Source organism: Setaria italica, chromosome VII (assembly GCF_000263155.2).
Source record: "Setaria italica strain Yugu1 chromosome VII, Setaria_italica_v2.0, whole genome shotgun sequence".
Classification (NCBI taxonomy): Eukaryota; Viridiplantae; Streptophyta; class Magnoliopsida; order Poales; family Poaceae; genus Setaria; species Setaria italica.
The window spans coordinates 29768766-30025813 of record NC_028456.1 but is presented as its reverse complement, the minus strand read 5'-3'; the positions used below and the strand labels follow the sequence as shown (position 1 = coordinate 30025813).

At 45.6% G+C, this 257048-nt stretch overlaps 22 protein-coding genes, 2 long non-coding RNA genes, 1 other non-coding gene and 3 pseudogenes across 46 annotated transcripts; 14 read left to right on the top strand and 14 right to left on the bottom strand.

Annotated features, from left to right (window-relative positions):
* Positions 1-5618: 5618 nt before the first annotated feature.
* On the top strand, positions 5619-14438 carry LOC101753591 (probable LRR receptor-like serine/threonine-protein kinase At1g56130). The gene is made up of 24 exons (XM_004976760.4): positions 5619-5898; positions 6583-6769; positions 7054-7125; positions 7327-7398; positions 7482-7553; positions 7765-7836; positions 7944-8015; positions 8095-8166; positions 8986-9057; positions 9151-9222; positions 9328-9402; positions 9534-9605; positions 9696-9761; positions 9842-9904; positions 10253-10297; positions 10407-10471; positions 10544-10923; positions 11022-11220; positions 11790-11951; positions 12044-12162; positions 12469-12679; positions 12806-13037; positions 13124-13274; positions 13776-14438. Exons 1-24 carry the CDS (start codon positions 5763-5765, stop codon positions 14124-14126), a joined length of 3090 nt encoding a protein of 1029 aa, XP_004976817.1. The 5' UTR covers positions 5619-5762; the 3' UTR covers positions 14127-14438.
* An 8310-nt stretch (positions 14439-22748) lies between these two features.
* Positions 22749-23652, bottom strand: LOC105914808. The gene is made up of 2 exons (XR_002678528.1): positions 23405-23652; positions 22749-23299 (listed from the first exon to the last, which is right to left on the bottom strand). It is a non-coding gene; the product is annotated as an uncharacterized LOC105914808 (long non-coding RNA).
* Positions 23653-23722: 70 nt separating this feature from the next.
* LOC101769154 lies at positions 23723-38672 on the top strand (annotated as a pseudogene).
* Positions 38673-40406: 1734 nt separating this feature from the next.
* Positions 40407-55152, top strand: LOC101786919 (probable LRR receptor-like serine/threonine-protein kinase At1g56140). Of its 10 annotated transcripts, none has more exons than XM_022828318.1 (26): positions 40407-40670; positions 40793-40882; positions 46448-46634; positions 46876-46947; positions 47221-47266; positions 47348-47419; positions 47739-47785; positions 47907-47978; positions 48052-48123; positions 48832-48903; positions 48998-49069; positions 49175-49249; positions 49381-49452; positions 49543-49608; positions 49689-49751; positions 50105-50149; positions 50250-50317; positions 50395-50804; positions 50892-51087; positions 51780-51926; positions 52010-52134; positions 52480-52690; positions 52771-53002; positions 53106-53256; positions 53556-53669; positions 54572-55152. In XM_022828318.1, the coding sequence occupies exons 1-26, from the start codon at positions 40538-40540 to the stop codon at positions 54872-54874; spliced, it is 3213 nt and encodes a 1070-aa protein (XP_022684053.1). In that variant the 5' UTR covers positions 40407-40537; the 3' UTR covers positions 54875-55152. The 10 variants fall into 10 exon arrangements, with proteins under 10 accessions (XP_022684053.1, XP_022684052.1, XP_022684054.1 ...); XM_022828317.1 differs by having other exon boundaries at positions 40408-40670; positions 47195-47266; positions 47739-47810; XM_022828319.1 differs by lacking the exon at positions 47221-47266 and having other exon boundaries at positions 40409-40670; positions 47739-47810.
* A 3665-nt stretch (positions 55153-58817) lies between these two features.
* Positions 58818-72722, top strand: LOC101752774 (annotated as a pseudogene).
* An 825-nt stretch (positions 72723-73547) lies between these two features.
* On the top strand, positions 73548-89909 carry LOC101753184 (probable LRR receptor-like serine/threonine-protein kinase At1g56140). 3 transcript variants are annotated; one of them, XM_022828327.1, is made up of 24 exons: positions 73548-73771; positions 75950-76136; positions 76388-76486; positions 76709-76780; positions 76862-76933; positions 77254-77325; positions 77423-77494; positions 77568-77639; positions 78339-78410; positions 78505-78576; positions 78682-78756; positions 78888-78959; positions 79050-79115; positions 79196-79258; positions 79646-79690; positions 79791-79858; positions 79936-80345; positions 80433-80628; positions 86534-86683; positions 86767-86891; positions 87236-87446; positions 87527-87758; positions 87866-88016; positions 89330-89909. In XM_022828327.1, exons 1-24 carry the CDS (start codon positions 73657-73659, stop codon positions 89630-89632), a joined length of 3072 nt encoding a protein of 1023 aa, XP_022684062.1. In that variant the 5' UTR covers positions 73548-73656; the 3' UTR covers positions 89633-89909. The 3 variants fall into 3 exon arrangements, with proteins under 3 accessions (XP_022684062.1, XP_004976816.1, XP_022684063.1); XM_004976759.3 differs by having other exon boundaries at positions 73549-73771; positions 76388-76459; XM_022828328.1 differs by lacking the exons at positions 73548-73771; positions 76862-76933 and having other exon boundaries at positions 76388-76780.
* Positions 89910-91754: 1845 nt separating this feature from the next.
* LOC101768348 lies at positions 91755-93206 on the bottom strand. Its single transcript, XM_004978175.1, has one exon. The coding sequence runs from the start codon at positions 93204-93206 to the stop codon at positions 91755-91757; it is 1452 nt and encodes a 483-aa protein (XP_004978232.1).
* Positions 93207-94671: 1465 nt separating this feature from the next.
* LOC101786125 (probable LRR receptor-like serine/threonine-protein kinase At1g56130) lies at positions 94672-102049 on the top strand. The gene is made up of 24 exons (XM_004976756.3): positions 94672-94917; positions 95024-95210; positions 95352-95423; positions 96195-96266; positions 96345-96416; positions 96778-96849; positions 96970-97041; positions 97137-97208; positions 97421-97492; positions 97589-97660; positions 97737-97811; positions 97922-97993; positions 98110-98175; positions 98249-98314; positions 98434-98478; positions 98574-98638; positions 98737-99116; positions 99213-99411; positions 99918-100079; positions 100155-100273; positions 100505-100715; positions 100797-101028; positions 101131-101281; positions 101461-102049. Exons 1-24 carry the CDS (start codon positions 94809-94811, stop codon positions 101860-101862), a joined length of 3117 nt encoding a protein of 1038 aa, XP_004976813.1. The 5' UTR covers positions 94672-94808; the 3' UTR covers positions 101863-102049.
* A 3242-nt stretch (positions 102050-105291) lies between these two features.
* Positions 105292-107897, top strand: LOC101785316 (protein unc-45 homolog A). Of its 4 annotated transcripts, none has more exons than XR_215568.2 (4): positions 105293-105666; positions 106496-106684; positions 106984-107488; positions 107565-107882. XR_215568.2 is itself a non-coding variant. In XM_004976755.3 (4 exons), exons 1-3 carry the CDS (start codon positions 105475-105477, stop codon positions 107380-107382), a joined length of 780 nt encoding a protein of 259 aa, XP_004976812.1. In that variant the 5' UTR covers positions 105293-105474; the 3' UTR covers positions 107383-107411; positions 107565-107897. The 4 variants fall into 4 exon arrangements, 2 of the variants coding, with proteins under 2 accessions (XP_004976811.1, XP_004976812.1); XR_002678423.1 differs by having other exon boundaries at positions 106984-107492; XM_004976755.3 differs by having other exon boundaries at positions 106984-107411; positions 107565-107897.
* A 2551-nt stretch (positions 107898-110448) lies between these two features.
* LOC101784923 (uncharacterized protein At4g15545) lies at positions 110449-113737 on the top strand. The gene is made up of 10 exons (XM_004976753.2): positions 110449-110832; positions 110922-110990; positions 111946-111999; positions 112121-112190; positions 112294-112368; positions 112458-112706; positions 112793-112835; positions 112914-112992; positions 113076-113212; positions 113296-113737. The coding sequence occupies exons 1-9, from the start codon at positions 110563-110565 to the stop codon at positions 113166-113168; spliced, it is 1002 nt and encodes a 333-aa protein (XP_004976810.1). The 5' UTR covers positions 110449-110562; the 3' UTR covers positions 113169-113212; positions 113296-113737.
* A 244-nt stretch (positions 113738-113981) lies between these two features.
* On the top strand, positions 113982-118328 carry LOC101784522 (protein FAR1-RELATED SEQUENCE 5-like). The gene is made up of 7 exons (XM_004976752.4): positions 113982-114381; positions 114498-114575; positions 114966-116994; positions 117090-117205; positions 117325-117402; positions 117481-117540; positions 117740-118328. The coding sequence occupies exons 1-7, from the start codon at positions 114004-114006 to the stop codon at positions 117848-117850; spliced, it is 2850 nt and encodes a 949-aa protein (XP_004976809.1). The 5' UTR covers positions 113982-114003; the 3' UTR covers positions 117851-118328.
* Positions 118329-118425: 97 nt separating this feature from the next.
* LOC101784117 (probable disease resistance protein At1g59620) lies at positions 118426-123250 on the top strand. The gene has a single exon (XM_004976751.4). It carries the CDS (start codon positions 118451-118453, stop codon positions 122687-122689), a length of 4239 nt encoding a protein of 1412 aa, XP_004976808.1. The 5' UTR covers positions 118426-118450; the 3' UTR covers positions 122690-123250.
* Positions 123251-123846: 596 nt separating this feature from the next.
* Positions 123847-129973, bottom strand: LOC101783712 (protein argonaute 2). Its single transcript, XM_004976750.2, has 3 exons — positions 129365-129973; positions 126842-127991; positions 123847-125461 (listed from the first exon to the last, which is right to left on the bottom strand). Exons 1-3 carry the CDS (start codon positions 129873-129875, stop codon positions 124048-124050), a joined length of 3075 nt encoding a protein of 1024 aa, XP_004976807.1. The 5' UTR covers positions 129876-129973; the 3' UTR covers positions 123847-124047.
* Positions 129974-135466: 5493 nt separating this feature from the next.
* On the bottom strand, positions 135467-136916 carry LOC101767943. Its single transcript, XM_004978174.2, has 3 exons — positions 136775-136916; positions 136599-136674; positions 135467-136478 (listed from the first exon to the last, which is right to left on the bottom strand). The coding sequence occupies exons 1-3, from the start codon at positions 136796-136798 to the stop codon at positions 135748-135750; spliced, it is 831 nt and encodes a 276-aa protein (XP_004978231.1). The 5' UTR covers positions 136799-136916; the 3' UTR covers positions 135467-135747.
* Positions 136917-137795: 879 nt separating this feature from the next.
* On the bottom strand, positions 137796-141309 carry LOC101783305 (APO protein 1, chloroplastic). Of its 2 annotated transcripts, XM_004976749.3 has the most exons (6): positions 141059-141309; positions 140788-140886; positions 140632-140687; positions 139530-139891; positions 138390-139438; positions 137796-138293 (listed from the first exon to the last, which is right to left on the bottom strand). In XM_004976749.3, the coding sequence occupies exons 2-5, from the start codon at positions 140801-140803 to the stop codon at positions 138604-138606; spliced, it is 1269 nt and encodes a 422-aa protein (XP_004976806.1). In that variant the 5' UTR covers positions 140804-140886; positions 141059-141309; the 3' UTR covers positions 137796-138293; positions 138390-138603. The 2 variants fall into 2 exon arrangements, with proteins under 2 accessions (XP_004976806.1, XP_022683704.1); XM_022827969.1 differs by lacking the exon at positions 141059-141309 and having other exon boundaries at positions 139530-139896; positions 140788-140869.
* Positions 141310-143824: 2515 nt separating this feature from the next.
* On the top strand, positions 143825-144762 carry LOC101783041. Its single transcript, XR_215567.4, has 3 exons — positions 143825-143988; positions 144119-144272; positions 144398-144762. It is a non-coding gene; the product is annotated as an uncharacterized LOC101783041 (long non-coding RNA).
* A 270-nt stretch (positions 144763-145032) lies between these two features.
* On the bottom strand, positions 145033-149678 carry LOC101782359 (lecithin-cholesterol acyltransferase-like 4). Of its 2 annotated transcripts, XM_022828335.1 has the most exons (12): positions 149369-149678; positions 148668-148975; positions 148209-148300; positions 147752-147870; positions 147443-147578; positions 147312-147363; positions 146932-147032; positions 146648-146830; positions 146407-146564; positions 146023-146077; positions 145868-145921; positions 145357-145773 (listed from the first exon to the last, which is right to left on the bottom strand). In XM_022828335.1, the coding sequence occupies exons 2-12, from the start codon at positions 148900-148902 to the stop codon at positions 145357-145359; spliced, it is 1602 nt and encodes a 533-aa protein (XP_022684070.1). In that variant the 5' UTR covers positions 148903-148975; positions 149369-149678. The 2 variants fall into 2 exon arrangements, with proteins under 2 accessions (XP_004976804.1, XP_022684070.1); XM_004976747.4 differs by having other exon boundaries at positions 145033-145773; positions 148668-149672.
* A 460-nt stretch (positions 149679-150138) lies between these two features.
* On the bottom strand, positions 150139-155185 carry LOC101781956. Of its 2 annotated transcripts, none has more exons than XM_022828334.1 (6): positions 154760-155185; positions 152972-153499; positions 152712-152855; positions 151912-152152; positions 151006-151506; positions 150139-150849 (listed from the first exon to the last, which is right to left on the bottom strand). In XM_022828334.1, the coding sequence occupies exons 2-6, from the start codon at positions 153449-153451 to the stop codon at positions 150437-150439; spliced, it is 1779 nt and encodes a 592-aa protein (XP_022684069.1). In that variant the 5' UTR covers positions 153452-153499; positions 154760-155185; the 3' UTR covers positions 150139-150436. The 2 variants fall into 2 exon arrangements, with proteins under 2 accessions (XP_022684069.1, XP_004976803.1); XM_004976746.4 differs by having other exon boundaries at positions 150139-150831; positions 154760-155180.
* A 9211-nt stretch (positions 155186-164396) lies between these two features.
* On the bottom strand, positions 164397-166383 carry LOC105914785. Its single transcript, XM_022828191.1, has one exon. It carries the CDS (start codon positions 165941-165943, stop codon positions 165437-165439), a length of 507 nt encoding a protein of 168 aa, XP_022683926.1. The 5' UTR covers positions 165944-166383; the 3' UTR covers positions 164397-165436.
* An 11068-nt stretch (positions 166384-177451) lies between these two features.
* Positions 177452-186535, bottom strand: LOC101781548 (myosin heavy chain, skeletal muscle). The gene is made up of 9 exons (XM_004976745.3): positions 186348-186535; positions 185235-185334; positions 180137-184615; positions 179783-180007; positions 179533-179691; positions 179018-179176; positions 178604-178762; positions 178220-178366; positions 177452-178149 (listed from the first exon to the last, which is right to left on the bottom strand). The coding sequence occupies exons 2-9, from the start codon at positions 185304-185306 to the stop codon at positions 177931-177933; spliced, it is 5619 nt and encodes a 1872-aa protein (XP_004976802.1). The 5' UTR covers positions 185307-185334; positions 186348-186535; the 3' UTR covers positions 177452-177930.
* Positions 186536-191624: 5089 nt separating this feature from the next.
* On the bottom strand, positions 191625-196766 carry LOC101781154 (gamma-aminobutyrate transaminase 1, mitochondrial). Its single transcript, XM_004976744.3, has 19 exons — positions 196567-196766; positions 195778-195908; positions 195566-195650; positions 195333-195405; positions 195131-195228; positions 194934-195026; positions 194427-194500; positions 194228-194266; positions 194025-194113; positions 193845-193921; positions 193678-193752; positions 193380-193427; positions 193226-193309; positions 193046-193133; positions 192855-192933; positions 192668-192758; positions 192370-192448; positions 192091-192206; positions 191625-192008 (listed from the first exon to the last, which is right to left on the bottom strand). Exons 1-19 carry the CDS (start codon positions 196609-196611, stop codon positions 191934-191936), a joined length of 1539 nt encoding a protein of 512 aa, XP_004976801.1. The 5' UTR covers positions 196612-196766; the 3' UTR covers positions 191625-191933.
* Positions 196767-201576: 4810 nt separating this feature from the next.
* On the bottom strand, positions 201577-204160 carry LOC101780468 (MADS-box transcription factor 31-like). The gene is made up of 7 exons (XM_004976743.2): positions 203942-204160; positions 202740-202809; positions 202494-202655; positions 202329-202370; positions 202171-202218; positions 201826-202052; positions 201577-201742 (listed from the first exon to the last, which is right to left on the bottom strand). Coding segments are annotated over exons 1-7 (738 nt in total). The 5' UTR covers positions 204130-204160; the 3' UTR covers positions 201577-201741.
* A 16750-nt stretch (positions 204161-220910) lies between these two features.
* Positions 220911-223157, bottom strand: LOC101779665 (peroxisomal 2,4-dienoyl-CoA reductase). The gene is made up of 5 exons (XM_004976740.4): positions 222850-223157; positions 222278-222437; positions 221885-222054; positions 221580-221802; positions 220911-221315 (listed from the first exon to the last, which is right to left on the bottom strand). The coding sequence occupies exons 1-5, from the start codon at positions 223033-223035 to the stop codon at positions 221161-221163; spliced, it is 894 nt and encodes a 297-aa protein (XP_004976797.1). The 5' UTR covers positions 223036-223157; the 3' UTR covers positions 220911-221160.
* A 369-nt stretch (positions 223158-223526) lies between these two features.
* On the bottom strand, positions 223527-225863 carry LOC101780066 (peroxisomal 2,4-dienoyl-CoA reductase). The gene is made up of 5 exons (XM_004976741.4): positions 225591-225863; positions 224955-225114; positions 224572-224741; positions 224268-224490; positions 223527-223913 (listed from the first exon to the last, which is right to left on the bottom strand). The coding sequence occupies exons 1-5, from the start codon at positions 225774-225776 to the stop codon at positions 223759-223761; spliced, it is 894 nt and encodes a 297-aa protein (XP_004976798.1). The 5' UTR covers positions 225777-225863; the 3' UTR covers positions 223527-223758.
* A 332-nt stretch (positions 225864-226195) lies between these two features.
* TRNAE-UUC lies at positions 226196-226267 on the bottom strand. The gene has a single exon. It is a non-coding gene; the product is annotated as a tRNA-Glu (tRNA).
* Positions 226268-233669: 7402 nt separating this feature from the next.
* Positions 233670-238661, top strand: LOC101779276 (probable potassium transporter 11). 2 transcript variants are annotated; one of them, XM_022828293.1, is made up of 9 exons: positions 233670-234596; positions 235045-235267; positions 235598-235843; positions 235922-235972; positions 236248-236511; positions 236619-236671; positions 236749-236863; positions 237063-237317; positions 237454-238661. In XM_022828293.1, the coding sequence occupies exons 1-9, from the start codon at positions 234477-234479 to the stop codon at positions 238536-238538; spliced, it is 2412 nt and encodes an 803-aa protein (XP_022684028.1). In that variant the 5' UTR covers positions 233670-234476; the 3' UTR covers positions 238539-238661. The 2 variants fall into 2 exon arrangements, with proteins under 2 accessions (XP_022684028.1, XP_004976796.1); XM_004976739.4 differs by having other exon boundaries at positions 233671-234596; positions 235042-235267.
* A 7112-nt stretch (positions 238662-245773) lies between these two features.
* Positions 245774-247569, top strand: LOC101767140 (annotated as a pseudogene).
* A 3038-nt stretch (positions 247570-250607) lies between these two features.
* On the top strand, positions 250608-254177 carry LOC101777788 (methyl-CpG-binding domain-containing protein 13). Of its 4 annotated transcripts, XM_004976738.4 has the most exons (6): positions 250608-250812; positions 251475-251585; positions 251884-251960; positions 252058-252162; positions 252337-252486; positions 252835-254177. In XM_004976738.4, the coding sequence occupies exons 3-6, from the start codon at positions 251958-251960 to the stop codon at positions 253744-253746; spliced, it is 1170 nt and encodes a 389-aa protein (XP_004976795.1). In that variant the 5' UTR covers positions 250608-250812; positions 251475-251585; positions 251884-251957; the 3' UTR covers positions 253747-254177. The 4 variants fall into 4 exon arrangements, with proteins under 4 accessions (XP_004976795.1, XP_004976793.1, XP_004976794.1 ...); XM_004976736.4 differs by lacking the exon at positions 251475-251585; XM_004976737.4 differs by lacking the exon at positions 251475-251585 and having other exon boundaries at positions 251861-251960.
* The last annotated feature ends 2871 nt before the right edge of the window (positions 254178-257048 follow it).

Below are 257048 nucleotides of genomic sequence, written 5' to 3'. Positions count from 1 at the left end.
GATGTGTAAAGTGCATCGGGAGTCCCCATAAGCAACCAGAATTGCTTATTGCTTATATAAGCAACTCCACAAGCAACCCCATAAGCAAGAGTGATTGGTTTCGTAAACAACTTAGGGGTGTTTGGAGGGGTGCTAAACTTTAGCACCCCACTTTTTAGCACCTTTTAGCACTTGAACTCCCAAACAGGAGTGCTAAAAGGGGTGTGCTAAAGTTTAGCACCCCCATTTTCTTTAGCACACCCAAGGGGTGCTAAAAGGTGCTAATGGGTGCTAAAAGTAGTCCCAAGCCCATTTTTTACCCTGCTGCCCCCCTCTCTCCTCTCTCTCTCTCCTCCCCGCCACCTGCCTCTTCCGCCTGCCCCGCTGCCTCTGCCGGCCGTGCCTCTGCCGCCCGCCCCGCTGCCTCCGCCGCCCGGCCCCGCTGCCTGCGCCGGCATGCCACGTCGCCTCCGCCGGCCCCACCTCCTCCGCCGGCCGTGCCTCCACCGCCCGGCCCCGCTGCCTGTGCCGGCGTGCCACGCCGCCTCCGCCGGCCCCGCCTCCTCCGCCCGGCCCGCCGCCTCCGCCGGCCCCGCCTCCTCCGCTGCGGATCCGACCGGCGCCGCCTCACCCTCTCCAGCACCGGCAGAGGACCTGGAGCGGGAAGCCACAGAGCCCCGGCGGAGGCGGATCTGGCGTCCCGCCATCCCCGTCCACTCCGCCTATCCTGTCGCCTGCGCCCAAGCCGCCGGACGAGGTCGAGGCCGTCGCGGATGACGTTGCTGAAGTCGAGCGCCTTGACGGCGCGATCGAAGAAGTCGGCGACGAGGCGGTCAAGCGGAGGCCGGGCGGCGGCGCCATCCTCGGGGCCGAAGAGGAGGGCGCAGAACTCCTCGAGGCCGAGGAGGAAGGCGTCGAGGAGGCGGGCCGTCCAGGTGAGGGAGAGGAGGTCGTCGCCGTCGAGGGCCAGGAGATCGTCGAGGAGGTCGGCGACGCGGCGCTGGAAGGCATCGGCGACGGAGGGAGCGGATGGAGCGGCCGATGGAGGCGAGCGGTGCGGCTGGGGAAGAGGAGGAATCGGTGGCTGAAGGAAGAAATTGAGGAGGGGTAAGGAGAGGAGAGAAAGGAGGGGTATAATTGTCTTTTGCCACTAAATGTGCTAAAGTTTAGCACACCATCCAAACAGTCCAAGATGCTAAACTTTAGCACTCTATTTCAGGGTGCTAAACTTTAGCACTGTGCTAAAGTTTAGCACTTGCTATCCAAACATGCCCTTATTTGCTTATTTTAAGTTGCTTATGCATAAGCATGTGAAACCAAACGGGCCCGCTGTCCCTGCACGCGATGTGATAGCGGTATTCCCATGCAGGCAAGCACAGGTTAAGGACGAAAGATTTCACCTCCCCCTGCATGGCGAACCAGATCCACTCCTGGGCAGCTTTGATGGACCTCGGCACTAGCTTCTCGGCCTTCTCGCCGACAGGATCCATCACGAACGATATCGCCAGGTGCTCGAGAGCGGCGGCATCCTTCGTCACCCGGGCTCGCTGCGCGAGGGTGTCGTCGACGAAGGCGAGGAACCGTTTGGCGCCTCTCTGGCTCCTTTGAAGTTGGGTCTGATGTCGGAGACGAAGCGGAGGGAGGGGGCGCGCGTCCAGAGGCCGCGCCAGCGCCGCGAGAGCGCACCCGTGCGCACGGCGTCGCTCGCGTCCGGCAGCAGCTCGAGGACGCGCACGAGCACGTCGTCGCCGAGGTCGCTGACCAGGTCGGCGCCGGCGGCGGAGGGAGAAGCTCGCCTACGCCGCCGTCTCGACCAGCCGCACACGCCCATCGTGGACGAGAGGCCGCCGGCCGGACGCTATCGGATCGATGCCCCACCCCAGGCCTGCTACGTGCGGCTATGCAACCGAAACCATACGAGAGAGCAATTGCAACTGGACAGGACTCCCTCGAGGAAAAGAAAAACTGGAACTGGACTCGTCATATACACATGGATAGTCTTTAAGCAAATACTCTAGGTCTCGGCTTATAACAAGCGAAGGCCTCTAGCTACACTGTTATACTCCTCTCCAACTCTCCAAGCAAGTGCACACTTCCACTCATAGAACAAAAAAGTGCTGTCACAAGGAATCCACGTCCCATCACCACCTGGAATGATTTCAAAAGCACTTCTTATCTTCTCTAGCTCGTACCACGGGTCGAAAGTTAAAGTCGCCTTCTGAAGTTGTTTGGCATGTGCATGTCTGAGCACTCGTTGCATGAACCAGCCTTCGCAGTCGGTTACTACTACTCCATTGAACTCTGCTTCCTGGATATGTCAGCTAGGTGCATCTCATGGGATTTCCAAATTCCAATGGTCCAAGTGATCACAACAAAAGCAGTCGCGCTTCTGCGGCAAAATCTGAGGATATATTCGTAACCTGGTCTTCTGCCTAATAAAATACATAAAGGATTAAAAAGACAAGTAAATAAGCATCTGTAGAGGCATTATTAATATTTTCTTAACCAAACCAGGTAAAAGAAAACAATAATGTTAGCAAAAAAAAAACTTGCACAGGTCACGACAGCAGCATACAACAACATTTTCGTTGTTCACACAAGCGCAAAACAATTTTCTCCTGAAATTTCACATAGCTACAAGTTTTGTTTTTTCAGGCAATATAATGTTTATGTGTGGTCTTATAGTAGTGTACGAGTTGCGGAGCATATCACAGGATCCTTGGGTTGCATACCTGTGCTACAATAAGAGACACCCGAAGGCATGCGACTGATGTACAACACTGGAGTAGGCATATGCTACCATTGTTGTCGTCGTCATCATCAGGTGTATGTGAAAACAAGTGAATCTTGAGGCTCCTCACACATGACAATTCACCGTCGACATCGATATGCATAGGTTGGTCTTCCGAAGGTGAGCTCCTCCAGCCTCGGGCTGAACATCCTAAGTGTCTGGATGCAGTTATAGTCCCCTATACGGAGAACCTGGAGGATAGGAGTTTTCAGTTCCAGAGCCACCCCGGAGCCATGGATGCCCTCGCAGGACAGCTCCAAGAGCGTGCTCATTCAATTCGAAACGCCAAAGCCTCCTCAGCTGCAGCATCTGTAGACGCGGGCAGCACGTCGATATATGACAGGAGGCGTGCAAGGAGGTGGCTACTGCCAGCTGGTAAGACAATGCTTTCAAGTGAAAGATCCAAGAGTGAGGTGAACACTGCAGTGGCGGGGAGCTGGAGGCTTTCGCTGTCTAGTTTCCAATGCATGGTCTCCAGCTTTGCGGAGCTAGGAAGCTCGCTGAGATCCATCATAGGTTGCTGCTTCCCCTTCTTCCTGATGTTTGTCTCCCTCTCGGCTGATTTGACGGCGGTAATCCCTTAAAGGCACGCTGAGTTCGAGGACGAAAGATTTCACCCCGCTCCGCATAGCGTACCAAATCCACTCCTGCGAAGCTTTGATGCACTGCGCCGCTAGCTGTTTGGCTTGCTGGCCGGCGACGGAAGGATCCATCGGGAACGAGATCGCCAGGTGTTCGAGGGCGGCGGCGGCATCCGTGTGGGCGCGCCGCGCGAGGGCGTTGTCGACAAAGGAGAGGAACCGTCTGGCTTCGGCGGCGCCAGCGGCTCCTTTGCACCTCCGCCCGGTGCCATTGTTGACGAAGGAGGGGAACCGTTCGGCGCCGCTGAGCTTCCGCCTGGTGGCGGGGGCGAAGTTGAAGCGGAGGGCGGGGACGCGCGTCCAGAGGCCGCGCCAGCGCCGCGAGAGCGCGGCCGTGCGCACGGCGTGCCTCGTGTCGGGGAGCAGCTCGAGGACGCGCACGAGCACGTCGTCGCCGAGGCCGCTGATCAGGTCGGCGCCACCGCCACTGGCGGCAGCCGCCCGTCGCCGCCGTTTCGACCTGCTGCGCACGCCCATCGCGTGGCTGCTCCTCCGCCGCCGCTGGATGCGCGATCTGATTTATGCGCACCGCACGCCCTCGAGTAGAGCAGGAACCAAACATAGAAGGGCCGTAAAACGGACCACGGACAAACCCAACACATTCAGAGCCCATAACATGGCCTCGAGATCGGGCCGGGCCGTCTTCTTTGCAGAGGCCTGTCTATTTCGTTGGCAGGCAATCGAATGATCCTTCCTGATGAAACTGAAACGTGCAGTCACTAGCCAGTGAAGTTTGGTGGATTGAAGCAGTCAACTAATTAAGATCCTGTTACCATCTGTAATCCAGCCATGTGCCCGTGTACTGCTCTAACGGCTACCGTAGGAAAAGTCAACGACCGACGATGTCCGTCGATCGTGCCGTTGGCGAGTGCAGTACAGCGACGGCCGGCGAGGGAGTACGCCGTACCCTCGGCGTCTGTACCGAGTCGTTCGTAGCACATGCCGTGGGTGCTGGGCAGTGGGCTGGCTGGCGTAAGCGCCAGGTCCGGCGCACGGCACTTGCGGTGGGGGCGTGGTGCAGCCCGGCGGTCAAGGCTGAAGACGACACGCACCTTTGTGCGCGCGCGTGTCGTTAGGGAGGAGCAAATCCAAGCTGCATTTTCTCCGGGCAGCCGCTTGATTGGACCGAGCGCGTGCAGCCGCTGTCGTCGTCGTGGCATCTATCCCTCCCAAAGCATGCGACTCGTCGACCACCGGGGCATGGCATGCGACTCGAACGATCGTCTTGATGGCTCGATGTCCCAACCCAACCAACTTATCACCATCGTGTTCCGTTGAAACGGCGCATATCACATACGAGCAGCTTCACCGTTTCAATATCTGCTACTGTTGAGGTGATAATGGACCATAACTCTCGTATCTCATTAGCAATCCAACTCAGTACTTAGTTATTATTAGTTTAAAAACATACATTATTTGAGTCCGATCTTTATTTATTAGCCTAATCTAAATTATCCTTACCACCCCCAACTATTGGACGTGCCGTGTGATTCAGATGATGTGCCGTCTCGTCGCACATTTCCACCCAAACAAATCACACTAATTGCACCCACTTTTTTTTTTCAATATACAAGATGCCCAAGGATGATTTGCCTTTTTCTCAAATCCTTATTAGAAGCAGTCGTTGTCCACCGCACCCAGCACATCTGCACGCGCGTGGGGGCCGCCGGTGCATCCCTTTCTTATAATCCTGCAGTTTAAGAGTCAAAGCCTTAATTAATAACCAAGGTTAACGCTAAGCAGAGCACGCGCGGCGTCCATCAGCCGGAAATAAAAAATTCTTCTTCTCCCGGCCCAGCTGGCTGCTGCGGCTTTCAGCAGCGGACGGCACGCGCATGTGGACAGTTCTTCAGAAGCGCATATGCGCAACGCAACTGGTGGCGGCCGCGTCTGACAGCGCCGGCGACCGTCCGTACATACGGTGCCAGGTTTATTATACGGATACCCTATACTTGCGAGTTCGTAGACGCACATGTTTTCTTTCCCCCTCAGCTACTAGGAATAGTAGTCGTCTCGGATCATGTTCATGTCGGCCTGGTCAGCCGTCGTCGTCGATCGCCTTCGGCTTCGGCTCTGCTTCCATGTGGGAGCCTGGAGGTAGTTGTTGGCCCGTCGCGTCCACTGTGCTTGGAGTCTTGGACAGAGCAGTGGCGCCACTTGACCATAGAAAATTCCCTAGTTGCGCCATCCTTGCATGGTGGCGCAGCGTCGAGGGAGGTGCATGTGTCCGCCGCGGCGGCGGGGCCCTGAGACAAGTCGCCATCCGAGTCTCCATCAGGTTACCATATATCCCGCTCGGCCTCGGAAGGGGCAGCCAATCCCGAGCTCGAGGCCAGAGAGAGGGAAAGGAGATGAGGAGGCCTGGACCCAGCTGTTCGTGCCGCCATGGCTCTGCTGCGCTCCCGACGTTGCTGCTGCTGCTGCTGCTTCTTCTAGCTGCATCTGCGCAAGCTCAGCAAGCGAGGACAAGGACCGATCCGGTTGAAGGTGAGCGTGCATGTCTCCAGTTCTTTCTTTCAGATTAGCGAGGGGGTTTCAAATCAGCTTGCATCAAATCCATCGATCGTCTCCCTGCCTTCATCTGCTTTCGGAATGATAAACTACCACTTCATTATTCATCTCTGTTTTTGCTCCTCTGTGATGGCTTCTCCTGCTCTGGAGCCACCATGCAATTAACCGGCTTTCCGATCGAGCTGTCCGATTGACCCATCCGTCACCTCCTTCATCTGCTCATCTCTTTTGCTCTGTGTGCCCTCTCATGCTCTGACTCTCAAGAAAGCTTCTGAATTTTTTCTTTCATGGAATGTCCATTTTTCTTTGAAGTTTGCAAACATGATCTGTTCTTCTGGCTACTCCTGCCTGATTCCAGAGATCACCTACCCCCTCTGACCTCTGTTCCAAATTTCCAATAAACAAGCTCGTTCCAAACGTCTCGGTTGGAAGGTCAACCGCGCCAAGCTTATCGATATCGTGTTTCGCCTTTTGCTTGCCCACCATAAAATTCAGACTTGGCTTCGTCGGCTCCGCCATGTCAGCGTGGGTCCTGATCCCTGGCCGTCCGATCGCCGCGGGACCGGGCCATCGGACGGTCGATGAGCGGGTAGTTGTTTTTGCCGTTGGTTTGGGTCTATGGGATGTGTGTGAAGTGTGAACCCGTTTTCGGTTTGGCAGCGGCGGCGGTGAATGCGGTGTTCGCCAAGCTCGGCCAGACGGCGTCGTCGGCATGGAACATCAGTGGCGATCCCTGCACCGGCGCCGCCACGGACGGCACCAACATGGACACAGACCCCACCTTCAACCCGGCCATCAAGTGCGAGTGCTCCGGCCAGAACAACACCGTCTGCCACGTCACAAAGCTGTAAGTCGCCAACTCAGAGCTCACGTCTTGCCGCTCCGCACGGCAGGTGTTCGACGGATGGCCTGCCGGAGGTTTCGCTGTTTGTACCGAGCCTTTGGGTATGCGATGCGTCCGCCTCGCTGTGCTAGTACGTCGTTACCTCTGTATCTGAAAAGTGCTAGCAAGAGGATTCAGCGGTGCTCCATACGCCTGCTGGTGTTTATATCTGACGAACAACGATGATGATGGTTAAATTGAGATAGTGTGAGCTGACGGTCCTTTTACTTGACTTTGCTCACTTGCAGGAAAATATATGCGCTGAATGCGGTTGGTGCGATACCAGCAGAACTACAGAACCTCACGCGTCTGACTAATCTGTATGAACTCTCAACTTTCTTGCATTGTACCTGAAGGGTCCAATAGGACTTTTACTTGTGGATTGTGGTTTTTGGGGAACTTTGTAAATAGCTGATGCCTATTGCCTATTTCTTTATGAAGATATTCCAACATTACACCCAAATTCAAACATGATGAGCCAACTTTAATCTTTGTTAATATCTTTTCTGATGTTGTTTCAGGAACTTAGCACAAAATTACTTAACAGGGCCTTTACCATCGTTCCTCGGGAAATTGACTGCTATGCAGTACATGTGAGATTTAAATCTTAAACCGTTATTACATTACATGTTTTTGCTTAACATCAAAACATCATCTCATTCTGTTCAATACACAGGAGTCTGGGCATCAATTCATTATCCGGATCTGTTCCGAAGGAGCTCGGGAACCTTACCAATCTCGTATCGCTGTAAGAAATAAATTTTTGTAATGTGGAACCTTACTAATCTTGTATCACTGTATTTCACTAGGAAAGGTTAGAGATTTCTACTTAACATCTTCATTCCTTGAACTGATTAACCACTGTCTAGAAATGTAGCTTTCTGCCAGTAATTATGCTTCTAGGAATAGATATTTCTCATTTTTTGTGATTAACCTATATTTTTTTTGGTGGGTTTCAGGTCCTTTAGCTCAAACAACTTAAATGGTTCCCTTCCGTTGGAACTAGGGAATTTGGTTAAACTTGAGCAACTGTGCGTGTTAACTTGTTTTGGGCAATATATATTTCTTTCGTAGAATTGTTTGCTTGAATTAGTTGGCTCCTTATTTCTGTGCTCATATTTGCATCTCTTAATTGCAGGTATATTGATAGCGCTGGCTTAAGTGGTTCCTTACCATCATCGCTTTCCAGTCTTACAAGAATGAAAATATTGTATGCATATAAGAGATGTTTTGCTGACTGTACTGTTCCATGCCACTCAATCTTATTTGTTATTGTTCTTTGTGTTCAGGTGGGCATCAGATAATGATTTTACTGGGCAAATACCAGATTATATTGGGAACTGGGCTAATTTAACAGATCTGTAAGTTTTTTCTTAATTAATCTTCATTATTTGCAATCATTTCCTAATTGAAAATAGCAACATATGTTGTTTCCTTTTCATAATTGTTTGGTCCTTTTTTTCACGCCAAATAGTACAGGTACAACAAGCTATAGCTCTCCACAAGTCAATCTTTATTTTTATCAGAACTTAAGTTGGCACTGAAGTAGGACATTCATTTTATACCTACTTCACTTGTTGCCATATGTAAATGAGTTCATCTGTTTAGTGTCTAGGTCTTTCACTCCAGTGCCTATTACAGGTTGCTGAGAGCCTGAGGAAGAAGCTCACCTATGGTGTCTTGTCAGTGCTAAGGACTTTGTGGCTTTAGTAGCAACTAGAGCATAGAGTCAAGAAGTCTGATAGTATCCACATATTCAAGGGCACGAATGTGATGATCGAAAATCTGCTATAAATTTTCAACACTTTCGTCTTCTTAATGCAATGACACATAGTTCTCCTGTGTGTTCAAGTAAAAAAAGGAAAGAAAAGTGTATGTGTCTTTTACTCTACCGATTTCCATTTAGTGGCCTCTTAACTAATTTATTTAGGTCAGGTGTGAGCTGTTATTATCATATTAGTAAACATTAAATCTTTTTGTTTCACTATTCATTATTATACGATGCTACGTTTTGGGTACTAGTATTAGTAATCTTTGAACCTTTTTCTAATACTTTTCATTATAAATTTCTTGTTTTACCTAAGAAGTCCCATCTTTCTTGTTTCTTTACTAGGTAGCAGGTAAACACATTGGTAAATAAATGATGCTTGAGAAATAGTAACAATAATTTCAATTTGTAGGCGGTTTCAAGGCAATTCGTTTCAAGGTCCCCTTCCGACCACTCTTTCTAATCTCGTCGAACTGACAAGCTTGTAAGTGACTACTTATGGAAAGAGTAGGTACTATCATCCTTAAATTTGAAGTTTGCAGATGGGAAGAATGAACTATCTATTTCTGTGGTGCAGACGAATAGGTGACATAGTAAATGGAAGTTCTTCACTGGCATTCATCAGTAACATGACATCTTTGAGCACCTTGTATGCATAACTTGCCATTCATTTGATGACTCAAACTGCATCTTAATATTTTCTGTAGTGTAACCAATTGTTAAATCCGAAAACTCTTGACATGTTTCATTGCAGAGTTTTGAGGAACTGCAGGATATCTGATAACCTGGCATCAGTAAACTTTTCACAGTTTGCAACATTAACCCTACTGTAAGACATTTTGTTTCTTCCTAAACTCCAGTCAACTGCATGTTTTGCTAGATGCTTTAATGAACTGCTATGGATTATGCATTGTCTGATGACCCCTTTCTCTCCTAGTCTCATTCGTTCTACTGGTACAGGGATTTGAGTTTTAACAATATCACTGGCCAAGTACCACAAGCTCTGCTGAATCTGAATTTACTCAGCTTCTTGTATGGTTTATCTTTTCTTCTGATACTTATTTATAGGTTCTGATGACAATGATCATCAATCTTGCTAATGCGCAAATTTGGTCTGCCCAGGTTTCTCGGGAATAATAGTCTTTCAGGAAGCCTTCCAAGTTCTATAGGAACTTCTCTTAAAAACTTGTATGTTTGTCCACTTTCATTTGTGAAGTAAAACCAGGAAGGCGATTATCTGTAACATTTACACGCTTTCTTTTGTGCAGGGACTTTTCCTACAACCAGCTATCAGGAAACTTTCCCTCCTGGGTTAGTCCGAATTTGAAATTGTAAGTGCTGAGTTTTGCAAGCTTGATTGACTGACCAAAAATTCAGCCCTATTACTATTTTTTTAAAGATAATCCAATATCATACACTTGTATTAAACTAGCATTTTTTAATATCGACTACATCTAAAAAGCTGCTTTTGCTGCACCTAGATCATATTTATTTTTTCTTTTTTTTCTTTTTTTTGCATTTGACGTCATCTATGATTTAAAATCTTTGAACAAGCAGATGTGTACTTTACCTTACTGCTTATCTTATAAAACTGAATCAATTTTGTCCCTGCTTTGGTTTCTCTTGATTCTCCGCAATAGTGCCTTCTAACTTTTTTTCACATGTTTCATTCTACATAGGAATTTGGTGGCGAACAATTTCGTAATCAACAACTCCAATAACAGGTCAGTTTGTATTCAAATAGATCATTAAAGTCTTCAAGTACAATTTTTATGTTCTCTCAGGCCTCAGCTCATATTTTGGATTCAAATTGACAATGTTTGACATCTTCAGTGCCTTACCTTCGGGGCTAGGATGCCTTCAGCGAGACACACCCTGCTTTCTTGGCTCTCCACAATGTGAGCTTCCACTTCTGCACTTTAAGGATACGCTAAATAACATCAGTATTAAATAATTTAACATGCTTGCAGCTTCCTCCTTTGCTGTGGACTGTGGGAGCAATAGATCTATATCAGGCTCAGATAATTCCATGTATCAGACTGACAACGCCGATCTGGGACCTGCTTCCTATTATGTTACAGGAGCACCAACATGGGGTGTTAGCAATGTTGGGAAGTTCATGGATGCACAAAATGGAAGTTACATAATCTACAGCTCACGCCAGTTTCAGAAAACTCTAGATTCAGAACTGTTCCAGACAGCAAGGATGTCTCCATCATCATTACGCTACTATGGCATTGGACTTGAGAATGGAAACTATACAGTCACACTTCAATTTGCAGAGTTTGACTTCGAAGACATGCAGACTTGGAAGAGTTTAGGTAAAAGGGTTTTTGATATCTATGTTCAGGTAGGTTCCAGTCATTCTGATAACTTACACTTACTTGAGTCTTTAGCTTATGGGCTGATTGAAATTTTCTAATTGTTTTTTTCTTGCTTTTGGTACAGGGTGAGCGTAAGGAGCAGAACTTTGACATAAGAAAGGAAGCAGGCGGGAAATCTTACACTGCTGTCAAGAAGCAGTATACTGTTCCTGTCACCAGAAACTTCCTTGAGATTCATCTTTTCTGGGCTGGCAAGGGCACTTGTTGCATCCCTAGTCAAGGCTACTATGGGCCTGCGATTTCAGCTTTGAGTGCAACTCCAAGTACTCCCCTTAGCTACAAATCATTGTTTTAATACTTTTTAAACAATTTTCTTGGGGTAAAAAGATGCATATATAATTTCTACTTTGAGAAATGCTTATGATTGAAGGAATGCATACACATATACTTATGTCTAGTGGTACATATCCATTCTGATTTCTGCTGAATGTTCTCATGCGCACTTTCTGATAAAGGAAATTCATTTGTTACCAGGGGTTCTGATTCTGATCCCCATTAGTGAAACTATGATAATCCAATTTTAAATTCATCTCTGATAACAAGATTCAAAAAACACAAGTTGTATTTTTCCCTGACATGTAGAATGAATTTGACATTGAATTTCTGCAGGTTTATTTAATTTAATGTGTGCTAAATACATGATTTTTTTTAGATTTTTGAAACATTACAACATGTTGTGTTTGTTTGTGGGAGCGCTAGAACCCTGGGATACATAATTCGCTCTCTTCAAACAAAAACTAGTAAATATTGAAAAACTCCTAAACAGGGTAAGTTAAAGTGTACTGGTTCAGCTGTTAGATCACATTTTTCTAACAAGTGCACTTTCTGACAGATTTCAAACCTACAGTGCGTAGCGCTGCACAGAAGAATAGTAGTAACAAAACCGGTATAGTTGTTGGAGTTGTGATTGGTGCAGCAGTTTTGGTACTAGTAGCACTTGCTGGACTTTGTATGTGGAGGCAGAAAAGGAGGAAACTAGCATTGGAGCAACAAGGTACATCCATAATCAAGTATCACAATGTATTCTTAAATCTTAACCAAGATAAGGGCCATATTTCTGAAGTCGTCTTTTGGCTATGTTTGTAGAGCTGTACAGTATTGTTGGAAGACCTAACGTACTCAGTTATGGTGAACTAAGGACCGCTACTGAAAATTTCAGTTCAAATAACCTTCTTGGCGAAGGGGGATACGGATCAGTTTATAAGGTTAGTCCATCAGAAGTACACAAGGATATGAATCTGCCATCAAATTTCCTTCTAAAAGTAGCTTTTCTAAGTTGCGCAAAGCTAAAGGATGTTCCCATCTGTGTGTTTTGTTATGGAAAATCAGCTAGCTTTGTTAGCTCAACAATATTTTGGGTGCTGTGAACTCCTTTAATTTATTTTCACTAATATAATATTAATACACACACACCAGTGGGGTCATTCCCCACTACATTCCCTTTTTTCTATTGTTTTCCAGTTTATTTTCTAGTTTCTGCACATGGTTGATAAAATGGCATCTTCTTGCAGGGTAAATTAACTGATGGAAGGGTGGTGGCTGTGAAACAGCTATCTGAAACATCTAATCAGGGAAAAAAGGAATTTGCAACTGAAATAGAAACTATTTCTCGAGTGCAACACAAGAATCTCGTTAAGTTGTATGGTTGCTGCCTTGAGGGCAATAAACCGCTGTTGGTTTATGAGTACCTGGAGAATGGAAGCCTTGATAAAGCACTGTTTGGTACGAGTTCATTCAATTAGTGCAACTATGAATGTGTGTATTTGCGCGCGCGTGTGTGTGTGTGTGGGGGGGGGGGGGGGTTCACATTTGTTACATGGACATTAAAAAATAAACACTTATTTGCAGGTAGTGGGAGACTGAACTTGGACTGGCAAACACGCTTTGAGATATGCTTGGGCATTGCAAGAGGTCTTGCCTACCTCCATGAAGAGTCTGCCATCCGTGTCGTGCATCGGGACATAAAGGCTAGTAATGTCTTACTTGACACCAATCTTAACCCTAAGATCTCTGATTTTGGGCTCGCCAAACTTTATGATGACAAGAAGACACATGTCAGCACAAAAGTTGCTGGTACATTGTAAGTACATTTCTATCTTTCCCCCTTTATGTTAGTATTTTTCACATGTGAGCTAATATAAAACTTCTTGTAAATATTCTGTGAAGTGGTTATCTTGCACCTGAGTATGCCATGAGAGGTCATATGACGGAGAAAGTTGATGTGTTTGCATTTGGCGTGGTTGTTTTGGAGACTTTAGCTGGAAGGCCAAACTTTGACAATACACTTGATGAAGATAAGGTTTATATTTTAGAATGGGTAAGTTCACTCTGAACTCTAAACTTGAGGCAAGGCATTGTTGCACTCTAGTTTCCGTACTATTGGTCAAATCGTCTGTAAAGTTTATGCTAGGAATTTATAATGGAGTTCACAAGCCTTCATTACATCACTGTTTGCCACATCATTGTGTTAGGAAAAAATTGCGTGAATTTGCTGACCTGTAAACAAAATTCTAGTACTATGCTTAGGTTTATACACTACTTGAATACAGTAGTGGGCTAAATTTCAGCAAAATTGCTAAACTATAAATAAAATGCTAATTGTGCTATACTTAGGTTTATATCCTACTTGAATATAGTAGTGTGCTAAATTTCAGCATGCCAGCATGACGGATGTTATTGCAGTACAAGAGGTTGATCACATTTTAATTTCCTTCTTTTGACTAACATGGCAGACATATTATATATCCGAATTAGTGAATTTGCCTGAAGAAGACAAGCTACTCCAACCTGGCAGCTTATCTTCTCTCTATGATTTCAGGTCTGGCAACTGTACGAGGAAAACCACCCACTGGACATGATAGACCCCAAGCTTGCTGATTTCAACAGTGACGAGGTGCTCCGTGCGATCCACGTGGCCCTGCTCTGCACCCAGGGCTCGCCCCACCAGCGGCCGGCCATGTCCCGGGCTGTGTCGATGCTGGCAGGAGACGTGGAGGTGGGTGAGGTGGTGAACAAGCCCAGCTACATCACTGAGTGGCAGATCAAGGGCGGCAACACAAGTAGCTTCATGAGCAGCAATGTCAGCGGGCAGTCGAGCTTGGCACGGAGGGCAGCCTCGTCAGACACATCGTCTCCATACCTGACCTCTGTCATCGAAGAAGGCCGGTGATGACTAGCAAGTTCGGTCAAGCGATCGACGGATTGTTCCTTGTAAATTCACGTTACAAACAGTCTCGGGATTGTCAGCTTTTGCACATATATTGTGTTAGGTGGTGTGCTGTGTCCGATTGTTGCTTCCGTGTAGATCTTTTTCGGCCCAATTTTCTTTTTAGGCAAATTTTTTGTTCCATTTTGAATCGTATGCAGTCCAATTTTTGTATGCATAATCAAATGGTGATGATGTTGGAGGCTCTTGTCTATTTGGATGTGCATATATGGTTTTCAAGATTTACGTCACGTTAGAATGTTTGATGTAGCAAAATTATTAGTACATTTTTTGTGTGTAAATGCTACATAATATCGTGTTAGGTTATGTGCTGTGCTTGATGGTCGCTTCGCGTGGATCTTTTCTGTTCAACTTTTCTTCTTCTTTTTGAGGAAATTTTAGGTGCGATTTCAATGCGTGCATGAAACTGTTCTCGCACTTCACACTAAAGCTAAGTAGGCAGGCAAAATTTAGAACTACTCGACTATTGTATGTCCATGTCGAAAGCAGGTGACCTTAATTACCATCTTGATCTGGTCTGAATTCCTACAGTTTGTCCATGGCAAACAACTCATTCTGGGAAATGCATCTCTCACAATCTTGAATGCTTTGAGCTAGATATCTGACTGTCGGCCCGTGCTTAGCTGCTCTAAATCTTTGAAAAATGTATAATGCCAACCATGAGCAAGTCGTCTTCAAGACAGTTGCATAGATCTATTGTGCATCTAAGGAAAAAAAAAGATATTCCATATTGAAGCGTCAGGAATAGGTCAAAAAACCTGTAAGGCCTCAACGATTGCAACCGCTCTGACTCTTCTAACAGGGTCACCATCCGTCATCTTCGTGACTTTAGTGTACTTTGTAGAACTGTTGCTTCTTGTAACGTTCCCAGCTGAGACCATGTCCATTCCTAAATGCTGGGTCATCGTGTAATATATCTCCCACCAAACCAAGCTGGAGCAGAGAGGAGAGAGATGAGGTTGAAACCGAGCACTTGTCTCCATGACTTCGTGCTCTTGGTGCTACTGCTTCGTCTCTTTGTATCTGCATGCCGGAGCTCAGCAAGCACAGAGGACAAGGACTGATCCTACTGAAGGCATGTCCAGTTTGTTCGCGATTAGCTCGAATACCATGTAGCGCTCTGCTTTGCCTTCTCGTCAGAACAGGAATTCTATGTGCTTCATCATGCTAATACCATACACACCGTTGCTTCGTCCAACATGCATGGAACCATGCCTACATTGTTACACGCCACGCCACGCCACTCGTCTCCCCATATATGATTTTCGATGATGTGAAGGGGAGAGAAGGAAGTGACTGTTCGTGAAACAACCAACTCATAATGTAAAAATTTAGGATTATAGAACCACGCTCTCATCATTATTTTTTTAGATTAAGGATAAAATCATCCGGCCTTAGTTATCCACGAATGAATGCCTACAGCCAAGAATACATAGACTTAACAGACCATGCAGACCAGCAGGGGGAATCTCCCCTCCTGAAACACGCTCTCATCATTATACGAGTTTGTTATTTCCATGCAACTCACACAATATTTCTTTTTCTATACTTATGACACAAGTAAAAGACACAAGTGAAGGACCGAAACGGCGACCAGAGGGGGGGTGAATGGGCGCAAGTTCAAAAAATAAAGTTTAACACTTCCCCTTCCTCTCAAAACCTAATTAAATCACGTTTTTCAAATCTGGACAGAATACTGTTTCCTTAATAAAAAAGATATGGACGAAAATCCGTAAGACCGATCAACCTAAAAATTTGACAGAAAAATCCATACAAAATTATGCAACTAACCCAACTGGAATCATGTCAATCGGACTTTCGGATCTTGAGATATTAAAGGAACAAGCAGACTGTATCAGACAATGACGAGAATAGATTAAGCTCTAATAAGATGCCCTAGCATGATTTTAGATGGATCAAATCAATCTTAACCTCAGCACAACATGACGCACAAGCACATAGATTAATTCACTAATATGAAAAATTGAGACAAGTAATGTGCTTACAAAAGTGCATCTAGCCTCCGCCCAAACATCCTTCCTCTCTTAATTGGAGAGATCAATAAAAATCCCTCACTTAGATTGAAACCCTAGGCTAGACTAGAGAGAGATGAACAGTACCTGCGACGATGAACAGTACCGCGCGTGAACAGTAACCGCGATGAACAATAATCGCGATGAACAGTAATCGCGAGTTACTGTAGCGCCGAGTACTGTAGCGCCGCCTGTAGCAAAAGGGCTCCAACTCTCTCAACCCTAGGTGCCACGTATTTATATCCTTAGGGTGGCACGGCCTATTTACACATAACCCCCTACGCTAAATAAATTTAACGTAGGTGCGTAAATTCCAGTTACGTCCTCCATGACAAATTCCGCGATGTCCGCGATTCCTCCATCTCCGTGATGTGATCCTCGCGATGTCGCCGCACGACCATCCGAAATCGTATCGCGATCGCCGGAATTTCCATCTTCGGCCAACGCTCGCCGCACGAGCGTCCCGGTACGATGCATGGCTTTATGGCTCAACCAGCGAACCCCGGATTTTATGGTGTAATCCGAAAACCTCCCTTGACGTCCTCTCGCCGTGTAGCCAGGTACAGTAGACATACACCGCACGATCGCCTGTCCCTCGAACGCGAGCCTTGATCCACCCTTCACCGTCCCACGGTTCATCGGCATGGCATCCTATCCCCGTTCTTCACTCGTCGCCGCATGTACCTCGTCTCCACCTGTCACCTGCAACCACACCTGCCAAGAGACACGTCACACGCACACCGTGTTGTCAATCGCTCATCACCAAGGTACTAGCCCACCGGCATCTCAACAAGCCATGCTTTACAGTTATCTATTAGGTCGTCTCAAAGATAGCGGAGTTTCCAATACAGTATCTTGGACTACCTCTGATGACAGGTCGCCTAAGGAAAGCACACCTCCAGCCACTGGTGGACAAGGTGACCAGCAGTATGCCGACTTGGAGAGCACCCCTGATGAATAAAGCTGGAAGACTAACAACAGTCAGGGTTGTCATGAGTGCCATTTGCATCCACACCATCATCTCACTGAAAATTCCAGACTGGGTCTTCCAGGAAATCGACAAGCGCCGTCGGGGTTTCCTATGGGCAGGGAAGGATAGAGCTCATGGTGGACAATGTCTTGTTGCCTGGACTGGTGTCTGCAGGCCGGTGAAATTTGGAGGGCTGGGGCTACAGGATCTAAGAATGGCTTCATATGCCCTAAGGTTGAGATGGTTGTGGCTACAATGTACTGATGCAAACAGGCCAAGGAAACACCTGCAGATTGAGTTTGGAGATGACTCCTTACTTCAGCAGATGTTCCACGTTTCTATCGATGTGCAACTGGGGGACGGCAATCTAGCGCTCTTCTGGAAGGACAGATGGAATGGAGCGTCATCACCCTGTGACATTGCGCCTGATCTTTTGCAAGCTTATCAGGCCAAGGACTACGAAAAGGAGGACAGTTGCTGAAGCATTTCAGGAGAAGCAATGGATACGCGATATTGCCGGACGATTAACAGTGACTGCTCTAACACAGTATGTGCAGCTTTGGCACACGATCCATGGGATTCAGCTCCGGCCGGGAATAGAGGACATCATCTCTTGGAGATGGGATCCCTCGGGCATATACACAGCCAAGTCCGCATACCGATTGCTCTTCGAGGGGGCAACGCACTTTGCTGCAGCAAGCGCTATCTGGAAGACATGGGCGCCACTGAAAGTGAAGTTCTTCATGTGGCTTGCCATCAGAGATAGATTGTGGACAGCAGACAGGAGACAAAGACATGGGTTGCAAGATCACACAGCATGTGCACTTTGTGATCAAGAATTGGAGACAGCTGACTACATTTTTGCTAGGTGTTGTTACACACAGGAGGTCTGGCAAGCAGCTAGCAGAATGCTGAACTTGCAAAGGCAAGCGCCAAGTCCTGACATGACGGCAATAGATCGGTGGCTACAAAAGAGGCGGGGAATGAACAAAATCAAGAAAAAAGGAATGGATTCCACATTCATGTTGATCTCCTGGAAAATCTGGAAAGAGAGAAATGACAGAGTTTTTAAGCAGAAACCTAGCCAAAACAGCAGCACAATTGTCAAGCGTGATCCTTGAAGAGGCTCAGCTCTGGATCAACGCCGGCGCTAAGCATCTGGCCTCCTTGGGATGGCCGGCTGCAGTAGGAGTCCTAGGTCTCTCTTAGCTTCCTAGTTTTTTTCATGTGTTCTTCTGGCTGTTTCTTTACTTGTATAATTGACAACGAAGAAATCAGACCGTGTGCGTGTGCCCGGTTGGTCCGCGTCGTAAAACTATTAGTTTTTTTCTTAATATAAAGATACGTAGCTTCCCTGCCTGTTCTCGAAAAAAAAGTCATCTCAAAGGTTACCGGGCAATGCACAAGACTACCTGTTAAACGGCACCAATATACTTGTTTTAAAGAAATACCTAAGTCAGCCATGTTAATGCTGCGTAGGATATTTTAAAATATAGAGGGAGAGAAGGGAAGGTGAGAGAAAGACATGGTTGTTACATTACCAAATGGCAGATCAAGGGAGGCAACACCAGCAGCTTCATGAGCAGCAATATGAGCGGGCAGTCGAGCTTGGCCCCAAGGGGCGCCTCGTCGCACACCTCTTCGCCGTTCATTAGCTAGCTCCGTCATCGAGAAGAAGGCCGGTGATTTGCAAGTTGACGGACGGTTTTCTGTAAATGCACGTCACAAACGTTCTCAGGATATATATTCAGCTTTTACACATATTTTGTGTTAGGTTATGTGCTGTGATCGATTGTTGCTTCGCCCGGCTTAGATCGATTTTCTTTTTCGGGTCAAGTTTTGGTTTGATTTTTGAGTCCATGACCAAATGATGATGTTGGAGGGTTTGGTCTATCTGGATCTGTATATATGATTTACAACAGAACAACAGGACGATGCCAACCCGATCTATGATCGAAAAGAAGCAGCAAGATTTTCTCTGAGCACAATCTCGTGCACTTAGCTTGATGCCCCCACCCGTATGTTTACCTCTTCCCGTCGCAAAGAAAATAGAGGAAGACACCCGTATGACCCCTTTGGTCATACCCCTTTGCACCGCTCTCTCATGGCTCTTGTCTCCTCTGTCACGCTACTTGTATCGCTGTTGTGCTGTACTGTAGCGAGGAGTCAAAACCCAGGTTGAAGCTAAAAAGGAACTAAGGAAGAGGAGGAGCCGGTGAAGCTGGAAAAATTTGCTCCCCCGCTTCCAGATCCGGTACATGCTACGATGAGCTACATTGCACTATAGTTATGGAGGAGGAGCCGGTGAAGCTAGAAAAAATTGTTCCCTCGTCTTCAGATCCGGCATGCGCTACGATGAGATATAATGCGCTACTGGTAGGAGCTGTGCCAAAGAGACCCATACAGAGCAGATGGGTGATGCGTGCCCAACAAGCGAAGTGCGACTCCAGCGATGCCTCCTCTCCAGCGGCGTACCAAGAGTTTATATTTTAGAACGTGTAAGTTCACTCCCACTCTACACTCGAGGTGGAGCAATATCACCCATTGATACCTTCCCAGCTGAGACAATGTCCATTCCTAAATGCTGGGTCATCGTGTAATATATCTCCCCACCAAACCAAGCTAGAGCAGAGAGGAGAGAGCTGAGGTTGAAACCGAGCTCTTGTCTCCATGGCTTCGTGCTCTTGGTGCTACTGCTTCATCTCTTTGTATCTGCATGCCGGAGCTCAGCAAGCACAGAGGACAAGGACAGATCCTACTGAAGGTATGTCCAGTTTGTTCGCGATTAGCTCGAATACCATATAGCGCTCTGCTTTGCCTTCTCGTCAGAACAGGAATTCTATGTGCTTCATCATGCTAATACCACACACACCGTTGCTTCGTCCAACATGCATGGAACCATGCCTACATTGTTACACGTCACGCCGCTCGTCTCGCCTATATGATTTTTGATGATGTAAATGAATATTAACTTGAATAATATGAACGGAAATATGTTTTCAATAACATTTAACCGACTTGAATCATAAAATATTAGCTTTTCTAAAGTTAAGTGAGTAATTGGTGTAATTTATACATGAACATTTATAAATAAAACTTGAATAGGTTTTTACCTCGATCTTTGTAAATAAAGTATAATTTGCATTAATTCGAACTGAGGGTATTTCCTTTCTGAAATGTAAAGGTTTTCTAATTAAAATAAACCTAGTCTATAGTTTTTTGTGCTCTCATAAATGAAAATCGTTTGATAGCCGTTCTTTATTAGCTTTAGATCAGTATCTCTTTTGAAGATCTAGTGTTCTGTAAAGCTTTAGATCTTTCCAGTTCTTCCAGTTCCAGTTCCACCTCAGACCTGTTTCTTTCATGAATCTAACCAAGCTTTTCCTTTTCAAGCATAGTTTTGTGTGCTTTAGTGATCCAAATAGTTTATCTCAAAGTTTCTAACCATCCTTCTGTCTTGCTTATTTACAAGAATACCATGCATGTATTAATTGGACATGGAGCGACCACCTAGAAAAATAGTGCAACCACAAGAACTATATGACTCTGGTCTTGACTAATTAATTAGAGACTCTATCTGGCTCGGTCTTGGCTAATTAATTAGAGACTCTAGTTGGGGTGATCTTACTGAAAGGGCAAGGGGGGACTCTAGTTGGGGTAATCTTACCGAAAGGGCAAGAGGGGGGACTGAGTCGTTGTATAGCCCGGTCCACTTGGGAAGTGAGCTTTGCTAAAACACTATGCCCATTAGAGAGGTTTATGTGCGCCAGACACCAAAACCTTAACGGGTTATCACGTATTAGGGAATATTTGTAAAGGCCTCGTAGCGTCTCTTTGCAGTCACACCTCGGTAGTGTGATAAGTGCCTACTTTTGCACAACATGGTTGGGTCTAAAGTTCTCTTGAACTTTTACGCGACTTATGGTGAAAGTGTACAACCTCTATAGAGTGTAAAATTAGTATATCGGTCGTGCTCACGGTCAAGAGCGGCCTGTACCCTCACATGGTTAATAAACTTGAAGATGAATTATTTATATACCTTTATGTGATACTGTTATTGTTATTCACTAATGATGTCGCTATATGTATGCAACTAGATCCTGTATAGGTAGCATTTGGTTTTATTTTAAAATCGGTTGTGATAGCCGCCTCATCTCACACTTCTTCGCCGTTCATTAGCTAGCTCCGTAATCGAGAAGAAGGCCGGTGATTTGCAAGTTGACGGACAGTTTTCTGTAAATGCACGTCACAAACGTTCTCAGTATATATATATATATATATATTTTATATATATATATATATATATATATATATATATATATATATATATATATATATATATATATATATATATATATATATATATATGCCTCCGCTATTCGGTACCTAGGGTACGGAATACCCTATTCCGTACCCGAGCCCCTCCCACGCTGGTTATTTGTTTTTTTCGAAATGTCAGTTTGATTGCCATTTGCATTCAATACTTGATTTCTTTGTTCTCAGTTATCTCTGGCACTTGTGTGTACTGTGTAGTCTGAAAAATTAGTAATATTTTTTTCAATTCTCAGTGCAGATCATGAGTACATCAGCATAGGTGTCTTTGCCAGTACATATGTTATTTGCAATGAGGAACCTAATTTAGTGACGTGAGCATCATGAAGTTCTTTTTTCACATGATTACTCTATTATTCATTACTAATTTCCCTGTGTGTGCAGATTGGAGAGAGGGTCAAAGCATCTTCGGCAGGCATGACTATGTGACTGCTCAACTAGAAGGTCCTTTCTTCCACAATATGCTTCTGTTATTTAACATTATATTCATAAAATTGGTGTCTTGATAACCGCTTGATCAAATTAGGCATGTCCACATGTCCTTGAGGTTTTAGTGCATTAGTTAATACAGTATATAAACATTCATTTGCTATGTGAGCAATATCCACGTTTCCTGCTTATGTGTTGTCTAGTTAAAAGAGGATTTCTTCAGCTAGGATTGTCACTATATTTAACTGAATCTCCAGAGTTCATTCTTTGTATCATTGTATGTGCCATATGGTGAAAGAATATGCAGAAATGAAGCACTCTGTTTGTGCTGATCATAGCTTATTACTTAATATGTTCAATCTGCTGTATAGTAAGTTTTTACATATATATAATAGAGCTATAAATGGTTTTCTAGCTGTTTCTTCCATTTATCAACTAGTGATAGCCTTTTCTTAAAATTACGATGCAATATTTTAAATATAGTGCACATGTGGTATTTTAAATATAGCCTTTTCTAGCTGCTACTTTGTACACCCTCGGAGCTCATTGCTCTTGGCCTCTTACCTCGACCCTAAGGCTTCAATCTGCAGGCATACAGAAGAGAAATGAGTTTGAGAATTTAATAAGTCATTCGCGAGATCAACGAATGGCAACAGCATCCATGAACCGAAGATTCACTTGCAAGATAAAAAACAACAAAACAAACAAACAAGGCAAGGCAAGAGTTGTCTGTTTCTTCTACACTAATATAGAACAATTATAATTCCTACATTACTGGGAGATTTCATTGGAGGATTGCAATTGGACTAGCGAGAGTGTATTCATGTCTAAGAAAAACATATAGGTTGTATTATAACACTAGCAGCATCGTAGAACATCTGGTTTTCATCAATTAGTTCAGACTTAGAAAAATAGAAACTCAAACCAAATATTCTATCAAGCTCAATTGACATTTACAGGTTACAGAAACAAGAATCCAATAATCTGGATCACAAATTCACAATACAAGCTCCGGCACCGACCCATGATGCAGAATCTCAGGGAGCAACTCAAATCGACGATGTAGATATGGTTCTGACTTTCTGACCAATCGAATTGTCCACTGAACCACACACGTGTATGCAGAACAATGAAAGATCGAGCTGTGACATCGAGGAAAGGGGAAGGGGACTGAGGAGTTCAACGACCTCACCACTGCCTCCAATGAAAAGCCACCCGATAAGAACGTCGTAGCAGGGAGCTGCCGGACCAGTCCTTGCCGGATCCGTGCGAGATCCAGCCATGGGCCTGCGTGAGCGAGCTCCGCAGTGGACCTGCGGGACCTCCAGCCTGACGACCTTGGGACGGAGGGCCTGTGGGCAGCAGCGACACCGGCGTCAAGCTTGGGGGCAGAGATGGGCTTGAGCGGGGGTGTAGCTCACACAGCGGCAGCCGCGCTCGGGGGAGGAGAGGACCACCTGTGGAGGACGACGAATCGGTGCGGACTGGCTCGAATCGGCGAAGGACAGGCTCAAATCGGTCGTCGGCACTTGGGCTCGGGAGATGAATGGGCGGCAGCGCTCGAGGCCTCGAGCTCCCTTCTCCAGCCACGCTGCGAATCGGCCGGGGGATAGGCATGCTCTACACGAGCAGAGGTTGGGGCGGCGCATATCGTCGATGGAGCGAGCGGCGAATGCGAGGTCGGCACCGAAGCCAATAGCCCGCGCATGACGGTGCTCCTCCGATGCAAGATGCAGAGCCGGCGCTGGATCCGCCGGTCGAGCTCGCGCAATCAAGCAGGCAGGCGGCAGAAGGGCGACGATGACCGACGGAGGAGCTTCGCGGCGCGTGAGTGCTACAAGGGCGCCAGCAAACAAATCGCGGGATTTTGCGGCGGTGCCGTCGATATGGAGCGGAGGATCCACGGGAGAACTGCCAATTTCATTCGAACCCACGATCTCAGCTGTATTACGAGGCAGTTTTTTGGAACATGCAGCCCAAAAGATAAATAACGGAGCGCAAAACTGCAACTGGCAAGCGGCGTGACGGGGGCAGGCTGGTTCGACGGATGGCTCGGGTACCGAATAGCTTATTCCGTATATATATATATATATTCAGCTTTTGCACATATTTTGTGTTAGGTTATGTGCTGCGATCGATTGTTGCAAAGAAAATAGAGGAAGACACCCGTATGACCCTTTGGCACTGCTCCCTCACGGCTCGTGTCTCCTCTATCACGCTACTTGTATAGCTGTTGTGCTGTGCTGCAGCGAGGAGTCAACCCATATTGAAGCTAAAAAGGAAATGAGGAAGAACAAGAGTCGGTGAAGCTAGAAAAATTTGCTCCCCCACCTCCACCTTCAGATCAGCACGCGCTATGATGAGATACATTGCACTACAGTTATGGAGGAGGAGCTGGTGAAGCTAGAAAAGTTTGCTCCCCCACCTCACGCGCTACATTAAATTGAATTGGTCCATTGCAAACATTTCATTATTCTCCGGGGTAAATCTAGAACATGACAGTGACAGTCATGAATGATCTGGGCTAATATATGTCGGCACGAGCTTTATTTAGTTGTGAAGGAGTGTGAGAAGGCTTTGAAAAGTATGTAGCCACTCATGTGCAATTGTTTTCATGGCAGATGCAAATTTATTGCGCGTGGAAAAACAAACAAACTTCTTATGAGGCTAGGAGACGTTAGTAGTGCGACGGCGCCCAAGCTAGCGGGAGCAGATGCAGGAGGGAGATGAGGTTGAAATCGAGTTCTTGTCTACAAGGTTTCGTGTTCTCCGTGCTGCAGATTCTTCTAGTTGCATCTGCCGGAGCTCGACGAGCGGCACCAAGAACAAGGACAGATCCAACTGAAGGTATGCCCACCTCGTTTCCTATTCCTGAAACATAAGAGCTTTCCATGAATGTTATTCACTTGTGAATGTTAAGGCCGGATATCATTCCTTTATCTTAAAAAAGAGCTTTCCATGAGCTGTTCGTTCCTGATCGATCAGCTTTCCTAGGGGATTGTAGGTTCCATCTCATGTACTCCTATGAAAGTATAAACTGCTTTCACGTGAGGATGTTTCATCCTCATTCGCTTGAAAATTATACGTTCCTCCTCCTGGAAGAAATTAAAAGACGGCCAAGCTAGGTGGTGTAGTAGACTTACCTTTTCGCCGTCACATGTGAATCTGATCACGGTTTCAATTCGATATCGTTGCAGCGGCGGCGGTGAACGCGGTGTTCGCCAAGCTCGGCCAGACGGCGGCGTCGGCATGGAACATCAGCGGTGACCCCTGCACAGGCGCCGCCACGGACGACACCAACATCGACACAGACCCGAACTTCAACCCGGCCATCAAGTGCGAGTGCTCCGGCCAGAACAACACCGTCTGCCACGTCACAAAGCTGTAAGTCGCCAACTCAGAGCTCACGTGTTGCCGCTCCGCACGGCAGGTGTTCGAGGGATGGCCTGCCGGAGGTTTCGCTGTTTGTACCGAGCCTTTGGGTATGCGATGCGTCCGCCTCGCTGTGCTAGTACGTTGTTACCTCTGTATCTGAAAAGTGCTAGCTAGAGGATTCAGCGGTGCTCCATACGCCTCCTGCTGGTGTTTATATCTGACGAACAGCGATGATGATGGTTAAATTGAGATAGTGTGAGCTGACGGTCCATTTACTTGACTTTTCTCGCTTGCAGGAAAATATATGCGCTGAATGCGGTTGGTGCGATACCAGCAGAACTACAGAACCTCACGCGTTTGACTAATCTGTATGAACTCTCAACTTTCTTGCATTGTACCTGAAGGGTCCAATAGGATTTTACTTGTGGATTGTGGTTTTTGGGGGACTTTGTAAATAGCTGATGCCTATGACCTATTTCTTTATGAAGATATTCTAGAGGTTCAGCATAATTGTAATATTCTGGAAATACCATATTCCAACATTACACTCAAATTCAAACATGATGAGCCAACTTTAATCTTTGTTAATATCTTTTCTGATGTTGTTTCAGGAACTTAGGACAAAATTACTTAACAGGGCCTTTACCGTCGTTCCTCGGGAAATTGACTGCTATGCAGTACATGTGAGATTTGAATCTTAAACCGTTATTACATTACATATTTTTGCTTAACATCAAAACATCATCTCATTCTGTTCAATACACAGGAATCTGAGCATCAATTCATTATCCGGATCTGTTCCAAAGGAGCTCGGGAACCTTACCAATCTCGTAATGCTGTAAGAAATAAATTTTTGTAATGTGGAACCTTACTAATCTTGTATCACTGTATTTCACTAGGAAAGGTTAGAGATCTCTACTTAACATCTTCATTCCTTCAACTGATTAACCACTGTCTAGAAATGTAGCTTTCTGCCAGTAATTATGCTTCTAGGAATAGATATTTCTCATTTTTTGTGATTAACCTATATTTTTTTGGGTGGGTTTCAGGTCCTTTAGCTCAAACAACTTAAATGATTCCCTTCCGTTGGAACTAGGGAATTTGGTTAAACTTGAGCAACTGTGCGTGTTAACTTGTTTTGGGCACTATATATATTTCTTTCCTACAATTGTTTGCTTGAATTAGTCGGCTCCTTATTTCTATGCTTATATTTGCATCTCTTAATTGCAGGTATATTGACAGCGCTGGCTTAAGTGGTCCCTTACCATCATCGCTATCCAGTCTTACAAGATGAAAACATTGTATGCATATAAGAGATGTTTTGTTGACTGTACTGTTCCATTCCACTCAATCCTATTTGTTACTGTTCTTTGTGTTCAGGTGGGCATCAGATAACGATTTTACTGGGCAAATACCAGATTATATTGGGAACTGGGCTAATTTAACAGAACTGTAAGTTTTTTCTTAATTAATCTTCATTATTTGCAATCATTTCCTAATTGAAAATAGCAACATATGTTGTTTCATTTTCATAATTGTTTGGTCCTTTTTTTCACCCCAAATAGTATAGATACAACAAGCTATAGCTCTCCACAAGTCAATCTTTATTTTTATCAGAACTTAAGTTGGTACTGAAGTAGGACATTCATTTTATACCTACTTCACTCGTTGCCATATGTAAATGAGTTCATTCTGATTAGTGTCTAGGTCTTTCACTCCAGCACCTATTACAGGTTGCTGAGAGCCTGAGAAAGAAGCTCACCTATGGTGTCTTGTCAGTGCTAAGGACTTAGTGGCTTTAGTAGCAACTAGAGCATAGAGTCAAGTAGTCGGGTAGTATCCACATATTCAAGGGTGCGAATGTGATGATCAAAAATCTGCTATAAATTTTCAGCACTTTTGTCTTCTTAATGCAATGACACATAGTTCTCCTGTGTGTTCAAGTAAAAAAAACGAAAGAAAAGTGTATGTGTCTTTTACTCTACTGATTTCCATTTAGTGGCCTCTTAACTAATTTATTTAGGTCAGGTGTGAGCTATTATTATCATATTAGTAAATATTAAATCTTTTTGTTTCACTATTCATTATAATACGATGCTACGTTTTGGGTACTCGTATTAGTAATCTTTGAACTTTTTTCTAATACTTTTCATTATAAATTTCTTGTTTTACCTAAGAAGTCCCATCTTTCTTGTTTCTTTACTAGGGTAGGTAAACACATTGGTAAATAAATGATGCTTGAAAAATTGTAACAATAATTTCAATTTGTAGGCGGTTTCAAGGCAATTCGTTTCAAGGTCCCCTTCCGACCACACTTTCTAATCTCGTCGAACTGACAAGCTTGTAAGTGACTACTTATGGAAAGAGTACGTACTATCATCCTTAAATTTCAAGACCTGCGGATGGGAAGAATGAACTATCTATTCCTGTGGTGCAGACGAATAGGTGACATAGTAAATGGAAGTTCTTCACTGGCATTCATCAGTAACATGACATCTTTGAACACCTTGTATGCATAACTTGCCATTCATTTGATGACTCAAACTACATCTTAATATTTTCTGTAGTGTAACCAATTGTTAAATCTGAAAACTCTTGACATGTTTCATTGCAGAGTTTTGAGGAACTGCAAGATATCTGATAACCTGGCATCAGTAAACTTTTCACAGTTTGCAACATTAACCCTACTGTAAGACATTTTGTTTCTTCCTAAACTCCAGTCAACTGTATGTTTTGCTAGATGCTTTAATGAACTGCTGTGGATTATGCATTGTTTGATGACCCCTTTCTCTCCTAGTCTCATTTGTTCTACTGTTACAGGGATTTGAGTTTTAACAATATCACTGGCCAGGTACCACAAGCTCTGCTGAATCTGAATTCACTCAGCTTCTTGTATGGTTTATCTTGCCTTCTGATACTTATTTCTAGGTTCTGATGACAATGATCATCAATCTTGTTAATGCGCAAATTTGGTCTGCCCAGGTTTCTCGGGAATAATAGTCTTTCAGGAAGCCTTCCAAGTTCTATAGGAACTTCTCTTAAAAACTTGTATGTTTGTCCACTTTCATTTGTGAAGTAAAACCAGGAAGGCGTTTATCTATAACATTTACACGCTTTCTTTTGTGTAGAGACTTTTCCTACAACCAGCTATCAGGAAACTTTCCCTCCTGGGTTAGTCTGATTTTGAAATTGTATGTGCTGTGTTTTGCAAGCTTGATTGACTGACCGAAAATTCAGCCCTATTACTATTTTTTTAAAGATAATCCAATGTCATACACATGTATTAAACTAGCATTTTTTAATATCGACTACATCTAAAAAGCTGCTTTTGCTGCACCTAGATCATATTTCTTTTTTTTTCTTTTTTTTTTTGCATTTCACGTCATCTATGATTCAGAATCTTTGAACAAGCAGATGTGTACTTTACCTTACTGCTTATCTTAAAAAACTGAATCAATTTTGTCCCTGCTTTGGTTTCTCTTGATTCTCCACAATAGCGCCTTCTAACGTTTTTTGCATGTTTCATTCTACATAGGAATTTGGTGGCGAACAATTTCATAATCGACGACTTCAATAATAATAAGTCAGTTTGTATTCAAATAGGTCATTAAAGTGTTCAAGCACAATTTTTATGTTCTCTCAGGCTGTCAGCTCATATTTTGGATTCAAATTGACAATGTTTGACATCTTCAGTGCCTTACCTTCGGGGCTATAGTGCCTTCAGCGAGACACACCCTGCTTTCCTTACCCTTCACAACGTGAGCTTCCACTTTTGCACTTTAAGGATGCGCTAAATAACATCAGTATTAAATAATTTAACATGCTTGCAGCTTCCTCCTTTGCTGTGGACTGTGGGAGCTCTAGATCTATATCAGGCTCAAATTATTTTATTGACAACACCGATCTGGGACCTGCTTCCTATTATGTTAGACCTGCTTCCTATTATGATACAGGAGCACTGACATGGGGTGTTAGCAATGTTGGGAGGTTCATGGATTCACAAAATGGAAGTTACATAATCTACAGCTCACGCCAGTTTCAGAAAACTCTAGATTCAGAACTGTTCCAGACAGCAAGGATGTCTCCATCATCATTACGCTACTATGGCATTGGACTTGAGAATGGAAACTATACAGTCACACTTCAATTTGCAGAGTTTGAGTTCGAAGACATGCAGACTTGGAAGAGTTTAGGTAAAAGGGTTTTCGATATCTATGTTCAGGTAGATTCCAGTCATGCTGATAACTTACACTTACTTGAGTTTTTAGCTTATGGGCTGATTGAGATTTTCTAATTGTTTTTTCTTGCTTTTGGTACAGGGTGAGCGTAAGGAGCAGAACTTTGACATAAGAAAGGCAGCAGGCGGGAAATCTTACACTGCTGTCAAGAAGCAGTATACTGTTCCTGTCACCAGAAACTTCCTTGAGATTCATCTTTTCTGGGCTGGCAAGGGCACTTGTTGCATCCCTAGTCCAGGCTATTATGGGCCTTCGATCTCTGCTTTGAGTGCAATTCCAAGTACTCCCGTTGGCTATAAACCAACGTTTCTATACTGTTTAGATAATTTTCGCGGGGTCAACTTAGTTCCCATTAGGAGAATGCTGATGACTGAACCAACACTCTTACATGTATAATAGTGATACAGAATTACAGATCCACTCTGAACCGGTGCTGAATTCTCAAGTACTTTTAAAAAGTGAAAATTCATAAACACTTAACATAGGATCCAAATCCAAGATTTCATTTGTTCTAACAAGTGGACTTTTGGACAGATTTCAATCCTGCAGTACGTAATGATGCCCAGACGAAGCGTACTAGCGATACAGGTGTAGCTGTTGGGGTTGGGGTTGGTGCAGCAGTTTTAGGACTAGTGGTGCTCTCTGGACTCTATGTGTTGAAGCAGAAAAGTAGAAAATTGTCATTGGACAAACGAGGTACATGATATGACAGGTTCACAGTGTATTCTTAAACCAGACAAAGAGGTTGTGCTCATAAACTTATCTCTTGTGATTCTTGCAGAGCTGTACAGTTGTGTTGGAAGACCAAATGTATTTAGTTACAGTTATGGTGAACTAAGGACCGCTAGTGAAAATTTTAATTCCACTAACCTTCTTGGTGAAGGAGGATACGGGGCAGTTTATAAGGTTAGTTCATCTGTACTACACATGGTGACATGGATGCAAATTTGCTATGGAATTTTAATTTACCTCTGAAATTAAGTTTCCACGTACATAAGTAGTGCACATCAGAGCTCTTTTTCTGTATGCAAATTGACTAATAAACCTCTACTTCTGGGCAATGCTTCACCTATTCTTTTAGTAATATCAATCTACACACACATTCCCCATTGGTTTTCCCTTTTGTTGCTCTCTACTAGTTCCTTTTATAGTTGCCCGACATGGTTAGCTTGGCAGTATCTTTATTTTGTCCATTATATGCGTGATAATGAGGTGTCTGAAACTTACATTCTTGAAAAATGCCACATTTTCGCAGGGTAAACTGACCGATGGAAGCATGGTAGCAGTAAAGCAGCTATCTGAAACATCTCGTCAAGGGAAGAAGCAATTCATAGCTGAAATAGAAACTATTTCCCAAGTGCAACATCGGAATCTCGTGAAGTTGTATGGTTGCTGCCTTGAGGGCGAAAATCCACTGCTGGTTTACGAGTACTTAGAGAATGGAAGTCTTGATAAAGCATTGTTTGGTACAGGTTCATTCAATTTGATGCAACTGTATATAACTCCGGCCCTCCAGGAGTTCATCGTATAACTTAAACATTCATTTGCAGGAAGTGGGAGAAAGAACCTAGACTGGCTTACACGCTTTGGGATATGCTTAGGCATTACAAGAGGTCTAGCTTATTTGCACGAAGAGTCTAGCATCCGTGTTGTGCATAGGGATATAAAGGCCAGTAATATCTTACTTGACACCAATTTCAACCCTAAGATCTCAGATTTTGGACTCGCTAAACTTTATGATGACAAGAAGACGCATGTCAGCACAAAAGTTGCCGGTACATTGTAAGCGCATTTGCATCTTGCCCCATTTATAGTAAGTAGGGAATGAGAGGTTATCTTGCACACTGGAGTGCACCTTTATACAATTGCAGAAAGTTTATACTTTAGTTTGATTAATCTGTGAGCTAATAACATTATTTTTCTGCTCTTCTTTCAAGTGGTTATCTAGCACCTGAGTACGCCATGAGAGGTCATGTAACGGAGAAAGTTGATGTATTTGCTTTTGGCGTGGTCATATTGGAAACAATAGCTGGAAGGCCAAACTATGATGATAGGCTTGACGAAGACAGCGCCTATCTTTTAGAATGGGTAAAGTCACTACAAAATTTAGACCCAGGTCAAATTGCAGTTTTTCATGTGGTAACTGGGAATATATATATATATGATAGGCACTTATATAACATAAAAATTAAAGCTCATGTGCGTTCATAAGATTTTTTATTCAAAAACTTAACCATAATTTTGACATCATTGAATTATATAAAAAGAGATGCAGTCAAATAAATAAGCTATGTACAGAATGCTAGTTGTTGATAGGCACTTGTTTAGAAGAGGGAAAGTTTTGTTACTCCCTCGGACACAGAATATAAGTTATTGATCTAAAGATCTATGCTCCAGTGTCCCTCTTCTAAAATGTGCAGCAGTTTTAGCTTTGCGCAGCACTACATGAAGAATTATTTAGATTAACAACATAAAAATTTAAAAGTTGTTCATATACTAAATTCAACATAAAAATGCTATTTATTTGAGACAAATACATTTTTCGTAGAAATTGCTAGTCATGCATATGGTGTCACTTATAAGACCTTGTTAGCATCTAAGCAGCTGACACAGCGTGTTAAATTTTAAAATGGCAGCATTATGTGGATCTTAGAATTTGGAATCATATGAAAAAAAATAGTTTGTTGCATTCCTACAACAGTGAAGTTCTCCTACATGCATGAGCCCTACGCTTTCAGGTCTGGCAATTGTACGAGGAAGGCCGTCCTCTCGACGTCGTGGACCCGAGTCTCATGGAATTCGTCAGCGACGAGGTTCTCCGTGCCATCCGCGTCGGCCTCCTCTGCATCCAGAGCTCACCTCGGCAGCGGCCATCCATGTCAAAGGTGGTGTCCATGCTCACAGAAGACATCGAAGTGCCAGAGGCAGTCACGAAGCCCAGCTACGTCACCGAGTGGCAGGCGAGCTCGAGCAAGAGGGAGGTGGTCGGCATGTCGGCATCGACATCGTCGTACCTGAGCTCCCTCATCGAGGAAGGCCGGTGATGATGGTCAATGATCATCAGATTCAAATAAGCTTCTGTCAAGCAACGGATTATATTATTTGGTGTGGATGCACTTTGAAGATTTGGATGTGTGTAAGATTCGTTAGGTGCACCATCCAAATGGCCCTCTTTCGCACCCAAGGCTCGCCCCCCTAGCAGCCATATCCACGGAATACGTTGTGTGTAGATACACACTTCACAGTTGGTGCCCTGATTGTTAGTTTTGCATAGTGGATTATAAGCCTTATATCACTGCATATGACGGTTATTATCCATTATTCCATTGCCGTGCCTACTTTGATCCAATGGCGGACCTGGCATCAAATTCTCTCCGTAGGCACTTGCCTGGGTTCATAGGATTAGGCCAAATTCTTCAGCAGAACAGAAGGGAAAAAATGCTAAATTTTCGATAAATGCAAGGAGATTGTGTCTATGTCGTTCCACTCTCGTTGAACAAGCCCTTGTCAATGCTAAGGTATTAGACTATTAGTTACTCCCTTTATTTCAAAATGTAGGTCGTTTTGGTTTTGTTGATGAAAATATTTTCAATAATTGGAAAAAATAAGAGCCGTCCATCCAGAAAAATCGTGCGGTGGAAAGGTAGAAAGTACCTAGAGGTATCTAGAGAAAAGTAACAAGAAGTACCAAATAGGTGGAGACCAAGTACAAAAACAGTGGGACCGGTACTAATTTAATTTATTTTTTAATTACATTACTTGGATCAACAGTGTAATTTTTTTTAAAAAAGTACGTGGTGGAAGTACCCATTGCTACTTAACAATCATTTTTACCTCAATTATTTAGGTGCATAGCAAAATTTATGTATCTAAAAAGTTTAAAAACCGAACATTTTGAAACGGAAGAAGTACCTAGTAGTTTTTTCATCTTCATGAAATTGATTTCCCGTGGTGTAAACTGGACTGATTATGCATGTGCGAACTAGTAGTTGACACTTCAGACCAAAAGCAGCCGCACGGCGAAAGTTAGAACTCTGAGATGTATATGTGTCAGTATCGGAAGTGGTTGGCCTTTATTATTACTTCGTTGAATTGTTCCAGCTTCTGTCCATAGCAAACATCCCATCCTGGGAAATCGCCTTAATTATCTAGACCATGACAGTCTTGAATGGTTCGAGTGGATGAATCCAAAGCTTGAAAATGTCAGTCAGTCATGCAGTCGTCTTCAGTACTAATGTTGCCAAACGACCGCGTATCCCCAGTCAGTCGTGTGCCTTTGACTGCTGCTTTATTTGCTTTGATTTCCTTCTATGATGATGAATCAGCAGATTTTTGGACACGGAACAAGATTGCTTTCCTCGGAAGGGCCACGGCCAAGCTAAGCGAGAGCAGTTACGAAGAGGGAAATGAGGTTAAAATGGACTAGTTCCCTCCGTGGCTCCGTGCTCTCCGTGCTGTTGCTTCTAGCTGCATCGGCCAAAGCTCAGCAAGCACCAACAACAAGGACAGATCCAACTGAAAGGTATGTCCAGTCCGTCCCGAATTATTTTTCTTTTACTGAGATAGAAAAAGCTTCTCGCGAGATGTTCGTCCCTGCACGTACGTTCTGATAGCAGCAGCCTTTGCTATCGCAATCTCATCTCTGCTTTTTCTCTGGATCGGAGAAACCTTGGGTGAACCAGATATATGCTTCTCCTGATTCCGGGGTGTACGAGAGAACACGTTGGTTCCACGTTGAGTCGGCGCTATTTGTTTTCTTATTTTTAATATAATCGGCAGCTCTCCATTGGAAGAAGTGCATGAGGTGCTGCTGCTTTGAGAGTACCTCTAGTCTAGGCACCCGTCACCATGATTACTTTGTTGAATTGGTTCGAATTCCTACAAGCTATCCATCACAAACATTTCATTCCGAGAAATCTGGAACATGAAAGTCTTGAATCAATGAATGATTAAAAGTAAAATTGCATAAACCCTTCATTAGTCACTTTGAATCTGACATTGCGCCACATAAGTTATTTTGTTGCAAATGTCAGTGGTTGCCTTTTTTGGGGACCCTGGACGAGACATATATCTCTGTTTGCAATATGATCGACTTCTCTTCTGTCCCTTGTTGGCTTCAAGTATCTTCTGTCCCTCAATCACCTTGGTTGACTTTCTTTCACTATTATATATGCTGATGAGTTTCTCCTATAGAACTTGAAGTTTCGTGCACCTTTCCTTAGACAGCAGAGGTTCCAGTTGAAGTAAACATGTCCATTTCTAAAAGACTGGATCGTTGTGAAATCTCCCTCAATATTAAAGAAGGCTAGCGTCCCAAGGTCCAAGGCTCCAAGCTAAGCGACAGCAGACCGAGGGAGGGAGATGAGGTTAGCACGGAGTTCTTCCCTCCGTGGCTACGTGCTCTCCGCGTTGCTTCTCCTAGCTGCGTCGGCCAAAGCTCAGCAAGCACCAGCTGCGAGGACAGATCCAACTGAAGGTAAGTCCTATTCAGCGCTCCTGCGATAAAAAAAGATAATTTTCGAGGTGTTCTATCTGATTAGCTCGATTGTATATTTGTAATTAAGTTTGTTCTTGCCTTTCGCTTTGTTTCTTTTCCTGGGAGGCGCCTCTCAGTTTGAGGTTGCTGTCAGCAATAATGTCCTCACGTTCTTAAGATAATATCCCTCCTGTACCACGCGCTTCTGTCTCCCTCCTGTGGTGTGTTCCGCAGGGGCGATTTGGTGTTGTTCCTGGACCAATGAACTCTAGCACTGTCTCCTTCTCTCTTCTCTCTTGGAACGTCCGTGGGCTTGGGGACAAGAACAAGTGCACGATTGTTCGCGACACGCTAACTTCTGCTCGTTCTAACAATGTGTGCCTTCAGGAGACGAAGCTCAGGGCCATCGACAGCCTGAGAGCTCGTTCCTTCCTTCCCGTCAACCTCGATGCTTTTCGCTGTGTCGACTCCAATGAAACCCGCGGCGGCATGGTGACTGCCTGGGACTCCACTGCGTTCACCCTCACCTCCTGTATCATCAGGCAGCACACCCTCACGACGTTCCTCTCGTCCACAGCCTCTGACTACACCTTCGCCGTCACCAACGTCTATGCTCCGGCTGATCACCCCGACTCTCTGCCCTTCCTGGAGAATCTGGAGGAGATCGCCGGTCACGTTCCAGGGAGTTGGGCGCTTGCTGGCGACTTCAACCTCACCCGTGGGGGCGAGGAAAATAGCAACGGCTCTGCCAATGCCTCTCTCAGTGTAGCGTTCAATTTCACCATTGATCATCTTGGTCTCATCGATCTCCCTCTTCTAGACCACCTCTTCACTTGGTCCAATCACCGTAGCACTCCCACTCTCACCCACCTCGACCGTGTCTTCTTCAACGTCCCTATGAGCCTATCCTTCCCCAACTCCTCCCTCTACTCTTTGCCCAAGCCAACCTCTGATCACACGCCAATTCAGCTCCCCATGTTCACCACCATCCCAAAAGCAAACCTGTTCCGCTTTGAGAACGCCTGGCTCAAACACAGCGACTTCCTACCCGCGGTGCTCCCGGCCTGGCTCAGAGGCTCGACGCACGGCGTGGCTGCGGCCATTGTTGGCTCGCTCAAAGCAGTTCGGTGCGCGTCCAAGGCTTGGGCGCGACGTAAGAGCGTTCCTCCCATCCTTCTCCCTAATTGCAAGTTTGTGATATATCTTCATGATGTGCTTGAGGAAGGCCGTTGTCTTTCTGCAGGTGAACATCTCTTACGCCGCGACTGCCAGGACCACCTTGTGCTGGTCCTGCGCGAACGCGCGGCCTACTGGAAGCAGCGCGGGAAACACCACGCCATCCAGGAAGGCGACGCGAACACCCGCTTCTTCCATGCGCAGGCCACTCAGCGCCTGCACTGCAACAACATCCGGGCCCTAGAGGTGGACGGCGTCGTGGTGTCCTCGCACCAGGACAAGACAGCCGCGCTGACCTCTCACCACCAAGGGCTCCTGCGCGTGAACACGGCAGCTTCGGACTCCATCGGCGTCGCGGCCCTCTACGCCGAATCAGAAAGGGTGGACGAGGCGACTCTGCTGGCGCCGTTCATGGAGCTAGAAGCGCGCATCGCGGTGTGCTCGATGAACCGGTCTAGCTCTCTTGGACCGGATGGCTTCGGGCCAGCTTTCTACGCTGCGGCATGGTCCACGGTGGTGCCGACGGTCATGGAGCTGGCCTGGGCGTTCCAGGCAGGTACTGCGGAGCTTGAGCATCTGAATCGCTCATACATTGTCATGATCTCCAAACATGCCGCCGCCACAACGCCGGGGGACTACCGCCCAATCTGCCTGCAAAATTGCTCCTTGAAGATCATCTCTAAGATGCTGACGACGTGGCTGCAACACTAGATCCCCCGCCTCATCGATCCAGACCAGACAGGATTCATCAAGGGGCACTCGATCTCTGAGAACTTCATCTACGCGATGGAGCTCGTCCAGTGCTGCCACTGCCGCAAGCTACCCACCCTGGTTCTGAAGCTTGATTTCGCCAAAGCCTTCGACTCCGTGGATTGGCTCAGTCTCAACGCCATCATGGATGCGCGAGGCTTCCCGCCCCTCTGGTGCAACTGGATCACGAGCATGTTGCAAACCTTGAAGCTTGTTGTCTTTGTCAATGGTGTTCCTGGCCCGTGGTTCGCCTGTGGAAGAGGCCTACGGCAGGGGGATCCACTATCCCCCTACCTATTCCTTCTGGTCGCTGACGTCCTTCAGCAGATGATCAAGCTCGACCAGAGGATTTCACACCCTGCCGCCTCGGGGAAGCCGTGCCCCATGCTCCAATATGCCGATGACACTCTCATCCTCCTCAAGGCAGATCAAGACGGGCTGGTGGCGCTGAAGCAGGTGCTTGATCTGTTCTGCGAGGCCACGGGGCTGCACATCAATTTCAACAAGAGTACCATGATGCCAATGAACACTTCCAGCTCGACTACCACGGCGCTTCAGAGTATTCTTGGGTGCCAACTTGGCAGCTTCCCCCAAACCTACCTGGGGCTGCCACTGTCCCACGAGAAGCTACGTCTGTCCGTGTTCAGCCCTCTGATCACTAGAGCGGACAGGCATCTCAGCGGCTGGCACGCCTCCCTACTGAATCCAATGGGCCATGCAGTGCTGATCAATAGCGTCATGGACAGCCAGCTTACCTACGCTATGTCAGTGCTCCTTCTGCCCCCAGGGAACATTGACGCTCTCAATTGCCGACGATGACGTTTCCTGTGGTCCGGGGAAGATACAGTTAGTGGAGCTCAATGTCTTGTTGGGTGGGAGCAAGCGTGCTAGCCAAAAGAGCAGGGGGCTTATACTTATTATTGCCATACAACTCACCAATAATGGAAGCGTGCTAGCGTGCTGGTCTATAATGAATCAGGTGGGGCACTCCCCCCGTTGACTAAAAAAGAATACTCATTCACCGATATACTTATTATTACCATACAACTCACCAATGATTTTAATCCCGTCTATAAATTATTACTACGAGATTATATTTGGTAAATGAAACGTCCCTAAACACATGTCACGCTAGCCTGGCATCTTAGCATTTCTAGATAATTTTCTGTGCTTTCAGGTTTGGCAACTGTATTGCTGACTTCAACAGCAACGAGGTGCTCCGTGCCATCCACGTGGCCCTGCTCTGCACCCAGGGCTCGCCCCACCAGCGGCCGTCCATGTCTCGGGCTGTGTCGATGCTGGCCGGGGACGACGTGGAGGTGGGCGAGGTGGTGAACAAGCCCAGCTACATCACCGAATGGCAGATCAAGGGAGGCAACACCAGCAGCTTCATGAGCAGTAATATGAGCGGGCAGTCGAGCTTGGCCCCAAGGGCCACCTCGTCGCACACCTCTTCGCCGTTCATTAGCTAGCTCCTGTTGAATATTCAGGTTAGGCCGATTTAATTCATTTAATCTCAGGATCCACGTGTAATGCTAGATGGATAAAGTGGTTAATTCTAGCTGGATAGTTAAGAGTATCTTAACTAACTAAAATAGATGGACTATGTGTGCACTAATTGAGAAGTTGAGGAAGAGAGAAAGGGTGCCGCGCGTGCGCTTGCTCGCCTCGTCGAGCCGCGCACGCGTCTCTCCCCTTTTTTTTGCTGTTGCCCGCTGCTATCTTGACATTCCCATCGCGAGCCTCTACGCGCAGGTCTCCGAAACTTCATCCTGCTGCGACACTTGCACGAGTAGGCAGGCAATCAAGTTTTGGGGAAGCGCATCTTCTGCGCGTCATGCTACATCCTGGAGGCCGTTCAAGGGACTGCTCTGCACCAACTCAACACTGCATCAACTTTGATCAACTACATCGAACAGCTCGAACCGACATTTTAGACACAATGTCTGATGCATCCAGTTCTAGGAACGGCGCACCCATTGCCTTCAGCAATGATCCCGCCCCTGGGTACATATTGAACCTTATCTGGTTCTTTCTTTTGGTTCTGTTTACGTTCAAACGTGTTTTAAACAAAACACTTGCACACGGTCTGTATCACTCACAATGACCATAATTTACTTAAAAATATTCGGAATTAAAATATGCCGTAAAATGCCTAAACCTCTAACAGCTCCGAGAAGAAGGCCGGTGATTTGCAAGTTGACGGACAGTTTTCTGTAAATGCACGTCACAAACGTTCTGAGGATATATATTCAGCTTTTGCACGTATTTTGTGTTAGGTTATGTGCTCTGATCGATTGTTGCTTCGCCCGTCTTAGATCGATTTTCTTTTTCGGGTCAAGTTTTGGTTTGATTTTTTGAGCCCAGGACCAAATGATGATGTTGGAGGGTTTGGTCTATCCGGATCTATATATATGATTTATGACAGAACGACAGGACGATGCCAACCCGATCTATGATTAAAAAAAGAAGCAGCAAGATTTTCTCTGAGCACAATCTCGTGCACTTAGCTTGATGCCCCACCCGTATGTTTACCTCTTCCCGTCGCAAAGAAAATAGAGGAAGACACCCGTATGACCCCTTTGGCACCGCTCCCTCACAGCTCTTGTCTCCTGTGTCACGCTACTTGTATCACTATTATGTTGTACTGCAGTGAAGAGTCAAAATCCATATCTGATATGCGCTACGATTAGCTACATTGCACTACAGTTATGGAGGAGGAGCCAAAATCCATATCTGATATGCGCTACGATTAGCTACATTGCACTACAGTTATGGAGGAGGAGCCGGTGAATCTAGAAAAAATTGCTCCCCCAACTCCAGATCCGGCACGCACTACAATAAACTATAGTGTGCTACAGTAATGGAGCTGGAGCCAGCAGGAGTTGCGCAAAAGAGACCCATACAGAGTAGAGGGGTGATGCGTGTCCAACAAGGCGAAGTGCGACTCCAGCGATGCCTCCTCTCCAGCAGCGTAACAAGAGTTTATATTGTTTATATTTTGGAACATGTAAGTTCACTCCCACTCTGCACTCGAGGTGGAGCAATATCACCCATTGATTCCTGTGCTTCTGGTTCTTTAGTGTAACGCATATGATGGAATTATATAATATTTGTAATATCAAGTTCACAAGCCTTCATAGAAAACACAATTTCACCACATTATTGAATATATGTAAAATATTTAATGAAAGTGCTAAACGGCGGCGTCGGCATGGAACATCAGCGGCGACCGTCTGCCACGTCACCAAGCTGCAAGTCTCCTCGCACAGAACAACACGGTCAGCCGTCGTCGTCGATCGCCTTCGGCTCTGCTTCCATGTGGGAGCCTGGAGGTAGTTGTTGGCCCGTCGCGTTCGACATAGCAGTGGCGCCACTTGACCATAGAAAATTCCCTAATTGCGCCGTCCTTGCATGGTGGCGCAGCGTCGAGGGAGCTGTACGTGTCTGCCGCGGCGGCGGGGCCCTGAGACAAGCTAATCGCCATAAGAGTCTCCATCAGGTCACCATATATCCCGCTCGGCCTCGGAAGGGGTAGCCAACCCCGACCTCGAGGCCAGAGAGAGGGGAAGGAGATGAGGAGGCCTGGACCCAGCAGTTCGTGCCGCCATGGCTCTGCTGCGCTCCCGACGTTGCTGCTGCTGCTGCTTCTTCTAGCTGCATCTGCGCAAGCTCAGCAAGCGAGGACAAGGACCGATCCGGTTGAAGGTAAGCGTGCATGTCTTATTTCTTTCAAATTAGCGAGGGGGTTTCAAATCAGCTTGCATCAATCCATCGATATCGTGTTTGGCCTTTTGCTTGCCCACCATAAAATTCACACTTGGCTATAGATGTCCAAACGAGCGGTCCAGTAGGGTCCGGCACGAGCCTGGCAAGGCACGGTAATTTTCTTCCAAGAATCATCTGCCCGGCAAGGCAAGGCAAGTCATCCCTGATCTGTTCTAGAGAATCATCTGCCCGATTCGTCCAAGAAACTATCTCGTTCCAAATGTTTGGGGTAGAAGGGCAACAGGGGTGCGTTTAATGGTATGATGTTATGATTTTTGGCCTTTTGACTTCGTTCATGTTTTGCCTACGAATAAGGTCCTCTTGGACAGGGCTTCTTGAGCAGCCCTAGCTGCCAAACGGGGAAGAACGAAACGGCTCCACCGATGGAGCCCCCAATTCGCGCTGAGAGGAGCTAAGGGTGGAGGAGAAGCCAAAAAAAATTGGCTCCCCGCAGCTTCGTCCCATCCGCAAGGCCGAAGTCTCCAGTTTGCCCCTAGGCGCGGTAGGGCCTGAGGATGGAGGCGCATCAGCATGCGCGGGCATTGGCGCTGGGATGGAGTGAAAGGATAAGGTAGGCAGAGAGAAACGGTTGGAACCGTGGAGGAAAAAGCAATAAAAGAGGAAGGAAAATGAAAAAAAAGAAAAGAAATAGAAAAGAAAAAAAAGGTAAGTGTAGTATGGACATTTCACATTTTTATCCATTTAAAACAATCAAGAGAAGCTGTTTTGCCAAACGTTTTTCCAATCAAGCAAACTAGAGCTAAAAAAACCGCTCCATCAGAGAAGCCACAACCAAAGCTGTTTCAACCGCACGAGAGGAAACTTAACAGAGCAAGCCCACGAGATGAAATTGGGATCCAAGTGAGAAAATATTAAGGGCATTCCCAACCTTCAAGTCACCCAATTTCTATATCATTCAATACAGTACCATCTTAGCAATCTAATGATGTGGAAGGTGATTCAGGGGGTGTTACCATCTCAGCAATCTAATGATGTGGGAGGTGATTCAGGGGGTGTTTGGTTCTCATAGACTAAAGTTTTGGTGCACTTTTAGTCCCTAAACACCCAAACAGTGGACTAAAGTTTGAACAAAAGGCTTTAGTCCTCTAATCCACAAAACTGGACTAAAGGGTGTTGGGACACCCCTACCCCTCATTTACTGCCCTCCTTCCCACCCGGCTCCCTCCCGCCCGCCGCCTCCCTCCCACCTGGCCTCCCTCCCACTCGTTGTCGTCGCCGCCCGCTGCCATCACCACCCGCCTCCCTCCTGCTCACCTCCCCACGCCGCCGCTCTCCCCACGTCCGGCCGCTGCTCCTCCGCTCGTGCCTACCCACCGCTGCTCCCCTCCCCTCGCCGCCGGCCCACTGCTGCCCTCACCTACGCGGTGGCGCTCGACCGTACCGTGGCCGCACTATCGAAGCTCGCTTGCCCTGCAGCTAGGCTGGCGGAGCTTCAATGTACGATGGTGCTAGCCCGCCATGGGGGAGAGGCGATGAGAAGGACTGCCGCCACCCCCTCGGGGTCCTCCGACGGTCAAATCGACACATTGCCACCCCATCGAGCCTCCCCAGCGTCCAAATCAACGCGACGCCCCCTTGAGCTCACCTTGTGGCCGAATCGATGAGCCTCCATCTTGTCGCTGATTCGAGGCTCCCCCATTCGGGCCAATCCTCTGCTCGCTCCACTGCTCGCCGGCACACAAAGGATCTTGCCTGCACCGCGCGGGAGTTCGCATGTGGCGGGGTAGGTTGGGCATGCTCGAGCGGTGCTCCACTGGCGCTGGAGATGGAGAAGCTTCAACCAGCGGTAGTTGGAGTTCCCGTGTGAGGAGGAGTAGACGCAGGGATACCAAGAGGGTAGGGAAGAAGAGTAAAAGGGTCTTTGTTTAACAGTATTTTTGAACTTTAGTCCATTTTAGGTGCTGTTTGGATACTAGGGGCTAAACTTTAGCCTTTGTCACATCAAATATTCGGATGCTAATTAGGAGGACTAAACATGAGTTAATTATAAAACTAATTAGAGAAGCCCTGGGCTAATTCGCGAGATGAATCTATTAAGCCTAATTAACTCATCATTAGCAAATGGTTACTGTAGCACCACATTATCAAATCATGGACTTAAGGTTAATAGATTTGTCTCGCGAATTAGCCTCCATCTGTGCAATTAGTTTTGTAATTAGCCTATGTTTAATACTCCTAATTAGTATCCAAACATCCGATGTGACAGGGGCTAAAGTTTGACCCCTGGGAGCCAAACACTCCCTTAGTCCATGGAACCAAACAGGGGTGGGACTAAAGTTTAGTCCAGTCTATGCACTAAAGGAACCAAACAGGGAAGAAGAAAGAGTAAGAAATCGCTTTTCTCAGGTGAGAAACTGAGTCGGCTCGCGCACCAAAGTGCATAGATACCGCCGGTATCGCGTTGGGCCAGTGTTATGGTTTCCTTCCTCGTTTTCTTGCCCATCTTCCCGATGCGCTGTGCGCCGCGACCCACCCCCAGGCTCCGTGCATGCCTACTACTACCGCATCGCGACCCTGCACCTCCCTGCACCAGATCAGCCTGTCATCACCTTCTCCGGCGTGCCGCGCTCCCATGGCTTCCTTCTCCGGCCACCCCCCTAGCCTCCTTCTCTGGCCACCACGCGTGCTGCCAGCTGCCTTTCTATTTTCCTCCTCTCTTTCTCCCTGGCCCGCGCTGCCTACAGCTGCCAGCCGCCACCGCCACCGCTTCCGCGTACCACTGCCGGCCACCTCTGCCACACCTCCTGGTGCTTGAACCTCCCGCTGCTAGTCGCCGCCCGTCGTTCCTCCACGAATGGGCGATAGGGGAGAGAGAGAAAAGAAGACAGTGGTAAAATGGGTGTAAATTCGGCAAACTCCAGGGGTATTATGGTACCGAATGGTGCAGGATGGATGAGGGAGCCGCGGGGAGCTCATTTTCCTAGCTCCGCCTGCTCGTTTTGCTCCTCTCAACAGATTTTTAGGCAGCTTCGCCGGAGAAGCTGTTTTGAAGAAAGTGTTTGACACGGCTCCTTGAGAAGCCGGTGGAGAAGCTCCTCAAGGAGCCGTGACAAAGGGGGCTAATGACGTGGCAGGTGGTTTAACGAAGAAAGAGCGAGATATCGTTGTTTTTCTCATGTTAGAAACCGAGTCAGCTCGCGAATCAAGTGCGTAGATACCGCCGAAATCGCGTTGGGCCAGCGTTACGGTTTTCTTCCTCGTTTTCTTGCGCATCTTCCCGATCCGCTGTGCGCCGCGACCCACCCCCAGGCTCCGTGCGCGCCTGCTACTGCCGCGTCGCGACCCTCCCTCACGCGCGCGCCGCGGGCCATCCCCTCCCTCGCTCGCGCGTGCCAATTTCCGGCGCTTGTGTCCGCCTGACGCCGCTGGCCACCCCCGTGCGCGGCCGCGCACCAAGCCTCCGCCAGCAATTCCCCACGCGCCGCTTCTAAGGATCGATTGGAGAAGAAAGGCGTACATCAAAAGAAATCGAGGAAGCCCTCTTCAAGTTCCAGACGAGTTGTTGGTGCTGCTGCTGTTGCTTTCTCCAGGCGCTAGTTCTCCGTCCGTTGCTTCTAGCGCCACTTTGGCACTTTGTCCAGGCACTGATCGAACCAGCGCTCATCTCGCTCCTGCATTTTGGCCTGCATCGTCTCTTGGCGGCTCTTTCCAGGTTGATCGATCTTATAGCAGCTGCGAATGAATTTATTTTAATTTCAATGGCTCGGACTGTGGCAGCATGAAGGCTACGCGGTTGCTTGCCACAGCTGACCGAGCTTTGTTTGTGCTGCTTGCGTGAAATCATACGTAGAAACTACCCATAGAAATTATAGGTTGGGGAGATTAGATCTACAAGTGGCATCTTGATGATATGTGAACATAAAAACTACCCATAGAAACTATGATTTGGAACTGCCCTAAAAATCAACCTTCCTTAGAGAGCTAGTTGTTGACTTGTTGTGCAGTTTCAACCACCTTATGGCTGCTTGTCGTGGTAGTTACTTGCTAGTTGTCGTTTTCATTGCCTGTCTCCGGTGGAGTCGTCTAAGACTAATTCTTTACTACTCCTTCCGGTCATCTAGCATGACGAGTCGTCTTTAAATGACCAAATATAGTAAGAATAATTTGATAGGTAACTTTCTCATATGTACGTCTTAAAAAAATAAATCAGCACCTAATTGATTACTTAGTCCATTCTAAAATATAGTTCATTAGTTTTTTCTAAATCAAACTTTCTCTTTTTTACTGCGAATCATAAGTGCGAATCATAAGTACAGACGTAGACGCTCATATACATGTACGCACACTCGCCCCTACGAATACACGCACGCAACCTTACCCCTATGAGCACCTCCGAAAAATGAACTGGTAAATCCTCGAGATTGATGAAGTCACCGCTGACGTCTCGCTATCAATGGGCGCATCACCTACCACTGAGCAGGTTCCACCACAAGGGACCTTACCAGCTGAGCTACGCTCAGTTCACTAAATCAAACTTCCTCTAATTTTGATTAAGTTTATAAAAAAATATAATAACATCTACAATACCAAATAAAATAGTGAAAGTGCATCTAGCCTAGTGGTTAGAGCACCTGAACAGTATCCAGCAGACCTGAGTTCGAGTTCGACTCCCCTTGGAAGCGAATTAAACAGATCTAGAATAAAAAATTAAAAAAATAGGTTGAGGCTTTCCTGCTGACTTCGTCAAAAAATACCAAATAAAATACACTATCATGAAATAGATATTTCATGGTGGATTCACTGAAACTAATTTGATGTTGTAGATGCTGATGCCTATCAAATTTATAGAAATTTGATTGAGGATAAATCTAAATTGAACTATATTTTGAAACAAAGGGAATCGATACTAAACATAGAAACATGTTCGTGCTGCTTGCCTGACACAGACCTGGCTGGGCTGAGATGGCGTAACAAAACAGGTTGGCGCATGTGCTGTGCTGGCAACATGTAGGCCGGCGTGCGTGTAGTCATGAAACCGATAGTAAAGGTAAAAGCATCTTGTTCGAGCATAAATTTTGGTTGTGAAAGAGTGGAATCGTCCATTGCAGGGCAGGACAGATTTCATCTCGAGCACAAATATTTTTGTGCATCTTCATGTCATCTTGTTCTCACCTCTTGCTGCATAGTATTAGTACCCCCATTGCCTTTTTTTTTGTTGTAAAATAAGAAAGCCCCGAGGTAGGACTGCTAGAGTCTTGGTACTTTTTTAGGAACAGGTGGGGGCTAAGATTCCTACTAGATATATATTTTTTTATTAAAAAAGAAATAAGTTACTATGTCACCAAGCTTTTAGGGTACTTATAATGCTTTTTATGTTTTACAAGCTTAAGACTAGCTATCACTGTACACTACTAGATTCACCACTTTTGCCTAGAGTACGCGTTGAGTGCCTGGCGGTGATCTGTTATTTTATATATTCTCTGTGGTCGGTAAAGGTTAGTCGGTGATTGCTTCTCTGGAAATCATGTTCACTCTCGGAGATCAGCTATGTAACACCAAAATACTCTCGACCATTAGAGCACATGAATACTAAACAAATCAATCCCCCTCGGCCACACAATGCAAGCTCTCGGCCTGCAAAAAGTTATAGTCAGGGTCTAAATATCTTAAACCATAGGAGCATATTGCAAAATTTTCTCGGACTGCCGAGGGGCAGGATGTTTGATCGCGTTTTCGTGTTTGTGTCTCATTCGCAGCGGATGCGCTGAAGGGGGTGTTTGACAAACTCGGGAGCAGACTGTGGCCATCTTGGTTCAGCGGCGTCGACCCTTGCGCCGGCGCGGCCACGGACGACACCGACGTCGACAATGACCCAAAAATGAACCCGGGAATCAAATGCGACTGCACGTACCAGAACAACACCGTCTGCCACATCACCAGGCTGTAAGTGTCTCACGCTTCCTATCCGTACGCCCACCATCAGCTCTAATTTGCCCACCTGAGGTGGCAGTTCGTGCACTCAGAGTGTGGCAGGCTAGTGCATCGTCCTTATCTCTGCAACTATTGCTTGTGCGGTTATTTGACGGCGCTCCATAACCTGGTGGTGTTTGTCTGACGACGAACATCCATGAAGGCTAAATTGAGATGGTGCGAGCTGATGGGTGCTTCACTGTTATTGCTGCAGGAAAATGTACGCATTGAATCTGGCAGGTCCTATACCAGAAGAGCTGAGGAACCTCACGCACTTGACCAGTTTGTATGAATTCTCAACTTTCTTGAAATCGTCAGTGAGCCAAAGTATCCCAAGTGTATATTAAGATTGTTTAGTCGCAATTTATTGGTGGACTTTGTCATTTCCCGCAGTTCCACGGCATATCATATTATCATAGCAGCGGATTGCTTTGTAGTAGCCTCCCACATCAAGCTCAAAATTTCTTTAAATATAATACCTACTGAGAGCCATCCTTTTTCGTTTACATCTGATCTGATCTGACGTTTTTTAGGAACTTAATGCAAAATTACTTAACAGGGCCTATACCATCGTTCCTTGGGGAACTGACTGCTTTGCAATACTTGTGAGATTTAGAACCTAACATTACTACATCGCATGTTTTGGGTAACATTGAAACTTAAACTATCTCCCTTGAACATACAAGGAGTCTTGCAATGAATGCATTATCTGGATCTGTTCCAAAGGAGCTTGGGAAGCTTGTGAATCTCATAGCGCTGTAAGAAATTTACCTTCTCTGTTTCATGGTCCTATTTCAGTAGAAATCTTTGCTAATGTCCAAACTACAAAGTTTTATAAATCTCGACTTGGCTTTGTACACGTACCTATGAATTTATTTAAATGTGTAAGAATCAACAAATAAAGAACAGTTTAAGTTGAGAATACATGCTATCGACATCATGCTTATAGAAAAAACACACCTTCATTCCTTCTACTAGTTGACCTCTGTCGGGAAAAGTATTCATCCTTCGAAAGATAAGAAAGTTTCCTGTCACAAATCTTTTGCTACTAACCTGACATTTTTTTTGGGATTTCAGGGGCATAAGCATAAACAACTTAAATGGATCCCTTCCTCCCGAACTGGGTAACATGGTTAAACTTGAGCAACTGTGCGTATTTTGATTAATTTTGGGCACCCTGTGGTCCTTACCTTTTCTTCTACCAAACCATGTTAACATTCTTATTCTTTTATTTCTGTTTTGCAGATATATTGACAGCTCTGGCTTAAGTGGTCCACTACCACCATCATTTTCTAAGCTTACAAGCCTGAAAACATTGTATGCCTATAAAAGACGTTTTGTCAACAGTATTATTCATTTAACCTTATGCGTTATTCTTATTTGTGATTAGGTGGGCATCAGATAATGATTTTACTGGGCAAATACCAGATTACATTGGGAGCCTCAGTAATTTATCAGATCTGTAAGATTTACAACTTATACTTTTCAGATGGTGTTGATAATTTCTTTAAAGACATTGTGTACAGTTTGCAACAGTTCTCAAGTATGAAATTCATTTTGAACCCTGGCTCATTGTGCTCATAAATGAGATGGTATTAGCTAAGTGTAGTTTGTAGTTTTTACTCTGCTAAATCTCCATTCAGTGACCTATTAAAATAATCCACTTAAGGTCAGATGTGAGGTGGTTTCATCATTTTAGTAAATATTACATTTTTCACTATTCATGATGATGCGGTGCTGTTCCACATATTCTGGACAACAAGGAACAATGCAATCTCCAGGCAACAACAAGTTTCAGTTGAGAGTTGCAGAAACATTTTCAAGTATGAATTTTCTATGGTTATCCATCGAGCAAAAAAAGAAGTCTTTCCCTAGAATCACAGAATGGCTTGACAATCTGTTGTAATTTTCCTTTTTCTCCTTTTTCCTCTGTAAAAGACTCCTTTTTCCTGAATATATAACCAGTAGGGGTCCTAACCCCTCCTGTTCCATTAAAAAAATACTAGTGTTAAAAATATTGAATTGATTTTTCTAATAATTATCTTTTTTATGGAACAGATCATATTTCTATCTGCATAAATCTATTTACTTTTTTTACCAAGAAAGTGACCCTTGTACCAGCAGGATCTTCCTTCTTTCTTCACTAGTAACAACAACTATAATTTTGCAGACGGTTTCAAGGCAATTCATTTCAAGGTCCACTTCCAACCACTCTTTCTAATCTTGTCCAACTGACAAGCTTGTAAGTGACTACTGATGGCGGGAGTAGATAAGTATCATTGTCAAATATTAAGGTTGCAGAACAGAAGAATTGATTATCTATTTCTGTGGTGCAGACGAATAGGTGACATAGTAAATGGAAGTTCTTCACTGGCATTCATCAGTAACATGACATCTTTAAACACCTTGTATGCATAACTTGCCATTCATTTGATGACTCAAACTACATCTTAATATTTTCTGTAGTGTAACCAATTGTTAAATCCGAAAACTCTTGACATGTTTCATTGCAGAGTTTTGAGGAACTGCAGGATATCTGATAACCTGGCATCAGTAAACTTTTCACAGTTTGCAAAATTAAGCCTACTGTAAGACATTTTGTTTCTTCCTAAACTCCAGTCAACTGCATGTTTTGCTAGATGCTTTAATGAACTGCTGTGGATTATGCATTGTTTGATGACCCCTTTCTCTCCTAGTCTCATTTGTTCTACTGTTACAGGGATTTGAGTTTTAACAATATCACTGGCCAAGTACCACAAGCTCTGCTGAATCTGAATATACTCAGCTTCTTGTATGGTTTATCTTGCCTTCTGATACTTATTTCTAGGTTCTGATGACAATGATCATCAATCTTGCTAATGCGCAAATTTGGTCTGCCCAGGTTTCTCGGGAATAATAGTCTTTCAGGAAGCCTTCCAAGTTCTATAGGAACTTCTCTTAAAAACTTGTATGTTTGTCCACTTTCATTTGTGAAGTAAAACCAGGAAGGCGTTTATCTATAACATTTACATGCTTTCTTTTGTGTAGAGACTTTTCCTACAACCAGCTATCAGGAAACTTTCCCTCCTGGGTTAGTCCGAATTTGACATTGTAAGTGCTGAGTTTTGCAAGCTTGATTGACTGACCGAAAATCCAATATCGTACACATGTATTAAACTAGCATTTTTTAATATCAACTACATCTAAAAAGCTGCTTTTGCTGCACCTAGATCATATTTCTTTTTTCTTTGTTTCTTTTTCTTTTTGCATTTGACGTCATCTATGATTCAGAATCTAAGCCACATATAATTCAGAATCTTTAATGAAGGAGAATTACTTTTCATTACAGTTTCGCTGAAAAAATGAATCAGTTATTTGTCCCTGCTTTTATTTGTCTTATAAAACAAACCCTCTATGCTCTGAAGTATGAACGGTGCCTTTTTTCCATGTTTCATTGTACATAGGAATTTGGTGGCAAACAATTTCGTGGTCAGCAACTCCAATAACAGGTCAGTTTACATTCGAATAGCTCCTCAAAGTCTTCATGTACAATTATTGTTCTCTAAGCTCGTATTTTGAATTCAAAATGTCAATGTTTGACATCTGCAGTGTCTTATTACCTTCGGGGCTGGAGTGCCTTCAGCGAGACACACCCTGCTTTCTTGGCTCTCCACAAAGTGAGCTTCTAGCTTCTGCAACGTGCGTCTACTTAGCTAAATTAACATCAGTATTAAATAATTCAACATGCTTGCAGCTACCTCCTTTGCTGTGGACTGCGGGAGCAGTAGTTCAATGTCAGGATCAGATGGTTCCGTGTATCTGCCTGATGATGCCAATCTTGGACCTGCATCCTATTATGTTACAGGAGCACCAACATGGGGTGTTAGCAATGTTGGGAGGTTCATGGAGGCATTTGAAAGAGATTACATAATACAAAGCTCAAATGCAAGTTACACAGTATACACCTCAACACGCCTGTTTCGGAATACCCCAGATTCAGAACTGTTCCAGAGAGCAAGGATGTCGCCTTCGTCTTTAAGATACTTTGGCATTGGACTTGAGAACGGAAACTATGTAGTAACGCTTCAATTTGCAGAGATTAGCTTTGAGGACTCACGGACTTGGCAAAGTTTAGGTAAAAGAGTTTTTGATATCTATATACAGGTAGGTTAGTTCCAGTCGTACTAATAACCTACCCTTGGTTTTTACATTTTAGCTTGAGCTGGTCACGAGTTTTTTATTTTGGTAAAGGGTGAGCGGAAGGAGCAGAACTTTGACATAAGAAAGGAAGCAAGAGGATCTTACGCTGCTGTCCAGAAGCAATATATTATTCCTGTCACTAGAAACTTCCTTGAAATTCATCTGTTCTGGGCTGGCAAGGGCACTTGTTGCATCCCTACTCAAGGCCACTACGGGCCTTTAATCTCAGCTTTGAGTGTAACTCCAGGTACTCTCTCTCCCATTTGCTTCAAATCACATGATTCTAACACCATCTTGTTAGGTCTAAACTCGCATGAGTTTTTTTTTTAGAATTCCAGGGGGATACCCGGTCCGTATGCATTGCAACGGGACCAACTAAACTCGCATGAGTGTGATCACCTAAATCTAATAGTGAATAGATAGACTTGAAATGAACTTGGAGAAGCTGTGTTAGGCTTTAGCGAAGATCCATATGCCTGCTTGGTGCAGGTGAGATGTAGTAGAAGGAAACGGATCGGGTGACGTCAGTAGTGACAGAAGTAAACGAAATGAACTTGCAGGAAACGGAGATCACCAACGTCAGTAGTGACAGCAGCAGCCTTCCCATTGACATCTTTTACGGTCCATCTTCAACGGATCGGGTGTTGAATTACGGGCTGTTGACCACAGCCTTCTTTGGTCGACTTGTGCATATAGTTTCGACCATGAGAAATGCTGACAATTAAACATGCTGACAATTAAACCTATGCATAAATATATACTAATCGTGCATATCTATTCTAAATTGTGCAAATATTCTCATCTGAATTCCAAAATAAAAATGAGTAAAGGAGAACATAACATAAACTTCAGAGTCAAAATATGCTGATTCTTTGTAAGATCACTGTCTTATTCCAACAAGTGAGCTTTTTTTGAATCTGACATACTTCACGATTACAGCACCTAATGCTGCTCGGAAGAGAAGTAAGAATAAAACAGGTGCAATTGTTGGAGCTGCGGTTGGTGCAGTAGTTGTAGGACTAATAGTGCTCACTGGACTGTATGTCCGGAGGCAGAAAAGTAGAAAACTGTCTTTGGAGCAACAAGGTACATGATACACTATGCTCACAATGTATTCTTTAAACAAACATTGGTTGTGTTCATGAATTTATTGCTTGTCATCCTTGCAGACCTGTACAATACTGTTGGAAGACCTAATTTATTCACTTACAGTTATGGTGAACTAAAGACCGCTAGTGAAAATTTTAATTCCAGTAACTTTCTCGGCGAAGGAGGGTATGGGTCAGTTTATAAGGTTAGTTCATATGTAGTACACATGGATGACAATTTTCTGTTAAATTTTACTTTCTGTGAATTTTTTGACACTGATCTGTTTCTTTATGCAAATTGGCTAGACCTCTTTTATTTTATCTCTACTTTTGGGCAATGTGAATTCTTTTTCTCACTGCACATGCTTCTCCCGTTCTTTTTACTAATACAAATCTATACATATTTATTTCAAAAAAATATATACATATGCTCCCTACTGATTTCTTTTTCTTTTTGTTGTGGTTGTCTTCTTCATTTTCTTCATTACAGTATACATATGGTAACGCTGATACTTAAAACATGCATTTTTAAAAATGATACCTTCTGGCAGGGTAAATTATCCGATGGAAGTGTAGTGGCAGTAAAACTACTATCTGAAACATCCCGTCAGGGGAAGAAGCAATTCATAACAGAAATAGAAACTATTTCTCAAGTGCAACACCGTAATCTCGTGAAGTTGTATGGTTGCTGCCTTGAAGGCAATAACCCATTGTTGGTTTACGAGTATCTAGACAACGGAAGCCTTGATAAAGCATTGTTCGGTAATGTTTCATTCAATTCGATGCAAGTGCAAAGAGTTCAGGTTTCTTACATAAATCTGAAAATTATTCTTCATTGGTAGGAAATGGGAGATTGAACCTGGACTGGCCAACACGCTTTGAGATATGTTTGGGCATTGCAAGAGGCCTGGCTTACCTCCATGAAGAGTCTAGCATCCGTGTTGTGCATAGGGATATAAAGGCTAGTAATGTCTTACTTGATGCCAATCTTAATTCTAAGATATCTGATTTTGGTCTCGCCAAACTTTATGATGACAAGAACACGCATATCAGCACAAAAGTTGCTGGTACATTGTAAGCACATCTCCAACCTTCTCCCCCTTACGCATCTTGACACACTATATTAGTTTCGTTAACTTTGTGAGCTAATGGTGATCTTTTTGCTGTTTTCGTCAAGTGGATATCTTGCACCTGAGTACGCCATGAGAGGTCATATGAGTGAGAAAGTTGATGTGTTTGCTTTTGGTGTGGTCATATTGGAGACTATAGCTGGAAGGCCAAACTATGATGGTAGGCTTGGTGAAGACAAAGCATATCTTTTAGAATGGGTAAGGTCACTGTACAATTGAGATCCAGGTCATGCAATGTTCCACTCTTTTTCCTTTGCTATTGGGGTCGGAAAATCCACACTAGATTCATGAGTGATTTAAAGTATCAAAGCACACATGCATTCATGAGATTTTTTAATCAAACACAACCACGATTTTTTACCTGCAGAAAAAAAAACACAACCACAATTTTAGTCTGCTAAAGTTTGAATAGTACCCGCACCTACAATACTACACAATTTATATCATTCTAAAATCATTTGTTGATGAGACATACCTATTTTTTATCAAAATATAAGGTATTATTGTTGTGGACGCTTTTGTGGGCTGAACCTACAGGCGGCGCAGCAAGCCGGCGCCAGCAACAGCTCCGGCATGTTAGGCGCCTGATTTGTTGGATAAGATGGCAGGAGGTTAGCAATAGCTGTTAATTAGGATTTGGTTTGTTAGCACCAAGCAATATATAAGCCGGCTGGTTCTTTATTGATAGGCAAGCAAGGATTGAGTTGTTAAGATTCAGAGCCTCTGCAGAGGGCGAATCTAGCTCAGTCGTTGCCATTGTGTTAGTTCCACAGATCAATAAAGCTAATCCTTTCCCTGCACTTAACAATTATTTAGACTATAGAAACATAAAATGGAAAAATTATACTACCCTAAGCAATCCACTTTTTCCGTTTAACCCTATGAACAAAATTCTGGATTAATTTACTATCCCAAACTATTTTAGTTGGTCCGACCTATCCCTCATAATATTTTTTTTTCATGTACAAGTTGAGTTTTAGATTTAAATTTTACGAGTGGGTAGAGAACATGATGCTTTATATTAGAAAAATACATTAACTATATTAGATGGTATGATTATACTTGTACTTTCTTTCTTTTTTTCCCATGGATGGAACTTTTTCATTATATGAATTTCTTTTGTTCCAGATAGTATTTTTCTCATAGAATTTTTAAGGAAAAAATAGATCAGAGGGAGATACGTCCCTTCACGGACCGGTGACAAAGGGTTTTATCGAACCTTGGACTTAAACAGTCTAACCAAAAACTTGCGAAAAGTTGCCTTTTTTTTTTGCAGAAACTGCTAGTCAACATGTCATTATGTGAACTTGTTATTAGAGGCTGGCATCTCTTGTTAAATTTTAGCATGGCCGTAGTATTATTGTGGATCCTATTGTTGCGTACTTGCACAGCAGAAGATCAATGTTTGGAACCATCTTGAAAATGATGATTGTGTGTTTTTTTGTTCTGCTATTGCGACAGGAAAAAAAAAACAGTTGGATCTGAATTGTCCCCCAACTTATCATGCTTTCAGGTCTGGCAACTTTACGAGGACGACCATCCTCTGGACGTCACAGACCCTAGGCTCACAGAATTCAACAGCGAAGAGGTGCTCCGTGCCATCCGCGTTGGCCTCCTCTGCATCCAAAGCTCACCTCGGCAGCGCCCGCCCATGTCGAGGGTGGTGTCGATGCTCGTCGGGGACATTGAGGTGCCCGAGGCGGTTACTAAGCCCAGTTACGTCATCGAGTGGCAGAGCAACGCCATGGGGACGTCGAGCTCGGAGCCGGGGGCGGAGGCCATGTCCCTGAGCTCCGTCATCGATGAAGGCCGGTGATTGATGACCATCGCCCATCGGCAAGTTAAGATCAACTTCTGCCAAGACCAAGATTGTTTCTTGGAAATTCACTTGGAAAAATTTCGATTCGGATGTGTACAAGAATTGCCAATTCGCTCGAAAAAAGGCTGTAAATTGCAATTGGCTGGACCACACAGCTTCATATCACCGAACGTGCTTTGTGTCATGAGTGACCAGGCCTTGGGCCTTGTAATAGGCCCAGCCCTTGTAATATCCGCCTGTACGGTTCACAAAAATATCTCTTTTTTTTTGCGCTCCCTTTCCTGCAAACGCATGGACGTGGTGCACATCCGTGACGAAAGCAGCTGTCGTTGCTACATTGAATCGGTTAGTGGAATCGTACGAAGCGGTCGCTGTCTCCTTGACAAAACGCCGGGGGACTACCGCCCAATCTGCCTGCAAAATTGCTCCTTGAAGATCATCTCTAAGATGCTGACGACGCGGCTGCAACACTAGATCCCCCGCCTCATTGATCTAGACCAGACAGGATTCATCAAGGGGCACTCGATCTCTGAGAACTTCATCTACGCGATGGAGCTCGTCCAGTGCTGCCACTGCCGCAAGCTACCCACCGTGGTTCTGAAGCTTGATTTCGCCAAAGCCTTCGACTCTGTGGATTGTCTCAGTCTCAACGCCATCATGGATGCGCGAGGCTTCCCGCCCCTCTGGTGCAACTGGATCACGAGCATGTTGCAAACCTTGAAGCTTGTTGTCCTTGTCAATGGTGTTCCTGGCCCGTGGTTCGCCTGTGGAAGAGGCCTACGGCAGGGGGATCCACTATCCCCCTACCTGTTGTTCCTTCTGGTCACTGACGTCCTTCAGCAGATGATCAAGCTCGACCAGAGGATTTCACACCCTGCCACCTCGGGGAAGCCGTGCCCCGTGCTCCAATATGCCGATGACACCCTCATCCTCCTCAAGGCAGATCAAGATGGGCTGGTGGCGCTGAAGCAGGTGCTTGATCTGTTCTGCGAGGCCACGGGGCTGCACATCAATTTCAACAAGAGTACCATGATGCCAATGAACACTTCCAGCTCGACTACCACGGCGCTTCAAAGTATTCTTGGGTGCCAACTTGGCAGCTTCCCCCAAACCTACCTGGGGCTGCCACTGTCCCACGAGAAGCTACGTCTGTCCGTGTTCAGCCCTCTGATCACTAGAGCGGACAGGCATCTCAGCGGCTGGCACGCCTCCCTACTGAATCCAATGGGCCATGCAGTGCTGATCAATAGCGTCATGGACAGCCAGCTTACCTACGCTATGTCAGTGCTCCTTCTACCCCCAGGGAACATTGACGCTCTCAATTGCCAACGATGACGTTTCCTGTGGTCCGGGGAAGATACAGTTAGTGGAGCACAATGTCTTGTTGGGTGGGAGCAAGCGTGCTAGCCAAAAGAGCAGGGGGCTTATACTTATTATTGCCATACAACTCACCAATAATGGAAGCGTGCTAGCGTGCTGGTCTATAATGAATCAGGTGGGGCACTCCCCCGTTGACTTAAAAAAAGAATACTCATTCACCGATATACTTATTATTGCCATGCAACTCACCAATGATTTTAATCCCGTCTATAAATTAAGGGATACGGTATTACTACGAGATTATATTTGGTAAATGAAACGTCCCTAAACACATGTCACGCTAGCCTGGCATCTTAGCATTTCTAGATAATTTTCTGTGCTTTCAGGTTTGGCAACTGTATTGCTGACTTCAACAGCAACGAGGTGCTCCGTGCCATCCACGTGGCCCTGCTCTGCACCCAGGGCTCGCCCCACCAGCGGCCGTCCATGTCTCGGGCTGTGTCGATGCTGGCCGGGGACGACGTGGAGGTGGGCGAGGTGGTGAACAAGCCCAGCTACATCACCGAATGGCAGATCAAGGGAGGCAACACCAGCAGCTTCATGAGCAGCAATATGAGCGGGCAGTCGAGCTTGGCCCCAAGGGCCGCCTCGTCGCACACCTCTTCGCCGTTCATTAGCTAGCTCCTGTTGGAATATTCAGGTTAGGCCGATTTAATTCATTTAATCTCAGGATCCACGTGTAATGCTAGATGGATAAAGTGGTTAATTCTACCTGGATAGTTAAGAGTATCTTAACCAACTTAAATAGGTGGACTATGTGTGCACTAATTGAGAAGTTGAGGAAGAGAGAAAGGGTGCCGTGCGCGCTTGCTCACCTCGTCGAGCCGCGCACGCGTCTCTCCCTTTTTTTTTGCTGTTGCCTGCTGCTATCTTGACATTCCCATCGCGAGCCTCTACGCGCATCTCTCCCTTTTTTTTTGCTGTTGCCCGCTGCTATCTTGACATTCCCATCGCGAGCCTCTACGCGCAGGCCTCCGAAACTTCATCCTGCTGCGACACTTGCACGAGTAGGCAGGCGATCAAGTTTTGGGGAAGCGCATCTTCTGCGCGTCATGCTACATCCTGGAGGCCGTTCAAGGGACTGCTCTGCACCAACTCGACACTGCATCAACTTTGATCAACTACATCGAACAGCCCGAACCGACATTTTAGACACAATGTCTGATGCATCCAGTTCTAGGAACGGCGCACCCATTGCCTTCGGCAATGATCCCGCCCCTAGGTACATACTGAACCTTATCTGGTTCTTTCTTTTGGTTCTGTTTACGTTCAAACGTGTTTTAAACAAAACACTTGCACACGCTCTGTATCACTCACAATAACCATAATTTACTTAGAAATATTCGGAATTAAAATATGCCGTAAAATGCCTAAACCTCTAACAGCTCCGAGAAGAAGGCCGGTGATTTGCAAGTTGACGGACAGTTTTCTGTAAATGCACGTCACAAACGTTCTGAGGATATATATTCAGCTTTTGCACGTATTTTGTGTTAGGTTATGTGCTCTGATCGATTGTTGCTTCGCCCGTCTTAGATCGATTTTCTTTTTCGGGTTTGATTTTTGAGGCCAGGACCAAATGATGATGTTGGAGGGTTTGGTCTATCCGGATCTATATATATGATTTATGACAGAACGACAGGACGATGCCAACCCGATCTATGATTAAAAAAAGAAGCAGCAAGATTTTCTCAGAGCACAATCTCGTGCACTTAGCTTGATGCCCCACCCATATGTTTACCTCTTCCCGTCGCAAAGAAAATAGAGGAAGACACCCGTATGACCCCTTTGGCACCGCTCCCTCACGGCTCTCGTTTCCTATGTCACGCTACTTGTATCACTGTTGTGCTGTACTGTAGTGAAGAGTCAAAATCCATATCTGACATGCGCTACGATTAGCTACATTGTACTACAGTTATGGAGGAGGAGCCGGTGAATTTAGAAAAAATTGCTCCCCCCAACTCCAGATCCGACACGCACTACGATAAACTATAGTGTGCTACAGTAATGGAGCTGGAGCCAGCAAGAGCTACGCAAAAGAGACCCATACAGAGCAGAGGGGTGATGCGTGTCCAACGAGGCGAAGTGCGACTCCAGCGATGCCTCCTCTCCAGCAGCGTAACAAGAGTTTATATTGTTTATATTTTAGAACATGTAAGTTCACTCCCACTCTGCACTCGAGGTGGAGCAATATCACCCATTGATTCCTGTGCTTCTGGTAAAATCTTTAGTGTAACGCATATGATGGAATTATATAATATTTGTAATATCAAGTTCACAAGCCTTCATAGAAAACACAATTTCACCACATTATCGAAAATATGTAAAATATTTAATGAAAGTGCTAAACGGCGGCGTCGGCATGGAACATCAGCGGCGACCGTCTGCCACGTCACCAAGCTGTAAGTCTCCTCGCACAGAACAACACGGTCACCGTCGTCGTCGATCGCCTTCGGCTCTGCTTCCATGTGGGAGCCTGGAGGTAGTTGTTGGCCCGTCGCGTCCACTGTGCTTGGAGTCTTGGACAGAGCAGTGGCGCCACTTGACCATAGAAAATTCCCTAGTTGCGCCATCCTTGCATGGTGGCGCAGCGTCGAGGGAGGTGCATGTGTCCACCGCGGCGGCGGGGCCTGAGACAAGTCGCCATCCGAGTCTCCATCAGGTTACCATATATCCCGCTCGGCCTCGGAAGGGGCAGCCAATCCCGAGCTCGAGGCCAGAGAGAGGGGAAGGAGATGAGGAGGCCTGGACCCAGCAGTTCGTGCCGCCATGGCTCTGCTGCGCTCCCGACGTTGCTGCTGCTGCTGCTTCTTCTAGCTGCATCTGCGCAAGCTCAGCAAGCGAGGACAAGGACCGATCCGGTTGAAGGTAAGCGTGCATGTCTTATTTCTTTCAGATTAGCGAGGGGGTTTCAAATCAGCTTGCATCAATCCATCGATATCGTGTTTCGCCTTTTGCTTGCCCACCATAAAATTCACACTTGGCTATGGATGTCCAAACGAGCGGCCCCAGTAGGGTCCGGCACGAGCCTGGCAAGGCACGGTAATTTTCTTCCAAGAATCATCTGCCCGGCAAGGCAAGGCAAGCCATCCCTGATATGTTCCAGAGAATCATCTGCCCGATTCGTCTAAGAAACTATCTCGTTCCAAATGTTTGGGGGTAGAAGGGCAACAGGGGTGCGTTTAATGGTACGATGTTATGATTTTTGGCCTTTTGACTTCGTTCATGTTTTGCCTACGAATAAGGTCCTCTTGGCAGGACTTCTTGAGCAGCCCTAGCTGCCAAACGGGGAAGAACGAAACGGCTCCGCCGATGGAGCCCCACAATTCGCGCTGAGAGGAGCTAAGAGTGGAGGAGAAGCCAAAAATTAAAATTGACTCCCCGCAGCTTCGTCCCATCCGCAAGGCCGAAGTCTCCAGTTTGCCCCTAGGCGCGGTAGGGCATGAGGATGGCACTGCAGCAGCATGCGCGGGCGTTGGCGTTGGGATGGAGCGAAAGGATAAGGTAGGCAGAAAGAAACGGTTGGAACCGTGGAGGAAAAAGCAATAAAAGAGGAAGGAAAATGAAAAAAAAGAAAAGAAATAGAAAAGAAAAAAAAGGTAAGGGTAGTATGGACATTTCACATTTTTATCCATTTAAAACAATCAGGAGAAGCTGTTTTGCCAAATGTTTTTCCAATCAAGCAAACTAGAGCTAAAAAAACCGCTCCATCAGAGAAGCCACAGCCGAAGCTGTTTCAACCACATGAGAGGAAACTTAACAGAGCAAGCCCACGAGATGAAATTGGGATCCAAGTGAGAAAATATTAAGGGCATTCCCAACCTTCAAGTCACCCAATTTCTATATCATTCAATACAGTACCATCTTAGCAATCTAATGATGTGGAAGGTGATTCAGGGGGTGTTACCATCTCAGCAATCTAATGATGTGGGAGGTGATTCAGGGGGTGTTTGGTTCTCATAGACTAAAGTTTTGGTGCACTTTTAGTCCCTAAACACCCAAACAGTGGACTAAAGTTTGAACAAAAGGCTTTAGTCCTCTAATCCACAAAACTGGACTAAAGGGTGTTGGGACACCCCTACCCCTCATTTACTGCCCTCCTTCCCACCCGGCTCCCTCCCGCCCGCCGCCTCCCTCCCACCTGGCCTCCCTCCCACTCGCTGCCGTCGCCGCCCGCTGCCATCACCACCCGCCTCCCTCCTGCTCTCCTCCCCACGCCGCCGCTCTCCCCACGTCCGGCCGCTGCTCCTCCGCTCGTGCCTACCCACCGCTGCTCCCCTCCCCTCGCCGCCGGCCCACTGCTGCCCTCACCTACGCGGTGGCGCTCGACCGTACCGTGGCCGCACTATCGAAGCTCGCTTGCCCTGCAGCTAGGCTGGCGGAGCTTCAATGTACGATGGTGCTAGCCCGCCATGGGGGAGAGGCGATGAGAAGGACTGCCGCCGCCCCCTCGGGGTCCTCCGACGGTCAAATCGACACATCGCCACCCCGTCGAGCCTCCCCAGCGTCCAAATCAACACGACGCCCCCTTGAGCTCACCTTGTGGCCGAATCAATGAGCCTCCATCTTGTCGCCGATTCGAGGCTCCCCCATTCGGGCCAATCCTCTGCTCGCTCCACTGCTCGCCGGCACACAAAGGATCTTGCCTGCACCGCGCGGGAGTTCGCATGTGGCGGGGTAGGTTGGGCATGCCCGGGCGGTGCTCCATTGGCGCTGGAGATGGAGAAGCTTCAACCAGCGGTAGTTAGAGTTCCCGTGTGAGGAGGAGTAGACGCAGGGATACCAAGAGGGTAGGGAAGAAGAGTAAAAAGGTCTTTGTTTAACAGTATTTATGAACTTTAGTCCATTTTAGGGGTTGTTTGGATACTAGGGGCTAAACTTTAGCCTTTGTCACATCAAATATTCGGATGCTAATTAGGAGGACTAAACATGAGTTAATTATAAAACTAATTAGAGAAGCCCTAGGCTAATTCGCGAGATGAATCTATTAAGCCTAATTAACTCATCATTAGCAAATGGTTACTGTAGCACCACATTGTCAAATCATGGACTTAGGGTTAATAGATTCGTCTCGCGAATTAGCCTCCATCTGTGCAATTAGTTTTGTAATTAGCCTATGTTTAATACTCCTAATTAGTATCCAAACATCCGATGTGACAGGGGCTAAAGTTTGACCCCTGGGAGCCAAACACCCCCTTAGTCCATGGAACCAAACAGGGGTGGGACTAAAGTTTAGTCCAGTCTATGCACTAAAGGAACCAAACAGGGAAGAAGAAAGAGTAAGAAATCGTTTTTCTCAGGTGAGAAACTGAGTCGGCTCGCGCACCAAAGTGCATAGATACCGCCGGTATCGCGTTGGGCTAGTGTTATGGTTTCCTTCCTCGTTTTCTTGCCCATCTTCCCGATGCGTTGTGCGCCGCGACCCACCCCCAGGCTCCGTGCATGCCTGCTACTACCGTGTCGCGACCCTACACCTCACTGCACCAGATCAGCCGCCTGTCGTCACCTTCTCCGGCGTGCCGCGCTCCCATGGCTGCCTTCTCCGGCCACCCCCCTAGCCTCCTTCTCTGGCCACCACGCGTGCTGCCAGCTGCCTTTCTATTTTCGTCCTCTCTTTCTCCCTGGCCTGCGCTGCCTACGGCTGCCAGCCGCCACCGCTTCCGCGTACCACTGCCGGCCACCTCTGCCACGCCTCCTGGTGCTTGAACCTCCCGCTGCTAGTCGCCGCCCGTCGTTCCTCCACTAATGGGCGATAGGGGAGAGAGAGAAAAGAAGGCAGTGGTAAAATGGGTGTAAATTCGGCAAACTCCAGGGGTATTATGGTACCGAATGGTGCAGGATGGATGAGGGAGCCGCGGGGAGCTCATTTTCCTAGCTCCGCCTGCTCGTTTTGGCTCCTCTCAACAGGTTTTTAGGCAGTTTCGCCGGAGAAGCTGTTTTGAAGAAAGTGTTTGACACGGCTCCTTGAGAAGCCGGTGGAGAAGCTCCTCAAGGAGCCGTGACAAAGGGGGCTAACGACGTGGCAGGTGATTTAACGAAGAAAGAGCGAGATATCGTTGTTTTTCTCATGTTAGAAACCGAGTCAGCTCGCGAATCAAGTGCGTAGATACCGCCGAAATCGCGTTGGGCCAGCGTTACGGTTTTCTTCCTCGTTTTCTTGCGCATCTTCCCGATCCGCTGTGCGCCGCGACCCACCCCCAGGCTCCGTGCGCGCCTGCTACTGCCGCGTCGCGACCCTCCCTCACGCGCGCGCCGCGGGCCATCCCCTCCCTCGCTCGCGCGTGCCAATTTCCGGCGCTTGTGTCCGCCTGACGCCGCTGGCCACCCCCGTGCGCGGCCGCGCACCAAGCCTCCGCCAGCAATTCCCCACGCGCCGCTTCTAAGGATCGATTGGAGAAGAAAGGCGTACATCAAAAGAAATCGAGGAAGCCCTCTTCAAGTTCCAGACGAGTTGTTGGTGCTGCTGCTGTTGCTTTCTCCAGGCGCTAGTTCTCCGTCCGTTGCTTCTAGCGCCACTTTGGCACTTTGTCCAGGCACTGATCGAACCAGCGCTCATCTCGCTCCTGCATTTTGGCCTGCATCGTCTCTTGGCGGCTCTTTCCAGGTTGATCGATCTTATAGCAGCTGCGAATGAATTTATTTTAATTTCAATGGCTCGGACTGTGGCAGCATGAAGGCTACGCGGTTGCTTGCCACAGCTGACCGAGCTTTGTTTGTGCTGCTTGCGTGAAATCATACGTAGAAACTACCCATAGAAATTATAGGTTGGGGAGATTAGATCTACAAGTGGCATCTTGATGATATGTGAACATAAAAACTACCCATAGAAACTATGATTTGGAACTGCCCTAAAAATCAACCTTCCTTAGAGAGCTAGTTGTTGACTTGTTGTGCAGTTTCAACCACCTTATGGCTGCTTGTCGTGGTAGTTACTTGCTAGTTGTCGTTTTCATTGCCTGTCTCCGGTGGAGTCGTCTAAGACTAATTCTTTACTACTCCTTCCGGTCATCTAGCATGACGAGTCGTCTTTAAATGACCAAATATAGTAAGAATAATTTGATAGGTAACTTTCTCATATGTACGTCTTAAAAAAATAAATCAGCACCTAATTGATTACTTCATCCATTCTAAAATATTTTTCATTAGTTTTTTCTAAGTCAAACTTTCTCTTTTTTACTGTGAATCACAGACGTAGACGCTCACATACATGTACGCACACTCGTCCCTACGAATACACGCACGCAACTTTACCCCTATGAGCACCTCCGAAAAATTGAACCGGTAAATCCTCGAGATTGATGAAGTCACCACTGACATCTCGCTATCAATGGGCACATCACCTACCACTGAGCAGGTTCCACCACAAGGGACCTTACCAGCTAGGCTACGCTCAGTTCACTAAATCAAACTTTCTCTAATTTTGATTAAGTTTATAAAAAAATATAATAACATCTACAATACCAAATAAAAAAGTGCATCTAGCCTAGTGGTTAGAGCACTTGAGCAGTATCCAGCAGACCTTAGTTCGACTCCTCTTGGAAGCGAATTAAACAGGTCTAGAATAAAAAATTAAAAAAAATAGGTTGTGGCTTTCCTACTGACTTCATCAAAAAATACCAAATAAAATACACTGTCAAGATATTTCATGGTGGATTCACTGAAACTAATTTGATGTTGTAGAGGTTGATGCCTATCAAATTTATAGAAATTTGATTTAGGATAAATCTAAATTCAACTCTATTTTGAAACAAAGGGAATCGATACTAAACATAGAAACATTTTCGTGCTGCTTGCCTGGCACAGACCTGGGCTGAGATGGCGTAACAAAACAGGTTGGCGCATGTGCTGTGCTGGCAACATGTAGGCCGGCGTGCGTGTAGTCATGAAACCGATAGTAAAGGTAAAAGCATCTTGTTCGAGCATAAATTTTGGTTGTGAAAGAGTGGGATAGTCCATTGCAGGGCAGGACAGATTTCATCTCGAGCACAAATATTTTTGTGCATCTTCATGTCATCTTGTTCTCACCTCTTGCTGCATAGTATTAGTACCCCCATTGCCTTTTTTTTTTGTTGTAAAAATAAGAAAGCCCCGAGGTAGGACTGCTAGAGTCTTGGTACTTTTTTAGGAACAGGTGGGGACTAAGATTCCTACTAGATATATATTTTTTATTAAAAAAGAAAAAAGTTACCATGTCACCAAGCTTTTAGGGTACTTATAATGCTTTTTATGTATTACAAGCTTAAGACTAGCTATCACTGTACACTACTAGATTCACCACTTTTGCCTAGAGTTCGCGTTGAGTGCCTGAGGGTGATCTGTTATTTTATATATTCTCTGTGGTCGGTAAAGGTTAGTCGGTGATTGCTTCTCTGGAAATCATGTTCACTCTCGGAGATCAGCTATGTAACACCAAAATACTCTCGACCATTAGAGCACATGAATACTAAACAAATCAATCCCCCTCGGCCACACAATGCAAGCTCTCGGCCTGCAAAAAGTTATAGTCAGGGTCTAAATATCTTAAACCATAGGAGCATATTGCAAAATTTTCTCGGACTGCCGAGGGGCAGGATGTTTGATCGCGTTTTCGTGTTTGTGTCTCATTCGCAGCGGATGCGCTGAAGGGGGTGTTTGACAAACTCGGGAGCAGACTGTGGCCATCTTGGTTCAGCGGCGTCGACCCTTGCGCCGGCGCGGCCACGGACGACACCGACGTCGACAATCGCCCAAAATTGAACCCGGGAATCAAATGCGACTGCACGTACCAGAACAACACCGTCTGCCACATCACCAGGCTGTAAGTGTCTCACGCTACCTATCCGTACGCCCACCATCAGTTGCTGGATGATCTAATTTGCCCACCTGAGGTGGCAGTTCGTGCACTCAGAGTGTGGCAGGCTAGTGCATCGTCCTTATCTCTGCAACTATTGCTTGTGCGGTTATTTGACGGCGCTCCATAACCTGGTGGTGTTTGTCTGACGACGAACATCCATGAAGGTTTATTTCAAAAAAAAAACATCCATGAAGGCTAAATTGAGATGGTGCGAGCTGATGGGTGCTTCACTGTTATTGCTGCAGGAAAATGTACGCATTGGATCTGGTAGGTCCTATACCAGAAGAGCTGAGGAACCTCACGCACTTGACCAATTTGTATGAATTCTCAACGTTCTTGAAATCGTCAGTGAGCCAAAGTATCCCAAGTGTATATTAAGATTGTTTAGTCGCAACTTATTGGTGGACTTTGTCATTTCCCGCAGTTCCACGGCATATCATATTATCATAGCAGCGGATTGCTTTGTAGTAGCCTCCCACATCAAGCTCAAAATTTCTTTAAATATAATACCTACTGAGAGCCATCCTTTTTCGTTTACATCTGATCTGATCTGACGTTTTTTTAGGAACTTAATGCGGAATTACTTAACAGGGCCTATACCATCGTTCCTTGGGGAACTGACTGCTTTGCAATACTTGTGAGATTTAGAACCTAACATTACTACATCGCATGTTTTGGGTAACATTGAAACTTAAACTATCTCCCTTGAACATACAAGGAATCTTGCAATTAATGCATTATCTGGATCTGTTCCAAAGGAGCTTGGGAAGCTTGTGAATCTCGTATCCCTGTAAGTAATTTACCTTCTCTGTTTCATGGCCCTATTTCAGTAGAAATCTTTGCTAATGTCCAAACTACAAAGTTTTATAAATCTCGACCTGGCTTTGTACACGTACCTATAAATTTATTTAAATGTGTAAGAATCAACAAATAAAGAACAGTTTAAGTTGAGAATACATGCTATCGACATCAAGCTTATAGAAAAAACACACCTTCATTCCTTCTACTAGTTGACCTCTGTCGGGAAAAGTATTCATCCTTCGAAAGGTAAGAAAGTTTCCTGTCACAAATCTTTTGCTACTAACCTGACATTTTTTTTGGGATTTCAGGGGCATAAGCATGAACAACTTAAATGGATCCCTTCCTCCCGAACTGGGTAACATGGTTAAACTTGAGCAACTGTGCGTATTTTGATTAATTTTGGGCACCCTGTAGTCCTTACCTTTTCTTCTACCAAACCATGTTAACATTCTTATTCGTTTATTTCTGTCTTGCAGATATATTGACAGCTCTGGCTTAAGTGGTCCACTACCACCATCATTTTCTAAGCTTACAAGCATGAAAATATTGTATGCCTATAAAAGATGTTTTGTCAACAGTATTATTCATTTAACCTTATGCGTTATTCTTATTTGTGATTAGGTGGGCATCAGATAATGATTTTACTGGGCAAATACCAGATTACATTGGGAGCCTCAGTAATTTATTAGATCTGTAAGATTTACAACTTATACTTTTCAGATGGTGTTGATAATTTCTTTAAAGACATTGTGTACAGTTTGCAACAGTTCTCAAGTATGAAATTCATTTTGAACCCTGGCTCATTGTGCTCATAAATGAGATGGTATTAGCTAAGTATAGTTTTTACTCTGCTAAATCTCCATTCAGTGGCCTATTAAAATAATCCACATAAGGTCAGATGTGAGGTGGTTTCATCATTTTAGTAAATATTACATTTTTTCACTATTCATGATAATGCGGTTCTGTTCCACATATTCTGGACAACAAGGAACAATGCAATCTCCAAACAACAGCAAGTTTCAGTTGAGAGTTGCAGAAACATTTTCAAGTATGAATTTGCTATGGTTATCCATCGAGAAAAAAGAAGTCTTTCCCTAGAATCACAGAATGGCTTGACAATCTGTTGTGATTTTCCTTTTTCTCCTTTTTGCTCTGTAAAAGACTCCTTTTTCCTGAATATATAACCAGTAGGGGTCCTAACCCCTCCTGTTCCATTAAAAAATACTAGTGTTAAAAATATTGAATTGATTTTTCTAATAATTATCTTTTTTATGGAACAGATCATATTTCTATCTGCATAAACCTATTTACTTTTTTTACCAAGAAAGTGACCCTTGTACTAGCAGGATCTTCCTTCTTTCTTCACTAGTAACAACAACTATAATTTTGCAGACGGTTTCAAGGCAATTCATTTCAAGGTCCACTTCCAACCACTCTTTCTAATCTTGTCCAACTGACAAGCTTGTAAGTGACTACTGATGGCGGGAGTAGATAAGTATCATTGTCAAGTATTAAGGTTGCAGAACAGAAGAATTAATTATCTACTTCTGTGGTTCAGACGAATAGGTGACATAGTAAATGGGAGTTCTTCACTGGCATTCATCAGTAACATGACATCTTTGAACATCTTGTATGCATAACTTGTCATTCACTTGATGACTCAAAACTACATCTTAATATTTGCTGTAGTGCAACCAAATTGTTAAATCCGAAAACTCTTGACATGTTTCATTGCAGAGTTTTGAGGAACTGCAGGATATCTGATAACCTGGCATCAGTAAACTTTTCACAGTTTGCAACATTAACCCTACTGTAAGACATTTTGTTTCTTCGTAAACTCCAGTCAACTGCATGTTTTGCTAGATGCTTTAATGAACTGCTGTGGATTATGCATTGTTTGATGACCCCTTTCTCTCCTAGTCTCATTTGTTCTACTGTTACAGGGATTTGAGTTTTAACAATATTACTGGCCTAGTACCGCAAGCTCTGCTGAATCTGAATTCACTCAGCTTCTTGTATGGTTTATCTTGCCTTCTGATACTTATTTCTAGGTTCTGATGACAATGATCATCAATCTTGCTAATGCGCAAATTTGGTCTGCCCAGGTTTCTCGGGAATAATAGTCTTTCATGAAGCCTTCCAAGTTCTATAGGAACTTCTCTTAAAAACTTGTATGTTTGTCCACTTTCATTTGTGAAGTAAAACCAGGAAGGCGTTTATCTATAACATTTACACGCTTTGTTTTGTGTAGAGACTTTTCCTACAACCAGCTATCAGGAAACTTTCCCTCCTGGGTTAGTCCGAATTTGACATTGTAAGTGCTGAGTTTTGCAAGCTTGATTGACTGACCGAAAATTCAGCCCTATTACTATTATTTTAAAGATAATCCAATATCATACACATGTATTAAACTAGCATTTTTTAATATCAACTACATCTAAAAGGCTGCTTTTGCTGCACCTAGACCATATTTATTTTTTCTTTTTTTCTTTTCTTTTTGCATTTGACGTCATCTATGATTCAGAATCTTTGAACAAGCAGATGTGTACTTTACCTTATCGCTTATCTTAAAAAACTGAATCAATTTTGTCCCTGCTTTGGTTTCTCTTGATTCTCTGCAATAGTGCCTTCTAACTCTTTTTTACATGTTTCATTCTACATAGGAATTTGGTGGCGAACAATTTCGTAATCGACGACTCCAATAACAGGTCAGTTTGTATTCAAATAGGTCATTAAAGTCTTCAAGCACAATTTTTATGTTCTCTCAGGCCTCAGCTCATATTTTGGATTCAAATTGACAATGTTTGACATCTTCAGTGCCTTACCTTCGGGGCTAGGGTGCCTTCAGCGAGACACACCCTGCTTTCTTGGCTCTCCACAATGTGAGCTTCCACTTTTGCACTTTAAGGATATGCTAAATAACATCAGTATTAAATAATTTAACATGCTTGCAGCTTCCTCCTTTGCTGTGGACTGTGGGAGCCAGAGATCTATGTCAGTCTCAGATAATTCCATGTATCAGCCTGACAACGCCGATCTGGGACCTGCTTCCTATTATGTTACAGGAGCACCAACGTGGGGTGTTAGCAATGTTGGGAGGTTCATGGAGGCACCAAATAATAGTTACATAATCAACAGCTCACGCCAGTTTCTGAAAACTCTAGATTCAGAACTGTTCCAGACAGCAAGGATGTCTCCATCATCATTACGCTACTATGGCATTGGACTTGAGAATGGAAATTATACAGTCACACTTCAATTTGCAGAGTTTGACTTCGAAGACATGCAGACTTGGAAGAGTTTAGGTAAAAGGGTTTTCGATATCTATATTCAGGTAGGTTCCAGTCATGCTGATAACTTACACTTACTTGAGATTTTAGCTTATGGGCTGATTGAGATTTTCTAATGTTTTTTTTCTTGCTTTTGGTACAGGGTGAGCGTAAAGAGCAGAACTTTGACATAAGAAAGGCAGCAGCCGGAAAATCTTACACTGCTGTCACGAGGAAGTATACTGTTCCTGTCACCAGAAACTTCCTTGAGATTCATCTTTTCTGGGCCGGCAAGGGCACTTGTTGCATCCCTAGTCAAGGCTACTATGGGCCTTCGCTCTCTGCTTTGAGTGCAACTCCAAGTACTCCCGTTGTCTATAAACCAACGTTTCTATACTGTTTAGATAATTTTCGCGGGGTCAACTTAGTTCCCATTAGGAGAATGCTGATGACTGAACCAACACTCTGACATGTATAATAGTGATACAGAATTACAGATCCACTCTGAACCGGTGCTGAATTCTCAAGTACTTTTAAAAAGTGAAAATTCATAAACACTTAACATAGGATCCAAATCCAAGATTGCATTTGTTCTAACAAGTGGACTTTTGGACAGATTTCGAACCTACAGTGCGTAATGCTGCCCATGCTGCCCAGACGAAACGTACTAGCAATACAGGTGTCGCTGTTGGGGTTGGGGTTGGTGCAGCAGTTTTAGGACTATTAGTGCTCTCTGGACTCTATGTGTTGAGGCAGAAAAGAAGAAAATTGTCATTGGACAAACGAGGTACATGATATGACAGGTTCACAGTGTATTCTTAAACCAGACAAAGAGGTTGTGCTCATAAACTTAACTCTTGTGATTCTTGCAGAGCTGTACAGTTGTGTTGGAAGACCAAATGTATTTAGTTACAGTTATGGTGAACTAAGGACCGCTAGTGAAAATTTTAATTCCACTAACCTTCTTGGTGAAGGAGGATACGGGGCAGTTTATAAGGTTAGTTCATCTGTACTACACATGGTGACATGGATGCAAATTTGCTATGGAATTTTAATTTGCCTCTGAAATTAAGTTTCCACGTACATAAGTAGTGCACACCAGAGCTCTTTTTCTGTATGCAAATTGACTAATAAACCTCTACTTCTGGGCAATGCTTCACCTATTCTTTTAGTAATATCAATCTACACACACATTCCCCATTGGTTTTCCCTTTTGTTGCTCTCTACTAGTTCCTTTTATAGTTGCCCCACATGGCTAGCTTGGCAGTCTCTTTATTTTGTCCATTATATGCGTGATAATGAGGTGTCTGAAACTTACATTCTTAAAAAATGCCACATTTTCGCAGGGTAAACTGACCGATGGAAGCATGGTAGCAGTAAAGCAGCTATCTGAAACATCTCGTCAAGGGAAGAAGCAATTCATAGCTGAAATAGAAACTATTTCCCAAGTGCAACATCGGAATCTCGTGAAGTTGTATGGTTGCTGCCTTGAGGGCGAAAATCCACTGCTGGTTTACGAGTACTTAGAGAATGGAAGTCTTGATAAAGCATTGTTTGGTACAGGTTCATTCAATTTGATGCAACTGTATATAACTCCGGCCCTCCAGGAGTTCATCGTATAACTTAAACATTCATTTGCAGGAAGTGGGAGAAAGAACCTAGACTGGCTTACACGCTTTGGGATATGCTTAGGCATTACAAGAGGTCTAGCTTATTTGCACGAAGAGTCTAGCATCCGTGTTGTGCATAGGGATATAAAGGCCAGTAATATCTTACTTGACACCAATTTCAACCCTAAGATCTCAGATTTTGGACTCGCTAAACTTTATGATGACAAGAAGACGCATGTCAGCACAAAAGTTGCCGGTACATTGTAAGCGCATTTGCATCTTGCCCCATTTATAGTAAGTAGGGAATGAGAGGTTATCTTGCACACTGGAGTGCACCTTTATACAATTGCAGAAAGTTTATACTTTAGTTTGATTAATCTGTGAGCTAATAACATTATTTTTCTGCTCTTCTTTCAAGTGGTTATCTAGCACCTGAGTACGCCATGAGAGGTCATGTAACGGAGAAAGTTGATGTATTTGCTTTTGGCGTGGTCATATTGGAAACAATAGCTGGAAGGCCAAACTATGATGATAGGCTTGACGAAGACAGCGCCTATCTTTTAGAATGGGTAAAGTCACTACAAAATTTAGACCCAGGTCAAATTGCAGTTTTTCATGTGGTAACTGGGAATATATATATATATGATAGGCACTTATATAACATAAAAATTAAAGCTCATGTGCGTTCATAAGATTTTTTATTCAAAAACTTAACCATAATTTTGACATCATTGAATTATATAAAAAGAGATGCAGTCAAATAAATAAGCTATGTACAGAATGCTAGTTGTTGATAGGCACTTGTTTAGAAGAGGGAAAGTTTTGTTACTCCCTCGGACACAGAATATAAGTTATTGATCTAAAGATCTATGCTCCAGTGTCCCTCTTCTAAAATGTGCAGCAGTTTTAGCTTTGCGCAGCACTACATGAAGAATTATTTAGATTAACAACATAAAAATTTAAAAGTTGTTCATATACTAAATTCAACATAAAAATGCTATTTATTTGAGACAAATACATTTTTCGTAGAAATTGCTAGTCATGCATATGGTGTCACTTATAAGACCTTGTTAGCATCTAAGCAGCTGACACAGCGTGTTAAATTTTAAAATGGCAGCATTATGTGGATCTTAGAATTTGGAATCATATGAAAAAAAATAGTTTGTTGCATTCCTACAACAGTGAAGTTCTCCTACATGCATGAGCCCTACGCTTTCAGGTCTGGCAATTGTACGAGGAAGGCCGTCCTCTCGACGTCGTGGACCCGAGTCTCATGGAATTCGTCAGCGACGAGGTTCTCCGTGCCATCCGCGTCGGCCTCCTCTGCATCCAGAGCTCACCTCGGCAGCGGCCATCCATGTCAAAGGTGGTGTCCATGCTCACAGAAGACATCGAAGTGCCAGAGGCAGTCACGAAGCCCAGCTACGTCACCGAGTGGCAGGCGAGCTCGAGCAAGAGGGAGGTGGTCGGCATGTCGGCATCGACATCGTCGTACCTGAGCTCCCTCATCGAGGAAGGCCGGTGATGATGGTCAATGATCATCAGATTCAAATAAGCTTCTGTCAAGCAACGGATTATATTATTTGGTGTGGATGCACTTTGAAGATTTGGATGTGTGTAAGATTCGTTAGGTGCACCATCCAAATGGCCCTCTTTCGCACCCAAGGCTCGCCCCCCTAGCAGCCATATCCACGGAATACGTTGTGTGTAGATACACACTTCACAGTTGGTGCCCTGATTGTTAGTTTTGCATAGTGGATTATAAGCCTTATATCACTGCATATGACGGTTATTATCCATTATTCCATTGCCGTGCCTACTTTGATCCAATGGCGGACCTGGCATCAAATTCTCTCCGTAGGCACTTGCCTGGGTTCATAGGATTAGGCCAAATTCTTCAGCAGAACAGAAGGGAAAAAATGCTAAATTTTCGATAAATGCAAGGAGATTGTGTCTATGTCGTTCCACTCTCGTTGAACAAGCCCTTGTCAATGCTAAGGTATTAGACTATTAGTTACTCCCTTTATTTCAAAATGTAGGTCGTTTTGGTTTTGTTGATGAAAATATTTTCAATAATTGGAAAAAATAAGAGCCGTCCATCCAGAAAAATCGTGCGGTGGAAAGGTAGAAAGTACCTAGAGGTATCTAGAGAAAAGTAACAAGAAGTACCAAATAGGTGGAGACCAAGTACAAAAACAGTGGGACCGGTACTAATTTAATTTATTTTTTAATTACATTACTTGGATCAACAGTGTAATTTTTTTTAAAAAAGTACGTGGTGGAAGTACCCATTGCTACTTAACAATCATTTTTACCTCAATTATTTAGGTGCATAGCAAAATTTATGTATCTAAAAAGTTTAAAAACCGAACATTTTGAAACGGAAGAAGTACCTAGTAGTTTTTTCATCTTCATGAAATTGATTTCCCGTGGTGTAAACTGGACTGATTATGCATGTGCGAACTAGTAGTTGACACTTCAGACCAAAAGCAGCCGCACGGCGAAAGTTAGAACTCTGAGATGTATATGTGTCAGTATCGGAAGTGGTTGGCCTTTATTATTACTTCGTTGAATTGTTCCAGCTTCTGTCCATAGCAAACATCCCATCCTGGGAAATCGCCTTAATTATCTAGACCATGACAGTCTTGAATGGTTCGAGTGGATGAATCCAAAGCTTGAGAACGTCAGTCAGTCATGCAGTCGTCTTCAGTACTAATGTTGCCAAACGACCGCGTATCCCCAATCAGTCGTGTGCCTTTGACTGCTGCTTTATTTGCTTTGCTTTCCTTCTATGATGATGAAATCAGCAGATTTTTTGGACACGGAACAAGATTGCTTTCCTCGGAAGGGCCACGGCCAAGCTAAGCGAGAGCAGTTAGGAAGAGGGAGATGAGGTTAACACGGAGTTCTTCCCTCCGTGGCTACGTGCTCTCCGCGCTGCTTCTCCTAGCTGCGTCGGCCAAAGCTCAGCAAGCACCACCAACAAGGACAGATCCAACTGAAGGTAAGTCCTATTCAGCGCTCCTGCGATAAAAAGATAATTTTCGAGGTGTTCTATCTGATGAGCTCGATTGTATATTTGTAATTAAGTTTGTTCTTGCCTTTTGCTTTGTTTCTTTTCCTGGGAGGCGCCTCTCAGTTTGAGGTTGCTAGCTGTCAGCAATGTCCTCACGTTCTTAAGATAATATCCCCTGCAAGTAAGTTCTTGAAAAATCAGCTCGATCGAGTCGAATTCTTACCGGCATCATGGCCACCTTTGCTGTTGGAATTTCATCTCCCTGATCTGTACAATCCCTGATCTGTTCCAGAGAATCATCTGCCCGATTCGTCCAAGAAACTATCTCGTTCCAAATGTTTCGGGTAGAAGGGCAACAGGGGCGCGTTTAATGGTATGATATTATGGTTTTTCGCCTTTTGACCTCATCCATGTTTTGCCCACGAATAAGTCAGAAACTCTTGTGGTTCAACGCTAGTCCCACGTGAGGAAACATCGAACAGAGCAAGCCCACGAGGTGAAATTGGGATCCAAGCGAGAAAATATTAAGGGCACTCCCAACCCTCCAATTTCTATATCATTCAATACAGTACCATATCAGCGATCTAACGATGTGGCAGGTGATTTAACGAAGAAAGGGCAAGAAATCGTTTTTCTCATGTGAGAAACCGAGTCGGCTCGCGCACCAAAGTGCGTAGATACCGCCGTAATCGCGTTGTGCCAGCGTTATCGTTTCCTTCCTCGTTTTCTTGCCCATCTTCCCGATCCGCTGTGCGCCGCGACCCAACCCCAGGCTCCGTGCGCGCCTGCTACTGCCGCGTCGCGACCCTCCCTCACGCGCGCGCCGCGGCCATCCCCTCCCTCGCTCGCGCGTGCCAATTTCCGGCGCCTGTGTCCGCCTCACGCCGCTGGCCACCCCCGTGCGCGGCCGCGCACCAAGCCTCCGCCAGCAATTCCACACGCGCCGCTTCTAAGGATCGATTGGAGAAGAAAGGCGTACATCAAAAGAAATCGAGGAAGCCCTCTTCAAGTTCCAGACGTGTTGTTGGTGCTACCGCAGTTGCTTCTGCAGGCGCCAGTTCTCCGTCCGTTGCTTCAAGCGCCACTTTGGCACTTTGTCCAGGCACTGATCGAACCAGCACTCATCTCGCTCCTGCATTTTGGCCTGCATCGTCTCTTGGCGGCGCTTTCCAGGTCGATCGATCTTATAGCAGCTGTGAAAGAATTATTTTGTTTCAATGGCTCGGACTGTGGCAGCATGAAGGCTACGCGGTTGCTTGCGACAGCTGACCGAGCTTTGCTTGTGGTGCTTGCGTGAAATCATGAAATTTTGCTCTACATAGAAACTACCCATAGAAACTATGGGTTGGGGAGATTAGATCTACAAGTGGCATCTTGGTGATAGGTCAACATAGAAACTACCCATAGAAACTATGGTTTGGGACTGCCCTAAAAATCAACCTTCTTTAGAGAGCTAGTTGTTGACTTGTTGTGCAGCTTCAACCACCTTATGGCTGCTTGTCGTGGTAGTTACTTGCTAGTTGTCGTATTCATTGTCACAAACTAAAGTTTAGTTCCTGTCATATTGAATGTTTAGATACTAATTAGGAGTAATTACAAAACCAATTGCACAAATGGAGGCTAATTCGCGAGACGAATCTATTAAGCCTAATTAGTCCATGATTTGACATAGGCTTAATACATTCGTCTCGCGAATTAGCCTTCATCTGTGCAATTAGTTTTATAATTAGCTTAACTCCTAATTAGTATCTAAACATTTGATGTGATAGGGACTAAACTTTAGTCCGTGGAACCAAACGTATTATTACCCGTTGCCTTTATTTTTTTAAAAAATAAGAAAGCCCCGAGGTAGGACAGCTAGAGTCTTGGTATTTTTTTTTAAGGAACAGGTGGGGCTAAGACTCCTACTAGATATATATTTTTTATTAAAAAAGAAAAAAAAAAGTTACTATGTCACCAAGCTTTTAGGGTACTTATAATGCTTTTAATGTATTATAAGACTAGCTATCACTGTACACTACTAGATTCACCACTTTTGCCTAGAGTTCGCGTTGAGTGCCTGAGGGTGATCTGTTATTTTATATATTCTCTGTGGTCGGTAAAGGTTAGTCGGTGATTGCTTCTTTGGGATGTGTGTGAAGTATGAACCCGTTTTCGGTTTTGCAGCGGCGGCGGTGAATGCGGTGTTCGACAAGCTCGGCCAGACGGCGTCTTCGGCATGGAACATCAGCGGCGACCCCTGCACCGGCGCCGCCACGGACGACACCAACATCGACTCAGACATGAACTTCAACCCGGCCATCCAGTGCAAGTGCTCCGGCCAGAACAACACCGTCTGCCACATCACCAAGCTGTAAGTGTCTCACGCTTCCTATCCGTACGCCCACCATTAGTTGCTGGATGATCTAATTTGCCCACCTGAGGTGGCAGTTCGTGCACTCAGAGTGTGGCAAGCTAGTGCATCGTCCTTATCTCTGCAACTATTGCTTGTGCGGTTATTTGACGGCGCTCCATAACCTAGTGGTGTTTGTCTGATGACGAACATCCATGAAGGCTAAATTGAGATGGTGTGAGCTGATGGGTGCTTCACTGTTATTACTGCAGGAAAATGTACGCATTGAATCTGGTAGGTCCTATACCAGAAGAGCTGAGGAACCTCACGCACTTGACCAATTTGTATGAATTCTCAACTTTCTTGAAATCGTCAGTGAGCCAAAGTATCCCAAGTGTATATGAAGATTGTTTAGTCGCAATTTATCGGTGGACTTTGTCATTTTCCGCAGTTCCACAGCATATCATATTATCATAGCAGCGGATTGCTTTGTAGTAGCCTCCCGCATCAAGCTCAAAATTTCTTTAAATATAATACCTACTGAGAGCCATCCTTTTTCGTTTACATCTGATCTGATCTGACGTTTTTTTCAGGAACTTAATGCAAAATTACTTAACAGGGCCTGTACCATCGTTCCTTGGGGAACTGACTGCTTTGCAATACATGTGAGATTTAGAACCTAACATTACTACATCACATGTTTTGGGTAACATTGAAACTTAAATTATCTCCCTTGAACATAAAAGGAGTCTTGCAATTAATGCATTATCTGGATCTGTTCCAAAGGAGCTTGGGAAGCTTGTGAATCTTATATCGCTGTAAGAAATTTACCTTCTCTGTTTCATGACCCTATTTCAGTAGAAATCTTTGCTAATGTCCAAACTACAAAGTTTTATAAATCTCGACTTGGCTTTGTACACGTACCTATAAATTTATTTAAATGTGTAAGAATCAACAAATAAAGAACAGTTTAAGTTGAGAATACATGCTATCGACATCAAGCTTATAGAAAAAACACACCTTCATTCCTTCTACTAGTTGACCTCTGTCGAGAAATGTATTCATCCTTCGAAAGATAAGAAAGTTTCCTGTCACAAATCTTTTGCTACTAACCTGATATTTTTTTCTGGGATTTCAGGGGCATAAGCATGAACAACTTAAATGGATCCCTTCCTCCCGAACTGGGTAACATGGTTAAACTTGAGCAACTGTGCGTATTTTGATTAATTTTGGGCACCCTGTAGTCCTTACCTTTTTCTTCTGCCAAACCATGTTAACATTCTTATTCTTTTATTTCTGTCTTGCAGATATATTGACAGCTCTGGCTTAAGTGGTCCATTACCACCATCATTTTCTAAGCTTACAAGCATGAAAATATTGTATGCCTATAAAAGATGTTTTGTCAACAGTATCATTCATTTAACCTTATGTGTTTTTCTTATTTGTGATTAGGTGGGCATCAGATAATGATTTTACTGGGCAAATACCAGATTACATTGGGAGCTTCAGTAATTTATTAGAACTGTAAGATTTACAACTTATACTTTTCAGATGGTGATGATAATTTCTTTAAAGACATTGTGTACAGTTTGCAACAGTTCTCAAGTATGAAATTCATTTTGAACCCTGGCTCATTGTGCTCATAAATGAGATGGTATTAGCTAAGTGTAGTTTTTACTCTGCTAAATCTCCATTCAGTGGCCTATTAAAATAATCCACTTAAGGTCAGATGTGAGGTGGTTTCATCATTTTAGTAAATATTACATTTTTTCACTATTCATGATAATGCGGTGCTGTTCCACATATTCTGGACAACAAGGAACAATGCAATCTCCAGGCAACAACAAGTTTCAGTTGAGAGTTGCAGAAACATTTTCAAGTATGAATTTGATATGGTTATCCATCGAGCAAAAAATAAGTCTTTCCCTAGAATCACAGAATGGCTTGACAATCTGTTGTAATTTTCCTTTTTCTCCTATTGCTCTGTAAAATACTCTTTTTCCTGAATATATAACCAGTAGGGGTCCTAACCCCTCCTGTTCCATTAAAAAAATACTAGTGTTAAAAATATTGAATTGATTTTTCTAATAATTATTTTTTGTATGGAACAGATCATATTTCTATCTGCATAAATCTATTTACTTTTTTTACCAAGAAAGTGACCCTTGTACCAGCAGGATCTTCCTTCTTTCTTCACTAGTAACAACAACTATAATTTTGCAGACGGTTTCAAGGCAATTCATTTCAAGGTCCACTTCCAACCACTCTTTCTAATCTTGTCCAACTGACAAGCTTGTAAGTGACTACTGATGGCGGGAGTAGATAAGTATCATTGTCAAATATTAAGGTTGCAGAACAGAAGAATGAACTATTTATTTCTGTGGTGCAGACGAATAGGTGACATAGTAAATGGAAGTTCTTCACTGGCATTCATTAGTAACATGACATCTTTGAACACCTTGTATGCATAACTTGCCATTCATTTGATGACTCAAACTACATCTTAATATTTTCTGTAGTGCAACCAATTGTTAAATCCGAAAACTCTTGACATGTTTCATTGCAGAGTTTTGAGGAACTGCAGGATATCTGATAACCTGGCATCAGTAAACTTTTCACAGTTTGCAACATTAACCCTACTGTAAGACATTTTGTTTCTTCGTAAACTCCAGTCAACTACATGTTTTGCTAGATGCTTTAATGAACTGCTGTGGATTATGCATTGTTTGATGACCCCTTTCTCTCCTAGTCTCATTTGTTCTGTTGTTATAGGGATTTGAGTTTTAACAATATCACTGGCCAAGTACCACAAGCTCTGCTGAATCTGAATTCACTCAGCTTCTTGTATGGTTTATCTTGCCTTCTGATACTTATTTCTAGGTTCTGATGACAATGATCATTAATCTTGCTAATGCGCAAATTTGGTCTGCCTAGGTTTCTCGGGAATAATAGTCTTTCAGGAAGCCTTCCAAGTTCTATAGGAACTTCTCTTAAAAACTTGTATGTTTGTCCACTTTCATTTGTGAAGTAAAATTAGGAAGGCGTTTATCTATAACATTTACATGCTTTCTTTTGTGTAGAGATTTTTCCTACAACCAGCTATCAGGAAACTTTCCCTCCTGGGTTAGTCCGAATTTGACATTGTAAGTGCTGAGTTTTGCAAGCTTGATTGACTGACCGAAAATTCAGCCCTATTACTATTATTTTAAAGATAATCCAATATCATACACATGTATTAAACTAGCATTTTTTAATATCAATTACATCTAAAAAGCTGCTTTTGCTGCACCTAGATCATATTTATTTTTTCTTTTTTTCTTTTTCTTTTTTGCATTTGACGTCATCTATGATTCAGAATCTAAGCCACATATGATTCCAAATCTTTAATGAAGGAGAATTACTTTTCATTACAGTTTAGCTGAAAAAATAAATCGGTTATTTGTCCCTGCTTTTATTTATCTTATAAAACAAACCCTCAATATGCTCTGAAGTATGAACGGTGCCTTTTTTCCATGTTTCATTGTACATAGGAATTTGGTGGCAAACAATTTCGTGGTCAGCAACTCCAATAACAGGTCAGTTTACATTCGAATAGCTCCTCAAAATCTTCATGTACAATTATTGTTCTCTAAGCTCGTATTTTGAATTCAAAATGTCAATGTTTGACATCTGCAGTGTCTTATTACCTTCGGGGCTGGAGTGCCTTCAGCGAGACACACCCTGCTTTCTTGGCTCTCCACAAAGTGAGCTTCTAGCTTCTGCAACGTGCGTCTACTTAGCTAAATTAACATAAGTATTAAATAATTTAACATGCTTGCAGCTACCTCCTTTGCTGTGGACTGCGGGAGCAGTAGTTCAATATCAGGATCAGATGGTTCCGTGTATCTGCCTGATGATGCCAATCTTGGACCTGCATCCTATTATGTTACAGGAGCACCAACATGGGGTGTTAGCAATGTAGGGACATTCATGGAGGCATCAAAAAGAGATTACATAATACAAAGCTTAAATGCAAGTTACACAGTATACAGCCCAACACGCCAGTTTCGGAATACCCCGGATTCAGAACTGTTCCAGAAAGCAAGGATGTCGCCTTCGTCTTTAAGATACTTTGGCGTTGGACTTGAGAACGGAAACTATGTAGTAACGCTTCAATTTGCAGAGATTGTCTTTGAGGACTCACAGACTTGGAACAGTTTAGGTAAAAGAGTTTTTGATATCTATATACAGGTAGGTTAGTTCCAGTCGTACTAATAACCTACCCTTGGTTTTTACTTTTTAGCTTGAGCTGGTCACGAGTTTTTTATTTTGGTAAAGGGTGAGCGGAAGGAGCAGAACTTTGACATAAGAAAGGAAGCAAGAGGATCTTACGCTGCTGTCCAGAAGCAATATATTATTCCTGTCACTAGAAACTTCCTTGAAATTCATCTGTTCTGGGCTGGCAAGGGCACTTGTTGCATCCCTTCTCAAGGCCACTACGGGCCTTCAATCTCAGCTTTGAGTGTAACTCCAGGTACTCTCTCTCCCATTTGCTTCAAATCCCAAGATTCTATTAGGAATAGCACTTGTATTCATAACAGGGGTACTAGGCCATATATATACAGGTACAGGGAGGGGGAAATATACACAAAACCTCCTAATAGAAAAGGTAAAATACCAACAGTACATATACATCTAAACACCCCCCTCAAACTCATGGTGGATCAAGAACACTGAGTTTGGAGAGATTAAATCTGTGCTGAGCACGGGTCTGTGCCTTTTGTAAAGAAATCAGCTAGCTGCAACTCTGAAGGCATATACTGAAGAGCAATGACCCTATCCTGAACCTGTGATCATGTATAAGAGACATCCACACCAATATGCTTAGTAAGCTCATGCTTCACCGGATCACGGGCAATACTGATAGCTCCCGTACTGTCAGACAAAAGAGGAGTCAGCACAGAAACTGAAACACTAAAATCCTCAAGCAACCACCGTAACCAAGTCACCTCTGCCGTCACAAGCGCCATAGCACGCAACTCAGCCTCAGCACTCGAACGAGAAACTGCTACCTGCTTCTTAGTCTTCTAAGCAATAAGGGAACCACCAAGAAAAACACAATAGGCAGAAAGGGATCGATGATCAGAGGGATCACTAGCCCATGTAGCATCACAATATCCCTGGAGATATAAACAGCTAGAGCGTGAAAAGAATAGATGGCGTGAAAGAGTTCCACGAAGATAACGTAAGACACGAAGAAGATGACTATAATGAAGATGAGTGGGAGCGGAAACAAACTGACTCAGGATATGCACAGCATAAGAGATATCACGACAAGTAACACCAAGATAAACAAGACTCCCAACAATATGTCGATAATGAGTAGGGTCCTCAAGAGGCTCACCGTCAGCGGCGCGAAGATGGACATTAAGTTCCATGGGAATCTCAACAGTCCGTTGATCAGTAAGAGAAGCCCGATCAAGAAGATCCTGAATATACTTTTCTTGAGACAGATAGAAGCCCTCAGATGTAGAAGAAACCTCAATCCCAAGAAAAAAATGAAGAGGACCAAGATCAGACATAAGAAACTGATCATTGAGACGAGCCTTGACAAAGGCAATATACTGAGGATCATCTCCAGTGATGATCATATCATCGACATAAAGAAGGAGAAGAGTCCGACCACGTGGCGAAGTATGGACAAAAAGTGCAGGATCATGAGCACTAGCAAAAAAACCAGCAGTAGTGACCACATAGGCAAAACGCTGGAACCAAGCACGAGGAGCCTGTTTTAGCCCATAAAGCGAGCGACGAAGATGACAAATCATACCCTCAGGAACAGAATACCTAGGCAGCGGCTGCATATAGACCTCCTCACGCAGCTCACCATTAAGAAAGGTATTCTTGACATCAAGTTGAGAGATGGACCACTCACGAACAGAGGCCACAGCAAGAAGAGTGCGAACAGTGGTCATGTGAGCAACAGGAGCAAAAGTCTCATCATAGTCTCAACCATGAGCAACAAGATGAGCTTTATAGCGCTCAAGAGATCCATCAGAGCGGGTCTTAACCTTATAAACCCACTTACATGTAATAGGGCGCACATGGGCAGGACGAGGAACAAGATCCCATGTGTGAGTGCACTCAAGAGCAGCAATCTCCTTAGCCATAGCATGTTGCCATTCCGGATGAGGAAGAGCATCACGATAAGATGTCGGCTCCGAAAGAACAGTAGCAGCATAAGCGGAAGGAGAATAACAATTAGGACGTTGATGAAGACGATGACTACGATGAAGAAGCTGCTCGGGAGAGGAATCCTCCGAAAGAGAGGCCTCAATAGGAGAAGATGGCATATCAGACGAAGATGGCACAACAGAAGATGATGGCACATCAGAAGAACATGGCACATCAGAAGGCCGAACTCGACGAGTATAGACATGTGTCACTGGTGGCTTCACAGAAAAATTAGCAGCCACAATAGAACAGTCCAAAAAAGTAGACTCCGAAGAGAGCACATCAGCACGATGGACAGACGAGGAGACTACAGGGGGAACCACTGGAGGAGGTACCTGACATGATAAAGGTATGATAGAAATAGAAGTATCAAGTAATATTAAGAAGGATAGTGGATCAACCAAAGATGTCGGGGAAACATCAGAAGAAGGACGAGGATAGAAAGGACGAGATTCATCAAAAACAACATCCCGAGAAATCCGCATCCTACAACCAACCGGATCCCAACAACGATATCCCTTATGCTCAGAACTATAGTCGAGAAAAACACACTCAGTAGATTGAGCAGTCAACTTCGTGCGCTCACGCGGTGCAACAAGCACATAGCACACACAATCAAAGAGACGAAGACTGAAATAGTCAGGTGATTTATTCAGAAGACGCTCAAAAGGAATCTCACCATGGAGAGCAGAACAAGATTGAATGTTAGTCAAATAAGTGGTTGTAGACACAGCCTCAACCCAAAAATGAGGTGGAATAGAAGAAGCAAGCATAAGAGCACGAGCAGTCTCAAGAAGATGACGATGCTTGCGCTCGGCCACACCATTTTGAGCATGGGTGCCAGGACAAGAAAATTGAGCAAGAGTGCCTTGCTCAGAGAGAAGTTGACGAAGAGCTACAGAAAGATACTCGCCTGCAAAATCAGCACGAAAAACACGAATAGAATTGTCAAAATGAGTGCGGATAAGACTTGTAGATGGATAAGACCTCGGTACGATGTTTCATAAAATAAATCCATGTATGACGAGAAAAATTATCTATGAATATAATATAGTATCGATGGCCCCCTTTAGAAACAAAGGGAGCAGGACCCTAGACATCTGAATGAACAAGATCAAAAGGATGCTGTGACACAGACTCACTAGAATGGTAGGGAAGCTGAATCTGCTTGCCCAACCGACAACCCTGACACTGAGCTAAAGACTCATGACCTGAAACTGACCCTAGCAGACCACGACGAATCAAACTAGACATACGAGAGCCACATAGATGACCCAAGCGATGATGCCACTAATCAAAAGATGAGGTCGACGAAGGAGCCATAGCGGAGCCAACTAGACTGACGGGCGCAGCAGAAGGAAGACGAAGCTAGTCAAGCTCCCAAAGACGCTGAGAATCACGACGACGAGGGCCAGTACCAACCAGCTGACCCGTGCAATGATCCTGAACATAACAAAAATCAGGATCAAGAATAACACAACAGTCATGATCAGTGAGCTGGCCAGCGGACATGAGCTGCATGGTCAGATCGGGAACATAAGAAACATCAGGGATATGAAAAGAGTCAGATAGAAGAGTGCCGTGTCCTACAACAAGAAGAGAAGAACCATCAGCTGTATGAACAGTGGGAGAACTAGGTGGAGAACGTATGGAAAGAAAGACAAGTGCAATCAGGAGTCATATGAAATAAAGCACCAGAATCAAGAATCCATGGATAAATACCTGGAGTAGACGTGGAAGGTGAGCCCAGAGCGGAAGACTGAGAAGCAGCAGCAGAACCTGTAGGTGCAGAAGGCTGAGTCACAAAACCTGCAGCTCCCGGTGGCGTAGAGGAAACAAGGTGACTAAGCAACCTGATGATCTCTTGTGTCTCAGAACCAGCCGAACTCCTCTGAGGACCTCCAGAACCAGAACCACCAGTACCACTAGTACCCTGCGAAGAATGAGCAGAACCACCGGTACCGCTAGGACCCTATGAAGAACGTCCACCTCGGCGAGACTGACCCTCACGAGACTGAGCCTTCTTCTTCCTATAACAAAATGCCTCCACATGGTTATCCTTGCCACACCAGTCACATTTAAGACCTCCACCCCCTCGACTCTTAGAAGAAGGCACCACAGGAGGAGGAACATCAAGACGAGTGGAGAAGCTAGCGGCCAGACTGAAGAATACCGCATCAATCCAACAGCAAGAAGGCGAGTCTCCTCATTACGAACAGCAGCAAGAGCCTCCATCAGGGAAACACAAGGATGGTGAGCAAGCAGCTGTGCACGAAGTGGCTCAAACTCATCCTGAAGACGCGTCAAGAAGTCGTAGGTGCGACGAAACTCAAGGGCCTGCTGCTGACCCAGGCAGGACTGACAAGTGCTAGGTGACAACTAAGGACCAAGGGTGTCAAGCTGGCGCCAAATAGAAGAAATTTGACCATAGAAATTATCAACTGTACCATCACCTTGGCAAACAAGCTACTCCTGACGAATGACTGTAAGAAAAGTAGACTGACCAGTGGGCTCATAACGCGTACGAAGAAAAGCCCACATCTGATGTGCAAAATCAAGCTCAACAATATCAGTCGAAACCCTATCCTCCATGCTAGCAACACGAATAGAAGCAGCTTGAGCATCCTCATCAAACCATGTTCGGTATGCAGTAAACTGAGACTCATACGACGCAAGACCATCATCATAGTCAGCAAGCAGCTTCACCACATCCGCATCATAAGCAGCAAGCAACCGATCCATCTCTTCAGCCGTAGCCTTCTCTAGAATGGCAGGCTTCTCAGGAATCACCGGGTATGTAGGAGCAGTAGGACGAGGTGGGCAAGACAACTCGCCAGTCAGAAACTCCCAAAGACGAAGACCACGCATATGAATCCGTAGACGAGGAACCCAATCTCGATAATTGGTGCCATTGAACAGCACCGGACAATGTAACACTGGGACACCACCAGACGAAGGAGCTGAAGAAGGAGCCATGGTGACAGCAAGAGTGCAGAGGAATAGCGGCGAGTAACGGCGAGAGCGCACACGTTTTTTTTTCTTCCTCTCGCTGCTGGTACTCAACAGCCCAAACGTGCACTGTAGAAGCAAAGCAGCCACAGGAACAGAGGCAGCAAAGAGTACATAGAACAGCAGAGTTTTTTTTTTACCTTCACGGAGCGCACGTTGGATGGCTCCGGCGACGACGGGAAGGCGGCAGGCAGCGGAGCGCACGGATGGATCCGGCGGGCAAGACAAGCGACGGAGATGAGCGCAGGCATCGGGGGACGAGGAGGCGGGCGAGCCGCTGGCGGGACGGCCGGGACAAGGCGCAGGAGCCGGCGACGGGGCAGAAGGCAGCGGAGGAAGGAGCACACAAGTGCAACGTGCTATGTAGGAAATAAAATCTAGGTAGATTGAGAAGAAACCTAACCCTAGTTTGGCTCTGTTACCATGTTAGGAATAACACTTGTATTCATAATAGGGGCACTAGACCATATATATACAGGTACAGGGAGGGGGAAGAAAAGGTAAAATACCAACAGTACGTATACATCTAACATCTAACACCATCTTGTTAGGTCTAAACTCGCATGAGTTTTTTTTTTTAGAATTCCAGGAGGATACCCGGTCCGTATGCATTGCAACGGGACCAACTAAACTCGCATGAGTGTGATCACCTAAATCTAATAGTGAATAGATAGACTTGAAATGAACTTGGAGAAGCTGTGTTAGGCTTTAGCTTAGATCCATATGCCTGCTTGGTGCAGGTGAGATGTAGTAGAAGGAAACGGATCGGGTGACGTCAGTAGTGACAGTAGTAAACGAAATGAACTTGCAGGAAACGGAGATCACCAACATCAGTAGTGACAGCAGCAGCCTTCCCATTGACCATCTTTTACGGTCCATCTTCAACGGATCGGGTGTTGAACTATGGGCTGTTGACCGCAGCCTTCTTTGGTTGACTTGCACATATAGTTTCGACCATGAGAAATGCTGACAATTAAACATGCTGACAATTAAACCTATGCATAAATATATACTAATAATGCATATCTATTCTAAATTTTGCAAATATTCTCATCTGAATTCCAAAATAAAAATGAGTAAAATTCAGGAGAACATAACATAAACTTCAGAGTCAAAATATGCTGATTCTTTGTAAGATCACTGTCTTATTCCAACAAGTGAGCTTTTTTTGAATCTGACATACTTCATGATTACAGCACGTAATGCTGCTCCGAAGAGAAGTAAGAATAAAACAGGTGTAATTGTTGGAGCTGCGGTTGGTGCAGTAGTTGTAGGACTAATAGTAGTGCTCACTGGACTGTATGTCCGGATGCAGAAAAGTAGAAAACTGTCTTTGGAGCAACAAGGTACATGATACACTATGCTCACAATGTATTCTTTAAACGAAAATTGGTTGTGTTCATGAATTTATCGCTTGTCATCCTTGCAGACCTGTACAATACTGTCGGAAGACCTAATTTATTCACTTACAGTTACGGTGAACTAAAGACCGCTAGTGAAAATTTTAATTCCAGTAACTTTCTCGGCGAAGGAGGGTATGGGTCAGTTTATAAGGTTAGTTCATATGTAGTGCACATGGATGACAATTTTCTGTTAAATTTTACTTTCTGTGAATTTTTTGACACTGATCTGTTTCTTTATGCAAATTGTCTAGACCTCTTTTATTTTATCTCTACTTTTCGGCAATGTGTATTCTTTTTCTCACTGCACATGCTTCTCCCGTTCTTTTTACTAATACAAATCTATACATATTTATTTCAAAAAATATATACATATGCTCCCTACTGATTTATTTTTCTTTTTGTTGTGGTTGTCTTCTTCATTTTCTCCATTACAGTATACATATGGTAATGCTGATGCTTAAAACATGCATTTTTAAAAATGGCACCTTCTGGCAGGGTAAATTATCCGATGGAAGTGTAGTGGCAATAAAACAACTATCTGAAACATCCCGTCAGGGGAAGAAGCAATTCATAACAGAAATAGAAACTATTTCTCAAGTGCAACACCGTAATCTCGTGAAGTTGTATGGTTGCTGCCTTGAAGGCAATTACCCATTGTTGGTTTACGAGTATCTAGACAACGGAAGCCTTGATAAAGCATTGTTCGGTAATGTTTCATTCAATTCGATGCAACTGAAAAAAGTTCAGTTTTCTTACATAAATCTGAATATTATTCTTCATTGGCAGGAAATGGGAGATTGAACCTGGACTGGCCAACACGCTTTGAGATATGTTTGGGCATTGCAAGAGGCCTGGCTTACCTCCATGAAGAGTCTAGCATCCGTGTTGTGCATAGGGATATAAAGGCTAGTAATGTCTTACTTGATGCCAATCTTAATTCTAAGATATCTGATTTTGGTCTCGCCAAACTTTATGATGACAAGAACACGCATATCAGCACAAAAGTTGCTGGTACATTGTAAGCACATCTCCAACCTTCTCCCCCTTACGCATCTTGACACACTATATATATTAGTTTCGTTAACTTTGTGAGCTAATGGTGATCTTTTTACTGTTTTCGTCAAGTGGATATCTTGCACCTGAGTACGCCATGAGAGGTCATATGAGTGAGAAAGTTGATGTGTTTGCTTTTGGTGTGGTCATATTGGAGACTATAGCTGGAAGGCCAAACTATGATGGTAGGCTTGGTGAAGACAAAGCATATCTTTTAGAATGGGTAAGGTCACTGTACAATTGAGATCCAGGTCATGCAATGTTCCACTCTTTCTTCCTGTGCTATTGGGGTGGGAAAATCCACACTAGATTCATGAGTGATTTAAAGTATCAAAGCACACATGCATTCATGAGATTCTTTAATCAAACACAACCACGATTTTTTACCTGCGGAAAAAAAACACAACCACAATTTTAGTCTGCTAAGGTTTGAATAGTACTCGCACCTACAATACTACACAATTTATATCATTCTAAAATCATTTGTTGATGAGACATATCTATTTTTTATCAAAATATAAGGTATTATTGTTGTGGACGCTTTTGTGGGCTGAACCTACAGGCGGCGCAGCAAGCCGGCGCCAGCAACAGCTCCGGCATGTTAGGCGCCTGATTTGTTGGATAAGATGGCAGGACGTTAGCAATAGCTGTTAATTAGGATTTGGTTTGTTAGCACCAAGCAATATATAAGCCGGCTGGTTCTTTATTGATAGGCAAGCAAGGATTGAGTTGTTAAGATTCAGAGCCTCTGCAGAGGGCGAATCTAGCTCAGTCGTTGCCATTGTGTTAGTTCCACAGATCAATAAAGCTAATCCTTTCCCTGCACTTAACAATTATTTAGATTATAGAAACATAAAATGGAAAAATTACACTACCCTAAGCAATCCACTTTTTCCGTTTAACCCTGTGAACAAAATTCTGGATTAATTTACTATCCCAAACTATTTTAGTTGGTCCGACCTATCCCTAATAATTTTTTTTTCATGTACAAGTTGAGTTTTAGATTTAAATTTTACGAGCAGGTAGAGAACATGATGCTTTATATTAGAAAAATACATCAACTATATTAGATGGTATGATTATACTTGTACTTTCTTTCTTATTTCCCATGCATGGAACTTTTTCATTATATGAATTTCTTTTGTTCCAGATAGTATTTTTCTCATAGAATTTTTAAGGAAAAAATAGATCAGAGGGAGATATGTCCCTTCACGGACCGGTGACAAAGGGTTTCATCGAACCTTGGACTTAAACAGTCTAACCAAAAACTTGCGAAAAGTTGCCTTTTTTTTTTTGCAGAAACTGCTAGTCAACATGTCATTATGTGAACTTGTTATTAGAGGCTGGCATCTCTTGTTAAATTTTAGCATGGCCGTAGTATTATTGTGGATCCTATTGTTGCGTACTTGCACAGCAGAAGATCAATGTTTGGAACCATCTTGAAAATGATGATTGTGTGTTTTTTTGTTCTGCTATTGCGACAGGAAAAAAAAAACAGTTGGATCTGAATTGTCCCCCAACTTATCATGCTTTCAGGTCTGGCAACTTTACGAGGACGACCATCCTCTGGACGTCACAGACCCTAGGCTCGCAGAATTCAACAGCGAAGAGGTGCTCCGTGCCATCCGCGTTGGCCTCCTCTGCATCCAAAGCTCACCTCGGCAGCGCCCGCCCATGTCGAGGGTGGTGTCGATGCTCGTCGGGGACATTGAGGTGCCCGAGGCGGTTACTAAGCCCAGTTACGTCATCGAGTGGCAGAGCAACGCCATGGGGACGTCGAGCTCGGAGCCGGGGGCGGAGGCCATGTCCCTGAGCTCCGTCATCGATGAAGGCCGGTGATTGATGACCATCGCCCATCGGCAAGTTAAGATCAACTTCTGCCAAGACCAAGATTGTTTCTTGGAAATTCACTTGGAAAAATTTCGATTCGGATGTGTACAAGAATTGCCAATTCGCTCGAAAAAAGGCTGTAAATTGCAATTGGCTGGACCACACAGCTTCATATCACCGAACGTGCTTTGTGTCATGAGCGACCAGGCCTTGGGCCTTGCAATAGGCCCAGCCCTTGTAATATCCGCCTGTACGGTTCACAAAAATATCTCTTTTTTTGCGCCCCCTTTCCTGCAAACGCATGGACGTGGTGCACATCCGTGACGAAAGCAGCTGTCGTTGCTACATTTGAATCGGTTAGTGGAATCGTACGAAGCGGTCGCTGTCTCCTTGACAAAACGCTCTCGATTCGTTCTCTCCAAAATCTGCCGGCACACGTGTGCGTGCGCCTTGCTGGTCAATCCAGACCTTTGGAAAAAGAAGCATAAGCCGAACGATCATGTGCACAGGCGTGCCACATAGTCGCATGTCGATTGCGTTTAAAGGTGAAGGAAATTCCATATCGAGGCATTAGGAATCAGCATCAACCAGTCAAACAACAATTAAGAACAAATTTTATTTATCACTTGGACAATAATTCATAATTTCCATGACTTTTACAGTGTACACTTAAATAAATGTTATGTCAGATGCATATAGCGAAAGATAAATTTAAAAAAAATTAAAATAACTTATAATCTGAGACGGATGGTGTAGTAATAGAGCATGCGTATGCTCAAATCAAATGGCAACTACGAGGAACTTTCACCACTCTTCCACCAATACCTGATACAAAGATACACAATTCCACCGCATACTCTATATTCACTGCATGATCAGGACTCTAGTTGGATGGGATATCTGCATCCGCTCGATCTAGCTCAGTTACTTTTTAATCTCAACTTTCATGTGCCCGCTATGAGCAACTCACAATTATTTATAATATTGGTCAAGTGGTTTGTAAAAGGACATGCACAAAAAAAATTGTGCCGGCATGCCAACTTTGCGTATAATTTATAGTACGTGCTTTATCAATGAAATAACCACAATCTCGTAATCGTTCATTTCAAAAAAAAATTATAGTACGTGCTACTGTGCTACAGCTATTATTACATTTGATTTCGGGAAATATGCATGAAAAGCAGCCAGCTCGTTGAAGTACATGATTACAAAGATTTTTTTTTGTTGATATTTGTGGCTGATGGCGTCGGGTTCCACCCTCGTGCAAGCAAATAAACGGGCCGGGATGACGACGTCGAGGTTCATGTCCAAGTTGGCAGTGCATTAGAGCAGTGTATGGCTGAAAGGAGCCAACCACATTATGGCATCAACCAAAACCTCTCCACATTAGTATTGCAACTAGATGTACGGATGCTCTTACTTTCTTAAAACGATTAGAACTAAAATGATTACTAGCTCCTTAGTCTTGAATTAATGGATTTCGACACCCGGTGGGCGGTGGCATGTGCTTTATTTCCAATTCGGCAATTCCATGTCATGGTCAAGCCACAACCTTTATTTAAAAAGGAAGAAGAAGAATGGTTTTTTGCTGGAGATTGTGCGAGATGGTTGCCTGTTCGATTGCACGACGAAAGAAGAAATTCCTTATCGAGGCATAGCGTGAACCGGTCCAATGTAAGAGGATTAGAGCATGTAAAAGGATGCTCAAATTGCACTTATGAGGAGCTTTCAGCACTGCATTGAGACGAATGGTTGGGTAGGATGTCTGCATCGGCATGACAAAGCTATCGTATTGTTTTTTTTATCTCAGCGATGATGATGCTAATTAGTTATTTGCAACTCGTACTTCATAATTGGTCAAGTTGGTGTAGGTTGACAATAAACTATCAAATCCACTTGTATTGTTTTGTAGTACTAGCTTGCTACATCTTTTTAATCTCTGAAAATGTGCATGGAAAACAAGAGCAATATGTATAATCTCCAATTAATGCGTAGCAGACCTTTGGTTGATATTCGTGGCTGTTAGACTAGGCACTGTGCGGTTGCATATGTGTGTTGCGTGTGTGGCTGCATGTGTGCGAGGACGTATATATATATGTACCCAATCAATCGAAGAAGGTATCGTGTATTCCTATATTCCACTCTTCATGGTATCAGAGCCGACGGAAGTAACAGGAAGTGTAGCCCCATTACCAACAATGATAGATGAAGGATTTGATGACAAAGGAGGGTGAGAGGATGAAATTATACCAGCGTTGTTGACCATATGAGCGCCAGCACCAGAGTCGACGTACCAGTCGCTAGGGCCCGGAGGAGTCAGCGACATGGTGCTGAAGTTGCTGGCGAGCGACGTCGTGTCAAATGACCCCCCGTGCATGGGAGTCCACGGCTGCTGTGGCGCCTGCTGCTGCGGTGGTGGAGCATAGGGGCCGTGTTGCCCGTACCCGAACCCAGGAGGTGCGCCATAGCTGTATGGCGCAAGGTAGGGCTGAGGCGGCGTGATGGCGGTGAAGGCCGGCGGGCGATGGGGTGCTCCTGGCGTAGGGCCCGTGGGTGGCTGGTGCGGCCAAAACTGCAGCGTGCCCGCCCACGGGTTGTAGATCATGGGCGGCGGACGAGGAGCAACGGGTTGCCCGGCGTTGGTGCCCTGCTGCTGCTTGTTGCCGCCGCGACCACGCCGGCGCCCGTTGCGGTTGCCCTGACCGCCGCCGTAGCCGCCTCTTTGGCCGCCCTCGTGACCACCGCCCTGGTTGCCCCCTTGAGCGTCACCAGGTGCGCGACTAGGAGGGCGAGAGCTGCCGGCTGAGTCAGTGAAGACGGCCGACGGGGCTGGAGGTGGCGGGACAGGGGTGTCATCGGCAGCGTCGTTGATGTCGATCTCCTCGAGCAGGAGCAGCGTGCGCGCCTCGGCAAAGGTGGGGAACGGCTGCCGCAGCTTGATGTTGGTGACCATGGGGCGGAACTTGTCGTTGAGGCCACGGAGGAGCGTGAGGACGAGGGTGCGGTCGCCAACGGGATCGCCGAAGTCGTTGAGGGTGGCAGCCATCGTCTCGAGCTTGCGGCAGAAGTCGGTGATGGATGACGACCCTTGCTTCACCGTGCGGAACTCGGCGGACAGCAGCAGCGCGCGCGATTCACGCTGGCCGAGGAACTCGTCCTCGAGATGGAGCCAGGCGATGCGAGCGTTGGGGTTCTTAAGCATGGTGGATTGCTGAAGGTCGGCATTGATCGTCCCGTAGATCCACGTGAGGACGGTGCAGTCCATCTGCACCCACGCCGGCCGATCGGCGTTGACCACGTCGGTGAGGACGTGATCAGTGAGGGTGTACTTGCCGAGCACGACGAGGAAGAGGGAGCGCCAGCGGTTGTAGTTGTTCGCGGCGCGGTCGAGGACCACCGGGACGAGCACCTTGATGTTCAGGACGGAGATGGCGGCGGAGTGGACGTTGGCGTGCTTGGCCTCGTACTTGTCGAGAGCCTTGGCGCGGTCAGCGGCGATCTGGCGGAGGCGGGCAGCCTCGGCCTCGCGCTCGCGCTCCTCGCGCGCTTCGCGGGCCTGGCGCTCGGCTCCGGATTCGGCCATCGGCGAGAGACGCGCGTCGGGGACGGACGAGTCGGGATCGCGGGCCGGCGGCAGATCACGCGCGGCAGAGCACGCGCGTCGCGCGTCGGGATCGCAGGCGTGGACCGCGTCACGCGCGGGAGAGGCAGGCACGGCACGATGGCGCTCGTGCGGGAAGAGGTGGCCGGCGAGCGAACTGCCCAACGGCGGCGGCGGCGCACCGTTCGTGGGGAACGGTGGCGGTTGGGTAGGGTTAGGCGGAAGCGTTGATTACGGGATCGTAACCTCCCCTATTGTGATAATGTCAGTGCAGTCTACCTCTCCAGTAACCCAGTTCAGCATCAGCGAACAAAGCATGTCGAGATTGATCTACACTTCGTCAGAGAGCGAGTCGCCCTTGGTGAGGTCCACGTCCTGCATGTTCCAACTACGTCCCAGTACGCCGATATCTTCACCAAAGGTTTGCCGACGTCCATGTTCACAGAGTTTAGGTCCAATCTTAATGTTTGCGGTGCTCCCAGTTAAGACTGTGGGGGAGTGTTAGACTAGGCACTGTGCGGTTGCATATGTGTGTTGCGCGTGTGGCTGCATGTGTGCGAGGACGTATATATATATATATATATATATATATATATATATATATATATATATATATATATATATATATATATATATATATATATATATATATGTATGTACCCAATCAATCGAAGAAGGTATCGTGTATTCCTATATTCCACTCTTCAGTGGCAAAAGACGTTGAATTTCTCCCTTTTGTTCAAGCTGATCAAAGGGGATGACGACGTTGGGGTTGAAGGCCAAGGTGGCACACTTGAGCAGTACGGCCCAAAAGCAACCGATGCACGTGAAGTTGTGAACCAAAAATTCCTCGCACAAGTCACATACTCACATGTGGCGAAATGCAAATGTACATTGCACCTCATGCTCAGATTAACAGCTCCGAAATATTCATGTTCACCAAGCTAGTATAACAAAACGATTAGAAGAAATAAAATAAAGCTTGCCATCTTCATACAAAAGTGCAGTGAATATTTTTATATTTGAACTTGAACCATCACCTCACACACAGCAATGAATTAAGGAAATTTCTAGGGATGTGCATGAAAAATCTGACGACTGCTCGTGCTAGCTCATATAGGGAGAGCAAAGTTATACTTGAACACATAATTTTACAGGAGCCTGCTGGGTTCATTGACCTCTGTCTAGTCTGAAACCACTCCAGTCATTTAAAATTGAGCCGTCGAATCATAGAGATCTCTAATCTGAAACCACGCCAGCCAAGTTCAGCTAATCCAGCAATCACCACCTAATCAGCAGCACGATCACTCCGGCTCTTTCTGCAGCTTGCCAGAGTAGCAAGCCAGCAGGTAGCTCCTGCTTAACAAGCAATTTAGGACGGTAGTGGCGCAAATTTCATATAGGCCAATTGGCTGACCCTACATCTTCGCATCATTGCATGGTTCCATAGCTGCAGCCGTGACGCTTTTGTTCGCTTCCTTTGTTCGATCCATCCACCACTGGTTTCAGCTCAGAGAAATCTGAAGGAAACAGAGTGAGCAGACTAGCGGAGGGAGGGGCTCGAGCTGGGCAGGGCAGGGAGAGATGAAGCCCAGGCTGAGCGGCGGCGGCTTCCTCCTGGTCTTGCTGCTTCTGAATTCTTGGAGAGCGGTGGCTCAGGCTCCGCCGCCGCCGCAGACTGATCCGGTTGAAGGTATGTGTCCCTCATTCGACGGAGCTCTAGAAGTGAAGATTGTTCATCAGTTCATGGTCGATGAGAGGCTTTGATTTTGTTTGCTGGGGTGGGTGATTTTGTGCAGCGGCGGCGGTGAACGCGATCCTGAGCAAGCTTGGGCTGAGCGCGCCGGCGTCGTGGAACATCAGCGGCAACCCCTGCAGCGGCGCGGCGACGGACGACACGCAGCTGGACGACAACCCGGCCTTCAACCCGGCCATCAAGTGCGACTGCTCCGACCGCAACAACACGCTCTGCCACGTCACCAGATTGTGAGTAGTCGTCCGTCCAAGCTGCCGCCGCTTCTTCTTCTTCTTCTTGGGATTCTTCAGGTTCATCAGACTTTTCTTATTTCAAAAAGGAAAAAAAGTTCATCAGATTTTTGCTTCCCCCTTTGTTTGATGGTGGTGCAGCAAGATAAACATGCTGGACGCGGTTGGTCCGATTCCAGAGGAGCTGCGGAACCTCACTCATCTCAGAAAGCTGTATGTGCTGTCAACTTTGTATCACTTGTTTACTCGACACGCCTAGCCTGACTAAAACTAAAACTGAAAAATGGTCTATGGCTATAAGCAATAACAATTTGGTCTCTTATTCCAACTGTAATGTCCCTTACTCCTTAATTTTTCTCATAGGATTTCATGTTCAACTTCGATGAATTTTCGGGTGGTATAGAGAAGGTTTGTGTTCTCGAGGGAGGTTGTTTTATCAGTATACTCCTGTAGATAACTCCTGTTAGGAAAAGCTCATGGGCCAGCAATGAATTGGGCTTCCAAATCACTGCGGCCTGCTAACAACGAATGAATGCGACTTCCACTTGCACAATGCGCAAGGTCTCCACTGTTTCCGCTCCACTCCGATTCAGCCCCCAAAATGGCTGAGAGATGCGCAGAGGCACCCAAGGGAAGGGAAGGGACGCCCGGCGTGAGGCGGAACTCCGGCGAGGCGCCGCGGAGGTGCGGAGGACCGGGTCGCCGATCGGTAGTTTTGCAAATGACCCCTGGATTGGATCGCTTATGCCTGTGCGGCTGATGCACAAACCCCCTGGTCGCTTATGCCTGTGCGGCTGTGCCTAAGGCACTAGATATCTTGCCCAGGGGAGTCTCAGACCTTAATATGTTCAGCGTGCATAAAGTTTTCTCAAATTCATGCTGACTTCAGAATCTGTCACTAATAATCAAATCATTAAGTAACCGGATTCTTCCAATATGATCCCTCCATGAGACTTGCAAGATTAACTCTGTTTAACATTTCAGGGACTTGAGAAGAAATTACCTCACTGGGCCGTTACCAGCATTCATTGGAGAACTAACTGCTCTGGAATCCATGTAATACTCTGAACTCAAAACAGTGATGCAGTTCCTGCATTCAAGCCATCTTACATTCTTTTCCTTGTAAATCACAAGGACTGTCGGCATCAATGCATTATCTGGACCTATCCCAAAGGAGCTTGGAAATCTTGTCAATCTCGTATCACTGTAAGATCCTCCAATCATGTTATTCTAAGGGTTAGTCTTAAAATGGATATGCTCATTTTTTCTGACTAATGTTGGTGCTCAGTTACTATCATGCATCTGTTGTTATACTTGCCTTTCACTTGCACGAAAGTCATGAGGCTGTATGCATGTAGTGTGCCTCTCAAGCATTATGGCATTATATTGAATATGATCTGATCTCAAAAGTTAATATAATATTGTGGAAGTGAGAATCTGATGGAAAAGAATGAGCATCTTCCCCATCAAATATTCATCAGCATTTCAATTGCCTAAAAGTACATAACAACACCTTTTTTGGACATTTCTTTGGAGCTAACCTAGTTTAATTAATTAATTCTTTCAGGGCATTGGGCTCAAACAATTTTAACGGCACACTTCCTGATGAGCTGGGCAAATTGACAAAACTTCGACAAATGTAAATCGTCTATTTGGTCGCTTTACATGTCTTCATAATCACCTATGCTTTCTTTACTGTTTAGAGTGATAGCTTTATGCATGAGACAACTGAAAAATGTTATCCATCTTTGAGCTGCAGATACATTGATAGTAATGACTTCAGTGGTCCTCTACCATCGACATTGTCACAACTGAAGAACCTCTCAATCTTGTAATTTTGTAAAATGAGATATCAACTCGTAAATTTCTTCTTTCCTCTGAGGTAGAAACCAATAATCTTACACACCCTTGTCATCATGCATCCAGGTGGGCATCAGACAATAATTTCACTGGGCAGATACCTGATTATCTCGGGAGCTTGACTAACTTGACTGACCTGTAAGATCTATATTTGACAACCACTAAGATCTTAATATTTTTCAAATTGTTTTCTCAACATCAATAGTAAGGAAAGTCATTCATTGTTCTGGAGAAGTGCAAGACATTGCATATCTACCTGCATCATCTGTATCTATAGCACAATTACATTTATCATGAGGAACTAGCTTAGGTATTACTACTTTACTGACCAGATATCTATGAATTTCCAGGAAGCTCCAAGGGAATTCTTTTCAAGGTCCCATTCCGAAAAGCCTTTCTAATCTTGTCAAGTTATCAAAATTGTGAGTCCCTGGTAGTTTTTGTGACTGTAGGATTGTTATCGTTGCAAAGATAAGATAATGGCAGTAACTATGGCATTGATTGTTCCAATGTAACAGAAGAATAGGCGAAATAGTAAATGGAAGCTCTCCACTGTCATTCATTGGCAACATGACATCTCTGGGTGAACTGTACGACATGTGCCCTCCACTTTATTTTATTCTTTTATAAATTTAAGAGCCTAACATTTAAGGTTCCATCTTGCAGAGTGTTGAGGAACAGCAAGATATCTGATACACTAGCATCAGTAGACTTTTCCAAATTTGGAAATTTAAGCTTACTGTAAGCATGTTCCACTCGTCAGAAAGTCACAATCAAGTGACAAATTATAACTTAACTTTCAGTTGAACTTTGTCATTTTGTTTTCTAATGCTATTTTTCCTCTATCACAGGGACCTGAGTTTCAACAATATCACAGGACCAATACCTCAATCAATTTTGAATCTTCCATCGCTTAGTTATTTGTAAGAATTACTTGCTGAAGTTTCCATAATTTGTTTGAATCAACCTCTGTTTTTCTTTCCTTTTAACCTTCTGATGATATTTGCAAATATTCTACTTTCAAATGTGTTTCAATCAGATTTCTTGGGAATAATAGCCTTTCGGGAAGTCTTCCTGCCACGAAAAATCCCTTACTTACCAATTTGTATGTTTACATTCTCTTTGTTTTGGCACACTCGCTATATTCAGGCATTCACCTTTTTTGAAACTGTTTGCAGAGATTTTTCATACAACTATCTCTCAGGAAACTTTCCTTCATGGGCTACCAAGAAAAATTTACAATTGTATGTTTGTGTTCTGAAACTTCTTTCATGAAAAATATACTGCTTATTGGGCACAAAGCCTGCCTGATTCATTTAACAGTAATAGCTAATTTTACCCGTATGTTCTACTTTGTACTAAGGAATTTGGTGGCAAACGACTTTGTAATTGATAGCTCCAATAACAGGTGAATGCCAGTTCATCCTCCCTATTAAGGCTAGCATAAAAATAAGTTATCCGTCCAAAATCAGAACTCAAAATAATAAAACATTTCATCTGCAGTGTTTTGCCATGGGGATTGGACTGTCTTCAGCACAATATTCCTTGTTTTCTTGGTTCTCCACAGTGTAATGCTTTGACCCTTTGGAATTTCGAGCATGTGTCTAATAGTGTTGGACTTGCAATTGCATTTCAATTAAGCACTATTCTGATAAATTGCATGCAGCTGCCTCCTTTGCGGTGGACTGTGGTGGTAGTACAACCATATCAGGTTCAGACAATTCTATGTATCAGGCTGATAATGCTACTCTTGGAGCTGCATCATACTATGTTGCAGGTGCACCTACATGGGGTGTTAGCAGCGTCGGATTATTCACGAATGCACCCAATGGAACTTACATAATCTACAGTTCGCGCCAGTTTGATAACACACTAGATTCTTCGCTGTTCCAAACAGCAAGGATGTCACCATCATCTCTGAGATACTATGGCATTGGACTTGAGAATGGAAACTACACTGTTACACTTCAATTTGCAGAGGTTGACTTTCCAGACATAGAGTCTTGGAGAAGCAGAGGGAGGAGAGTTTTTGATATCTATATCCAGGTGGCTACGAACTTATATCTGGCTGGCATCTGATGCTTTTAAATCATATGATGTGTTCTAGACTTCTTTTGTGCTTGATACTTCTTTCTTGTTTAGGGAGACCGCAAGGAGCAGAACTTTGACATTAGGATGGCTGCTGGAGGGAAATCTTTTACTGTTGTTAAGAAGAAGTATGTTGTTCCAGTGACCAAAAACTTCCTTGAGATTCATCTCTTCTGGGCTGGGAAGGGTACTTGCTGCATTCCTTATAAGGGATACTATGGACCTGCAATATCGGCTCTGAGTGCAACTCCAAGTATTCACCTGAACTTATACTCTGTTGTACATTGCAGTTATACTACTGCCCAGAATGACATCTTGAAGTATTGACCAATGTGTACTAGTGTAATACAAAAAATAAGTTTGTCGGTGTTGTATACATGATGTCAAGTTTTTCTAAAATTTGGATAAAAACTGTTATATTTAATAGATGAATCAGAACATGGAAATTTGTTGGCAGAAGAGCATTCATGATGTTGTACATATACTAGTGTAAGTTAGTAATCAAAGTGTTCTTGACCGGCAGTGGTGGAAAAGTAAACATAGACAAATACAACTAATTAATCAGCCTAAATTGAGTGGGATTTATGCCATTTCAAATCAAAAGCATAACAAACATAGAACACGCATGATAAAGGCTAATACTGCACATTATCCTCTTTAGTACTTGATGTAATTGTAAATATTTAAATATGTGTATCCCATCTCACTTATGTTTTATAAAAGGTTTTCAATGCTCCAACTAACTAAACTTTTCTTCAGATTTTGTCCCTACAGTGCGTAGTTCTGCAGATAGAAAGAGCAGCAGTAAAACTGGTGTGATTGTTGGAGTTGTAGTTAGTGTTTCAGTTTTTGCATTGATCACATTGGCTGGAATCTTCTTATGGTGTCAGAAAAGGAGAAAGCTACTACTAGAGCTAGAAGGTACTTGTCATACTAATATAATTGTGTGGTTGACTGCACAGAAATTATGCTAACAAGCTATTTCGGACCTTGCAGAATTGTACACCATAGTTGGAAGGCCAAATGTCTTCAGTTATAGTGAGCTTAGGTCAGCTACAGAAAATTTTTGTTCTAGTAACCTACTTGGAAAAGGAGGATATGGATCAGTTTACAAGGTTTGTCTATGTAGAATTGTAGTTACTAGCATATAACTGGATTTGTATTCCATGTGAACTCATGAACGCTTAGATGTTGATTCCTAATAATCTAAATAGTACTGCACAGAAAAATCAGAATATTACATTTATCGTAAAGACGTAAACTGATGCTTTTCAAGTTAAGCAAAACCTTGCCCTGGGATATGAAATATACATTGCATAATAATTAAAAGTGCAACTTTCTTGCAGGGTAAATTGAGTGATGGAAGAGTGGTGGCCGTGAAGCAGCTCTCTCAATCCTCTAATCAGGGGAAAAAGCAATTTGCTGCAGAAATAGACACCATATCTCGAGTGCAGCACCGTAACCTTGTGAGCTTGTATGGTTGCTGCCTTGAGAGCAACACGCCATTGTTAGTTTACGAGTACCTGGAGAATGGAAGCCTTGATCATGCGTTGTTTGGTATGAATTTTCCTGATCTGACATGATAAATACTGCAACTTATAATGCAGAAATTTAAAATGTCTGAATCTTTATATTCAGAGAAGGGAGGCTTGAACCTAGATTGGCCGGCACGATTTGAGATATGTTTGGGCATTGCAAGGGGTATCGCTTATCTCCATGAGGAGTCTACCATCCGCATCGTCCACAGGGACATAAAGGCTAGTAATGTGTTACTAGATTCTGATCTCAATCCGAAGATCTCCGATTTTGGGCTTGCCAAGCTTTATGATGACAAAAAGACTCATGTCAGCACAAGAGTTGCTGGCACATTGTAAGTGTAGTTTTCATCTCTCCTTCGAATTTGGTGTCATATTATTTGCGAAACTAAGTTAATGGCAGTTGTTTATTTGTTACCTTTGACTGTATCATCTAGTGGTTATCTCGCACCTGAGTACGCCATGAGAGGTCATATGACTGAGAAGGTTGATGTGTTTGCGTTTGGCGTGGTTGCATTGGAGATTGTTGCTGGTGAATCAAACTATCAAAATACATTAGATGAAGACACGACTTATATCTTTGAAAGGGTAAGATCAGTCTGAACTTTTAAAACCTACACGTGTTGCTTCAGTTTTTCACTTCATGTCTGTAATTCTCAATATGCATCCTCAAGGCATGAGTGTGTTCTGCTTCTTTTTGCTATGCTAGAACATACTAGAATCCTTTTTTCAGTTGTGACGTCCCAAATTCTGGATCCTTTTTTCAGGTGTGGGAACTGTACGAAAACGGGCGGCCGCTGGACTTCGTGGACCCCAAGCTGACGGAGTGCAACGGCGACGAGGTCCTGCGCGTCATCCGCGCGGCGCTCCACTGCACCCAGGGCGCGCCCCACAGGCGGCCCCCCATGTCGAAGGTGGTGTCCATGCTCACCGGGGACGCCGACATGACCGAGGAAGTGGCCAAGCCGAGCTACATCACGGAGTGGCAGGTGAAGGCCGTCGGCAGCGGTAGCTTCACGAGCAGCCAGGTCGGGTCGTCGTCGACGACGACGCAGCCGTCCTCCGGCGTTCACGGTGGAGGCGGCGTCCAGGCGAGTCCGGAGCCTGGGGACGTCACGCCGGTGCTCCCGTCGCCGCTGTTCACCTCCATCATCGATGAAGGCCGGTGACAAAGGGGCCAATGCAAGGCCTGGCACCTCTTTTCGTTACAGTGGTGCTTTATTGCTGGTTTCGTTACAGCTATGGTAATTTTGGAGGGGAGGAATCGACCATAAAACTTTTTTTTTTTAACGAGCCGTCAGGAGAGCTACTGCTATATTAAAAAAATGGAGGAATACTCGACTGCTATATTAAAAAAATAGAGGAATGCCGTCAGAAGTAAAAAAATTCTATACATACTGTACACGCACATCCCAAAGCAAAAAAGAGAAAACGAAAGAGTGTTAAAAAAAATTCTCTACTATAGATCTTCGCTGCGATAATGAAGGACTCTAGGTGCTTAGCACCTGCCGCAATCCATATAGCCGCCTGGTCCTTGATCTTATATATCGTCCGATGTATCGTCTGCTCCTTGTTTTGAAAAATCCTGACGTTCCTTTCGTTCCAAATTTCCCATAGGATGAGAATAATTAAGCTTCACAGCCCTTTCCTGTTGGCCACCTAAGCGGACGCCAAAGCTGTCCACCAACTATGCAGAGACTCATATCCGTCCCAGTGGCCTGGGTCAATATAAGCGCATCGTGTCCATGCACCTATCTTTGTCCATGTTGTCTTTGTAAAAGAGCACTGTGTAAAAAGATGAAGGCCAGAGTCTCACCGGGTTGTGTTACAAAGTGCGCATTGCGGCCGATTAGGCCATCCCCGTCTCTCCAGGCGGTTGTCCATATTCTGTCTTGTACAGCTAGCTAGCTAAAAAACTTACACTTCGGCGGCACCCACGTTTTCCAAATGATGGTGTCGAAGTTAGTTGTCGTTGATCCTAAGAATTGAGCTTGGTAGGCCGATTGCGAATTATACTGCCCATCCGCCATAAGTTTCCATACGATGGTACCTGGCTGATCCAGACGTAGTTGTATCCGGTTGACTGCAACCCATAGACGGTGGTCCTCTACAAAATGTGTCACAAAGAAGCCGCGGTGTAGTAGGTTTAAGTCTCGTATCCAAACATCATCGGTCATAGCATCGTGCAGGTCCTATTCTTCGTATTCTTCGTCCCGGAGATATTGAACAAATTCGGTGTCATGTCTCTCGACCTCTGTCCCTGTGCCCAACTGTTGTGCCAGAAGGATGCTTTCTTGCCATCCCCAATTATGATCGTGGTTGCCACGGTAAAAAGTTTGTGGTCTACTTGTGAGCAAGGAATATCCCGTTGGTTCGAGAACGGACTCTCATTCATCCAGTCGTGCCAAAGCCACCGTAGATGCAACGCTTGAGTGAATTTTGCTAGGTGTAGGACTCCTAAGCCGCCCCCTCTCCTCGGCCTTGCCGATCGCACCCATTTTACTTTGCATTTATCGCCCGTGATGCGTTCAGTTCCCGCCCATAAGAACTGTTTTCTCTTATCATCAATGTTCTTCATAATTTCTTTAGGCACCTTCAGGGCCGTCAGTAGGAACACCGGTTGAGAAGTCAGCACAGCCTTGACGAGCATGAGTCTACCGGCCACAGTTATGTTCCTTCCATTCTAACTGTTAAGTTTCCCAATAGCTTTGTCCACTAGAGGTTGGAAGTCAACAGTCCTTACGCGTTGTGTGGACAATGGAAGGCCTAGATACTGGATAGGGAATAATGTGCGCTTGGCAGGTAGGTTATGCAGAACTTCATTGAGTTGTACTCCCTCACAGCGGATAGGGGCGACCGTTGATTTATGGAAGTTTGTTTTGAGCCCTATTACTTCACCAAATCCGTCCAGGATGTTGTTCAGTGCATCCATTTCCTCGTTCCTCGGTGCAATAAAAATCGCCGCGTTATCAACATATATTGATATACAGTGTCTGGCCACGTAGTTTGGTAAGGAGTCCTAACTCAGTTGCCTGCTCCAAAATCATTTGAAGTGGATCGATTGCTATGACGAAAAGTAGCGGAGACAAAGGATCACCTTGACGTAGCCCCCTGTCCTGTGTGATAGGCTGGTTTGGGACACCGTTTAGAAGGACGCGGGCAGAGGAAGTGGAGAGAATCCCCGCAATTCAGTCATGCCAGCGTGTCGGGAAGCCTAGGCGTTGTAGAAGTGAGAGGAGATAGTCCCACCTAATGAGAGTCAAAGGCTTTCGCGATATCCAACTTGATGAAGATGGCAGATACTCTCCCTTTGTGATACCGTCTCGCTGTGTTACGCACCGTCATGAGTTGTCATGTATACTGTGTTTCTTGATGAAAGCACTTGACATTTAGAGACGATGGAGTTCACGTGTGGTCGGTTGTAAACTTGCAATCCTGCAAGTGCGTACCATTTCAAGTGGGGAATTCGCTTGTGTGAGGCAACAGATTATTCTTCCTCTGAAATGGTATGGAATTTACAACGGCGTCTGGCACGGCACGACGACGCCCGTGAACCGGTAGGGACAGCTGGGCTTGGTCCCCGACGGACGGCCGGTGAGCGGTGACAAGCCGCCGCGGCAGGCATCGCCGTCGAGTACGGCGGTTGGCGAGCGTTCCTTTCCCCGGCGCCGGCGGTGGTTCGTTCCCGTCAAGAATGGGATAGCGTGCGTGCCGCCGCCAGCTCTGCCTTTGCCTTTGCCTTGCTTGCTTGCTGCTAGCACGATGACACGCTAGCTGGTAGCCGCGTTACACGTCTGGGGAAGCCCAGCGAACGTTCCGGCGTTCCAGGGGATAGTATTTCTGTGTGTTAATTCGGCATGCATACCATGGTATCATAATAGTAGTGGTGTCCACCTGCTGGGAATGGGGCGTCGTACAGTACGATCAAGCCGTGTCCGGCTGACCTTTCCGGCCTACGTTACGGAGTGCCTCGCACGTACGCGCGTTCTCTCTTTCTGTTAGCTCACATCCTTTCTTTTTTTCTCTCTCTCTTCTCTGATATAAAAGGTAAAGTATACTGATGAAGTGTGCGTGTACCATGGTACGCTTATTAATTGGTCAACGTGATGCATCCCCATGCAAAGTCTTCCCACTACTTTTGCTTTGTTTTTATAAGTGAAAAAAAAAGGATCATAGTCACATGGGCTAATTGGGTGGTTGTGATGAGCAGAGCACAATCAGTGTCAGCAGCTAAGCATGCTGAGGACTGTTACCTAACAACAAACGGTAGCATCAACAGCTCTCAACGAGAGCTTGGCAATTCATCTCTTTTAAAAAAGTTTCTGTGACAATGGAACTGACCATCAGTATTAGATTTGCTATCATTAATATAATATAATATAATAATTTTACAAATCTTCCATTTTTTTATGCGGAGAGAATACAAAAGACATCAAGCCGGATTGCATCTGTCCTGCATCCGGAAAGATCGGAAGGTTCGAGGTTTAAGGAAGGAAAGGGGCAAAGCCGTCATTTCCGGTAGATAACCCCCAGGAGCCGTGTTCCTCGCGCGGTCGCGGGCAGCAAAACCCAACAACCCGCAACCGTCCAGGCATCCATCCACCCACATTCAAATCTCCCCCTCCGCTCGCCATCATCTCCCCCATTCTCCTCTCTCTCTCTCTGACTCTCTCCTCGTGATTATCCATCCCCCAAAATCCCAGCTCGCGAATCCCCCCCTCCCCCCGAAAAAACCAGCCTCCGATTCGTGAGGCCCCCGAATCGCCGCCGGATTCTCCGCGATGGCGGGCGCGGGCGCGGGCGCGGGCTCGGCGGCGGTGGAGAGGGCGCACGAGCTCTACCGGGGTGGCCGCCACCGGGAGGCGCTGGAGCTCTACTCCGCGGCGCTGGCGGCGGCGCGGGGCCCCGCGCAGCGCATCGCGCTCCACAGCAACCGCGCCGCCTGCTACCTCAAGCTCCACGACTTCCGCAAGGTCCGGCTCCCCTGCTCTTGGTTTGCTTTCCTTCGCGGATTGCGTCGTTGCTTCGATTTGACTTTGCCTCGGTGGCGATTGTGGGGTGGGCGTCTCTTCGGCGCTTCCAAGTGTCAGTTTGGGTAAAAAAAAAAAGGGATCGATTTTTAGCCAAACAAGTCCTGATCGGGTCCGGATTTCAGGATACCGGCGATTTAGAGCTCGTAGATTCTGTTAGTTGTGGTAATGTAACAACTACTATTTGAATCCGTAATTTGGACTGTGGATTGGGGGTTCCATTCTTTATGGGGAATATACGCTAGGCGTTCGTCTGAAGGGAGTGACACTGTTGTGTCAAGCTGTTCTAATCTTCAATTGCTTGTTATGATGATCTCTGTGCATGTAGCTCAGTTGCTGAGATGTAACTGAATCCATTAGAACGTTTGGACTGAACCCGAGAAGCTGCAAGCTTACGAAAGCTTGGTGTTGCCATACCAAAAATAGCAGAAGTACTACAAAATGGACTAGGCACGGTTTCTGAAAGTACAAAACATTGAAACAGACTTAACTTATGATGGCAGTGGAATGGATGATCTCCTTCAGTACCTGAATTTTTTAGGGTAACTAAATAGCTTAATCCATGATCTACTATGTGCATGGGCCGAATGATACTGAAAACATGCATTAGCTAGTAAGGAGACAAAAGCTACAACTTATCTGATTCTCTGTAGTAACAGTTGGAATTTCTCTGGAATCATCTAGGACTGCAGACTTCACGTATTGTTCCCTTTCTACATTATCATTTTTGTTATTAACATTGCATTCTCCATTTGCAATATATCTGGTATAGGCCGCAGAAGAGTGTACATCTGTCCTCGAGTTGGATAGGGAGCATGCCGGAGCTCTGATGTTACGTGCCCAGACTCTCGTTACTCTGAAAGATTATCAGTCAGCTCTATTCGATGTCAACAGGCTCATTGAGATAAATCCATCATCTGAAGTATATCGGAACCTCCAGGCACGATTGAAGACACAGCTAGTATGTTTTCACTCTCTCATTAATGCACTTTGGTTTACCCTCCTGACACCCTTTACCTGACATGCATTGTAATTGGATCATAAAAAAAATCAGCTTTCCTAAATAATTCATTTACAAACGAAAAGGGAGCATAACCTTGCAGGAAAGAAAAGGTTACATTAGTGTTGTAGCTATTGTTCGTGATTTTCTTGCACATATCTTTCTATTTTCCATTAGCTCATAAATCATTTTAAGCTGTTTAAATGACTTGTTTACTTAACTGACCTATTTTATTGGCCATCTGCTGTATTGTTTTGAAGTCACTTGCCCCAATTCCTGAGTGTGAAGAGGAGTCCCTGTATCTCGAAGAAGAAAAGGATGAACTTCCTCCAAAAGGAGATCAGAAGATTGAGACTTCTATCACTAAGTCTGACCAACCTGAAACTAAACTGGTTCTTGAAAACAAACCTTCAAATGGACATATTCTCGAAAGAAAACCTGGAACTGAACCTCAGAAGGTTGATGTTCCTCCTACTCTGCCTTCAAAACCCCAGGGCTGGGAGGCCATTCCAAAACCAAAAGGCCATTCAGGACTTGATTACTCAAAATGGGACAGTGTTGAAGATGATTCGAGTGAAGATGAGGATGATGACGAAGAAGACGAGTTGCCGCAATATAAGTTTAAAGTCAGAACTGTTGGCGTGCGGTCTGTAAAGTAAACAAGATTAGCAATAAAACCCAAATTATGGTATGTTTATAGTCTGACAGGACCTCTACTGACCAGGGTGCCACCTATTCATCTTCAATAATTTTTGGATGAACTATGTAGGTCCGTTTGAGTTCTCAGTCATACAAATTTTAACTAGCAGTCCATATGTTGATCTTCTGTTTTGTGATGCAGGTTTCATGATTTGTCAGATGCTGTCTGTCAATAATTCTCGAGTCCAAGCAGAGAAGATAGTTTGCTTTTTGAAGCGATGGAGATGGACAGGATGGCAAAGTCAACGATGTACAAAGATCCAAGCTAACACTCCAGTAGTCCACTGCAGTTTAGGATCATAGTCTCGTCTCGGCGAACCTGTGTATCTAGCGTCCTTCGGAATATATGAACCCGTTTTTGTGCCGAGTTATACGAGCCATGCGAAATGTTTCTTCGTTCTTCATATCACATGTTTCTCATCAATAACCAAAAGCATGGAGTCATGCGAAATTTTTTTAATTTTAATACATTAAATATTTGTTTTGGAATTGTAGGGGTGCCCCTGTAAGGAGAATCCCCTCCAAAAATTGGCGTATGCTGCTATTTGCGGCGCGCACACGGTATTCTTTAGTAAAAGGCGAAAGAATAGTTCGCTATGTGCTCACCGCGCAGCTGCGTGCCTTCTCAGGGTCGCCCTGCCCTCCCTAATATGCCTTTCCCTCGGCGCGCATCGCTACTCGGCCAGCGAGGTGGTACTAATCCCCTCCATTCGCCCCGAGCACCGCAAGTCACGCGCTCTGCCTTGCGGCTGCCGCGCGGGTGCCGCCTGCGCAACCAATTTGGCCCAGGCCACAGCAGCTGTTGATGGGCCAGACCAACAGAGCATGATCAGTCCCTCAAAAAAAAAAAAAACAGAGTATGATACAGCAGCACGCACGTCTGGAGTTTCGGCCTTCTGGTTATTGTTGTTATATTCATTCGTTTTATTTCAAAAACAAAAGTTATATTCACACGTGTTTTCTTTTTCTTTCTAGATCTTTGGGATGTTGTCGAAGAGAATGTATGGAGTACTAGAACTTTTCTGCTCCACCAGTCTTGGTGTGTTAGTCTGGAAAACATAACTTTGCTTAGTCATTAAAGCACATCACATAAGCATATCGGGCCTTTATTGATGGGAGAGAATAAAATATCGCATATGTAATCTTTTTTAACTGAAATTTATTGCCTGCAAAGGAAAAGAGATATTGCTGGAGCTATAAGCATTTTACAAATACAACCGTGCTTGCATATCGTGTAGTCAGTAGTATATGCTATTGCTTTACCAGTATTTCTTTTCCATGCCCTCCGTCCCAAATTGTATGTTGTTTGATACATAACTTTTTGCCATACATTTAGATATAACACATGTCAAATATGTAGTAAAAGCTACTCCCTCCGTTCCAAATTATAAGTCATTCCAACTTTCTTGGAGAGTCAAAACATCTCAAGTTTGACCAAATTTATACAATAAAGTACTAACATTCATGATACAAAATAGATATCATTAGTTTCTTCACTAAATATATTTTCATAGTATATCTATTCGGTGCCATAAACTTTTATGATCTTCTCTATAATTTGGTCAAAGTTGAGATGCTTTGACTCTCCAAGAAAGTTGGAATGACTTATAATTTGAAACGGAGGAAGTATGAAATTAGAAATGTTAAAACAACCTATAATTTATTATAAGGACGGAACGAGTAAACGACAGCATTATTGCTACCATCCCTTATTTATCTTTTCTTTTTGGAAGATTGCTTTATCGTGAGGTGAGAGGAATGGCTCTAACTACTACCAACAAGAAAATACTAGCAATACGGTGTACAATACCAAAAGGATCTACAAAGAAAATTCAAAAGGAAGCAAAAGGAAATTTGAGTGAGAAAATGACTTGGAGCACCCAAGTGTACAGCCAGGCAAACCCATCCCCATCACAAATCAAATATTCGCGTCAAAAAAGAATTTTGAAAAATATTCACACATGTTTTCTTTTTCTTTCTAGATCTTTGGGATGTTGTCGAGGAGAATATATGGAGTACTAGATCTGTTCGCTTCAGCTTATTCAGCCGGCTTATCAGCCACCAAATAGTATTTTTCTCTCACAGCAAATTAACCGTTTCAGCTTTTCAGCCGGCTTAAGCTGAAGCGAACAGGCTTAGAACTTTTGTACTCCACCAGTCGTGTGTGTTAGGACCTCTTTGGTCAGGGGTCCTTTTGGCAGGGTTTTTTTTAAAGAGTTTCTCATTAGCTTTTGGTAAAAAATTTTTAAAGAGGTAACTTCAAAATAGCTTCACCACCGAAGCCGCAAAAAAATTATAAAACGACTTACATTAAAGAGGAGAAGCTAAAAGTAGCTTCACTGGTTTTTCCTCCCTCTCCGAGTATTAATTGATCATAAAATTACTCACGTTGCTATTGAGAAGCCGTTTTGCCAAACTTTTTTCAAAACGGCTTCAGCTCCATTAGAAAAGCCACTCCACTGGAGAAGTCGGAGCTGAAGCCGTTTTGGTAGGAGCTAGAGTTGGAGCTCTATCAAAGGGACCCTTAGTCTGGAAAAGCAAAACTCTGCTTAGTCATTAAGCACATCACAATATCGCATAAGCATATCGGGCCTTTATTGATTGGAGAGAAAAAAAAATCACATATGTAATCTTTTAACTGAAATTTATTGCCTGCAAAGCAAAAGGAGAATTTGCTCGAGCTTGAAGCATTTTACAAATACAGCTGTACTTGTATATCGTGTATTCAATAGTATATGCTAGTACTGCTTTACCAGTACTTTTTATATATATGGCAGCATTATTGCTACCATCCCTTATTTATTTATTTTTTAAAGATGCTAACCATCGTTTATCGTGAGGTGAGAGGAATGGCTCTAACTACTATCAACAAAAAAAAATACTAGTGATACGGTGTACAATACCAAAAGGATCTACAAAGAAAATTCAAAAGGAAGCAAAAGGAAATTTGAGTGAGAAAATGACTTGGAGCACCCCAACAGTGTGGAGCCAGGCAAATCCATCCCCGTGACAAATCACATGTTCGCGTCCAAAAAAGAATTTTGAAAAAAAAGAAAACCTTTAATTTCCACACCTATTCTTCCTCGACGCCGGCGACCACCACCACGAACTAGCCCACCAACCCGTCCCCGGCGGCGGCGATGGCGAGGCACGAGGCGTCCGCGTCGGCGGCGGGCGTGGACTTCCACCTCCCGGACGAGATCCTGGCCGTGATCCCCACCGACCCGTACGAGCAGCTGGACGTGGCGCGCAAGATCACCTCCATGGCCATCGCCTCCCGCGTCTCCCGCCTCGAGGCCGACGCCGGGCGCCTACGCCGTGACCTCGCCGACCGGGACCGCACCGAGGCCGAACTCCGCGCCCGCCTCGCCGACTCCGACGCGCGCCTGGCCGCCGCCCTCGAAGAGAACGTAAGCTCCCCCGTCGCCGTAATTCTTCCCGTGTCCGTAGAATTGAGGTCTGTACTTAGCTTCTTTCGCTCGGATCCTTTGGTGCGCAGGCGAAGCTGGCGAAGGAGAGGGACTCGCTCGCCGTGACGACCAAGAAGCTGGCGAGGAACTTGGCAAAGGTGCGGCATTTACCAACTTTCTAGTTTTTAGGTCCCATTGCAGTGCGAATTCTCTCGATTCTGTTTAGTAGCTTTCATGTTCAGCATGGATCGTGACCGGAAGCCTGTGATTTTGACGAGAGGTGTGTTTTGAGTGTCCAGTTAGTAGAATTGTTGGGGGACTTCGATCGAAGCATTGTTCTTTTAGTGTTGTTTGCTTGTTTATGTCAGAGATGTGCTTTTCAGTGACCATGATTCTGGGCACTTGGGATGCGCCAAACGTGGATTTTTATGAATTTGGATGAAATGTGCGTCTAGTGTTGTTTATAGTATGGAAAGAGCCAATTTTGTTCACTATTGTGTGTTGTAGACTTGTAGCGTAGTGTTCATTGCAGTGCAGAGTATGTGTGATGTTTGTAGTGTTGGTAGTTTTGATGGTGACTTACTGTGACGGAATGGAAGACATACAGCCTTTGACCTATCTTCTTGGTGATTTCAAGGGTTGTTAGTAAATCTGTGACTCCGTCAGATGGTTCAACTTAGGCTGGGTTGGAAAGTTATGACACTGGAAGTCTTTCAATAAGTTGAGTCTTAATGGTAGATGTACAGTTGAAAAATCAAGCCTCTTGGTATATAGATTCAAATTATGCTGCAAGCAACCAGACACTGAGATTGCGTGGTAGATTAGGTTGATGATCTTTTTGAAAACCGCCAGTAGTAATTTTGAACATGAAATGTCATCGATGTCAAAATGTCGACCCAGATTTTTTGAAACTGATTTGATAGGAAATTAGAAACAAGAAAAGGTTTGGTTTCCGGTCAAAAAAAAAGAGGAAAGGTTTGGTTACTGTTTTACTGTTAGTTACCTTGCTTTGCAGTTTCACACTGGCATGGAGTATTCAAACTCTATTTGTATTCAACATGAAAAATGGACCTTGCTAGTTACCAATTACCAGAGCTCATTCTTTCTTTGCAGTTGGAGGCATTTAAGAAACAGTTGATGAAATCATTGAGTGAAGATAATCTATTGGTGAGTTGCATCGATCAAATATTTCTTACACTCTTAGTCATGATTTCTTTTCACCTTTTAAGACTTCATTTCTGCTGGAACTTTGTGTTAGCAGCTGATTTTCATTTGCATATTCCTGCAGCAATTGTCTGAAACTGGTCAGGATCATGATGCAGAAGATAATCTGACTGCCCGAGTTCCCTCTTGGAAAGGTGCCATTTAACATCCTTACAGTTTTGATAGCATTTTTTGATAAATTTCATAGCCTTAACTGCATGCTTGATACATGCTTTTGTTTTTTAAATGACTATATAGATGAGGTTTCAAGCAGTCACTCTTCTTCAGATACTTCCAGCAGATCTACAAAGACTGAATCCACTCATGGTGGAGGTAATTTAGTCTCACCACTGAACAGCTAAAGTATGTCAATGTATGAACTCTATTTTCAACATTGGCACTTACATAGAAAGCATTTACAGGATACCAGTTCTCGATCACACCACACATACCTCAAAAACTAGCTCCTGGTTCAGCACCTATGATTTCATCCTCCGCCGGTTCCCCCCGAGCATATTCAACTGGCCCATCCTCTCCCAAGTTCTTATCTGGTCCAACTTCTCCTACAAGATCTCGATCTGAGAGCCAGTCAACATTTTCATCATGGCAAGGATCATCAAGTCATCAGTATTCAGCACCTACCTCTCCTCCTCAACGCCGCTCTCTCACAGGTTCAAGAAAGTGACAATCTATCTGTGCAAGTATAGTTTATGTATATGGACCTTGCTGAGGATGCCACGATATTTCCTGTTTTCAGGGCGGCCCCGTATAGATGGAAAGGAATTCTTTCGACAAGCACGGTTTGTTTCTATTCTGCTCATCTTTTGCAGCAATTATTAGCTTGTCTCTCTCTTAGCGCTTGTGCCTACAACTCCCAGGACGAGACTTTCTTATGAGCAATTTGGAGCATTTTTGGCGAACATCAAGGAGTTCAATGCTCAGAAACAATCACGAGAGGTAGCGTAATCTGCCACTATTTTCATGGTTCGGCAACTCATTAGTGTCCTGGAATGATGATTTTTACTTGATGATATCTGCAGGACACCCTGTCAAAAGCAGAAGAGATATTTGGAGCAGAGCACAAAGATTTATACATTTCTTTCCAGAACATGCTTAATCGCAACCAGTCATGAACATCTGTCAGAGGCTGTATTCTTTTCTTCTCTAAATCAAACAGGTTTGTTCATTCCTACGTCCATGAGCGAGGAATCTGATGTTCTGGTCAGCTAATCATGCCTATTTCATGCCATTTGTTTCCAGGGAGGCGATTTGTTGGAATAAGCATTCCTCTTTCATAGGTCTCAAGATCAGATTTCAGATATCTGTATATAGGCCGCCTTAATTTGAGCTATTCATCCTCAATAACTTGGAGCTGTGACTGAAAAGGAAAAAATCTCATAGTTATCGGAAACTTTGGTCCTTTTGATTTAGCATGCATTCACATTCCCTCATTTATGTCTTCCTGCTGTAAATTCGGTTGCAAATCTCTTGAGGTGCCTTCCCTTTGTAGAAAGTTGTACAAAACTGTTCTTTGCAGTTGTTCAAACTGCTAGCTGAGAATGGTGATCGCGGAACATGTGTTCTGTAATTCTGTATTTGTTCAATGAACTAAGCGATTGTGAATTTTTGTTGGGTTATTTGTTCTGTAATTCTGTATTTGTTCGATGAACTAAGCCATTGTGAAATTTTGTTGGGTTATTCATTCCTTTTGTTGATCACTGGATTTTTCACAATATCCATGGGATGCTTTATGCTGGTAATTGTGAACATATCATCTTTTTTCTGGGGTTGTGATATACAAGGGAAAATATTGAAAAGCAAAAGAGGGGAAGATAGCGCACGAACACTTCGCTGACAGGCGGGTCCCACCGGCTCCACGAAGGCCATGGTCCCACATGACATGCACCCCACCTTTTCCACTCGATCCCCCAGGCTTCGTCCTCCCGATCCCACCACTGGTCCCTCACCATGGCCACCCCATCCACCTCCGGCGACCCCGCCGCCGCCGGCGAACCAGCCCCAACCCCATCAATGGAGCCCACCCGGCGTCGTCACCCGACCTCCCGTATCTCCCACATCGTGCGCACCTACCTCGACCTCTCCAGTTCCAAGAAGCGCCGTGCCGCTCCCAAGAGCCATCCCAAGGCAAGCGGCCAGGAAGCGCATGCATCCGAGGACGAAACGGACGGGTCCAAGGCGGGGCCGCCGTCATCCCACCCGTCGCGGCTGCTCCGGGAGCTGGGAATCCGCGTCTCCCGCTACACGCACGAGGAGCGCCGGGACATCATCCTCCGCTACATGCAGAAGCGGAGCGGCCGCCAGGTGGTCAACCGCGCGGCTAGTAAGGTGCGATTCGTTCGACGAGAGCTTGGTTTAGTGGGGTGATTGGATTGAGGAGCACACACAATCAGCTAAAGCTGACGAGTTTATTTGGCGGTTGCTTCTGCTGTTGCTGGTAGCAGGTCCCATCGAGGCAGGCTCTGGCGGAGCGGCGGCGGAGGGGTGCTGGAGGGAAGTTCCTCGGCAAGGAGGACACCCAGGTACAGTCCGGGATATCTGGTTCCTCAGGAATGAAAACCACTTCGCACATTGCACATTAAAATAGGCTAATTTAACATTCTTGGGGAAAAAACAGATGTGCTAACTTTTATGTGAATTTTACCATGTCATCACTAGGCAGAATTTTGCATTAACATAGCAGTTTTAATATCAGAAATGTTGATGTTTTGGTTCATATAATTTACTGCATAAATGAACCACTGTGTAGTAGACAGGTACCAATGCTAAGATGGTTACTGCTGTTCACTGTGTTTGAGACTTTGAGTCCCAATCATCACAAGTTTGTAACAGAGCTTTGCATGATAGTACGAAAGATGAGCTGATATAGACTTAGTTATCCACACTTCTGTAAGAGCTTTTGTTTCCCCCAGATTGCAGATAATCCTGAAGGAAAGGCAGAAGAAGAGCCAGAATTGCCACCAGAAGTCGTCTCAAATGCTGGAGGAGTGCCCATAGTTGGAATGGTCTTTGAGAGTGAAGAAAAAGCATACGAGTATTATGTTAATTATGCAGGAAATATGGGATTTAGTGTCCGGAAAGGATGTTTGGATAAAACTGCTAAAAATTCCAACAGGTCAAGGGTCTATTTCTGTTCTAGGGAGGGGCTTCGCTTAAAGAATGACGCCAAGAGACCTCGCCCGGAGACAAGGGTGGGTTGCCCTGCACGAATAGCTATAAAGTTAACACCTAGTGGTAAATATAGGGTCACAGAATTTGTGGATGATCACAATCACCAGCTTGCTGCACCATTTGATATTGAGATGTTGAAATCACAAAGAGTGTTGGCCAAGGTTCAGCCTGGAAGCCAAGCTAGTAACATTCCTCCTGGGTACAAGAATTATCTTCGGTCAAAGTCTACCAAATATATGAAATCAGAGGATCTCAGAGCTCTGATGGATTATTTTCGAAGAATGAAGAGTGATAATCCATCGTTTTACTATGCGATTCAGGTGGATGAAAATAACAAAGCAACTAATTTCTTCTGGGCTGATGCAAGGTCAATAATGGACTATCATTACTTCTGCGATGTGGTCTGCTTTGACATGATCTACAAAGAATTTGACTGCAGCAGGCCCTTAGCTTTGTTTCTAGGCATGAACCATCATAGGCAAATGGTCATATTCGGTGCGGCTTTTTTATACGATGAAACTGTTGAGTCTTTCAAGTGGCTTCTTGAGACCTTTAAGATTGCTATGTGTGGGAAACACCCAAAGACAATTTTGACTGATCGATCTGTGCCTTTGAAGGAAGCATTGGGTGTTACATGGCCTGGCACTATCCACCGTTTCTGTGTGTGGCAAATATACCAGAGTACTGTTAAGTCCATAGCACATATGCTTATTACTTCTGAAGAATTCACAAATGATTTTAGACACTGTATATTTGATATCGAGGATGAACAGGAGTTTGTTGGCACATGGAATATGATAATGGAGAAATACAATCTTAGAGAGAATGAATGGTTAATTAAGCTTTTTGAAGATCGGGAAAATTGGGCCATGCCATACAATCAACAAATATTCTCTGGGGAGATTAGAAGCATGCTACAAGCTGAAAATGTTGGCACTAGGCTCAAAGAGTACTTGGACATCGATACAGATCTATCCCCTTTTTTGAAGATTTTTGAAAGTTCAGCAGAGAAGAGGAGACAAGAAGAAATGCAAGCTGATTACCAAGCCAACCAAGGGGTACCGAGAATACCTCTGCCATTGCTGTGGCAGGCTGCAAATTTGTATACCCCAATAACTTTTGACTTATTTAGAAAGGAGTGTGAACTAAGTATGGACTGTATGGCCTATGGTTGTGGTGAGTTTGGCTCTCTTTCTGAATATATGATTACTGTCAAGAACAAAACTAAGGACCAGCTTGTGCGATTTGACTCATCAAATGGTACGGTTGCATGTACTTGCAAAAAGTTTGAAAATACTGGACTGTTATGCTGCCATATATTAAAAGTATATGAGCTGAGGAATGTTAAAGAGATTTCCTCACAGTACTTTCTGAAGAGGTGGAGGAAAGATGCAAAGTTGGTGACAATGGATGAAGCCGATGGGTTTAATTTTGACATTGACACAAAATCTTCCATTCCAGGACGTTATGCAGCCCTTTGCCGCTTGTTCTATAAGATTGCTGCTAAGGCTGCAGAGAACGTAGAGACATTTGCACTGATGGCAAGCCAGTCAGATCAACTTCTTGCAGAAGTGGAAGGAACTTTGCAATCTACTCTGTCTGATAAGTCATCTGGACATTCCTTTACAGACCAATTAACTCACATGGCCCAGAATGACTACCTACTTAATAGTAGCCATGAAGCTCTAGGTTCTACTGGAAAGAAGAAGTGTGAAGTCGCTCGCCGTAGAAATGATTTGGAAACCAATAAACGAAAGAAAGCGAGAAAAGGTGTGTATATACGTATTCCTTATGGATCTTTGCCTTTTATGTTCCGCATGTAAATCTGAGCATTCTAAACATTTCTTTTATTGTCATTAACGCAGGGCAACCTGATGAAACAGAGGGTGGACCAAGTGGAGAGCTGAATATCACATCAGGAAACATACAGACAGAACCAAGGAATACTTCCAACCAGTTCATTCCAGATCAATTAATGCAGGTGAATCCTTAAATAGGGTGCTAAGTTTTTTTTTTGAAGAAATAGGGTGCTAAGTATTACCATACGCCCCCTTGTTGCTCCAGAAAAATAGCACACTAGCTGATGCTTTCATCATGCAGGGACATTATGTACTTGGTCACAACTTTGGGCTTGGTATCTCGCAGAACCTTCACAACAATTTGAATCAGTTTGATCAGGTCTGTGTTCATCTCTAACCTAAATTTCTTTATTGTGTTGATTAAGCAACAAGATTCTCAGGTTTGTGTTGCCTGCAGGCCGCCTCGGTTTCAACCTTGCAACAGCAGCCGTTTCCTGGGAATGGTCAACTAACCCAAGTGAGTTCTACAGATTGTTGTTTTTTTAGAGAAGTATATCCTTATCTTTTTCCCCCTTTGCATTTAATCTTCTTTTGCGATGTGAAGTAATAGCATACTCCTATGATCAAAGTATATATGCGCATTATGTTGAAAATCTGCTATTTTTTAATCATGCTAAATGCCTTATTTATTGATATGAAAATGTACACTCCTGCAGGGATATCCTAGTGATATGCATGGGTTGCAATTCGTGGAGACAACTCCCCAAATCGATCATCAGAATGGCGACGAGGGTCAGTCGTCAATACCGGTGTGGGATTTTCTTTGATGCACCACCCTAGAATATCGGTGGGCATCTTGAACGCGGCCGGGCCGTCGGTGGCCAGCATGTCTCACCTGCAATTTACCGTGGGTCGCACGTATGCTATTCCAATATTGCACACCATGCTTTTTGTCCGAATGAAGGAACATCATTGAATGTCCTTTGCCGACGATGTGGAACCGATGCTGGAGCACAGAGTAGCTAGATCGAACCAAACTCAAGGACGAAGGACCGAATGAAAGATGGATGGATAAAGAGGAAAAGCAAAAGATTGAACCAAACTCAAGGAGAAGGACCGAATGAAAGATGGATGTATAAAGAGGAAAAGCAAAAGGGACATAGTTGTCGAAGAATGCTGAGATGGAATGGCGCGTGTTTGCGTCAACCAAAAGCTAGGAGAGAAGAAAGAAAACTGTCTATAGGCAGCCAAACCATCGTCTGTCTATTCGTGTCATATCATGTCTCGAATGGAAATTGACTAAAACAGCACGCCACGCACACCCCACGCATGCTTGCACAATGCATTTGCATGTCCTCTAGTAGGCTCCTAGCTTCTCCGGTCCCGCCGTTGTCGACCGGCGGGCGGCGGATCGAGGCCTGACTGCGATGGCCGAGCTGACGTCCGGAGCCGTGAGCTCGCTGCTGGGCCTCCTCCAGAAGGAGGCGCAGCTGCTGGGCGGCGTCGGGAGCGACGTGGATTTCATCAGGGAGGAGATGGAGAGCATGAACAGCTTCCTGGAGCACCTGTCCATGACGGCGCACCTCGCCGGCGGGCACGACAAGCAGGTCCGCACGTGGATGAAGCAGGTCCGGGACCTCGCCCACGACTGCAGCAACTGCATCGACAGCTACCTGCAGAGCGGCGATCTGGCTGTCCACCTCGCCAGGGGCGGCCTCCGGCGCTACGTCTGGTGGACCTACTGGCTGGTGCAGAAGATGGTTGCTCAGCACAGAGCCGCCATGCGGCTGCGCGAGCTCAAGGACCGGGTGAGCGACGTCGGCAAGCGCCGGCGCAGGTACGGCGTGGAGATCCCGCCGCCGCCGTCGTCTTCAACCCCGTCTCAAGGTGCTGCTGCTGCTGCTGCGCCTGACGCTGCAGAAGACGCAGACGACGACGACGACGACGACGACACCCAAAATCAAGTGGCGGCCGCGGCCGGTGGCCCTGATCCCCGTCGAAGAGCTCTAGAGCCTCGCACTCTGGAGGACTTCTGTGCCGAGAAGCTAGCCGACTGGTTCAGCTCCTTGAGCAGCCGACAGCAAGCTGCGGGGCAGTGGGAGGGTCGATACCTGATACCATCCATTGCCATCGTTGCACAGGATGCTGGTACTTGCGCTGCCGCTGCACAAGGAGCAATGGGTTTGGCGGCTGCCCATAATTTCGAGAAGACTGTCTCCATCAACCTCCAGGCGTTGCACCACGCATGGGATCTTCCGCTGCTACCGCAGGAGATCCTCTGCTACATCTTGCGTGAATGCATACACCAACAAGGCACGGGTCAAGGAGGTGAGGTGGCGGAGAAGAATCCATGGAAAGCGCTTGAAGACAGGGAGAAAACGTATGAAGAAATATGGGGAAACATTGACAGGCTTAATATCTACGACAAGATTAACCAAGTCAAGAGCAAGGTTGGAGCAGTCCATATAACCATTGCCGAAGCTGAGAGCAAGAAGACTGAAGAAACAAAGCGCTTCAAAGCCACCTCCGGGATTACCTTGGACGAACCCTTGGAGGTGCTCCGCCAGGCATTGCAGCTCACGCTGAACAAGCAAGGAGCTGACATGATACAACAATCACTGGAGGACATACTGCACGAGGCGGCCATCATGCTTAAACAGCACATGGAAACTGCCACGCCTGAGCTCCCAATTCATCTGGATGATATCCAATACCAAGACATCCTGAGGAAGGTGTTCCTGGACAGCAAGCTCCCACAGGTACAGCAGCAAACCAGTACCACCAATCCTGCTACTACATTGGGTGAAGCCACAGATTGCATCAAAGAAATCCTCAACAACCACAAGATTACACTAGGGAACCACAAGATTGCACTAGACATCATACGGGAGTTGCTGCCCGGACGACCACAGCTTCCTGACCAGACGGATAACAACTCAGAGGAGACTAAGGCCAACAGTACTACTGCTGCTATCAAAGAAACCATGGAGATGGTTCAGGAGATATCGTGGCCAATAAAAGTTTCACTGTTGATCAAAGGGGTAGTGGACAAGATTAATCAGCATCTGCAAAGTAAAAAGACCCTGATCATCCTCATTGATGAGATGGACTACATAGCCCGGTGGGAGGAGATCAGGAATGCTTTGAGCCTGTTGACTTGCGCCAATGGCAGTGCAGTGATAGTGATCACAAAGAACAGGCAGAAGGCCAAAGAATTTTGCTCTGCATCGGGGGAACCTGTAATCTATTCCCTTGTTGGTATGTACCATGATATTGTGCTCAAGATTACAGGCCAAGGGGAGAATGAAGGTGGCAACAACAATTCCCAGCTCTTCCGTGACATCTTGGACAAGTGTAATCCAGATGAATTCTGCATGAGGATGTTCTCTCATGCTCTGTACGCAAATCCCAACAGGAGCTATGAAGAACTGCGCAGGTTGAATGACACCCTGCAGGTTTCGGGAAACTCAATGGCAACTGATGCTACCAAGGCTAAGGCTAAGATGATATTCAAGTTCTCCTACAAAGATCTGCCAAGAGAACACAAGACATGCTTGTTGTACCTAGCTGTTTTCCCTCAAGGTCACAGCATCAAGCGGTCAAGCCTAATAGAGCGATGGGCTATAGAAGGGCTAATAACAAAGGAAGACTGGCCCACCGTAGTGTGTCATGCAAAACGATGTTTTGAAGCTCTCATAGACCGGCAGCTTGTTATGCCTGTTGATCTTAGTGCTGCAGGAAAAGTCAAGAGCTGCATGGTAGGTGGCCAAGTCCATCAGTTCATCACCAAAATCGCCAACAAAGAGCACATTTTGGACACACGCCTGTCACAACTCCAGGCCCGTCACTTCTCCACCTCCAGCGGTCTTCGACTTCGTGCCTCTGATAACATTAACACAATTGTGGAGAAGCTCCGGCCTAAATACTTGCATAAACTGCGGCTGCTCAAGCTGCTAGATCTGGAAGGCTGTGATCGTCACTTGAACAAGAACCACATCAAGGACATCTGCAGCACAATATTACGTCTTAAGTATCTAAGCATAAGGAGAACATATGTTGATGATCTGCCTAGTGAAATCAACAACCTCCATGAGCTGGAGGTATTGGATATCCGGCAAACCAAGGTGCCTGAGCGTGCAACAAGAGGTATCGTGCTCCTAAAGCTGAGGCGCCTACTGGCTGGTCAAAGAGTTGATCCAAGTACAAGTCAAGAAATGGGAACGCTCCCAGGGGCCAATAAGCGGTTACCCTCTGCTGTCCAGATCCCACGCAAGATCAACAAAATGGAAAATATGGAGGTACTGTCCAATGTGAAGGCTTCTTCAAAGGATGGAGCTGAGCTCAAAGAAATTAGAAAGCTAGGGCAGCTGAGGAAGCTTGGTGTGGTTATCCAGAACAAGAAAGCTCACCTCACGAATCTGCTTTGGGCCCTTAGCGACTTGAAAGAATGCATCCAGTCTCTTTCCGTCACTATACTTGGAACCAGAACTGAGGGCACTGCCACCGACCAAAAGCTACTAGAACCACCCTTGTACAATTACTTGATACGACCCCCCAAGGTTCTTGAGAGCCTAAGCATTGATGGTTTCACAGATATTGTGCAGCTTCTCACATTGTTTGCTAAAGGTAGCGATGAACTTTCCAAGGTAACTCTGAGTCGCACCTTGTTGGAAAAGAATAATCTGATCCACATCGCCATACTTCCCAAATTACAATGCCTCAGGCTCCGACACGATGCTTACAAGGAGAGCAGTCTCACCTTCAAGAAGGAAGATTTCCCACATCTCAAGAATTTTCTCGTCGAGTGTCTCCACAAGACTGGCATGATCAAATTTAAAAATGAAGCAACTCCGGAGCTTGAGAAGATTGTGCTATTCCGCACCAACATAAAGCATCTTTGTGGCATCGGTGCCCTTCCAAAACTGAAGGAACTCGAATTGAAGGGCAACGAGTTCCTGGTTTTATTACCTGAAGATGGGACACCTTCTGCTGTGACAGTTGAAGATGGGACAGCTTATGCTGGGGCAATTACCAGGAGCACGCTCACTTTCAGGGAGGAAGAATTCAAACATCTAAAGTACTTCCTTGTCCAGGGCGCAATCTTGCAAACTGACATTAAATTTGAAGGTGGAGCTCCTGAGCTCGAGAAGATTGTCTTGTCCGACACAAACATAAAGTCTCTTGCTGGAGTCGACGGCCTTGAAAAATTGAAGGAGATTGACTTGAAGGGTGACAGGAACCTTTTTTCATTATTTACCTCTGCAAATCATATTACCAAGGTGACCCTTTTGGATACATGCCTGAAGCAAGATGATCTACAAATCCTTGCAAAGAAACCAAAGCTGTGCATGCTATTTCTCTTGGACAATTCTTATGACGAAATCCAGCTTACCTTCCATGAAGATGAGTTCCCAAAGCTCAAACATCTAACTGTCAAGTGCCTGAAGATCAGGGAAATCAGCTTCGCCGAGAAATCTGCTTGTAAGCTCGAGAAGATCATCTGGTCCTTCATCGAGCTGAAATCTCTCTCTGGCATCAACAAACTTCCGGAATTGAAGGAGCTAGAGTTCAACGGTGACAGTATCCCTCTTGAGGTGAGGAGAGACATTCATGCACATGACAAGAAACTTATACACAACAAGACGCAGCATCAGGACAAAGAGTAAGGATCGGCACCTGCTAAGGAAATGTCTTCACTCTTCTCCATCCTTCATCCATTCGTCGCTGATTCCCAGGACTGCTACTAGCTTGTGTGTGCAAGCAGCTCGATCTTACGTATGTGTGATTCGCCCATAATTCCTCGTTCATGCTTGTGTTGTGTTGTGTTGTGTGTGCATTTCCTCCGTGCGGAGTGCTGTGCTTGCAAAGTGAATGCAAGCAGGTTTGCAGCAGGGGCATAGCAGATTAGCAGCTGCAGCTAGCTGTGCTCATGTACTGAGTCGGATTGGATTCCGATTCCCTTGTTGTGTGTGTGTCTTTGTTCAGGATGCCCGCGTCTGAATGCATGCGAGTGTCCATGTCTTAGTGTGCGCTCTTTGAGTATACGGGCATATATGGCTGTGCCCATGCTCTTGGATTGGAATGTAGTATGTGTCAATGTGTGGCTTTCTTCTGGACCATAAGGTAAAAATATGGTTCCAACTTCCATGTAATAAGTGCGGCACCTCACATGTCAATATAATATCATTGTTCTCTGATGAATCAGTAGAACACCTCTAAGTCTCTAACTACTGTCCCATTTACATATGAAAGAACACAGGGCTGCTGAACACTCGGTGGCAGGTCTTGTGTCTTCCATTTTCATTATCATGAACTGCCTGAGAACTAGATGTTCGGTGGATCTCGGTGAGTCGGTGCGGTAGCCTAGGGTAGGGTCGTGTAGAAGCTTCTCTGTATATAATTGGCTATGTGTAAATACTAGGTTAGGTGGTTCCCAAGGAAGATGAATGCACTACTCTTTTATGTGCTGACGGTACAATATGGTATGCCCACCATATTGCCGGTTGGCATGCACAAAGTACGATGTATAAGATGTTTTTCACCCCTTCAGTTGGAACTTTGTTGCCTGTTGCCCTGTTGGTGTGCATGATGCTATGTGCAACAGATGCTTAATTTCCCTACTACGTTCTAACTGTATAAACTCTGCGTTGGTATATGAATGCATCGTTGAGTCAGGTTGGAGTTGGACATGTCTGAAATGCACGCAACACTGCTTGGTTGGGGTGCGGCGCCTGACGCTTCTCCACTCCGCCACCTTGCGCTGCACTGCAACTCGATAACCTGACCAGGATGCATATCAATGGAATACAGTGCCTGGACAACACAGTAATTAAAGTTTCGTTAACTCAAACCATGTTTACACCAGATCCACTGTTCAAACTCTCGAGGGTGACAAAAACGCAACACAAGTACAGTTAAAAGTGAACTTCAGTCACTGCATTACAAAAGAAAAGACACGACCAACAAAACGCAGCATGATCTACCACAAGACCATGCTCCATGACACCGGTGAAGAGAATTGGGGTCAGATGAAGAACATGTTGTCCTCCAGGTCCTTGTGCAGCCTCGGGAAGCTCCCCGCTTCAAAAGTTCCCGACCTCATGCCCGCCTCATAGTAGAGCCTGCCGCGGTAGGCCGCAAGGTCGGCGTAATAGACAGGCGTCGCCAGCGACACCGGCTTGGTGCACCGGGCGAACACAAAGCACAGGTTGTATATCAGCTTCTGCAGGTCGTCCGACCCGAACCCGTGCTCGTCCACCAGGCTGTAGTAGTGCGTCGGCCGGCTCGTCCCCAGCAGCCCGTTGTGGCTGCATAGGTAGAAGTCGTAAGCCGATGGGTCCACCACGCCCGTGTCCACCACAGTGCCGGGCGGCACGTTGCCGTTCTTCGTCTGCGGCTGGCCCTGGTCCTTAGGGAATAGCCGCGTGTGGTGCCGCTTCTTGGCCACGATCACGGTGATGGTCGGCGAGTAGCCGTTCACCTTGATCGCCTTCTCCATGTCCGCCAGCTCCTCGTTCAGGACCATGTCGAACTGGCCGTCGCTCACGCCATCACGGAAGTAGATGATCCTCTTTGGCTTGACGCTGTTCTGCTTCTCAAAGACTCCAATGAGCTCCAGGCAGATCTCACCAAGCTGCTGGATCACCTCGCAGCGGTGTGGCTGGGCGCGGATTCTTGACACGTACTTGTTGACGCCAGAGTTGATAGACGCGACCACAGCTGCAATTGACGGGCTCTCCACGTTCCCGGGTGACGGATGGTTAACGTCAGCTCCGATGAACATGAATGGCGCACCGCTGACACGTGGGAGCGAGTCATACAGCTGGACGTTGCTGCCCCCAAGCTTGCTGTTGATCTTAAGGGCAAGGTTGGTCATGTACTGGTCCTGGCCCTGCTGCTTGTTCGCAATTTTGCTCAGGAAACACTGGGTGAGGATCCCCAGTTGCGTGTCACAAATCAGCTTCAGTGTCTTGTAACCTGGGTGCTGCTCGGACATCGGGCAGAACAGGAGTTGCAGCCTCTGCTCCTTGCTCACTGCTGCTTGTTTTGCTTTGTTTAGCTCCTCGTGCAGTCGATGTGGATCAGAGAGCACTGCCATTTCTGACTTGTGCACGAAGCATGGATCAGTGTTCATCCGGATGCCGAGCTCACAGCACTTCCTGACTATCTTTTCCACAAACATCCATCCATTGAGGGACTCCTCCCTGGGGTGAGAAGTACGTGCACTGAAGTCCACGATGCCCCAGCACTGAAGATCCCAGCCCTCTACTAGTTTCTTATTCATAAGGTTCCACTGGCAACTCTCGTGGTTGATACTGAATTTGCTGGTCTGGCCATTGGGGGCGCCAAGTTTTAGGTTGGGTGGGGGAAGGATCCTACCCATGACTTCAGTCATTTGCACATCCAAGGAAATCCCAAATTGCGGTGCTATTTCACCACTGTAAATGAAATGATGATTAGTAATTGGTAAAAAATCACATACTCTGTTGAAAAGAAAAGGATCACTTTGTTTGCTGTCCTACAAATTAAATGTGAAACAGTTGTGCATTTGTCGGAGAAAAAATGGCAGCAAACAAATTAAACACGGAAATCCCAAAGAGTAATAGTTTGGTTACAGGTAAAACTGAGTCACGACGAATAGACATCATTACAGAAAATGAATAGCCCTAACTTATTAGCAAAATCAACTGCATTTTGCATCTAAGGGCCTGTTTGGTTAGCATTGCTTATAAATAAATTGCTTAAGTTGCTTATTGTAGTTGCTTATTTATAAGTCAAGGTGTTTGGTTTGGGTTGCTTATTTGCAATAAATGAGAGTGCTATTGACACATTTGCCCATGCCATCCCATTTCCCTCTACCCCTAATTAATACTAGTGCTCCTGTTGTCCTGGTCCTGGTTCTTTTTCTTCGTTCCTTCCCTGTTCTCTCGCTCGCTTCTCTTCGCTGCTTCGTTCCCCCCTTTATTCCTCCCCCGCTCCGCTCGCGCCAATCGATCTCCTTCCCCATCTCGTCTCGAAGCTGCTAGACGCTTCGGGGGGCGGAAATCGGCGCCCGGCCGCCCGACCATGGTCTCCTGGCGGCGCAGCGCGTCCTGGCTGTCGTCCGCCTCCCGCTCCTCGCTCGGCGGCGCCGTCGGCGGGGAGGCGACGGTCACGCCGGAGGTGGGTCCGGCGGCCCAGGAGGAGGAGGAGGTCGACGAGGAGCGGTGGTCGCGCCTCCTGCCGGAGCTGCTCACGGAGATCGTGCGGCGCGTCGACGCCGGTGCCGAGCGGTGGCCGCTGCGGCGGGACGTCGTGGTCTGCGCCTGCGTGTGCCGGCGGTGGAGGCGGGCCGGGAGCTGCGCGAGGAGGCCGGCGCCGAAGGCGGGCCGGGAGCGGCGGGCCGTCGCGTGAGCGGCGCGCGGAGGCCGGCGGCGGCGGCGGGGAGGGAGCGGCGGGCGGAGATCGGGCGCGGCGCCGGGGTGGGAGAACCAGAGAGAAGGGGATCTGGGGGAGGATGGCAGACGGGGGAGAGAGAAAAGTGGGGGAGAGAGAGAAAAGTGGGGGAGGGTAGGGGGGTAAAGTGCACCCCATAAGCAAAATAAGCAGCTCCAAACTTGCTTATTTGCTTATGCATAAGCAACTTATAAGCAAGAGCAAGGGTGTTTGGGTCATAAGCAACTTATTTGCTTATTTATAAGTTGCTTATTTATAAGCAATGCTAACCAAACAGGCCCTAAATTTCACTAACAGTTAAGCATAGCAGTACCTCAAGTTTTTAAGGTTGACAAAGGAACAGGAGTATTCAATAAACAAAAGAACAGAATGAAACACAGTACCTGCAAGGCCCATCTGTAGCATTCACCAAGTCCAGAATCTCCTTCCTCCGCTTAAATGCAGGAATTAGGGCCTCCGATTTTAGTGTTCTATCAGAATTCCTATCCAAATTTGCCTTTGGATACCTCTGCCCTTCAAGAAGAGTGCAAAGCTCAATTGGCACATGATTGGCTTTGTCCTTGCTCTTGCTCAAATCCAGGCATGGAAGCATCTGATACTCAATCACCTTGCCATGTTTCTGAGCATAATAATCAACAAGCCTATTCGTTTGCCCGGTTTCAGCATCCACAAAGGTCAACTGGCCGGCAGGCAAGGGTGTCAAACCTTGCACAATGTACTTCTGATTAGTCCTGCGGTGAATCACAGTCACACGTCGGCCTTTAAGCTCATACTCCAAATTTTCCAGTTGCCACTTGTTCAGAGTTGTCCTGTAATCAAGGCGCCCCACTATCTTCTCAACAAGATCCATCACTGGCCCAGCTTTGTAAAACGGCATAACTGAATAGTCAACACATAGGATCAGCCCTTGCTGAGTATGTTTAAGGGTCTGTAGTGCTCCTTTCAGAGCCACAGCACCCTGCCCAATGTCCAGACTGCTATTTGGTGAGTAAAATCCTTTACCAACCATAATCTTGCGCCATCTAGAGGCCTCACGCACAATGACATCAAGACCCTGCAAGACCTCTCTAGGCACAGGTAACTCTGAGAGTTGACTTAATGGCAGCTGTTTCTTCAAATCTACAGATACAATGTAGGTCTTGGACCGAACTCTCACACGAAATAAACCTTCTGGAAGTTCAGCAGAAGTGAATAGATTTCGTCCGCCATCATAAGCAACACATGACGAAAGACGTCGAAAGCTGGTGTCCTTGAAGAGCTCATCCTTGACAGAAAGAAATTCTGCCTTGGAGAGCTCCTTGCCCGAAGCCTTAGGGGAAGCTTGATCAAGCTTGATGTCTATGTCATAATGAAAAATTGTTGTCGCCTTTCGGTACTTGACAATGAAATGGTTCACCAAAAGTTTGACATTTGCTTGAGATGATGAGCCTCCACGATCAGGTCTTTGCATTGGCACACGTGCTCCAGCGTAAGGCGTGGCAACTAGTGATGATGAAGGTTTTCCTCTTGCCAATTCACTGGAGTCAATGCGTTCTACAAGAAAAGACAGCAATTAGAAACAGCCGAGGTCAATTTTACATTAAAAAGCAGTAATATAGTATGGTGTTAAATGATCAAAGACTAACCGAGCTAATCAAAGACTAACCAAGCTAAACAAAGACTAACTGTGCTATAGTACCCCTTAATAAGTTTTGACCCAACAATGTCCCATATTAAAATTGTGGTACAAACAAATTCTCCACTGCAATCTTTTGTTCCATAATCAGTCCATAAAGTTTATTTATTATAATTCTCCAAGCTTATGAAGCAATTTCTATTGACATCTGCCAAGCCTGCTTCAATACAACAGTATTAAGAAAGTGCAAAAAAGAGAAAAGTGTTCTTTTCAGTGTCAGACAAATGGTGGTAACAGCCATGAGAGCTTTCTAGATACACTTGTCAAATGATACAAGTAATAACAACCTGAATCATCAAAAGATATGTCTAGGGGGGGGGGAAAAAGACTCCCCTCCAGATGTTTTTTCCCTTCTTATTTTTTCATGTCATGTGTATCCTCTTAATTATTCAATTCTAATCTCAAAATGGCAGGGGTGGGGAAGTTTGCGAATAGGTAAATATCTTCTCTTTTTACTGTGTGTAGACTTAGACAGATACATCCCCCTCATGCATTTTATATGAAACAGTTTTTTTCTTCTTTGAAAAATCCAGGTGGCATTAATAAGAAGGAAGCAGAATGACATGCATGAGAGGTCCAAAAATACAGGGGCAACTGAGAAAAAATGTTGAGCTACTGCAAAAGAAAACTACTCACTGGACAAGCAAGCAGGCACAAAAGCACAACGGAAAATTAATAGATTACTCGCTAACCAAAGGGAAACTAAAGTGACCAGATGTATCACCAGTCACAAAAGACATAAAGCAGTACTGCTGGGACCTCTTGGAGCAAAGACATAAACGAGTCATATAAACACAGACAGTTACAGCATAAAGCTGACCACTATATAGCTCTAATGCATCAAAAACCGATGAACAGCTATTGTCATTAAGAGAGATCCTCCACTACTGAATCTAAAACTCGATCCACAAGCCTGGAGCACTCATCTAATCTACAATGCTAAACCTCGATTCAGAAACCGAAAACCATGGGGTTGTACTCTAATCTAGATCGTGAGCACGAACCAGCAGGCAGGCAGCGGGGGAATTGCAATCGCAAGACGGTAAATTCCACATGATAAGCGGCGCCTAATCTACCGTCGACCCGCCGTGGAGAAACGCGCATAGCATGCAAAGAAAACAGAGTATTCCAGGCAGCCTTGACGAACTTAATTTTGTGAACACTAAGAACAACGTGATAACGAAGTAACGAGCTGCGCGATTCGCGCGAGTAAATCCGGAGAAGCGCTTACCGACGGACCCCGACGCGCTAAGCGCCTCCTTGTCCTTGGGCGCGATCCCCATTGATGTAGGCGCCGGCGCGGGCGCCCTGGTGACGGGGACGTACTCCGCTCCGTTGCCGCCGCCGCCGCGACCTCTCCCCGAACCCGGCGGCGGCGCCCACGCGCTCCCGCCGCGCCCACCGCCGGGGCCGTACGCCTGTCTGCCACCACCGCCGGGGCCACGCCCTCCCGCGCCATATCCGCCTCCGCGAGGCGGGCCGTGGTAGCCGCCGCCTCCACGGCCCCCGCCGTAGCCTCCTCCTTCGTAACGCCCGTATCCCCCTCCTCCTCCTCCTCCGCCGCCGTCGTACCCGCCTCCTCCGCGGCCGCCGCCGTCGTACCCGCCTCCTCCGCGGCCGCCGTACCCACCTCCTCCGCGGCCGCCGTACCCACCTCCTCTTCCGCCGCCGCCGGCGCTGCCTCCGCCACCACGGCCCCTCCCGCGGCCGCGCCCACCACCGCCTCCGCGCTCGTAATCCATCGCGATTGCCGATCGACCGAACCGAACGCGCGAGGGTTTTGGATTTTGTTTTCCGGAGCAAATCCGCTTCTGAGTACCCCGCTAATAAAAGCGCAGGGGCAGCAGAGGTTTGCGGGGGTAGTTATACCGTGTGCTCGCGTCGTGCCGGGGTGGCCGTCGTCGGGAAAGTTGGCCAACTGGCAGTACGAGGAAACAAAATTTGAGGGGCAGAACTGGAATTTGGAAACCGCGAGTCAATCCAAGTCAAGCCCCGTACTCCCCCGTCCCGTGTGGATGGGTGAAGGAATTTTTTTTAGGGAATGTGCGTCGACATTGTCGTAATCCGCGCGTACTCTAATTTAATATAAAATTCTTGACCACAATAATATACGATTTTGAGCTAAAAATAGATAGGAATGAGTTGAATTGTGAAGAAGGCACGAGGGTTCCGTTGCCATCCCATAGGTCGAGAGCAAAGAAGTGGGAGGAGGAGTATGTTTTTAGGTAACGAGACGTGCTCTACGTGATTGGAGTAAAGATTGTTTTCCTAATTATACTATTGCGAAAGCCGGCTGCGGTGGAAGATTTCGACATGATGCAACACGTCAAATCAGTTGTACTAGTGTACTACGACTACGCGAGGAAGTGCAGAGGCGGGTGGTGAAGCAACGAATCTCGAGTTGTGGTTGCCCGGTTCTGCCCCTGGTGCTTCGGCGCGAAGGCAGCCGCTCGCGAAGCGGACGCAGGGGCAGAGCCGGGACGGGGGGTAAAGACGGCCGGGGGTCGTCGTGAGTGCTGCGGGGGTGCGGGGCCGGTGGGACCGTGCTCCTTTGGAACCGCACGTTCCAGGAAGCTCCTGCTCTGTGCCTCTGTCTGCTTCCACAGCAAGCTGCTTTTTCTTCCACAGCAAGCTGCCCAGGGAGCTTACGGCAGCCTGTTGGGCTCGGCTCACGTAAGTAAACTGCTTTCGTCACTAACCCACGCCAACTGCCGTGACACCTGATTCATTATTCGTCATCACTTTCAACTTGCTCGCAAGAGCGCCTGCACTTTTTTTATGGGGGTGAATATCGTGGCCCCTAAAATTAGAAAATACTGCCTCAGTCCCTAAATAATTGTTATTTTCGCTTCCTAAAAACAACTTTGACTAAATATATATAAAAAATGTTAATATTTACGACACAAAATTAATATCATTAGATAGATATTCGAATCTAATTTTTTAATAAATTTATTTGAAGATACAAATGGTGCACGTATTTTCTACAAATCCAGTCAAACTTGCGGCACGGAAACCAAAAGACAGTTATTTAGGGACGGAGGGAGTACTTGCCACCATAAAGTCACCAAATGTTATGTCACACCTTGAAATTTTCAAATTTCAAAATATGATTAAAAGGATTAATTAAACAACAATTTTCCATAATTTAAAATTCTTCTCAACATTTATTTTTCTTCACGGGAAATTTAGCACACGAAAAAAATAATTATTTGCTTTTCGGAATTAAATAATGTTATTCTCTATCTGCGCATTCATGCCGATGCATCTTGTTGTCTCATGAGTGTAAAAGTTTCAAAAACACGTTTACATGTTGTCCAGACCCTTCTGAGAATTTTTCAATTTTTTTTAAAATTTATTCTCCTTTTGTTAGAGCTAAATCCAATTTTTGGATGGTTCTAAAATACTTTTCACGAGCTTTAAATATTTTATTTGGATTCCTCGTGTCCCAAAATGTCTCTGAGATTTTTATCAGAATATTTGGGATTTTCAGAGTATTTTTCGTGATTTAAAGTATTTATCTAGAATTTTCTGGATTTATATTCCCACGTGAAATAATTTCTGAAAATAATCTTTTCTTTTCCTTTGGGCCGAATCTTGGGCTCGACCCACACCAGCCCACCTGGCCAAGCAGGCCGCGGCCCATCGTCTCCTTTTCTTTCCGGCCTGTCTCCCGCCGGCAAGCATTCTCTCCCGGCCCACATAAGCCCAGCAGGCCTCCTCTTCTTCCGGCCTTTTTCCCGGCCCGCCACCTCTCCTCTCCCTTCGCTTTCTTCTAGCAGGCCGCCGGCCCCCTCAGCCTCTTTTCCCACCGGCCCAGGTCCTTTTGCGGCCCATTTTCCCTTCCCTATCTTCCTCTCACTGCCAGGCGGGGCCCGCCTGTCAGACCTCTCTTCTACCTTCAGCCGCACCACATCTCCAGCGTCTGCTCGCCTCCCGCCGCACACCTGCACCCGACTGCACAACCGGCGCCCCTCCGGCTCCCCGGCGCCCCTTCAGGTCTCTGGCGTCGCATCGCCTCCCCCACTCGCGCCCCTTTTCCTTCCTCTTCCAGTAACCGCCTCCACCCACCATTCATGGCGCCGCCCGCTCTTCACCTCCTGGCGCCGCTTCCACTCCCTCCATCGCCCCTAGAAATCGCCCGCACCTCCTGGGGCCTCCTGCTGCCGATTTTCCTTTGCGCCGCCGCGCCTTCCTAGTGCCCGGCCGCTGCTCCCTTTCCCTGCTGCGCCGCACCTTGCTGCCCACCAACACCGCCGTCCACCCAGCGCCGCTTGCTGCCCATCGCCCGAGCCCCGCCTCCTGCGCCCTTCCCCTGGCCCGTGCGCCTGGCGCCGCCGAGGCTCGGTCGCCGCCGCCGGCGGAATGAATCGGGAGGAACCAGAAGAATCGAAGGATGGAGGTAGAAGATAAGGCGATTTTGCGTCTTAGCCCCTGTCAAACTGTGTAATTCCTCAAGATCTTTGTGCCTTGATCAATATTTAGAAAACCCCCTGAACTTTTCAGTTCCTTGCAATCTAATCCAGGCCTTGACTTTTTGCAGATCTAACCCCGTGTTTTCAGCTTTCGCGTGCTCTGTTCCTTGTGGGTATCTTTCTTGCTAACCCCTGTAGTCTACGGTTAATCTTGTTTAGGTCCTTAGAACCTTGTTTAGTCAGTAGATTCCGCGTTTTAGCTCCGGTTTAATCCATTCAAGTTGCCTTAGATTATTCACAATATAAAGTACACGTTAGTAGTGATGTTGAACATAATTTTCTATCTTTGAAAATAAATTTACTGTTAATTTGATTAAATGTCATTGGAATGCCTTTTCCTAATAAGAATTTAAGTAGGGTTTACACTGGTTTTTCATAATCAATATCAATTTGAGTAATTATTATTCAATTAGTTTTGTATATAAAAGTGAATAGGTTCTATCCCGATTTTCCTAAACTAAGATTTAATTGGTTAATTCCTAATTATAACTACCTTTTCTAAATAAAAGATATCTAGGTTATACATCAGTTTTCCTAAATAAAGTTAAGATACTTAATGATATTATAAATGCATTTTCAGTAATAACATGTTTAGTTGAACCCGAAATACAAAGTTATTCGATTAGATGTCTTATACATGCTCTAAGTTTCTAAAGTTAATTGTTAAATTGGCATAATCCGTACTTTAATATTTACAAATAAAATATAATTAAGTTTACCGTATTTTCAATAATTAAATATAATTTGGTTAATTCCAAATAGGGTATTTCTCTGAAATAACCTATGTCCATATTTTATTTAATTAAAATGGATCAGGCATATAGTCTTTTTATTTCTTTTATGATTATCTCGATAGTTCCGATCTCAACGTTTCTTGCGTTTGCGTGATCTTAGATCGAGCCTTGTCCGTTAGTATGCTCTTTTAAAGCCTTTCTTTTATTTTGGTGCATTGTTCTTAGTTGTACTTGTTTGTTTGTTGTCGATGTTTGCTTCGTTTAGAAGGAACGCTGCTCGGAAGCTTTGAAGGTTAAGAGTTTCAAGAAAGCAAGATCTGAAGAGCAGTAAGAGTAACTTTACGTTGGAGAAAGGTAAGTGTTCCTAACCATCCTTCTACCTATGCTATATTCACAATATCATGATAATGCTTAATTGGAACATGGAGAACCACCCAAGAAAACAATGCAACCACAGGAACTATCATGGCTCTAATCTTGGCTAATTAATTAGAGATCTTATTCTAGGGTAATCCTACCGAAAGGGCAAGAGGGGTGGCAGTAGATGGGGTATAACTCGGTCCTCTTGGGACGTGGGCTTTGCTAAGACACTATACCCACTAGGGAGGGTTTATGCCCTGCTACTGATCCGGAAACCTTAGCGGGTTACCACTTACTGGAGAATCTTTGTAAAGGTCTCGTAGCATCCTTATGCAATCACACCTCGGAGTGTGGTATGGTGCCTAGCTAGCACCGCATGGTTGGGTCCAAAGTTTTTTGAACTTTTATGCGACCTGTGGGTAAAGATGTACAACCTCTGTAGGTGTAAACTGATATATCAGCCATGCTCACAGTTAAGAGCGGCCTGAACCCTCACATGATTTATTAAACTTGAAGATGGACTTAAATCGTTATTCTCGTTAGTTCCTGTGACCTTGCTGAGTACCAACCATATGTGTACTCACCCTTACTTACTGCTGCTCAGAAGAAGAAACTTCTGTGAAGTTGCTATGAAGATGATGCTGAGTTCTAGGCGTACGCAATCCCCAGTCGTTTGCCTGTGAAGTTTGGAGCCTTCGTTTCCAAGGTTTAAACTGTGTTTCTCTGATAGTCTTGTAATTCTTTGTATGTTTTCGCGCGATACTGTTGCTGTTATTCACAAATGATGTCATCCTGGCATACATATAGGTAGCACTTGTTTTAAAACCGGGTGTGACATGTTATTTTTGAAACTGCAAAAAGTTATCAAATAATGTGAACCGATATTTTGTTTACCAATAGTATATTGGAGCCTGGTTTAGGAAACAATATATGTTGGAACCTTCATTATCAAATAGTATGTTTACGATATTTATATATTGCGAGCATAAACAAATATAAATATAAAATGAATATTATTTCTTTTGTAAGAGCATTGCTAATTCGTAACAACGAGGAGAATGAGAATCTCACTGAGAATGAGAATGGTAAATATTGTACACAGTCCATTGTCACACTTTGGAGAGCTTTTAATCACCCGACCTGCCCCTCTAATCACTCAACGCCTCTGTGGCAATGTGATCACCACGCTTACGCGTGAGAAACATAATGTGCGGTCCAGTTCAATCCGCCTCTCGCCATCGCCTTTAGTTATTCCCTTGTTGAACGAACAAATGAGGGTCAAGAACAAAGCAAAGCACCCGGGTCGCAGCTTCGAACGCAACTCCACTCTAGTCCACACTCTTCTATCTTCTCTCTCAGCTCAGCAAGTCAGCAACGGCCAACGGGTACGGGGAGGTCCGGCCGGCCGGTTCAGTCGGCCACGGAATCGCCGATCGACCAGCAAGCAGAGCGGGCCACGGAATTCCGCAAAGCCGCCTACCTACCATGAACACCGAGCCCGCGAGCGACCGTTTCCGCCGACGCCGAATCGATAAAGCCTTGGCTGGGCGGCGGTCGCAACCCCATATTCCCCAGCTTTTAGTTTCCCGTTGCTTTTTCTTCTTCCCCCCTACCGGCGTACCCGGATACTCCACTCGTGTTGGTGTGTGTCCTTGTGTACCCGCGCGGCGGCGAGGCGAATCATCGGCGATGCGACGCCGAGAATAGTAGTGGCGGAATAGCGCAACAGGTCCCTCGACAGCGATGTAACGGCATTCTTCTTCCTTGATCAAGAAGAGTTCTTGGGTTGTTGGTTAGTGGTTACGGTTACACTGTGCACACCGGCTCCATCGAATGGAGAAAAAGAATTCGTTTGATTGATTCTTGGGTTGTTGGTTACGGTTACATTGACTGTGCACGCGCGGCAGACGCATCGCCGCCGTCGATGCGATCCGCTCGGGAAAACGATCGACACGGTAAGGCATGGCGCTACGCCGCCGGGGCAGGAACAGCGTTGAGGTGACGACGTCCATGGCTGGCTGGGTCGGCCATGTTGTTTGATTGCTTCACATGACGCGGCAGCCGATCGTGTTGTCGTCGTTGAAGTAGTCCTCGTCGAAGCGGGACGGCTGCGGCCGGAGCTGCCGCCGGGGCGCCCCCATCAGCATCGGCATCGGCATGGGCGGCGGCGGCGGCATCGGGTAGTAGCCGCCGTAGTACGGCGCCGGCGCCGCGACCGGAGGGTAGTACGCCGGCACGTGCACCGGCACCACCATCGCCGGCTCCGCACGGTGGTAGTGCTGCTGCATCTGCACCTGCGGCGCCGGCGCCGCGTGATCTGGCGCCAAGGCGGCTTTGCCGCTGAAGGAGCCGTCGGCGTCGCGGCGTCCCTCGCCGCTCCTGGCGTCCGCACCGATGTCCCTGGACGCTGCCGCCTTGCCGCTGGCGTGGTGGTCGCCGCTGCCGCCATCGGCGGCGGCGCAGGCGCGAGCGGCTTTGTGCGCGCACTTCTTGCATCCCTCCTCGCACGCCGCCGCGGCCTTGTCGCCCCCCGTGCCCTTGCCGTCGTCCTTGCCCTTGCCGCTCTTCTCCTCCGCCTCCGGCGCCGGCCTGTCGTCGCTGCTGTCTTTCACGACGCCCTCCTCGCGCCTCTTGCAGTTCTCGGAGTGCGACGCCGGTGGCAGCACCTCGACGATCTTGCCGACCTTGGACAGCTTCTTGACGAGGACCTTGGCGTCCACGTCTCCGACGACCGTCACCCTGTCGTGCGACGGCTGGATCTCCGTCCTCAGCACGCCTGCACGCACCGCCCGTGCATGGAGACACACACATCAGCACCATGTCTCATGTGATTGGAACGAACAGAGCAGAGGCCAAATGCAACAGAGACTTGACACAGAGAACTAACGATCATGACCTTTCAAGCTCATGGCCTTCATCACCTTCCTCCTGCACCCCTCGCAGCAGCTCACGTTCACCTTCAGGTCAATCCTCTGCACAACGATTTCATCAAAGCCATGTCAGCCAATGCAACACAACAACACAAGCAGTGGATCAATGGAGGCGAGCACTGAGCTGAGCAAGCTCTGGTACCTTGAGCTCTCCTTCCCTAGCCATGGCGATGATGACTACGGCGCAGGAGCTCGCCGGAGAGACCGAGACTGGCTGACTCTGATTTGGAGCCGATCAGCGCTGACAGCTGCCGAGTGCTGATGGCTGTGTTGCCGTTGCTGCCGCGTATTTATACACGGCCACATAGGCAGCTTTCGCCACCGGACCATTAGATACCCAAACGCCCACGGTCCGTTAGCTTGATTCCAAGCTGTATTTACTTGCGTTATTTTAATCGCCCAAGCTCAAGGGAGACGAGCTATATACCGGGACAACTCAAACTCGTGTACTTGCGCTGCAGCGGCTCACTCCTTTTTTTTGCCTTATTTTTTCTCATTTTTTTTCTATGCTTGCGCCAGCATCATAGATTCATAGGCTTAGCTTGTTATGTAACGACATATTCTCTTGCCAGCAAAATAATAATAATAATATGAGATCTAATAATGATATGCCGCGAATGTTCTTCTCTGAATCCCTATATGCTCTTCTAAAACGTAGTATTGTAGTAAGATGCAGTGTTTTCTGAAAAGCGGTCAGGTTCCAGTACTACCTGACTGTTTACAGTAGTTGTCATTGATCATGCTCTAGGATCTACTCGGTTCATCATAGCATTTGCTACTCAGGATAGTGCTTTATTTCTCACCATCCAATTGCTCTACATGGTTCTATTTCTGACCATCCAATTGGTGTACATGATTCTATTTCTCACCGTCCAAATCATATACATCTCAGATCATTACATGACTACCATCCATTTGATACAAATTAAACCGTAGATTAATAATGTAACATGAAGTTTCCTCTTCTGAAATCCTACATGTTATTCTAAAATGAAGATTGCACAAAGTCTGAAGCAGTTAAGTTCAGGGCTAGCTGACAAGCTTGTTCGCATAATTTGCATTGCAAATGCTCTAGGATCTATGCAGGTCATCATAGAACTGGTCAGCGGTTACACAGGGATGCATCTTTTATCCATGGCTCATTTCTCACCATCCGTTTGATATACAGCTCAAAACATTTCATAATAAGCACAATTAGTGAACGGAACTGAATAAGTAGCCTCTACATGCATGTTACAAAGTAGTACAGTAGTATTCAGCAAAAAGGGGAACACACTATGCCGACGATCTGGTAGGAGTATACATGTTGCCATACGCCCAAAGTGTCGATCTGTGGCGGGCACAAGCGCACAACCTTTAGCCCATGATTAATTACAACCAGGCGCACAAATACCCGAACAAACCGCTCGCGATTAGTTTAATCCAAAGCGCTAGCTCACAATTAAGCATGGTACCATGCTACCGGCAGAGAAACGGGAGGCCATCTGTATGACAACGCCTGAGGCATTCTAAGTGCCTCACAGTCTAGCATAGACAGGAATAAAGCTACCAGCGGCCATTAAACAAGGTGGTATGGACATCATACATGTTGCGGAGGCCATCCTTTTTCACTTTCAGGCAATCAGGTTTGTCGCCGTGCGTCCTCGGTTCATGTGTTAAGCCTGCAAAAGCAGCAGTCCAATGGCTCATTAGAGAAATGAATCGAATAGAATCGCTGAAAAGGCAATTTTAAGGAATGCAGGATATTCGGGGATCACCTTTCAGTGAATATTTAAACGAGGTCTTTGGATCAATTCTAAATTCCGATCGATCATGATTTAGCTATGCTACTTATATTATACAGACTACGCATTTGCTGCTTTCTGAACTATAAGATTACAGGACCAACGGCCCCAACCATCACAGCATGCCTGGAAAACGGCATCTTTGGTTGGAATCTGGGCTCTGGTGCAGGGTAGAAGTAGAATGCTCTTATGCAGCCCACCGAGCTTCCTCACTGTCTGGGATGACAATGTCAGTCCTCATCATTGGCCTATACTCGTCCGGTATTGCAGCTCCAGCCTGCACACACAGCTCTACGACAGCTGGAGCTTTTCCATAGAAACTCCTGAGAGAGGATCTGAGAGGAGGGCCACTGGGGTCAGGGACATGCCACACGTAGTTAGGCGGGATGACCTCATCAACCACCGCGTCCTGCCACCCGTGCTTGCCATCCCGCCACTGGTGCTTGAAAGCCCCGCAGAGCTTCACATTGTGGCCCCATGGACCGACGTGGACCTCAGAGCAGTAACCACATGCTTTCACAGTGTACTTGCTCATCAGTTGCTCAACACCTTGCCTCACATTGAGGTATGCTTTCAGTGTCCTCTCTGCAAGCTCTTTCACATTGGATGGTGAAGGTGACTGGCCCTGTTGGTTGTTGAATGTGTCCAGCTCAGCAAGTAGAGATACACAATCTTCTGACCGGTGTGGCTTAGGCTCATCAACAAACTCACCGCGGCTAATCACCTTCTTGCCTATCATCCTGACAGGAGAAGTCCGTCGCCTCGAGGGATATTGTGGTAAGTCGACACCAGCCTGAATGCATAGTTCAACAATCGCCGGAATCCTGTCATAATCAAACCTGGTTTCATGCTTGACTCTCCGTCCAAATGGATCAAAAAGATGGTACGACTCGATCGGGATGAGGACATCATTGATGGAACCGCTAGCCCAAGAATGATGACTGTTCCGACGCTGGCTTCCTGAACCATAGCAATCCTGGATCTGGTGGCCAACTGGACCAACATGAACTTGAGGGCACTTTCTGCAAAATCAGGAGCCAGCAAAAGAAGTTCAGGATTCTTGACAAATCACTTCAGATAATACTGCTCATACACATAAGCATTTCTAGTTACCTGCAGCCATAAACTGTGACAACATTCAGAAGTTGAGACAGGCCTCTGATGAGCACTTTCCAGTTATCAAGGACTTCATAAGCAACAGGAACAAGCTCTGGCACAAGCAAACCATTCTTTGGGGCTTCAAGAGGCTTCTCTATCCGCATTTGTGCAAGCCTCTTATCTCGCCGAGAATCTTGCAACATCTTTTTAATTGGAACAGGAAAGGGTTTCTTTTTGTTTTTTGGTTGTAATTCTGGAAGATCAACATTCTGTGGTTGTTGCTCATACTCTGCCTGCCTCTTTCTAGAAGTATCAGCAGAGTATTCGCAACATGTCCTTGACAGCTTCCAGCCAATTCGTTGTGGTTGAGATCCTACCTGAACTTGTAAACAAAAAGGACAACTGTAGATTAGCCAAATTGTTTGCAAACAAGGAGGAATAAGCTTAAACGTTTTCTGTTGCTACAGTACTTCTCCACAAACAGGTATCTGAGCGAAAATGGACATATGCTAAGAATTTTCTGATTACGTAGCATTCAGTATCAACCATTGCCATATGTATTGGAGCTGTTAATCTGAAACTGTACTGGGGTTTTCCCAACTGGTCAGTTGCACTGAAGGAATTTTCTCTACATGTTGAGATCGTTCGACCAAACCCCAAAAGACTGTAAAAGATCCACAAATGACACTATCTGCCATGTGTAGTAGTAATAACTAGTGCAAGCTGAATGGGGAACTCGTAAAGCAAAACCCTCTTGTGTCCTTGTCGAAATGATACTACAAGAAACATGAAAACATAAGATACCAACAACGAAAAATGGCAAGGTAACTACCTAAGCTATTTATTTTGCTAGTCGGTTACTCGATTGGATAGAGCTTTGAAGGTAACAGCAGCCAATCCTTCAGCAGACCACATAATCAATAATAAGGAAGATCAGGGCATACTACTGATGCCAAGCTGTTATATATGACAAGTACTGACAAAGTATTTCTCTGCAAATAAATTATCTTCCATGTCGAGAGGGATAACCTACACTCGGTTTCAGTTTTCTTGTCTTCAAGTGGCGTAATTGTAAATGAATGAAACTACCTGCAAAGCCAGGGCATGAATTCAGTACCTTCACTAATTTGTTCGTTCTGGTTCTGTTGAAGCCTATCGAGCCGAAGGAAACGCCTGAATTAGGGATCCGATAGTACATGTAAGAAGCTGGCAATACACGATTCCAACTAGTGTAGCTGAAAGCCTGGAATGTGGAGAAGGTAATGGAACTCACTGTTAAGTATCTCCATGGCGCTCAAACACCCCCCCAAAAAAACTCTTCGCTGGAAAACGTATCCTCTTATGGTCGACGCATTGGCGCAGATTGAGCTACCTGTTTCAGGATAAACAGAATGGTTAGCCAAACAGTTCAGGGGCGGAATTATCATTTGTGGCATGGCATGAGGGCGGGGATTCAGAAATCAGTTGAAGTAAAGGAAATGGACGGAAAGGGAAAAATATAAATTTTTGGCACAATCCATGCAAGCGAGGTAGGAATTGCTTACCAGCAAGCCACCGAGGAACCAATCCTAGTCCGGATGGGTCTGCACTCCCAGCTGTGCCAGTAGAGGGTTGGAGGGGGAGGAGGCTTGGCGACGCTCTGCAAGGTGAACTCGGCGATGGCGAGGGAGCGGGGAGGAGGGCGCGGCGAGGACCAGTCTGCCCGGCGCCTGCGAGGTGAACTCGGGATGAGCCGATGAGGTCGAGGTGAACCCAGCTGCCTTCGTGCCGCGAGCAGAGAGAGGAAGAGACGAAGGAAAATATCGTCCGGTGTCATGTTTTACATGGGCTTCAGTGGGTCCTTTTGGTCCTCAGAGGCAAAGATTAATTGGGCTGCAAACAACCTTGGCCCTCTGCCGGCAGATTTCAAAGCCAATTTAGGGTCTGTTTGGCTCCTAGAGGCTAACATGTCACATCGGTAAGAAGTATTAAATATAGTTAAATTAAAAAATTAATTCAGGTTAATTCGCTAGACGAATCTATTAAATCTATTAATCTTAATTAGTGTATGATTTGATAATGTGGTGCTACAGTAATCATTTGCTAATGATGAATTAATTAGGTTTAATATATTCATCTAGCGAATTAGTTCAGAGCTTCTACAATTAATTTTATAATTAGCTCATATTTACTCTTCCTGATTAGCATTTGAATATTCGATTAAAAAAGACTAGTTAGCCCCTAGTATCGGAAACTATCGCCGAAGTCTGCCTTACGTCCACGTCCCTCAACTTTAAATCTCGTCTGTTGTTGTCCCTCGACTGTTTTAAAAGTGGTTTCACGTGACGTGGCATTAGGTCCCACGGAAACACGTGGCGGTGGACCCCACATACAAGTGGATTCTTCCTCCCCCTCTCTTCCTCTGCCGTCGGCTCCTTACGCCGCCGCCTACCCAATCCGGCCACGACCGCGCCTCCCAATCCGGCGAGCAGCTCGCCTCTCGCTCGGCGTCCCCAACCATTCAGCATGAGCCCCGGCTCTCCTGCTCTCTCCCCCTCTCATTCTTCTTCTTCCTCCTCTGGCCAAGCAAGGACCGTGCGAGCTACTCCTGCCCGCCGGCCGATTTCTTCCTCCTCCGGCCACTTCCATCAAATCGACCGCGCCCATACCTCCTCCACCTCCTCGGATCCCTCCTCAACCCCTCCGCGTCACTCGCCGTCCACCTCGCGGACGGGGATTTAAGTTTTCCCGTCCGCCACTTGCGCCACCACCCCGAGCTCCAACTCGCCGTCGACGACCACCTCGCCAGCCCCCTCCTCGTCAACAAGCACCGCAGATAGATCACGTGCGACATGCTGAAGCTAGTGCGCTCGCTTTTTCGCCGCCTCTGCCGTCGCCGTCGCCGGAACGCCACCGCGACTGTGGGCCGAGTGCCACCGCTCGCCGCCGGCAGGCTAGGGGTAGCGAACCACCTCGGTAGCTAGAGCCTTGGATGCGTCCCGTCGAGCCCGTGCCGTAGGTGTAGTCCTTGTCGCCGGCCGGCGAGGAAACCGACAGTGAAAGTGGCCATTGCCGGCCTTGACTTGACCCCGCGCCCACGGCCTTGACATGTGGGAAGAATGCCAACTGGCATGGGGGGGGGGGGGGGGGGGGGGGGGGGGGGGCGGGCCCCCCCCCCGCCTATGGGGAATCCCGCCCCCCCTATACTAAAAATTTTTTGAAAAACCTTAAGGCATTAAAAAAAATCACAGGTTGAGGGACATCAGATGAGGAACGAAGGCCATGCTTCGACGATAGTCGTCGAGCCTGGAGTTGAACCGGCCCAAAATGTTCGAAACGTCTATCTGCGTTTATCCCTTCTTTTTAATGGCGAGGGGATGTTTACCTGAACTTTTTCTTGCTCGCCTTTTGTCCTTGTTTTATTCTCCAACAAAAGTAAAATAAAAATATGTCGATCGTCTAAAGAGAACCTTTGATCTGGACGTATTTGCTACGCACGGACAGTCGCTAGAGGTTTGAATCCTCCGACAAAAATAAAAATATCCTGGTCCTCAAGTTTGACCTAGGAAGAGCGACGTCGTGAGCAGCAATTATTGGTGGTGGCCTGGTCCCCAAAGACCATACATTATAAAAATAACAAACAAATAAAAAACTGCGCTGCCAGCGCCAGCCTTCACCTAACCGATCGAGAGAATCCGATTCGTCTCCAGCTGTTCGCGCCACGTGAAGAGGGGTGAGTAAGGGAGCAGTTTGAGATGGAAGGGTGGTAAACTGATGAACCCTAAGCGGTAGCAACTGCAGCAGGAAACGTCCAAGTGGGGGGGAAAAAAAGGGTGGTAAGAAACAGACGTTGCTTGTACACTTGCCAGTGGCGGTAGCCGCGTGCCGTGCATGCGCGGATGCTTAGGGGTTAAGGATGCTGCATTTTTTCTGGGAAAGATGCATGATCCGATTGGTCGACGAAGTAGCAAGTTGAGAAACGAGCCTCATCAAGTCCATGCGATGGAATTGGAACGACGATGGAGACGGCAGAGAAGTGTTGGCTGTAGCAGTAGGTTGTTGGCGTCACGGCGGCCGGAGCAGATCGCCGGTCGTTGTTCTTCCTCCTCTGACCGTGCCATCGATCCGATCTTCTTTGAAAAAAGCACGTTGGGTTGGGTGGGCGCGCGCTGTGGCTGGGCGATCTGAAAGCGACGCAGCAGAAGAAACCGATGCGCGGCTTCGCAGCGTCAGCGTAAACGACGCGTTGCCTTGCGTGCATCTACGCGTAAGCAATTGGGGCGACGGCCGCGGTAGGTTGCCTGTGGCGACTAGCCAAAAAGAACGCGTTTTTTTAGCCCGGCGCCCGGCGCTACATAAGGACCCGGCCTCTGGTCTCGTCTCTCCATCCGCCAGCTCGTGTCATCCCATCCCAGTGATCAGTCCTTGCTTGGCTTCCGGAGTTCCAGTCACCAGCCAGCCAGTCAGCCAGCCATGAGCTACCAGCAGGGAGGAGGTACTTTAGAGTTCTTCTGTCCAATCATCCGTCCATGCCTTTTCTTGCTATCTGACACTGAATTCCGAGAAGAAATTATTGTAGCTCTCAACTGATCGGTTTGGGTTTTGTTGTTGGCGCTGATCTGCAGCTTACCCGCCGCCGGGCACGGCGTACCCTCCGCCGGGCCAGCAGGCGTACCCGCCGCCGGCCTACGGCGCGCCGCCCCCCATGGCCGCCGGCTACCCGCCACCGCCGCCGCCGCAGCAGGAGAAGGGCGGCAACGACGGCTTCTTGAAAGGATGGTAAGATCGATCGATATCCTTGCAACACACAAGTCGTCTTCTTCTCACGCGCGCCACGCTTTCAGATCGCTTCTGAATTTGTGCCCTGTTCACTGATCTGACTCCTTTTGTTTCTGATCTGGCAGCTTGGCGGCCCTCTGCTGCTGCTGCGTGCTCGACATGTGCTTCTGAGCTCTCCTCTCCAGTGATGGCGGCGCGTCCAGACCCAGATCGATTCCTGCAGGGACGCGAATGAATGGAGCTGTTTTCTGAGTCATGATGCTTCTTTGATTCCGTCGTGTATATGCTTTGTTGCCGCTATTATGATTTTAGTATTGTGATCATGGGGTTGGTGTACCTGCAACTCCATCTCTAGACTTCACTAGTTCATCCAAGTTTTTCTTTCTGGAGTTCGTGTGTGTGCTCTGGAAAAAGAGAACATTTCCGATCAATTTGTACTTGGTTTGGTGCTTCATTATTGCCGTACTCCTTAACTTCTCCTGAAAATCAACATCTATTCGCTGCCGCTGCATGGTCTGGGTCAATTTTTCCAGCGTCCAGTTGGGTGCAACTGTACCAAACTGTCATAAAGTCCAGAGCAAAGAAAGACTGGATCATTATGAACAAAAAATCTCAGGCGACTAAGTCTATTGGAGAAAAATTGGCATATTCTGAATATGCTTTATGACACATTTGACCGACCCTTACGGCTGAAGAAATGACAGGCGCAGAATATGCTGCACGGCCAAACAAAATGCATCGGCACATCCAACAGACCTGATTACAACAACAAAGCCTTTATTTATCCCTTCCACAGACAAGCTAAAAAGTGTAAACTATTCAATTTCCATCCACAACATATAAGCAAATTGCAATACCCTCTTATTTCTTTGCGAGGAAATTGCAATCCAAACACGGCTTTGCTCTTTCCCTTCTGATTCATCATTAGAGCCCCAGTTTGGCAGTTCTTACCATTTACAAGCAGCACAAACATTTGATAGTTCTAAACACAGATTTCCTAGAGAGGCCATATGTACAGCTATTTTACAGTGTTGCTCTGTAGGTTCAGCTCTGCGAGGCAACCTGCATGTTCCCTATGGCTGGCTTAGCCACCATGGCTAACTCCAACAGCCCTAACTTCCACATGTTGGCGCCCTTTGTTCCGTGGGTGAATGATGACTGTCGCCTGCGCCTCTTCCAGTGTGCCCTCCACGCCCTCCCAGCTTGCAGTTAGGGTGTTGACCATAGGAGGAACCTCAGCTGGCCTCAAGGTTTGGTTGTCGCTCGGGGAGATTATCTCCCAGTCCTCTGAAACTGATGTGAGATCCCCGCATTTCTCATGATGCTTCTCGATCTCATAGGCTGTTGGGAGTATGACATAGTCGTTCAGGGGGTTGTAGAATGGATCAGGTTCTCCAGCGTGCAGCCAGTGCTGGACAATCCGGAACACGTGGTGGCTGCAGACGATTCCTCGATGGTCAGCAGCAACTCCAACCCTTGCCACTGCATTAAGCCCATCAGACTGCAAAAAGAAAAAAAAAACATTCCACTCAATTTTCTTAGTAGCTTTCCTTAGAATTCCCAAATAATGAACTGGAACAACAAAAGTATCAGACCTTTGCTGATTCTACTGGGACAGATCCATCACCGTCAACATAGACATATTTTCCCTGAAAATAAGAACATGGCTTAGAGCCTCAGGCACTAAAAACCTGGGATTGATTGTTCGGCGCACCAGGAAGCCAGAAACCAAGCAAAAAAAAAAACTAACCTGAGCATATAAGAGGTTATTAAGGTTTGAAACCGGATGGTGTTCAGTGCCATAGCTGCAAAACACATGAATATTAGTAACTGAAAGTTGATGCTACTCATCAAATATCTAAGTAGCCATCCTACATCGATGGTTTATATCATATTTGTGCCTTTATCCCATAATCTTTGACTATGTGCCACCTGCATATTTGGGTTTTGGCGACATTTCGTAGTAATACAAGTATTGTGAAATTACTAGCATGCTATTCACCACTCTTTATCGAGCAATTTATAAACAGCAATTAACACATAATCCGATCATATCAATGGGCCCGATGGAGATTCTGCTTAGCGCAAGAACACAACTAAAACTAAAATCAGAACTATCCAGGTGGGAAAGTACCAGACAGTATGCGGAGTATCATAATCTGTCCCATAAATATTGTAGAACTTCACTGATTCTGGAAGCTTTGTACTGGATAAAATATCATGAGTTTCCTTTGCCCACTTCAATATATCCAAATTAAGGGGCACCGGAATATGCATCCCATCAGCAACGATCTGCCATTAAAATTTAATTTTCAGAAAGAGTAAGCATCAATGTAAGCTGAGTTATATCATAATTTTAAATGCGGATGGCTCACCTCATTCTTGGAAAGAGCCTCTTCAATCATCTTTATTGCTTCTGCAGGCTCATATGACTCTAACAGGGCACTTTTCTTACCATCGTTATCCAAATTCTCTCTCCAAATCTGTAGCAGTGGGGTGTCTTTCCACTGGAAGTTAGGGTTTGCCAACAACTCATAGATTGATGGGCACTCAAGTAGCTGAAGCAGAAAAACTGTTTTCAGCCTTCTTTCCAAACACAAAAATTTTGGTGTCCACGTGAAACATGCAGAGGATGGGAATGGGTAGGATATTTGCATACCAATTGCTGCATACACCACTTGGAAATAAAGAATTTTGACTCCCATCCTTCGACAAAAGACATTCCATTCAGCAGACTAGTAGTTATGTACCCAGGGGCACCTGAAAAGGTTGCTTTTGTCAAGCAAAATTTGCTAGCAGCCTAGTAGAGATGATTCACAACAACATGCGGTGCAAAGGCAAGGCAATACTGAATACCTGCTTAGTATAACTCCTACAATACAACATAAAGGTGAGATTTTCATTCATTAGCTCAAAGTTGATAAACGTTCCATGGCAGATGGGTAATCATCAAAATATTACTACAGGAGATAAGACATCCAGCAGCTATTTCAAATTATGTTAATAATGTCAGAGAAATCATACTCAAGCACATAATACCTTGGAATGGTGCAGCAATTGCAATCCAACTCTTAACATATTTTTCAAATACCTATAGAAGAAAAACAACACTATTCAAAAAAGGCACTATAGTCTTGAAAGAAAAGATCCAAAGGACATGAAGTACTGACATCGCTGTGCAGAGATACGAAACATTTGACAAGCAATCCCCCCATTGAGTGAGTAATAAGATTTATCTTCTTCCCACCAGATGCCGTGTAAACTGACTCTAGCTTTTTGGAAAATCTGTCAAGTGTTTCTGAGAGCCTGAAGAAAATAACGGTATCAAAAAGGATGGAGAAGTAATGTGTCCCACCAGAGATTGGGAAAATCCCACAATACTTATATCACCAATGAGAAATACTCAGAAAACTCTGACTATTAATAATCAGTGAAGGATCACGGAGTGGGTAACTAAATAAAACAAGTGCAAAATTTACCTGTTGCTTTGGCGGAAATCGTAACCAAATCCAAAGAGAGTTTTTCCTTCTTGATATCCCCATTTAATCATTTCCACTATCATGTCATGATAGTAGTACACAGTCTCATCACCGATGATCTATTACCAAAATGTAGTAAATTATGAGATTAGAGAACCACTACAATTTATGCACTTTATTGGGGCTCAGATCGAATCCACAATCAAGTGGCTTCAAAGTCCCAGTTTCCGAGTTACTACTTATAAGTTGGATTTTAGCCAACAACAGACAAAAGAGAAAATTATCTGAAATGGCTATTATAACAAGAAACCGAGCACATGATGAGAGCCACGAGCTAAGAGACAGAAAGCTGAAAAAACATCACAAACATGTACTTCTACAAGCTGCGACTGTTTGATGTGAAACTTTTAAAAAATAACAAAACAACAATAAAGCTCCCAAATAAGTAATGTCTTACCATGTCCGGGTCTAATGTGTCAATGGCATACAAACCATATCTATCCTCAGGGACAATAATTCTCGTTTTCTCGTTCACAGAAACAGTTTCACCTGCTCCATTAGAATACCTTTGTATCATATGACATAGAAGCAGGAAACAATCTAATAGCATAAGGGAAAAGCATAAATTGAAATGGATTAGCTACAATTTTCCTTATCAAGCCAAAGAAAAGAAATTAAATTTCCATACATTTGTTTATAGCAATTATCTCATCAAGACCATGTGACTTTAGTACAAGCATCTCTACCAATTTTTTGTTAGCTCAATATTCTAACTTCCTTTTTTTGAAATCATGTAAAATAAGCAAGTCAACAGTCCATAACATTAGAAACTTAGAGTATAAATAATTAAGTCAATATATAATAGCCAACTGAATTGAAACTATAACTTATTGGTGAACAAGAGTGTTGCTCATACCAGTGGAGGCATCAAATTTGGACCAGAGCTTCTCTCGGAACTCATGCTCCGCGGCGAGGATGCGCACCCACACCCTCTCCTTGTTCCCAGCATCATCAACAGCTTCTAGGATGGAGCCGGCGATACCAGGAACAAGTAGCACCGGGTCAAGGGTTGGATCGACCAAGGGCACCTGCTCCTTCACAATCCGCAGCCAGAGCTCAATCGCCCGGATCAACTCCTCCAGTAGCGTCATGGTCACCAGAAAAGGTTGCGCTTTTCCAAGCCTTCTCTATCCAATTTCAGCTCCCAAACAGTACCAGCGGTAACTAGCCCCCACAAAGCGCCGTCAGCAGTCGGCAGGTCTCAAATCAAGCTGAGCAGCAATGGCCCAGCGATTCCAGCAAATTGCAGCGAAATCAAGGTGAGCTGAAGATTATATTCGGGAAATCAGCTTGCGATTTGCTTCACCAGACGAACAGATGAGCGATTTCAGTAAATTGTTGCAAAGGCAGCGACCTGATTTGGGGGGATCAGAGCAAAAACTGAAGCGATTTGGTCCGTAGATGGAACAGGAGCAGTCCCGATCTGCCGCGGCGGCAAGAAATCTGCTCCCGCCAAGGAAACTCAACTCAACTCCTTGGCTGAAACGAAAAGAAAACGCCGACAACTCTGACGCCCCCAGCCCCCTACGATGAACACCGACCGACCCCCACAACTACCTCCAGCTGAAGAGAAGACAGGAGAGGCGAGGGCCTTCCCGCCAAACCAGCTAGCTCCGATCGCGCGAACGGGGCCGCAAGGTTTGGAGCCAATCGGGGGACACCGACGCTGGAGCCAAACCGGAATCCTGCGGTGTTTTATTCGCTTCCGCAATTGGGAGGTGGGCGGCGTGAGGGTTTCGCTATCCTTCCCGTTTCCCGTCCCGTACTCTAACGCCCAGCCGAAGGGAGATGCGCGAAGCAACCAGCGGCCACGTGGATCCGTCTCACCCCGTCACACGTGCTGCGGGGCCTAGCCACCAGTGACTAGGGCTGGAAGTAATTAGGGTTGATCGTCCCAGAGGAGTCCTAGTATAGTACGGTTAGGTTTCGTGCCGGCTCGCCGTGTTGGACCCACGTGTCAGTGAAATCTGCTTCTGGAAAAAAAATAAGTGGATGATGCGTTGTTCGAAGGACGGGAGTGGAGGTTCGAAGGACGGGACGATCCCAAATTACTATAACTAACCGTGTGAAATCGACACCATTCCATCCCTTTGAATCCTTAAAGAACTAGGATAGGACCATCCCGAACTAGGGTAGGACCATCCTCTCATCCCATCCTACGTCGTCTATGTTCAGCATATTCGTTCAACATCTTCCGTTTGGCAAGTAGTAAGAAGGTCGATTCGACCATAGACAGAGATGTACAGGCGCTATACATACTAGCAGAAAAAAAAAACAGCAGTTTCTACTTCAGAAAGTGAAAACATGAGATTTTCCGGAAGCTGATCTTGAAACAACTTGACCAATAATGATAGGAAAAAAGTGATCAATTCATCACTCCGTGCATTGTTTTATGATGATAGGGGATTCAGCATTGTGTATATAAAGTCTCATGAGCACAGCAAAACTGCAGGGATACTACCTAAAATCCTACAAATGCTGAATCAAGTTTCATCATGGTACATGATAGTGCTTTTGCCAAGAACCTGCTGGTTTAGGCTAAGGCTGCTGGTTCAGTTTGCTGAACCGCAGGAGATCTTCGGACTACTTCTGGTTTCTGAATGTAGGGATGCTGAAATGACCCCTTCACTTCTCCAGGTCGAGGTCGGCCTCTGTGTCAGTGCGTAGCCGCTTGGGCTCCCGTTCGCCTAGGTGCAGTGACATGGCGAGTTCTTCCTCTGATGGGTTGTTCAGGTTGGCGATTTGTCTCGGAGCGTCCTGGTCTTGGCGCACGGGGGACATGCCGACGAAGTTTGAGATGAACTGGCGCTCTTCCACTTCCACATTGGTCACACCTGCGTCCTCCCCTTCAGTTCCAGAGGCTGGAACATCATTTCGAGGCAGCTGCTCAATTTTGATCCCCAGAGGCTCGAACATCTCCTCCACCTTTTCTTCCGGGACAGGAGGGACTACTGTGGAAGACTCCCCAACGGCAGAGTTGGCTGCAGCCACCAGCGCAAGCCTTTGCTGCTGCACGGCATCTTCATTTGGGATAAATTCTGTCAGTTGTGTGTCATTGAAAAAAACCAAAAAAACATACAGATTCAATTTCTGTAATAATAATTGTGAGCCGTGCAATGAATTTTGTAGATATCTGAACGGGCAATTGAAAACGAGAATAACACAGAGAACAGAAAGCCAGGAAAATACCATACCTTGGAGTGATTCATTGGTTATGATAAGATCAAGTTCAAGACGGTCCAGAAGGCGGCCAAGATCAACTCCGCTGGTCCAATTTTCAGGGCCATGGTCACATGTAAGCTTTAGCCTCCCACGGTTTGCTGTGCCACCCCATATTATCCCAATAGGACGTGGCTTCTCACCATCCTGGCCGGTCAGGATAATAAGGCTTCCACTATCACCTTCCAAATCGAATGTTTGGCGATTCTCACCAACAACAAGGAGATCAGTGAAGAAGCTTATTCCTTTCTCATCATTGTATTCAAGGGCATAAGCCATCACAGTTCCAGTTGTGTGACCAGAACTTCTGCCGATTTTGCATACTTGCCTCCCTATGAGGCTATTAAGTGGACACTGCAGATCTATAACCTTAACATCCCCGATGTCACCAACACCCCTAACCGTAGTCGTGACAGTCTTGATGTCAAAGTCATGAGCAAATGGGATGAATGCCCCGTCAGCCCGTACAAATGTCTCTGCAGGTTCATTAGAGCATGGCATGTATGTTTGGGAATTAGAAGGTTATGTACATCATTTGGAATCATCAGCAAAAAAAATATAAGGTAGATGTACTGCTTGGGTAGCATGACGGAAAATAGGCTTTATTTTATTTGTTCAGAAAAAAGGCCCAACCTAAATTTTTTTCAAAGTAAAACTTAATGCTGCTTTGTTTGCAAGTAGTAACCTGAAGAGCAAGTTGATGTTAATTTGACTGACAAAGTTCAATAAAATCACAAATGTCAAACCATGCTTGATATGAATAGATTAATAAATAATGGCATCTTGTGAAATTTTAAATAGACACAAAATTAACCAAGCAATTAAAGCTGTAAGTAATATTGTATTTCCTATATTAACCAGGTAATTTGTAACTGCTCTACCTGGGTTTGTTCCGGCATAAATTCCATACCAAACATCATCTGTGATGAAAGATGTTGCCCTTTCGACAGCTCCAAGATAAACACCAGGCCCAAGGTTGGGTGGCAATGGGTGATACATCTTCTGGTTTGGGTAGTCCAAGTCAACTGCAACATGCCGGTTGGTGAGGAAACCTATCTGCTTGTTGCCAGTTCGCCGTTTTACAATGGCACCCAAAGTTCCAAAAGTGTCCTGACTTGCAACCTGAAGCAGTGAAACAAGATCCGTAAGGAGGAAGTTTTCAGAAGCATGCCCTCTTGAATCATCCATTGCATCAGAGAAGCATTCTATTTGTTTCAGAGAGAACCAATGACCAAGGTAATTAGGTTATAGAAGCAAAGTTCAGTTGCATTATCTCAGATGATGTGTTAGCCGCTGTAGCATAGATTTTACAGGGGATACTAGTTGTAATAGCTTATCAGAACATCCAGCTGGATGAACTGAACATTTGCAGGATTCATAGTAGCTCCTTTAACCAGGCATCTTACATGATTGGACTAGCTGAAAAAGTAACTGTCAGTCCTTAGCCTCCTATGCATGCCGTACAATTATTTTTTCCCTTCGTACTGGTAAAATCATGAGAAGAATCTTGACAAAATTGAATGGTCCCCTTACAAACCACTAGTACAATTTTGTAGTACATGGTTTTGTCTGATACAATCATTGTGCACAGCTGCACAAGTGCACACGGTAGCACAATCTAATTAATCCACATGATATATGGTTCAAAAATCAATCAATGCAGAAAAGAACAAATGTGTACCTGAGAGCCTGAACCAATGCATTCATCACTACCGCACAACCTATCAACAAGCTCAGTGAACATTTGCTCTTTTGGAGTTTGAGCTGGTGCACCATAGTACGAGAACTCAACAACATCAACATCACACCAAACACCTCCTGGACCCTGTCAATGATCCAACTAAGTGAAAGCTATTCAGACCATGACAAAACCAATACAAAGTGCAAAGAAAACAAGCTAGTCCAATAATCAAAAATACATATAAATTGAAGTTTCCCAACCTCAACAATTGCAGGAAGGCATTGAGTCGGATTAAGCCACTTCTTGTGAACTTTGCGAGCAACAAAGACAAGAATCGCAGGGATATCTGTCAGAACCCCTTTCCTGATGCGGAATCCCACTGCCGTCCCAAGGCTAAAACATCGCAATATCTTGCTATGGAAAGCTCTTATAGTCATTAAGTCAAGCAAGCTATTTGCTTGCTGGCCCTTGGGCAACTTGCCAGACTTGGGAAGAAGTCCTTTTGAAAGGTTGCCAAAGTAGTTTGCACGCCCCTCGGCCGCACAATGCTGTAGGTTTGATGTTGGCCATAAGAAGTATGCCGCACTGTTCTCTGTGTGTGTGCACCCAGAAGCAATTGGTTGCATTGATGGAGAACAAGGAAATGACTGTTGATGGTAGCAATGCCCCTCCACATCAAGTGTTGATTCTTCTGATTGTGCAAAGCCTGAGAGCTGCGCCCTGTCGTCTGAAGGCCTCATTTTGCTAAACAGGTTGCCGAGCTACAACAGGTACGAGAAGTTGTGACCCTAAAAATGAAAAGCAACAAGTCAGAACATGGTCTTCAAGGCTAATAACCTAAGCCCTAAGGTAGAAAATGTCAGGAAAGACTCGAAAGATCGTAATCTTGTGAATGCACTTCCAATTTATTGACCCATAATGGATGGGGCAATTTATGGTCAAAATAGCGAATACGTGAATAAACAGCTAGTTGTGGAGCAGCCTGGTATTCTTCAGGAATAAATTCTGAGAGATTGCAAGGAGAGCCACGCAAACAAAGCAACCTGAAATTAGTGTCTGTGAAAGATGCCATTTGAATGGCGCATCTGATATTGTGATATAGAAATAAACAGATAAGAGGAATCTGCAAAAGCCCAGGCTCAGGCCTCCGCTCGGTTGCTGTCTAAAGGCAATGGTGACTTGACAATTTAAGAAATCAGGGCCATGAAGGTTAAGGGATGGTACAAATTCTCTCATTAAACACAGGATTTGGCATAAGTCCTCATGACAACCGCTTGCAATGATAGTCTCATTCCGGGGAATAAGGTAGGACCTACGCGATTTTGGTAGTCGGCAGTGAAAACGAAGTTGGGCAAAGGCATCGTGTACTTTCTTGAAAGAGAAAAGCAGAAACAAAAGGCCCAAAAAGCGCCACCATGAATTGGTATCCGGCAGCCAAAAATCAACCACTTGTTCTAGCTAACTCTGGAAGGCGGGAACGAGCAATGGTCCTTCCATTGCGTTTCTCCAAAATCTGAAAGAATGCTGAAGGCAAAACATGGCAAGCCATCGATCACTCCTCCAAGATTGTACCTCACTTTCCATCGCATTTCAGCACCCAAAGCGGATTACCAGCAACCAGCAGCACCCACACTTTTCCGGTAAAAATGAATACAGCACTCACACTTGCCGATGCTAGGATCGAACTTATTAGGGGAAAAGGGGCTATACAAAAAGTCAAAAGGAGCTAAACCCTGTTTGGCTGTAACTCCACTCTGCTAGGCAACATTAAGAACACTTCGCTTTGGCATTAAAAAAAAACAGAGGAACCTCGCACAGATTAACCACCGGTAGAATGGATACGAAAGCTAAACAGAGGGACTCACAAATGCAATCATGAATCAATCAATAAAAGGATAACCGAAAAAAAAACAGCAGGAAACCAAGAAAGGTAGGAGAAGGCGCCTTCAAGATCCCGCCTTTCTCCATTTCCCGGGCTCGCGGCAGCCAAAAGATCCGATCTCGTTAGGATTTTTAGGTGGGCAAGACCAGGAATTCCATGCGCTTACCTCAAACGGGAGCAATGGCGAGCGAGCGACCTCAGTCCTCCCCCCCTGGCCGCTGGCTATCCATAATTGGGAAATGGGGATGGGAATCTCCACAGTTCAGGGCGACGCCCAGTGGGCAGCAGCCGCCAGCCTTGCAGCCTTCCTGCCGCGCCGCGCAGGCGCAGCGCGCTCCTCGATGCAGCGGCCCCTACTGCCCGCGCCTGTGCGCCACCGCTGTGCACGCACAGCGAGAGGAGGCCCGGAGCTAGAGGCTAGCGAGTGGGGGGAAGCCCGGGAGGAGGAGGAGCCGAGGAGCGGAGGGGGGCGGGAATCTGGGAGGAAAGAGGGAGTGGGAGAGGGAAGGGGTGCTGAGCTCTAGGCTAGGTGATCATGGTCACTTGTCAGAGATGAGATGAACAGCCGCCGATACTGTTGCGCCCGTGTGATGTGTCGACCGCCGTGTTGGTTTGGAGCTGGGGCTGCATAGTCGTCCATGCCGCCCGCATGAATGGACGGCCCGGATCGCCACCGGGGGAGGCGCCGACACGTGGCCCTCCGGGGGCCCCTGATCCTGGAGAGGCTAGGGTTTCATGGTGGAGGTTTTGTGGCAGAAATCCAAGATTATGCAAGTTTCAGTGGATTTGATAGCTGAAATCAGCTGGGCCAAAGGAATCTCGAGCCTTAGTTTTGCAACATCTCGTTTCGATCATATTGGAGAGTTTATCGTGACCGATACAATTTCTTCCAGCATATCCTACAATTTCTTCCAGCATATTAGAGGTTCCAGCATATTAGAGGGTTAGTGTGACCGATATAATTCCGACCAGTACAAAAGATGAGACTCTAGATTCCATCTACTCAAAGTAGAGTGGCTTCTATAATTAGTATGTCGAGGAAAAGGCATTCGAAACCAAATCTAAAGGTTCTTCGTAGGAGTTTGGGTCAAGGAAAAAAAAACATGGTTCATTTCCTGCTAACCATCATATGCCAAATGAAGCGTACGCTTAAAACAGTAAAAAGGTGAAGAAAACACAGGGAAGACCACCACAAGGATGACACAGTCAATCAGGTAATGGCTGCTAACGGTGCCTCCATTTCTGGCCCCGGAAAGCGTCCCTCCCCCTTTCCGTTTTGCAAACGGCAAATCTGGCAGCTTGGTACACCGTACACGGAGAAGCTATGAACAGGCAGGTTGCTGGATGCTGCATCACCGTTCACCCACAAGCACAAGATCGGCAGGCTGGGCCACTGGTTTCAATACCTCTTCGGTGGGGGGGAAAAAAAAGGGGGTGGCCAACGAAGACGAAGACGAGAGATCCCGGGCGGAGGTCGTTGGGAGGGGAGGTAGACCCGCGCCGTCGCTGCACGCGTTCGGATAAAGTTCCGGACGGGTGGTAGCTGGAGCTTCTAGAACCTTCCTCTGATATCAGAACTTGCAAGGCCAGCCTGAACCTGAAAGGACGCCCTTGCCTTTCGTTCTGCTTTCCGGTCGCCGTCGTCGATTGGGAAAGGCGTGGATGGCAACCGCGTGCCCGGATGAGCGACGACCCGAGCTGACGATGATGGGTTTTGGATAAGTTTTCGCTGATCCTGTGAGCAGAAATATCGCAGCACGGAAATATCTGGCTTTCTGCTGCAGTGAAATGAAATTTCGGTGTGAACGAACGTCGGCGACGGACGATGGATGGTGATCGATGGAATATTGGGATCGAGCTGAAAGGGAAGGTGATTGGTGGCTCGATTAGGGTCGGCATTAGTGGCCCGAGCTGTCACTAATCCAGTAACCAATCGCTCCCTTCCTCTTCGGGCTCTCTGAATCCTCCTTTGCCTCGCCCAAAGTGGCAGCAGCCAAGAAGCTAGGTGGCCATGCATGGCAGCCATGGGGGACGGCTTGGAGAGCTCTGGATTTGCCAGCGATAGCGATGGCATGCAATGGCATGCGGTGCAAAACCTGCAGCTGCAGAGGGCATGGCGTGGCGCGGCAGCGGAGTCGCAGCTTTTTTTGCTCCTGAATTTCCCCGAATGTTCTGCTAAAGGCTTGGGGGTCTTGGTCGTCGCCGTCTCCCACGCGAAGAATGCACACGCGGTCGCTGTTCAAGTGGTGATGAACATCGATGGTCGTTGCTGATGGCCGGAGTGGCTTCCTGTAGACGGACAGCGCCGCGACGCCCCCGCGGCGTGTGCGGCCACCCTGAAGCCACGCCGGCTCCCTCCCTCTTCTTACGGGCGGCCGCAATTGCTGCACGTACCAACCGTGCGGTACCCATCAAACGTGTAAATAGCCAATACGTACTCAATTGGAAAAAAAAAGTTGGAGATTGGGAACGAGAAATCGAGCTTAGGAGTTAGGACGATTGGATGGATCCCAAGAGCAAGCGAGTGAAAAGTGAAAACCCTGGGACCATACCCGGAGCAGGAGGCAGGGGGAGCTTTGGCCGGGTGCGCTTTGCACCGCGTGTCGCATACCGTCCCTGCCACGGCGTGCAACGCAGCAGAGGAGGAGGAGGACCGGAGGATAGGGTTTTCAGGGCGCGACAGCAGAGACGCAGCGCAGATTGGGAGACCACAGCCCTCTGCTTGGCCTCACCACCTTTGACCGGCCTGCTCTCTCTCTCTCTCTCTCTCTCTCTCTCTCTCTCTCTTCATGCGCTGGCTGGGCCCACCGCTTGGCGCCATGCCGGAGGGAAGGGCATCCCCAGCAGGCAAGCAGTGCCGCGGGCGCCTCGTCTGATGAGTCGTCTCGTCGTCGCGGCGGGGCAGGCGTCGGATCCGAAACGGGCGAATCGGATCGCCCGCGGACTTCTCTGGAAGAGAACCCCCCGCCCATACAGCCTACGGGCTGTGGGCCCGCTCGAGACAGGGGGAAGTACTGGCAGGGTATCTGGGAACAGTACCCTATCCCGCCCTTTTTCCAAACGCATTTCCCAGGCCAGCAGGCCCCGCCGCTTCCTCTGTCTCTCGAAAATCCCGCGGTAACTTTCACACGAGCCCGAGAGGTAAACCACACGCGGTGAAAACACACGAGATGCCATCAACAGCCTGGTGATGCCAACCTTATGCTAAGAACTAGTATCTGTATTTTCAGTCATCGAAAGCCAATGGTAAAAGGCAATTAGGTAGAAACAAACGTAAAACTACTCATATTTTTGACCGGATGGGGGCAGTATACACTGTATGCGACTGCAGTTTCTTCAGCGACCAATCATCGGAGATTCATTCAGGAATGTGGTGCAGTATCTGTATTTAAGGGAGCTTGTAAAGTTGCTCGTATCTGTATTTTCAGTCATCGAAATCCAATGGTAAAAGGAAATTACTCATATTTTTTTACCGGATGGTGCAGTATAGTATACGACTGCAGTTTTTTCGGCGACCAATCATCGTAGATTCAGGGATGTGGGCAAGTTTTGGGGCGGATCTTTCATCCTTGGAAGAATGTGCTGCGCGACTCATGCCGTTTTGGGGTTTAGTTCACTCCAAAATTCCAACTTTGATACTATTAAAAAAGAAGATTATCCATCACATCAAACTTGCGGTACATGCATGGAGTACTAAATGTAGACGAAATCAAAAACTAATTGCACAGTTTTGTTGTACTTTGCGAGACGAATCTTTTGAGCCTAATTAATTAAGGTTTGGACAATAATTCACAAATACAAACGAAATGTTACAGTTGCATATTTATGGTAAAATGTCAATTTTGCCGCTACCAAATTTGCCGATCCGGGCGAGGCAGCCGCCGGCGACATCATAGTCCTTTAAAGAATGGCATCTCATCTCACAGATACAGCTAGGCAGCTAGCTTGCTATAGCCTTTAAAGAATGGCATCCAATCCTGCCTTTTCGTGTTTTTGGCCGCCACCTTTCCATCACTCTCACCACTACCTTTTTTGCTCTCAAGAAAGTTCGTCTGGGGATCCCTAGGGTCTGCTCATATCATCAAGCGGGAAAGTTTCTCATATTTTATTTCAAAAAAAAGAAGCTTCTCATATCGTTTTGACATTGTTTCAGCACAAAGGTTTTGGCTCCGGTTTTACGGGGATTCAGTGTGCTGGTGAATGGTGAATTGGTGATGAAGAACAAAGCATGATGGTTATGACTGTATCCTATGTCATTAATTCGATCGGTGCAAAGTGGTCAGGGATAAGGCACGGATCCATGATCCATCCCAGAGATCATCAGACGGGACAGCGAAACCCTACTGCAAGGAGCAGCAGGATTAACATTAACTCCCGCGGGGCTGAGAGGATAAGATCCATGGAAGAAAGCTAATGGACTTTCATTACCACTGGGTCGCTTAGTACTGATCTGCCACACGATCACATGGCTGCGAGTGGGAGCTCCTGGAACCTCTCTTCAGGCGTGCAAGTTGCAACGCAAGTGCCAGCAAGTGGAGGGGACTGTAGGGTCCTTCCTGAACATCGTTGTGTCATCATGGCATCATGCATAAAGCCATACAGTCGTTGCTACGGGTTCAGACTTTCAGAGTGGCGCGTGCTTGAAATTCTGGAAGCACTTAGAATTCGGAATCAGAACTCAGAAGTGTGCATCGTCTTGGGTGCATATCAGCGCGCGGCGTTGAGCCTCCCTGTTCAGAAGCATGCATTCCAGGAAAGTTCAAGGTTAGAAGAAATGGCGCCAGGGCTTCGGAATCTTCGGATCTTAGCGAAAAGAAAAGGGTGCATTTCTTGCTGTCCGGGATTTCAGATGTGGACGCCAAGAGTGCACCGTGGCGGCCATGGCGGATTTGGTGGCGCGGCAGGCGACAGGTGGGCTCGCGCGCACGGGGAAGAAAGAAGAGAACGACGAAAAAGCTCTGAGCCTTGGCCCGGCCTGCCTTTATAGGGTCCAGCCCTGGAGAGAAAAAAGAATGGGCCGGCTTGGTTGGGCCCAACCGGGAAGGAAACGGTCGTTCAGAAGCGGAAAAAACAGATAGTCCAAATGAATTTGGAAATTTAGCAAATGAACCCTGAAAATCACAAGAACACCCATAATTATAAAACTAGTTGCAGTTGATTTATTTTTTCAAAAGAGGGGCATCAGGTTCATGTTTTTACATTCTTTTCTGCATCCGCCTCCATCACTCCTCCCGTTCCCTACTCATCCGATCGACCAACACAGCCCGCGAAATGCCGGTGTGCCGGCCACCCCCTGTGCCGCTAGTAACGCTAGTTGCCATGGGCCTGTTCGCTTCAGCTTATTCAGCCGGCTTATCAGCCACCAAACAGTATTTTTCTCTCACAACAAATCAGTCGTTTTGGCTTTTCAGCCGGCTTATAAGCTGAAGCGAACAGGCCCCATGTCCCTACCGTTCAAGGCCTCTTTCAACGCCCATGAAAGCTCGAGATGAATGTTGAAATTCCAGCAGACCATGTGAACTCGACTACTTGAGCATTCATATGATCGATAGAAGAGCTCGAAGGTTTCGGGCACATGTAGTGTAGTATAAGTGTTTTTTGAAAGTTATTTTAAGCAAATTAAATTGGATTTAAAAATTTTAATGCATTGATTAAACTATGCATTTAAGTTAATAAAAAACTCTTGAGTTTTGCTCCAATGGTCCTTCCCATAAAAAAAATGCACGGATCTAAAAGCAAAGAGATAATTCGTTTAATTAATTTTGTTATGGATCACCATTGGATCCGGCACTACCCTTATCCTACTAGAGCCCGATCCAGATTAGTTTGGATCTTATCCTACCATTCGCTCGTGCCGATTGCCAAATGGACGAACGGCTGGCGGCGGCGGTGCCATCATCGGTGGCGACGCTCGGCAGTGGCTCTCCACGCCGTCCTCGGTCCTCGTGCGTCGCGGTTTGGTCTCCAGCCTGATCCGCTGGTTCGCACACAGCACGCACCCTGGATCAGGACCAGCGCTGCCACACCCCGCCTCATCCCCAATCCGGTTTCATCATCGGCAGCCAAAACGCATTCCTACGAGACGTAGAGCTCCGTGGCCTGGGAGAGTACACCGAGAAGAACAAGGCCAACAAACTACAGCCTACAACTCTACATTGCTTCCTGATGTGGAGTTTTTTTGGATTGTTTGTGTGAACCACATTTAAATTCTTAAATTGGACCTGTGCACTTCGCTTAAAGAGTCCTCTTCCAGTACACTAAGGTTCTGTAACTTGTAAAGAGGGAAGTTAGCCGTTCAAACCAATACTAGTGGCATGGCCGGCTTTCTTCTCCGAGCAATACGCGGTGTTCTCATTTCACTAGCACGAAGACAAGTGTATTCTAAATTTGATAGGAAATAGAAAAAAAACAATGTAATATGTGAGAAGAAGCACATTCCCTGGAATCAGATTTTGCGCAGAGAAAAGTTAGCTTATTTGTTTGCACACAACGCATCAAATTGCATGTTGCAGAGCAAGACACATTGTGATCAGTAGTAATATTTCTCGTTGAGAAATGCCCTGGATATTTGATTTGAGCAACCCCTGGCACTGCATCTTGATATAGCTAATTTCTGAAACTGTACGCACATCTAATGGAATTATATATTTAGTTCCGGTAAACAGCAAACACACATATGCCAATCATTTGAACAAAGAAGATGGATCCCAGGAAAAAAGAGTTACATCAGTACATTTAAGGAAAATTATATTAGCTTATAGCTGTTTGCCGAGAAGGAAAATGAGATTTAGATAACCCATGCAAATTCATTTGACAAAAATAGGCAATTAGAGAACATATTTACCATATCTGCTTCATCTTCCTCCTTATCGTAGTCGCAGTGTTGCCATCCTGGGAATCTAGCACGTGGACTGTGAAAGAATTGGTGGAACTGTAGTTGCCTATCTCGGCATACTACAGGTTACGTGTTTATATATGGGAGTACTAAAGACTCCAACAAACCGAATTCTCCTTTGAACAAGATTTACATGAGCCGGACTCTAGACCGACTATATTTCTAACACCCTCTCTTAATTTTAACCTCCTGATGCCACGAGGTTTAGATTGCGCACAAAACACTGAAGTGACCGAACAGGCAAAGCTTTGGTGAATCCGTCCGCCAACTGATCTCCTGAAGGAACAAATCGAACTTGCAACTGTTTCTTCATAACTCGCTCTCGCACGAAGTGGAAATCAATTTCTATGTGCTTTGCTCTAGCATGAAATACCGGATTAGCAGACAAGTATGTAGCTCCCAGATTATCACACCATAGAATTTATGTTTGCTCAATTTTAAACCCAAGTTCAGCTAGTAGCGATTCTAACCAGATTATCTCAGCTGTTGCATTGGCCATGGATTTATACTCAGCTTCAGTACTTGATCTTGACACAGTTGCTTGTTTTCTAGCACTCCAGGATATCAGATTTGCACCAACAAATATTGCAAAACCACCTGTCGATCTTCTATCATCAACACTTCCTGCCCAGTCATCATCAGAGAATCCACTAATGACAGCAGACATTGACTTGTGAATTTTGAGACCCAAACTCAAGGTGTACTTAATATACCTCAATATTCGCTTGACTGCCGTCCAATGCAATGTAGTGGGCGCATGCAGAAACTGACAGACTTTGTTTACTAAATATGACAAATCAGGACGTGTCAGCGTCAAATACTGTAGAGCACCAACAACACTTCTTTATCTAGTGCTATCTTCTTGACCGAATGCCTCCCCTTCATAGCTAGAAAGCTTCTCAGATGCCGATAGTGGTGTATTACATGGTTTGCACTCGGTCATGCCAACTCGGGCCAATATGTCTTGTGCATATTTACCTTGAGAGAGGATTATACCGTCCTTTTCTTTCTTCACTTCAATGCCCAGAAAATAATGCAGCTCACCAAGATCCTTTAATGCAAATTCTTTCTTCAAATCTTCAAGGAGGGCCGACACCGCTTTTGGGGACGAGCTTGTCACAATAATATCATCAACATAGACAAGCATAAAAATTGTTACATGTCCCTTTCTATAAATAAATAATGAAGTGTCGGATTTTGAGGAAGTGAAACCGAGAGAAAACAACTTGGTACTTAACCTCGAGTACCACGCTCTTGGCGCTTGCTTCAGTCCATAAAGAGCTTTATCCAATTTGCATACAAATGTAGGATTATTTGGATCTTCAAATCCTGGTGGCTGTCTCATATAAACCTCCTCTTCCAGAACACCATGCAAGAACGCGTTCTGCAAATCAAGTTGTCGAAGACACCATCCTTTGGAGACCGCAACCGACAGCACAAGTCTGACAGTAGCTATTTTCACAACTGGACTAAATGTGTCCTCATAATGGATACCGTAGCGCTGTTTAAAACCTTTAGCTACCAACCTTGCCTTGTATCTGTCTATAGTGTCATCAGCTCTTTTCTTAATTTTGTACACCCACTTGCAATCAATCAAATTCCTACCTGCTTTATCTGGAACAAGGTGCCAAGTCCCATTACGCATCAATGCAAGGTATTCCTCTTGCATTGCATGTCGCCATTTTGAATCCCCAAGTGCTTCTTGTACTGATTCAGGCTCACCAGTGGAGCTGAACAAACCAGACCGTATCATCCCATCATACAGTTTCTTGGGCTTGACAATCCCACTTTGTGATCTTGTGTGTCGCCTAGAAGAAGCTGGTGCTGTTGGAGTAGCAGGTGACTCGTCAGGGAGTGGCGGCTCACCTGGTGGCTCGCCCGTTGCGCCTGGCAGCCCGCCCATCGGCTCGCCCGATGGCTCGCCTGTTGGCTCGCCTGACAGCTCGCTTGGAACCATCCTGGTGCCCGCGGGAGCCATCGTGGCCCCCCATGCGGCGAGTGCGGGACCGTCATCGTGGGAGCTGGTACGGCGCATGCGTCCGCGTGAAAATCATGTACATAAGTTGATGTAGAATCCACTGCCGATTTTTCCTGTAGATCATCACTAGTACTGGACAGATTAGTAGCATTAGTATTATTGGAAGCAAAACAATTTTCATCCCCGGGATTGCGAAGGAAATCGGGAAGGAGGATAATGTCTTTGCGAAGTTGAGCGCCAGCATTGGGATGAAGCTTAGCAAAGGGAAAGATAGTTTCATCAAAGACGACATCGCGAGAGATGTAGATGCGACCAGTGAAGATATCCAGACATTTAAAACCTTTGTGCATGGAACTATAACCGAGAAAAGCACATTGGGTGGAGCGAAACGAGAGCTTGCGAGAATTATATGGTCGCAAATTAGGCCAGCATGCGCAGCCAAAAATACGAAGGCTGTTGTAATTAGGAGTTTCATGAGACAATCTTGCAACAGGTGTGTCATAATTGATCACCTTACTCGGCAGAAGATTAATAAGATATGTGGCTGTGAGGAACGCCTGATCCCAAAATTTTAAAGGCATCGATGCATTGGCAAGAAGTGCGAGGCCAACTTTGATAATATGCGTGTGTTTTCTCTCAGCCGCCCCATTTTGCTGATGAGTATGAGGGCAGGACACGCGATGGGTGATGCCAATCCGTTGAAAGAAGGAGTGCAGCTTTTCATATTCCCCTCCCCAATCAGATTGGATGCAGATAATTTTCTTATTAAGCTTCCTTTCGACAAGATTCTGAAAGTCGTGAAAAACCTGAAAAACATCAGATTTGTGGCGCAAGAGATAGATCCAGGTGTATTTGCTATAATCATCGATAAAGCTGACATAGTAAGTGTATCGCCCAATAGAGGTAGGAGCCGGTCCCCACACATCAGAATAGATTAAATCAAGAGGAGCACTAGAAACTTTATTCGAAACTGTATATGGAAGCTGATGGCTTTTAGCCCTTTGGCAAGCATCACAAACAGACTCATGATTATGAGCACTATCATGCGGCAAATTATTAGTACTAAGAATTTTCTCGACAATGGGAATAGCTGGATGACCTAGTCGACTATGCCATCTAGAGATAGACGGCTTACTGACTGCATAAACTTGTTTACTGGAATTTCCTTGGAACGAATGCGACGCTAGAGGATAGAGACCGCCTTTACATCTGCCTTGATGAAGGATTTTCTTCGTGTCCTGATCCTTAATTAGAAAGAAATTCGGATGAAATTCAAGGAAAGCATTATTGTCTCGTGTTAATTTGTGAACAGAAACAAGATTCTTCTGGGAGCTAGGAACATGAAGGATGTTTTTGAGATGAAAATCCTTGCTGGGGGTATGAAAAATTGAATGCCCAATATTACTAATTTTCATACCTGAGCCGCTGGCGGTGTGGATTTGATCTCGTCCCGTATATTTGTCACGCACAGTGAGCTTCTCCAACTCACTAGTTACATGATCAGTAGCACCACTGTCAGCATACCAGTTGGTGTCATATCCGTAGCTTGCTTCAGGAGAGCCTGCTGTCTTGCTTGGCTGTTGCTCGTCATCGTCGTAGTGGTACCAGCATCTTGAGGCCTCATGTCCCACTTTCTTGCAGATCTGACACTGAACCTTCTTCTTGAGCGAGACTGAGGTGTTGTTGGTGCCGCCGATCTGGTTTTGGCTAGGGTGTCCGCGACCACCACGGCCTCCACCATTGCCTCTGCCGCGATAGCTTCCTCGCGCACGATTAGAGCCGCGCCCGCGAGAAGCAGCATTGGCCGACGATTGATATTGACCGGCCTCTTGAAACATCTCAAGGCGAAGATCGTACTCCATCAATTGTGAGTATAGATCTGAAAGGGAAATAGCATCCCCACGGCCAAGCATAGCAGACACAAAGGGGTGATAATCATAATCAAGACCATTAAGAATATGAGCAACCACCTATTCGTCGCCAATGGATTTTCCGGCGGCGTCGAGTTCATCCTTGATGTTCTGCATCTTGTTGAAGTAGGCCGCCGTCGTCAGGCTTCCCTTCTTCAAGGTAGCCAGTTGCATTCGCAGGTTGGTGACCCGTGCTCTAGATTGCGCCGCAAACATAACCTCCAGCGCCTTCCATGCTTCAGCGGAGGTTGTCATGGTTGCTACTCCTGCCAGCACCTCTCGGGTGATGGAATTCAGCAGATAGCTGAGGAGCTGTTGATCTTTGCTCACCCACGAATCGTACTCGGGGTTGGAGACTTCTTTCTTCTTGCCGTCCAGCAGCACCTTCAGGATTGGACTTGGCGCGGGAACCTTCCCCTCGAGGATCCGAAGAAGCTGGGCGCCACGAACAGCAGGGAGGAACTGCGCCTTCCACAGGACATAATTGTCCCGTGTGAGTTTCTCGGATACTTGTCCGAGTTGCAGCGACGTGGAGGAGGAGGAGGATGCCATGGACGGATCTTGCATGTGCTTTAGGAAGAGGCAGCTCTGATTACCATGAAAGAATTGGTGGAACTGTAGTTGCCTATCTCGATATACTACAGGTTACGTGTTTATATATGGGAGTACTAAAGACTCCAACACAATTACAAATGAGATCGTAGGATATTCGGTTTGTTGTGTAGATTTACAATCTTAGAGATAGAGCTAACAAATCTATCCTATCTATAACAATCCGAATTCTGTTCAAAGATTTACATGAGCCGAACTCTAGACCGACTATATTTCTAACAGACTGGGCTGGTATCCTGGAGCATGGGGTCACGGCGAGGTGAGGTGCCATGAACGTACCATCCAGAGGTCAGGAGGTGAGGCTGGAGCGCAGCGCGATGTGACTTGCGTGGTTGCGCCAAGGTAAAATGGAATGGAGAGGATAAAAGGGTAGAGAATAGAGATGCTACCTGGATGTCTATGCGCCGCCGCCGTGAACGGCCACCGTCGACGCGATCTTCGGTCTGGCGACGAAATAATCCGGCACGCTGTTCGCATGAGAACCAAGAGAAACAGATAAACGTTCAATCCCTCTCAGGATGGACTGGGTTCTGTCTGGGATGGGATAGGGCCGGGCCCATACGAGACCCAGAATAAAATATTAATAATAAAAGTTAATCAATTACCTCTTTGCTTTAAAATTCGTGCAGTTTTCTTGGAAAGGACCCCGGAGCAAAAATCAAAACTCTTTAGAATAACCTAAACTTTATTTTCATAATATTTAAAGTTTCTATTTCTTCAAGGAGCAGGTGGGAGGTGGCAATAGTGCCGTGACCTCATCGTCCTTCTTTAAAATGAGAAACAAAGAGGTATAGTGCATAATTTGTGGATAGGGACGGAGTTAGAAACTCAAAAAAGTTCGCATTATAGAGGCTTGCATGGGGGCCCTTGCCTCCTCCCTTTGGCCCCAGCCTCCACCCTCCGTCACTCTTTGCGATCAATGGACGTGACGACGAAGTGGGCGTTAGCAGCCTGGTGGTGTGCAAGCACGCGCGTGGTGGTCTTTCGAGACCGGCCGACGAGGCATAAATGGTGCGTGGCTCACTGCTGTCGACATAGGTAGGCGCCGGCGTTCAACTACCGGCCCTTGGACTCCCCTTGGCCGCTAGGCGTGTCCACCGAGGTGTTCCCATGGCACAACTAGGTCGTGGAGTGCAACAGCAAGGTGCAAGTGCGTCGGGCGCCGGAGGAGCAGGTCACCGTGCAGAAGCGGTTGGTGAGCAACAGCGAGGTGTTCGGTGATGGCAACAGAAGGAACAAGATCCACCTACAATACTGTTCTTTACAGTTGAGTTATTAACGTGTACTCCTAATTTCATACGAGTCAGTGACTCAACTAAAGGGAGCACTGGTTGCATCCATTTTCATGGAAGTGGGTGCTCGTGCAGTACCGTGATCGGAGGCTCGGGCTAACAATCTAGCTAGCTTGCAGAATTCTTTTTGTGATTTTAGAATATCAAAATCGTCACGGACAAAACACTGCAAAATTACAGAATATGAGTCAAGAATATCTAATGGAGACACCTTGGTGTGTGTGACTTCCTGATACTGTGCATCGGGTTCACGAGTGGAGTGGCGAACACCCCCACGTTTACTCTTTCCAGTTTCCACCCAACCGAGGCCCCGCCGAGCTGATCGGAGGCAAGCGCGTCGCCGTGGTGGGATCCGGGCATCCGGCAAGTCGGCCCTCGGAACGGTCGCCGAGTGCGCCACCCCAGCAAACGGTGCCACCGTGCCAGGTTCCCGTGCACCATGGAATACGCGAACCGTGCCAGTTTCGTCGGGTGGGGCGAGAACGAGAGGAGGCACGGCGTACGGCGTCGTCGGTGGGGAGGGCCGTGCACCAGCGCCGCCGGGACATGTACAAATGTACAATCCGCGGAGGAAGATGAAGGGGATTCTTGCAGGAAGGCCGGCATCCGCTGAAGTAGATTTTTTTTTTCATACTTTCATTCCAAAAATTGAGCAATAGCAAAGGCTTCTTGTTTTGAGTTCCTGCGCTTCAGATCTTTACAGAGAAGAAATGTACAAGAAAGCTTGCTGACCGCGAAACCGGTAGCACGCAGTTGGCCTTTTGCATGCAAAGGGCAGGAATACAGGAGAAAATAATTAAAGAAAAAAAAGACTTCCAAGATCTCTGACTTCTCCCTAAAAGGCACGCCGTCGAGTCACCACCGACGAACACACGTGTGCTGCAGACCGGCGGCGGGAACCGCAACCGTGCTGGTCTGCTCGAGCTGGTTCTGCACAAGGCGCCGACGATCATGACAATGATAGGAAGGCTTCATCAGCTTCTGCATGTTTGTTGTTTGGCGCCGGAACTGTCGGGTCCGTGACAACATTCCCGTCTCAGACATTTTTCAAATTTCCAGTCAGCCAACCCTTCGGCACTTGGATTGCAAAGGTTTAGGACCTGTTTGCAAAGGTTCAGGCACTACTCATCTGAAGCAGCTCTACAACCGGAAGCCTCCAAAATCAAAGCTCGCACATCCCGGAATTCCAAGCTCAATGCTTCAAGTCCCTGAACCCTGACATAACTTCCTTCCAGGCTCGCGAAGACGAACGACACGCCGTACCTGTTGCAGGCTTGCAGCAGCCCACGGCGGCGCCGTCCCTGCGACTGCCTCCCGGCTGAGCGATGATTCCGATGCCGTTCTGGCACGGCTCCTCGACGGCGTCGTTCCAGGCTGCAGAAATCGACGGCCACGTCACTTGCCAAAGCAAGACGAGCCACCGGATAGCTAGACTGGAGAAAAGAGATCGCGCTATTCCTTACCGAAGGGGAAGAAGGCATCGCTTGCCAACGCAGCTTAGCCTCTTCTCCTGGCTCTCTCCCATTCCCAACATGCACTTGTTGTCATCTTTAATACACGAATCTTGGTCAGAGTATCGGGGCATTCTCGGGTTCTCATTGAGCCACGTCATCCGAATTTTTCGCAGCCGTCCGATTCCTGTGCTGTTTTAGAGCGGACCGTCGAACCACGGGCAAAGCAGCTTGCTTCGTCAGACGCCTAGAACCTCCCTCCGCCTCCGACCAACTTCCTAACCAACGGCCGCGGTCCGTGGCGCGGAGAGCCCGTAAGATCCGATGCTCCACCTGCCGCGCTTCCCTCTGCGTCTGACGCTGGCCTCGGCCCTCCGGTTGCCGCGCCGCCCGCCGGACCCCGACCTCCATCTGCCCTCTTGTCGCCCGTGTTTTCCCTTCGCCGCCTGCCGTGCCGCCCGCGCCTACCTTCCGTCCTCCGCGTGATGCGCCAACCTCCCCCGTATCGATGGCGCCCCTGTCGGCGCTCAAGAAACGAATCGCGGAGGAGTTGACACGGAGGGAAAAAAAGGAAGGGACCTTCCGCCCAAGGACAACGACAGCGGTGATTTGGAGTTGTTCAAGCTGGGTCTCTGTTTTAGTTCAAAAAAAAAAAAAGCTGGGTCTCTGCGTGCAGTCCAGGATTCCATCCTCTGCTGCTCACCAAGCTCGGGCTCTGATTTCAATGCCTCATTCGTGGACGATGCACACCATGGTTCTATTTCAATAACTGACCAAATAGCCATGTTTCTGCAGAAACAAGATTGAAATTATGAAAGTGGCCATATATGCAGCTGACAATGAGATCTACCTGATGAAAGAAGAAAATAGGAAGAAGGGAAATTCAGGCTACTGTCCTTTCCTATGTATTATATGACGTGGGTCACACAGACATCCAAATAAAGCAGTAGAAGTAGAAATGAGATGAAGAAAAAGGCAGTGCTCACACATAAATTTAACTTTTGAAGCAGATGTTACTTCTTATGTAGTTAACCATATGTGTTTGTGACGTATGTCTACCATAAGTTTCTTAGCCCAAGGTAAGCACCACCAGCTGAAGCTTAGGACACCCCGCCTCTGCACAAGTACCATCTTCCATTGACAATATATAATCAAGTCAAATGTGATTGTAATCTTATATTTTCCCTGAAAACGATAAAACTTGTTTGCTATTTTTGGCAATGGCTGTTGAAAATTAGAACTCAATGATATGCCCACCCACTGTGCAATTTTTTGAGTCTGCTACATCATTACTTCGAAGTATGTATAATCAAAACACAAAGAACAAGCATCTCAATATCCTCTGGTAGAAACTGTGTGAACTAAACTGCAATCTTATTTGTTCCATTGACAGCTCATTCCATAATATACAGTCAAAAAGGCTGTTTGACTGAATACCTGAATCAATCATGCTTAGTGCTCTTCATCCCCATCTCCAGCCGCCTTGATCCATCGCCACAGCAAAGCCTGCCGGATATGATTGCCATTTGGCTCTTGCATAATATACGTAAACATTTTGGGGACAGGACCACAATATGTGCTTGCATTTAGCCTCCAAAGTTTACTTGAAGTGCATGATGATAATATCATCAATATTTCAGAAACAGAAATGTAGAAACAACCTAAACAGTAGTATGTTCTCCTACTAAGCTTTCTTGGTGCTTATATTTTGTCTCTTGCTAAGTACCATTTCCAAAACCTCTCGTTACCTTCTATCAATCATTATCAAGCAAAAGGTTCAAAATGACCAAAATCTTCTATCAATCATTATCAAGCAAAAGGTTCAAAATGACCAAAATGCATTGGCCATCTCAAGTAGGCGCGGCAACAGCCGCGCCACAGTTTCTGCGAGCTCGACAAACTTACACAGGAGTACTCCCTCCGTTCCTATTTACGAGGCGTACACACATATCAAGATTTAAAGTTTACCATCTTTGACCAATAATTTAGTTAATATATTTTTATTTTGTAATGTAAATTTGACATAGTTGGATTTGCAATCAAATGTACTCTCCAATGATTATAAATTTATAACTATAAATAATATAATATAAGATAAATGAATGGTCAAAGTTTAATTTGGAAGATTGTGCCATGTCATGCCATGCCTTAGAGTACCTGAGAAGAACACGTGAACATGAATAAAGAATTATTATTATGCTTCTTAATTTCTTATTGCTAACAATATATTGCAGGCCTGACAGAGAAATGGTGGATTCGTGATATTGCCGGACGAGCTACAGTCAACAGCATTAGGCAGTATGTCCAGCTTTGGCATACAATTACCACTGTCCATTTGCAGACCGGCGTTGAGGATGTCGTCTCATGGTGTTGGGAGGCCTGCGGGGTATACTCCGCTCGATCGGCATATAACATGTTCTCCCGTGGATCCACTGATTCGCCGATCTACATGATAGTGTGGCGCGCTTGGGCACCTTTGAAAGTCAAGTTCTTCATCTGTCTCGCGGTTAAGGGCAGGATTTGGACCACCGCGAGGTGCAAACGACACGGCTTGCAGAATATTGTCGAGTGCAACCTCTGTGGACAAGAAGCTGAAACGGTGGATCACCTGTTCGGCCAGTGTGACTACTCCCACCAGGTGTGGCTTCAGGTTGGGCAAATGACCGACAATCAGTTCCCGGGCCTCACTCCAAATTCTACCTTGATTGACTGGTGGCTGTCTATCCGTGGAACAATGATCAATGCCAAAGCCAGAGGCCTGGATTCCACAGTCATGTTGGTGTGCTGGAGGCTATGGAAAGAACGGAACGGCCGAGCCTGTAACACCTGCCATTTTAGTCATCAAAGTGACTTTGAAGAATTGGAAGCAATTCGAGAAGAAAAGAAAAAGAGATTGGCCGAAAATCAAATTCGGATCAAATTTGGCCGAAATTCGAATTTTGAATTTGAAATTCAGAAAAATTCAGCAAAAATATGGAATAAAAGTGTAAGAGTGATTAGAACTTGAGGATCAAGAATTTGGAACAGAACCGGTCCAAAATATCCCAAAAAAAATCAAAGAAAGAAAAAGGAAAACTGAACTTACTGTTCATCGTCCGAAAACAGGAATTCAGAAAAACAGCAGCAGAGTCTGTTTTCAAAATTGATTTCGGATGAATTTTTCAAATAAGTGAATCAGGACAACTATACCATGTTAAAGTATGAACTTTGGATTACTAGAATTGGATGTTGTTGGCCAGGAACAGTGAAGGGAACGAATTCAAATCCAAGCTCAAAGTCAGCACATTATCACAGTTGACTGTCCTGCTGAAATGACTAAGTCCGAAACAGCAGCATGTAAGCAAGTTTGGAGCAAAATTCAACACAATCTAGTGCAAGGGGTATAGGTGATTATGGGCAAAATGGAATCCCTGGATGTTGTAGAACACAATTGGGAAGAAGTTGGACTACAGAAAGACGATTTGGACCATCGAAATGAACCACTAAGTCGGGCAAATGATCACATCAAATGACTGACGAAACTGAATGGAAGGGTAAAAAGGGTTCAGTCATTTGCCCGAGAAAAATTCAAAATTGAAGACTTTTGGATGTTTATCTCGAGCAAAGGTTTATAGATGAATTGGAAAGCTCGAGATTATCTACAACTTTGGTTAAGACACATGTGCACCGTCGGATTGGAAATCGACCGCAATTTGAATCTGAAGTTCGCGCGTCAGAAAAAAAAGGAGGGGAACGGTGACAGAGCCGAGCTCGACGTGTCGCCGCCGCCGCTCTCGGTTGCTCGCCAGCGCAACGGCTACGCCACCTCCTCTCCACGCAAGCCTATGGGTAGACCACGGTGGCAACCATGCGCGCGGTAAGTCGTTTGTATATTTACCGCTCCCGCGCCGCCGTTTCTACCGCTGCCTTTTACCGCCGCTATCGCCTCTGTCCAAGCCGCCGCCGCCGGGCAAAATCCTCCCACCACCGCAGCTCCCGTCGATTCCCTCCGTCCACACCTCCGCCCACATCCCACCAACAACCCTAGCAGCTTGTTGCCCAGCTTCTTTGCCGGCACGCCTTAACCCGCCGCCGTTTCTGTCCGCCGTCGCCGCGCCTCCCGCTCACGGTGAGCACCCCCTTGCGCCGGTTCCCTTCCTTCTTGGGTAGTCTTAGGCAAGTCCTTAGGATACTAGGATGGTGTAGTAGCAGTCGTTCGAGTAATTTGTGCCGTCGTCGTGCGTAGCCGCGACCGGCCGAAGGTGCCGCCGCCCGCCGCTGTGGAGGGAATGGCTCCGGCCATCTCCCGAGGAGCTGTTGCCGCGCGCGGGTACGTGAAGGTATAGAGGTGCTGTCCTGACCTAGCTCCGCCGCCGGTAGGGCGCCGACCGGCGAGTCGCGCCACCCCCTGTCGCGCGCGCATTTTGGTGGGAGGAGGAAGAAGCGCCTGGAACCTTGGGCCCGCGCGTCAGTGAGAAAGGAGAGGAGGAGAAGAAGGCCGGGGGCGCGAGCGTCTGTGGGCCGGCGTGTCGGAGGCCCAAGAAAGCTGGGGCGGTCGACCGTGGAAGAAAAAGGGGCCGGAGGCCCAGTAGGAGGCAGGCCGCGCTCGCGAGGGAGAAGAAAAAGGAAGAGGGCCGCCGGGCCGTCGCGAGTGAAAAAGAAAAGAAGGGAAAAGGAGAAAGCAGCCCAGTAAAGGCCCGACCGGGAGAAAGAGGCCGGCGGGTAAGTGGAACAGGAGAAGAGTGGGTCCGCGCTGTGGGCCCAGCGCGCGTGAGAGAGGGTAGAGTTGAGCCGCGTGAGAAAAGTTCCCGGGGGTGTTTTTCGGGAAAATTAGATTTCCTTTAAGAATAATTAGTTTAAAACCGAATTTCACCATTTAAATCACAGAAATTTCTAGGAGTGTCCAAAATTAGTGAAACCAATTTTGTTAGGCTTATTTTATTTTCCTTTATGCATTAAAATTTTTACACCCTAGAAAAATAATAAAAAATTGGGTATTTATTTAATGCCTTTCTTTTAAGGTAATTAAATAAATACTTAATCTTTATAAAATGCATAAAATATGAAATAACATTATCATAAATACAAATTATTCTTAACCCATAGGAAATTAGGTTTTCAAGTTAGAAAATAATTATAACCTTTTCCAAAAATAAAAAGAAAGGCCTTAAGTAATGTTAGGTAAGAAAATAAAAATTGTGGGTTAATCTTTTGGGGTTTTTGTGTGTTGGCTTGCAACTTTATCATGATAAATTGTATAGTCCTTGTTGGCTTGCAACTTTATCATGAAGGAAAGTTGTATAGTCTTTTATTCAAAAATTTGCATCCCTAACCCCTGCATGTGTTGTGCTATAGATTCCGAAGCACCAGAAGGAGATTATTTGGAATTTTCAGAAGGATCTTCGGAGTTCCAAGAAGTCTTCGAATTAGTCCCCTGCGAGGCCAACCCGTCGGATAATACTAACTTTTTAAGCGAACAAGGCAAGCCCCGGTGCATTTATACCTATCTATTTTGGAGTTATTATTTCATGTGTCCAATTATCGGTTATTTGCTATATGTATGCACTAAGTCTAGGAGTTGCTTGAAACCTATTCTTGTGTATGATCATGCCTTGTTTTAAGGACATCTTTGCCACTTGTTCAACCCTTTAGAAGATAACCCAAGTCTAGAATTGCTTAGTTGCTTACATGCTTGGTTTACCAACATTAAGGAAAACTTTTGAGTCATACATGTTGCTTATGGAAAGGTAACTTGGAAATTGAGAAGCGGATAGAAGCTAGAGATGTAGTTCTGTCTGCTAGATTAATTTGGTTAAGGCCCGATTCGTTGTCTTAACCTTTGATCAAGTGATAAGCATCTGATCACTTACTGGGTATGGGACCAGTAAAGCCTAGTAGGTTAGTAAACTCTCTGATCGGGAATATTTCGTACCCACGCTTGACGTGCTGGAGATTGGCAGGGCGTAGCCTGAAACTCACATGGTGATCGGGCCAGATGTGGGGTCCCGTGTGAGGGTGCGTCCCTGGGTCCGGGTAGTCTTATTCCCAATCATTGATGTTGCTAATCGAAAGGTTGTTATGTACGACCTGGACAGTCGTATAAAGCTGATGATCAGGGTACTCTCCTGCAGGATGTAAATGGATCCGGATCGCCGCAATTCTCGGTTATGAATGCACTTGATCACTGTTGAGCATCATAGTATAAATTCATGAATAATATATCTTTTTGATAATGTTTGATGTATGACTTAATATCGATTGTTGCTTTTACTTTCTGCTCATCATTTAGAATGGTTAGGTAATAACTTAACCCAAATAAAAGATAAAACTAAGGTATCACTTGTAGTAAGCTTTTCGGCAAAGGTTGTATCAGCCAAGTACACCAAAAGCTATGATATACATCCAAAGAAAGCTATTATATTGGTTAGTCGGGTAAGACTTGCTGAGTACCCCATACTCAGGGTTATCCCTTGTGGCTATCTTTCAGAAGCTCCGCAGGAGTCTACAGAGGAGGAAGCCCCGAAGCCCTAGGGTATTGTTATGAGTCTCACAATACCCTTAAGAAGAAGTTTTTAAATGCTCATCTCTTCCTGAACTATTTATGTTTTAAATCTTAGAACTCTGTCTAACACTGCACTGTTAAGTTTGCTTCAATCTATGTTCTGTAATAACTCGTACCTTTATATGTATGTAAAAATATAATATTTGTTGATGTTATCCCATCGCGGATACTATCCTGATGTATGGCTATGAAATACAACGTGGATCTTTCGAGGAGTCTTAGGGACACTCGACGGATGACCGGATTTATACTGTTTTAAATGCGTTTCGAATAATTGCTGCGTCGGCAGCAATTAGGCGCATTTAAACCAGTTTAAATTGGACGGTTCCGCCACAGAGCTTTTGCGACTGATACTGCTAGGACACCGCAACAGCTCCTGCCGCTCATCGTCGATGAGGCGTCGCTCTGGGTTCAAAGTGGTGCATGAAACCTTGAAGCTTTCGGCTGGAAGCCCCCTGATTGTTAGCTACCGTCGCAAACTCTAGGCCTTAATCTCTAGAAGGAGTTTTTTTTATTAAGCTATGTAATCACACTGTCTAAATCCCTTACCGTGTGCGAGAGCCCGGTTAATAACCCGCGTTGTACAAACGTTATATTTATCTTTCTCTTAATTAAATGATACGCAACTCTCCTGCGTATTCTAGAAAAACATATTGCAGGCCTTTGTACCATTTCAGGAAAATGTGTGATTTCTTCAGCTTTTGTTACATTGACTCTGCATCTTCCAGGCTGGATCGCAGCCGCCTGCCACCCCGCCGCTGCGTGGGCTGGTGTCCCGAACGCCGATCACGGCATCGCCGAGTTCCAGAATGGCAGAAACCATCGTCGGCCGCCAAATTCCGCATGCGCGCTGCGACTGGGCATCGGACGGTATCGTATTACCATCCGATGGCCAACGCAGCAACGCCCAAAGCAGCCAAGGAACGACGGCACGGAGACACCGACTACCGATTGCCGAGGCACCGAGCCCTACCACTCCTCCGTCCGTTGCGCCGCTGTTGAAACAAAAAATTCGTGAAGAAGAAATCGATGGAAGAGATGATGAGAAACCGGATCGACGGCGAACTTGACCCAGTGGGGAGGAGGCGGCGAACGAGGCGCAGCGGCGCGGTGGCTGGTGAAAGATTTCATTCAAGGTTCGGCAGAAGCCCCGGCCGACGGGCGGCTCGCCATCGACGCCGGCCGCGGCGGAGGAGGAGGGCGGGCGTAGTTTCCAGAAAACCCCCCGAAATGGATCGCGCGATAAAAATATTTACAACAAGACCCCTGAGTATTGTCAAAAAAAACCCTAAACTGGATCGCGATTAACAGTGGCGATCCAACTATTTACATATGAACCCCTACTATTTTCAAAAACTCCTAATTTGGATCGCGACTAATAATCGTGATCCTATTATTTACAAATAACCCCCAAACACTTTCACTAAACCCCCTAACTTAATTCGGATTTTGTACCTGCTACACTCTGCTCTGTATCTCTCGTGGGCTCGTGGCCCCGTCCGCCGACCGCCGTCGAGGCCCGCAGGCGACGTCGATTTGCCGGAGATCCGCTAGCCGTGCTGCACGCGGGTTGCCCGCTTGCCCCGACCATCATCGCGCTCCTCCATGCTCCGCCGCCGAACCCTCCGCCGTGTCCCCCGCCATCTGACCTCTGCCAGCCCGCCCGCCGTGCGTCGGAGCGTTGGACGAGGCGGCGCCGGAGGACGACCGGCGCGGCCAACAAGTCGCACGCATGGAATTGGTGCGTTCCGAAGGAGGCGGAACGTATGCTGCGCATGCCCCAGGAGCGGACCGGCGGCGGTGCCATGGCCACCGAGCTCCTGTAACATCCTCCTCATGAAGCCGTACATGTAGTCGACGACGGCGGGCTTCTTCACGACGCCCGAGTCCCGCCGCGCGCCCACGATGGTGTTCCCCAGGATATCGACGTCCATCCCGCCGCAGTGAGGAGGCTCGGCGTCGTCAATGGCGAGGGCCGCCCGTGCATCAGCGCCGCCAATACCTGGTACAACGACGAGTCGACGACCTCTGCCGGGAGTCCGGGACAGGGTAGTACAATCCGCGGAGACACCTACGGGTCGGCTGACATTGCCGGCATCCTCCCTCAGCAAATTCCACGCAATGCCAAGAAACCTTCTAATCTTAAAATGTAATATTTCTCGCTCAAGCAACTCAGGTGTATAACAGAAGCCCTGAACTGGTTGAATTTGTACATTATAACAAAACTTACACCCTCCATATGAGCACGGTATAGGCTTCATGTGTTTTGAATCCATGCACTTCTGATCTTTACAGAGAAGAAATTTACATGAAAAACTTGCTGACGGCAAAACCAGTTGCACGCAGTTGGCCTTTTGCATGCGAAGGGTAGGAATGAACAAAAATCAAATTCCTAGCCCCCTTACCCAAAAAATGAAAATTAAGGCAAAACTCAACAATAGGAGAAAATAATTAAAAAAAAGACTTCCAAGATCTCCGACTCCTCCCTAAAAGTCGTCGATCGATTCCCACCAAGACCAAGGCCACCAATTCTTTCAAACTTTTGCCTGACTATAAGCACTTTCAGCTACGAATTAGTAACCGAGTTTCACTGAAAGCAATACTCGCAGTGGGATTTCCCATGGGCATCAACAGACTTCCAGAATCACAAACTGAGCACTAGTACCGCTTCCCGAGAAACACGCCAATGAGTATGGAGAGCAGGGCAACTCCCAGGATGAACTTGAATGCCATGATGCCAGAAGGTTCTTGCACTTCTTGCTGGATTGGGTTTGGTGAGGCCGCGTCAGCACCCTGAGATTTGTCATTTTGTTTGCTCGAAATTGTTGATGAATCCAAGGTGAACTCTCGGGATCTCAACTGCACAGCACCCTTTGCCTGCAAAGGGATTATGTGATTAGTTGCCAATAAGGTAACCAAGAGATTTCATCGGCACGTCTCTGCTTACCTGTTCCTCAGATTTAGAGTAAGCTACCTGCAGCTTCTGCTCAAGGTCCTGCACCTTCTTCTCCAGTTCAACGCTCTTGCTTACTTTTTGTGTCAACTTATTGAACTCTGTGGTAATCTCAGCAAGTTTATCCCTCTCTTCTGTGACCTGGAAAGCTCAGACGATTCAATGCAAGAGAAAAATGTTGCAAGCTAGCAAATGCACCATGCTATTTCAGCAAGTCGGTAAGTTTCAATAGTAAAAGGATGTCCTGTATTAGCCAAAACCTATAAGTATGGGTACTACAAAATTGCAAAGCTTCATCATGGTATTATAATATTTGCTGACCTCATGTAAGATGATGGTCTCTTTACAATGGGATAATGCTGCAAGGATAATGTTTACCTTCTGCTTGTAGTGCGCGTCGGCTGACTGTAACTTCTGTGCAAGAGCTTCGATTTGTTTCTCCAAGTCGTTGGCGTACTGACGTTGAGCTTCCAGCTCATCCAGTGAATGATTTTTATCCGCTTCCCATTGAACCGCCCTTAAAGAAACTTGTTCCTCCTGTCGAAAGAAAAATTATCCACTTATAAAGAGTCCACTGATATAGGAGATACTAAATTATCCTAGTAAAACATCATGTAATAGAATATAGCTTTTAATATTGTCATCTAGTTGCCAAAAAAAATGTCTATTTTCCTCAGAATCTTTAGTCACAGCTAACTTAAAACTGAGGTACAAAAGACTGAAAGCTGAAATTATGGAACCGTAAGCTGAAATCAGCACGTAGCATAAAATGAAAACTCAGAGAAACCCCACCTTTTGCTTGTAATGGATCTCAGCTTCTTGGAGCTGCTGTTTAAGAGCTGATACTTGCAGTTCAAGCTCCGAAGCACGCTGCTGTTCAGCTTCCAGTTGGTCCTCTGAATACTTCCTATACGCATCCCACTTTATCTCTCTCACTGAAGCTTGTTCTTCCTGCAAAAACAAACATTTTCGATGTCAAGATTGGCTCACAGAATTTTGGAAGAGAGAATATCAGCGTTTAAATATTATTGGCCCCTTGAGTTAACAACTTCAGTCATGTCAAAACAGTTGAGCACAACGCAAGCCCCTTTGTTTCCATTTTAGATTAAACTGAGACAGGTTTAACAATTTACGATTTCTCAGTAACTGTAAGAGATATATAGAAGCAAACCCAAGACACACAAGTTTCGTCTCTAAACAAGTAGGAAGTGATATATTTGGCAACCCCTAATTTACTTAGCAATAAGGCTTGAAAATAAGAGCAATTATATCACATTTGAATTGGTTTTTAGTACCACCAGTTTTACCTGATTTGCTATGGTATGGTAGGCACCATCCAGTTCCTTTCTAATTTCCAGCAACTGTTGTTCCAACTCATCTTTCTCATGCTGTAAGTTTGCATGTTCCTGCATCTTGGCTGTTAGTGCTTCATCCTTTTCAGTTGTTTCCACCTGCATGGTCTCTATCTGAAAAATGTTGAATACATTATACAGATGAGATAGCATTTCCAGGTCAAACCCCCAAATAATCTGGAGAGAGATAAACAGGGACACATACCTCCTCCATGTATTTTGTCTCTGATAATGTAATCTGTCGCTCCAGCTTTGATATGTGCGATTCTTTTTCTGACTTGTCTACATTCATTTTCTCCTCCAACTTGGCTATTGCTTCCTCAAGGTCTTTCTTTGTAGTTTCATATTTATCGTTCAACGTCTGCTTCTCTTCCAGTGTATTTTGGTATTTGCTCTTCAGTTCTTCGAGCTCTTCCATGGTAGAAGATACCTGAAAAATGTTCTACTTTAGCAAACTATAAAACAAGCTTTCTTTTCTACTGCTCTGTAATGGTACAAGAACATCTATTGAAGCCACAAAATTAAGCAAAGTAACAATTAATGACAGTCATTTGGCTACCTGGATTTCTAATTCTGCTTTGCGCTCGATCATTCCATCTAGTGTTTTACGCAGTGAATGAATCTCTTCAGATGCCCCCTCCTTTTCTGCTACTGCAGCAGCAAGTGCAAGTTGTAATTCGTTCAACTTGTTCTGATGTACTTCTAACTCCCCATTCAAACTACTATTTGCTTGAGCCAAGCTTTCCTTCTCCACAAGGAAATGCTCAACCTTGCTTTGTGTCTCCTCAAGTTGTTCCTCCAGGATCTTTATCTTCTGTGAAGCTCCATCAAATTGAACCTTATGGTTTTCTTCAGCGGCAACAGCTACAGTTGCCTGCTCCTCGTAATATCCCAACTCAATTTCAAGGGCGTCCAGCTTCTTACTCAATTCTTTAATTTCACCTTCTTTCTGTGCTATCGTCTCAAGAGCTTCATGGAGCCGAGCTTCAATTTCTTCATTCTTTGATTCAGCTGCAGAATGGAGCTCCAAGCTCCTTGAGTGCACCTCCGTGAGGTGTGAGATTGTCCTCTCATGAACAGCTAGCTTCTCTGCAGCTTCTTCCTTCTCAGCATGAGTAGAGCTAAATCGTTCCTGTAGCTCATCAAACATGGCCAGCTTGGTATCCACTTCCTCTTTTAATGCCTTGTTCGCAACAGCCAGCTTTTCATTCTCAGCTTCGAGCAAAGCCAGCTTCTCCGTCAACTCTGTAACTTCATCTTCTTTCTGTGCTACCTTTTCAAGAACTTCACGCAGTTGACTCTCAATTTCTGCATTCCTCGATTCAGCTACAGATTGGAGCTCCAAGCCTCTTGAATGCTCTTCTATCAAATGTTCTAGTTTTCTTTCATGAGAAGCCAACTTCTCTGCAACCTCTTCTTTCTCGGAATTTATAGAACTACACTTCTCCTGAAGCTCATCAACCATGACCAGCTTAGCATTGATCTCTTGTTTCAAGGCTTCATTTACATGTGTCAAACTTTCGATCTCAGACTCGAGGGCAACCAGTTTTTCATTCAAGTTTTTCGCCTCAGCCTCTTTCTGTTCTGCTGCCCCAAGAGCATCACGCAGTTGAGCTTCTATCTCTGCATTCCTTGATTCAGCTGCAGAGTGGAGCTCTATGCCTCTACTGTGCACCTCAGTCAAATGTTCTACTGTCCTTTCATGCTCAGCTAGCTTCGCAGCAACTTCTTCCTTTTCAGCCTGAGTAGAATTAAGCTGTTCCTGAACTTCGTGAAGCAATGCCAGCTTAGCATCAAGTTCCTCTTTCAGGGCCTGATTTGTTCCACTCAGCATTGCAAGCTCAGCTAATGCCTGTTCCGCCTTTGACTCAGCATCGGAGACCTTGGTCTTGAGTTCTTCAATGGTGGCATCATGAGTAGAAATCTCTGATTCAAAGGCTTCGAGCTCCACCTTCATGGATTCCACCTCTTCAGTGGCTGCAGTTGCTCTTGATTGATAAGATGTTGCTTGTTCCTCAGCTAACTTCAGCTTTTCAGAGAGTTGCTGGCACTCTATGTCCTTCTGAGCTAGGTTGTCTGCTGATTGTTGGAGCTTCATCTCTGTATCTTCAAGTAAAGACTGATACAGAGCTTCCAAGTCTATTTTCTTGGAAGTTGCATGTTCCAGTGCCCTCCCTTTGTGCTCCAGCTGCTCTTCTGCAGATTTAAGCTTCTCAAGCACTGAGCTTTCTCTAAAACCCAGAGACTGCAGTTCATTTTCCACCTCTTCCATTTTACCACGGGCAGATTCTAATTCATCCTGTAAAGTTTGGACCTGCTTCTCTGCTTCCAAATGCTTTATGGTTGTTTTCTTTGACAGCTCTTCAAACGTTTCCTTTTCTTCGTTAACTTGAGCCAACTTCTCTGACAACTCAGCCTCCGTTTGCTTTGCTTCTGCTAATGAAGTCTCGAGTTTAGTTGATTTCTCCTTGTAGACTTCAAGCTCCCCAAAAAGCTCATCAATCTTCACACGGTAATTACTGCATTCTGTTGTAGCAGCTTTAAGCTCTTCATCAAGATCTATGCCAGTCTTCTCAGAAGATGCTAACTTTGACTCTAACTCGCTAAGCTGCAGCTTCAGACTCTGTTCTGAAGCAGTTAATTCCTGAATTTGAGCTTCAAGCTCTGAAACCTTCTGCATTGTGGTCTCGGCAGCTGTTTTGGATGCAGTGTGCAGGTCATTAAGGGATCGTAGATTTAGCTCCAGTTCTTCTTTGTGCGATTGTGCTTCTGAGAGAAGTGATCTTGTTTTGCTATGATCATCACTGGCCTCGTTTAACTGGGACTCCAGTTGACTGTACATGTCATTCTTAGTGGAGAGTTGCAGGCTCAGATCAGCTATGGTGTTATCATGGTGTTCCTTTTCTTCTCTCAATTTCACCAGCTCTTGTTGTAGATCCAGCACCTTTGATTCTTGGCTCTGCAAACTCTCTTCAAAAGATTGCTTTTCCTTCAAGTTTTCTTGAAGTTTAGCTTCATACTCTGCCATTAGTTCTTCAATTTTCTTCTTTTCTTCAGTTATTTGGGTCAATGACTCCATAAGCTCCTTCTCTTTCTCACTTGCTGCTTCCACCACAGCTTCAAGACTAGCTGCTTTTGTCTGATAAGCTTCTAGATCATCGGAAAGTTGTGAAGCCTTGCTTCTGTATTGTTCAAGTTCTTCTTCAACCCCCTTGAGCTTTTCATGTGTGCTATTCAGCTCCTGCTCCAGCTCCTGTGTCCGGGAGTATGCACCTTCAGCATCAGTCTTTGATGTGTGAAGCAAATCTTCCAGCTCAAGGCTTCTTTGCCGAACTGAATGAGCTTGTTCTTGATGCTCTGAGCATTTATCGGTCAGCTCCTTGACTTCTTGTTCAAGTAGCTGATTTTTAGATACTGAGGAATCTAGGGACAACTGTAACTCGTTGATTTTTTCTTTGAATCCCTCTACACTGGCCGCTGCTTCTTCAAGCTGCATTCCTTTTTCTGCTGATACAGCCGCTTCTTGTTGAATACGCTCTTTAAGCAGCTCTATTTCTTCACTTGATGCAACCAATTTATTTTCAATCTCATTGAGTTGTTGCTCAAGGTCTGAACCTTTCTTCTCAGCAGCTTGCACACTTGCGTCAGCTTCTTTTAGCTGTGACTTGAGTGCCTCTTCAGCTGCATGCATTGCCTGGATTTGTGCTTCAAGCTCGAGAATCTTCTGGTTTGCATTTTCTCCAAACGCTTTGGACTCACCATGCTGCTCACTGAGAGAATTCAGATTCAGCTCCAATTCTTGTTTTTGTGACAGTGCTTCTGAGAGGGCCAACTGTGCTCTAGAAAGCTCATCGTCAGCCTGATCCAGCATGGAGTCTTTTTCTGAAAGTTTTGAGTTAAGATCAACAAGAGACCCTTGGAGAGTTTCGTTTTCATTCTTCAAATTTTCGAGCCCAGCCTGCAAGATGACTATCTGCTCATTTTGCTTCTCTAGTGCAGCTTCACTTGTCTGTCTGTCTTTTGCCTGTTCATCAAGTTTTGCCTCCAATTCCTGCAAACTCAAAAGCTTCGCTTGTAGTTCTTCATGTGTTGTAGTAAGTTCATTCTCTAGTTTAAGAGTCTTCTCTTTAAGAGACTCTTCAGACGAACAATGGTGATTCAACTCTTCAGTTAGTTTACTGATGTCAGCATCCTGAGAGGCAAGCTTGTCTTCCAAATCAGCCACTTGCGACTTTGACAGCTCCAGTGCCTCTTGTACTACCTTGAGTTCTGAGATTGTGCTTCTCAGTGATTCTTCTATTTGCTGATGATCTGTGGCCTTATCTTGATGTTCCTTTATCTCCTCCTGAAGACTGCTAATATGTTTTTCCATTTCTTTCATGTTTGTCTGAGCCAGTTCCAGCATCTTATCAAGTTCTGAGGCCCTCTTTGCCTCCTGTGCAGCATGCAAGCTTCTTTCATCCTTCAGCTCTTCAAGTTTGCGGAGCTTATCAGCTGATGAATCCAATTCAGCTTCAATTTCTTGAATCCTCCTTTTCGAGCTTTCAAGCTCAGAAGCAAGCTCCTTCAGTGACTCTGTTGCTTCAGCCAGATCCTTATCTTTCACAGCAAGAGAGCTTTGAGCTTCTTGTAGAGAACTGTAGTGCTGGCTTTGCTTATTTTCTGCTTCTGTCAAGTCCTTTACCAGTTTGTCCTTTTCAGATTCAAGCTCTTCAATACGCCTAGTCAGCTCACCCAATTGTTCTGTTTGTTGGTTCAACATGGAGGAATCTAGATGTCTCGTGTTTGCTGCAACTGATTGTTCTTCATGGGCTGCCGTTTTTTCTTCCTGTGTATCACTTTCCTTTGTAACAGGTGTGTCAACCCTTGTACTTGGAGCTGCTGTTTCTTCCTCCATTTTTGCTGAACCAAAGTTTTCCTTCACATCTATCAGCTCGAACCCATCAGATCCTGTTCCATCATCTTCATCATTGTGTGCTTCCTTCACTTGCAGATTTGAGTTACCATTCAGTAGGTTTTCTTTTTCACCACCTTGTGCCTGTGAATGTGGCATTGTAAAAGTTCAGTGATCTGTTTGGAGCTTCAGTTTTTAAAAGAAAAGGAACACCACAAATTGGATAGTAACATTCGAGAAAAATTCAATAGTAACAGTGTACCAAGCTTCACTAATCTCAACCCAAAGTTTTCGCTTTGCTTGTTTTTTTGTAATCTCTATGCCCTTTTATAACCCTACTAATGCAACAGGTGCAAATATTTACGGCCTGAAACTGAAACTGCATTTGACTTTCTAATATAACCTCACCAAACCAATCCTGAAAACTGCATTGAAAAATGTTCAATACACAGTGCAGTCAGATTTCATATTATGTATATACAGAATCAAATAGAACAAGGATACCGGAGAGGTGAATATCAGAGCAAGGAACTTAACGTGACAAACACCAATATGGAAAGAACTAAGTTTGTGCCTCCGGGAAATGTGTGTATAAATGTACTAGAAGCTAAATTTTACTCAATTAGATACGACAAACATGCTATTGCAACGGACATCAATAAAAGCATCACAAGGAAACCGGAAACAAGACTTTTGTTGCTAAATGGCATTAGTAGTGGACAGCATGATGTCATTACTCGTCAACAGGGATATGTTTCCTTACCGGCGTCTTATCAGGCACCTTAGGATCAGTCGTCTCTGGAGCACTTACGTTGCCCCCCTGTTCGACTTCCATATTGCACAACTACTTTAGCTATCCGTCCCTGCAGATTACAGGAAGCATCACTAGCATCAATACCTGAATCGAATCATAGATAAGAACAGGCAAGGCTGCAATTCAAAGCAGACACTGAAAGTCCAACGGCATTAAAAAACGGGCCTCTTTTACAGGCTTGATGATGAAGGATACTGGGAAAAAGGTAGCAGCTAGAATCCAATGTCTACAGTAAAGAAAAAAGAGAACATTCTGTTACTAAGAAAGAATTAGCTGATTCATTCTTCCACCAAAACCTTACCAACTACACGAAAGTCGATCGGAAATCAATTGAATCGCAATCATGCAAAGGTCCCCACGGAGCGAGTTGAGAAGATCGCATGCAGATGGCACAAGATGCGCTCGATCAAAAAGGAAAAACCGAAACTTGGATTTGATCCGAGCTCACTGGCCCTTGAAGAACAAGATTGTAGCTACCAAACGCAAGGATCGATAGCAAAACACAACTCAGCAACCCGCCAGGACAAAAGCAAAGCCAAAAGACAAAGACGACGGCCCGCGCTCACCAACTCCCCCCACGACCGATCGCGGCCTACCACGAGCAGAGACATGCCATCTTGCAGCGCCTGCAAAGTCAAAAGCAGCGATCCGATCGAGACGAGCAAATAATCACCGGTCCCTGCCGCCGCCGCCGCCACCCCCGCCGGCCGGAAGATCGCCGATCGGAACAGCGGAAAAGGAAAGCAAGCAGGGAGGCAAGAGGCAAACGAAGAGGAGAACAGCAATACTCCGATGAGTTCCTGCTCTGCTAGCACGAACCAGGGAAGGCCAAGTACCCAACAAGGTGGCATGGCAGCTCCAAAACCAAACGAAATCAGATCAAAATGGCAGTAACAACAAGCAAAGCCAGGACCTCAGAACTAAACCACTGGGCCCTCGATGGAGAATCGCTAACCAAGACGCAATCGGACTAAAAAAATGAACTGAAAATCGAGAATTTCCGACCCTCTTCTTGAAACAAAAAGGAAGCTTTCTTATCAGAAGAAGAAACGGAAAGGTCACCTTGGATTGGAGGAGGTCCCGGCGGCGCGATCCTTCTTGCTTCTCCGTTTTCCTTCCTCCCTCTCGGCGGTTGCAAAGCAAGCAGCGAGCAGAAACCAGAACCAACCCGGCAATCCCCCCAAGAAATCGAGAGAGAGAGGGGTGGAGAGAGAGAAGGAGGGAGAGAATCTTTTTTATTTTGTCAGGGGTTTTTTCTTCGTGGGAGGGTTTATATGTGGGTGGGTGCGCGGTATGTATGCGGCTGGATACGTGCTGCTGAGCTGGCCGAGTCCGGCAGGTGGGGCCCGCCTGCAGGCCAGCCCGTCCGCTGGCTGCCAGGCTCACCGACCCGTGCGCTCACCTCCCCAACTGCCCCTGCCGGTGGGGCCCGTGCGTAGCTGGGCCCCGCATGTAAGCGGGTAAAAGTTGATTGGCGGCGTGTACAAATTACCCAATTGCCCCTGGACGCTACAGGCTGCGCATGTTGCAAGGACTTTCTGCAGCCAGAAAACCCCTAGCGTATTTTACATGGCTGACGGAATTTCTTTCTTTTTGCGAAAAATAGATGACGGAATTTAATTTGTTTTTTTACTAATACTAGAGTCAGTATTTTTTTTTTTAATACTAGAGTCAATATTGAGTTGCCATTGGCCTCGGAAATTTTATTACGAACACATTATGTTATGGAGTAATGCAGCCACCTACAATGTGAAGACCGTAGACTAGATCACTAATCACTAGAACGGCAATCGAGTTGTTCACTTCATCACATGTTCCTCCCTTTTTTTTTCATTTCCCACGCTGTCTAGTTGTGTGCGGGTCCAACATTTTTCTTTTCCTTCTTTTTTTTTGCAAAAAGGGGTCCAACAAATTAAAACATGTAAAGAAAAACAGCAAGTTGAGCTAGCAATAATCAAAATGACAATAAAAATATGTTCTCACATCATGTCGTTTTCACATATCCCACTTAATCAAGACCTTTCCCTTTTGGAGGACGCCATTCTCGTTCAAGATTAATTACGTTAAATACATATCAGCAGCTTCGATCACTTTAGCTTGTGGGAAAATGATGCGTCGATAATGCACGCCAAAAGGTGCTTCCATCGTGCACGTCTTTGGGGTTTGGATTACCTTGCAAGCCTACCTCTCTGTTCATCCGCAAACAATGAACTCCAATCATTTTCAGGTGTGCCCTCACTGCCTCTAGCTATCAGCATGATCGATGCTTCTGCCTGTCTCTATTCTCTAACCCCCCCCCAATTTTCAGTGACCATAACCAATTATTCGGAAATCATTGGATGAAATGATATATGCGGCTAAAACTAGAATGCATAAGAATGGGCCTTCTGGTATGGGCAAATTCAATCGCATAAGGAGTTGTCTCATGCATGCTATCGAAGGTTTTTTAATTCCATGCTGATGTGTAATATAAAAAGGGTAAAGTTTCAATTTTTCGAATTTTGATCCAATGTGTAAATTCCCATGGTGAGCCGAATGGAATGCCACGAATACTTGAAGATTCTTCATGACCTGGTCTGGTCTGCCAACAAAGACAACTTCAACAGATCACAATTATAAAACTAATTCAAGCCAATAATCAAATCTCGTCGTACCGTTTGCGATAACCTTCGAGTCTACATCAAGCAAGACATAAAAAAAGAAGCACTGCAAAAAATTAAATCACATATGGTTATTTTTCTATATCTAGCACGGATGGCCGGCACGGCCGCACGGCTGGCCACCGCAAAAAAGGAGAGCTTGCAAGGTTGGCAGGACCGCAGGAGAGGAAATAGTGGCCTGTGTGGCCGGTGCTGGCATCATGGCACAGACCAGTTGAGCAGCTCAGCCACAAGCTCCATGAAAGAAAATGAGAATGGAGAGGAGAGGGAGGCGATGAAGATGATGCCGTTGGCGTTTTTTGCGTCCCTGTGGGTTGGTCTCGTCGGGCCCACGGCGCAGTGGACGGTGGCTGATAATCCGCCGGCCGCACCGACCGCGGCGCCGGACTAGCTTTCGGCATGCTGATGCTGTCACTGACTGCACGTACTTGTCTCTACCTCAGCTCAAGAACATCAGTCAGCGGATGGAAAAGCTTGGTTTTGTTTAATTTAGTTTGTCCAGAAAAACTTCTGTATTTTAGATTCTTGCGTATTGCGTGGGCAGTTTCTTCGATCTTTTTGTTGTTGAGTTTTTATGTGGCTCTTAACATTATTCATATGTTGTGTGCTGTGCGTTGAAAACCACGTAAAAACCCAACATCTCCCACTTAGCTGAAACATTTCAAAATCAGTTTTATGTATCTAACATGTTTAGAAAATAATTCCGACTTTAGTTAGTGAACCTGCAGCTATGTTAGTTCTATACAAATATATGAATAAACATACCCGATTTTATTCACCACCTCTTGAATACGATAATAACTTCCTCAATGTATTTACTTTTACTATGAAATTCCAAAATAAGTGACAGGTGGTGATGCACTTCTCATGACCTTACATGATACGATAGATTCCTTTAGCCACACACTACCTTCCACTGCTCTAATGCAGCAACAAATTCCGGTTGCTAAGGTACGGTCACGTATGAAATAGCATAAATTCCAATGCCATCATTTGTTTGTATCTCTTAGTGTTAGCGCACATCATAATTCAGGGCTCACGATATTTTTTTTGATAAATTCAGTAGTTTTTGGTAGCAAATAAAATCAAATTCAGAGATTTTCTCCGTAGCGAACGCAATCAAGTTCAGTATATTTTAGCAAGTGGTCAAAGGAATGTCCACTGGCCAATAACTGAATTACTTCCAATTGACAGTGTAGCATTCACCAGATCAACCATCGCCTGCTCCAATCTGTTGTTTAGCAGAGCTCACATTGCTTCCCGGAATCCCTGCTACAGTTGCCGTCTTGTAATCTTGCGAGCTCACCACGTGTCTTGCCCCCATCGACACTGTTGCAAGCCCCGGATCTTGCAGGGCAGATTTGGCAAATTCCTGAAAGGCATGTGTGTCAAGCTGCGGCCGCAGGTGAGCCTGTCCATGTGGACAAGCATGTTCAGATGTTCTGAAGCATCCGATGCAAAGCATCATTACGCGCTGATTACTGTCCCTGAACACACTTTCTCACTAGCCAAGTCAGCACGCTTTTGTCTAATGAAGATACTACACGTCTTGATGTGCTTCAGGAAAGCACGCATTCAGGTTGGCCTTTGTCCGTGTTGTCTGAAACTCTGAATCTTCTTCTGCCGTCTCGTTGAAACTCGTCGAAAATTTATGTCTGTACCATTCAAATCAACGTAGGCTGAATTTGACAAAATCCAAAGGGAGGCCGGCGCTTAGCTGACTAGCTCGACGCCGGTCCCGTCATGGTGTAACCTTTCTTTTTTTTCAACTGTTTTTAATCTGTCAACTGCTGGTCCAGGCTTTTCCCCTGAAAATTCTTCCGCCGCCCATGCTTTCTTCTTCTTCCCGTCATCATCTCCTGCCTCGAAGCTTTTACCAAGGATTGGGCTCGAATTCGATTCCGGGTGAAAACAATTGCAATTTGAAACTTTAAGGCCTCCTTTGGAACATAGGAATGGGAAAATATGGGAATAGGAAAAATATAGAAATAGGATAGGAATGCATATGTAAAACAAAAGAATTAAAACTAGAGGATTTGTAGAAGGTTAGGTGTTTGGATGGTGTAGGAAAAACATTGGAATTTTGAAGGAATCTTAAGAGAAAATTTCAATTAATTAATTAATGTGGCATGCTTTGATTAGGTACAAGTAACCAGTGCCTTCCTTTATTAGGCACCACCTGCAGCCATTTATCCCTTGCTTGTCCTCGTTTCTTGTGCATAGAAAATTTTCAAAGGGATTTGAGTGTATTCTTTTTTTCCTATGGTTTTTCTATGGAATCAAAGGGAAATGAATCTTTCCTTTAGTTTTCTAGATCCATTCCTATGAACCAAAGGCTACCAAATTCATAAGAACTAGAATCCTATATTTTTCCTCTGTTTTCCCTCCGTTCCGAAGGAGGCCTGAGTCGGAATTGAACTGTTTCACGTGAAATTCCTCGAATATTTGAGCCGCCCTCGCCGCAGTTGCCGGTGAAGAGTCGCCGGCTTGGGCTGTTCCTTTCAGCTTTCCGGCGAGGAGGCGGCCGCCGGCCGGTCCTAAAACCGCAGGCGGGCACCGAAAGGCTAGCTACGGTCACGTCAGACAAGTATAGAAGGATTCCCTTTCCAACGCTGATGACGTGGACGACACCGTCTTTCCGGGCCCACTGCCACCGCCCACTGGGCTTTCCAGCTCTGACGCGGCCCCCGCCGGGCCGCCGCGCGGGGCCCGCCATGTGTACTTGCCTGGCCCACCAGCTAAGCACGTTTTCGCGCCCAACGAATGACGCCTGGGCCCAGCCCGCCAGCGGAGCAGAGCCCCCGTGCACACACTGCGCCATCGATTTTTGGCTTCTTCTTTTTTTTTCTGCCCGTGCAGGTGCTGTGCCTCTGATGATGATCGATGACGTCATGAGCGTGCTGTTGCCCCCGTGGGAGCTGGGAGGCGACTGGACTAGCATAGTTCGTGTCATATCGGATATTCGGATGCTAATTAGGAGGATTAAATATGAGCTAATTACAAAACTAATTGCGGAATCCCTAGGCTAAATCGTGAGACGAATATATTAAGCCTAATTAATCCATCATTAGCGAATGTTTACTGTAGCACCATATTGTCAAATCACAGACTAATTAGGCTTAATGGATTCGTCTCGCGATTTAGCCTAGGGGTTGTGAAATTGGTTTTGTAATTAGCCTATGTTTAATACTCCTAATTAGTGTTCAAACATTCGATGTGACAGGGGCTAAAATTTAGTCCGAGGATCCAAACACCCCTTAAGTATAGAGGGCAAGTGAAAAAAACATACTCTAGCAGTCCTTCTATTTCCTCCACCCTTCATTCCTTCATTCCTGGGGTGTCTAGAGAATTCTCTATCCATGAGGACTTTTGCTAAAGTTGGAAGCATTTCTGTGACCCTAAAAAAATAGAGAGAACCTCATTTAACCTTTGGAGCTTTGATTTACCGGCTATTGCTGGAGTTGCTCCTACGCAAGAGGCAGGTCTTCATGCTAGGGACCCACTGACATGGACCCACTCAAAAAGAGGCCGAAAAGCAACACTTGACTCTTGACTGGCTACCGTCTCTTTCATGATTCAGCAGTCTATGGCCCATATTTTATGACACTTTCTAAGGGTATACTGAAACCTCGGTTTTCATGTACAGTTAGAGTTAGTATTTGAAAATTAGAGCACAAAATTGCAGAAGGTTCAAACTGCAATTCCTCCGTTTCAATTGTAACCATTTTCTTTCCTTGCAAAGGTATGTATCGGAATATTTTACCAATAAGGATGTATACAGTTTGAGACATAAGGGGAAAAAACATCTATGTCCTGTATAGAAGTTATCAGTCACCATTGCTCAGTGACAGACAGCTGCTATCTTGCACTTCAAGAACAGTGCCCGTTCCAGTGCATTATTGCCATCTCCCAGCCATGGATTTATTCTTCTGTACATCAGCTGTGCTCATTTCTGCCTGACGTTTATCGTCATCGTCGATGCCTTTGGCTAATTCTTCTTGGATTTCAGCTCCGCCACCCTCGCCTCGGTGGCCTTAAGGGCTTCTCCGTAGATGCTCACCAGCTGAAAAAGCAAAGTGATCGATGTTACACGGGTACTCGAGACTTGAGAGGACGATAGCCATACTGTGAATCACTGATCTTACCTCGTCGACTTCGCCAGGTGTCATGATCAGTGTTGGCGACATCATGATGGCATCACCGGCAACCCTCACCAGCATGCCGCGCTTCTGGCACTCCTGCCCAAAGATTGCACCAACGCCTGAAAAAGTATCAGCCGACAATATACAGACTTTAGGGACTTTCAGCAGATTCAGGTTGCGCTTTGGTTCCAAGATGGTGACTTCTATAGGTATCTTGGAACAGGATTAGTAAGGCCTAACTCTATTATATTTCATTGTGTACAAGCTGCTACATTTACTCACCCCATTCAGCAGGGAATAGATCAGTCGGTGATTTGTTGTTGGTGAATTCGGTTCCCATTATCATCCCCAAGCCACGAATCTGCAGTATAGGAGCACTGTAGTCTTGTATCTGAACAAGAAAAGGAGCCTCTGGGCAGGGGCGGACCTAGCCCAAAATCTCACGATGACCGGGCATTCGTAGATTCATGAAACATAGCTCAAGCCCAAAATCTTAGCGGGGGCATGTGCCCTCGCCAGGCCATATGTGGGTCTGCCCCTGCCTCTGGGTAGGTTTTGCAATTCAGAAATAGAGACGTACCTCCCCGATAATTGGACTGTCTGCAAATGCCCTAATTCCATCCTGGAACTTTGGAGCAATTTGCTTTACATGGCCAGGAATATCCCTTTCACTGATGCCATTTTTGCAAATCACTCATCAGGAACAAGAGATGATAACTAAAAGAGGTGCAGGGATGCTGTGTCATGTTACAAAAAGTGCAGCATACCGATAAATTTTCAGAGCTTCTATGGCCACAGCACAGGCAACTGGATGACCGGAGTATGTAAATCCATGAGCAAATGAACCTGTAACAAAAGGTAACATGGCAGCACATGCGATGTTTCAGGAAAGCTCACCATATGTCAATGTAGAAACAATATAGTTGAGCTCACAGAATGATAAATCGTTTAAACTTACCAAGCTTATTACTCTGGGAATGAATCACATCTGATATCTCTGGGCTAACAAGAGTTGCTCCTATGGGTACATAGGCGTTTGAAAGAGCCTGTAACAGTGAAATTGGCATGACTCATTGAGTCGTTCTGCATTATAACTTATAAGCACTGTTCACGTGTACAGTGGTGCCGAACAAATTACCTTAGCTAGTGAAACAAGATCTGGTTTGATGTTATAATAATCAGATCCGAACATAGTTCCCAACCTTCCAAATGCAGTAATGACCTAGAATGGATTAACTGTCAGCAACACATGCATCCTGGACATTGTTGTTTTCACAGAAAGTGTTGTATACCTCATCTGCTATGAAAAGAATGTCATACTTCTTGACCACTGCTTGAACCTGTTGATAGAAAACAAAATGATATACAATAAGCAACCAGGACCAGAATTGAAGTCCTTGACGTAGTCCTTTGCATAATACACTAGCTCTAGCAGTTCATGAAAAACGCTGTTTTTTCTGTAACCTTACAATGAATGAAGGAAGAAAAGGGAAGAGGCCAAGAGAGACAGGTGAAAAAAGCAACTATACTTTCAGAGAAGTTCAGTTTCATATAGGATTTACCAAAATATTGGAATTCATAGTAGCTAACCTTATCAAAATAGGTCTTTGGAGGAGGAATGACACCACCAGCACCCATCACAGGTTCAGCAATGAAAGCAGCAATCTGATAAATCAAAGATAGCACATAGGGAAGGTTAGTAAGCTTTGGACCTATTGACAGCATACAAACGACAAGGTTGGTGATAAGAACTTTACTGTTTCTGGTCCTTCTTTGAGAATAAGGTTCTCTAAATTGGTGGCAAGTCTAGTCGCAAACTCTTCTTCTGTCTCACCTGTTCCCACACCAAATGAGTTATTAGCAAAACATGCTGAGCTGAATTCATACAGCAGCTTTTCTTTGTGGAATTCATCTAGCAAAACTTTAAATCACATTACCAGGAAGATGATATCGCCAATAGTGAGGGCAGTCAGTGTGCAGAACAAAAGGTGCCGGTAGATCAAACTTCTGGTGCAGGGCAGGAAGACTGAAGATAGAGTGGTAATTAGAGAACTATTAAAGATCTATCTATGAGTGTGGTTTGACACATTTTAAAGATGTATGTAGGCAAATTGGCTTATTTTTTTAGGACAGTACTCACCCAGTTAGGCTCGCTGATATCAATGTAGACCCATGGTATCTGCAACAAGTGTAACAAGCATAAAAATGGAATCCCGAAAGCTTCCATACTTTCAAAGAACTGAACAAATTGACATCAGGGAACATTGCAAATTTTTTTATCAGGAATGGGCATTTATGTTTTTCTCAATGACAAAAGTTGATAATTGTACAAAGCTTACGCTTTTGTTCGTGCAATAAATTTCTTCTTGTTTGGCCTCCCCAACGCATTGTTATAATACCATACCAGTTTGACCTGTAAAATAAAAGCGCCAGCAAATGTGAGGAACAAAACCATGTGTACATCAAAGAGAAGGAAAAAACACATTAAATTACTAGAATAAGAAACCTTAAGCAGCTGCCAATTTGCTAGATATATTGCATAGAATACTTGGGGCAGGATGGCCATATCACAGAAAACCATGATCGATGAACCAACAACCATTTACTAGTAATGGGAGGGCACAAACATATTTCTTATGCGTGTGTAGACACCATGTAAAATTAACAATTCCCTCTAGTTTTTATGTTTAAGTAGTTAAAGATGAGAGGCTAATGCAATAGTGACTATCTAAGCAGTTTCAGTTATTTGAAGTAATAGTGAAGAACAGTAACAGCAACACCACTGCTGACATGAAATGTTTGAACCGTAAACTGCAGAAAATGGTCAGTGCTATTAATAGTCACACCTGAGAGTCATTTGCTTCTGAACCACTGTTTGTGAAGAACACTTTTCCCATTTCCCGTGCAGTGAACATGCTAAGAATCTCCTGTGCAAGATCCTGAAAACAGTAGCAAAGCTCCAATCTGTAAGTGATGTTTCAAAGGCATGCTGATTTCAAATATGACAAAACTAATATTTGATGAGAGATTCAAGAAAATATACCAATGAAGGTCTGGTTGTGCGGTTCCAAAAGGAATGATAGAAAGGTAACTTGTTTAATTGATCAGTTGCTGCTTTGACTAATCGAGGTTCACTACCACCTGAAGACATAATGAAGATGATGAAGTGATAGAAGCAGGTCTAACGTAACAAAACACACAGAAATAAAATGGTGTCACATTGTCACAGAATCGTATGTGCATACCTAAAGCTGTACACCATAGTCCTGCAAGAGAATCTAGGTACTTATTTCCATTTATGTCATAAACATAGGAACCCTGGATATAAAAGTAACCATTTAGACGGAGAAATGTAGTCCACCAATGTGAGAAAAAGCTTGTATATAGAATAGTCAGCATTCTAAGCTTAACTTCTAGAACTCAATACTGCATTTCAAGAGATAAAAATCAAAATAATGCCGAAGCTCAGAGTCACAACCTCAGATCTCTCAATAATCAGTGGATGCAACTCATTGCTCTGCCAGCCAGCTGTAAACGGTGCCAACATGCCATGACCCTTAAACCTGGACAGATCACTTTGCGAGTCAGTAGCAGGCAGTAATTTACACAGTAACCCAACTTTTCATACAACCCAATGAAGCAATAGAATACAACCGTGACAATTCCAACAAAAAGAAAAGAACTGCATACCCATTTTCTTCAGTTGAGTCAGATTGGGCAGACGGTGCTGAACTAAAATGTCTGACTGATGCATCCGGCAAACATTCTGTGTGCCCTTGCAAACTTGCAGTGCTAGTTACGTACTTCACTAAGCTGCTTGCCTGTAAACGAGCAGGAAAAAGGATCACGCATGAGCCGTGACAATGGCAAACCTTGGCAAGTGTGTGAACTCTGAATGACGAAGGTCGAATATTCATGTCACAGTACCTGAAGCCACTACATGATCAGCATTGAACAAAAAGCATCACACTTTGTACATCAAAGTCAAATGCAAGAAAGGGACTTAACTTTGCATCACATAGTAGTATCATAATACTACAATAGGAACGAAAAAGGTAATTGAAAGAATCCAGTACAGCATAACACACGTAATCAAAAGCATATAGAAGAAAAAAGGGAAATTTAAGGTGGCAAAGCATAATCGAAGAATGCTCTACTCCTTTTCTTTTCCCGAAAATTGCCCAAAAGCTGTGTGTTTTTTTCCCTCAGGCCACAGTTTTGACGAACGCCAAAATTATCCAATTCCATCCAATCAAAATCCCCACTTTCCTGATTCGACGAACGCCAGGATTCCCACGAACAACACCGTTATCTTCCCAACTGAGGAGAAGATAAAGCGGCCACAGGCCCGTGAGTGCGACGTGTCCGCTGCCCCCAAGAAAGATTCCACCTTTCTTTTTTGCGAAACAGTGCATCTACTGCGAGGGGAGAGGAGAGGAGAGGAGAGGAGAGGAGAGGGAGAGGCGCGAGGATCGTCACCTGGGCGGAGGCATTTGATCGGAGCAGGCGTCGCGCAATCATCATCTTCTTTCCCCGAGACGGAGGCGGAGACGGACGGCGCCCTCACGAGTTGTTGGAGCCAGGAAAGGAAGAGCGCGAGAAGCGAGGGGGCCTTGTAGTTGTAGGCAGGCCAGGCGAGCGAGGAGGAGGGCGCAGTTCGCGGACGAAGACGTGCCCAATTTTGTCTACGGAACCTCTTCCCCTGCTCCACTCGTGTTGGCCCAAGACAGGCGCAAAGCTTTTTTTTAAGGTAAAAGTATCAAAGAGTACACAATACTCGATCTTGTCCCTACCGTAACTGATGTGATTTTTATAAGGAAAAAAATTCGGGTCTCACTCAGGCCATGTTTGAAAAATTGTTTTTTAATCGGATTTACAGGGACTGGCGCGGAAATCAGTGATGAGAGCATCGGTTGTTTGACTTGTTTCCAACTTTCCATCCCAAGATGAACAAGCAAAGCCCTGACGGCGGAATGGGTGCAGCAGCTCATCCAAGGCCCATGTCAAGATCATGCGGAGTGGAGCCATGAAAGAGATGGTGGCGCGACTGGGGAAAAGCCTGCCTGATCGATTGGCGTCTTGTCAGATGCAGCCCTGTTTTCCACTCAACCTTGTCTCGAGTGTAACAACCAACTGCGTTTCGTCTTGACCCGCGTCCTCGGAACGTTTGTAGCACGTGGCTGACTGGCTGAGTCACGGAGGAAGGGAAAAGTAGGATTCGATGTACACAAGCGGTACCACCGTACCAGGATCCGTCTCTTTTTATCTTTCGTGAAAACCTTTTAGAAATAATTAAAAGTTTTCAAAATTTTGAAAGGTGCTTTGTGTAAAAATTGAGATGCAAAGTATTTTTTATAAAAAAATCATACAGAAATGATGTTTTCAAGTGGTAGGAATTTTGTCTGAAATTTGTCATTTTGTATGAATTTTTAAAACTGACTTTTGCACCTCAACTTTTAAGGCCCTGTTTGGGAAGGGCGTGTTAAAATTTAACAGGGTGTTAAACTTTAACACCCTCAAATAAAGGTGTTAAACTTTAGTATCTTGAGGTGTTTGGATGATCTGTTAAAATTTAACACCTTAGGTTGTAATTGACAACTTTACCCCTCATTACTCCTCTCAATGGCAGCCAAATACCCCTTCTTCCTTCTTCTCCTTCCTCCTCCTTCCTTCTTCCTCCTTTCCTGCGCCTGCCGCCTCCGGCCCCACCCCTGCTCGGTCCACGCCGTGCCCGGCGCCAACGTCGGCGTCGGCGCTGCCGGCCGCCCCGTCGGCCCCTCCCCTGCGCATGCCGCCTCCGGCCCCGCCCCGCCGCCGGCGTCCCCTACCGCGGCGCTAGCGGCCGCGCCCGCCCGAGCCCCCACCGCCACCACCTGCGCCGCCCGCCGGTCCCCACACCACCGGATCGGCCTCGCCCGCGCCCGCACCCGCCGGCCGCGCCAGCCGCCGCCCACGCGAGGCCGCCCGCGCTGGCCGCCGCCTGCCGCCCGCGCGAGCCCGCCGCGTGCTGCCCAGCGTGGCATCCCGACGCAGGAGCGGCGCGGACCGGCGGTGGCGCGCGATGGGCGGACCAGCGGCGGCGCGACGGGCGGACTGGCGGCGGTGCGCGACGTGCGGATCGGGGAAGGAAGATGGGGGCAGTGGAGGAGAGAGAAGAGGAGAGAGAGGGGGGCAACCAGGGAATAAGTGGGGAGGGGGACCACTTTTAACACCTTTAGCACATTTTAACACCCCCTCCATGTGTTTATGAAAAGAGGGGTGTTAAATTTTAACACTTCATCTTTAACACTTGTGTTTGGCAACCAAAAGTGTTAAAATCTGTTAAAAAGGGGGTGTTAAACTTTAACACCCCCTTCCCAAACAGGCCCTAAGAAAAAGTACATTGACAAATGCACTATGGATGTGCATCATTTAGAAAAAAAAACTTATAAGCTTTTAGAGGGGTTTTATTGTTAAGTGTCATCATCCGATAGCATATTTGTCTGGTGCCAAATATATCTGCATTGGTGGTATGCAAAGGAATTCTACATGTAACTAGATTGGCTCACAAGTTGCAAAGTGCAGGACTCATGCAAATCGGGCATCTGAGCCAAACTAAATCTTGTGACGACCACTTGTTTACTGCTGCAACTACCCTCTCTCCACCTAGACGCTCAATTCTTCAGACGCAGGTGTAAATTCGAAGCATGGAAGGATCAGTTGAGGTCATGATTTATAAACATTTATATTTTTTATCATGAAATAGGTTTTAGTGTAGTGTTTGCTAGTTTGTTCAAGTATTTTATAGAAGTTAAATCTTTCTTATCCAGTTTGGACATCTGCCGCTAACAGTTTGAGGATACTATGGCCTTAGATTGATATAAATGAGTCGTATAAATGTTGTCGGTGTAGTTGCTTAAAGATTTTCAAACATTTATTTTGTTCAGTCTCTGATTTCAATGTAGTACTTTTGGTTTGAGCATACGAGCACATCGCAAACTAAATGAGCCTTATCAATGGCATGTACACTTCACTCTCTAGAACAACAATTTTGATGTGCCGAGCTATCATATTTTTCGGATTTTTGGACATTTAATCAAACAAAACCCTATTCTCATTTCTATAAATAGAAGTGTGTAATGCAAGAAAGGTGTACGCCAGTTGCAACTAAGTAGCCTTGCAACATCTAGTATAGGATGGCTATGAAAGCAACACTTCAATTCATTGTGTTTGCTTTAGTTTTTATCAATTTTATAGCACATCAATCTTTGAGTGAGCAGGATTGTGACAAAGAGAAAGAATTGGTAGAGGAACATTGCAAGGTAACCTATCAAAATTCGTGGCAAGTAGGTACTCCCTTCGTTCCAAATTGTAGGTCGTTTTGGCTTTTCTAGGTTCATATATATTATTATGCATCTATGCATCTAGACATACACTATATATAGATGCATAATAATATCTATGCACCTAGAAAAGTTAAAATGATCTACAAATTAGAACGGAGGGAGTATCCCCAAGCAAACCCCAAGCAACCATTGTCGTCAAGTTGTGGGACATTCTAATATGGTCTGTATTTGTCGTAAACTCACCTCTAATTAATGATGAGATTGACATAAGTGCAGTTAAACTTGTACGTCTTGCATGTGATTGTGGCCAACCATTGCCAGTTGGAAGCAAACGCGGAAGTAAGTTTTGAATACTAATCATTCTTTTAAACAAGAAGTTCATCATGTACTATTATTTCTTTTGTGAAATTAGTAACATATGTTCACATTGTTCTTCCAAAGACTCTTTATCCAATATGAACAATAAAATATGATATGATTTTTGTTTGTTAGGCTGGACAGTTCCACCCCCACCACCGGTGTAGCTACCAAGGGCAGGGCACTACCATGATATTTGATGAATCCATCTTGCACAAAGGAAGAATGATGAATGGATAAATGTGTTCTTATATGGGATAGGACTTGTATCATGTGTTTAGTTACAAAAAGTTATTAATGATTAAATTTAATTAAGTTTATCCAGATTTTGATAAAAAAAATAGTACTATTGCCCCTTAATAAAGAAAAAAAATCAGGTTTGTGGCTCCACTTCTGTGTAGAAAGCTCTACGAGATTGTGACATACCAAAGGCTTAGCTTCCATTGGCCTGATGACTGTGGTGCCGAGTGTGAGGTCGAATATGCATCTTAGTTTGGATGTGGTCGAATATGCATCTTGCACAAGGAAGAATGATGGATGGATAATTGTGTTCTTATATGGGATATGACTTGTATCATGTCTTTCATCATGAAAAGTTATTAATGACTAAGTTTAATTAAGTTTATCCAAATTTTGAAAAAAATAGTACTATTACCCCCTTAGCAAAGAAAGAAAAATCAGGTTGGTAGGTTCGCCTTCGTGTAGAAAGCTCTATGAGATTGTGACAAACCAAAGGTTGCCTGATGACAGTGGTCTCCAGTGCGAGGTCGAATATGCATCTTAGTTCGGATGTGGTCGAATATGCATCTTGCACAAGGAATAGTGATGAATGGATAACGGTGTTCTTATATGGGATGTGACTTGTATCATGTGTTTAGTCATGGCAAGTTATTAATGACTAAATTTAATTAAGTTTATTCGAATTTTGAAAAATAATGTACTATTTTCCCCTTAACAAAGAATGAAAAATCAGGTTTGTGAGTCTGCCTTCGTGTAGAAAGCTCTATGAAATTGTGACACACCAAAGGTTCATGCTCCATTGGCCTGATGACAGTGGTGCCCAGTGTGAAGTCGAATATGCATCTTTAAGTTTGGATGCGGTTGTTGACAGTTGACACCATAAGATGCTGTCGTTGCTTGGAGAACTTGTGGAAAACCTACTCCTCAACTGAGTGTCCATTTGCATTACTTCTTTTTTTTTTACTTACTATTGCATTGCATACTTGTTCTAAAGGTAGTTACTAAAAAATTGTATGTTCCGTGTGGTTTTCTAGACTATAATGGCGGAGAAAATGTTGTAATTTGTAAACGCCGCAGGCTGGTAGCATGACTAGGGTCGGATGATCGACCATTTGCCCAGGCCGTCTAGGCATCTAGAGTACATCCAACACCACAGTCGAAACGGTCTAAAAGACCTTCGGTTTGGCATCATCCGGAGGTTTTGTCCTTGGGCGGCTTCCGTCATCTGGAACCATTTTTCTACTCGATCGATGCATGCTGTGTTGACTGATGGGTTCAAGCTGTCCATGTTTGCGTGAAGCAACCTAACCGTTCCATTTTCGAGAGAAGAAAAATGATACCAATTAAACTGATCCCTCGTGTATTCAGTCCGAATGAAGCAAACGTGAACTCCCAGCCAAGCAAACGTTGGAGCAGACTCTTCTTTCATCGCACACAAAGCAAAACATTCAACTTTCTTGAAGAGTTAAAACATTTCAAATTTGATCAAATTTATACAATAAAGTACCAACATTTATGATACAATAAGTACTATTAATTTCTTTATTAAATATATTTTCATAGTATATTTATTCGGTGCCATAAACCTCATCCCTATAATTTGGTAAACGATGACACAGGGACAAGTGAACCAGGGTAGGGTAAATAAACTGAAGCTGTGGGAGACTGTAAGCACTCCTAGAACAGGTCACACGACGCAGTACGTTCAGGTCAGGTCCAGCTGCCCCAGCAATCTGCAGAGAGCAACACTGTCGATCAGACAATTCAGCTCCATGCAGAGAGAGAGAGGCAGTCACTCAGTCAGGCGCTTGATTACCAGAGCCAGCCATGGAGGTTGGCGTCCTGCAGGTTGGGCTGCAGCGGCTGGAGCCTGTACCCGTGCACCTGCGGCGCCGCCGCCGACGTCTCGGCGTCCCGCCCGTGCAACCGCTGGCTGCTCTGGCCGCCGCTGCCACCGGCCCCCGCGTCCCACCACGGGAACGGCCTCGGGTTCGCCGCCGCCACCATCTCGGCCGCCTGGCTCTGCCCCCTCGCCGCCGGGTTCTTCTCGTGTCCACAGTCAGCCACACGAGCGAGTTCAGGTTCATCAGGTGCAGGTCAATTTGGAACAGGGAAGGATCAGTTGAGGTCAGGATCGACAAGGTCCAACCAAGCGTCTTACCATCAGGCACAGGAAGCCGCCGCTCTGTTCTTCTGCCATGCGCATCTCCTGTCCAGCGAGATTCATCCAGGACGAAACAAAAACTCTGTCAGAACTCGAAACTTCTGAAAGGATGTAGCTACGAATAGTAGATGGATTACTGCTGAAACCGTGCTTACCCTGTGGCGCATCTCGAGCAGCTGCTGGTCGAGTAGCTCTTGCTGCCAGAAACAAGGGTGCCGGCATTAGCACTGACGAGTCTCTCAAGAATTTTGTATACGACAATAAAGAACCTACTACAAGGACTCCAACAAACTGTTGGCGTGCTAGTGCTTGTTAGTTACCTTTCTCAGGCGAACTTTGTACAGCGAGAACTCCATCTGCTGCTCAAGGTTGCTCAGGTCTTGCACAGAGAATGAGGCCAGGTCCTCCCCCATGTACTGTCCCATGATGATCCTGAGCCTGTTCCTCTCATCCTTCATCCTGGTCATCTCCTGGATGATTTTCTTCATGGTCCAAGGAGAGATAATAGCAGGTTTCATCAGTGGAAACAGGCATAGTCGCGTCTTGGTTCAATAGAGTCGGCGTACCTGCTGGATGTCCATCTCCTCAAAACGGGTGCTAGGAGCTTTCAGGTATCTGTCAAAGATGTTTGCTATCCTGCAAACGAGACAGAAAAAAAACAAATGCATGATGTAAGAATGTTTAAAGGTTGTATGCTAGGTTGAAAGGATATAGTTTGCAGGAGTCACTACAGATCAGTTCTGAATTCTCACAAAAATGTAGTGTCATTAACAAAATGTTACTGCAGAGTAAGTCTGGAACTTTGCAAACTACTGATGGGCTCTTAACTACAAAGGATTTCTTCATTGAATCTAAATATAGTTTGCAGGAATCACTACAGCTAGGGGATTTCAGGTATCTGTCAAAGATGATTGCTGCATCTTGTTTTTCTATATGAAGGAAGCTATATTCCAAGACGAAATTGTGCCCTGGCATCTGCACCCAAAATGATGCATACAACCAAATACAAAGGTAATAGGAAAAAAGACAGGCACAAGCTGGATCTTGTATATTACATGAAAACATATCCAATTTTTGTTTGAAAAAATGTATATACTATTTGTAAAAATGCAAGTATACTAAACAACCTTAAGAAATTTGTATCTTGAAAAATGTGACAAGGCAAAACAACATAAGATAACTACAACATATCTGAAACTTATATATGTCCTAAACATGAAACATGTGATGGGGGCTTTCAGGTATTTGGCATTGATTTTTGCTATTCTGCAACCAAAAAAGAAACAGCAAATATATGTAATATGGTACAAGAAAGATTAACTAGAGGTAGAACTCCAGATGGGCACTCAACTGTCAAGGATGTCTTTGTTGAAACTACATGATCATAACATGAGGCCAGTATCTACCAATGTATATGTTAAGTTAAAAGTTTTTGCATACTGTATGCTAAGTTAAAAGATTGTAATTGGCGATAATAAATGCAAATCAGTTCTGAACTGCTCATGAAACTATGGTGTTTTTACTAAACCTTACTGCATAATAGCTTACTCTTATATATTATGAGACAATATGTCCTACAAAAAATTTGAAACCAATCTCTACATAGTTTGTAAAATTGCAGGACTACTAAACAAGCTCAAGAAACTTCAACCGCAAGTTTTGTGTATCTTCAGAATATGACAATAAAAATATCGTAGTGACAACTACACCCTATCGAAAACATCTACTTCTCCCCGAAGATGAAAATGAGCAGGAATGTTTCACGCACCTCCATGGGGGGCTGGAGTACTCATACATCCTGCCACTGCCAGAGAATATGATGACTCCGATTTGTGCGTCACAAAGAATAGCTAGCTCGTTTGCCTTCTTGAACAGCCCCATCCGCCTCTTGGAGAAGGTAACTTGGCGGTTCGTTGGATTCTCAATCTTCTTCAGCTCTACTTTTCCACGCCCCATTGGTCCAGTTTGGTGCTTCTTTTCTTCTATTCAACCTACTAGAACATGTATTGCAAAACATAACAGTCATGCTTCAGATACCAAAGTTCATCCATGATAAGAACCAAATAAAGGTTTCATAGTGTGATTGGAGATAAAAGCAAATGACTTCAAACCACCAAGATCATGAGACAATAACAAATAATTTCATTCTTTCAGATGCAGGATAGGATAGAAACTTGGTCCATACAGGCACAAATGCTAGTAGAACTGTGTAGTGCCTAGACTTCCTGGTTTATAAACTTCAACAAAAGGAACAGTTGGCCCAGAAAAATCAAACTTTCATGAAGATCAAATGGATACAAAAGCACGAGAAGATGAAAATATTGCATATGCATGAGAAGAGATGATAGCAAATCGTCTGAAACAATCAAACCATGAGATATGAAAGAAAATGATTTCAGATTAAGGATACGATGAAATTATCTATATAGGCACAAATGCTAGTCGAACTGTGCAGTGCTTACATTTCACAAATCAAACTTTCACGAAGCTCGAATGGACTGTTTGTCCAATAAAAATCAACAAAGTCCAATAAACAGTGTTTCCAAAAACATGTTCTTGTGCTAAGTTGCAGGATGAGAGAGAGGGAGAGAGAAAGAGAGAGAAGTTCATGGAGGAGTGGTATCACCTGTGTCGCTTCTTCAGAAGATAGAGGGAAGCGAAGGGGGTTAGGCCACCTTTATATGTGGTCTGTAGAGCTCCTCATCTCAAGTTTATTTTTCTGAAAACCATTATTCGAATCATCACCTGTCTCACCGTCTCACTAGATAACACAGACAAGGAACATGTCAAACTGTAAATGAAGAAATCAAGTAAATGGAATAGCTTAGATAACTTAACTTTCTATACTGTCTGTTCATTTATTAATTACCATGTATAAAACAGACTTTTAGCCTAGTATGTAACTCTATGTACACTACAGGTCTCTATCGCAACCATCACATCCAACAGTATGTGCTTGTGACCCAAATACATGCAAGTAATGCGTGTTGATTCAGCAGGTGTGTGTATCAGAGATGGCACCAGATGACTTAAAATGGCAATGCTGAAAGGCAGAAACAACCTTGCTGTGGACTGGTAACTGCCATAGCAGGTGATGAGCTTTGCATCCAGGCTTCATCTACTAGATGGCAAGGCTAGAATTGACCAAGACATGGAATAAGTAGGGGACCAATGATGCTTTCCAGTTTCCATAGGTAGCTTCTGGTCCACACTACACACCTACTGGATGTCAGGCATAGTCAAATACATGACATCTTCTACTATGATTTTGTTGTTTGCACCAACCTAAAAATCTTGGGATACCAGTTTTTGATGTCAATTTTTCTTCAAAAAAAGTTTTTGGTGTCAAAACATCACAAATGATCAACATAATTCTCACTGGGTGACTGGAAAGGCATTTCACTGGCTATATCATGGCAAATTGCGCTATCCTAATTCAAGACACATGCTAACTTACAAGCTTCTGAGATAGGATAGGTTTTGCTGATTTTCGCCACATATCATAGCAGTTATTCATAGATTGATACTGCACATCCACCATCCAAAACACCTTGCTTGCGTGATCATTTTAAATTCTAAGATGAAAGAAGCATTAACTCATGCATTCATAATTCATTCAGGTACCTCCATCCGCTCATCCTTCCAAGACATTTCCTCGGGGAGATTTTTATTTTTTTCAGAAAGAAATTTGTGAACTGACACTATCAGAGAGTTCATGTCCTCATCCATGATTCATGATCAAAGACCACAGAAAACGATGTTTGAAGATATCTTTGTTCTTAAATGGGATACCTCCAAAGGAGTTCAAGGCACCATCATAGTGACTTATAAGGCAAAGAAATGATTCTCTCCTTCTCATGTGGCAGTTGGGGGCACAGGAGGACGATCACACTTCTTCCCTTGCCTGTCAGCATCTGGTTTTGTTCCTCTTGGCGATCTCCATCGCGTTCACACTTGGTATGGTATATAGTTGTTACATGTTTTGTTACACATATAAATCCTCAGCTTCCTGAATTTTACGGTACACAGTTACAACTTTGTAGAGCCCATTCGGAGAGATTGATCAACAAGTTTGGATTAAGGAAGAGGAAATGCATCGGACGACAATTAGTTACAGAACCAAGCGTTCTTCCTCATCCACTGGAAAAAAGGTTATCCTTTGCAAAATGCTTGGCTCAAGATTCTCCTGTCGAGAAATCGGTTCCCATGCTGTTAAGATTCAGAAAGTTTCCTGCCTGATTCCTTCAAGTTCGTCAGCTTGCTCAGGCTCCTTGCCTCCATGGACCATGGGTTCGTGCGCCCTTGCTTTTGCTAGGATCAAAAACTCTCTCTGCTGCTCGTGGTGGGCTGATCTCCCATTGGCCTCAAAGCACAGCAAAAGCCTTGCTCACCCAATGGCCAATGGCCTAGAAACGAGGGAAACGTTACTGCAGCAAGGCAAACCTGCTCCTCTCAGTGCCATTCAAAGGAACCGGAAAACAGGGAGGTTCCCTCGGACAATGGGGAAAGAAGACATGCAGTGACTTGCTTCTGTTGGCCAGGGATCCATGCAAAAGGTTCTCCGTCTGCATTTGGGACTCAAAAAGGAAATTACACATAGGGATCATTAATTTACCCGCCAAACAACTGGTTTAGATGTCTTTGCAAGGGACACATTGTCAGAGAGTGTGAGGGACTGAGGTTGAAGTTAGAAGCAAATGTTGCTTCAACTTTGTTCACCTGGCCAGACATATTTTATAAAAGAAAGCAGCACCGAAGACTGACTGGCTGAAATGGAAGAGCTCAGGTTCCCACTACTGCCAAGTTCAATCCTCACGCCACCTCTCCATCAAGAGCTCAACTCTCTACCGGGCAGCGGGCAGAGTGACATCTTTGGGATATATTGCAGTTGAGCAAGGAGATCAAAACCAGGGAGGTTCGGCCAAAATCTTCAAACTCCAATCTCTGCACTTCTTGTTCAGTCTGCACTCGAACATCAAACCTCATAAAGAACAACGGTTAGCGACCTCAAATGAAACTTTCTTCCGCATCAGCAAATCAGATGTTACAAGGACTTGCATCTCAACAAGAAATGCAGTCTCAACTGTGATAAAACCAAACTCCACACCCAATTAGTACATGTGATAAAATGATTAAATTTCTGAACAACATGCTGCCTGTTATGAATGAAGCTTTTAGGGGAATCATGACTGTTGCTTTCTCTGGCTCCCAGAAGCATGCCAGAATTCATCAATCATACCTGCAGCTCTGCTTTTTTCGCGACCGTGACTTAGCACGTTTTTCATCAAGGGATGCAACTATGAGACGATCCTCGTAGTGCATAGTTACAGAGCTAATACCTGCAGCGCTGCTCATCATGCTTGTACCTATGCAATTTCAGCTTCACCTGGCTCTATCTCTTATGCGGCAACAACTTGTTCTTCACTATGCCCAGTTGGCAGTTTTCACAAGTCACAAAATCATAATAGTACATCTAATGTGAGCGTGATGCTGATATTGTATCAGACTTCTTCTGAATTAGTAGTTGGATTGACGTATAGAATATCTGCTATCTGTGCATCTTTTAGTCTCACCCTGCACTCTGCAGCAATGGCGGTCAAAAAAAGAAACAGGTGTAGCATCGATTTCCCATCTTCACGAAAGAAATCGCAGTTACGTGCGGCCTCTCTGTCTCATCTCTCGCACCTTCTCATGGCAGTTCCGGCAGAATAGCTGCCATCCCGCTGCTCGTCAGGGAGGGGGGGCGCAGCCTTGCATGCTACGGACCAACAACATCGAGTCGCCATGGCTACCTGTGCTTCAGTGATGCGGGAGGGAGAGAGCAGGGGATTGGTTCGTGATTACGAACGGAATGGCGGCGGCCGCGGTCGTCAGCGAACGGGCACGGCGGCGAGATCAGCGCCCGGCCAAAACCAGGAGCGTATCCAAATTAGGGCCCTCTTTGTAAAATATAGGGGTCTATATGTAAATATATACGTAAACCTTTGGGGCCTGTCTGTAATAATTCCCCGCCGGCGACAAGACAGCCGCGGCGAGCTCTTGCTGCCGCCGGCGACTTTTGCTAGCCCCACCAGCCAACACCGCTCGCCGTCGAGCCTTGCCGTCGCCTCCTGATTCCTCGCTATCCTCGGCCTGCAACTTCCTCGCCGAGGGCTCTGCTCGCTCGGCTCCGGCCACCATCCCCTGGAGAGCCTCGCGCCTTCGACTTGAAAGGTGGCCGTCCCTCCCCTTACTCTACCCATGAATGCCATCGTCTCTCTCGCCGCTTTGAATCTGAGCCCGACTGGTGCCGGCAACAGATCACTGAGCTCCAGGTGCTCGACGCTTTGCCCACAAGGAGCTTTTAGAGGCGGGACCCCATGTCATTCCAGTAGGGAAATTCTCCGTTCTTGCAAATGCATCAGGCACAGCGAAGACATGGTGTCATGGTGCTTGTTTTTTTCGTACATATTCATCATCTTGTTCCTCGTCGCTGTGTACTCTGTTATTGCTTCTTCTCCACATCATGTCATGCGTCACTGATCTCTCTCCATTGACCACTGTTGATCTTCAATGGCCAGCTCTACGATCCTCTCGGCATCCACCGGCACGTCATTGTGCCTTGCGAAGGTGTCTCGGGCAAATCACTGACATGAACCTTCCTCCTCATCTCAGTAATCTCCGTTTCGCCTCCGTGCTCATCTGCACCAACCTCGGTAACCTCTGTTTCAAGCGCACGCGTCACCATGATGCCGCCGGAAATTGGATGCTAGCTAGCTAGGGCTCTCGCCGTTGTCGATGGCAGGGCCCGGCCGCAACGTCCTCTGGCTCCTTGACTGTCCACAGCCATCGATTTCTCAGCCCATTCTGGCACGTCCGAGGCCGACGTGGTCCTGGCCCGTTTCAGCGGCAAGCCGGCAACGCCGTCGTTGCTGGACGCCGGGAGCGGCACTGCCGCCGCGCCTCGCGGGAAAGAAGCTGCGACGCATGGTGGCATTGCTGCCGCGTCGGTCGTCGATTGAAGGCTGCGCTCCTCTCTTCGTCGCTTCCCTCGCGGCGGCGCGGCGCTCCGACGGTGGCGCTGGCCGCCGGACATCATGGCCAGGGGTGGACAGTATTTCGTTTACCGTCCACCCCCTGGGTACCTGAGAGCCGTCCAATAAACATCTAGTGGTCGAGATTAAACACCGGGACCCATTCCAAGCACTTGGATGCCTCTTCCGCAAGGAGCCGCGCGCTCCCGCCCCGCCGTGCCGCTTCACCCGGCCTCGCCGCCGCCCTCCGGCGAGCTCCAGAGTTCGGCGTGTGCACACAATAGCGCGTTGAGACGCTTCTCGTTTCCCCGTCCATGGCCGATCCGACGCCTTGATTCGCTGCCATGGGGCGAAAGAACTAGACGGGCAAGTACATTCCAGCTCTCCTGCTAGCAGGCCTCTGCTTCCCGTGATTCGTCTTCACTTTCTTTCGCAATAAACCGGCCACCCGGAATCCTGTCTCTCTGAGTTCATGATCGACGTCGAGGGCAGGGAGCGATCCACCAGGCTTCAACATGCGCTGTGCATTGCCTCTGCTTGGCATGTTTCTGACTTGCAAATTTGCAATCTGCGATGATGCATGATTTATTTTTTTTCCCCAAAAAAAATGTCTGAGTTCTGGATCAATAAGATCTTGAAAAACAATTTTGTTTCTGAAAGTTTTTTTTTCCCTAAGGCTGGGAGTTGGGACCAAATCTACCTGATAGAGTAGCATGTGGAAACGGGTGCCCTGAAATCATCTGAATGAATTAGAATAAAGTTAAATATGGAGGATCGCATGGCATTCATAATTATCAAGCATAAGTACATATGTTTATGTTTTCTCCTATCCTAAAGTCTGAAGCCTTTTTTTGTCTTTGAACTCTGAACTTCTGCATGGTTGCTACAGATTTGAGACTCTGTACTGGGAAATGAGCAGCCTCTGAAGTGAGAATGAAGAGCAATGGTAGTTCAAGAAAAGCAACGATGCCTCTGATGAGTGCTAATTTTTTGAGCTTTTGGCTGTATCGACACTTCAACTGAAATTTGGTCAATTAGTTTTTCTTTTTAAGAAAAGCAATGGTATCACACCTGCTGTACTGTTACTTAACTGAAATTTTGTCCCTGGTTGTCTGCTGCAATTTCTTCACACTCTTCTTACTTTGCTTTTGTGAAGACAAAGTCATCCTCTTGTTACACGATAGTCATGCTAGTTAAGCTTGTTGTACACGAGTTGTTTCATTCAAATTTAAATTGCCCTATTGATTATCTGAAATTTCGGCATCTGGCTTATATAGCCCATACATTTGCAGCATTTATGTGTGTTTTCTCTTACTACTTACTAGTTACTTCCATCAGGACATGAGATGCAATTCCGACCCATGTCTAACATCTTGAGCTACTATTTCATTGGTCTGAATAGAAACTTACACCATGAATATGGGTTGAGACTTTAGAGCAAACTGAATATGGATGTTGTCAATCGTCATCGCTTCAATCTAGTATCACTAGGATTTGTTCCGCATGCCACAGTAATCAGATTATCCTGTCCACAATTGGAGCAGCGTCAAGCAAGCCCATCCACTGCATGCAGAGGTCACGCGGAGGTCATTGTACGCTTTGTGTTTGTTTCTTGTTGCTTCTGGTTTTCATAGTTTTTTTTTCAATTTTCACCAATTTGTAAATGCTATATAAAGTTATTGACATGCCTAACAAACAAAAACCATTTTTAATAGGAAAAATTAAGGCATAGTTTATCTTAGCTTCTTACCTTTTTCTTGTGCCTGGTTTATCTCTTTTCCTTGAGATGATAGTGTCCTATGTCTTGGTAATTATTTGGCTTATTTATCTCCGCTAAAGGACATTTCTATGATGTGTGTGTAATTCTATTCAGTATCATTCAGGTCTTACATTCTTAAGCTGTCATGGTTGAGGTTGTAGGCAGCGCATTTCCCACGTAAAGCAGAATCTGCTCGTGGACAAAACAAAGGTTCAGAGTTCAAAACATTAGCACCCAACCATAACTGTTCAAAGGGGAAAGAGGTTCTGTTTCGAGCCTGTTGGAGCTCGAGCTGACAGCTGATGGCCTGTCTGCATGCAAATTATTCAGATTTTCTGCATACCTGACGAACCACCACCCACGTATAAACCAGCGTAGAATGACTTCCCAAACCATAGTGTCCAAATTCAATCTCTGTTTGCCGTTAGTTTATCGCCTGCAAACTTGAATTTCATAAAATTTGTTTGTAGTTTCTGAGTTTGGACCTAGGAATAAGACAGCTTGCAGCCCTGTCGATCTGGCAGAGCACCACCAAACCCGTTTGGAAAAACACTTGAATACTTTGAGAAATTTCGATATTTCACACCCAATTCGAATGCCTCACTACTCTTGACACTCATGTGAAAATCAGAGGGTAATAGGTTAAAGCGTGCTACCTTGTTGGAGGGCCACCCTACGTGTTTATATAGGCGCAAACAATGGCGCAATATTTACAGGATTGTAACAAACTGAGTCGACTAGGAGTTCTAGTTACGACAGAATATCTCTATCTCTATCTAAACAACATGTACAACAATATACTAGAACTCCCAGCCGATGCTTACTCTTGTTTGTTACAAATATGTGTTTACAAAACCAACACGTAGGATATCTAGATATCTTACTTCTAACAGCCTCCCTCGATCATAACCGGAAGAGGTTGAGATTGACTTTGAAATTCTCCAAAAGTTAAACTGAAAGGATTTAGTAAATCCATCTGCAACTTGATCTCCAGTAGGCACATAATCAATGTCAAGTAGCTTCTGTGAGACTCGATCTCACAAAGTGATAATCTACCTCGATATGTTTCGTCCTTGCATGAGAGATAGGATTGGCCGACAGATATTTGCCTCCCAAGTTATCACACCACAACTTAGCAGCTTTAGGACTATTAATACCAATTTCTATAAGTAGTGTTTGTACCCATATCAACTCTGCTGTAGCATTGGCTATAGCTTTATACTAAGATTCAATGCTAGACCTTGACACTGTAGGTTGCTTCCTTGCACTCCATGAGACAAGATTCAACCCTAGGAAGATAGCAAACCCACCTGTAGACTTTCTGTCATCTATATTGCCAGCCCAATCTACATCAAAGAAAGCACTGACAAGAGTAGAATCTGATATGTGAATATGCAGCCCCAACTTTGTACATTGCTTCATATATTTAAGAATTCTTTTGACTGCTGCCGAATGCAATGTAGTAGGAGCATGAAGAAATTGACAAACCTTGTTGACCGGAAAAGTAATGTCGGGTCTAGTTAAAGTGAGATACTGCAAAGCACCCACTATACTCATGTACTGTGTTATATCTTTTTCTCCTAATGGTGATCCTTCATGTAAAGATAATTTCTCACTGGTGGAAAAGGTGTACTGATCAGTTTGCAGTCAGACATCCCTACTTTTTTGAGTAAATCCGATGCATATTTATCTTGAGTTAGAACAATACCATCTCATACCTTGTTTACCTCAATCCCCAAAAAGTAATGTAGGTCACCCAAGTCCTTGAGTGCAAATTCTTCCTTGAGATCACTTAACAATGCTGCAGTTGCTTTGTGAGTGGAGCTTGCAACAATTATATCATCAACATATACAAGCACGAAAATAGTAACACTTCCCTTATTGTAAAAGAACAATGACATGTTAAGATTTGATGCTTGAAACCCAGGAGAAAGAAGTTTGGTACTCAAACGTGAATACCATGCTCTCGAAGCCTATTTCAACCCATAGAGTGCCTTGTCAAGTTTGCAAACATAGTTTTATTTTGTTGAATCTTCATATCCAGGAGGTTGTTGCATGTAGACTTCTTCCTCCAACACACCATGAAGGAATGCATTCTGTACATCGAGTTGACGTAGACTCCATCCTCGCGAGATAGCAATAGAAATTATTATACGAATGGTAGCATGTTTAACAACTGGATAGAAAGTATCATCATAATCTACCCCATACTGTTGTTTAAACCCTTTAGCTACTAAACAAGCTTTATACCTATCCAAACTACCATATGATTTTCTTTTAATTTTATACACCCATTTACATCCTATAATGTTTCTCCCTTTTTGTGGAGGAACATGGTGCCAAGTTTTATTTTTCATTAGAGCTAAATACTTTGTATCCATAGCATCTTTCCAATTAGCATCTCCTAAAGCTTCATCAAGATTATATGGTTCCCCAAAATAAGTAAAACAACCATATCTAATAGTGCCATCCATGTATACCTTTGGTTTCCTGATCCCTTGTTGGAGTATTGTTCTTGGGCGAGATGGTGCAGGATCCTTCCTCCAGAATCATCACCGGGACTTGTGCAGGTGAGGTAGGCAGCTCCACAGAACCAAGCGGCTCAGAACCCGACGGCGGTGTCACGGCAGTGGGAGCTGTCGACGAAGTGTCCTCCCATCCCGTGGTGCCGTGTGGCAGCGCGTCGGGGATAGCGGGCGCAGCTGGGGATGCCCAGCTGGTCGGAGGGCGCGTGGCCGCCTGTGAGTTGTTGCGGTGGGATGGGGATGGTGTGGCAGTCGACGACGGACCAGGGACGAATCCCGAGCAAGATTCGCTTCCAGGACCAGCCCCGTATCAACTCCAGGAGTAGCGCTACATACTGGATGCGCCAATGCATCCATATTGGATGTAATTTCTTCCTGATTTTGAGCAAAATTTTCTCTAGAAATTTGGTCAGCCGCATGGTCAATCAAATTGTTTACCCTATAATTAAACATGGCAGGGTTTAAAAGATGAGATGGGAGAAGCTGAATTTCATATCTCAAACGAGCACCAGCATTATCATGCAAGGAAGCGAACAGGAAAATATTTTTATCAAATGTAACATCTCTAGAAACATACACCCTTCCAGTAGACACGTCTAAGCACTTGAACCCTTTATGTAAGGCACTATAATCAAGGAAAACGCAATGTTTGGAACGGAATTTCAGTTTGTGAGAGTTGTATAGGTGAAGATTGGGCCAACACGCACAGCTAAAGATTCGTAGCACCGAGTAGTCGGGTTTCTGGTGAAACAAGTGCTCAAAGGGTGTATCTAGAGGAAGAACTTTGCTAGGGGTGCGATTGATCAAATTTGCGGCAGCTAGAAACGCCTCATTCTAAAATTTGAGAGGCATAGATGCATAAGCAAGCAATGAAAGCCCAACTTTCACTATGTGATGATGTTTCCGCTCAACCGAGCCATTTTGTTAGTGAGCATGCGAGCAAGATACAAGATGTGAGATGCCTATTTTGTTGAAGAAAGTATCCAATCTCTGATATTCCCCTCCCCAGTTAGTTTGGACAGCAAAAATTTTCTTATCAAAGAGTCATTCTACAAGACTTTGAAATTTATGAAACTTCTGAAAAATTTCAGATTTATACTTTATAAGATAAACCCATGTAAATTTGCTATAATCATCAATAAAACTCACATAATATTTCTTTCTGCTAACAGATTCAGGTGTAAGATCCCATACATCAGAAAAAACAAGCTCAAGAAGGGAACTAGATACCCTAGTAGATCTAGGATATAGGAGTTGATGAGCCTTAGCTTTCTGACAGGCATCACACACGAATTCATCTGTTGATTGACCTAAACAAGAAAGTTTATTTTTGCTAACAACCTGACGAATGATAGAAGATGAAGGATGGCCTAAGCGATATGCAGAGTGCGCTTGGTGGCGTCAAGGGTAGTCTTTTATTATGGATGTGGCAGGGAGGGGGTACAATCCTTTGTGGCAGCGTCCCTTATGCAGAGTGCTCCTGGTGGCCTTGTCCTTGATAACAAAAAAAATTAGAGTGAAATTTTATGAAGGCAGAGTTGTCAGCAGTTAATCTATAAACCGAGACAAGATTCTTTTTAGCTTGTGGAATGTAAAGAACATCATTTAGATGCAAATCTCGACTAGAGGTATTAACGGTAGATTGACTAATGTGGCTAATTGTCATACCTGAGCGGCTGGTGGTACGGATTTGATCACCACCAGCATACTTGTCCCTTATTGAGAGCTTCTCAAGCTCTCCTGTTATGTGGTCGGTGGTGCCTGTGTCCGTGTACCAATTAGTGTCGATATTGTAGGAGTTGGTGGCGGCTGCAACAAGCTTTTCATCTGGAACGAAGTCTTCTTCGAACCTGTGCCAGCACCTGGACGCAATGTGGCCCTTTTTTAAGCAGACCTAGCAGAGCGGTCTCTCATCGCTAGAGTTCGTGAAGCGCTTGCTGTAGCCTCCCTAGTTGCCTTGGCATCCACCAAATCAAGTGGTACGATCACCACGGGATGGCCGCGACCTCCACACTGGCCATGGCCACCACCGCCTCCTTGTTGCCTTCCACGACCTCCTCGACCAGCCATGTTTGCTAATCCTTGATGCCACTCACCTCCACCTCTGATGAGATCCAATCTGGTCTCAAAGTTCAGCATATGAGAGTAGAGATCCTCAAGTGAGATTGGTTCCACTCTTGCAACAAGAGTAGAAACCAGCGGCAGGAACTCCTCTTCTAACCCGATAAGGATGTGCTCGACCATCTCTTCATCTTGGAGTGGTCTTCCTGCTGCTCCCATCTTGTCGCCGTAGCCCTTCATCTTGGTGTAGTACTCGGTGACAATCATACTACCTTTTTTGGTAGTTGACAAAGCAAGGCGAAGGTTCACAGTCCGGGCTCGGGTCTGCGATCCAAATATGGCCTCGATGGAGCGCCATGCCTCTGCCGTTGTCTTGGATGTGGTGACTTGAATCTGTACCTCCTTACTAATGGATGAGGGGAGATAGCTAAGGATCTATTGGTCCTTCGCCTTCCACTCTTCAAAAGCCGGATTGGGGGTCTTCTTGCCTTCCTTGTCGACGATCTCCTCGACAGGCTGCTTGGTTGCTCCCATGAGGTGGCCCTCCAGGCGTGCGCCGCACATTGCAGCATGCACCTGGGCCTTCCACAAGGCATGATTCGTCCTAGTAAGCTTCTCAAAGATCGGATGCGCAACAAGGGTGCTGGAGGAGGCAGCAGCGCTGGTCGACATGATGAACGAGGCTTTTGGTGGATGGTTTAGGCTCTGATACTATGTGAAAATCAGAGGGCAATATGTTAAAGCGTGCTACCTGGTTGGAGGACTGCCCTACGTGTTTATATAGGCGCAAACAATGGCGCAAGATTTACAGGATTGTAACAAACTTGAGGAGTCGGTCAGGAGTTCTAATTACAACAGAATATCTCTATCTCTATCTAAACAACTTGTTGTATAACTCCCAGCCGATGCTTACTCTTGTTTATTACGTATATTTATTTACAAAACCAACACGTAGAATATACTCCCTCCGTATAGGAAAAGAAAGTCGTTTTGGACAAGGTTTGGGTCAAACATTGGGAATATAAATCATGAATAACTTTTAAGTTGTTGAGTTTGGAAATGTGAAAGCCATATAAATAGATTTGTCTTGAAAAATACTTTCATAAAAATATACATATATCACTTTTTGATAAATATTTTTATAAAAATAAGGAGTCAAAGTAATATTTTGGAGACCGTGTCGCTGTCCAAAACGACTTCCTTTTCCTATACGAAGGGAGTAATATCTTTACTTCTAACAACTCAATTCACGAGCCTTTCAAAATTGACACCGAGCGCATGAATTTCTTCGATTCCCCTCTTTTCCTTTTCATTTGGCCTGCTTTCATATCTGAGTTGACGAATATGCCCCTGGCCTGTTCATCCTGCCGTCACCGCTCGTTCTTCCTGCCGCCGTCGTCGCCGCTCGTGCTTGCCGTCGCCGGCACGCCGGCCGCCTTCTCTCGCTCACCTTGCAGCTCTCCTGCATCGCCATGTCGCAGGCGTCGTCCTCGGCTTGCGCTAGCGGCGATGTCCCCAAGGATGATGGCGCCTGGTCCCGCGGCGCCTGCTGCTGCCCGTCGGCGCCCGGCGGCGCGCGGGCGTGGTTCTTGGGGATGGCCACGAACGCCGGCGGCGAGTCGGTGGCGTTGGGAAGGTTCGATAGCGAGGACGGAATCGAGCACGCCTGCTTCAGCGGCGGCCCGCTCAGGTCCGGGTTGCCCGCGTACGCCGCCGCCGCCTGGGGCGGCGAACGGCCCGGCCTGCGGGATACATCAGCTGAATCAAAGACAGCAGCGTCGGGCACAAAGCCACTTGCTGTCATCTGTTTAAGCACCGTCTCAGCTTCTTCTGGATCTCCTAATTTGCAAACATGTTGATTAGCATAGAGTATGTCACAGCATCAGGAGTAAGACCCTCGTCAAGCAAAGAAAATATAGTGAACTCGCTCAGGCTCTATCCCATGTTGTCTCATTGTACGCAAGAACTTTTCTGCACGGTCAACGAGCTCCAACGCGCCGAGCCCGCCGATGGTGAGTCCTCCGGCGAGGTTGTTGCCGGCGAGCCCCAGCACGGCGAGGCTCGGCAGCCTGCAGAGCACGGCGGGGAGGCACCCAGAGCGCATTGCCCGAGAGGTTGAGGCCGATCGGGGAGCTGAAGCTCTCTCGGTAGCTCGGGGCCCTCCCCTCGCGGTCAGGGCTCTTGAGCAGCAGCTGCAGCGGGCGGCGGCCGCGGCGGCAGGAAGAACTTGCGGCTCTCCCCTCTGCCTGCCTGTCATCGATTCAGGATAAGGCCAGGGGCATATTCGTGAACTGAGGTATGACAACAGGCTGAGATGAAAAAGAAAAGAGTGGAATTGAAGAAAATATGAGAGAGTGCCTTGTATTGAAGGAATTCGTGTGCTCGCGAATTGAGTGTCAAGAGCAGTGAGGCGCTCGAATTGGGTGTGAAATTTCTCCAATACTTCAGATCACGGTGCAGCCGCCTTCTTTCTCCCAGCAACCACCGTCCTCCGGGTCATTTGTGCAGTCCGACACGGACGCAGGCCGTTGGAGCCCCGACGCCTGCGCTTTGCATCGTCCCGGCCGGGGTGCCTCGCGCGCTGAGTCAGAAGACACGCCGCCGTGCTGCTGCTGCTGCGCCAAGCTGGCGTTCCGGGAGCGCCGCCGCCGCGCGGTGCCGCCGGGAAGCTGAGATGCCTGGTGCAGCGGAGCCGGTGCGTCGGCCGAAGGGCGCCCGGTCCTCTTCCTCGCTTCCCTCGCCGCTTCCGGGAGGTCCGGCGGGTGGCGCTGTCCACGACCAGGGGAGGACGGTATTTCATTTACCGTCCACCCCCTGTGTAGCTCAGAGCCGTTCGATCTATTTCCGGTGGTCGGGATCGATCAGAGGGGACGCCGTAGAGCGCTTGGATGCCTCCTTTGTGAGAACGCGGCGTTGCTCCGCCTCCGACGCCCCGACGGCCTCGCCGCCGCCCGCCGCGCTCTAGTGCATGGTGATCTCGCCGTCGTCGAGGGAAGGATCCGGCCGCAACGCCCTCTTGCTCCTTGAGCGTCCATAACCAACTTCTCAGCTCATTCTGGCACGTCCGAGGCCGACGTGGTCCTGGCAAGCCGGCAACGCCGGCGCGCTGCGAACAGCGCACACGCCGCCGATGCCGTGGTTGCTGGCCGGGAGCAGCGCTTCCGCCGCGCCTCGCGGGAAAGAAGCTGCGACGCATGGTGCCGGTGCTGCCGCGTCGGTCGTCGATTGAAGGCTACGCTCCTCTCTCCGTCGCTTCCATCGCGGCGGCGCGGCGCCCCGACGGTGGCGCTGGCCGCCGGACAGGTTGGATCTCAGGGAAAGGCATCACGCAAGACCAACGTGTTGAGCAATGGAATCATGCAGCTTGAAGTCTTAACTGCAAAACGATCCGCAGATCCTATTCCTATGTTCGTCGCAGATCTTGTATCAACAAGGAAAACTGGCCTGATCCTGTTTGCTTCCACTGAAGAGCACAGCGGGAGCCATCTTTTATCTACTTTTCCTCAGTTCTATATCTCCCGAGGACCATAGGAACATCTAGCTTTTGATGTTTCTACAAGGAATCGTCATCGATTACGCCCTCAAACCTGTACTGATACTGAATCGTTCAAAAGCAGGTTCAGTTGCTCAGCTGGTGAGGTCATGTAGCACGATATGACTGAGTAGTGAGTACTGTATTTTTAACTTGTACGCCTGTATGACCGAGATTGATACCTGAAGCAGGTGTTGCTCTCTGCTGTGTGCAATTCGTCAGGTTGAAAATAATATGGTGATGATTGCCCATCTGTGGCGAGATCACTGATATAGCGATAGAAGGTGGGACTAACAGAAGTGTCAAGTATGCTTGGTCAGGTTGCACTAAAATTCGTGACAAGTATCAGATCAAGGCAAAAGGAAGATAAAAAAAAACATAGACCAGAAGGCCAAGAAAAGCAAGCCAGAGTCAGGATCTGAACAATAGAACCATCTCTATCACTTATACCAGGTGAAGGATAACTGAAAACAAAAACCACCAGCACAACAGTACAGTACCAATGTCAATCTCCAAGGACCTTGCTCCAGCTCAAGAGATATAATTACAAATTTGGTTGAAAGTACTTTGAGGAGCCAAAGACAAGCAAAAAAAAAAAACATGCACTATGGAGAGAATCTCGATGATGCTGCCACAGCTGTGGGCAATAACCATACCTCTCCTCTCCTTAATTTTCTCGGTCCTGTCAATTTTTCCAATTTGGCTGAGCTTGAGAATTCCACTGACTGATATTCAGGCTGTGGGAATCAATAAGTGTAGACTCTACTTGGAGGAGGTGTCTACAGAGCTGCTGCTAGTTGCTAGGGAGGATAGCCCAGAAGCATAAGCAGCTCACGAGATTAAGGAAAATTTATTCATGGATGACAACAATAGAAACTGGGACATTCTGGATTCGAACATCAGGAACTTAAATGTTGAATTTATGTGCAGTACAGTTAGGGCAAAAGTTGAGGAAAGCTATTACAACATCTTCTGTCTTCAAGAAAAAAAAATGGAGGTTATCAATTGTTTGCACTTTGCAGTCTCGGTTTCTTCACTACAACTCAGCAGCCACATGGACTCTCAACACTGTTTATGGATCTTGCAAGGGGGGAGGAAAGAGATAATTTTCTTAACTGGCTAAATGATCTGCATATTTAGAATGAGGAAAGTCATCTCTTTTTTAGAGACTTCAATTTCTACAGGTCACAGGAGGACAGAAATAAAGAAACATGCGTGACATATGCATCTTCATTCTTCAATGAGGTCATTAGCAATCTAGAATTACAAGAAATTTCTCCCAAGGGTCGACAATTCACCTGGAGTAATATGCAAGAATACCCTCTACACTCTACTGCAACTACTTGGGACAACATCTGGCAACACTTTCAATATTTGCCAAAGATGAAAACATCTCAGTTGCTGAATTTTTGCAAGGCAGTACAATCCAAAGACACTTTCATACTCCATTGAAAGAAGCATCATAAACTAAGCTACAGGTTTTACAAATGATGATCCAGCAGCTACAGGAGCAACCAACCAAGCTGATGACTGGCGTTATAGCTGGGGATCTAACACATAATCATCTAGGGAATTCTATGCTCTGCTTTTCAAATCCATTTCACCATCACAACCTGTCAGTTGGATCTGGAAATCTAAGTGCTGTAACAAGTTCAAAGTTTTCTCTTGGCTAAATACAAGAAAAATTATAAGAAGGAAGAAGTGTAGAATCAACAGTAATGGTTATATATAACTGTGTTCTATGCAGCTTTTCATCTGTTCAATGAGTATTACTACACCAAGGGCACTGAGCCAAGAAGAAAAGGAGAGCTCTGAAACAGCTCTCATCCTATGTAATTGCAGAGAGGATTCCTGGGCCGTGCACAGCCTTTTGTCATTGGAATAAATAAGTACATACCATTGTAGGGGTTGGACTGTTTTCGCTAAAAAAAAATCAAGTATTTCTTATGCAACTTGGAAGAGAATAAAGACGGTAAATATTTGAACATCCTCAATTAAACACAGTATACAAGAGCCACATAGACAATAGAGTTTGGTGACTACAATATCCATACAAGCTGCAGATCACATAGAAGGATGGTACAACCAAAGATGCAATCACAATTTGCTGGATGGCACGCCAACACCGGAGGTCCGAACCTTCTTTTCGACAAGCTTGGAGAGGTCCTTCACTTCCTCCTTGGGAATATGGCGAGGGTGACTTAACCAAAGGCCTCCATCAACCACCAGGGTAGTCCCATTTACATATTTGCCTGCAAACCAGATTATTAAATACGTCAAATGGCTGAGTTTTTCAGGTGAATTTAAACCATTTCACTGATCTATTGTTTCCTTCAGCTGCACGATTACACCTAAACCAGCAAAAAAAACACAGTAGCTAACTAATTTATTAGCTCTGTGGACAAGCTCTTGGGTATGACCTTATCCCTTAGGTAAGTGGTGCAAAGCACTTATTGAAATTCTGAGAATATTTGACTTCTGATAATCCGGTTAGAAAACATGCAGACAGAACCAACCTGCATCAGAAGCAAGGTAGAGCGCAGCCATTGCTATGTCCTGCTTCTCCCCAAACTTGAACAGTGGCATCATTTCTCGAAGTCCCTTGCTCATTTCCTCAGGTGCAAGCTTTCTCAGTCCCGGGGTGCCTTGAATTGGTCCAGGTGCAATCCCGTTGACTCTAATGTCATAATCTGTTCCCCATTCCAGAGCCAATGATCTTGTGATGCTATCAACACCTGCCTTTACAACCCAATCCGTCAGGACAAATCTGCTTATTCCAATTATTTTACCTTAAGGAGTGTTTCAGAGAAGATCCAGGTACCTTAGCAGCAGAGACATGAATTTGGTACCAAGTCGCAGTGTAATGCAGTGTTGCACTTATGTTAATGATTAGGCCACCATTGGATGGGCCTTTTCCTGGCCCACCCCTTTTCAGATACTTGAGGGCTTCATAGCACATTGTATATGTACCCACAGTGTCAATGTCAAGAACTGCAGAGACAAATTTTGGTCAATACGAACTTCTCTGAAACAGTTAATAATAAGCGAAGTACAATAAACAAGTTCCTGATCTAGCATAGAATTTATTGATCTAGAAGCCTAGCACAAATGCACAATCGACCAAACCAAGATTCTGTGTATTGCTGACAATGTGCGAACGACTGGAACAGAGAGCTTCACTGAATGAACACAAGAGCACGCTTTGATGAAGTACCGGTTCGGAATCCCTTGGGTGTCAAATCCTCCGGGGAAGCAAGGAAGTTGCCGGCTGCACCATTGACAAGAATGTCAAGCTTGCCAAAATGCTCAACTGTCGCCGCAAGCACTTTGGCCGCATCCTCCTCCTTGCGGACATCTCCATCAAAACCAACAGCCTGCACATCACACCATTTGAATGACTAAAGAGTGACAGCAGTTTATGTCTTGATCGCAAAAGAACCATGGTACAAGTTTAGCACATTAAAATCATGACAGGGAGCATATGAATTTTGTTTCACAAGCAAGAGACTCTGAAAACATATATGCTGCTTGCACGGAAGCGTTCCTACACCGAGACCCTTCCTAGACAACGCTGTGCATTGGATTCGAAGAACTTCCACCAATTTCATTTCCAGCACAAGACGATGCGACTAGCAAATTAACATCCATAGCTGCTAGTACCATTACAAGCAAAAGACCGTGTTTTTCCCAGCAAACAACGACAGAAATCACCCAGACATTAGCACCCGGAAACCAAGAACAGTATAAGTGGAAGCTAGGGTGGTAGAAAGTCGATTGGGGACGCACCCGGAGGCCCTGGGACCGGAGAGCGGCGACGGCCTTGTCGAGGACCTCGCGGCGGCGGCCCATGATGGCGACCTGCGCGCCATGGCGCGCGAGCTGGGCGGCAATCTCGAAGCAGATGCCGGATCCACCGCCTGTGACTAGCGCCGCCTTCCCCTTGAGCACGTCTGCCCGGAATGGTGACTCCATCCCCTCGGCTCAGATCTTGCGCGCGCCGGCCTCGCGGTTCCGGAGGCGTCTGGGGCGCGATTGGGGAAGGGGACCGAAGGAGTTGGCGGCTGCGGCCGGCCTCTGTCCGTTTTGTTTATAGTTTGTAGTACTCCACCACAGTCCACACAGCCGCACCACGGCACCGCGACAACGATGGCGTTTACCTTCTCCCTCGTGTTTGCCAAGAGGGCACTGCACTGGTCATCGCATAGGTGCGCAAGCAGGTAGTAGTAGAAAAATTCGAGGGAGAAGATCACAGCAAGGTCTGTCAGTCAGAAGAAGCAGCCCAGACAAAGGTTCAAACATTCACAGGGTCAAGCCGCAACGAAAGGCCCCGGAAGAAGCCTGAAAGGCTTTCTTTCAACTCCTGGTAGTAAACTATTTGCAAGGAGTTGCAACACGAGGGATATGCAAGTTGTTCAATCTTCAATATAACACTCCACAGACAATCTGAACAAAGATTTGGAAGATAGCATGCAAACATTTGGAGATAAACACTTCGTGGTTGGGAGGCCATAACAATCTCATCAATTTCTAATGCGATTTGGAATACATCAACAGTAAATGTTTGAACTTTGCTCAGCTGAACAGACTCTGGTCAGCTGACATAATCAAACTGAGAACAATACTGGTGAGTGGTGACAACAATATGGACATATTCTACACAGAACACACCGAAGAGCTACATAAACAAAGATGCCATCATAATTTGCTGGATGGCACGCCAACACCAGAGGTCCTGACCTTCCTCTCGACAACCTTAGAGAGCGCCTTCACTTCCTCTTTGGGAATATGGCGAGGTCGACTCAACCAAAGGCCTCCATCAACAACAATTGTAGCCCCATTGACATATTTTCCTGCATATCAGATTGTACCATACATCAAATGGCTGATTTTTTCTCCTCGCGAAAAGAAAAATGGCTAAGTCTTCAGGTGAGGCTAAACCTTTTTTTAACAAGGTGAGGCTGAAACCTGCTACTGAGTAACTTACTGAGAAACACATAATAACCATGGGGGTTTAAACTGACTACTTAAGAGACATGCATGAACATAACCAGCAAAAACCACAATAACAAAGCATATTAAGCGTGCACATAACAACCACTTCCAGATACCCTTCAGATAAGCGGATGCTAAGTACTAAATGAAACTCTGTGTACAGTTGAACCTGTTGATAATCTGGTTAGAAAACAGTGAAGAACACAACCCACCTGCATCAGAACCCAGATAGAGTGCGGCCATCGCTATGTCCCATTTCTCCCCAAGCTTAAATAATGGTGTCATTTCTCGACGCCCCTTGCTCATTTCCTCAGGTGCAAGCTTCCTCATTCCTGGAGTGTCTTGAATTGGCCCTGGTGCAATTCCATTGACTCTAATGTCATAATCTGTTCCCCATTCCAGAGCCAACGATCTGGTGATACTATCCACACCTGCCTATAGAAGCCGACCATCAGGAGAAATCTACATATTTCATCCCTTTTCTCTTACGGAGCAGTTCAGAGAAAGTCCAAGTACCTTAGCAGCAGAGACATGAATTTGGTACCAAGCTGCAGTGTAGTGCAGTGTGGCACTTATGTTAATGATGAGACCACCAGAGGATGGCCCTCTCCCTGGTCCGCCCTTTTTGAGATACTTCATGGCTTCATAACACATTGTGTATGTACCCACAGTGTCAATGTCAAGAACTGCAGCAAGAAAATGTTGTCAATACTAACTTCTCTGAGACAGTAGAATAATGAGCACGAAGTACAGTAATAAACATCTTAATAACACATAAGTTTTTGGGGTAACAGGCTAGCACAATTAGGCAAACTAGTAAGATCCAGCTTATTGATGGCAATGTACGCAAATTTGGAACAAAGAGCATCATCAAATCAGGGCGCGTTATGATGAAGTACCGGTTCGGAATCCCTTGGGCTTCAAATCCTCCGGGGAAGCAAGGAAGTTGCCCGCTGCACCGTTGACAAGAATGTCCAGCTTGCCGAAGTGCTCAACTGTTGCCGCAAGCACTCTGGCAGCATCTTCCTGCTTGCGGACATCTCCATCGAAACCAACAGCCTGCACGCCATGGCAATCTTGAATTACCAAATAGTTTACTACATCGAATTTTATATGATGAGTTAGTGCCACACGCATACTGAATTCCAAGTGTACACCCCTGGCTGCCTGCCTGCACAGACGCGTTCCTACATCGCAGGCACTTACAATATTAAACTGATGCGCATTTACAATGTTCAGCGAATGTTTCCTCCACGCAATACTACTCAACCATTCACAAACTCCCTTCCTACTTGCTAGGCAGCAAAGTAGCAAATTTTCCACCAACTAACGAGTAGCGAGTTAGCGACCAGAAGGATCTTGCACAGCGCCGTGCGTTGGGCTCCCAGACTAAACCAATGCATTTGGGTTCGATGAAGGAGATTGGGCTAACGGTACCGAGCACAAAGCAGGAATCTTTAAGCGAAACGCCGTACGGGAGAGCAAGAACACAAGCGCGGTAGTGGTAGGCCGAGCGGGAAGGGAGAGTCGCGTACCCTGAGGCCCTCGGACCGGAGCGCGGCGACGGCCTTGTCGAGGACCTCGCGGCGGCGGCCCATGAGGGCGACCTGTGCGCCGTGGCGCGCGAGCTGGGCGGCGACCTCGAAGCCGATGCCGGAGCCCCCGCCCGTGACCAACGCCGCCTTGCCCCTCAGCACGTCCGGCCGGAACGGCGACTCCATCTCGCGCCCGGGTCTTTGCCCGCGACGCGGATGGGGAGGACGGTGTGGTGGCCTGGTAGGAAGGACCCAAGGAGCACTTGGCACTGGTTGGTACCAGATCGCGTGGCGTGGCCTTGTCTTGGACACGCAAGAAGGTGTTGATTCGTGGTGGATGGACGCGCGATGCCGTACATACATGGTTGAAATTTATTCGATTTTTTTGGCTAGGACAGATTTGATACGGAAAAAAAACAGTGATTCGTCAAACTACATGATTAAAACATGGTTGAAGCTGATTTGATTTTTTGATCAAGACAGTTTGATACCGAGAAAAAGCAGTGATTCGTCAACTACATGATTTAAAACCAGACAGATTTGATACGAGAAAAAAAAACAGTGATTCGCCAACTTGGTCAGAAATGAGCGAAAATACAAAAAGATTCCGTTGCCGGGAATCGAACCCGGGTCTCCTGGGTGAAAGCCAGATATCCTAACCGCTGGACGACAACGGATTTGTTGGTGTTCTGTGCTTATATAGGTAGTACACTGAAAAAATCTGCGTCACACTTGACCTTAGAATTAACACGGTTGCTTAAGCAGCTGTTTTGTCAGTAACCTAGCCCACACAAGCCATACACTCAATTTCTTTGATAATTACACCATACTTAACTTTATGCCCTTACCAGCAGCAGAGGTGGCCCTAGTATTTACGCGATCATTTTTATTGGACATGCATCCCGTCCGTCCGTCCATCCATCGCAACGAGGATGACGATGACGATGACGAACGAGGCCGACGATGACGAACGAGGCCGTGCGGCCCGCTGGGCGACGCAGGCAGGAGGCGCATAGCAGCATCCCAACGCAGCGAATGGGCCCTTACCGGGCGCGCCACCACGCGTGCGCGGATGCATGCATGGCCTGATAAGCCCAAGTGCCCCGGGCGCATCGCGCGAGTTCCTTTTCAGTTGCGGCGTCTCTTTCGTTCGCTAGGCCGAGACAGGCCAACACCTGCTGAGCGCGGCCGGGGCCGGCCTAGGCGAGCGCGACGGGAGTCGTCGTCGTCTCGTCTCGCATCAACGGAGATCCGACTCGACGGGCGCGGACGATCCAGCACAGCAGCCGCCGCCACGTCGCCGGCTGATCACTCTCTCCTGCATGCCTCCACCAGCCGCGTCCTTCTCGCCCAGCGGGGCCGGCCACCGACGTGCCATGATTAGCCTGCAGCCGCCGCGACGCCGCCCGCCGGGGATATGCCGGAATATGCCCGCTCGATCGGTCGCTGCTACACCACCACCACCACGAGCTACACCTACAAGAGTTTTGGTTCAAAACCGAAAAATATTTGGGGATTTTAATCTCTCTCTCTCGTCTGCATACGTAGGCGTGACACGGGTGCTGATGATTTCATGCCGCCATGCGAGCGAGGCGCCAAGGTCCCGAATGTCTCATTGATGATCCTCTTGAGCCACATATGCATGTGTACGCACCCTACTACCGTCTAGTTCTGTGCTGCGAAACTGAAACGGAGGCAAATTGCCAACCACCGAGAAAGAGCATATGTGCCACGTGGATTTCCTTCCAGAAATTGCCGACCACCGAGAAGAACATATACGCCACGTGCTGATAGATGATTGGATTTCTTGAAAACGTTTCTTTCTTCGCTTAGTTCAATTATACGCGGTAAGTTTGATACACTTTTCAAGTGTTTGCCACCCTCTCACAACTACGTACTCTCCTTTAAAAATAAAAGATAACAATTATGCTTTACAATGGAATCATAATGGTAAATGGAATCATAATGGTATACCAGGGGCCCGTGTCGCTCCTCTCGGGGCGACTCGGGCGGACGCTTGAATCCCAGCGCTGCCACCCCTCCCTCCATCCAAATCCCTCAACGTCGCCTGAGCAGCTTGATGTAAGCCTGTCGGTTACAAGGAAGGTGGCGGCGAGGCCTTCTTCCCTCGAGCTGATGGTGCCGCGTGCCTCACCGGCCAGCCAATGGCCTCGCCGGCCACCAAACCGGAACAAGCCTATTGGGGCTAGATCCGTGGTCCTCCCGACCTGATCTATCCCCTGTGGGGACGGATCTAGTGGCTAGAGGCTGGGGGACGTGCAGTGGCGCGTAGGCTCTTGTGGCTACCATGGCTTGGCTGCACGACACGACGGCCGCGCGGTGGTGGCCCGCCGCGGGGCGAGCGGCGGCCGGGCGTGGAGCGAGCAGCGGCTGGTCACGGGTGAGGAGGTGGCGCAATGGCAGCCGGTGCGGCGGATGTGAGGAGGACGCAACTGTGGGAGAGGAGGCCATGTGGGGAGCCGACAGCTACTGTGATGGTGGCCGCTTGTTGAGGCGTGGCGGTAGTGGACGCATCCGCGCGTGGTGGGCACGGAAGCGTCGGAGGAGGCCATGCTTTGGTGCGGCAAAGGAGGCCATTTGTGTTGGTAGTGGCGCGAGGAGGTCGTCTGGCTGCGGCCGGTGTGACACGACGTGAGGAGGTTCAGCAGCGCCAGCAAGGACATGTGGCTGGAGGCCATGCAAGCGAGGAGGTGAGGCGGTCCTAAGGCCACGAGGCCATAGTGGTGCCGCGGTAGTGCAGTGGCCACTCGCGTGGTGCCGCGGCGAGGAGGATCTACACCGATGGTGGGGTGGCATTGTTGTCGACGTACGACTGTGTGTGAGGCGAGATGTGCACAAACACTGACGAAAGCCTTAATCGGTTTAACCGATTACAACGACGGTGACGCCTTTGGGCGTCGTTCCCCTCCTTGGAGGCGTTGTCTTTGTGTTTTTGCATACCCCCTCCTCTGATCGACGTTTGATATGTTTCACCAAGGTGATGAGCCATTGTCTCTAGAAGCTTTGTGTCTACGCACGTGGTGCAGATGTGATTCCAGCGGCGGCAAGGTGGAGGTGAAGTGATTGGAGTAGCTTGGTGGCACCATGTCACCCCCAGCGGCAAAGCGAGTCCGGATCCTTGGAGTGGAGTCCAGTGGCGGAAGTGGCGAGGCTCCCGTTCACTTTAAGGTGATGTGTCCGAGGAGTGGTGTGCGGCGGTGGATGTGGCGAGACCCCCCGTTCGAGTTGCCTTGGAGGGCCAGGATCCGGTGCGGTGTTTTGTCATTTGGTGTGTACGGTGCAGCAACGGTGCTTCGGCGTTGGGTCCTTCATAGCGGTGGTCTTTTCGGCGTGGTGCAGTGTGCTCCTCTATTGTCTTCTGCCGACGCAAGGCCGTGGATTGGGAGATCGACGACCGTGTGTGTGTGATCTAAGAATGACGGCGTTATGGTGGAGTCACTGGTAGCTACACGACTTGCAGCGAACTGCGGCGGCCAGTCCTTGCGTGGCAGCGGCTGGTTCAGCATGGGACATCGTCGAGGATGACGGCGCTGGCGGTGAGGGCTACTTGTCGGCTTTTCTCCTAGGTTGTGGTGGTGCGGCATGGTGGTCGGTGCTCAGGCGTTAGCATTCTGCGGCTTGTGTCGATATCTCAATCCGACCGACCCCATAGTTTGTTTTATTTTGAGTTGAGTTTGGCGCTATCCACTAGGAGTCACTTGGTGGCTCTGTTGTTGTACCCAGTCTGGACTTATTCTTCTTTCCTGGTTCGTTTAAAAAAAATAATGGTATACCAGCCTGAAATTATGATAGTAGGTGCAGTCGAGTATAATACTATTCAAGGCGCAATGTGTGTACGGTGTACCATACGCTCGCCGGCTCGAGCGAGAAAGCGCAACTAACTAATTTGGTTGAAGCCGCAACGCACATATTTGGCAACCGCGCCGTACGGTGTGTAGCTGTATTTGCATCATTGTATGCATCCCGTTTCGCCGACAAATAAGATTGTCTCCAACTCTCCATGTGATGTGACGTGAATTGATTCGAAAACCCACCGATACTTGCACCATGCATGCATGATATATAACATAAGTAAAAGATTCATGTTTCTCCCTCCATAAGTCTTGTCAAGCAAAATTTACCAATTTTATAGGAAAATACACCAACATTTATAATATCAAATTACTTTCATTAAATCAAGCATGGAGTATGTTGTGATAGTGTATTTATTTCACATTGAATATGTAAACACATACACTCAGTCAAAGTTAAATAAATTTCACTTAACACAAAACTAAACTCTTTTATGATTTATAAACTAGAGCGAGCTAGCAGCTGATTTTGACAGCACAAAGTTTGTCAATTCGCAAAAAAAAAGGTTAGAAACTCCAAGGGAGCACGTAACACCTTGGCCGTACATGTACATCCAAACAATGCGACTTTTTTGCTTACTTTGACGATTAATTCCATGATCAAGCGAAGTCAACATATGTTTAGTGCTGCACTATTTTATATTTGGCTCTCATGCTTGAGAACCTAGCTTAACAATGTGTCGCACCCTCTCCCCTTTTTGTGGGATCCACAGCTCCCATCTTTTACATCGTGCATAGTTGACCTACACCCAGTGCGCTAGATTAAGAAGATCTGTAGTGGTAATCTTAGTACTGTCTCTACTTACGATAGAATTTAAAAAACGTTCCTAAGACTCGAACTTTGGTTAACATGGGCCATAATCAAATAACAGCATCCATCAGCCACGTACGCATCCGTACATCCGTTCTATGAAATTCAACCAGGTAGTACACGTACTCAACGTATAGGAGGAAACAAAAACAAAATTATTAAAAACCTCTCAAGTAATTAAGGAATTTTGTTCCGACTTCCGTGCCCAATGAAGAGCTAATCATGGAGGACAGATTGGAACCAATGGATATAATAAATTAACTCCAATAATGCTCACTAGCTGAAGAACCTAATTGGTGATGCAGACATGCAGTGCATGTAAGCGACCAGAAATTGTAGTTTTCTATGAGCGCATAATTCAAAATTCTTCCTGCAGATGCTCCTGTTAACATTCAGAAATGAACGTCCCTAACGCAATTCATCTTGTAGAATATGCCTCACTAATTGATTGCCTCACCAAACTGTTTTTTCTTTTATTTTCCTTTTTTTTTCATTATGCTTGACGTCCTGGCGCTCAAGATGGATCACTTGGACGATTTTTCAAACATCGAGCTCGTACTAAATTTTGTCTACGTCACGCGTGCATCCCTACTATGTTATTAAGATGGCGTTTGGTGTCCTTTGCTTATTTTAGCACGTGTCATATCGAATGTTTAGATACTAATTAGGAATATTAAACGTAGACTATTTACAAAACCCATTGCACGTATGGAGGCTAAACGGCGAGACAAATCTATTAAGCCTAATTAATCTATCATTAGTAAATGTTTACTGTAGCAACACATTGTCAAATCATGGACTAATTAGGCTTAATAGATTCATCTCACCGTTTAACCTCCACTTATATAATGGGTTTTGTAAATAGTCTATGTTTAATACTTCTAATTAGTATCTAAACAGTTGATGTGACGGGTGCTAAAAATAAAAATAAGTAAGAGTAACCAAACCAGGCCTAAAAGAGAAGGGGAGTCGGATATATCATTCAGCCTTGGATATGACAAGCAAACTAATCATCACACTTTTTGAAAAAAGAAAAAACGGCGGACGTACAGAAGCTCCGACCACATGTATTACTAGAGGAGTTCTATCAAGGTTGACTAATCATCATATTTTGGAGCATTGCAAGGGGTTAACAGTAACGCTAGCTACCTAGTTGTCAAATTAGGTCAGGATCAGTGCACTTCCTTCTCACAGTCTCACTCAAAGTGCTCCCTACTTTCTTGTTCTCGGCATTATTATTGCTTGTGGGACACGTGCAGGGTGTTTTCTAGCTAGGAATTATCAACAAAAAGAGGTAAAAAATGCAGTTTAACAGCATAAAATAACTTACCATTATCTAGCTAACTGAATAGTCTCCTCTTCTTCCCTCTTTCTTTCTTTGCTGTAAATAACTCCATTTTTATTCATATATTATAACCCACTGTTTCCTAAATTAAATTTTACAAGTTCAAACTCCAAAAGCACCCACGCGTTTCGCTTTGCTTCTAGATAAAAAAGAGATATTTTAAGTGTGTTGAGCTACCTGCACCGATAAGTCAAGTCTAAAAGGCTAATACATAGTATTTCGACCGAGAAGAAAAAGACGGTGTCGCCACCAAGAACAAGTTTCCTTTTCTTATCTTTTGCTCGATGTAACTTGACCAATATGGAGCTGGACAGCTTGCAACCCCACACACTCACAGAAAAGAAAAAAAGTGAGTTGGATGATAGAGAGAGGGGGGAAACTGCCAGTATGAGAGGAAGAATGATAATCCTATCAAGTATCAGCCCGCCAAGGAAGCATATATGGTGGTGGAGCATGCATCACACCACCTGCAGAGAATAACATCCACTAACGCTCCCATGCATCATCGATCTCACTGGTTCACAGAGAACCATCAGCTTATCCATGACCTGCTGCGCCCTCCGGGACTCTTGGCCATGCCTTTCAGGTGCTCTTACTGTAGTGCCATGAGCCCATGACTCCTTTTTCAAATCATAGGAGGGCTTTCTGTCAAGAGAAAAAAAAAATCATAGGAGGGCAGAAGGGTCATTTTCTGCAAGTTCATGTGGATAAAATTACATGCACCAACATACCTGCAACCTACCTGGTGATGTGTACGCTGATGAGCCAGTTCCGTTTGAGCCGTGACGCAGGCGCAGTGGCTGCACCTGCACTAGCCGTCGCGCTCACCGTCAGTCAGAACTAACCTTGCTGCTTGTCTGACGCACATCTTGGCATATTCAGAACTAACCTGAAAAACAAGAAATGTCAGGGCTTGCAAACGTGAAGCATGTAAGGCATATAAAACTATTTCTGGTTTGTGCATATTGATTCGTGACTTTTCATGTGGCCGTGAATCAATTGCATTATTGCAATCGTAAAGAAAACAATATTTTGATTTTTCAGCGGCGAGAAAAGGTCACAGGGAATTAGTTCCCCGGGCATAATTCCCCTGCATTATTACTTGAACAAAATCATCGCATTCCATTCCAATTCCCTTGCATAATTGCAGGGCTTTTGTTCTTAAGAATATATGGCAAAAACACAACAAGATTCCTACAAGCCTATCTACCAGCATGTTTCGCTGCTGGACACCAGCCAAGGCTTTCAGATGTAGGCCTCTCGGAGGGACCAGCTGTGGCAGATGTAACAGTATCCGAAATTGTCCATTTTTTGTAATGTTATTTGGCACATTAACTACTGATAGAGCTCTCTAGAAAAGGACGCATATGGATGGGGGAAGTTTGAATTAGGTATGTGAAAAACGCTCTCTTGTATAGATGCATTGCATAGCAAATGGGTAGCCACAAGATGCATCTGGTGGCGGTTACACGATTTGATTAATCTTTCTCTCATTATTTTTATGAAAAAAGAACAGTGTAAATACAATAAAGATAAACTAAAATAAACTGGCTCAGGTTGTAGATCATTGAACTTTAAAAATGGCGTCCCACTAACTGACTATTGGTTAGTGCTGGTAGTCTAGATGACTAGAACTCCAGATACTATAGAAAAATCCCGGCACATATAAAAACCAACAATGTCAAACCACAAATTTTAGATATTCCAAGTTGCAAGTGAGCAAACAGGTACCAAGTACCATACCATACTACTAGCAGACAAGATGAACTGAAATGAAATACTAGTTTAACAGAGAAGGTGACAAATCTGGATCCCAAGATCACCAAATGAACATGAACTGATTAATTAAGTAGTTCATGAAGCAGAATCAATGCCAGTAAGACGGTAATATTTTTCTTTAGATGACTAAGACAGTAACTTTCCATGTCATTATGCCAACATTAGCATCCTCAGCAGTTTTTACGGTCCGGTCTACACTCTACAGGCTACAGCCATAAAGCACTAGCAGCCACCCAGTCAGGCAAGAAGATGCAAGAGCCAAGAAGCACAAAACTTCTTTGCTCTCTCCTCCCTCCCTCCCTAGTCCCTAGTCCCTCCTTTCCTATCATCTTCTTCCTCAGTTCTTCTCCTTGTCTGTAATTAGCGGCAAAGTTGCAATCATTCTTATCCAAAGGCAGGAGGTTTTTGTCATTTATTTCTAGACCGAATTGTATTTCGAAAAAAAAATTCTAGACCAAATTCGTGGGGGCGTCCCACCTGCCATATCTCCTTGTAGTGCCCAGGCACCTGCTGCTCCTGGAAGTATTTCTTGCCTTCTTTCGCTCCGAACGGGTGGGTACTGCTGCTGCTTCTTCTTCCTCCTGTCTCCACCTGACCACCTCAACCTTCCTCCGACCTCCTCGCGCGGCTCTTTTGCTTCGCCTGTTCGGGGCGGTCTTGGCGCCCGCGGCGTCAAAATTCGATTTTTGTTGAGGTCTTCGGGACAAAGGTTGGTTTTTTGGTCGGGATTATTCGTGGCTACAGGAACCTGTGGCCTATTTCTGCATAGTGATTTCGGTCTGTGCTGTGAGTTTGCTGTGATTTCTCGCCGCTTCGCTGTGGGACGGAACATTTTCGTTTCTTGCAAACACCAAAGTGGTGGAAACAGTTCTTCAGGAAGCAGAGAGCTGCTTGGTGGGGAGATTTGGTTGGAAGGCTTGGTGCTTGCTCCAATCTTTCTTTGATGAAAGAATTGAATGCACTGATGCTGGTGACGAGATCCGAGTCTGAATATCGAGTGTGAGATAGGAGTCTCAATACGGTGTTCGTAGGACAAAAATTTTCGTTCGAGGAACTGTCGCTGAGGGGAAAAGAGGTCGATGGCGTCGCTGTCAGAAAGTGAGGTGACAAATAGGGGGAGCATGTGGGAACTAGATCAAAACCTTGATCAACCCATGGATGAGGAGGCAGGCAGGCTGAAGAATATGTACAGAGAGAAGGTCTGGCATTTCTCCTTTTCAGTGTGTTTCATGTTGGTTTTGTTTTTTTGATGCCAAGAGTTGAATTTTACCTGAATACTTGCAGTAGATGTAAGATTAGTGTCTGCATGTGACAATCCATTTCACTGTGCAGACCGTTCTCTGAACACATCTAGATTCTAGAATAAATGCGCCACTTCAGCATAGGTTCTACATTTTTACTGCATGAACAATTAAATTGCCATTTGTTGAGCATGACTGAAGAAACTTGGTATGACTCCTGGGATCATGTTACCATTTTCCTAACTAAGGACCTTTTGTTTTACTCAAGTCTTTGGTTCATTCTACCCTAATGAAATCACTACCAGAAGAATCTTTGGTCCGAAAGAAGAATGCTAGTTTGTGATTTAAGTAAACAGATTTCTAAATCAAGAATTTCTGTTGACTGTTGTTTCCTTTCGTGCAGAAGTTCTCATCAGTTTTGTTAATACGGCTGGCATTTCAGAGCCTTGGGGTGGTCTTTGGTGACCTGGGCACATCGCCTTTATATGTGTTCTATAATATCTTTCCTCGTGGAGTAGATGACGATGAGGATGTTATTGGAGCTCTTTCCTTGATTATTTACACCCTCACTCTCATTCCTCTTCTGAAGTATGTTTTTGTTGTCTTGAGGGCAAATGACAACGGTCAAGGTACTTATCCTCACAACGTGTAACCAAGTTTTTGTTTAAAAGCAAATGCCTAACCAACCCCTTGTATGGTCTGATAAGCGCCTTAGAAAAATGAAAGACTAACAGCAATACTTCTCTAAACACATAATTGTACATATTAGAAAATTGTACGCACCATCGGACACTGCTTGAATTTATTAGAAGATTACCTTTCTATTCTGGAGAGATTCCAGAAGTTTCTGCTAAATTGCATTCTTCTGATGACCTCAGATCATTTTAATTTGCTCAATGCTGGAGATATCACTAGATTTCATAATTTGTAAGGTAACAACTTCTCGCACTTTCTTGCAGGTGGTACATTTGCTCTTTATTCCCTATTATGCCGTCATGCAAAGATCAACACCATTCCTAATCAACACAGGACTGATGAGGAATTGACGACATATAGTCGGCAGACCTACGAGGAGAATTCAGTTGCAGCAAAAATAAAGAGATGGCTAGAGGCACATGCATATAAGAGAAACATTCTTCTTATTCTTGTTCTCATTGGTACTTGTACAGCAATTGGAGATGGAATCCTTACTCCTGCTATATCTGGTAGACATCATCACTTTTTGTGAGCAATGCTAAGCACACATTGTTTTGAGTAAATCTGATGGTTTGCGTTTCCTGTAGTTCTTTCTGCATCAGGTGGCATAAAAGTTCAGAATCAGAACATGAGTACTGGTATGTTTTTGCCATTTTATATTATTTGAATCTCTGTATTGCAACTTTGATTGTCAATGACAAATACTGTAAGCAAACAAAAGTTTTTTCTTGCTGCAAAGGTCGAAGGAAATTAGTGTAACACTTATCTGTTTTTGTTGATTTACGTATCCCAATCTCATTACTACATCCATCCTTTTTGGTTTTACTACAATGATTCCAATATCTGAATCTATCCTTTACATAATTTGATATAGTAAAACTGTTTCATATTTGCTTTCCTCTGCATCTTGCAGATGTTGTTGTGCTTGTTGCAGTGGTCATCTTGATTGGGTTATTTAGCATGCAGCACTATGGCACAGATAAAGTGGGATGGCTCTTTGCACCGATAGTTCTTCTCTGGTTCATCCTAATCGGAAGTGTCGGAGCTGTGAACATACACAAGTATAATAACTCCGTGTTAAAAGCATACAACCCAGTATATGTATACCGGTTTTTCAGACGGAGATGGAACTCTGACATATGGACCTCTCTGGGAGGAGTCATGCTTAGCATCACAGGTCAGAGTCAGATCACTGTAGTTTTTTCTTTTAAGCAATAGAGTTCACCTTTCATCAACCTCTATCAAATCCATTGCAACATGAAGCATTATTATTTTTTGATTCAGGAACTGAAGCATTATTTGCTGATCTCTGCCACTTTCCTGTATTGGCAATTCAGGTAAAATGCTTTCAGTATCGAGTAGCCATATGCATATGTAATTACATGTTTACTAAAGTGAAGATATCTGTTTGCAGATTGCTTTCACCTTGATTGTGTTCCCATGCCTTCTACTGGCATACACAGGGCAGGCTGCCTACATTATTTCCCACAAACAACATGTGGCCGACGCCTTTTATCTGTCCATTCCAGGTCCCCCTCATCTATAACATCTTACCATTCTGTTCACTACTAATTTCAAGACACAGCTGTCAGTGTGCCACCATATGATGTCTGCTAGGTGCACAGTATGTAGCATAGTGCACAATACATTATTGATAGTGTGTACTGTCACTGTGCACTATTACTTTTTGTAATTTGGTGCTCATACTGATACCTTTGATCATTGCAGATGCCATATACTGGCCAGCCTTTGTCATAGCAACTGCTGCAGCAATCGTTGCAAGCCAAGCCACCATATCTGCAACCTACTCAATAATAAAGCAAGCTCTTGCACTAGGCTGTTTTCCCCGCGTGAAGATAGTCCACACCTCGAAGAAATTCCTTGGGCAGATTTACATCCCTGACATCAATTGGGTCCTTCTGGTTCTTTGCATTGCTGTCACTGCCGGATTCAAGAACCAAAGCCAGATAGGAAACGCATATGGTAAGGTTTCCTCTGAAAACCAAAGACATTCAGTATGAGAACAGTTGGAACTGAATTTTCATGATATGACCTGCACTTTAATACTGCATACTACATCAGACAACACTTAACTGTCACATTCATACTGAATGTACAGGCACCGCCGTGGTTATAGTTATGCTAGTTACAACATTCCTCATGGTGCCGATAATGCTGCTGGTGTGGAAGAGCCACTGGGTCCTGGTCATCACCTTCATCGTGCTCTCGCTCATGGTGGAGGTCCCCTACTTCGTGGCCTGCATACTCAAGATCGACCAGGGCGGCTGGGTCCCGCTCGTCATCGCGACGGCCTTCTTCCTCATCATGTACGTGTGGCACTTCTGCACCGTGAAGCGTTACGAGTTCGAGATGCACAGCAAGGTGTCCATGGCCTGGATCCTTGGCCTCGGTCCGAGCCTCGGCCTGGTCAGGGTCCCGGGGATAGGCTTCGTGTACACGGAGCTGGCCAGCGGCGTCCCCCACATCTTCTCCCACTTCATCACCAACCTGCCTGCGATCCACTCGGTGGTTGTCTTCGTCTGCGTCAAGTACCTGCCGGTGTACACGGTGCCGACGGAGGAGAGGTTCCTGGTGAGGAGGATCGGGCCCAAGAGCTACCACATGTTCCGGTGCGTGGCGAGGTACGGGTACAAGGACCTGCACAAGAGGGACGAGGACTTCGAGAAGATGCTCTTCGACTGCGTCCTCTTATTCGTCCGGCTGGAGAGCATGATGGAGGGCTACTCCGACTCGGACGAGTTCAGCGTGCCGGAGCGGGGGGGTGCCGGCGCGCTGATGAGCGGCGGCGCGAGCGCGTTCCTGGGCGAGAAGACCTGCAGCACCATGTGCTCCAACGGCGAGCTGAGCTTCTCGTCGCAGGACTCGATCGTGCCCGCGCAGTCGCCGCGGCCGCCGCTCAGCAGGGGGATGACGGACAGCGGCCTGCTGACGACGAGGTTGTCGGCGGGGCAGGCGAGCACGGTGGGCGACGAGCTTGAGTTCCTGAACCGGTGTAAGGACGCCGGCGTGGTGCACATTCTGGGGAACACCATCGTGCGCGCGCGGCGGGACTCCGGGATCGTGAAGAAGCTCGCCGTCGACTACATGTACGCCTTCATGAGGAGGATGTGCAGGGAGAACAGCGTGCTCTTCAACGTGCCCCATGAGAGCCTGCTCAATGTCGGTCAGATTTACTACATCTGAGAGATTAACTTCTTCTTCCCTTCCGTGTTCGAATCTTGTTCTTGGTTCCTGGATATGTACATTCTCTTGTACAGAATAAGACAATGGATTAGAAAACAATTTCCCCACTTCTCTTCCTGTTCATGTACAGCTCCAGCTGAGAGTGCACAAATCGTTTGGGGCACGCGCGGCGTACGTTCCTCCTCCGTCGAATTAAACACCCGGGTTTTCACGCGTGCTATGCGAATTGTTGGCCGCGCCGGTCGTCGTCCGCGCGGCGGCGGCGCCGCCGGCTTGTCCGACGCCTGGCGGACGGCCAGATGTCAAACGGCAGGGGGGCCGGCGGAGAAGGGTTCTGCAGCGGTACATAGAAGACCACGATGATGGTGGGGGAGCGGGCGACTCACTTGCACCACCGCTAGATGATCTCCGGCGAATCCATGTCGCCGGCGGCCTCGACGGCGGGCGGCGGACGGGCCACGAGACACAGAACCGAGTATGGCAGGTAGAAATCCGATTTAAGTTAGGGGTTTTTATGAAAATATTTGGATCGCTATAAATAGTCACGATCCCTTGTTAGAGGGTTATTTATAAATAATCGGTTCGTGATATTAATCACGATCCAAATTAGGAAGTTTTGTGAAAATAGTAGGAATTGGTATGAAAATAGAAGGAAGTCTGGCCAAGAAGTTTAAAAATGTAGGTTTGGCTGTAAGATTGTTGGTTCATTTGGTGGCAACGAAGACAAGTTGTACATGGGGAAGAAACTCAGAGTCCAGCCAGAGCAGCCATGTCAATTGCGGCGATCACAACAAATTATGCTTTAGCGCCCAAGATATCGACTGTGGTCAACAATTCTTGGAAGAATCCGGTGGACGAATTCCTTATGATTAATGTAGATGGATCCTTTGAAAAAATTACGGGGTGGGAAGTATTGGCGCGCGGTCATACGAGATGCCTCGAGCGGCTTCATCACAGCTTCGTATAGCTATATCTCTCACGTGCTAGACGCAGCTGTGGCGGAAGCTTCAGCTTTGAGAGACAAACTATTATTGGCCAGCAGATTGGTTCCAATCGGGTGCAAATCCAAGCTGATGGTACGGAGGTGGTTGATACAATGCTAGGTGGAGGTTTCTCAACTACGGCTTCGGCGGCAATATACGACGAATGTTGTCGGCTTTGGACGGACTTTGCCGCAATTTCTATTAGCCACTGTAATAGGGAGAGTAATTCAGTAACTCATGAGCTGACTAGGCAAGCCATGTTAAGAAAAAAGTTCATGTGTTTGGATAGATGATCCCCTGCATCTATTCGCCAATTTCTTGTAAATGATGTAACTATTCTCGAATCAATAAAGCTTGCCGAATGGCTTAACCTCGAAAAAAAAAACGCGATCCAATTCAATTCAGGAGGCTTAGTGAAAATACACAGGGGCTTTATGTAAATAATTGGATCGCGATTATTAGTCACGATCCAATTCAGGGGGTTTTATGAAAACGATTCTCCGCCTCGCCGCTTCCCCTCCTGCCGCCGCCGGTCGGCGTCGATGGCGAGCTCGCCGGGGCCTCTGGCGCCCGTTGAAATCTTTCATCAACTTCGGCGGAGGACGCCGGCACCGTGGCGCGCGAGCACACCGCCGACAGGAGGCTACGTTAGTCAGGCGCCACCGCCGCGGCCGGCGCCAGAGCTTGTGGCTCCCGCCTCCGTCCGCCGCCGCCTCCCATTGGGTATATGTCTCCGTCGATCCGGTTTGTCAGTATCTCTTCCGTCGATCCCTCTTCGCGAAATTTTGTTCGCTCAGCTGCAGGACGGAGGGAGAAGATAACGTGTTGCCGCGCCGCAGTCGGGCCACACGATTCTTTTCTATCACGCGCGGCAGCGGGAGACGGCGTGCACCGGCCCCGTCGCACAAGCAGGCCGTCGGTTCAAGAAGATTGCCGCCGCGCGCATGTCGAATTTGGCCGCCGGCAATAGTTTCTGGAACGGCGACGCCGTCCGGCCCCGCGCCGCGACGGTGAGTCAGGGCGGTTGCGACCGGCACGCCTGCGCCTGCCCCGCGACGCGCGCACCCCTTCGACTTCGCTGCGACTGCTCCGGCCATGCGGCATCGCGCTATCGCCGCTATGCCGAGCCGAAGGCAAACCGCCCTGGCAGCCAACGCCGCTCGTTCTTGTGCCGGCCGTGCCCGTCGTGCTCAGCACGTCACACCGTCACCGACCGCCGCCGAGCTCGCTGCGGGCTTTCGCGCGGCACCTCTCCGCCGCTGCCACAGCTTCGCCCCGGCGCTACACCACCCGGTACCACGCCCGGATTCGCCGATTCGCTGACTAGTAAGCGTGGTGCTTGAGGGGAGCAGAAGCACGATCACCACCGCTACGTCTACATCATCTCCAATTCATAAGGATTCATGGATGGTTCAAGCTGTGGTCAGACTTTTTTTTTTTCTTTCACTAATTTCTTCATTGGCTCGATGTAGGGATCATGTTTATTAGGCTAAGTATCCGTGTGGATAAGTACTCATGCATGTTTAGATTAACATTTGGCACCAGATCTTCCTTAGCCACTAGATCCTCATCCCATAGCTTAATCGGGTTTTATGCCTCTGATTAGTCTCGGATCACTTGGTTTATGCAAGTTTTTATGTGCCACCGGTTCTTATTCAGATAGGTTTTTATGCAAGTTTATGTGGCATTATCTCTAGTTAGTTAGGACTAATCATGTTTTAATTGATTTTTCGAATCTGGTTAAACCCTAAGTGGCGAGTTAGACCTAGATTAGATGGATTCGTGCCTAAATTAGAACAACAGAACTAATTGAGCCTAATTTCATTTTCATGTTGAGCAATTAGGGCCTAGGGTTTATTGTTTCATCAAATTAGAGTCAAAATTGAGCAATTCGTAAGTTTTCATGTGAATGAGAGTAAATTTGACCATATTTGCGTGTCTCCCATATCTTTTAAGTTTTTTATAATGAGATCGTAGCTCCATAATTGTCTTGAGTATTTTCGTTCCAAGTCTAAAAGAAATCTAACTAATGGTCTTAGTACATCTTCTTTTTTATGATACGTTCCATTCTCCCATTCAAAATATGGCTTAAACAACAATGCCACAATTTTGATGAGGTCTCATTGTTTTGCTTACACTTGTTCGAATTATCACAAATAGTCATCACAAAGATTATCATATATAGAGAACATATAAAGCAGTCCTTGCAAAGTAGCAAGACATTATTAGAAATATAATTAAAAGTGATGGTACGTTTATGTTATTAATAAACTCATAAATATGTTCAGAATCATCTAATATGGAACACAGAAATGAGGTTTCTCTTTAGGCTAGCTAGAAACATAAGGTACATCATCAAGCTGGAGATTGAAACCACTAGCTAATTCTATTGAGAAGTTCCTGACGCCTTAGACTTTAACTTTATTCATCAATGACTCTAAGATTTCGCTCCCCTTTCTTATGATTCTCATGGAATAGCCTTAAGTAATGTGTATAGTTGCACCTGAGAGTCAATCCACCAGGTATTAGGGAAAAAATTGCTAAGGAAGACTCATTAATAATGAAAAAACAACATTACCTTTTTTTATGCAGCCAGTCATTAAAGCTCCTCTTCTACACCATCACAGTAGCTAATGAGATCAGCAATGCTCTAGGGCTCCTTCTGAGTGTTGTAGTTCATCCTAAAAAAGAAGTGGTTGCAAAATAAAGGTAATGATGTTGTTTCATATTTATGAGTTCTGTTTAGCAAAATTTCTTCTAATAGCTGGTGGATCGACTTGGGTGCAACCGTGCGCATAGCTTGTGGGTATTCGTGAGAACTATAAGGGCCTGTTTGGCTCCATGGTGTTAAAGTTTAACACCCGTCACATTGAATGTTTGGATGCTAATTAGGAGTATTAAACATAGACTAATTACAAAACTAATTGCACAGATGGAGTGTAATTCGTGAGACGAATCTATTAAGCCTAATTAGTCCATGATTTGACAATGTGGTGCTACAGTAACCATTTGCTAATGATGGATTAATTAGGCTTAATAGATTCGTCACGCGAATTAGCACAGGGTTCTGCAATTAGTTTTATAATTAGCTCATGTTTAGTTCTCCTAATTAGCATCCGAACATCCGATGTGACACTGTTAAAGTTTAGCACCTCGTATCCAAACACCCCCTAAGAATGGGGAGCAAAGTCTTAGTGTCGCTAATGAGTAAAGTTGAAGTCGAAGACGTCACGAGCTTCTCATTAGAATTAGCTAGTGGCTTCAATCTTTAGCTTAGTGATGTACGTTATGTTTTCTGATTTAAAGAGAAACCTTATTTATGTTTCTACATTAGATGATTCTAGGCACATTTGTGAGTTTGTCAATAAATGCATCATTAAGTTTCATTATAAAGTGTAAGCGAAATGATAGAGGTCTCATCGAAATTGTGTCATGGTCATTTAGGATATATTTCAAAGGAGACAATGAAACGTCTCATCAGAGAAGAGATGCTCAAATCGTCTTCCCTTCCGAGTTCTCAAATCCTTGTTCTTGGTTCCCGGATATATGTAAATTGTCGTGTACAGAAAACAGATTGAAAACAATGAGTTCTTGTTCATGTACTGCTCCAGCTGTGAGTGTCACGGCAGGCTTAAACCACAGTTGCAGGAGCGATGCCACCGTGCCGCCCGTTGCAAAGCCGGCGGCGCGCAGCTGGGGTTGCGTTTCTACCGAAAAATAGATGCTGTGGACTGACGCCTGAGAGAGGCTGTTGCCGCCCGTGTGGCGAGTATGACGCACCCCTGGCAATGGCGTCTGGAACGACGACCGACGCCGACATGCCGTGGTCGGCGTTCGGGACGACACGACCTGCGGCGAAACTCTCTTCTGTTGGGGAACGCGCACTCGCGTAGCAAATGCTCCGTCGAATTAGATATCCGGGCCTTGACGCGTGCTCGGCGACTTGTTCGCCGCGCCGATCGTCCTCCAGCATGCCGCCGCCGCCTCGTCCGACGCATGGCAGACGCCCTCTCGCCCAGATGTCAAATGGTAGGGGGATCGGCGGAGAAGATCCCGATGATGGTAGGTCGGGGAGAGCGGGCAACCGGCGCCTCAGCACCGCTAGCGGATCTCCGGCAAATCCACGGCGCCTGCGGCCTCGACGGCGGTCGACGGACTTGAGGTACAGAACGGATTTGAGGTAGGGGGTTTTATGGAAGTATTTGTCAGTAGTTGCGATCCGGGGGTATATGTAAATAACCGTGCGATCCAAATTGGGGAGTTTTCAAAGTAGTAAGGGTTCTTATATAAATAATCGGAACGCTATCATTAATCGTGATCCAATTTAGGAAGCTTAGTGAAAATACTCAGGGATCTTTTTGTAAATAGTTGGATCACTATTATTAGTCGCGATCCAAGCCTCGCCGTTGAAATGTTTCACCAGCTTGTCGCTCTCCTCTTCTCGACGCTGCGCCTCGTTCGCCGCCTCCTCCCCACTGGATCAATGCTGCCGTCGATCCGGTTTCTCAGCATCTCTTCCGTCGGTTTCCTATTCGCGAAGTTTTGTTTCAACAGCGGCGGGACGGACGGAGGAGTTGCAGCACTCGGTGCCGCAGTCGTCGGTGTCGCCGTGCCGTCCAAACGTCGCGCGCGCCCTGGTTACTCTGGGCGTCGGTAGAATTTTTTTTATGAGAGCGCATGTACAATTTGGCCGCCGGCCGGCGCCGTCTGCGCCTGCACCTGAACTTGAACCGCGCCACGCGGGCCGCGTCGCGTCCTTTTCTTATTGATCTGTGTGTTGTTTCCTTTTGGTTTTGGGGGTAAAAGATTGCTTTTTGTACACTATGGATGAAGAAAGTTTCATACTATTTGGATGATTATGCTTCTCGCGGCTATTCACTTTCTCCGAGTAATTGGATCCACTAGTTTTTATGAATATCTATGCTCTAGCTATTGATAAAATTGTGCACATGTTCTTTCATGCCATCTTTTGTCCAAACTCGCAGCTTCACGTTACTTCAGGTTTACTAACAGTTGGTGAAATCATACCAGTGTCAGGAAAGAAACGAGTGTTGATATCATTGTCGGATAAAACAGACTTGGCTTACCTTGGCAATGGTCTTCAGGGCTTGGGGTAAGCAGCCTGCAGTGTGCCACTTGTTTCCTGAATTTGTCACTAAGGGTCTTGGTACTGTATGGACCTAAATCCACCATGGTCCATGGATAAATTTGTACCTGCAGATGATGTATAGTAAAAACAAATGGATGCAAACACAAGGAGAAACATGTAACTCGGCAATGAAGAATCTTATTGATATTTTATATAGGTACTCCATCGTCTCCAGTGGTGGAACCGCATCCAACCTGGAAGCTGCAGGAGTCAATGAAACAAAATTTGAAGACATCACAAATTTTCCTGAAATGGTACAAAGGCCTGCAAAATGCTGTTAGTGATAACAAGCATAATTCTTTTCGAACGTTCACATATTGTCTGGTTACTTCAGCTGATGGAAGAGTGAAAACATTGCATCCAAGTATGCACGGTGGTATTCTAGCTCGGAGAAACCAGGAGCATCACTTGAAGGCACTAAAGGATCATGGAATTGGTAAGTTATATTAGTCTGGTGTTTAAAATGCATGCGACTTATTTTTTATTGTTACGGACTCAATCTTTCTACCAACTTTGTTGGTCACTGCACTAAAAAAAACTTATTTTCTGGAGCACAGGGACATTTGGTGTAGTAGTGGTGAATTTGTATCCTTTCTATGATAGAGTCACCTCTGGTACCATTTCTTTTGATGATGGCATTGAAAATATTGATATTGGTGGGCCTACAATGATCAGAGCTGCAGCCTGCAGCCAAGGTAAATTACTATTTTTTTTTTGTCTCTTGACACTATGTACAGAGTAACTCTTACCGTTACCACGGAACTGCAATTTATGCATACATTTGCAACATAAATGGTTTCATACTTTAACTATGGAAATTTCTGTTAATTTGTTGCTCTTGGTGTGACTGAACCATAAGGATGTTCTTGTTGTGGTGGATGAAAGTGTAATTGTGGGAATAAAATCAATCTATTCCATAGCAATGTGACTGTATACATATGGAGGCCGGGGTGGCTCTAAGCCAACCGCACAGGCGTACATGCCTAAAATCAAGGGCTGACTACTATAATCATACATACTATAATTACAATAGTCTAACAGTGGATCATAACGATTATCCTGCTTTACTTGAGTACCTTAAAAGAAATAAAGAGGACAAGCAGTTCCGCAGGATGTTGGCATGGAAAGCTTTCCAGCATGTTGCCTCTTACGATGCTGCGGTGTCTGAATGGTTGTGGAAGCAATCCCAGAAAGGTAACGCTTCAGTAACAGACTGAATGATGTACTGTTTATATGGCTATTAACCGCACGCGTGTTATGTTTTTGTAGGAGAGATGTTTCCTCCAAGCTTTACTGTGCCACTGGAACTGAAGTCTACACTTCGGTATGGCGAAAATCCTCACCAGAATTCTGCCTTCTATGTTGACAAGGGCCTTTATCTAGCAGGTGCTGGTGGCATTGCAACTGCTATTCAACACCATGGAAAGGTGAGATTGTTGGTCAGTAACTTCAGTTATTCAAGTAGTGAAGCAATTGGTGAATTTGTGGAATTGAATAAGAGGAAGGCTAATACAGAGCCTGACTAGCATAATTCGCAAGTCATACATCTAAGTTTAACCCTGCGAAGTTACATATGAGTAATTGTAACTTGCTTCTCCTACGCTTTAGAGTACCCTGTTGTGCAGCATAACCTGTATTCTACATATCTTGAAGAGCTTTGAATACTGAATATTCCTTTACAGGAAATGTCTTGCAACAACTACTTGGACGCGGACGCGGCATGGAATTGTGTCTCGGAGTTTGATAGCCCAACTTGTGTAGTGGTGAAGCACACAAATCCGTGTGGAGTTGCTTCCCGGCAGGATATCCTTGAAGCTTACAGGTTAGCTGTGAGGGCAGATCCCGTTAGTGCATATGGTGGGATAATTGCGTTCAACACGACAGTTGATGAGGTATTCAGAACTCTGCTGCTTCCTCCCTTACCAGTCTCTTCCATCATAGGCCACTTCTAGTCATATCCTGCAATACGTTCAGGAACTTGCCAAGGAAATCCGTGAATTCAGAAGCCCTACAGATGGCGAGATGCGGATGTTCTACGAGATAGTGATCGCGCCCGGGTACACAGAGAAGGGCCTTGAGGTTCTCCAAGGCAAGTCCAAGATGCTGAGAATACTCGAGGCGAAGAGGAGCAGTAAAGGGATGCTTTGGCTCAGGCAGGTCAGTGGTGGGGGGTTGGCTCAGGAGTCCGATGATCTAACCCCTGAAGACATCATCTTTGAGACAAAGTCTGAGAGGGTCCCCAAGAGAATGAGCTCTCTGATGCCAGGTTCGCCTGGCTTTGCGCGAAGCATGTTAAGAGCAACGCCATTGTTATAGCCAAGGTTCGTATGTTCTTCTGATCTTCTCAGCTACTGCCGTTAAATGACTGAACTTATTAACGATGGGCTTGATGCTATCGCTGCAGAACAACTGCATGTTGGGAATGGGTAGTGGCCAGCCGAACAGGCGAGAGAGCCTTAGGATCGCCTTCAGGAAGGCGGGAGAAGAGGCTAAGGGAGCTGCGTTGGCAAGTGACGCCTTCTTCCCCTTCGGTAAGAAACAGCGGTATCTCTTTTCTCCACTCACTCTGGGCTAGCTCGTCTTGCTTTGGCAAGTGACATGGCCATCGATTTCTGCAGCTTGGAACGACGCCGTCGAGGAGGCGTGCGAGATCGGCATCGGGATCATCGCTCAGCCGGGCGGCAGCAAGAAGGACAAGGACGCCGTCGCGTGCTGCAACAAGTACGGCGTGTCGCTCGTCTTCGCGACGAGGGAAGGAACTGATGCCAGTGTCAGGCACTTCAAGCACTGAGCTCGATCGGAATTCCGGAATAAGGGTGTGCAAGCTTTGATTTTGGAGGCTGCCGGTTGTAGAGCGGCTTGCTTCAGATGAGTAGCTTTTGTACGAGATAAGTTTTGCAATCACTCGAGCTGCATTAGCTGCTTGTCCCAAGGTTAAAGTTTTGCAATCTCACAGTCCGACCGCCGAAGAGTCGGATCAGTGGAAATTTGAAGATTTTGTGAGGTCCGGATGAGACGGATATGTTGTTACGGAACCGACAGCTCCGGCGCCAAACGTTCAGACTGCTAGTGATGGCGTTGGCGTTCTTATCATTGTCACGATCGTTCCCGTTCTCTTCCCGCTTGACGGCTTGCCAAAAGCTCGAGCAGACCAGGACGTGGTTCTTCGCCGCCGCCGTCACTGCTCAGCAGTGGGGCCGGCGGGGAGTGGCCCAGGTAGCCATCCTTGGACCTGTTCGGCTGGACTTATAAGTCGGCTGAAAACTGAAACGGCTGATTTGCCGACTAATAAGCTGAAGCGAACAGAGCGCTCGTCGCCCCGTCTTCTTGAGGCCCACAGCTACCAGCTCCTGGCCGTTGCGAACCATCCGTCCGACAATTTCGAAAGGCCCAACCGACGACGGCGTCGAGTGGGCACTCCCGGCGACCTCGACGGCGCCCCGCGTCGCCGTCTGCACCTGCGGCCTCCGTCGGATTAAAAGTCCGGTCTTTCACGAGTGCTTTTGCGACTTGGCCGCACCAATCATCTACGCACGGACGCACGGCGGACGGACAGCCAGAGGTCAGTCAAATGAGGGGGGCCCGGTGAAGAAGGTTCCGGCGGCGGAGCATGGAATAGCAAGATGATGCTCGGGGTAGGGGGGAGCGGGCAACCCTCCTGCACCGCCGCTAGCGGATGGATCTCCGGCAAATCCACGTCGCCTGCGGCCTCGACGGCGGACGGGGCCAGGAGATGTCCAGAACAGAGGATGGCAGGTACAAATTCGATTTAAGTTAGGGGGTTTTCTGAAAGTATTTGGATCACGATTAACAGTCGTGATCCATTTTATGGAGTTATTTGTAAATAATCGGATCGCGATTGATAATCGTGATCCAATTTAAGTTTAAGGTTATTGTAAATAATCGGAACACGGTTATTAATGGCGATCCAAAGTAGGAGGTTTTATGAAAATAGTAGGGTTTTATATGTAAATATTTGGATCGCGACTATTAATGGCGATCCATTTTAGGGGTCTTAGTGAAATTAATCAGGGGTCCTTTTGTTCATAGTTTCAGGGGGTTTTATGGAAACTACTCTCGCCGCTTCCCCTCCTGCCGCCGGCGGCCGGCGTCGATGGCGAGCCAGCCGGGGGTTCTGCCGACCCTTGAAATCTTTCACCTGCGCGCCGCTGAGCCTCGTTCGCCGCCTCCTCCCCACTGGATCAATGCCGCCGTCGAGTGGGCCCGCGTCGGCTCCCGGCTACCTCGGCGGCGCTCCGCGTGGCCGTCTTCACCTGCGACGCTGTCGCCGCCTCCACAGCCGCGGCCACCGGTGCGCAAGCCGCCTCCTCCGTCCCAACTCTACACACCAATCCAAGCCGCGGCTACATCTCTGCCTCCCGGGTCCCTCGCGCGCCGCCGCCTCCCCGCCGCGAAACCATGGCGGGGCAAGGAAGGGCGCCCTGCTCGGCTCGGAGCGCCGTAACAAAAGGCTGCAGCCTAGCGTTGCAGGTTTTGGCGCCGTCTGAATCCTCGGTGCAGGGATGCAGGGAGGCTATCGAGATGCGTCTGACCCTGACGAGTAGGCCTCGTTTGGTGAGCTAGTGAGCTTGCAGGGAACGTTTCTGCTTCAGGCTTCAGCTGCACAAGCGTATCACTCATTATTGTCAATTCTCCCAAGCCACGACGATGTGGGATTTTCTGAATGTGTAAAATTCAGATAGAAAGAGGTTGGCAACTTTAGATGAGCACCTGTAGCACTTTGCTTACTGCCAAGAAACGTGTGATCCATCCTTTTCCACGTTTCAGCCTCGCTGCTTCAGATGAGAGCAGACATTTTTGTGTTTGGTGAGCTGCTGCCCAGTGCCCACAAGGAACCTTTATCCTTCACCCGCATGTGCTGATGCCCGTACCGTTGCTTTCAATTGTTCCAAGCTAAATTCCTGCGTGATTTACGCCTTACAACTGACGATTATGGTTTGTGGAAATCCATCTCCGAATGCTGAGTTTCAGGTAGCAAGGGAGTGGGATCCATCGTTTTCCACGCTTGAGCATGTGGGGAAAGTGGGGTCTAATGACCCCGCTCAAGTCGACATCTGTTCATCTCCCTCGATTAGCCATGCCACTAATAAAGCTGGGAGCTACAGAGAAACGGTTTCCTCCATAGTACATTCATGTTGCTATCTGCCATTGTGATGCTCCCTCTCTTTCTGATTGACTTCTCTGCCCTTCAGAGTCTCAGGGACCCTTGCTACCTCACTCAGTCTGAATTAGTGGATGTGACACGATTCACGGACCCCAGGTTAGCTTAATCTGCTTGGTTGTTGCTCATCCCATCTGCCTCTGCCAAACTTGTAACTGCGACTTTTATATCAGTCTGGAATGGTCGTCAAGGATGCAGGCGCTGATTTTGTGAAGGATGAGGCCAATAATTGGGGCAACCAAGAGGAGTGGCACACTGGCACTTGGCACCAGAATACCTTTCGCTGGGGTATCTTCATCCGTACGGCGATTGATGTGACCTAGACCTCAACTGCAGAATCGGGCAAGGTTGTACTCAGTACAGAGTGAGTGCTAGCCCAGTAGAGTACTTGACTGCTAGTAACGCTGCAAAGCTGCAAACACCATGCAGTTCGATGCAGAAACATCGTTGACTGAACTCTTAACCTTCAGACTAGATCATCACCACCCAGAAAAGCAGGAAAACAAGAAACAAAAAGTGATTGGGAAAGAATTCTTTCTGGAGCAAGCTAATGAGTGCTTTTGCAGTTGTCCTGCCTGGTTTACACGTGATTAGCAAGAAAACGAGAGAGCACAAGGAAGGAGAAAAAAAATGGTCAGCCGTGCCTGTGCAAGAGATTAATGTTGCAAGGAGCCAAGGACGGTGTCACAGTCAGCACATGACACCACCACCGCGCAGCACCTCATCGTATCTTGAGGAGCAGACAAAAGTCGCGGGCTCGCGGCGGCATCAGGGCACTGGGCGCGGGTAAAAGAAAGCTGCTGCCTTTCCTCCTGCTCCTTCCTAGTGCGTGGAGGTGGAGCAGTGGGAGCAACAGCTACCTTGCCGTGTCCTCCTCTCCCTCCTCTCTCCTCCTGTCGGCGGCAATCTCCGCGGAAGCCGAGCTCCATGGCCGCCGCAGCCAGGCCGTAGCGCCGGCCGGTGAGTTCTTTCTTGCTCCGGCTCCTCGTTTCTTGCTAGCGCGTGCTGCTACTTCGAGCCCGTGTGCGTGTAATAAAGCTTGTATTTTAGCTGATTTTTTATGCGCTATACTGGGGCTTTTTGGGTTTCAGAAAAAAAAATAGAGTTTGGATTGTAAAGGAACATGGGCGGGTTCTTGGTTATATTATGTGATTGTTATCGGTGGCTTCTGTACTGCTTGATTTGGTGATATATATGCGTCAGAGTTTGGATCTGGAAGCAGAAATTGTGGGAAAACCAAAAAGATATGTACTTGAGAGTGCGTGCGTGGCTTGGTCCAGTAGTTCAGTTAAATAGCTCCAGACTAGGATTCCTACTTGAAAACGGCTTTGTGCATCCTAGGTTGATGCAGCAGCCGGGATAATCTTATTCCGTTATCTAAAATAAAAAGTATTCCTAATTATTTTAAGTTGCTGCACGTACAACGCCATGCTAATGTGCTTTTCCGACAGTCAGAATGCTAGACAAACTCATGAAAAAGGTGCCTTTCAGTTAGGCTCTTTTTTGTTAACTAGGGTATTTAGCGCTTATTTAGAAATTTGCTCAGTTAATCTTCAAAGAACTTGCTAGATAGGTTATAAAAGATTTAACCTTCCTAGTTTTGAGTGTTTTGGTTTTTGTAGAATCTAAGATTATACGGGGAGGTGGGTCCATTCTTCTATGAAGTTCTGTTGCTCGCTGCTAACATGAGCATAATAGGTTGTCTCTTTCTGAAGCTGAATTGGTGAATTGAAGTAAGGATGGATTAATATAATTTCAGTTGCTCTCGTTCATTTTGAGCCATGCAGTAACTTCTAAGTAGTGCTTAAGTGCTCCATGGGAGTGTGCCCTTGTTCCATTTGTTTTTTTTAGCGCAACACATGAGGCGGCACATTTCATTAAAGTACATAAATATTGATCACACTAAGCCATTTTGCAATGTGCACCATGCATATATGCCCTTAATAACATACATAAAGTTTCCTTGCGTGACTTAGTAAACCATTCATTGTCTCTCTGAGCTAAACAGGATCTTCTGCTGTTCTAAACCAGGCATAGTTATTGATCTTGTGAGGGCTCTCATTCTATAACTCAAAGTGAGATTGTCCTTGCAAAACCCAAATGCCATGGTATATAAATTTGAAACTCTTTTCTTTTGTTTCTCTTTTACATGGCTGTCCTATTTGACAGTATTGTTTAAAGTTCCACTTGCTGCTACCTGCTTAGGCTGATGGCAAGTACGAGCCTGCTGGAGAGGGGTTACCTGACGGTTGGTTGAAAGAATGCAGACCTAGAAAGAATCGAAATGGATCTAGAATCAAGGGTGACATGGTAAATTGTAGTTATCCTGATTCAATTGTGAAAATGTCTAACTGACAAGTTTCTTTTGACCTTGTTTTTCTAACATGTTTATCTCCTACTTTTTTATGGTTTCATTCTGATGCCCGAATTTCTATATAGCTATTTGTTCTGTGACTGTAACTGATCGATTCATTTTATCTACAGTTCTATATTGACCCAGTCAATGGATATGAATTTCGCTCTCTTAAGGATGTGTACCGCTATCTTGAATCTGGAGACATCAGTCAATGTGTTACATTGCCAAACAAGAGAAAAATTGAGGACCTGCATACTGCAGGGGACCAATCTGATCATGTAAGTTGTTTCTTTGAGCTTTGACCCGCATCTGTGTTTCTCCTTGTTAGCTACAATGTTGGATTTTTTTGGAACGAAACTACAATATTGGATTGACATGGTGATGCAAATCACCACGAAGTTTTATTTGAGGTAGTATGAATTTCAGATTTCCTATATGCACTTAAACACAAACATTGTTCCATGATAGTTGAAGTACGATGCATCTTATGTTGACGTAGGCATCATGCTAAATTATTACACTGCTGCTGTGCTTTGATTTTTGTATTCTAACTGAGTGAATTAGAAGGATTTTTTCTTGTTGGCTGTTACTTACCCAACTGATGATCTTTGTTTTGTAAAATTCAGACAGGGAAACCATCAGATCACACACAACCGGATACTGATGTTGAGTCCAATGAATATCATATACCAAGAGGTACGAACACACTGAGAAATGTCCAAAGGGAAGCTGTTCGAGTTGAAGCTTCAGAGTCCGAGAGCATCCAATCAGGCTTGATAGAACACACTCCAGGAAAAGCTGAATCTGTTACTAGGACAGGAGCGAATGCGGAGCAGAGACCCAAGGAAAAGAAACGCAAAACTAAACCTGTCAAAGGGATTGCTACACCTCTTCGATCATCACCTCGTTTAGCTGCACTGAAGATTAGCCAGGAAGCAAACAATAGTGCGCCAAGAGATGAACTTATCAGCACAAATTCAGACATCACCAATCAGTCACAACCAAAGCAAGCCCAGAAACCTAGGCGAAAGTCTAATTCCTCTGTACTTCCTGAGAGGAAAGATGAAAGCTCCTCAGAAAAGTTTGAAGACAAGTACCCTTCAGTTCCCAATCAAGTTCAAGGAGCATCAGTCCCTAACTCTTCAGGAGATGCTGCATGCCAGAATGCACCAGCTGGGGCACCTGTTCTGCCACAACAAATTGGACAAGGTGGAACATCTGATAATAATATGCCTGGATCAGCCCTGTCATCGCTATTTCGACATGTCTGGTCAGACCCATGCCTTGTGTTTGCGTTCAGGACTCTGATGGGTGATATCCCTGTTCTAAATGACACTCTAGCATATCGATCTTCAGCTTATGATGGAAACAGAAGCTACTTTCTTCCACCACAGAATCTGAATAAAGGGGCGGCACCCAACTGGTCCTCTTCGGCTTATGATGGTAACAGAAACCACACACAAGTCGATCATGTTAGTCTCTCAGTGCCAAGGCCATCAGATAAGTTCTACGGCAGTGGTTGGTTCCCTCCGCAGTGAATTCCATCTGGGGAATATGAAACAGAGTTCTTACCTTGCCATCTCATGTCCTAATTGTAGTCTTCTTAGCGCTATTTGTTAGGGATCTCGACAAGCATGCACGTTGGAAACAAGGCTGCAGCTTGTAACTGTGTAGGGGATCCATCACTAATAACGTAATATAGCTGCCGCATGCTTCCTTGTGCTCATGGGATCAGTCTAATTCACAGGAAGCAAAAGGCAAAAGCATTCGCTACTTTCTTTTGTTTGTATTATTGTAGTAATAATTTGATCATGTATTCACTTCTAGTATCGTTAGAGCAGACTTGATATGCTCGTAGTGCTAATGCCCCTCCCTGAATTTGTGGTTGGGGTTGTAGTATGTCTGAGACCAGACACTCCAGTGTATTACTTTTGATGTGCATTGCAGCATTGGACTCAGTTCATGTAGAGATTTGGCTCCTGACTTACTGTTTTTTTTTTAGGAAACCCTGACTGCTTTTTTGGGGAGATCCTGACTGACTTTTTTTTTTTTTTGAGAAAATCCTGGCTCGCTGCTTTTTCTGGGAGATCCTAACTTACCGCTTTGAGTTTCTCTATTGACTTGAGTAGGATTGCAGGAAATGCTATGTTGATGTGTACTCTCTTCATTGATTCTTGAAGTACTTGAGTGTGGTTGCCAGCTCTGCTTGTTCTTTGTTTGGGTTACCACACTGTGGTTGGGTTATAACTGGTGATGCCTCCATCAGTTGTTGGGAGATGCATTGGATGCCATGAAAAGTACTCAAGTACAGATCACCGGTCTTATCTCTGCTTGCTTGTGGTCCTTGAACTATTTTCAGAACAGTGATAAGACACACCTAAAGAATTTGCTGTTCCGAGAGGCCCACGCACTGACCTGTTATGCTAGGGCTCAACATTTCCTTGTGAATTTGACGTGCTGCCCTTTTTAAAATTCTTTTTTTGCCCTTTAACCTGCAACCTTTTAAAATTTGGCAGGCTGTCTGATGGCCTTGGGCTCTATCATCTATAAAAGCGCCCGGCTAGTGCAAACAAAGCTCTGATTGGGCCTCCAAATGGAGGTATGCAGATAGAAAGTTGGTCAATGATTGCTTGTCACTCTGAAGCTGCAGATGCCATAACAAGCTGAAGATTCGGCCTGGTAATCTGAACCCATGCTGTCTCATGATGAGATGCAACTTTTAACATAATAATGTTGGCCTAACCCACAGCATTAGGATATAATAATGTCCTAAGGCTCATCAACAAGAAGAATACTCTTGGTCTCTTGGATGGTATAGTAATACGTCTCTCAAAAAGAAAGAAAGAATGAAAGAAAAAAAGAAAGAAAGAAAAGGAGTAATACGTGTGATACATGCAAAGCCAAAAGACTTTTGCTAGCAACTGGACATTTGTTGTTAGTTGCTCTAGGTCAGCTGTCAAATTTTCACCTAACATTTATTCTTTTCTTTTAAATTCTGTTTTGTTATACGTGCTAATATAGATAAATTTGTAAGATGCTTCCCATTTCTTGGTTTTCTGGCACACCGACAAAATTGGTTTATTTTCTACGGATTCTTTTTTCGTGGCATGCGAAACTGCTGTTATGCAGTGCAGAATTGGCCCCAATTTCACAAGAAAGGGACCGGACGATGCACTGAAAACTGATCAGCACTAATAAAGATCCAACAAAGAAATTTTTTGATTCTGTTCAAGTAACTAGATATAGGTTGGACTTATCATGACAATTTGGATAAAGAAATTTTCCACGTTTCACTAGCTTCTATACAAAATTTTAGACTTGAAAAGACTAACATGGATGGATAGTGGTGGTTGGGAGTTAGAGACCAAGTTCATGCCTATCTGCGCGCGCGCGCGCGCACACACAAGCATTCCTTTCAGCTCTTCCTAAAAGGTGCTAACCGAATCCTAACCATAACATAACGTCAAATTAACCGCCAACAGCAAGGTCCTCTTCTCTTGTTCAGAGGTCAAGTTCGTTGCAACCGAAGGTCCTTGCACGAGAGCGACTCCAGACCTATGAGTGAATGAATGAACGAACCGAAACAAACAGTGATGAGTTAACGAGTCAGAGTCAGTACAGCAGTGGCCACTACTGCACAATGCAATCGCTGAAGCCGATTAGGAGCACCAGAAGCCAAAAGCTTTACTCTAAACTTTGCGATGATAAGGCCGACAAATCCGGTGTTTTTTGTGGTCCATGGTCACTAAAATAATGATGAACTCAATGATAGTATGGCACTGAAAAAAACTAACATCTTCAGTATCGTTCTTCAGAAGTCGTGTGATAAAGATGCAGGAGAATACGTCTCGTGAGGTTCTGCTGGTACATATGCTTGCGTGCCTGCAGAGCAACAACAGCCAAAGCCTGAACATTTCAGTGCCTTTTCTTCCCGAGACCGATCCGATCCCATGCACGCTGCGTCGCCTGATCTGTGATGTGAAAATCTTGCCGTGTCTGCTACACTACCGGCTGGTTGGTGCTCGCCAGTGCGGCTGCATCTCATCCAATCTCATCTCCCGTTCAGTGACTGACAGGTAGCTCCTTTTCGATGAGCAGAAACATTCAGCAATGCTCTCCCCACTTGATGAAGACCTGCGAGCTCGAGAACTAGGGACATGTCACCAAACCACGACGATCATCGGTTGATACGGTTGGTGCCTCCATCAGCAATGCTCACAAATCAAAAGAGATGTTAAAGGTGTTTGTTTGAACTCTCCAACTAATAAATCACACATTATGCAGACATGCAGTAATGCAGATGTAGGTAGTACGTCAGCCTGCAGCTTTCTTTTGATCCATCCTTGTGTTTGTTCATGTTTACACATCATGGATTTTGGGGTGGTGTTGAGTGAGAAGCAAGTTTTTCTTTTCATTCAAGAGAGGAGGAAGAAATATGTCTGGAAATGGCAACCGACAAAAGATCGGTGAAAAGAGAAGCTGTAAAAAAGCTAGCACTGCCTAGTGGGTCAATCAACCAGAGGGAAATAAAAGACAAGAAAAAAATGATGCTTCCTCCCTGGGTTAGAATTCAGAACTATGAAACGGCTTGGAAGGCAAGCTTTTGATCATTCGGCAGATTGGTGTCGGTGATCTGCTGCAGCTTGATCTGCCGGCACCTTTTCTTCAGTTCCATGTACTGAAGTAACTGAAGTGTTACATCATAAACACGCCATGCTGTGGAGAAAGCTACAGGGTTTGATCATTGAAATGTCCAATGGATGCTCCTGTGGTTAATTCCTTCACCATGCTGAATTCGAGACAGTGAAAAGTTTTGTAAAAAGGGGCAATTTGTGTCGAG

What these genes read in the sequence shown, in the direction of transcription:
- LOC105914785 (XM_022828191.1), bottom strand. Translation starts at nt 165,943, where the DNA reads ATGCAAGATCCGTCCATGGCATCCTCCTCCTCCTCCACGTCGCTGCAA.
- LOC101780066 (XM_004976741.4), bottom strand. Translation starts at nt 225,776, where the DNA reads ATGGAGTCGCCGTTCCGGCCGGACGTGCTGAGGGGCAAGGCGGCGTTG. An exon ending in TCCGGTCCGAGGGCCTCAGG is followed by an intron (nt 225,115 to 225,590) that starts GTACGCGACTCT and finishes CATGGCGTGCAG; the next exon opens with GCTGTTGGTTTCGATGGAGA. An exon ending in CTATCTGGGTTCTGATGCAG is followed by an intron (nt 223,914 to 224,267) that starts GTGGGTTGTGTT and finishes TCTGATATGCAG; the next exon opens with GAAAATATGTCAATGGGGCT.
- LOC101785316 (XM_004976755.3), top strand. Translation starts at nt 105,475, where the DNA reads ATGGCGGGCGCGGGCGCGGGCGCGGGCTCGGCGGCGGTGGAGAGGGCG. An exon ending in AGCTCCACGACTTCCGCAAG is followed by an intron (nt 105,667 to 106,495) that starts GTCCGGCTCCCC and finishes TATCTGGTATAG; the next exon opens with GCCGCAGAAGAGTGTACATC. An exon ending in CACGATTGAAGACACAGCTA is followed by an intron (nt 106,685 to 106,983) that starts GTATGTTTTCAC and finishes ATTGTTTTGAAG; the next exon opens with TCACTTGCCCCAATTCCTGA.
- LOC101784923 (XM_004976753.2), top strand. Translation starts at nt 110,563, where the DNA reads ATGGCGAGGCACGAGGCGTCCGCGTCGGCGGCGGGCGTGGACTTCCAC. An exon ending in TGAGTGAAGATAATCTATTG is followed by an intron (nt 112,000 to 112,120) that starts GTGAGTTGCATC and finishes ATATTCCTGCAG; the next exon opens with CAATTGTCTGAAACTGGTCA. An exon ending in TGAATCCACTCATGGTGGAG is followed by an intron (nt 112,369 to 112,457) that starts GTAATTTAGTCT and finishes AAGCATTTACAG; the next exon opens with GATACCAGTTCTCGATCACA.
- LOC101777788 (XM_004976736.4), top strand. An exon ending in CTAGAATCAAGGGTGACATG is followed by an intron (nt 252,163 to 252,336) that starts GTAAATTGTAGT and finishes TTTTATCTACAG; the next exon opens with TTCTATATTGACCCAGTCAA. An exon ending in CAGGGGACCAATCTGATCAT is followed by an intron (nt 252,487 to 252,834) that starts GTAAGTTGTTTC and finishes TGTAAAATTCAG; the next exon opens with ACAGGGAAACCATCAGATCA.
- LOC101786125 (XM_004976756.3), top strand. Translation starts at nt 94,809, where the DNA reads ATGAAGCCCAGGCTGAGCGGCGGCGGCTTCCTCCTGGTCTTGCTGCTT. An exon ending in CTTGTCAATCTCGTATCACT is followed by an intron (nt 96,417 to 96,777) that starts GTAAGATCCTCC and finishes TAATTCTTTCAG; the next exon opens with GGCATTGGGCTCAAACAATT. An exon ending in ACAAGAGTTGCTGGCACATT is followed by an intron (nt 101,029 to 101,130) that starts GTAAGTGTAGTT and finishes TGTATCATCTAG; the next exon opens with TGGTTATCTCGCACCTGAGT.
- LOC101784522 (XM_004976752.4), top strand. Translation starts at nt 114,004, where the DNA reads ATGGCCACCCCATCCACCTCCGGCGACCCCGCCGCCGCCGGCGAACCA. An exon ending in ATTTGAATCAGTTTGATCAG is followed by an intron (nt 117,403 to 117,480) that starts GTCTGTGTTCAT and finishes TGTTGCCTGCAG; the next exon opens with GCCGCCTCGGTTTCAACCTT. An exon ending in GGAATGGTCAACTAACCCAA is followed by an intron (nt 117,541 to 117,739) that starts GTGAGTTCTACA and finishes ACACTCCTGCAG; the next exon opens with GGATATCCTAGTGATATGCA.
- LOC101767943 (XM_004978174.2), bottom strand. Translation starts at nt 136,798, where the DNA reads ATGGCTAGGGAAGGAGAGCTCAAG. An exon ending in CTAGGGAAGGAGAGCTCAAG is followed by an intron (nt 136,675 to 136,774) that starts GTACCAGAGCTT and finishes ATCGTTGTGCAG; the next exon opens with AGGATTGACCTGAAGGTGAA. An exon ending in GAAGGCCATGAGCTTGAAAG is followed by an intron (nt 136,479 to 136,598) that starts GTCATGATCGTT and finishes CGGTGCGTGCAG; the next exon opens with GCGTGCTGAGGACGGAGATC.
- LOC101782359 (XM_022828335.1), bottom strand. Translation starts at nt 148,902, where the DNA reads ATGACGCTACTGGAGGAGTTGATCCGGGCGATTGAGCTCTGGCTGCGG. An exon ending in TCGTATCTCTGCACAGCGAT is followed by an intron (nt 147,364 to 147,442) that starts GTCAGTACTTCA and finishes TTTCTTCTATAG; the next exon opens with GTATTTGAAAAATATGTTAA. An exon ending in AATTGCTGCACCATTCCAAG is followed by an intron (nt 147,033 to 147,311) that starts GTATTATGTGCT and finishes CAACCTTTTCAG; the next exon opens with GTGCCCCTGGGTACATAACT.
- LOC101781548 (XM_004976745.3), bottom strand. Translation starts at nt 185,306, where the DNA reads ATGGAAGTCGAACAGGGGGGCAACGTAAGTGCTCCAGAGACGACTGAT. An exon ending in AGGTGCCTGATAAGACGCCG is followed by an intron (nt 184,616 to 185,234) that starts GTAAGGAAACAT and finishes CCACATTCACAG; the next exon opens with GCACAAGGTGGTGAAAAAGA. An exon ending in ACCATACCATAGCAAATCAG is followed by an intron (nt 179,177 to 179,532) that starts GTAAAACTGGTG and finishes TTGTTTTTGCAG; the next exon opens with GAAGAACAAGCTTCAGTGAG.
- LOC101753184 (XM_022828327.1), top strand. Translation starts at nt 73,657, where the DNA reads ATGAGGTTAACACGGAGTTCTTCCCTCCGTGGCTACGTGCTCTCCGCG. An exon ending in GGTATGGGTCAGTTTATAAG is followed by an intron (nt 86,892 to 87,235) that starts GTTAGTTCATAT and finishes ACCTTCTGGCAG; the next exon opens with GGTAAATTATCCGATGGAAG. An exon ending in CCTTGATAAAGCATTGTTCG is followed by an intron (nt 87,447 to 87,526) that starts GTAATGTTTCAT and finishes CTTCATTGGCAG; the next exon opens with GAAATGGGAGATTGAACCTG.
- LOC101783712 (XM_004976750.2), bottom strand. Translation starts at nt 129,875, where the DNA reads ATGGATTACGAGCGCGGAGGCGGTGGTGGGCGCGGCCGCGGGAGGGGC. An exon ending in TAGCGCGTCGGGGTCCGTCG is followed by an intron (nt 127,992 to 129,364) that starts GTAAGCGCTTCT and finishes CTTTTCTTGTAG; the next exon opens with AACGCATTGACTCCAGTGAA. An exon ending in GCTACAGATGGGCCTTGCAG is followed by an intron (nt 125,462 to 126,841) that starts GTACTGTGTTTC and finishes TTTCATTTACAG; the next exon opens with TGGTGAAATAGCACCGCAAT.
- LOC101780468 (XM_004976743.2), bottom strand. Translation starts at nt 204,129, where the DNA reads ATGGGGCGTGGAAAAGTAGAGCTGAAGAAGATTGAGAATCCAACGAAC. An exon ending in AGGAGATGGACATCCAGCAG is followed by an intron (nt 202,656 to 202,739) that starts GTACGCCGACTC and finishes TGGACCATGAAG; the next exon opens with AAAATCATCCAGGAGATGAC. An exon ending in GCGGCTTCCTGTGCCTGATG is followed by an intron (nt 202,053 to 202,170) that starts GTAAGACGCTTG and finishes GGACACGAGAAG; the next exon opens with AACCCGGCGGCGAGGGGGCA.
- LOC101779665 (XM_004976740.4), bottom strand. Translation starts at nt 223,035, where the DNA reads ATGGAGTCACCATTCCGGGCAGACGTGCTCAAGGGGAAGGCGGCGCTA. An exon ending in ACCCAAGGGATTCCGAACCG is followed by an intron (nt 222,055 to 222,277) that starts GTACTTCATCAA and finishes TTGTCTCTGCAG; the next exon opens with TTCTTGACATTGACACTGTG. An exon ending in TTCATGTCTCTGCTGCTAAG is followed by an intron (nt 221,803 to 221,884) that starts GTACCTGGATCT and finishes TGGGTTGTAAAG; the next exon opens with GCAGGTGTTGATAGCATCAC.
- LOC101753591 (XM_004976760.4), top strand. Translation starts at nt 5,763, where the DNA reads ATGAGGAGGCCTGGACCCAGCTGTTCGTGCCGCCATGGCTCTGCTGCG. An exon ending in AGCTTTGAGTGCAACTCCAA is followed by an intron (nt 11,221 to 11,789) that starts GTACTCCCCTTA and finishes ACTTTCTGACAG; the next exon opens with ATTTCAAACCTACAGTGCGT. An exon ending in ACAAAAGTTGCTGGTACATT is followed by an intron (nt 13,038 to 13,123) that starts GTAAGTACATTT and finishes TATTCTGTGAAG; the next exon opens with TGGTTATCTTGCACCTGAGT.
- LOC101783305 (XM_004976749.3), bottom strand. An exon ending in GAACGAACAAATTAGTGAAG is followed by an intron (nt 139,892 to 140,631) that starts GTACTGAATTCA and finishes TTACAAGTTCAG; the next exon opens with GTAGGATCTCAACCACAACG. An exon ending in GTCACAGTTTATGGCTGCAG is followed by an intron (nt 139,439 to 139,529) that starts GTAACTAGAAAT and finishes CTGATTTTGCAG; the next exon opens with AAAGTGCCCTCAAGTTCATG.
- LOC101781154 (XM_004976744.3), bottom strand. Translation starts at nt 196,611, where the DNA reads ATGATGATTGCGCGACGCCTGCTCCGATCAAATGCCTCCGCCCAG. An exon ending in GACTCAACTGAAGAAAATGG is followed by an intron (nt 195,651 to 195,777) that starts GTATGCAGTTCT and finishes TGATCTGTCCAG; the next exon opens with GTTTAAGGGTCATGGCATGT. An exon ending in TGATTATTGAGAGATCTGAG is followed by an intron (nt 195,406 to 195,565) that starts GTTGTGACTCTG and finishes TTTTATATCCAG; the next exon opens with GGTTCCTATGTTTATGACAT.
- LOC101786919 (XM_022828317.1), top strand. Translation starts at nt 40,538, where the DNA reads ATGAGGAGGCCTGGACCCAGCAGTTCGTGCCGCCATGGCTCTGCTGCG. An exon ending in ATGGTTAAACTTGAGCAACT is followed by an intron (nt 47,811 to 47,906) that starts GTGCGTATTTTG and finishes TCTGTTTTGCAG; the next exon opens with ATATATTGACAGCTCTGGCT. An exon ending in AAGCATATCTTTTAGAATGG is followed by an intron (nt 53,257 to 53,555) that starts GTAAGGTCACTG and finishes TCAAAATATAAG; the next exon opens with GTATTATTGTTGTGGACGCT.
- LOC101768348 (XM_004978175.1), bottom strand. Translation starts at nt 93,206, where the DNA reads ATGGCCGAATCCGGAGCCGAGCGCCAGGCCCGCGAAGCGCGCGAGGAG.
- LOC101784117 (XM_004976751.4), top strand. Translation starts at nt 118,451, where the DNA reads ATGGCCGAGCTGACGTCCGGAGCCGTGAGCTCGCTGCTGGGCCTCCTC.
- LOC101781956 (XM_022828334.1), bottom strand. Translation starts at nt 153,451, where the DNA reads ATGAGGCCTTCAGACGACAGGGCGCAGCTCTCAGGCTTTGCACAATCA. An exon ending in TTATGCCGGAACAAACCCAG is followed by an intron (nt 151,507 to 151,911) that starts GTAGAGCAGTTA and finishes ATGAACCTGCAG; the next exon opens with AGACATTTGTACGGGCTGAC. An exon ending in AACCAATGAATCACTCCAAG is followed by an intron (nt 150,850 to 151,005) that starts GTATGGTATTTT and finishes CACAACTGACAG; the next exon opens with AATTTATCCCAAATGAAGAT.
- LOC101779276 (XM_004976739.4), top strand. Translation starts at nt 234,477, where the DNA reads ATGGCGTCGCTGTCAGAAAGTGAGGTGACAAATAGGGGGAGCATGTGG. An exon ending in CCTTACTCCTGCTATATCTG is followed by an intron (nt 235,844 to 235,921) that starts GTAGACATCATC and finishes CGTTTCCTGTAG; the next exon opens with TTCTTTCTGCATCAGGTGGC. An exon ending in CCAGATAGGAAACGCATATG is followed by an intron (nt 237,318 to 237,453) that starts GTAAGGTTTCCT and finishes CTGAATGTACAG; the next exon opens with GCACCGCCGTGGTTATAGTT.